Source organism: Bubalus kerabau, chromosome 2 (genome assembly GCF_029407905.1).
Source record: "Bubalus kerabau isolate K-KA32 ecotype Philippines breed swamp buffalo chromosome 2, PCC_UOA_SB_1v2, whole genome shotgun sequence".
Taxonomy (NCBI): Eukaryota; Metazoa; Chordata; class Mammalia; order Artiodactyla; family Bovidae; genus Bubalus; species Bubalus kerabau.
In genome coordinates, this window is record NC_073625.1 from 56,165,114 (window position 1) to 56,453,471 (window position 288,358).

Here is a 288,358-nt window from a genome sequence, read left to right on the forward strand (position 1 = left end):
GGTATGGTCATATTGAGAGGGGAAAAATTCATCAAACTCAAATCTCACTTTTAATCAGAAATTCTTGTGAGGCAAGAAAATGAGAATGTTTAAAAGGTGATTTGTAGGGCTGCTAATAATCAACCATGGTGAAAAGGAGAAGATGAGAAAGAATAGTATCTTAAAATGGGCATGAGAGCTAGAAAACAGAAACCTGGATTTAAAGCCTGCTTCTTCCTCTTAGAAGTCACTTAAGGCAAAGGGCGAAATTCTCTAAGTTAGGATTTTCTAAATCAGTAGTTTGGTTCTCATTGTGGTACCTGACCAACACCATCCTCATTAACCAGGAACTTGTTATAAATGCAAATTCTCAGGTACCACCCATAACCTATGGAGTTGAGGTATATCTACTGACCTGTGTTTTTAAAAGGCCCTGCAAGTTTTTCTGATACTTAACTTTTCGGAACCATAAGTCTAAACTACAATGAAATCATAGTAATAAAAAACCAACAATAGTAATAGAGTCCATCCTAGGATTATGATGATGATTAGATGACATATTACGCATGAGGAAGTGATTTCTAAACTGTTACAAAAACTCTCATCATTAATGGCAGATTATTACTGTGTGACATAAAATTGTGGGAGAAAATCTTAAAACCAATAGTACTTTGGGCTTTTATCAAACTGCCCTTTTGCAAAGCTTCAAAAAAGCTTAATTCCCTAAAACTTCCTACACTTGGTGCTAGGTCTTGCACAGACGATTGCTCATTAAGCTTTACTGATGCTAACTGAAATAAGTCCAGTTGAAAAAGGTCATTGGCAAGAATTTTATCTCTTGTTTCTGACATGGTCAAACTGGGAATTTTAAACTTCACCAAATCAACCAAGTTATTAATTTTGAAAGACAATTTAGCTTCTGTGTTTAGAAGCACATGCTGTCTTTGGAGTTATGCTATTGGGTACCACTCACTGCTGTGTGATTTTGGCAAAGCTAATTACTCACACTGGGCCTCCTGATTTTGCTCATAGGACAAGAGTGATAATAATAATATTCCCCTCATTGGGGCTTTGAGAGTCTTAATTAAAATTTTAAAGAACTTAAAAATGGCCTAGTACACAACAATAAAGATTATTCCTGTACCCTGAATGCCACACTTACTTCATTCCCTTTTTATTTCATTTTTTCCCAACTCGCTTTCTTCAGAGTTTTATGCCCCACTGCCTGAACACTTTCTCTTCTTGGTGTCTGCACATTTTTTAATGAAGATGAAGACAGGCACATATATCAATAGACATCTTAAATGTTTTTTATTTATGAATGAGTAACTATTTGAGATTCATTATACTGTTCTGCTTGACCATATAGTGAAATAAATTATTTTAAGAAAGTGTGGATCAGGAGAACTCCAAGATAACCATCCTCAAATTCAGGCCTACTCTACCGTATCAGGGCTTCCCTGGTGCCTCAGACAGTAAAGAATCTGCCTGCAATGCAGGAGACCCAGATTCAATCCCTGGGTTAGGAAGATCCCCTGGAGAAAAAAAGCTACCCATTCCAGAATTCCATGGACAGAGAAGCCTAGTGGGCTACATACCATCCATGGAGTTGCAAAGAGTGGGACATGACTGAGAGACTAATACTTTCATTTTTTTCCTACCATATCAGAGCAAAATCTAACATGTGATCTCTCAGCATGGGAACCTACCTTGCCTCTAGCTGACTTGATAATTTGGCCTTAGCTTTCTCAGCTATGAAACTGGGAAGTTGATCTAGACAATCCATGAAGTCCTGTCCTATACTAACTCTTTGGTCCTAAATAAAACTAAAAGGTAAAATTACTCAACTGTCATATATCACCTATTGCTTTTTTTTTTTTTAATCATCTTCAGGCATTTAAACTGTAGGCGTAGGGACTTCCCTGGTAGTCCAGTGATTAAGCATCTGCCTTCCAATGTAGAGAATGCAAGTTTGATCCCTGGTCTGGGAACTAGATTCCATCCCAGCAGGTCATCTAAGCCCATGCGCCACCAATGAAAGATCCTGCATGCATCAGAATTACAACTAAAATTCGACACAGCCAAATAAATAAATGTTTTAAAAATAAAATGTAGATGTATACATGATCCTAAGTAGAACTATAAATACACACAACACCAAATTATACACAAGGTACTCATTAATGCCCATTGATGAACATGTATCTTCAAATTTCAGAACTTAGGCTGAATTAATATACCTCCAAAAGTGAAACCATTCAATTTTCAAAATGCAATAGTATTTAAAAGTTTTCATATTAATTGTTAGTAAATGTCCACTCTAATTGGCATGATCAGACCAAAAGATTAAAAAAAAAAAACATTATTCTAATTATAAAGCAATATGGCTTTTCTGTAAAATATCTGAAAAATGTATAAACAAGCATAAAGAAGTACTGTGTATTTACTAAATTAGGATCTTAAATACAATTTTACTTCCTCTTAGAGAGAACAAGAGCATTTTCCTGTATATTTAAATATTTTCCAGACATGAGTTAATGACAGAATGATACTGCAAATGATGGACTTACCGTTGCTTTAAAACTAGCATTTATCATATTTTAAGAGCTATGTAGAGCAATATGTGACTATTTGGGGAAATTATGAAATAACCAGTAGTTAAAATTTCAGTAGTCAAAAGTAGCTTTTTAAAAAGCATGTATATGCTCTTATCCCCCATTATGAAGTAGCAAAGCTTTTGAAAAACCAACTTCTCTGAGGTAAAATTTACATACACTAAAACATACACATTTTAAGTGTACCATTAAGTGTACACTTCCATGACTTCTGCACATGTGTACACCTGTAGAAGAGCAACCATTATCAAGATATAGATTTCCATCACCCCCCAAAAGTTCCCTCTTAACCTTCTGCCATCAATTTCCTCTTCCTGCTGCCGCTAAGTCACTTCAGTCGTGTCCGACTCTGTGCGACCCCATAGACGGCAGCCCAACAGGCTCCCCCGTCCCTGGGATTCTCCAGGCAAGAACACTGGAATGGGTTGCCATTTCCTTCTCCAATGCATGAAAGTGAAAAGTGAAAGTGAAGTCGCTCAGTCGTGTCCGACTCTTAGCGACCCCATGGACTGCAGCCTACCAGGCTCCTCCGCCCATGGGATTTTCCAGGCAAGAGTACTGGAGTGGGGTGCCATTGCCTTCTCCGTTCCTCTTCCTACCGCCAGGCAATCTTTGATCTGCCTTCTGTCACTAGGATTAATCATGCCTTTCTAGAATTTCATATAAACAAAATAAAACAGTGATATATTTGTGCCTGGCTTCTTTGCTCAGCATATTCTTAACAGACATTTATCCATGTTGTTGCATATACTTCAAACTTTCCTTTGTTGCTGAGGAATATTTCATTGTATGGATAGATACAGTACAATTTGCTTATCCATGGATTACTTCCAGTTTTCCTTTTCCAGTTTTCAACTATAAATCTTATGGATTTTTCCCATCATTTTAAAGTTTGGCTATAACATGCACATATCCTCATTTATTTAAATGTTCTACCTCTGTTGGACATGCAAGCACTTTACCATGTTTTAAAATAATAACAAACACTGTTATAAATATCTTCATAAATTCAAATATTAACAGAATCTGATCTGGGAATAAGATTCTTTTAATCTTTTAATGGTTTGGAAATATTTTCACTTTTTTTTTAAGATTTCAAGGGTACAAATAAGAAGTTTGATGTCTGCCTGCTTCTTTTTCTTTTAAAAAATCTTTTAAAAGTAAGATCTTTTTAAAATTATATATAAAAATTTATATGATTTTAAATTTATGCAAGTTCAAATATATCTCTGGGATATGTATGGGACATGATTCTTTTTTAAAAAAAAGTTCTTGGAACCTGCTCACCATTTAAAACTTTTTTTATTGGAGTATAATTGCTTTATAATGTTGTGTTACTTTTTGCTGTACAATGAGGTGAATCAGCTATATGTAAACATGTAGCCCTTTCCTCTTGAACTTTCCTCCCTCCCCACCCCATTCATCTAGTCATCATGGAGCACACAGCTGAGCTCCCTGTGCTGTAGAGTAGGTTCCCACTAGCTACCTATTTTACACAGGATGGAAGTTCCTTAGAAAACCAAAAATAGAACTACCATATGACCCAGTAAACCCACTCTTGGCCATATAGCATGAGAAAATCATGATTTAAAAAGACACATACCCCAATGTTCATTGCAGCACTATCTACAATAGCCAGGACAAGACGGCAACTTAAACGCCCACCGACAGATGAATGGATAAAGAAGATGTACATATACATAATGGAATATTACTCAGCCATGAAAGAGAACAAAATTGGGTCATTTGTAGAGATGTGAATGGATGTAAAGTCTGTCTTATAGAGTAAAGTAAGTCAGAAAGAGAAAAACAAACACCATACATTGAAACACATGCCAAATCTAGAAAAATGGTGCAGATGAACCAATTCACAGGGCAGGAATAGAGATGCAGGCATAGAGAACAGATATGTGGACATGGGGTCAGGGGAGCATGAGATGAACTGGGAGATTAAGGCTACATATACACACTCTCCATTTTAAATCTGAAAATTCAAATATTATAGCTCGGAATTTTTTTAAAAAATCTCTTTACTGTTTGTTTCTTCTAAAACTGCTTTGAGCCTGCATATTATTCTCATATTGGACCTCCTCGATGTGCATTGATATTTTAAAATATTTTTATTCATGATTTCCATATCTTTGTATTCATTCTCTATACTACCAATATGTTCTCTATTGATTGAACGGTCTAAGCTGTTTTTGAAAGTGAGCATTTTATAATTTTTATGTGATTAAAAAAAAAATCTCAAGCCAAATTTCCAGGAACTCTTCTATGCCTTCCAATGCCATGCTCTTAAGGTTTCTTATTTCATATAAATTTGTGTATCCATATATATATATATATATATCTACTTTTAAAGTTTTTCCTTCAAATCCTTTTTTTAAGCTACTACATTTCTTTAAATGGCTTGATATCACTCTTTATCTTTGAATGTCAATTGAGTAGAGCCTCCTAAGCACCTGAGTATTTTAAGGCAGAATTTCTTTTGCAGTAGTAAACCAGTTGCTGCTGCTGCTAAGTTGCTTCAGTCGTGTCCAACTCTGTGTGACCCCATAGACGGCAGCCCACCAGGCTCCCCCATCCCTGGGATTCTCCAGGCAAGACACTAGAGTGGGTTGCCATTTCCTTCTCCAATGCGTGAAAGTGAAGTCACTCAGTCATGCCCGACTCTTCACGACCCCATGGACTGCAGCCTACCAGGCTCCTCTGCCCATGGGATTTTGCAGGCAAGAGTACTGGAGAGGGGTGCCATAAGCATTATTTGGTCAATTGGTTGAACTGTATGAGGAGAAAGCTCTTTCTTCTCAAAAGTAAGCTGGGAAAGGCTATTCTGACCTTCTGGCTGCAATGCAAAACCAGCCCCTTCCAGAGCTGTATGCAGCAACCAGGCAGGAGTAGGTGCCTCTTACATCACCAGCTGCCCATTCCCACTCCAGAGCTCTGGGTCAGCCTCATCTGCAGAATTAAGCATCTTTCAATTTCAGGAATCCTCATACCATCTCCAACTCTGCAAGCACTGACATACACCTGTATTTTCTTTTATTAGAACTCGACATCTTGTATATCTGGAATTCCTCTAGGCTCCAACCATTCATCCAGTTTTAAATATTGTGCTCTTTGGCAGAATGTTGAGACCAGGTAGACCCCTATTTGACCAAGAGATGAAGTTTCTCAAAAACCAGGGACTAAATGTTTGGATTTTAACTTAAGGGCAACAGGAATCCACTGAATTTTAAACAGGTGAATGAATGTGATTAAATCTGTAGTTTAAGAAGAAATAATCTAGATTCAGTCTGTTCATATCCCTGGGGGCAGGAAGAGTGGCTATAATGGAGACTATAAGAGCCTAGATTAGGGCAGAAATGGAGGCTTAAATACAAATACAGCTGAGTGGGGATTTAGGTGTACAGTCAGTGGTACCTGGTTGTAGACTGGTTATTGGGGCTGATGGAAAAGGAGACGTTGACCAGGTTTTTTGGTGAACCTGGTGGATGATTAACTCTGCAATGATGCACAAAACACAGCGGGCCATATTTATTTTGGAGATGATGTATCCTTGCATCCTCTAATACCCATGTAGCAGTATATTTATAAATTCCTAGAGGACTGACTAAAGAGTGTGTGCATTTGAATTTTGATACATATGGCTACAGTGATCTCCTTTACATCCCTCTGGGTGGTCCCAGTGCGCCAGCCCCAGGCATCCTGTGTCCTGCATCGAACCTGGACTGGAGATTTGATTCCTATATGATATTATACATGTTTCAATGGCAGATTCATGTTGATGTATGGCAAAACCAATACAATATTGTAAAGTAATTAATCTCCAATTAAACTAAATAAACTTAAATTTAAAAAAATAAAAATAAAACAGAGATAATCACAAAAATTAAAAAAGATTTTAAACAATTAAATTATGACAGAGTAATCATACAACTAGATAAATTATTTATGTTTACATAAATCATTGTTGTTGTTTTTTAGTTGCTAAGTCAAAAAAAAAAAAAACTGATTTGGGGGTGGAGGTTACCTAACACATGAAAAATGATAACTTGCTGTCGGTTTGATTTTTACTTTTTTAAAAATTTTTTGAGAGTAAGAATGGACCTCTTCTAAATGTTTGGAAGACTAGAAGACAGTTATCCATTAATCTCCCTGCTCAATTTTCTATTGGTGGTTTTCTTTTCCTTATAATTTCTAAAAGCTTTTTATCTAGTGAGGACATCAGGTCTCTGTGGCCTAAGCATTGCAAATAGTTTTATCAGTTATCAACAGAATGTTTTGTTATCTACAGAATGTTTTAATTCTTATGTAATCAAATTGCTCAATTTTTTCTTCTGTGATTTCTGAGTTTTTAAATAATGTTTAGAAAATCTTTCTCTATTCCATAGTTATTTAAATGTCCTCCTCTCATTCTTTTACCTAGTATTTTCATAATTGTATCTTTAAGCTTAAATATTTAATTCATATAGAACTGATTTTGATGAAAGGAGATAAGACTTCACACATGCCTACTCATGACCCTAAAACATTCACTGAATAACCCATAATTTCCTCCTTAATTATTTTAAAATAATACTTTTTTTAAAGCCATGAATTAAATTTCTGCATGTATATCTTTATTTTTGAAATCTCCATTCTGATCCATTGAACCTATAGATTTTTGTGTTGATCAAAACTGTTTCAGTTATTGTGATGTTATATTTATTATCTATTGAGGCTTATTCCATTCACCGCTCTTGAGAAACCTATATGCAGGTCAGGAAGCAACAGTTAGAACTGGACATAGAGCAACAGACTGGTGCCAAATAAGAAAAGGAGTACGTCAAGGCTATATATTGTCACGCTGCTTATTTAACTTATATGCACAGTACATCATGAGAGACGCTGGGCTGGAAGAAGCACAAGCTGGAATCAAGATTGTGGGGAGAAATATCAATAACTTCAGATATGCAGACGACATCACCCTTATGGCAAAAAGTGAAGAGGAACTAAAAAGCCTCTAGATGAAAGTGAAAGAGGAGAGTGAGAAAGTTGGCTTAAAGCTCAACATTCAGAAAACGAAGATCATGGCATCTGGTCCCATCACTTCATGGGAAATAGATAGGGAAACAGTGGAAACAGTGTTAGACTTTATTTTTGGGGGCTCCAAAATCACTGCAGATGGTGATTGCAGCCATGAAATTAAAAGACGCTTACTCCTTGGAAGGAAAGTTATGACCAACCTAGATAGCAATATTGAAAAGCAGAGATATACTTTGCCAACAAAGGTCCGTCTAGCCAAGGCCATGGTTTTTCCAGTGGTCATGTATGGATGTGAGAGTTGCACTGTGAAGAAAGCTGAGTGCCGAAGAATTGATGCTTTTGAACTGTGGTGTTGGAGAAGACTCTTAAGAGTCCCTTGGACTGCAAGGAGATCCAACCAGTCCATTCTAAAGGAATCAGTCCTGGGTGTTCACTGGAAGGACTGATGCTGAAGCCGAAACTCCAATACTTTGGCCACCTCATGCAAAGAGTTGACTCATTGGAAAAGACCCTGATGCTGGGAGAGATTGGGGGCAGGAGGAGAAGGGGACGACAGAGGATGAAATGGTTGGGTGGCATCACCGACTCGATGGATGTGAGTCTGAGTGAACTCCGGGAGTTGGTGATGGACAGGGAGGCCTGGCATGCTGCGGTTCATGGGGTCACAGAGTCGGACAGGACTGAGCGACTGAACTGAACTGAACTGAACTCTTATTTTAATTGATAGTCTTACTTGGTTATTTTCTAAATAGACTATAATTAGACTGTTTTGAAAAAAAATTTCATATTTATATTAAGTGAAAGTGAAAGTTGCTCAGTCCTGTCTGACTCCTTGGGATGCCCGACTGTTTGTGACCCCATGGTCTTCAGCTCACCAGGCTTCTGTGTCCATGAGATTTTCCAGGCAAGGATACTAGAGTGGGTTGCCATTTCCTTCTCCAATGGACTATATAGTCCATGGAATTTTCCAGGCCAGAATACTGGAGTGGGTAGCCAGTTTCCTTCTCCAGGGGATCTTCCCAACCCAGGGATCTGATCCAGATCTCCCACATTGTAAGCAGATTCTTTACCAGCTAAACCACCAATTTAATTTCCAGATTTATAGATTAATTTGGGAGGAAATTCTTACCTTTATTATGTTTAATTTTCTTAGTCAAAAGAATCTCTATTCACTTATTTGTGTCTTTTCTTCTCCTTTGTGTATAAAATTGATAACTTTCTGATTTTTATTTGCATGAGCAAAAACTATTAATTGTTTAGTCACCTCTAGTTAAGAGCTTTATAGGTGACTGTCTTTGACTTTCCACATATAAAACCATATTATTTGCAAATGATAATTTTCCTTCCAATTTTTATGATTTTTCCCCTCTCTTATCTAATTGCATAGGCCAGTAACTCCAGAACAGTATCAAATAATCGTGATGACAGTATGCAATCTTGTTTTGTTTTCTCTGACTTTACTGGAAATGCTTTAGATGTTTAACAAATAAGAAAAGTTTTACCAGCTTTCGGCAGAAAAAAACCATACCCTGTTTCTGTACTTTCCAGTTCTCCTAAGGTTTTCCTTGTTGGCTTTCGTCTAACATCTTCAAAGTTGGAAACTCCGGCCATTTGTGTAAAGATAAATTACAAAGTATTGGGAGCATCCATTACTCCAAAGGAAAAACTGTGGAGTGCGGACAGTCAGAGCAAAAGGTTAGGAAAAGTTCCTTTAGGACAGGGCCAAGCTCTGAGAGTCACTTGATAGAAGGAAGAACTGGAGCGTGGGGAGGAGTCGGGGCCACCCCCGCCCCCAGCCTCGCGTAGGTGCCACCCGCGGAGATGAAATGTGAGCCCGGGTGGCCGAGGACGCTGGATCTGCTGCTCAGCCTGCCGCCAGACAGTCCCGGGGACAAAGAGACCTCGGCTACAACGGAGCCCCGCGCGGCCGCCCAGGCTCCCCACGAAAGCTCCCAGAGCTATGGCCTGGTCACCGCGCCACCCCGCTTTCCAGAGCGCTACCCGCTCCATCTGATCGCCCTCCGGCGCCCCCATCCTCTCCCGGTGCTGGGGTCGCCTTTGGCTCCCAGCCTTCTCTACAGACCGGTTCTGCTTGTCCTTCTGTCCTGGCGCGCCACCTCCGGCCACCGGTTTGGATGGACGCACGGAGGGTGCCCGGGTGTCCAGGGGTCTTGCTTCCGAAGTTGGTCCTACTCTTTGTCTGCGCAGGTCGGTGACCTAGGGCTGCGGGAGCGGGGGGACTGGGGCTCCGGGCGGCGCTGGAGTCACTGTCCGGGTAGCGCGGGTTGAGCGGGGCGCGGTGGGAGGTCAGAGGCCGGGCGGTCCCCGCCGGCAGGGGAGAACCCCGCGCGCGCCCGCCCGGGGCTCGACCTCCACGAGGTTCTGTTTTGTCCTTTTCCTTCCACGTGTCCTTTTCTCTCTCTCTCTCTCTCTCTCTTTTCCTTTCTCTCCGTGGAACAGATATTAATAACCCCAACCCCAAATTTAAGGGATTTTCTTTTTATTTTCTGGATAGGGTGAGAGTGGAGACTGAGCAGTGGAAGGAAAGCATTTTTTTTTTTTTCTTTAAGCACCTGAAGTTCAGAGATATCACTAAGATTTTCAGATAAACTGGCGACTTTTCAGTAAAGGCTACCGCTGCCTTGTACCACCTTCACATGCTGAATATTCCAGATTTTTCTTTTCAGAAACCAACCCAAAAAAAGCCATAGACTGGTGTTTTCATTCTTTAGAAGATGATTCTCAAGTGTGGTGAACAGGGCAACTGGAAGCTTTGAGTTGAAATATACAGTTTTCAAGAGGCATAAATTCACCCAGAGTCTAATTTGTTTTTGTTGAGCTTGTTAAGCCCTTGTTTATAGATGAAGAGTATATCATTTCCCTCATCCTAATTTTTCTTGGCTAGAATTGCTAGCTAATATTTGATATAGCAAAGCGGTTTTTTTGTTTTGTGACTGATGTGAAGCCCAAAATGGTCTTTCCTTAGTTATTCAAGTATAAAGTTAATTGCACATGCAGTTTTCCATCTGCTTCATATTTTTAAAAAACAGGATAAAAGCAGAGTTTTTGTAAAATTTTTCATGTCTCTGACTTCCTATAATAAAAGCCACAGGCTTACCTATGACCTTGCAATACTAAATTTATATATAGTACTGTGATTTACCTTTTGATATTTGCAAAAATAATGGCACCTGAAATGAAGATGGTCTTCAGTATTCCTACCTGAACATCAACAGAATTGAATTTCTCATTCAACCTTGGGAGAAATGAGTCATGATGATAACTCCTATATAAATTTACACTCTATTTTTAAAAAATGTAAATTAGTGGCCATCTGTGAGTTGTTCCAAAGATATTTTATTGTAGGGAAAATGCTGACCTTCGAATACAAAATGCATAAAATAGGGAAAGTACTTTCTATTTAATGAGAGTCCACATCGTAATGTGTTTCCAGCACTTACTTCTTTTACTTAAGTCCTATAAAGTTTGCAGAATTTGATAGTCTAACAGAATCAATTGCATTAATATCCATTTTATATTAAAATCTTTTCACTAAGTGATTCGGAGCGATGACAATTCACTTCCACTGTTTACCAAAAGAAAACAAAAATGAGAAAATAGAATACAGCAAGTGAAATTTTAATATCTTCACTCATCTTCAACCACATCATTGAACAACTTTTTCTTGTTCTTTTGTCTATTTTATTCTCTTTGGTGAGCTGAAGCTTCTGATTTTCCTTCCCTTCTTCCTGTTCCCCCAATGTTAAGTGTACACCCCAACCCCCCATCCCCCAGGATTCAGGGAGCCCAAGCAGCTGGCCAGCAGGGAGCTTGATCAGTGTAGAAGTTTTTACTCCATTCATTCCTTCTCCATCTGCATCCCTCCTCAGTACATTACAAAATCATAACTCACCAGTGCTAGGTCAGCTTATCACCTTTGATAAATGATTAGCTAATGCATTTCTGATATTAATTCCTGAGCTCTTTATTTCAGAGGCTTCTTTATGCTTGCAGCATTTACTCAACTACTGTTTATTGAATGAGGTATGCTGAGTGATGCCTAGGTCATACTTTGAGTCTTGTCTGGAAGATAAACTATACCCGTTACTCGACATTATAAAAAGCTGTATTATGGAAGAGAGACAACAGTGTACTTTAGGTATTCAAAGGAGGAGACTTTACTGCTGACTTAGGAGTATATGCTCCATAAAAATGATGCCTGTTTCGTTTAGCATAATATTCTCAGAGACTAACAAAATGCCTGGCCCATAAGAGGAGCACAATAAATATTTGCTCAGAGAATTTGAATTGAGGAGGGTTTTTAGGACCTAAACCTTTGAAGTATAGCGAAGCCTTGGACATAAGAAGATGAAGTAGGATAATGTGTAAACAAAGGCAGAAATCATGAGAAGTGTAAAAACAGACAATACAGTTGGGTTGGAAGTAAGAGATAAGGCTGGAAGTGAGGATAGGGATGAGATGAGGGAACACTACAGAAATAGAATTAATCCAGAAGTGAAGCGAAGTTGCTCAGACGTGTCCAACTCTGGGACCCCATGAACTGTAACCTACCGGGCTCCTCTGTCCATGGCATTTTCCAGGCAAGAATACTGGAGTGGGTTGCTATTTCCTTCTCCAGGAGATCTTCCCGACCCAGGGATTGAACCCAGGTCTCCCGTATTGTAGGCAGACACTTTACCGTCTGAGCCACCAGGGAAGTCCGGAATTAATCCAGACACCCTGTTAAATGGATTGCGAGCTTTAACGGGACAAAAACCTGTTGATGCACTGTCCGTGTGTGTGTGTGTGTGTGTGTGTGTGTGTGTGCGCGCGCGCGTGCATGCGTGCACACACATACTCAGTTATGTCCACCTCTTTGCGACTCCATGGACTGTAGCCTGCCAGTCTCCACTGTCCATAGAGTTTTCCAGATAAGAAAACTGGAATGGGTTGCCATTTCCTTCTCCAGGGGATTTTCCCGACCCAGGAATCAGACCCATGTCTCTTAAGTCTCTGACATTGGCACGCAGATTCTTTACTGCTGAGCCACCTGGGAAGCAGTCCATAACCTGAATTATTTTCCCCAAAGAAAATATATTAATACAGGATCCATTTGTTAGCGAAATAAAAGCAAGGTTTCTATACCTGAAGCATTGTGTTTGACTTTGGAGTCACTTTTGGAAAGAAATCCAACGGAGTGTTTATATTATTATCTAACTCCCACTGCAGGCTACAAAGACAGGATTTGGCCAAGGTTTTAACCTTCCTGGCCTGTGCCAATGATTTCTGTCCCCTCCCTTTCCTTCCTTTCTGATCCTTAGCTGTGGATTACAAGAGCCAATTCTGAGCAAGTGCTTGGAGCCAGATGCTTTCCTGTTCTACACATTCCTTGAGAAGGGAGTGGGGAGGCTTCTTCCAGATCCTGCCTTAAAGTCACTGAAGAAAATTGGAGCTGGCTAATTTTCAGGAATATTAACTTGAGTATTAGTAGTAATATTATTTATCTTCTGAGGGCCATTGGGATGTTCCATGCTTTCGCAAGTGAGAAGTTGTCTCCGTATTGTCCAAACTGTGATCTTTACAGGAGTATTTTCAAATGAACCGGAGAAAGCAACTAACCTCTCAAGAGAAGTTTGAGGTGTGATTGACATCCAGGTTTGGAAATGTTGTGATAGTGAGTGTATTTGTCATGCTAGTAAAACTTCCCTTTTCAGTTATTTTAGATCCCTGGGTCAGGAGGATCCCCTGCAGAAGGAAATGGCATTCCACTCCAGTATTCTTGCCTGGAGAATTCCATGGACAGGGGAGCCTGGCGGGCTACAGTCCATGGGGTCGCAAAGAGTTAGACACAACTGAGCAATTAACACACACTTTCAGTTGTTTAATTCTGGGAAGCAGACAAAAGTGCTGGAAAATGCCATAAAAATAATAAATAGTGTGTAACAGGATCTAGATATTTGCTGCAGGTATAATCCGGCTTCTTGGCGACAAGACTTGGGGTTTGGTTTCCTGAAACGTTGGTTCAAAATATTTTGATAACACTGTGACCTTATAATAATAGTAATTGAATCTTTGATAATCTTGGAGAGCTTAATAAGATGTCACTGTCTTGGGTGTTGTTCAAAAAGGATCCTGTGAAGCTACTGAAACATTACTTGTCCTGCTCCACCAGAGTAAGGCGGGGTGTCAGCTCTCCCACTATCTGAATGGCTTTTAAGTGCACAAAGCAGAACATCCCAGCTAAGTGCTTGAGATAACTGAGCAGTCTAAATATTTGAATTAAACAGTACTAAAAATGAGAGCTATGGAAATTCCCTGGGAAAATGGTAAAATAAATTGCAAAAAGCATACACAGACTATTAATGCAAAAAGCATTAATGTCAATAAATCATTAGATCACGTTTCTGTCTTCAGAATTTTAAAGTGGATTTAAGTAGAGTTACTGAATCTTACAAAGGTAATTATTTTCCCTTTTCATGCCTTCTTACCACATCCTTGAAGAAAACATTAAGGTTTTTTCATTTGTGAAGTAGAAATAAAATTGAGGGAAAGAAAACATGAACTTTTCACTTGTTCCACAAAGGTCATGCATTATTGATAGAGGTGAATGAACTTTGCTAGTTTTGTGATCACATCAATTTGTAAAGAATTATTTTGTCAGGGAGGTGATTTAAAAGCCAAATCTATATTTTCCTCTCTAGACAAATCAATTACATGGACCTGCAGGCATAAATATAACATTTACACGTTTATATTATGACTTTGACAGGAAAACAAAAGTCTTATATAATTTTGATAAGAATTATTGCCTTCAGAGATTGAGTTGGAAATGACCTATTTTGTGATTCTTCAATGTGTAACTCAAATTATCAGACTACACTTACACATGTTTTCTTACATGTACGTGAAACTCACATATCCATTATAATTTATACCACTGATTATCACTGATTGTAACTAAAAGATAGGGCTTCCCAGGTGGTGCTAGTGGTCAAGAATCCACTTGCCAATGCAGGAGACATAAGAGACTCAGTTTTGATCCCTGGGTCAGGAAATCCCCTGGAGAAGGAAATGGCAACCCACTCCAGTATTCTTGCCTGGAGAATCCCAGGGGCAGAAAAGCCTGGTGGGCTACAGTCCGTGGAGTTGCAAAGAGTTGGACATGACTGAAGTGACTTAGCACACACATAACTAAAAGATAGCCTTCACTTGTTAAACATAAATCATTTAGATGAAATAAAGAATTTTTTTGACAGGTAGGGTAACTTTTATTCAACATTTGGTATACTTTTCCTTGCCAAAAACATGGAAAAAAGAATAATTTGGTTTTGTCAGCTCTGGTATGTCCTTTTTAATCAGAAAATACTTTCTCCCTTCACATAGTGCTGTTTCATAGCTTATTGATTCTTAAATCTGACATTAAATAAACTCTTAATTATTCACCAGTTAATTATCTATAGAAACTTTTTCCCACAGCTGACTCCAAATGGATTGACAGGATGTGCAGACTCATATGTGTTACCTTATGTATGCACGCTGTAATTATGAAGGCAAAAATGGTAGAGAAAAGCATATAATGCACTGTCATGAACAACATTCATTATTTTAAAATGATTTCCAGTTGTTATTATTCATGCCAACACTTTCCGCCAAATATATTTAGGATTAACACTCTGAAGTCAAAAGACTTTATCATTTAAAATTTATTGTAAGAACTCTGTTGACAAAATGAATGTCTGATTGTTTGGATCATTCATTCCTCCCTTCATTGTCTCTTTCAACCCACTCTGACTACCCATTATGGTGCTTGATGCAGGAGGTTCCAAGAATGGTCTTTACCTTTTCTAGATTTATGTTTGATAAAGAGGAAGAGAGCTTCCCAAGTGACTTCGTGGTAAAAAAATCTACCCACCAGTACAGGAGACTTGGGTTCGATCCGTGAGTCAGGAAGATCCTCTGGAGAAGGAAATGGCAACCTCCTCCAGTATTCTTGCCTGGGGAATCCCATGGACAGAGGAGCCTGGCAGGCTACAGTCCATGGGGTCACAAAAGATTCAGACAGGACTTAGCAACTACAGAACAACAAGGAAGCAAGACTAGTTTAAATGTTTACAAATGTTTTAGAATTCTGAGCACTTTGAAAATCTAAATGCACTAAAGAGTGGTCATTGATCAATTAAGATCTAAATTAATTTTTTTGTAAAGCTGCGATTTTAGAATAGTAACTATGTGGATGTGGTTTTTATTTTGTAGAGGATTGCCTTGCTCAGTGTGGCAAAGACTGCAAATCTTACTGCTGTGATGGAACCACACCTTACTGTTGCTCCTACTATGCCTATATTGGGAATATTCTTTCGTGAGTATTAATCACATTTGGCAATATTGGTACTCTTTCCTTTGCCCAGTTATGTTTTGAAAAAGTGCTGAGTTATCTTTTGAGTAGGAAATTTTTAAGATTGGCTGTTGATATAAAATCCTTACTGGAGATTCTAAACACTCATGACAGTCTAATGTGTCATATTTTTTTCACTAAATGTGTAAATTAATATACAACATAAATTGCTTTTATTAGAAGTTTAAAAGATATTCTTTTATTGCTTAGTTTGTATTTATGATAATAGTAATAATAATGTCCTAAGTAGATCATATGCATAGTATCAATCCATATTTTAACATTGTAAATGATATATTTTTGTCTGCTTTGTTAAAAGATTAGAGTTTGTCATTTAATGATAGCCAGTTTATTTTGCTACCCATGTATATGTCAGACTCATCCAGTAGACCTCAGGGGAAAGAAACTTTATAAATAAAAAGCAATTGAGACATGAAAGGTCAGTTTTTACCTAAGCAACTTCAGGCAACAAGATTAGAGCCTAAGAAAAGCTAGGTGGCAACAGTGTAACCTGATAACCAACTACAAAATCAGTGAAACATAACACAGAGAATATGTCAAGCATTTGTCTATAACTAATTAATTTATTTTAGAAATGCTTCTGGGCAAGGGAAATGGACAAGCAGAAGCTGCCTGCAGGGTTGTATGTCTGAGAACTGTGCAACTCTGTCCTTCTACACACACCTTCAAGTTGAGAAATAGAAGTCAGAAAATTAAGAACATATGAATTTCACCCATGGGTGACCATCACTCAAGGCTTTCAGGAGTCTGCTTCTGTTCTCCTTACTTTGTATTTTTCAAGTGACAATCAGGATGATTTGAAAACTGTTCTGTTGTGACTCTGTGTTCTATGAAGGCTTAAGTAGAGCCAGGAAAGATTCCTCACTGAGTGATACATGCCTGTCCATTTTAGGCAGCTGTCCATTGAGAAGGTCTGTAAATCATCCTCTGTTTCCTGAGAACAGAAAACCTGGCGTAGCATACACTTTCTAGACGCAAAGTGGGGTTGATCTTAGAGGTTATGTCTTGCTGAATAAGGCCAGAAAGAATGAATCAGAGTTCAGGATATTTTTGAAGATTGTCGTGGCGATGGAAGAAATGTCACATTGTCATAAATACTGATGAATAGGATTTAAACAGTCTTTGAGATACGTATAAATTCTAAATAAAATGTTTGAATTTTTCCTCATTGAAGACTTTGTAGAAAAACGTTAAGTCCCCTTACATTTAGAGAAAAGTAAGAATCAGTTCAGAATACCTTAAGTAAAAAGACAAATAATGATGTTTTGCATTTGTATATCATTTCGTGCTTTTTAAGTAAATTAAAGTACTTGATTACTAAATTCAGATTTTATTTTTGGGTGGTCTTCACACTCCAGAGGCTGCTTGTTCCAGGCAGATGTGAGTGGGCCTCATAGGTGGTATAGGTTGGAGCAACCTGGGGTCAGAATGCCTCTGTGACTCTTTGGTCCTCTGGCACCTGGCCCAGGTCTCTGCCCACTAACTGCATCATAGCATGCATTGTACTCCTGTTTCTCACCTCGTAGATACCTCCACCCTGATCAATATATATAGAAGACATAAATACTTATTAATCAAAGTACTTAAATATTTTTAAATTTACCATTGGGCTTTACATGTTTTATATCTACCATCAGATTGTTCTCTCTTTTTTTTTAATGGTACCTGTCCTTTGAACTGATTTCATCACTTGGTAAAGAATTCATTGAGTTATATATTTATCTATGTTTTTAGGGCCATGTACTTGTTATGTTTGAAAAACAGAATTGTGTTCTGTGGATGGCGGAAATAAACACAGATGGCATAATATTTCAGGCAGTTAAACTGAATTTTCTCTTCAAAATAGAAGCCACCAAGTAATTCCCTTGCTAAACAATTCTTAGAGAAAAAAAGAGCTTTAAAGTGTTTTCCCCACTGGATAAAGAATACATTTTCAGGATTTCCAGTTATTGTTTAAGATTTGAAAAGAGTTAACTCCACCCAAAGCTTTCCTTTTTTTTTTTTTTTTTTTTTTTTGAATTAAGGTGGGAGGAATAGAAAAAGAGCAAATAATTCCGAGAATGCTTACAAAAGTTCTTTCATGCACATGTTTTCAAATATTACTATTTTGGAACTCATAAACTCTGCTTCCTCTCTTGCAAGCATCTAGGCACAGTCTTAGTAAAATCATTTTAATCATCCTAACAAAAAATTTAATCTTTGTGGTCATCAGTAAGGTAATAGGCAAGAAAGCAGTAAACATACTGGAATGTTATATACCCTAACTGAATAATTTTATAAATTGGTTTTAATTTGGTTTCTAGTCTTATTTATTTTTAAAATAGAAAATGTCTTGGCTTAGCTTAAAATGAGCTAAAGAGAATATAAACTACAATTTGGGCCATTGAAGACCGTGTATAAATTGGTAAGGTAAGGCACACTTGATCCTTCTTGCTGAGTCCTCTCTCCAAAATAATCAGAGTAGAAATATTTAGCCCTTAATTCTGCTTATTTCAGCTACCCTTTCTAAACTTTTTAAAATTAATCATTAAGAATTGTTTTCAAATAGATCCCAAAAGCTAGCATTCAATTTACCTTTTAGTTTGAAAGTATTATTTGACTTAGATCTCTCCCTTTTACATATTTTATATTCTAAATATGAGTTAATTTTGACAAATAAATTCAGATCTACCCCCTTTTTCAGTTAGAAAATTTTAAATTCATATCTTGTGAGAACAATTTAAAAATTAAACTTTAAAAAATAATTTTAACAATCAAAATATAATTGATATGTAACATTATACTGATTTCAGACATACAACATAATGATTTAATATTTGTATATACTACAAAATGATCACTACAATAAGTCTATTTGACATAAATCTATTTAAAATGTCATGCCTGCTTTTGCTCATTATGGTCACGGATATTCACTTCCATATAAAAAACTAACTATTAGTTTTTAGAATTTAAGGATAATTTTTGCAAAAGTCAACATATACTGTGCAATCAATTATTTACAGATATATATTGCATGTCTGTTACCATAGCAGCATAAGATCCAAAGATGAATAAATGATGTGCCCTGACCTTTATGATCTCTCAATCTAATAAGAGAAAAAGATGTACACAAATAATTCTAATTCAGTGAATTAATTTATGAAGTGTTATTGAAGGGCCGAGAAGAGAGAAAGCAATTAAGTGTGTGTATGTGTGTGTGTGTGTCTAGAAAGAAATGTTTAGAAAAAGCCTCATAAATATGAAATTTGAACAGTTTTAAAGAAAGTAGATTTTTACATAAGTGAACAGTGAAGAAAAGGAAGTGCATTCCAGACAGAGTCTCCTCTATAAACGCAGAGATTTAATAAAGGAAATGGTCAGTTTGGGAAAACCCATGTTGGTCAGTGTTGCTAGAAAAGGAAGGTTAAACTTTAGGTAAGACAAAAGGTAGATACTTACTTTTATAGACTTTTATTGGTAGATTACATAATCTTATTGGTCATGTTTAACAAAACTAAAATAAAATAATTTGGTATTTTTCTGGAAATAAGATAGCTGGTTTCATGTAGAAAGGACACATTCTTAGATCTCACTAAGTGAAAGTGTTAGTTGCTCAGTTGTGTCTGACTCTTTGTGACCCCATGGACTGTAGCCCACAGGGCTCCTCTGTCCACAGAGTTTTCCAGGCAAGAATACCGAAGTGGGTTGCCATTGCCTTCTCCAGGGTATCTTCATGACCCAGGGATTGAACTGGGTTTCCAGCATCGCAGGCAGATTCTTTACCGTATGAACCACCAGGGAAGCCCCTTAGATACCACTAACATGAGGGACAAAGGTGAGAAGCCACCAAATGAAGATTATTATTTATTCCATAGAAAACAGACTTAGACTGAACACTTTGAGATATTACACTTTTTAGTACCGTTTATGATAGAATGTATGACTTGGGAACTATTGGTCCATTTTTGACATTTTTTTTTAATTTATTTACTTTTTATTGAAGGATGCTTTACAGAATTTTGTTGTTTCATGTCAAACCTCAACATGAATCAGCCATAGGTATATAGATATCCCCTCCCTTTTGAACCTCCCTCCCGAATCCCTCCCCAACCCCGTACCTCTAGGTTGATACAGAGTCCCTGTTTGAGTTTCCTGAGCCATACAGCAAATGCCCATTGGCTACCTGTTTTACATATGGTAATGTAAGTTTCCATGTTACTCTTTCCACGCATCTCACCCTCTCCTCCCCTCTCCCCATGTCCACAAGTCTGTTCTCTATGTCTGTTTCTCCACTGTTGCCCTGCAAATAAATTCTTCAGTACCATTTTTCTATATTCTGTATATGCGGGTTATAATATAATGTTTATCTTTCTCTTTCTAATTTACTTCACTCTATATAATAAGTTCTGGGTTCATCCACCTCATTAGAACTGACTCAAATGTGTTCCTTTTTATGGCTGAGTAATATTCCATTGTGTATATGTACCACAACTTATTTATCCTTTCATCTGTTGATGGACATCTAGGTTGCTTCCATGTTACAGCTATTGTAAATAGTACTGCAACGAACAATGGGATACATGTGTCTCTTTCAATTTTGGTTTCCTCAAGGGATATGCATAGGAGTCAGATTGCTGGGTCATATGGTGGTTTTATTCCTATTTTTTTAAGGAATCGCCATTGCAGCCATGAAATTAAAAGACGCTTACTCCTTGGAAGAAAAGTTATGACCAACCTAGAGAGCATATTCAAAAGCAGAGACATTACTTTGCCAACAAAGGTCCGTCTAGTCAAGGCTATGGTTTTTCCAGTGGTCATGTATGGATGTGAGAGTTGGACTGTGAAGAAAGCTGAGTGCCGAAGAATTGATGCTTTTGAACTGTGGTGTTGGAGAAGACTCTTGAGTGTCCTTTTGACTGCAAAGAGATCCAACCAGTCTATTCTGAAGGAGATCAGCCCTAGGTGTTCTTTGGAAGGAATCATGCTAAAGCTGAAACTCCAATACTTTGGCCACCTCAAGCAAAGAGTTGACTCATTGGAAAAGACTCTGATGCTGGGAGGGATTGGGGGCAGGAGGAAAAGGGGACGACAGAGGATGAGATGGCTGGATGGCATCACCGACTCGATGGACGTGAGTTTGCGTGACCTCCGGGAGTTGGTGATGGACAGGGAGGCCTGGCATGCTGCTATTCATGGGGTCGCAAAGAGTTGGACATGACTGAGCGACTGAACTGAACTGAACTGATAACCATCTTCCATAGTGGCTGTGTCAATTTACATTCCCACAAACAGTGCAAAAGCATTCCCTTTTCTCCATAACCTCTCCAGCATGTATTGTTTGTAGTTTTTGATGATGGCCATTCTGACCGCTGTGAGGTGATATCCCATTGTAGATTTGATTTACATTTCTCTGATAATGAGTGATGTTGAGCATCTTTTCATGCGTTTGTTAGCCATCTGTATGTCTTCTTTGGAGAAATGTCTGTTTAGGTCTTTTTCCCACTTTTTGATTGGGTTGTTTGTTTTTCTGGTATTCAGTTGTATGAGCTGCTTGTATATTTTGGAAATGAATCTTTTGTCAGTTGTTTCATTTGCTATTATTTTCTCCCATTCTGAGGATTGTCTTTTCACCTTGCTTATAGTGTCCTTTGCTATGCAAAAGCCTTTAAGTTTAATCAGGCCCCACTTGTTTACTTTTGTTTTTATTTCCATTACTTTAGGAGGTAGGTCATAGAGGATCTTCTTTGATTTATGTCATTGAGTGTTCTGCCTATGCTTTCCTCTAAGAGTTTTATAGTTTCCGGTCTTACAGTTAGGTCTTTAATTCATTTTCAGTTTATCTTTGTGTATGGTGTTAGGAAGTGTTCTAATTTCATCCTTTTAGTGTAGCTGTCCAGTTTTCCCAGCACCATTTATTGAAGAGGCTGTCTTTGCCGCATTGTATATTCTTTCCTCCTTTGTCAAAAATAAGGTACCTATAGGGGCATGGGTTTATTTCTGGGATTTCTATCTTGTTCCATTAGTCTTTATTTCTGTTTTTGTGCCAGTACAATACTGTTGATGACTGTAGCTTTGTAGTATATAGTCTGAAGTCAGGAAGGTTGATTCTTCCAGTTCCATTCTTCTTTCTCAAGACTGCTTTGGCTATTCAGGGTCTTTTGTGTTTCCATATGAATTGTGAGGTTTTTGTTCTGGTTCTGTGAAAAATGCCATTGGTAATTTGATAGGGATAGCATTGAATCTGTAGATTGCATTTGGTAGTATAGTCATTTTCACAATATTGATTCTCCCTACCCAGGAACATGGAGCATCTCTCCATCTGTTTATGTCGTCTTTGATTTCTTTCATTAGTGTCTTATAATTTTCTATGTACAGTTCTTTTGCCTCCTTAGGTAAGTTTATTCCTAGATATTTAATTCTTTTTGTTGCAATGGTAAATGGGATTGATTCCTTAATTTCTCTTTCTGATTTTTCATTGTTAAATACATAGAAATTCAAGTGATTTCTGTGTATTGATTTTGTATGCTGCAACTTTGCTAAATTCTCTAGTAACTTTCTGATACTATCTTTAGGGTTTTCTATGTACAGTATCATGTCATCTGCAAACAGTGAGAGCTTTACTTCTTCTTTTCTAACCTGGATTTATTTTATTTCTTTTTTTTCTCTGATTGCTGTACTTAGGACTTCCAGAACTATGTTGAATAATAGTGGTAAGAGTGGACACCCTTGTCTTGTTCCTGATCTTAGAGGGAATGCTTTCAGTTTTTCACCATTGAGAGTAATGTTTGCTGTAGGCCATGTCAAGGCAGGTTCCTTTGATGTCCATTTTTTGAAGTTTTAATCATAAATGGGTGCTGAATTTTGTCAAAGGCTTTTTCTGCATCTATTGAGATTATCATATGGTTTTTATCTTTCAATTTGTTAATATGGTGTATCACATTGATTTGTGTATATTGAAGAATTCTTGCATCCCTGGAATAAACCCAACTTGATCATGGTGTATGAGCCTTTTGATGTGTTGCTGAATTCTGTTTGCTAAAATTTTGTTGAGGATTTTTGCATCCATGTTCATCAGTGATGTTGGCCTGTAGTTTTCTTTTTTGTGTGTTGTCTTTGTCTGGTTTTGGTATCAGGGTTATGGTGGCTTTATAGAATGAGTTTGGAAGTGTTCCTAACTCTGCAATTTTTTGAAAGAGTTTTAGAAGGATAGGCATTAGCTCTTCTCTAAATGTTCGATAGAATTCTCCTGTGATGCCATCTGGTCCTGGGTTTTTGTTTTTGGGGAGATTTTTGATCACAGCTTCAATTTCAGTGCTTGTAATTGGGTTGTTCATGATTTCTAGTTCTTCCTGGTTCAGTCTTGGAAGATTGAACTTTTCTAAGAATCTGTCCATTTCTTTCAGATTATCTATTTTATTGCCATATAGTTGTTCATAATAGTCTCCTATAATCCTTTGTATTTCTGCATTGTCTATTATAACATCTCCTTTTTCATTTCTGATTTTGTTGATTTGTTTCTTCTTTTTTCCTTGATGAGTCTGGATAAATGTTTGTCAATTTTGTTTGTCTTCTCAAAGAACCAGCTTTTAGTTTTATTCATCTTTACTATTGTTTATTTCATTTCTTTTCCATTTATTTCTGCTCAGATCTTTATAATTTATTTCTTCTAATAATTGTGTGGGTTTTTTTTCCCTTTTTCCTGTTGTTTTAGGTGTAAAGTTAGGTTGTCTATTCAATATTTTTCTTGTTTCTTGATATAGATTGTATTGCTACAAACTTCCCTCTTAGGAGTCCTTTTGCTGTATCCCATAGGCTCTGAGTTATTGTGTTTTCATTGTTATTTGTTTCTAGAATTTTTTTGATTTTTATTTTGACTTCTTCAGTAACCTGTTGGCTATTTGGAAAGGTGTTGTTTAATCTCCATGTGTTTGTGTTTCTTACAGTTTTTTTTCTTGTAATTGATATCTAGTCTCATAACATTGTGATTGGAGAAGATGCTTGAAACAATTGCAATTTTCTTAAATTTACTGAGGTTTGATTTGTGACCCAAGATGTGGTTTGTCCTGGAGAATGTTCCATGTGCACTCTAGAAGAAGGTGTATTATTCTTCATTTGGATGGAATGTCCTGAAGATATCAATGAGATCCATCTCATCTAATGTATCATTTAAGACTTGTGTTTCCTTATTAATTTTCTGTTTTGATGATCTGTCCATTGGTGTGAGTGGGATGTTAAAGTCTCCTACTATTATTGTGTTACTGTCAATTTCTCCTTTTATGTCTGTTAGTATTTGTCTTATGTATTGAGGTGCTCCTATGTTGGGTGTCTAGATATTTACAATTGTTATGGCTTCCTCTTGGTAATCCATTGATCATTATGTACTGTGCTTCTTCATGTCTTGCAATCTTCTTTATTTTAAGATCTGTTTTGTCTGATACTAGGATTGCTACTACAGTTTTCTTTTGCTTCCTATTTGTATGGAATATATTTTTCCATCCTCTCAATTTCAGTCTATGTGTGTCTTTAGGTCTGAAGTGGGTTTCTTGTAGACAACATATATATGGGTCTTCTTTTTGTATCCGTTCAGCCAATCTGTGTCTTTTGGTTGGAGCATTTAATCCATTTACATTTAAAGTAATTATTAATATATATATATAGGTTCCCTTTGCCATTTTCTTAATTGTTTGGGGTTGATTTTGTAGATCCTTCTTCTCTTGTATTTCTTGACTATATAAGTCCCTTTAACATTTGTTGTAAAGCTGGTTTTGCGGTACTGAATTCTCTTAACTTTTGCTTGTCTGAAAAGCTTTTTATTTCTCCAACAATTTTGAATGAGATCCTTGCTGGGTACAGTAATCTTGGTTGTAAATTTTTCCCTTTCAGTACTTTAAATATATCCTGCCATTCCCTTCTGGCCTGAAGAGTTTCTGCTGAAAGATCAGCTGTTAAGCATATGGGATTTCCCTTGTATTTGTGTTTAGTCTTCGTTAGTTTGATTAGTATGTGTCTTGGTGTGTTTCTTCTTGGGTTTATCCTGAATGGGACTCTCTGTGCCTCTTGGACTTGATTGACTATTTCCTTTTCCATGTTGGGGAAAGTTTCAACTATAATCTCTTCAAAAATTTTCTCATACCCTTTCTTTTTCTCTTCTTCTTCTGGGACCCCTATAATTCAAATATTCATGTGTTTGATATTGTCCCAGAGGTCTCTGAGACTGTCCTCAGTTCTTTTAATTCTTTTTACTTTATTCTGCTCTTCAGAAGTTATTTCCACCATTTTATCTTCCAGCCCACTGATTCATTCTTCTGCTTCAGATATTCTGCTATTGATTCCTTCTAGATTTTTAATCTCAGTAATTGTGTTGTTTGTCTCTGTATGTGTATTCTTTCGTTCTTCTAAGTCATTGTTAATTGATTCTTGCATTTTCTCCATTTTGTTTTCAAGGCTTTTGATCTTTACTATCATTATTCTGAATTCTGTTTTAAATAGTTTGCCTGTTTCCTCTTCATTTATTTGGACTTCTGTGTTTCTAGTTTGTTCCTTCATTTGTGTAATATTTCTCTGCTTTTTCTTTTCTTTTTTTTTTTTTTTTTTACTTACTGTGTTTGAGGTCTCCCTTTCCCAGGCTTCAAGGAAAGTTGAATTCTTTCCTTGAAGAAGGTTGAATTCTTTCTTCCTTTTGGTTTCTGCCCTCATAAGGTTGGTCCAGTGGTTTGTGTAAGCTTCTTATAGGGTGAGATTTATGCTGAGTTTTGTTTGTTTGTTTGTTTGTTTGTTTTTCCTCTAATGGGCAAAGCCAAGTGAGGTGGTAATCCTGTCTGCTGATGATTGGGCTTGTATTTTTGTTTTGTTTGTTGTTTAGATGAGGCATCCTACACAGGGTGCTACTGGTGGTTGGGTGATGCCAGGTCTTGTATTCAGGTGGTTTCCTTTGTGTGAGTTCTCACTATTTGATACTCTCTAGGGTTAGTTCTCTGGTAGTCTAGGGTCTTGGAGGCAGTGCTCCCACTCCAAAGGCTCAGGGCTTGATCTCCTGGACAGGAACACTGGTCCACTGGAAGGCACATGGCTGGGAGCTGGAGTTTAGGGATTGTGGAGCAATCCCAGGGCAAGGACTGCTGTTGACGATTTTTGCATGGTTCTATATATTCTTTTCCACTGGTCAGGTACTCCTGTCCATTCTCAGCTGGTGTTCTTCATGCACTTCTGTACCTGAGGGTGAATTCTTGATGTCTCCATGGAGAGAGATGTACTCCACATCCACCTACTCCTCCAACATCTTGTTCTCCCATTCCTACCTCCATTTGTGACATTTTTGATCAGGGAGTTAAGTACTTGACAGTTAGAAACCTCACTGTGTTTCAAAATGAGAACTGGGCCAATTTACAAAGTAAACAATTTCTCATCATACTTGACTCTCAAACATTTCATCCAGCCACTTTTCTCCATGGAAAATAAACATTCTGTGATGAATATGGAAAGCAGTGTTTCAATTTTGCTGCTGATGAAATTGGACTGACATTTCCTGGAGATAGAATCCAACATAAAGATGTGGTTTATTGAGTGTTACTTAAAATTAGTAGAATTTGAAGGATCAGAGGATGCAAGTGAGTAGCTAATTACTGTTAATAATGAGGCAGACTAAAAGCAGGACTGTATTGAAAATAAAGGAAAACTGCTATGTGAGTAAGAGGATAACTGTATGATATTGAACATAAACCAAATGACTGGATTAGACAATGGGTTAGACATAGTGAGCCAGGTAGTAGAAGATGGAGGAAGAACTAATCATGGAGATCCTGGTGGGATTCAGTTTCTTTTCTTCTCAATGAAATGTGAAAGATGTATTGCCCCAAGTTTTGCAAAGACAGCTAATAAATATCAAAGCTGTGGTTTTAGAAAAGGCAGAGGAACCAGAGACCAAATTGCCAACATCTGCTGGATCATGGAAAAAGCAAGAGAGTTCCAGAAAAACATCAATTTCTGCTTTATTGACTATGCCAAAGCCTTTGACTGTGTGGATCACAATAAACTGTGGAAAATTCTGAAAGAGATGGGAATACCAGAACACCTGATCTGCCTCTTGAGAAATCTGTATGCAGGTGAGGAAGCAACAGTTAGAACTGGACATGAAACAACAGACTGGTTCCAAATAGGAAAAGGAGTACGTCAAGGCTGTATATTGTCACCCTGTTTATTTAACTTCTATGCAGAGTACATCATGAGAAACGCTGGACTGGAAGAAACACAAACTGGAATCAAGATTGCCGGGAGAAATATCAATAACCTCAGATATGCAGATGACACCACCCTTATGGCAGAAAGTGAAGAGGAACTAAAAAGCCTTTTGATGAAAGTGAAAGTGGAGAGTGAAAAAGTTGGCTTAAAGCTCAACATTCAGAAAACGAAGATCATGGCATCCAGTCCCATCACCTCATGGGAAATAGATGGGATAACAGTGGAAACAGTGTCAGACTTTATTTTGGGGGGCTCCCAAATCACTGCAGATGGTGACTGCAGCCATGAAATTAAAAGACGCTTACTCCTTGGAAGGAAAGTTATGACCAACCTAGATAGCATAGTCAAAAGCAGAGACATTACTTTGCCAACAAAGGTCCGTCTAGTCAAGGCTATGGTTTTTCCCGTGGTCATGTATGGATGTGAGAGTTGGACTGTGAAGAAGGCTGAGTGCCGAAGAATTGATGCTTTTGAACTGTGGTGTTGGAGAAGACTCTTGAGAGTCCCTTGGACTGCAAGGAGATCCAACCAGTCCGTTCTAAAGGAGATCAGCCCTGGGATTTCTTTGGAAGGACTGATGCTAAAGCTGAAATTCCAGTACTTTGGCCACCTCATGCGAAGAGTTGACTCGTTGGCAAAGACTCTGATGCTGGGGGGATTGGGGGCAGAAGGAGAAGGGGACGACAGAGGATGAGATGGTGGATGGCATCACTGACTCAATGGACATGAGTCTGAGTGGACTCTGGGAGTTAGTGGTGGACAGGGAGGCCTGGCATGCTGAGATTCATGGGGTCGCAAAGAGTCGGACATGACTGATCGACTGATCTGATCTGATCTGTGGTGTTATAGCCATGTTATGCATGAAAGCAAAACTGAGTTAAAAGATAGAGGTTTCACATTTCCAAATGGCATTTGAGGTCCTGTACTCAACGAGTAGCTGAGCATTCTGAATAAAACACTTGAGGCTGTTCAAATACGGACAGAAACATAATACAGCTTGAAACCCCTTTGTCATTGGCAAGAACATCATTTGAATTAAATGAATCAAAATGTTCTGAGCACTTAGATATGAAAGAAAAAAAACCACCTATGAAAAGTACATACTGAGCAAATCAAAGTCCGTAGGAGTCTTGTTTTTGTTTTAATGATGATAGAAAGCTAAATAACTAATATAATGTTAAAATAAATATAAACTTGATTTTCATGTTAAGGAGGTGACTTTTGGAAAGCACTTGAGGGTGGGGGCTGGTTGTCAGGAAAACCAACCCTATGATTAGGGAGTTGGAACTTTCAGTCCCAAACCCTGAACCTGTCAGGAGGAAAGAGGGAATGGAGACTGAGCTCAGTATCAATGACCGGTGATTTAATCAGTCATGCCTTTCTAATGAAACGTCCATGAAAATGCAAAAGAACAGGCTTTGGAGAGCTCCCAGGTCAGTGAACACGTGGAGATTTGCAGAGAATGTCATGCTCAGAGAACGGTTTTTTGTTTAGTTTAAGTAATTGGATTTTTTTTTTTTTTTTAGTGTAGTAACAAATTATGTTTGGCCTTCCCAGGTGACACAGTAGTAAAGAATCTGCCTGCCAATGCAGGAAAACCAGGTTCAATCTCTTGGTCAGGAAGATCCCCTGGGGGAGGAAATGGCAACCCACTCCATCGTTCTTGCCTGGAAAATCCCTTGGACAGAGGAGCCTGGCAAGCTACAGTCCACAGGATCTCAAAGAGTCAGTCAAGACTGAGTACACACACAGAAAATAATGTTTGCTGTAAGAAGGTAGCCATTGTTTCTCAGAAGACCTGTGTTATATGTTTTACATAAGCACATTTTATGTATTATTAAGAGCAAATATAAATATGCAGATATCTAAAACTTCTTTGAGTCAACTCTATTCAATCATACTTGCCTATGTAAATTAAGCTTCATTATAAAAAACATTGTTTTTATGAAGGGCTACATAAAGTTTTTAGAACATGTTCCCAGCAATTTATTTTTATAATATGTACAGAGATATTCTGTCTTCTATACCAGGTACTAGAGGACATAGCTGTGAATCAAACACAGTTCCTGCTCCTGAATGGCTTCTAAGCTACTGGGAAACGCATTTTTTACGTGTGTGCATGCTTATGTCTGACTCTTTGAGACCCCATGGACTGTAGTCCATCAGGCTCCTCTATGCATAGGATTCTCCAGGCAAGAATACTGGAGTGGGTTGCCATTTCCTCCTCCAGGGGATCTTCCCAACCCAGAGATCAAACCCATGTCTTCTGGGGCTCCTGCATTGGCATGCAAATTCTTTACCACTGTGCCACCTGGGAAGACCCTTGAGGAACATAGTTTTTAATTTAATAGGCTGTGGAAAGGATTCAACACAGTTAAATCAGAGAGGAGTTTTAGTCCAAACTTAGGGTGCTAAGAAGACTTCCTGAAGGAGAGTAATTCTAAGATGATCCTTGAAGGAAACAGCAATCAATGAAATCCATCACTCAGAGTTAAAAAAAAAAACTTAGACTAGAAATAGAGAGGAAAATTTCCTATCCGAATAAAGATCTCAGGAAAAAACAAATGCACATAAAACCCTACCTCAGACACCATACTCGATTCTATGATGTTATAACCCTTCCCTTTAAAGGCAACTGTAAGATAAGCTAGCATCTTTGCAATCCCATGGACTATAGCCTGCCAGGTTCCTCTGTCCATGGGACTCTCCAGGCAAGAATACTGGAGTGGGTTGCCATTTCCTCCTCCAGGGGATCTTCCCGACCGATGGATCAAACTCCTGTCTCCTGAAGCTCCTGCACTGGCAGGCAGATTCTTTATCTCTGAGCTACTGGGAAAGCCCAAGCTGGCATCCAACACCTCTCTATTCAGCATCCTGCTGTCTTGGTCAACAAGACAAATGAAAAAGAGATGATACAAATTGGAAAGGAAGGAACTAAACTGTTATTATTCACAAGTGATGTGATTACCTATATTCCTCAGACTATAAAAGTGAATGAGAAAGTTCATTAAGATGGCAGGACATAAGATCAATATATGAAACTTAGTGTATCCCTGTACATCAACAACACTCAGAAAATGTGATAAGTGTGTGTGTGTACACAAATCTCATTTACAACACCAAAGACTGAGTACCTATTAAGAAATCCACTAATTTATGCATGGCACTTATGGAGTAATATAAATATATAAAAGTTTCAAGAGATGAAAGGGAGACGTATAGAAATTGAGATATACCAAATTGCAGATGGGGGAGTACAAGGATGTCAATAATTGGATATGTCAGTTCTTCCTGAACTATGTATAAATTTGGTGAAATTCTAATCAAAACCCACAAGACCATTTTTTTTGTTGAGTTTGACCGTTCACAGATAAACTGATAGGATATAGAGCTTAGAAATTGACTCATGTATCTGTGGGACTTGTTAGGTGACAGAGATGGCATTACAAACCAGTAGAGGTGGATATATTATTTAATAAATGCTTCCCTGGTGGCTCAGAGGTTAAAGCCTCTGCTTGCAATGCGGGAGACCTGGGTTCAATCCCTGGGTCAGAAAGATCCCCTGGAGAAGAAAATGGCAACCCACTCCAGTGTTCTTGCCTGGAGAATCCCATGGACGGAGGAGCCTGGTGGGCTACAGTCCACGGGGTTGCAAAGAGTCGGACATGACTGAGTGACTTCACTTAATGCTGAGAAAGTAACTGTGTGGATAAACATCAAACTAGCCCATCACACTTCACCCAAAATGGACTAATTACAGAAAGACAAGAAGCAAACATTAACAACATTTAAAAAAGAGGTAGAATGTCACAATCATATCAGGACAGGAAAGATTTCTAAAATAAAAGATGAAATGCACAAATAGCGAAAGAAGAGATATACTAAATCACTGAACTCTGTACTTTAAAAATGATGAATTTTATGGTATATGAATTATATTTCAATCTTTAAAAATGTCCTTTTGAATATGTGCGTACACGCTCAGTTGCTCAGTCATGTCCGACTCTTTGAACCCCATGAACTGTATGTAGTCCACCAGATTCCTCTGCCTATGGAATTTTCCCAGTAAGAATACTGGAGTGGGTTGCCATTTCCTACTACAGGGGATCTTCTTGACCCAGGGATCAAACCTGCATCCCTTGTGTCTTCTGCATTGGCAGATGGAGTCTTTACCGCTAGTGCCACCTGGGTATCTGTTTTTTAATTATGCAAGGCAATAATTCCATAGGCAAATTTCCCACTTGTAGAATCGCAATTCATATGATTCACAAAAGATTAGTGTCCAGAATGCCTCACAAGGAAAATGGACAACGTTCGCTCAAAAGGAATAATAGAGCAGAAAACCTGAAGGGCAATACACATATGGGAGATGCTGCCCCTAGCTAGCCAAAGCAGGGAAGTGCAGTTTAAAACAGCACAAGACAGTCCAGAGCTGTCAGGCTGTCAACACTCTGTAATTCTGATAGCACTGAGCATTGTGGACAGCGTGAAAGGGAACTCACACTGCTGGTGGGGAAACACAAACCATTATCAACACTTGAGGAACAATCTGACCACATGCAGAAAAGATGAAGGTGGGCATCTTTTATGATGCAGCAATACCCCTCCTACCTATCTCCCCTAGAAAACTCCCAAATACACCCAAATACATACCAGGAGACATTTTAACACTGGTTGGCATATTAATTAAAATAACAAAACATTGGGAGCAACATAAATTCCTTTCAGAGGAGAATGGATAAGTAAACTGGAGTATATTCATACAGTAGAATGGTATATAGCAATTAAATCCAAGCATGTTAGTGTATCATTATAGTAAATCTCAAAATGGTAATGCTTTGTGAAAAACAGTGAACAGAAAAAGAATGTGCCAAACATGGTACTGTTTGTGTAAAGTTAAATGCAGAGAATACTTCTGTTTATCAAGAAACATGCATATGTGGTAAATATGGCAGAAGCCCAACAACACTGGAGTAGGTAGCCTATCCCTTCTCCAGGGGATCTTCCCTATCCAGGAATCGAACTGGGGTCTCCTGCATTGCAGGCAGATGCTTTACCAACTGAGCTATCAGGGAAGCCCCTGCAGAGGGGTGTTGAGAAAAGTATTAAAAGATGCTTGCTCTTGCTCCTTGGAAGAAAAGTTATGACCAACCTAGACAGGATATTAAAAAGCAGAGACTTTACTTTGCTGACAAAGGTCCATCTAGTGAGAGCTATGGTTTTTCCAGTAGTCATGTATGGATGTGAGAGTTGGACCATAAAGAAAGCTGAGCGCCAAAGAACTGATGATTTTGAACTGTGGTGTTGGAGAAGACTCTTGAGAGTCCCTTGGACTGCAAGATCAAACCAGTCAGTCCTAAAGGAAATAAATCCTGAATGTTCAATGGGAGGACTGATGCTGAGGATGAAGCTCCAATCCTTTGGCCACCTGATATGAAGAACTGACTCATTTGAAAAGACCCTGATGCTGGGAAAGATTGAGGGCAGGAGGAAAAGGGGACAACAGAGGATGAGATGGTTGGATGACATCACTGACTTGATGGACATGAGTTTGAGCAAGCTCCAGGATTTGGTGATGGACCATGCCAGGGAAGCCTGGCATGCTGTAGTTCATGGGGTCACAAAGAGTCAGACGTGACTGAGCAACTGAACTGAACTGAACTGAGACAAGTACAGATGATTTTGGGGATTGCCCAGAACGGAGGGGTTTCCTGGGTGTGAGACTTTCAGTGCTACAGTTGGGAAAGTCCAGGGACAAGTCGGTCACCTCAGGCAGAAGAGTAGGTTGGCCTTCAACTCTAATATTTTATCACTCTAATAAAGTATGCAATTTATTAAAAATTACAAATCTGAAATGTGTTATAAATTATTAACATGTAATAAGTGTATATAGTGAGTATGTAGGTTTTTTATGTTAGTATCTGTAATTCTTTTATTTTATTTTATTTTAATTTTATTTTATTTTTAAACTTTACATAACTGTATTAGTTTTGCCAAATATCAAAATGAATCCGCCACAGGTATACATGTGTTCCCCATCCTGAACCCTCCTCCCTCCTCCCTCCCCATTCCATCCCTCTGGGTCGTCCCAGTGCACCAGCCCCAAGCATCCAGTATCGTGCATCGAACCTGGACTGGCAACTCGTTTTATACATGATATTTTACATGTTTCAATGCCATTCTCCCAAATCTTCCCACCCTCTCCCTCTCCCACAGAGTCCAAAAGACTGTTCTATACATCAGTGTCTCTTTTGCTGTCTCGTACACAGGGCTATTATTACCATCTTTCTAAATTCCATATATATGCATTAGTATACTGTATTGGTGTTTTTCTTTCTGGCTTACTTCACTCTGTATAATAGGCTCCAGTTTCATCCACCTCATTAGAACTGATTCAAATGTATTCTTTTTAATGGCTGAATAATACTCCATTGTGTATATGTACCACAGCTTTCTTATCCATTCATCTGCTGATGGACATCTAGGTTGCTTCCATGTCCTGGCTATTATAAACAGTGCTGCGATGAACATTGGGGTACACGTGTCTCTTTCCCTTCTGGTTTCCTCAGTGTGTATGCCCAGCAGTGGGATTGCTGGATCATAAGGCAGGTCTATTTCCAGTTTTTTAAGGAATCTCCACACTGTTCTCCATAGTGGCTGTACTAGTTTGCTTTCCCACCAACAGTGTAAGAGGGTTCCCTTTTCTCCACACCCTCTCCAGCATTTATTACTTGTAGACTTTTGAATCGCAGCCATTCTGACTGGTGTGAAATGGTATGAGGCCACCATCACCCTAATACCAAAACCTGACAAAGATCCCACAAAAAAAAAAAAACTACAGGCCAATATCACTGATGAACATAGATGCAAAAATCCTTAACAAAATTCTAGCAATCAGAATCCAACAGCACATTAAAAAGATCATACACCATGACCAAGTGGGCTTTATCCCAGGGATGCAAGGATTCTTCAATATCCACAAATCAATCAATGTAATACACCACATTAACAAATTGAAAAATAAAAGCCATATGATTATCTCAATAGATGCAGAGAAAGCCTTTGACAAAATTCAACATCCATTTATGATAAAAACTCTCCAGAAAGCAGGAATAGAAGGAACATACCTCAACATAATAAAAGCTATATATGACAAACCCACAGCAAACATTATCCTCAATGGTGAAAAATTGAAAGCATTTCCTCTAAAGTCAGGAACTAGACAAGGGTGCCCACTTTCACCATTACTATTCAACATAGTTTTGGAAGTTTTGGCCACAGCAATCAGAACAGAAAAAGAAATAAAAGGAATCCAAATTGGAAAAGAAGAAGTAAAGCTCTCACTGTTTGCAGATGACATGATCCTCTACATAGAAAACCCTAAAGACTCCACCAGAAAATTACTAGAACTAATCAATGACTATAGTAAAGTTGCAGGATATAAAATCAACACCCAGAAATCCCTTGCATTCCTATACACTAATAATGAGAAAACAGAAAGAGAAATTAAGGAAACAATTCCATTCACCATTGCAACGGAAAGAATAAAATACTTAGGAATATATCTACCTAAAGAAACTAATTCTTTTATTTTTAAAAATCTTTATGATTAAAAGAAGGAAAGCAAGGACAAAGTTTGATGAGAACAGTAAGAGATTGCCTGTGCTTAGTTGTTCAGTCGTGTCCAACTCTTTGCAATCCCATGGACTAGCACACCAGGCTCCTCTGTCCATGGGGATTCTCCAGAATCCTGGAAGAAAACTGAGGGGGTTGCCATGCCCTCCTCCAGAGGATCATCCCAACCCAGAAATCAAACCCAGTCTCCCACATTGCAGGTAGATTCTTTACCACCTGAGCCACCAGGGAAGCCCAAGAATTCTGGAGTGAGTAGCTGCCTGCAATTTCAAGACCAATTCCATGGTGTGGGTTTTCCAACACCACAAGCAGTTAACTCAGTTCTGACACTGTGGACCTTGGGACAGGATCAGATCCACAGGTTAAGTGTCCAGTCCTACATGACTGTTCCCCCATTCCCCAGTTTTAGCCACCAATTGCAAGTCCAGGTTGTCACCTAAGGTTCTGAACTGTAGATTAGAGGTTCCAATGACCCTTGGATTTGATTAATTTTCTGGAGTACTCACAGAACTCAGAGAAACAGTTTACTTACTGGAATTAAACAATGTAACTCAGAAATGGGCTTCCCAGGTGGCTTAGTAGTAAAGAATCTGCTGCAATGCAGGAGACTGGTTCAATCCCTGTGTTAGGAAGATCCCTTGGAGAAGGAAATGGCAACCCAACCCTCTCCAGTATTCTTGCCTGGAAAATCTCATGGGCAGAGGAGCCTGGGGGGCTATAGTTCATGGAGTTGCAAAGAGTCGAACATGACAACGCAACTGAACACACACAACACAACTCAGGAGCAGTCAGATGAAAGAGCTACATAGGACAAGGTGCAGAGAAAGGGACAGAAGCTTCCATACCCTCTTCAGGTGTGTTCTTCTCCCCAAATCTTCAACCCATGTAGCTCTCCAAACCCTATCCTTTTGGGGTTTTATAAAGGCTTCATTAGACAGACATGATTGATTAAATCACTGACCATAGATGATTGAACTCAACCTCCAGCTCCTCTCCTCTCCCTGGAGAAAGAGAACAGCAAACCAACCCATGAAAATTCAGGAATACACTGCATTTCTCCCCTTTTACATTCCATTAGCCTCCTGAAAAGCATTCTACATCTATTTCAGGTTCCCTAAAAGTGTTCTTCATCCCTTCAAAACTCCTTCACTACCAGAATTGATATGTCCTTCATCAACCTGAACTCACCTTCCATGGTGGTGGGACAGTGAATACCTTAATTTTCTTTTATGTTCTTTTTCTGTTTTATATTATGTAAAAGATAGGATTTGTGATATCTCAGTTCATCCTGAATTGAATATATTGCCATAACAAAGCAGTTTATGTGAGGATGCATCTTTATTTTTTCATCCATGGGAATGTGCTGAAAACAAATCACAGCTGGTCATATATTCCAAGTAGGGGCCACTTTCACTAGATAGAAATCAAAGTTGTATTTTATAAGAGAAAGAGTGTTTTGTGGTGGGAGAAATTACTAGAGTGAAAGGAACTATCATTTATTTAATGCAATCTCTGTCCCAGACGCTTAAAATATATTAGTTTATTAATATTCAGAATAGCCCTCATGGCCTGGGTTCCTGTCTATACAGATGAAGGCGTTGAGACTCAGAGTTAAGTAATTTATCTAATTTCACACAGCTAGCTGGCATTTAAAACTACCTGTGAGAGCATTTAAGTCTTTAATCCATTTTGAGTTTATTTTTGTGTATGATGTTAGGAAGTGTTCTAGTTTCATTCTTTTACATGTAGTTGTCCAGTTTTCACAGCATGACTTGTTGAAGAGTCTCTCTTTTCTTCATTGTATATTCTTGCCTCCTCTAAGTTCCTATAGGTGTATGTTTATCATTGGACTGTCTATCTTGTTCCATTGGTCTATATTTATGTTTTTGTACCAGTACCATCTTGTCTTGATGACTGTAGCTTTGTAGTATAGTCTGAAGTCAGGAAGGTTGATTCCTCCAGCTCCAATGATATATTAATATGTATATATGGAATCTAGAAAAATGGTACTGATGAACCTATTTGAAGGGAAGGAATGGAGAAGAAAATGTAGAGAACAGACTTGGGGATACAGTAGGGGAAAGAGAGGGTGCAATGAATGTATACACTATCATGTGCAAAATAGATAGCTGATGGGAAGCCGCTGCGTAATGCAGGGAACCCAACCTGGCACTCTGTGATGACCTAGAGGGGTGAAATGGGGACAGGGAAAGGAGGCTCAAGAGGGAGGGCATTTGTACATATAAATATGACTGATTCACAAATCCCTTATGATTATGTAGTGGAAGTGACAAATAGATTAAGGGATTAGATCTGATAGAGTGCCTGAAGAACTATGGACAGAGGTTCATGACATTCTACAGGAGGCACTTACGGAGACCATTCTCAAGAAAAAGAAATGCGAAAAGACAAAATGATTGTCTAAGGAGGCCTTACAAATAGCTAAGTAAAGAAGAGAAGCTAAAAGCAAAAGAGAAAAGGAAAGATATACCCATCTGAATGCACAGTTCCAAAGAATAGCAAGGAGAGCTAAGAATGCCTTCCTCAGATCAATGCAAAGAAATAGAGGAAAACAATAGAATGGGAAAGACTAGAGATCTCTTCAAGAAAATTAGAGATACCAAGGGAAAATTTCATGCAAGTATGACCACAATAAAGGACAGAAATGGTATGGACCTAAAAGAGGTGGCAAGAATGCACAGAAGAACTATACAATAAAGATCTTCATGACCCAGATAACCACAATGGTGTGATCACTCACCTAGAGGCAGACATCCTGGAATGTGAAGTCAAGTGGGCCTTAGGAAGCATCACTGTGAACAAAGCTAGTGGAGGTGATAGAATTCCAGATGAGCTATTTCAAGTAATAAAAGATGCTGTTGAAGTGCTGCACTCAATATGCCAGCAAATTTGGAAAACTCAGCAGTGGCCACAGGACTGGGAAAGGTCAGTTTTCATTCCAACCCCAAAGAAAGGCAATGCTAAAGAATGTTCAAACTACCACACAATTGACTCATCTCACACGCTAGCAAAGTAATGCTCAAAATTCTCCAAGCTGGGCTTCAAAAGTATGTGAACTGAGAACTTCCTGATGTTCAAACTGGATTTAGAAAAGGCAGAGAAACCAGAGATCAAATTGCCAACATCCATTGGATCAGAAAAAGCAAGAGAGTTCCAGAAAAACATCTATTTCTGCTTTATTGACTATGCCAAAGCCTTTGACTTTGGGGATCACAACAGACTGGAAAATTTCTTAAAGAGATTGGAATACCAGACCACCTGACCTTCCTCCTGAGAAATCTGTGTGCAGGTCAAGAAGCAACAGTTAGAACCGGACATGGAACAATGCACTGGTTCCAAATTGGGAAAGGAGCACTTCAAGGCTGTATATTGTCACCCTGCCTATTTAACTTATATGCAGAGTATATCATGCAAAATGCCAGGCTGGATGAAGCACAAGCTGGAATCAAAATTGCCAGGAGAAATATCAATAACCTCAGATACACAGATGAGACCACCTTCATGGCAGAAAGGGAAGAGAAACTGAAGAGCTTCTTGATGAAGGTGAAAGAGGAGAGTGAAAAAGCTGGCTTAAAACTCAACATTCAAAAAAACGAAGATCATGGCATCTGGTCCCATCACTTCATGGCAAACAGATGGGGAAACAATGGATACAGTGAGAGACTTTATTTCCTTGGGCTCCAAAACCACTGCAGATGGTGACTGCAGCCATGAAATTAACAGATGCTTGCTCCTTGGAAGAAAAGCTATGACAAACCTCGATAGCATATTAAAAAGCAGAGACATTATTTTACAGACAAAGGTCCATCTAGTTAAAGCTATGGTTTTTCCAGTAGTCATGTATGGATGTGAGAGTTGGACCATAAAGAAAGCTGAGCACTGAAAAATTGATGTTTTTGAACTGTCGTGTTGGAGAAGACTCTTGAAAGTCCCTTGGACTGCAAAGACATCAAGCCAATCAAAGCTGAAGGAAATCAATCCTGAATATTCATTGGAAGGACTGATGCTGAAGCTGAAACTGCAATACTTTTGCCACCTGATGTGAAGAACTGACTTGTTGGAAAACACCCTGATGCTGGGAAAGATTGAAGGCGGGAGGAGAAGGGGACAACAGAGGATGAGATGGTTGGACAGCATCACCGACTCGATGGAAATGAGTTTGAGTAAGCTCCCGGAGTTGATGATGGACAGGGAGGCCTGGCATGCTGCAGTCCATGGGGTCGCAAAGAGTCAGACACAACTGAGTGACTGAACTGAACTGATGGAAGAAACCATCACAGCATTGTAAAGCAATTTTCCTCCAAATAAAAATATATAAAAAGAACTACCTGTACCTGACATTTTTCAACTACTTCCCATTGGTTGGTGCAGAACTGAGGATTTCAAGATGGAATAAATGAAAATTACTCATTACTATGAGATCTAATGAAAATCTAAATATCATATTTTGGTGGGAGTCTTTTCCTATCCTCAATCTGGATTAAATTCCCTCCAATATGCTGCCATAATTGTATCCTTTCTTTACCTTGCTATTATTTATCACTGCATTCAAGTTCCTAAATGAACTGTTTGCTCTTCCACACTCTAGACTCCAAAAGGACAGGAAGTTGGCCAATCAACCACTGAAGGTACAGGGCCTGACCAACTAATGATCTGGAGTGGATCATTGTGGACACAAGTTATCCTCCACTGAAGCATGAAAAAGCTGATATTATGTGAATTCTAAATAAATATTTTTAGATAAATATTTTCTTAGAAGAATCAGATCATAATTCAAATATGTTATTGATTTCATAGAATTTCTTTCATGGAGAACAAATCAGCTATCAGTACAAAATAAAAGGAGTGATTCTAGGAAGTTGGCCATTACCCTTATCACACTGTTTATGATAAATTATAATCAGATGATAGGAATTAGAACTCAAAAGCCAATTTGATTAGAGTGATTTAACTTCTTGTCATGTTTCATTGTTCAGTCGCTCAGTCGTGTCCACCTCTGTGACCCCATGAGCCACAGCACGCCAGGCCTCCCTGTTCATCACCAACTCCCGGAGTTTACCCAAACCCATGTCCATCGAGTCGGTGATGCCATCCAACCATCTCATCCTCTGTCATCCCCTTCTTCTGCCCTCAATCTTTCCCGGCATCAGGGTCTTTTCAAATGAGTCAGTTCTTCGCATCAGGTGGCCAAAGTATTGGAGTTTCAGCTTTAACATCAATCCTTCCAATGAACACCCAGGACTGATCTCCTTTAGGATGCACTGGATGGATCTCCTTGCAGTCCAAAGGACTCTCAAGAGTGTTCTCCAACACCACAGTTCAAAAGCATCAATTCTTCAGCACTCGGCTTTCTTTATAGTCCGGTTCTCACATCCATACATGACCACTGGGTTTCATTGTAGAGCACATATTTTAATGTGCTCTATCAATGCTCAGTGCTTCGATGGAAAAAATTGAAAAATGACTCCACTGCAAAATGTCTGGAACCCAAAGGTAGAAGGTGCTTTGCTCTAAATGCTGACTCAAGCATATAATAGGAGGTCTAGCTTTGGTCCTACCTACCTCCCGTCCAGATCTGCTTTGGCACAATTCACGTATTTGAATGTGTTCTATCTATCCATGAGACAGTATGATCTGTCAGTCTGTGACTTTAAAGGCAACAGGCTCCTGTACAACTCTTCACTTGCATAATTGTTGGAGACAGAATGTTTAATGATAAAATTGAGGAGGCAAGAATTATGCATACACAGTGATTTTTATTCCCTTATATTGGAAGAATTCCGGCGGGCAGCTGCTGGCCTGAGCACACTATCTTTCAGCTGTCTCTCCATTGCCAAATGTTAGGATGAACACACCCATAACTAATGAAAATTTCAGAGGCAGATGATAACCTCATAAAGTGTAATAGGATTCCAGCAGAAAGTGCCATGGGTGAAAGCCTTGGGAATTTAACCCCCAGTAACTCAGGGATAAATAGAATTTGTAGTTTAGATATTCATTCTTAAGGAAAGAGAAAAAAGAAAGTCTTACAGTAACAAGAAAAATGCTTTTCTATCTATGCCTTTGCACAAATCTGACTGAAATAGAGAAAAACATGACAAATTACTTCAAACATACTCAGTAGGAATTCATACTGTCAAAAAGGTAAACAGACTATCTTTTTGTGCTTCATTTTGCAAAAAAATAAGTGCTACCATGGTTGCAAAGGACCAACCATACATGTGATACAACACTTTTCCTTTAAAAACACCAGGAACAATACAAGGTCAACTTCCAACATATTGCATGTAGGGAAATATTTGAATTTATATTATCAAATACATGGTGAGGACTCTTCTTTCCAGTTTCAATCTCAAGCTGTACCCAGCCTATATTAAGTAAATTGACTTTCTTGCCCTCTGTCAGGTGAAATTAAACAGGAAACAACTCTCCATGATTCTGTTATTAATTAATAGTAGTTTTAAAAATAAGGGGTGTAGAAGAACAGCTGAGAAAGTTTGGATTCACCAAATTGGGTTTGAGCTCCTCTTCTTTCATGCTGTGTAAATTTTATTCTTCTAATATCATTGAACCTCTGTTAATTTGTAAAGAGGGAATAATAGTAACAACTTGCCTATCTCGCAGAATTAGATGGAAGGATATATTTGCACATAAAAGTACTTAGAAGAGCTTTGAATTATGCTCCTGTCATTAATGAAAACACTGCTTTGAAAACATTGGGTGTGTGGGGAAAAAGGGAGAAGACGGGAAACAAAATGACTTCTCCAAGGTCATTCAGTAAGCTCGTGGCTGAGTTGCAGAGGGACCCTTCACGTGTGAGGCCATCTTCCTGGTCCTCTCGGCTAAAATATGGGCATCTCTCCTCAGGAGAGCTTTCTCAGCTTCGAGTGAAATAAACAGCCTTCTTAATCAAATGTGATTGCAGTCTGATAACTGCAAAGGCAGCTAATTAAGTACTCTCTCCTGCTGCCCAGCAGTTGCTGTAAGCAACAGACAGCCCCAAAGTCATGTGCGTTAAGTAGCGAATATGCCATGTTACCCCAGGCTGACCTGAGAATTAGAGAAGCTGACCCAAAACAGGGTAATCAGGTTTAAATAAAAATATATAAATCAGGTTTATGAAAATACCATATATGTAATGTCAAAATCAGAGGGCAATGATTTTGCTCTACAAAAGGATTCGTTACAGAGTTCCAGTTAATTTCCTTTGCATAATTTACTTTATTGGGGTGAGTGAAAAGTGTTAGTCGCTCAGTCCTGTCCAACTCTTTGCGACCCCATGGACTGTAGCCCACCCCACTCCTTTGCCCATGGGATTTCTCAGGTAAGACTACGAGAGTGGGTAGCCATTTCCTTATCCAGGGGATCTTCCTGACCCAGGGATCGAACCTGAGTCTCCTGCATTGCAGGCAGATTCTTTATTATCTGAACCACCAGGGAAGCCCCATTTTATTCATAACTTTTCAGGAATATATATAGCACATGTGACTGTCTCATCTCTATTGTTGTTGTTCAGTCTAAGTCACGTTCAACTCTGCAATCCCATGCACTGCAGCACGCCAAGATTCCCTGTCCTTCACTGTCTCCCTGAGTTTGCTCAAACTATGTCCATTGAGTCAGTGATGCCACCCAACCATCTCATCCTCTGTCATCCTCGTCTCTTTCCCTCAATCTTTCTCAACATCAGGGTCTTTTCCCATCATCTCTATTGATAACATGTCAATAATTAATGCACAAAACAGTATCCTAACTGACAGCCATTTCAGTGGACTGGTCACAGTAGTCTCTAGATTTGAGAATGCCTTTTCATGTAAAATGGAGAAGGAAATGGCAACCTACTCCAGTAATCTTGCCTGGGAAATTTCATAGACAGAGGAGCCTGGGGGGCTACAGTCCATAGTGTCACAAAGAGTCGGATATGACTGAGCAACTAACAACAATATCTCATGCAAAAATTTACACTTGCCCTGATTAGACATTTTTTTTAATTGTTAATCAGTAATTCTGTCAATATGTCAGTGCTTATAAAATATATAAGAATGAAAAGGGCAATAACTTATCTCTGATGGTATTGTACATAACCTACATTTTGTAACAATTGCCAGACTGAAAGTATTTTCAGTGCTAGCAAATAAATGCCAGATGGCATGCTGAATACAAAGTCATTGATCATAGCAAGGATCAGCTGAGGTCTATCAGTTCTAAAATGAGTTTCCTTTTATTCAGCTTGTTGGCTTTAAACAACTTAAGCTTATTATACATTTGCTCTGTGTTCATGGTAAAATTGTTTTTGTCTCATTACCTTTCACTGGGAACAATGGTTCCAGTTCTGGTCCACACAGAGAGCACACTCCACTCTCTGCCTCCCACTGAATGCAGCTCTAGAACTTGGATATAATGTAGGGAAAAGGTATTTCAGGTAGATGAAGAACCATAGCATATGAAGATTAAGGAACAAAACCAAAATTCAAAGTGATAGCAAACTAGCTATGAGTTTACCAGGTTGTTCCCCCACCCCGCTCTGGCTTCCCTGGTGGCTCAGCAGTAAAGAATCCACCTGCCAATGCAGGGGGACACAGGTTTGTCCCCTGGGTCAGGAAGATCCCCTGGAGAAGGAAATGGTAACCCACTCCAATATTCTTGCTTGGGAAATCCCATAGACAGAGGGGCCTGGAGGGCTACAGTCTATGGGGTTGCAGAGTCGGACACGACTGAACAACTAAAGAACAGCAACAAACATAGCCCAGAGTACATAAGTAGGCTTCAAGACATGGACAGAGAGAGATACAAGGAATCTCTCTGGTTCTAGCAAAAGAAGCTAGGTCTCTTTATGGTCACAGACGGTGGTGGAAGTCTCCCAGTGTTTTTCTTTGTTCTCTTGAGCGGTTTCTAAGTGATCTTCTGGTTGCTGGAGCAATGGCAGGAACAGGACCTGACAGGAGCCTACCAGTCTAAGCATAGAAGGCTTCCTTCCTGATCAGAACGATGTAATACCAGGAGGGCAGGGTGAATCCCCATTGCTTTTTTTTTTCTTTCCCTTCCTACTGTTCAACCCTGGAAATGAGCCCATTTGTGTAAGTATGCAAAAAAGCAGAGTAAATACAGTCCATCTTTCTGACCAGAAGACCACAAAATATGGCCCCAGGGAACCAGAGAAGAACTCACAGACATGACCCCTAAAGTTGCTTGTGAACCCCTGGGCTCATCTCAGATTGCACATGAATGGAGCGGATCCTAAACAGTACACCACTGACCTGAAGAATGGAATACAGGATATACAGCTGCCCAAGACCTAGATTGACAGTTGAGGGGTGTACACATGGAACAGGTCCAGACATGCCCACAGAGGCTTTGGAAATGAAATTCGCATTGAAACCGCAGCCCACAGAAGGCATAAAAGTCAAAAGGAGAGATTAAAAATGTTGATATTTGGTTTTTATAAGTAGCAATAAAAAAAACTAATTTTCTTTGTTGAAACTAACCTCCAAGGGAAGAATAACAATATGTGTACATTGATTTACATGGATGGTTAAGTGAAATTATTTACATTTTATTTTTCTTCATTTTTCATTATGAGTCATGTCAGTGAATTACAGACAATAGCTTGGAAGCTTATATTTACTCTATTCTAATTTTAAACCAATCTGGAACTTGACAGTCCATGGCATTTTTATGTGTAAACACCTCAACTAGGAAAAGAGATCTTTAAGGAAATGGCCCACACAAATGGCACCAAAAAGCCACTGCAGTGATGGTAGGAATACTGATTTAACTTGCAGGAAGGAGAGTGTGCCCTGTAGGTGACAGAGAATAAAGACAAAGTTAGGAGCAACAGAAAATTTGTAGATAATTAAATATTGTGATCAAACTTACTAAAATAATTAATCTCAACTTAGATTTATTAAGACAAATATATTGTCTCTTAAAATGTGGAAAAGAATTTGGAAAGGGAAAGGAATGTAATATTAAACTTGAGACCCTTTCATCACTAGCAGGCTTTTCCAACTATGCTTATACATTTTTAAAAATTCATTGAGGTTTTCAAAAGAATGATCCTGGCTTTTTTCTTCTAATCTAAATATTTATGAGAAGGGAGAGCTTAGTCAGAATGCAAGACCCCAAAATTCGCTCCTTTCTGGGTGCAGACAGGAAGTCGTTCACAAGGGAAAAGAGCTTACCCTGAAACGGTTAATCCAAAGCCAGTAAAATCTGTTCTGCTTTTCAGATTATGTTAAGACAGCTAACCGCCCAGGTGTTTCAATTAATCGATGATCTGATTTAAAGATCTGCCAAATCTTGTAGTTTTTTTTTTCTTCCTGTACTGCATCATTTGTTTCAAATACCGCTTTTAAGCCTACATTAGCATACAAGAAACAAAAGCATATTTATTCATTTCTTAAATCACATTCAAACTTTTAAATATCTTGCGATTATAAGTATCAGACATTAGTTATGTTTGATTACTGGAAAGTAGAGATTTCACAGCATTTAAATTACTTTAAATTAGGGGTTTCCAAACTTTATACGCATTATAATCACCCAGGAGTGCTTGCCAAAAATCCATTTTCTCAGAATATAATCTATAAATTCGGGTACAGTTGGTCCAAATAGGGGCAGTAAACATATTTTTTTAACCACCTCCCACTAGGAAATTCTAGAACAAATGGCCCACGGACCACACTAGTCTAAATAAACCATGCCCCAAAAAATTTTTCCTTTTTGAACTCTTATTATTCTATTTTTGCGTGTGCTAAGTTGCTTCAGTCATGTCCAACACTATGCAACCCTATGGACTGTAGCCCGCCAGGCTCCTCTGTCCATGAGATTCTCCAGGCAAGAATACTGGAGTGGGTTGCCATGACCTCCTCCAGGGAATTTTTCTGACCCACGGATCAAACCCACCTCTGCTATGTCTCCTGCATTGGCAGGCGGGTTCTTTACTGCTAGTGCCACCTGGAAAGCCTCACCTATTATCCTGTTTAGTAATCAAATTAAGAGGTATAACTGTAATTTCATAAGCTATAAATTTTTCATACATACATAGACATATAAAGGGTGATTTCATGTGACTGTGGTGAATATATTTAGGAGTCTTAAAGTCCTATAAAATTTATGTTTGATCAAAGTAATTGAATATGGGGGGAGATCAATGAGTTCTCAGTGAGCCATGGATGGTCAAATTTACAAAGCTTTTAGCATAACCAAAAATAGAGTGGTAAAAGGATGAGACCATTAGAATCTGCCCCATAAGTGGCTACAGAAAATAAATTAGTTAATACTTAGGAACCATTTTAGAACAATAGCTGGTGCTCAGTAGTTACTGCATGTGTGCATGCAAGCTCAGTCACTAAATTGCGTCTGACTCTTTGCGACCCTATGTAACCCATCAGGCTCCCCTGGCCATGGGATTTTCCAGGTAAGAACACTGGAATGGGTTGCCATGCCCTCCTCCAGGGGATCTTCTCCACCCAGGGATTAAACTGGCATCTCCTGCTAGGCGGGCAGTTTCTTTTCCACTGAGCCAAAGTGAAGCCCCAGTAGTTATCGGCTACCATCTACTCTTCTCCAGTGTGTGCTTCCATCACATCAGTTATCTCATATGTGATAGGCAAATCAGGCATGGTATTAATGCAACAGGGAAGCTCTGTTGGTTGACACATGATTTTTCCATTGGCAGAGGTAGTCCAAAAAAAGTCAGAATAGAATTACAGTCTTCAGCCGGAAAGGATAAGACCCTTAGTTTAGATGCTGCACAGGCTGGATCCTTTCTTGTGCTATTTTAAGAAAAATAAAAATGAGCGCTCACACTTGAGGCTCCTTAACCCCCAAAATTGCACCCTCAGCCTTACTCAGCTTTTGACACCTGCAGGTTACCCTACCGTCTGCCTTGTCTCCACACTGGGAAGTGGCATTTCCACTAGATTGTATTTGTGCCTTTTTAATATCCTCTGAGGCAGCCTCAGGCCACAATGAGCTTCCTCCTGGAGCTGAACAAGTTATTTCCTGAGTACTCATCCATAATCGTTGCTGGACTACTCTACACACAGTAGAATCTATTGTGATGTTAATGAAGCTTTCTCCTCTGGACTCTTATCTTGCAGGGCCCCTACATTGTATCTAAGAGGTGCACTCACATGGTCCTGCTTTTTTGTAACACAAAGTATGATATTTTGACTGCCTCTTTTAAAACCACAATCTCTTTCCCCTTCAGTTTCTTCACCATCAGGGACTTTGGAATAGCTGTACCATTTGGGGATTCTAGATTGGAGAAATGGAACTGAGGATGCGTTTAGTCTAAGTTAGTGTATATTTTAGGTGATTCCTAGTCATGTCCATGTGTAGCTAAATTAATGCAAGCCAATGTCTTTCTCTCACTTATTTCTCTAAGCAGAATACCCTCTAGGTCCATCCATGTTGTTGCAAATGGCAACATTCATTTTTATGGCTGAGTAATATTCCAGGATTTATAGTAGAGAAATTTTGTTATTTAACATGTTCTGGGACATTTAATCTGTCCTGAAATGATTTTTGTGTTTAAACTATTCTTTATGCTATTTTTAAAGTGTAGTTTATTCTCTAAGTATTCAAACTCAAGAGCATTCACATCTCTGTAAAGTAAAAAAATATAGATAGAATTTTGTGTTTTAATTATAAATGTATCCTTTAAATTTATTTAAATAATGTTAAACAATTTTAATAAAATTATCTTTCTGATATTATCATTAATTAGTGTGTCCTAAGCATCACCAGAGTAACTCAAAATGTCTACTCACCAAAACTGTCATTAGAGAAGGACCACGGGCTTCCCTGGTGGCTCAGATGGTAAAGAATCCGCCTGCAATGTGGGGAACCTGGGTTCAATCCCTGGCTTGAGAAGATTCCCTGGAGAAGGGAACGGCTTTCCAGTATTCTGGCCTGGAGAATTCCATGGACAGAGGAGCCTGGCAGGCTACAGGCCAGGGAATCCCAAAGAGTCAGACATGGCTGAGCAACTTTCACTTTGATGAGTTTATAAAATTTAGTTTTGTAAGTCAGGAAAGAGATTTATAAACATGGCATTCTTATGATAGACATTTTGCTAATAAATCCTAAATAAGTCTTGATTTATAAATTCTTTTATTGCCGTTAGGATTCAAGTGACTGATTTATGAGTCAGTATGCTAAAATCTACTGTTTGATCAGGCACAAATCTTATTTCTGTTTTGACATGTAATTCATAAATCCTGGTCAGTGTAGGTTTTTAGTTTTCTAAGTGCTCTGCCATTTACCAGTGGGTCTTGTAAGTATGTATTTTTGGATGTCAATTAATGATTGATAATTTGTACATAACTCACTTAAAAACTGCAGCTAAGGAGAACTTTGTTTGAACTCTAGCGGGTGCATTGGTAGACGTGAGCGCTACACTTATTGGTGATTTCAAACTTTAAGAACAGTAAAAAGTTTTCCTCTGGTTTCCTGGACTAAAAGCAGCCTCTGAAGGAGGAATCACTCTTTTCTCAATTTGAAGCAACATCAAGTGTATAAAAAGTATACTCCCTGGCCAGATCAAGAGGGCATCTCCCAAGCTGGTTCTGTGAACATCAGGAACTTTCAAACATGATACAGGTACCTCTGCTGGCCGGGAGACTATACCAGCTGTGGGAGAACAAAAGCAGTGGACGGCAGCTTGACTAGCTGGGGCCAGTGGCAAGAGGAGACTTGAGTGGGTGTGCTTTCATCAAGAAAGAGCAGAGGGAACAGAAATAGTTCAGAAGTCGAGCAAAGGGAACTTAATGTGGCTCTTAAGACACCCTGGTTGGGGGTGGGGTCTTCCCTGGTGGCCCAGTGGTAAAGAATCCACCTGCCAATGCAGGGGACATAGGTTCAATCCCTGGCCGGGGAAGACCCCCCCCCCACCATACCCTCTGCAACTAATCCAGTGCGCCATAGCTATTGTGGCTGTGTGCTAGAGCCCCGGGAACCCCGGGAACCGCAACCACGTGCTCTACAGCCTGCACTCCGCAACAAGAGACGTCACCGCAATGGGAAGCCCACGTACCACAGGGAAGGGTAGCCCCCGCTCCCCGCAGGTGGAGAAAGCCTGTGCCCAGCAACGAAGACCCAGTGCAACCAAATACATACATAAGTAAATAATTAAAAAAAAAAAAAAAAAGGAAAAAGACATCCTGGGAACCAACGAATGAGCTGGTTATAAATCTAATGCAGAGTGAAGCAAGTCAGAAAGAGAAAAACAAATATCACGTATTAACACATACATGTGGAATCTGAAAAAATGCCGTGGACCACGATCTTATTTAGAATGCAGAAACAGAGACACGGACTTAGAGAAACAAATGTATGGATACCAAGGTGGAAAGGGGTTGATAATGGGATGAATGGGGAGCCTAGGGTTGACATATATACACTACTGATACTGTACATAAAATAGGTTTCAAATAGATAACTAGTGAGAAGTGACTGTATAGCACAGGGAACTCTATTCAGTGCTCTGTGGTGACCTAAATGGGAAGGCAATCCAAAAAAAGAGAATATATGTATCTGTATAGTTGATTCACTTTGCTGTACAGTAGAAACTAACACAACATTGTAAAGCAACTCTACTCCAATAAAAGTTTTAAAAATATATACTAATGCTTCTCTTTTTAATAAAAGTTTAATCTGTCTTGAAAAAAAGAAGAGTAAAATATTGTAATTGCAATGATTATTGACGGTTGCTGCCAGCTTGGGACTGGGTACATCAAAACCCACTAGCTGTCTTCTAATATTCAATCTGTCTTTTGCTATAAAAATAAAAATTATTATTTAATTTTCATGGAGCACCATGTCTGCCCAAGATAAACGCTACTTTTGGCAGCCTTCCTTGCAGCTGTGTGACCACGTGACTAACACAGCTCATGGTGTGTGAGCACAGGCTAGAAGCATGACCTCAGTACATATGCTCTGGCTGCGATGCATAAGTAGCTTAGTTCCAGAGGGGGAAGGAAGGAGTGTGACCTTTGACATGAGGGTACCATCCTTTGATCTCTGATCAACTTATACCATGACAGATAGATGAGGGAGAAAACAACTTCTCATATTTAAGATGTCAGTTTAAATCTCTGTTATAGCAGACAAACGTTCTTTCATTTTTCAACACATTTTATTAAATGTGTTCCTTGGCAGGAACTCTGCTAGTTGCTGTGGAAACAGAGGTAAACGTGATTCAGTTCTTGCCTTTGTTAAATGCATTCTTAAGTAGTCATTTGTTTCTTAACGCTTGAATACATAAGAATTGTTTTTAATTTTGTTTTCTGTTTGCAGCTAGTATATAAATATAATTGGTATTGTGTATAAATCCTTGTGCAATCTTGCTAATTCACTTAGTACTCCTATTAATTATTTCATAAATTAGTTAGGATTTTCTGGGTAAAACAACGTCATCTTCTAATAGAGTTATACTTCTTCCTTTCTGATCTGTGTGTCTTTTATTTCTTTTTCTTACTTTATTTCCCTGTAAATATTGAATATGAGTAATTAAAGTAGACATTTTTGCTTCATTCTGGAACTTAGGAGTAAAAATATTCCATTAAGTTATCATAAACATGATTTTTTTGGTTGACACTCTTTGTCAGAATGAGAAAGTTCTGCACTGTTCCTAATCATTGGGGATTGAATTTCATCAAACACCTTTTTTTTAAACATCTATTAAAATGATCATATGTTTAATTCTCTTGTAACATGAATTATATTGACTGATTTTCCAATTTTATGCTACCCTTGAAGTCCTGGAAGAATTCATATTTAGTAAATGATGTTTTAATTTCTAAAATATATTTCTGAATTTAATTTGGTAAGATTTTATTATGGATTTTTACATTTATGTTTGTGAGTGATCTTGGTCTATAATTTTACTTCCTTGTAGATGTTTTCAATTTTGTTCTCAGTTACACTAACTTCATACAACAGCCAATGAAGTGCTCTTTTTCCCTCTCTTTTCTGAAAGAAAATGTGAAATTGATTTATTTCTTCCTTAAATGCTGGTTGGAATTCATCAATGAAGTTTTCTGGGTTTGGAGTCCTTTTGAGGGAAATATTTTTGATAATGACTTTAATTTTAAATAGGTATGAAACTATTTAGATTTTCTATTCCCACTTCTATATTTTTCAAAAAAATTTTTCATTCCACTATGTCTTCAAACTTAATTTTACCAAGTTTGCAACATTCCCTTATTATTCTTTAATATCTTAGGATCTATAGTGATAAATCCTCTTTTATTCGCAATATTGCTAATTTGTATTCTTGTTCATTCATCCTCTCTTTCTTTTTTAATGTTTACCTTATCTAGAGGTTTCTTGATTTTATAAATAGTTTCAAAGAAGCAACTTTGGGCTTTGTTGATGTTATCTATTGTTTGTTTTCTAAGTCACTGATACCTATCTGTTCTTTGTTATTTCCTCCTATTTATTTTATATTTGTACTATTCTTCTTTTCCTCTTCTTAAAATAGGAGCTTAGATCATTTAATGTCAGATCTTCTCTAATATAATCATTTAAAGGTGTAAGTTTTCCTGTAAGCCGTGTGTATAGTTACATCCCGCAAATACTGCTATGAACTTTTATAATCATTGATGTGAAAATCTGTTCTGATTTCCTTTATGATTCCTTTTTTGATTCATCATTTCATTTATTTAGAAGTATGTTTCTTAAATTTCAACTATTTGGAGTTTTACTCAGTATCTTATTATTGATTTCTAATTTAGTTCTGTTTTGGTAGAAGAACATGCTCCAGAATATTTCAAATTTTGGACTGTAATGAGATTTGTGTTTGGCCTAACATATGGCCTGTTTGGTGAATATATGGGTGCACTTGAAAAGAATGTGCCTTCTCTGTTCCTTAGATGTAGTGTTCGATATATGTCAGGTGGACGAGGTGGTTGACAGTGTTGTTCAGATGGTCTTAATCCTGACTTTATATGTAGTTGCTGTATTAATTGCCAAGAGAGGTTGTTAAAATTCCAACCATAACTGTGGATTTGTTACTTCATCTCTTTAATTCTACCAATTTTTGTCTCACGGATTTTGAAACTCTTTTTGTTCCTAAGTATGAACACATTTGTGAATGTTAAGTCTTCCTGTTGAATTAATCTTTAACATTATGGAAATACTTATGTATTTTCTTTACAGCCTTTCAGTGAGTCTTTGAATTCAAAATGAATCTACCTGAATTTTTGTATTTAAAGTATCTCCCATGTAGACAGCATATATTTCGTGCCCTTTAAGCTCTTCTAACCGTCCCTGCCTTTTTATTGGAGTGTTTACTCTCCATTTGACTTTAAGTATTGATGTAGTTGAATTTAGGTTTATCAGCTTTCTCTTTGTTTTCTATTTGTCCATCATTTTTGTCTGTGTTCCTCTATCCTCTTCTCCTTCATTTTGAATTAATTGAAATTATTTTTAGAATTTGATTTATTGTTATCTCTTTTTATTATAATTTTAATGGTGTTCTAAAGATTACAATGTACATATTTGATTTTCAGTCTGCTGGGAGTTAATGTCATTAAATATAATAACTTTGCAATCTTTTAGGGTTTTTTTTTTTAATTGGAATCTTACAGGTTTTTTACTGTCTATAATTTGTGCTATAGATTTCATGTTTGTTACATAAGATGCAATGCATGCATCATTTCACTTTAAAAGATCATAAATAGTTTTGCTGTTGCTGCATCGCTTCAGTCGTGTCCAACTCTGTGCGACCCCACGGACTGCAGCCTACCAGGCTTCTCCGTCCATGGGATTCTCCAGGCAAGAAAACTGGAGTGGGTTGCCATTTCCTTCTCCAATGCATGAAAGTGGAAAGTGAAAGTGAAGTCACTCAGTCATGTCTGACTCTTAGCAACCCCATGGACTGCAGCCTACCAGGCTCTTCCATCCATGGGATTTTCCAGGCAAGAGTACTGGAGTGGGTTGCCATTGTCTTCTCCCCATAAATAGTTTAGAGAAGTTAAAATCTGAATTTTTACCTGGAATCATTTCCCTTTGACTTAATGAACTTCCTTTAGCTTTTCTTTTAAGGAAGGTCTGCTGGAGAATTATCTTTGTTTTATTCATTTGAAAATGCCTTTATTCCACCTTTATCCCTCAAAGTTATTTTTGCTACAGAGAGAATTCTGGGTTGACAATTTGTTTTCATTTGGCACTTTAAAGATGCTATATCATTGTATTCTGGCCTCCAAACTTTCTGCTGAGATGTCACCGGTAACTTGTATTTTGTTTCTGTGTATATAGTGTGCTTTTCTCCTCTGGATGCTTTTAAGATTGTTTTTCACATTTCCAAGGTGGATTTTTTTTTTCTAGTTATACTATGTAGAATTCCCTGAATTTTTTTAATCTGTAAAATTTTGCCCATTCTCTCTTCAGATGTTGGGTTTACTCAGTTCTGGCTCTCATTTTCTAAAACTCTGTCTATATTTGACCTTTTGATATAGCCTTGCAGATCACTGAGAATCTATTTTTTCCCCTGACTTTCTTTTTCTCTATTCCCCACACTGTATAGTTTCGACTGAGTTATCTTCAAGTCAATGACTTTTCTTCTACTTGCAATACGCTATTAAGCTCATCCAGTGAATTTTTTGTTTTGGATATTGTAGTTTTCTGTTTGTTTGTTTCTAGAATTTCTATTTGGTTCTTTTTTTTTTATAAAAAAATTTCTCTCTGCTGAGATTTTCTGTTTATTCATTCATTACAAATATATTTTCCTTTGTATCCTCCTTGGTCATAGTTAACATTAAAACCCTTGTTAGCTGATTCTACCATCTGGGTCATCTGAGGATTAATGTCTTTAATTGTCTTTCTTCTTGACTTATGTATCTAGTAATCTGAGATGTATCTGGAACATTGTGAAAAATCATGGTGGAAATTGGATTCTGTTATTCCCTTGTGCTGATTTTTGTTTGTTTGTTTTGTTTATTTGTTTTATCAGATAGTTAACATGGCAAGACTTAGGTCTCAGTCTTTGTCCCCAGTGCACTGGGTAGCTGCTATCATCTCTGCTCAGTTCTTTTAGCTGTGGCTGGACTGCTGTTAGTTTGAACCATGCGTGTGTGATTCAGATACGATCCTGAGATTTTCTCACAATTTATGTGCAAAATTTAATGTCTTTGTTACCCGCATAGTTTCTCCTTTCCCTGATTTCTCCCTCACTTTCCATCTACTTTTATAGTACTAAATTCTGTCTTCTGGTTCTTCAAATCAGTACACTACAAGGGTTTCTATCTAAAAATTAGCTCGTTTGCTTAATCTGATTGGGGCATGCCCTTGAACAAAAGGTCTTATCCTCAGGAAACACCCAACCCCATTTCCTTCTTGCAAGTTTTGACTGTCTTCCAACTTATGCCTGTGTTTAGTTTCTCTCTAATGACTTCAGGAAGTTGCTTTTTGTATTCTGTTAAGCATTCATAGCTGTTATCTGTGGTAAGGTTGGACCCATAGGAAATACTCCAGTTGACCGTTCTACTGGAAGTAGAAACTCTCCACTCTGGTTGTTGACTTTGAGGAGCTCATATTCTAGTGTCTTAAGCAGAAAGGCTAAGAGCATCTGGAGAGAGTCTAAGAAAATGTCTTTAAAGAAATGATTTTCTTAAAACACGGAGGAGATATCTTCTTAAAGTGGCTTTGCATATCAACCTTGTTTTCTCACTTACTTTTATATTAAATCAGAAAGAAGGAGATACGCTCTTATGAGAGGAGAAAAAAAAAAGATGTGGATCCCAGACATAATAAAATGCTATTTATGAATGCATCAAAAATTCTGATAATACAGCATTGAATGCAAATGTCTATTTCCTCCTGAAACCTCACAAAGCAATGACAGTAAAGAAATTAAGAAGGAAAAAAAAAAAAAAACCTCACAAGGACAAAAAGAAGACAGCAGACAACAAAGTAACATTTTTGAAATCTGGGGAATTGTCTAACTACTGATAACTGCTTATACTAGAGAAAGCAATGACCTGAATCTGTTGAGGCAGAAAGCCAAAAGCCAGTCATTTCCACACAAAACTACAGAAATCCTCAGGGATTGGAAACAACTAGTGCTTGAAAGGCAGGTGTGCAAAAAAGAGAGAGAGACACAAAACTGGGGAGTGGACTGAATATCTTTAAAAGAGAAGGTTGATCCCCATATCCCCTCTCCACCCCTGCTTCAACAGGAGAAAACTTGGGGTCAGTTTTTGGAGAGGTTTCATCTGCAGCCTCTGGGTTTGGAGATAGCCAGTATAGTTGAGATTGGAGGATGAGTTACTGTGCTGAAACAGAAGGATTATGGGAAAATCTTCCCACTGCAAAGAGATTTGTTCTTCACCTGGCTCCTGAAAAGCATACTACCAGGTCTGCATACTTGAGGTTAGAGATTCTTCTTCAAAAAAAAAAAAGTGATACCAAAATAAAAACCTCCTGTAAGAATTTTTAACCAGAGGGTCTATGAACATGAATGACAACAGTAATTTATTTTTGGTTTCCCCAACCTCTGAGAGTTAGCATTTCTGTCATTTCTGAGTGTGGCCAAGAAACCCTTGGAGTATTAGCAGTACCTGTGACTTCATCACAAACAGGAACCACAGTTATTTTCTTATCACATAATTCACTGCATATATCTTGAAAGAGTATTTACACCCATCATTATTTCAACAGTTATTAGACATAACTCTAAAGCTTTTTGCATGATGCATTAATAAAGAAGCACATAGTACTATATCAAGTACATGCCATTCTATCTGATGAACTCTCCCTAGACCTCTTCCTGTACTCCTCCCTTAACTAATTAACTGTGTTCACCCATCCCAATTCTCTCCAACATCACTTCCCAAATCCAGATACCATGTAAGGTCCCCAAGCTTTATGCTCCTACACATTGTATTTTTGCCTCACAATATTTACAATGAACCTGAGCTTACGGTTACTTTTTTTTTCTTTTTTGTAATTTTGCCACGCTGGGTGTTAGTTGCAGCATGTGGGATCTTCATTGCACCCTGTGGGATCTTTGGTTGCATCATGTGGAATCTAGTTCCCTACCCAGGAATCGAACCCAGGCCCCCCCGCCTTGGGAGTGCAGAGTCTTAACCATTAGACCCTCAGGGAAGTCCCTGCTCTTACAAATTCTTGGCTCTTTTGCTTGACTTCATGAGTGCAGTGTCTCTGTCTGGGTCTAGCACATAATAGGTGCTCAGCAGAATGAGAAAGCACATTTAAGTAGCATCCAGAAATCTGGGAATAAGTCTGTAGAATACAGAAATTATGTGGTGTGGGGAAAATGCAGAAATAAAGATCAAGGCGCTGATGAAAATAGAACCAGTTCAAGGCCTGCAATTTAGTGGTGCCCTGGTGACATCAAGAAGAAGATCCATTTCCATTCTGGTGTCTCAGGGCTGCTAGTGTTATAAAAATAGTGGCAAAAAATCAAAGGGAAAAAGTTATCATTTTCTTTCTACCTAAGTATTGAATTTTAAAAGCAAAGCTTGAGGCCCTTTCTAGTCACATTAGAGTGACTCCTGCCATGCTTTTCTGAAATGAAAATCTCTGAAGTATGGAGAAAATGGTGCTTAAAATGTACTAAGGTGACTTACACTTCCCAAAAAAAGTCTTAAGTTCCTGTCATACCCAATTTCGAAATGTTATAATTTGACATTACCTCCTTTTGATAATGTACATAATTTCTTAATTCACAAAGACTATACATATACCCATTTGTTAAAAGCATAATAGCCAAGCAGGGCTTAACACCCACAGTGCTTTCAAGAATATATCACTTCTGCCTTTTTCTTCATGTTTCTCTGGTAACTGAAGTCTTGTGTGGCAAAGGAGATATACCAACCCACCAGTGGTCTATTGGATAAGCAAGTTACAAACAAGCCCCTCAGTGAAGGTGCCTCAGAGTTCACTCAACTCTTGAGCCTGATGGAGAAACTGAGGCAGCCCTTGGAGGGCAGGATCTGAGAGTGACTACTGACTCACCATGGCAGCACATGCAGAGAAAAGAACCCTTGCAACACAGCCACTGCGGACAAAACAAATGAAATTATTAGCATCTCCTGGATTTTAGAGTCGGCTGTAACAAAACCTAGTTGGAAACTCACTGACCTCACTCCACAGCCATCGAGCGAGGTACTGTAGAAGTTTCATGAGTCTGTCCCCTCTCCATCCAAATGAATAGAAGAAACAAAACTTCAACAGAACTGATCTTTATTAGAGCAAAATTATTCTGACCTGAAATGCCTCCTTTCCTCTCATAGCTTCCCTCCTCCCTCTTTTTGTCCCCACTCAGCAAAGAGCCCCTTTCAACTGTCTTATTCTTTTATCCAGCAGAGACAGCGCCTCTGGGCCAGGCTGTCTCTGGGCTCCCCTGCTCTGACAGGCGCTACACCTCAGCAGTTGCATTGTCAGCAGACAAACATCCCATAATTTATTGGAAAACAAAAAAGGAATGGATGAAAGTAATAAAAGTTACAGGTAGGATGTGTTTCTATTACAGCTATTTTGTAAAATGGGAATAGTCTCAGTTTCTTTGCAAGTGTGTGGAATAAAATTAATTACATAAGACCTATATGGTTTTTCTAGTAATCATGTATGGATGTGAGAGTTGGCCTATAAAGAAAGCTGAGCACTGAAGAATTGATGCTTTTGAACTGTGGTGTTGGAGAAGACTCATGAGAGTCCCTTGGACTGCAAGGAGATCTAACCAGTCTGTCCTAAAGGAAATCAGTCCTGAATATTCATTGGAAGGACTGATGCTGAAGCTGAAACTCCAATATTTTGACCACCTGATGCAAAGAACTGACTCATTGGAAAAGACCCTGATGCTGGGAAATATTGAAGGCAGGAGGAGAAGGGGATGACAGAGGATGAGATGGCTGGATGGCATCACCAACTCAAAGGACAAGAATTTGAGTAAGCTCTGGGAGTTGGTGATGGACAGCGAGGCCTGGCGTGCTGCAGTCCATGGGGTTGCAAAGAGTCAGACACGACTGAGTGACTGAACTGAACTGATGCAAGCAGCTGGTACCAGACAAGTTCCCAGAAGAAGACAAACAGCACATGCAAACTGGAAACTGAAGAGAGTTTAATAGAATTATCTTCTATAAAGGTGCAAGCAAGGACTGGAAAAACCAAGAAAAGTTGGTTCAGGATTATGGACTGTTAGCAGCAGAGAGTCTGTACCATCCCTAAGCAGAAAGTGACAGAGGAGGGAGCAGTTACCAAAATCCAGAGAGGGTAGCTCCCACCAGAACTATGGCTGTCTATGGAAGGCAACCAACTGGTAACTGACTGGATGAGAAGCCAGAACATCGTGGCTCTTTTTTTTTTTTTTCCATCGTGGCTCTTATCCTCACTCTCCTCTCAGCCTCCAGGCTCCTGCATCAGGCTTCCATTGGCCAAACCCAAACAGAAGGCAGAGGGCGCATTGATCGCCTATGCAGTCACTGTGGGTCCGCCTTCCTGGTTACTGAGCAGGATGGAAGAGGGTGGCGACATGACTCAGAGACACACGAAGATAGTATCTGGCACATTGACACGTGGTAAAGACTCAGTGTATGGCCACTGATGCTGAGGCTGAGAAGTGAGAATCTATTCACGCATATCACATTAACCCTTTATGAAGACCTTATGTAAAGGAACACCTCTAATTCTTGTGAATACAAAGTAAGATAGCACTTCCACCTTGAAAGAGTGTAATGGAGAGATCAGATATGTAAACGGGCAAATGACAGTACATCATGGTGATATTGGTGAAATTATTTGCAAAGTCTTCTTCAAAGGTCATTATTTTGAGATTCTGGTTGACTAGTTGGTTAAACTGATTTGAAATAAACATTGACACAGTGCCAGAAATACTGGTGAAGGGCATGCCGTGTGTGCCTGTATGGCAGTTAGAGGTTGGTCCTGAATTTTATATCATTAGAATTGACCTTAAAGCAAATACATCTTAACAATAACAAAAGCTTCTAGGCCTTTTGCCATGAAAGAATAAGTGGTCTTGGCTGGCTATGTTACGTACAGCAGGGTTTCCTGACATTCACTTTTACAAGTCTTTTCACTCTCAGAACCACAACCAAGCACTGAACACAAGCACATACACACACACAACACACACACACACCCCACCACCACAAACAACAACAATGGTAATAGCAACAGCCTAGTCAATACTTTGTGATGAATGTGCTGCCTATAGTGTGGCCAAAATAAGAGGCTATCAACTTTTGTGTGTCCAGTGCGTGCTCAACCACTCAGTTGTATCTGACTCTTTGTGATCCCATGGACTTTCAGTCTGCCAGGAATATGATATTGTATTATTGTATGTATATATATATATGTATCATATATATATAATATGTATATTATATATCTATTTTATAGCATTATTTTATAATGTTTTATTTTATATTTATATTATATATTTATTTCTATTATCCATTTTAAGCTATTCTGTAAAATGAGAATAGTCTTATTTTCTTTGCGAGTGTGTGGAATAAAATTAATTACATAAGATCTATGCAAGCAGCTGGTACCTGATAAGTTCCCAGAAGGAGATAGATACCACTTTCAAATTGGAAATTGGAGAGAGTTTAATAGAAGGACCTCCTTCTGTCCATGGAATTTTCCAGGCAAGAATACTGGAGTGGGTAGCCATTCCATTCTCCAGGGGATCTTCTCAATCCAGGGATCAAACCCATGTTTCTTGCATTAACAGCTGGATTCTTAACCACTGTGCAACCTGGGAAGCACACTCAACTTTTAGACACCAGTAAAATTTCTCCATTAAGAAAACACAATTATTATGAAATAAGCGTGCAGGCTGTTTTGACCTGCTGGATTCCAAAAGCAGTTTTCCAATTTCAGTGACTTCCATAACACATATATAGAAGCAAAGTGACTAACACATCTGAGCATCACAGCCTATCCCAAATCCTAGTTTGGGTTTGCTCTAGTCTCTGATGGAAGAACTGATTATTTACTTACCACAGCTATGGCCTTGCTCACTGACATTAACAAGTCAGCATTCCTATTGATAAATATTAGTGTTGCTTGAAAATGTGACACGATAATATAAAATTGTTAGCAAGCTTTCAAAGATCCTTTGTTTCCTTCATTTTAATGATCTGCTGTTACCAAATGTCTAACAGCTAACTCCTTAGCTACTCCAGATACAACTTTGCCCCTCTATCATTTGAGCAAACAAATTTAAGTGCTTAGTAAGATAAAATCCAATACTGTTGAACCACAGTGACGTCTATCAAAAACAAGCCAGCTATGGTTGAGAATGTTAAATTCAGTGAAACAGAGACTAATGATATTGTTCATGACTGTGCAGCCCACATTCCCCCGTGCCTTCAGGATCTGTGTGTGGATGTGCAGGACTACTGTTCTTTCCATCCTCCAAGTCTGCAATCCTGTGCCCTTATTCCCTAATCATGCTAACAGCTGCTGTTAGCTCCAGCAAAACCATGTTTTATATAAATTTAGTCCATTTTAGGCAAACCCAAGAGGGACTATTTGTATTTAAAACATACGTTTGGCTGTGATTTTGTTCAGTCACACACTTGTGTCATGTCCATTTGCAATCCAATGGACTGAGGCACACGCCAGGCTTCCCTGTCCTTTACCATCTCCCGGAGCTTGCTCAAACTCATGTCCATTGAGTCAGTGATGCCATACAACCATCTCATCCTTTGTCGTCCCCTTCTCCTCCTGTCTTCAATATTTCCTAACATCAGGGTCTTTTCCAGTGAGTCGGTTTGTCACAGCAGGTGGCCAAAGGATTGGAGCTTCAGCTTCAGCATCAGTCCTTCCAATGAATATTCAAGGTTGATTTCCTTTGGTTTGATCTCCTTGCAGTCCAAGGGACTCTCAGGAATCTTCTCCAACACCACAGTTCAAAAGCATCAATTCTTCGGCGCTTAGCTTTCTTTACAGTCCAACTCTCACATCCATACATGACCACTGAAAAAACCATAGCCTTAACTAGACAGACCTTTGTTGGCAAAGTAATGTCTCTGCTTTTTAATATGTTGTCTAGGTTGGTCATAACTTTCCTTTCAAGGAGTAAGCGTCTTTTATTTCATGGCTGCAATCACCATCTGCAGTGATTTTGGAGCCCCCAAAAATAAAGTCAACCACTGTTTCCACTGTTTCCCCCATCTATTTGCCATGAAGTGATGGGACTGGATGCCATGATCTTCGTTTTCTGAATGTTGAGATTTAAGCCAAATTTTTCACTCTCCCCTTTCACTTTCACCAAGAGGCTCTTTAGTTCCTCTTCACTTTCTGCCATAAGAGTTGTATCATCTGCATATCTGAGGTTATTGACATTTCTCCCAGCAATCTTAATTCCAGCCTGTGCTTCATCCAGCCCAGCATTTTTCATGTTGTATTCTGCATATAAGTTAAATACGCTGGGTGGCAATATATACAGCCTTGATGTACTCCTTTCCCAATTTGGAACCAGTCCATTGTTCCATGTCCAATTCTGACTGTTGCTTCTTGACCTGCAGACAGATTTTTCAGGATGCAGGTAAAGTGGTCTGGTACTCCCATCCTTTGAAGAAATTTTCCACAATTTTTTGTGATCCACACAGTCAAAGGCTTTGGCATAGTCAGTGAAGCAGAAGTAGATGTTTTGTTTGTAACTCTCTTCCTTTTTTCAATGATCCAACAGATGCTGGCAGTTTGATCTCTGCCTTTTCTAAATCCAGCTGGAACATCTGGGAGTTCTCAGTTCATGTACTGTTGAAGCCTAGCTTGGACAATTGTTAAATACATATTTTAAATACAAAGAATATTTAACCTATATAAGTTATTATATGGGTTTCCCCAGTGATTCAGCAGGTAAAGAGTCCACCTGTAATGTAGGAGACACAGGAGATGCAGGTTCAGCCCTGGGGTCAAAAAGATCCCCTGGAGAAGGAAATGGCAACCCACTCCTGTTTTCTTACCTGGGAAATTCCATAACAGAGGAGCCTGGTTGGCCACAGTCCGTGGGATCACAAGAGAGTCAGACATGACTGAGCACACACACACACTTGTTAACATATGGCTCAATTTATATAGGTGGTTTACATTCAGTTTATTAGAAACTCAATTATTTCATCAAACTCAGTATATCTTGTTAAAAATATGCAAAGGTAAACATATGTAAGAAAATCTGATATGATAGACACATGATCGGTTTTGGATTAAGCCAATAGAATTTGAATATTTCCATTCAAATTGGCAAAAAGAGTATTGCCACCTCTGCCACTTATTAGCCAGATGACTTTGGGCAAGTTAATAAGTCCCTCTGAGCCTTACTTTTAGGTTAAGTGATAATCACAATACACATCTATTGGATTGTTGTGAGAAATATGTAATATATGTGAAATGTCTTTGTAAGGTGTCTCTGAGAAAGACTTGATCATTTCACCTATGTGCCTGTGTTTGCTCTTAATGATGAACAAGGTGTGTGTGCAATAGATACTAAACCAGTGAAACTCTAGTGTTATCTTCCCTGCTCCAGAAATCCTTTGTTGAAAAAAATCATCAGAGACTCATTTGAATGTTCTTTTTTCTCTTGCACATTTCCTCCTCCCATGGCCACATGTAATCAGTAACCAAGCACCTCAATAACCGTAGGTCAAGTTGATTTCCGATCAGGAAATTACTTCTCTCTGAGTATATGAATAATGATACCATCCCAACAGATTGAACCGAATCTTAAGATTTTACTTTCACTTTTTCCCTCATTTTAAGTTCTTTCCAAAACTGCATCAACAAACTTTTGGAAAATATTATTTAACAAGAATGTCTAAAAAAAAAAAAGGTTTTTAAATGTCAACCTTTTACTCTAAAAGCAGAAATTTAGCTATTAATCAAAATGATAGTATTCTGGCATAAAATATTCCTATTTCTATTATATCAAAATGTTTTTTCTGTAATGATATTTGTTTCTTTTTTATTGACAGTTGACTGTATTTCTAACACAGCATTTCTAGATTTTTACTCACTTTAAGTTTTGCTGAATTTTTCCTTTATCCTTTCTTTACAGAATTTCTAGAATTTATTTCTTGAACATTCTATGTGCTGTTTTTATAAAACAGTTCACTCTTTAATTTGAGCTTTCTTTTAAAAAAAAAAAAAAAGATAATAATGCCTTAACCTTCATTACTTCTGATTTAGAGTATTGTATTTCTGGAGGCCCAGCAGGTGAACAGAACTTCTGATCACTGGGCTATTATATTATTTGAACAAAATATTCTCCTGGGACCTATAAAAGATTCTGATACCTCAAACCTGAATTTAGCTTTGAAGTTGGCATCAGAACTCTTTGTAAAATAGCAGTGTTCTGAAGGAGCTGAGCTTTCTTTGTATATGATTCATCTGGCCATATTCATACAAAATAAATGTACAGAATCAGTAATCAAACAGAGTATACTCATTCCAGCATAGGCCATTTTTACTGGATGATGAAAACAGATCTATTCAACAATCCAGTGATTATTATAGAATGAAAGATTCCTAAATTTAGGGAGAATATAAAAAGCTACTTATTAGATCTTCTTTTGCAGTTGGCTTTCTAAACTTCGAGGTTTATACACCATTCACTGAGAAAAAGTAGAAGTGATTTGACTTTATGTGGTTATGTAAGTTGGATTATTTTACATAATTAAAATATGCTGAGTTTACAGAATTTCATGCCTGCAAAATCAGAGAAAGTCATAATATTTCAGAAATTTGGTTAATTCTAAATTCTAAACTGTGGTTTGATGACAGGACTAGCATGGTAGCATTTTGGCCTATGGAGAAGGAAAAGAGAAAAGCCAGCAGTGTTTCTGGCCTTTACTTTGGTTCTAACTTGCTCCAAATGTCCACATGTCCTATGGTACGTCTCCTGGACAGAAGAGAGTTCAGAGCAGCCATGCCCTGACACTGATCCTTCATGTTATGAATACCCTGGTATATTTGCAAGGAAAAAACTAGAAGAGTCCAAAGCCTCTTCACCATTAGGATCAACTTAGTTTATTGTCTAATTCATTATGAATGATTGTCCAATTCATTATGAGTGATTGTCCTGAACCCTTGGTTTCTTTTACACAGGGATAAGAATGCTTTATCTCAGGCAGATTTTGAGAATTAGGAAAGCTATAGTGTTTGGAGAACACATGATATATTCTTAAGTGGGGTTCCTGGATTTTAAAATGTGTTCACCTTTCTTGTTTTCTTTAATACCTAGAACTCTGAAGTAAGAACTGGAAGTATTCTACTACATCAAATATAAAAACAAATAAAAACCAAGAATTGAAGAGGTCCCTTAGCTAATAGAAAGTTATGAAAGTGAAAGTTGCTCAGTCATGTCTGACTTTTTGTGACCTCATAGAATATACAGTCCATGGAATTCTCCAGGCCAGAATACTGGAGTGGGTAGCCATTCCCTTCTCCAGGGGAGTCTTCCCAACCCAGGGATCGAACTCAGGTCTCCTGCATTGAAGGCAGATTCTTTACCAGCTGAGCCACAAGGGAAGCCCAAGAATACTGGAGTGGGTAGCCTATCCCTTCTCCAGCAGATCTTCCTGACCCAGGAATCGAACTCGGATCCTCTGCATTGCAGGCAGATTCTTTGCTAGCAGAGCTACATGGGAAGCCCAATAGGAGGTTATAGTAGTGTTCAAAAACAAGATAAATATCTCCATGGACAAAAAAAGGGATACATGCTCATAGGCATTAGTCAGGGCTGAAACTGCTGGAAAGGGAGCAGGCAAGGATAGCTAGATTGCTGATCTGAGATGGAAACTTAGTTTTCTGAACCTTACACTAGGAATCCAAGGTGGAATATATGTTTATGGAATCCTGAAGTTGGAACTGGATTTTTTTAAAATTTTGAGATATTTGTAAATTATTTCAAATATAATCAGAATTATCATATTCATCAAATAGATTATAAATTAAAAATAACTGTGCTGATCTTAACATGGAGGTAGCTTCTACATTACAATAAGAGGTTCAAATGTAACTTTTATAAAAGAGTTTACCAGTAAACTAGCTACTGCCTATACTTAACTTTCATCAAGCTAAAAAATACCTATAAAATTAGCAGAGTAAAGTGGTTTTAAACTATAGGCAATGATTATAGAGATTAATGGGGGTCAGACAGCCTAGAATAGCTTTAATGAATAAGTAGATCTCTTTAAGAAAAAATGTTTCCACTTAATATATTGCTATAAATGCTCTCATTAAATGGTTCATATACACATTAGAAAAACATTTTTTTTAAAATTTAAATGTTGTTATAGGGCTCAGAAACAGAATAAATAGCTCTATGGATGAAAAATGAATAGAAACACACAGATGTTAGTCAGGGCTGGAAACTTTCAGAAGAGAAGCAGGCACGGATGTCTGGGAATTTCTTTTCCCAAAATTCTGCACTCATTGTGGCAGTTACAGGACTGGGGTCTGAAACCACTCTCTGCTTAAATCTGTGGGGTCTTATGGGGTTGAAATAAGCTTACCCACCTTTCAGAGAGGCTAAAATCGTTGCAGTAAAATAACATGGCAGAGCCATTGAAAATAGTTCAGAATAAATGTTTCTTAGAGTCTCAATAATATAAAGGAAGAAGGCCATTTAAAATTTTGGAAGGGCAACAAAGAAAAACAAACAGAAAAAAAATGTGAGGAAGGTGAAAAAGGAGGAGAAAGAGGAAGAGACCCTGGTGGGCAGGGGAAAGAAGAAATTGAAATCTTGCAAGTTAAAAATGTGGCCTGGAGATTAAAGGAAAATTTCACAGAAAAAGATCTGTGTATGGTTGAAGAGAGATTTAGTTAAGTGGAAAATTGCTTTGAGAAAGTTATAAGGGACACCAGAAAGGAGATGACAGATGGAATATTCTAAAATGTTCCCATGTCAGTTATCAATTTATTGCCTCTCAGCTCCAGATTCACCCTTCAGCATATTCCCTGAGAAGACAGATGGAATTCCATTAAACTTTGCTCTTATATAATGAGCATGATGCTAAGCTTTCTTGGTAGAGGACACTGAAGCACAGGAAGTACCAGGAAGTGGGAGAAGGTCAGAGTGTGGATGTGAAGACACCAGGTGGAGCTCTGCTCCAGCCACCCACCCAGAACACAAGATCTCAGTAACTTTGCAGCTTTGGCCTGACAATAGCCTTTCTCTGGGACCCTTTAACCATGGAATCCAGAGCCCTGAGAGCTTTCTGCCTCACCAAGGGAAACCCCAACTTGAAAATGGAGTACAAATGTGTGTGCTTTTACTTGTCTTCCTGTCAAATCTGGACCTTAGACCTAAGATACTAATTCACAAAGTTTTCGCCAACATTCACTGCTTTGAGTCCCTGCTAACCAAAATGACAAGTGGTAATGAAAACTTTGTGTGTTGGTATCTTAATCAGCTTGAGCTTTGATAACAAAATATCATAGCTCAGTCACTTAAACAACAAACATTATTTCTCACAGTTCTGAAGGTTGGAAATCCAGCATCAAGGTGCTAAGCAGATTTGGTTCTTGGTGAGGACACTCTTTCTGTTTTGCAGAGGGCTGCCTTCCCATTGTATCCTCACAAAAGAGAGGGCAGCTCTGTTGTCTCTTCCTTTTCTTATACGGACACTAATTCCATCATGAAGACCCCACCCTCCAGACCTCATCTAAACCTAATTACTTCCCAAAGGTCCTTCCTCCAAATACCATTGCACTGGGGGTTAGGGTTTCAACATATAAATTTTGGAACATGAGCATTTAGTCTGTAATGATTGGATATTTTCGTGTGAACGGTGATTATACTAGAATCTTAGAGAGTTTTTCTTTTTATTTGAGTAAGACACAGGGTTTTAATTGGTTTTTGTAAAATGAGTGGCCACTTACAATGAAGTCAAGTTGAGGAGGTGGTAGTGCTTTGCATTTCCCATTTGAAAGTATGTTAGTTCCACAAATATTTACCAGCTCTTTTTGCAATGGTGGAAATGTTCTCTCTCTGCTCTGTCCAATATGATAACCACATGTGGCTCTTGAGCACTTGAAATGCTGCTGGTGCAAATGAGGGATGGAATTTTTAATTGTGTCTAATTTTAATTAATTTAAACTCATAGTTGAACCGCTACAGGTAGCTGATGATTACTGGATTGGACAGCACCGTGCTAGACGTGCGGCCAGAAACGGAACATGAAACAATTCAGTCAAGATACCCTGCTTGTTATGGAGCATGCATGAGTGGGGGCAACAGGGGGAGAAAGGTAGAGATATCAAACATGCAAATGATATGTCGTTGTTGCCTTGTTGCATGGGTGTGTGCTCAATCCTGTCAAAGTCTTTGCAACACCATGGACTGTAGCCTGCCAGGCGCCTCTGTCCATGGAATTTCCCAGACAATGATCCTGGACTGGGTTGCCATTTCCTACTCCAGGGGAGTCTTCCCGGACCCAGGGATCAAACCCACATCTCCTGCATTGGCAGGCAGATTCTTTTCCAATTGCGCCACCTGGGAAGCCCCCGCACATGCTGCACAATGCATCTATTAAAGGCAGAACACAATGATGAGACTGGAAGCTTCCTTAGAATGAGGAGTCAGCCAGGCTTTTCTGACAAGAGAATGTTTGGTCTGGAACGTGGAAAGTGAGCCATGGGGGAAAGGAGCAGAGCATTTCGGGGAGAGGACAGGCAGAGAAGAATGTGGAGTGGTCCTGGAATGGGAAGAACATGGCTGTGGCTGCAGCATCCTTACCCACTACAGGTCCTAGGGACTGAGAAGGAGATGCAGAGCCCATGGACCCAATCACACAGGGCCTGGAAGACCACAGTCAGACGTTTAGATGTGACTCCTAAGCATAATGGGCATTTTCAACAAGGGAATTAAATGATTCGATCTAAATTTAATTTTAAAGGTCATTTGCTGCTGTGTGGAGAATTGTGAAGGACAAGAGAGAGCAGAAACATAAACTTGGAGCTATCTCAGGGGATCAGGAGAGAGAGAATGGGGGCTTCTCCTCAGCTGATGACGTGGGAATAAAGAGAAGGGGACAGATTCTGAATGTGTTTTAGAGGTAGAATCAATGTAATCGGATGGAGGAAGTTAGAAAAAGAAAAGTTCTAGACCACAGGTTTACTGGACTTCTGAGAAAAAGAGGAACAATTGTATTTTTTTTTATTAATGTAACAAATTATCTTTTTTTCTAGCAGCTTCCTATTTTCTTTTCACTTTTATTTATTAAACTATAATTGATTTACAATAGTTAGTTTCAGGTCTACAGCTTCAGATTCTTTTCCATTATAGGTTATTATAAGATATTAAGAATAGTTCCAAAATCACTACAATATTGTAAAGTAATAGCCTCCAATTAAAATAAAGTTTTTTTAAAAAAGAATAGTTCCACATGCTATATAGTAAATTCTTGTTGTTTATCTATTTTATATATAGTGCTGTGTATCTATTCATCTCATATTCCTAATTTAACCCTTTCCCACACTTTTGTTTTCTTTGTCTATGAGTCTATTCTAGGGCCCTTTCCCTTTCTTGAAGTAGTCGATTGGTGAGGAAGTACATTGAACCATTGGTTTATGTATTGGTAGGCCAAGCTTTAGGCAAATATCCCTCTGGGAGCATTGTGAAGTGTGGAGTTACAAGGAATAAAGTAGCATAATCTCTGCAGAGATGGAAGCAGTAGGTTCAGGAAGTTAGTGTCCTGGACAATAGTGTCAGGGGTCAAAGTTTGGATCTCAGGTGGTTGCAGGCACTTCGGTGCTGATTTCTGCTTTCGTGACCCAGAGCCTGTCTTGGCATTGCCCTCCCAACATTTGAGGTCAACCCTTCCTTTTTAAGGATCAGTGTCTTCATCATGGCTACACGTGTAGGTACTGAGACACAAAGATTCGGTGATATTGTTGGCCAAAACCTTAAAGCCATGCGAGAGGAACACTGATACACCTTCAAGTCATGGTCTGTTCAGGCTGCTATAGCAGCCATAGACTGGGTGGCTAAAGCAACCATTTATTTCACACATTTCTAGAAACTGGGAAGTCAAAGACCAGTCAGCATGGTTGGGCACTTAGTGAGGACTCTCTTCCTGGCTTACAGTCAGCTGCTTTCTTGCTGGCATGATGAAGGGGGAGGCAGAGAGCAAACCAGCTCTCTGGTATCTTTTTGAAAAGGGTACTAATCCCATCTTCACCCTCCTGACCTCATCTAGACCTGATTACTTACCAAAGGGCCCAACTCTGAATAGCATCACATTGGGATTAGGGGTTCAACATCTGAATCTTAAGGGGACACAAATATTTGCCCACACTCAGTCCCCAAGGAATTACCTGTGTGTACTGTTTGAAAATCTTTGGTCTCTTAGATGTTTAATGAAGAATTGTCTGGACTCCCTCTACCCCACACCCCCGACCTTCTACCTTTGCCAATATACCCTATTCCTCATCTGAATCTTCTTATTTAAGACAAAAGTATAAAGAGAAAAATATTTTATATAAACTAAATATACTTCATGGATGAATACATTTTCTGCTACATTTTTCTTCCAGTTACAAGCCACTTCTGGAAAATAATTAGGTTTATCTGACAGCAGTACTTGAAAGATTAGAACTAATACCATATTAAAGCTGCATATAATAACATGAAAAGTAAAAAAAAAAAAAGATTCTAGAAGAAATAGGTTCAGATAATCCTAGTACAGGGTATTCTATTTCTTCCTTGCAATTCGCTTTATTGATAGGTACATATTTTTAGCCTTGATCATAGTCAAAATTATAATTGGATAGATTATCCTAGTGAATTCTTAAATCTTGGCTAAACATTTCTTTTATTATTCCCTAAAATTCTTTCATTACTTACTTGTTGAATAATTTTAACAGTAAGTTAAGCAAAACATTTTGAAGCAAATATTCCCTTGAATATATAACATATTCTAGAGGCCAGTAAGTGGCTTTATAGTTAACCATTATCATACATGATATACATAGCTCCTATCATCTATTTACAGAGATAATTAAAACTAATTATTCTTAAGGAAGCCTCTGTAAACCTACGAAAGACTAGAGAACTTATCATCCAGCAGTATATTAGTTTGGTATTCTACCATCAATATTTTTAAGGTGCAGTTTTCAGAAGAATGTATTACATACTCTTGGCCTCAATAATGGTGAATTTTCTTGTAGTTGCTGTAAATTCAAGATTATTTCTTAATAATCTAGCACCCTTTGGTTATCCATTAATAAATGCACTGTGTGTGCTTAGTCGCTCAGTCGTCTCTGACTCTTCGCAACCCCTTGGACTATAGCCCACCAGGCTCCTCTGTCCATGGGATTTTTTTCAGCAAGAATGCTGGAGTGGGTTGCCATTTCATCCTCCAGGGGATCTTCCTGACCCAAGGATCAAAGTCAGAGTCTCTTGCATTGCAGGCGGATTCTTTACCACTGAGTCATTGGGGAAGCCCTAAAATAAATGCACTAATATTTATCAAATGAGATGAATATGTCCTAAGTATAAGTTTTGCCCTCTAATCCAACTGGCTGTCAAAAGGCCCTTGTGAGCTATCAGCGTGTCACAATGATGTAAATTATGTAATAAAAGAAATTATGCAGTTATTTATGTAGAACTTCTTGGAAGAATATGTGATTGTAAGATACAATCAATCTGTTTCATTAAAGACTTTGAAAAACAGATTGTATACCAATAAGCCTGCACATACTATTGGTAGTAGAAAGTATTTTTAGACTCATATCCTCACATTGACTTTGCAAGTGGTATAAAACAAAGTCTACTATAAACCCATAGTTTACTTTCAATACTAACTTTTATGTCCATTTCATACAACTGCTCATTGTACAGAATTCCAGTGACCAGAAAGATAATATTAGCTGGAAGGAACCAAGTCAAAAATAAGGGGGCAAAGGAAAGTTCTGAAAGGAATATCGCTGACACAGAGGAGCCTAAGAATGTGAAGTTTCATTTACATATTATTCATTAGTACTTATATATTTTTAAATCACCTCTTTTGTATAACTAACACTATCAGGCAATGTGGGAGATAAAAAGATTTTATCAACTCTGAAGTTCATAGAATTTATAGTAGGCACACAAGTATTACTTCAGATAAAATATGGAACAATGTAAATGGTATGGATGGAAATGCTTTAAGAGTAGGGGAGAGAGTGTGAGAGACCATTTCTGAATAAAGAGATCAAGGCAGGTTTTATTAGGGAGATAACATTTAACATAGAGGGCATAAGGTGTGCAATGGTTGATTGGAAGACAGTAGGTAGCCCAGGAGGATTGAGCAAAATATAATAATCCTGGAAAGGAAATTTATACTAGTCTGTGAAAGTCAGAAGGCCAGAAATCCAGAGCAACCAGAAACCTAGAGCAATCAATATGTTCTTAAATTCGTTTATGTGCCTCTTGGTACGTGGAACACAGAATCCATGAGTTGTGAGTTCAATGGGCTAGCAGTAAAAGAGACAAAACCTGCCTAACCTACCAGGAAAAAAAAAAAATGAGAAAAAATGGGGGAAAAGATTAGTACTATCACACTTACTTACTACATTGAATTGTAAAAAATACTGTCCTTTCATAATTTTTCTATCTTTACTGTACATTTAGTAAATATTTATTTGAGAACTACATTGAATTGTAAAAAAGACTGTCCTTTCATAATTTTTCTATCTTTACTGTACATTTAGTAAATATTTATTTGAGAGGCATGACATAGTGGTGGGGACCAAGGGGAACTGATTTGGTTTCATTTAGACCGGCCTTCAGATCTCAGGAGCACTAATTGCTTATTGTCTTTCTGAACCACAGTTTCCTCATCTGTAAAATGAGGATAATGCTGTTTCCTTGCAGAGCTCCAGTGTATGTCAAATGAGGTATTATAAGTAAAAGACTTACTGTCACAGGGTCAGGGGTGGACTTACTGCTCAAGAGAAGTTCTCTCCAACTGGGTCTTTTCCAGGGCTCTGATCCTTCTCTTTCTGTGTTTCTTGTCTTCCCCCATAGCTAGGGTCACTTAATCCTTCTGTATAGGCTTTTCTGCCCTCTAAACCTAAGCAAGAATCATGGAAAGAACCCCTGCCGAATATCTGGGACTCCTACCATCCTCTTGGTAGGAGTTCAGCTCTGATCTTGAGTGTTTTTATGTCTTTGACCTTTGGCCCTGTCTCCTCTTCAGAACTTCAGTCTTTCTAAGACCCAGTCTCTATTTTCTTGCCAAATTCCACAGCCTGCACTGTATCCCCTTTTCTCTTGGCTCTGTTGCCTTGGGCCCTGTTCTGGTTAACTGAATCTTGCTGCTTACAACGTTTGCCAACCATGTTTGGGGCCTGACAGGTCTTCAGCTTGAGATCATCTGGTTCTGCATTGAGTCCTAGGCTTGTGCCCTTCAAAGCACTTGTTTGTTTTTTATGGAACTGAGCCACCCCTCCCCACAGAAGCTTTATTAGAGCACTAACCTGGGTCTTTTGCCACACCACTGGAATTTCCCCTGGGCCCCTGCCACTGTGAGGAAGTACGTGATTGCGTGTGCACTCAGTCTGGTGTGGTTCCTGGCACTAGTCCCTCGGTCTACAGGGATCTATCTGTACCAGGCCTGTTAACATCCGCACTGTTCTTCAGGGTACAAGGATGAGTACGACAAGTCCTGTACTTAAGGATCACATAACAAAGCAGAGGAAATGAGGCAGGTACATGACTAGGCACACAATACTTAGACCACGGTAAGCGTGTCAGAGAAGCAAGAATTCTTAGAAGAAATCACATTAGGTTGACACATTTCTGAACTGCCTTGTTGAAAATGACATTTGAGGTGGGCTCTGAGTGTTGGGCTTCCCAGGTGGCTCAGCAGTAAAGAACCTTCCTGCCAATGCAGGAGATGTGGATTTGAAGGCTGGGGTCAGGAAGGTCCCCTGGAGAAGGAAATGGCAACCTACTCCAATATTCTTGCTTGTGGAATCCCATGGGCAGAGGAGGCTGGTGGGCTAAAGTCAATGAGGTCGCAAAGAGTCAGACAAGTCTTAGTGACTGAAAAACAAAACAAAAAAATTGAGTGTTAGATATCAGTTGACAGATAAAGAGAAGCACACAGCTAGAAGCAACATAGACAGAAACGGGGTACCAAGGAAAGAGTAGTGATGTGAATGTGAGAGAGAATCTGGTTTAGGCTACATTATGGAAACTCTTGAGTGCCTCGTCAGGGAAAAAGCACTTAATATGATAAGTAGTAGAAATCAGGGCTGAAGTATAGAGGCACGTCAGCTATTCACTGCTTAAGTCCACGAGATCCATTTCTTACATGTGGCGAGTTGACAAACTTTCTGTTTTATCTGGCCAGACAGGAAAGATTTTAGGCTTTGCAGGCCATGGAGTCTTTGTTGTAACTGCTCAACTCTGCCTTCATAACTCAAGAAGTCACAGACGATATGCAAACAAATGAGCCTGGATGTGTTTTTATAAAAGTTTATTTATGGACATTGAAATTTGAATTTCACAAGATTATTCTTTTGATTTTTTTCAACCATTTCAAAATGTGAAAAAAAAAAAATTCTTAGTTAATAGCTATACAAAAATAGACAGCAGACCAGATTTGGCCCTCAGCATATAGTTTGCCAACTCTGAGATTCAATGTGAAGGATACTCCTGGGACAGTAAAACAAATGTTTTTCTAGATTCCATGTATATGTTTTAATATACCATATTTATTTTTGTCTGTCTGACTTACTTTGCCCTGTATGACAGGCTCTAGGTCCATCTACATCACTACAGATGATCCAATTTCATTTCTTTTTATGGCTGAGTAATTAATATTCCATTATATATATATATATATATATATGTATGTATGTATATATTCACTCACATCTTCTCTATCCATTCATCTATCAGTGGACATTAACATGCTTCTGTTTGCAGATAGTTGTCAATAGTTCTAGAAAAGCAGTACAGAAAACCTATTTGCAGGTCAAGAATAGAGACAGACTTAGAGAACAGACATGTGACCCAGAGGGGAAGAGGGAGTGAGATGAATTGGGAGAGTAGAATTTACATATATACACTGCTGCTCCTGCTAAGTCGTTTCAGTCATGTCCGACTCTGTGCGACCCCATAGAGGGCAGCCTACCAGGCTCCCCCGTCCCTGGGATTCTCCAAGCAAGAATACTGCAGTGGGTTGCCATTTCCTTCTCCAATGCATGAAAGTGAAAAGTGAAAGTGAAGACGCTCAGTCATATCTGACTCTTAGCGACCCCATGGACTGCAGCCTACCAGGCTCCTCCATGCATGGGATTTTCCAGGCAAGAGTACTGGAGTGGGGTGCCATTGCCTTCTCTGACACATATACACTACCATGTGTAAAATAGATAACTGGTGGGAAGCTGCTGTATAACACAGACAGCTTAGCTTGGTGCTCTGTGACAACGTGGAAGCGTGGAATATGGAGTGGGAGGGACTCTGTAGGGGGAGGGGATATATGTATACATATGGAAAACAGAAGGGGGAAAGCAATGACAGATTTTATTTTCTTGTGCTCCAAAATCATTGCAGACCGTGACTGCTGCCATGAAATTAAAAGACACTTGTTCCTTGGAAGGAAAGCTATGACAAACCTAGAGAGCATATTAAAATGAAGAGACATTCTCCCAAATCTTCCCACCCTCTCCCTCTCCCACAGAGTCCATAAGACTATTCTATACATCAGTGTCTCTTTTGCTGTCTCGTACACAGGGTTACTGTTACCATCTTTCTAAATTCATTGAAACATGTAAAATATCATGTATGAAACGAGTTGCCAGTCCAAGTTCGATGCACGGTACTGGATGCTTGGGGATAGTGCACTGGGACGACCCAGAGGGATGGTATGGGGAAGGAGGAGGGAGGAGGGTTCAGGATGGGGAACACATGTATACCTGTGGCGGATTCATTTTGATATTTGGCAAAACTAATACAATCTTGTAAAGTTTAAAAATAAAATAAATTTAAAATAAAATAAAATGAAGAGACATCACTTGGCCAACATAGCTATAGTCAAAGCTAAGGTTTTTCTGGCAGTAGTGTACAAATGTGAGAATTGGACCACAAAGAAGGCTGAGCACCAAAGAATTGAGGCTTTTGAACTGTGGTGCTGGAGAAGACTCTTGAGAGTTACTTGGACTTCAAGGTGATCAAGCCAGTCACTCTTAAAGGAAATCAACCCTGAATATTCAATAGAAGGACTGATGCTGAAGCTGAAGCCTCAATACTTTGGCCACCTGATGCGAAGAGTTAACTCATTGGAAAAGACCCTGATGCTGGGAAAGACTGAAGGCAGGAGGAATAGGGGATGACAGAGGATGAGGTGATTAGATAACATTACTGACTCAATGGACATGAATTTACGCAAACTCCAGGAGACAGTGGAAGACAGAGGAGGCTTGTGTGCTACAGTCCATGGGGTCTCAAAGAGTCAGACATGACATAGTGACTGAACAACAACAACAATAGCTGATTCACTTTGTCGTACAGCAGAAATTAGCACAACATGATAAAGCAATTATCAGTTCAGTTCAGTTCAGTCGCTCAGTCGTGTCCAACTCTTTGCAACCCCATGAATTGCAGCACGCCAGGCCTCCCTGTCCATCACCAACTCCCAGAGTTTACCCAAACTCATGTCCATCGAGTCGATGAGGCCATCCAGCCATCTCATCCTCTGTTGTCCCCTTCTCCTCCTGCCCTCAATCTTCAGCTTCAGGGTCTTTTCCAATGAGTCAACTCTTCGCATCCAGTGGCCAAAGTATTGGAGTTTCAGCTGCAGCATCAGTCCTTCCAATGAACACCCAGGACTGATCTCCTTTAGGATGGACTGGTTGGATCTCCTTGCAGTCCAAGGGACTCTCAAGAGTCTTCTCCAGCACCACAGTTCAAAAGCATCAATTCTTCGGCGTTCAGCTTTCTTTACAGTACAACTCTCACATCCATATATGACCATTGGGAAAACCATAGCCTTGACTAGGTGGACCTTTGTTGGCAAAGTAATGTCTCTGGTTTTGAATATGCTGTCTAGGTTGGTCATAACTTTCCTTCCAAGGAGTAAGTGTCTTTTAATTTCATGGCTACAATCACCATCTGCAGTAATTTTGGAGCCCCCCCAAAATAAAGTCTGACACTGTTTCCACTGTTTCCCCATCTATTTCCAATGAAGTGAAGGGACCAGATGCCATGATCTTAGTTTTTTGAATGTTGAGCTTTAAGGCAACTTTTTCACTGTCCTGTTTCACTTTCATCAAGAGGCTCTTTCGTTCTTCTTCACTTTCTGCCATAAGGGTGGTGTCATCTGCATATCTGAGGTTATTGATGTTTCTCCCGGCAAACTTCATTCCAGCTTGTGCTTCTTCCAGCCCAGCGTTTCTCATGATGTACTCTGCATATAAGTAAAATAAGCGATTATACTCCACCCCTAAAAAAAGACATGGATGGTATTGTCAAAGCTAGATAAGAAACAGAATTGTGGCAAAGAGATGTGAGATAGGAGGCCAATTCTTTCTTTTCTTCTTCTTCTTTTTTTTTTTTTTTTTTTTTTGAGAAGGCCAGTTCTGAGGCTCCGGTCGTAATTCCAGCTGTGTGTATGTGTGTGTGCATGCACGTGCGCTATTTTTGACACATTTTTTGAACTGCCATGTAGAAAGCGACATTTGACCTAGACTTTCTTTTTCTTCACTCTCTATTCCAAAACGACTATACAGTGTGTGACCATCAACCTGACACTGTGATAAGCTCCCTGAATGTCTTTTATAAAAGAGAATAGCAGAAGTGTCTAAAGAGAATAAGAAAAGCAGTCATTCTCAATGTTGTAACAGTAGGGGAAGAGAGCACCCAAACCCTTGAGTCAAAGCAGTTGTATAAGCTGTCAGCCAGAAGAAACAAAGGAGCATTCAGCTTTAACGATAACCTGGTTCTGTTTTATCACGACATCACAAAAAGCATGTTACAAAATTCACTGCTTTCTGTTGCTCTCCATTTGAAAAGCCAGCACTTGGGCAGGTGTCGGAAATCTTGGTTCAGTGACCTTCTGCTTCAGAAAGCTTTATCGCATGGTGGACGTGCTGTCGGCATTCTAGCATGTGGCTGTGGATATCTATTTGTGGCTGGCCTATTGGATCCGTCTTCTGTTGTTTATCACAGCAGAGTTTTGTGGGCCAGTCACTAGGGCAGAAAAGCTCCATGACGAGGTTCAATTAAGAAACTGTCCTAGCGATGGTTTTTAATGTTAGTTACAAAAATCACTGCAGATGGCGATTGCAACCATGAAATTAAAAGATGCTTACTCCTTGGAAGGAAAGTTATGACCAACCTAGATAGCATATTCAAAACCAGAGACGTTATTTTGTCAACAAAGGTCTGTCTAGTCAAAGCTATGGTTTTTCCAGCAGTCATGTATGGATGTGAGAGTTGGACTATAAAGAAAGCTGAGTGCAGAAGAATTGATGCTTTTGAACTGTTGTGTTAGAGAAGACTCTTGAGAGTCCCTTGGACTGCAAGGAGATCCAGACAGTCCATCCTAAAGGAGATCAGTCCTGGGTGTTCATCGGAAGGACTGATGTTGAAGCTGAAACTCCAATACTTTGGCCAGCTGATGTAGAGAGCTGACTCGTTTGAAAAGACCCTGATTCTGGGAAAGATTGAGGGCAGGAGGAGAAGGGGACGACAGAGGATGAGATGGCTGGATGGCATCACCGACTCCATGGACATGAGTTTGGGTAAACTCCAGCAGTTGGTGATGGGCAGTGAGGCCTGGCATCCTGAGGTTCATGGGGTCACAAAGAGTCAGACATAACTGAACAACTGAACTGAACTGACCTGAACCCTAATACTGACTGGTTTATGGTCTTTAATATTTCAGACTAGCAGTCTATGATAATCAAAAAATAGTAAAGATATTCCTAATGTTTATTATCTGTGTGTACAGTCCTGTTACTAACAGCAGTAATGGACGGAGGTCAAACCTAAGCAAATATTTGATCAATATGGGACATACTTTTCTATCAGAGATATATACAAGTGGAATGAACCTTCTTGTAGAAAGTGAATAAGATGCTAAGTTAATAAGAAGTTCTCCTTACAGACAATTTGGTAGGATACTGAAATACTTGACTTGGACTGCTCCTATCCTAATGTTGTAGGATTCCACTAAGTTTTCCAGAGAACCCAAAGCATATTTTAATAGTCGAACCCACATCTTTGAGTATTTTGCATTTAATGTGTTTAAAAGATGACAGTTGCTATTTTCAACATTTTTTTGAATATAAGAAATGGACAAATAGAATATCATGATTAACATTACAAACATTTTATCATCAACAACAAGCTTGAGGTACTAGCAAAATAATTGTGTATAAATTCAGTATCTTTTTGAAGTCTGAGAATACATGTACTCATTAAGTATCCAAATCTATAAAAATCTACTAAAAGATTTTGATAAATCTTTAAGTACATTCCAGGGATATTTTTCAAATAGCTAATACTCAGTCAGTATTTCACCTTCTCCTAAATATGCATCAAACCTTGCAGCCTAGACTTGATGTTGTCACCCTGTAACTGAACCAGGAGAACACCCTCTGGGAACAGAGCATAAGACACCACACAAACTGCCAATTTGGATTAATTCAGTCTTGATGACACAAAAGTGATAACACAAAGGCATCTTCAGGCTCCAATAACTCATGCTTTTGTAATCTTTAATATTTGATATATATCTGAATTTCCTTGCATTTTTTTCATACCCCCTCAATGCTAATATACAAACAGCTCCTTACTTCACTGCTTAGATGTCACAGCTGTTAAACCAGAAGGTCTGGAAATGATACCATTCTCTATGGCTTTAACAGTGGGATAACTTTATCAATGTTGATGTAAAATAGCATAATTCATTTTATCTCACCCAGGCAGGTTTTCTGAGTTTCATACTGCATTATTTATGTACACTACTTGCATTTGAATGGTATCCTAAATTTGGCAAGTCTCTTTGCAGACGTTTATGTTAGTGAGTCACAAACCCCTCTGAAATAAGCAGGATATGTATTATTTACCTAATTTTGTGGCTCTGAAAACAGAGTCCCAAGAGATGACATCTGACTTAGTCCAAATGGTTCAACTGCAGCTTCTGCTCAGCCCTGATGAATCCTACCCCCACGTTGTCTCTGTCACATCACCCTGCATCTTAACCTCATTCCAAAATCAGCTACAGTGGCAACTCTAAGGAGTGCCCAACAATATCCTGCTTATCTGTCCTCCCAGAGCCCTTAGAAGACTACACTCCCCTGACAGCCCTCTTGTAGTCAGTGGACTTCGGAACGGCTCTGTTCACTGGACCATGAACAGAAATGTGTGTCGCTTTTGTATGGCTTTATTAAAGCTTCGATAGGACCTTCCAGCTGTCTCTCCTCCCCTTTGGTGGCAAGTATGGAGGCCACACGTGGGGCCAGTGGTGCCATAAGATACTGAGAGCCTGAATTACTTAGTCACTCACTGCATAGAGGAGAGCTGTCCTGCTGAGTCATCTGACTTAAGCAGATTTCCACTGAGGAACAGATAAACTTTGCCATTTAAGCCACTGAAATTGGGGGCTTGTTTGTCACAATAGCATAAGCTCAGCATATCCTAACATAACTCATCTAGATCTTTTCTGCAGCTCCTAGCAACACTTTACCATTCCATCCCCATGTGCCATGATCTCCAATTAAGATGTTTAAAGAAGGTACAAAAACTCCTCTTGGTTGCTATGGAGACAATAAGGCAAGAGAAGGTGACAGGGATTGGTTCAGGCCCCAGTGCCTTTAGATGTTACATTGAGTTGTCACGGAAAGACTCACTTAAGAGATAAAATTTGACCAATGATTTGAAGCCATGTAGAAATCTTCTGAAAATTGCACTCTCAGCAAAAAGAGAATATTCGGTCATCTGATGTTTTAAGACAACAGTCCCCAACCTATCTGGCATCAGGGACTGGTTTCATGGACTACAGTTTTTCCCTGGGCTGGGCAAAGATGGGGGTTTGTAAATGTGCAGATGGTAATGCAAGCAGAGGAAAGTGATGTGAGGCGGCAGAGAAGCTTCGCTCACTCACCCTCTACTCATCTCCTGCTAATCGGCTGCCCCAGGGGTTGGGGACCCCTGTTTTAGGAGAAGCAAAGAGGCCAATGTAGCTGAAATACAGCGACCAGAGGAGGAGAGTAATGAGAAATGAAATTAGAGGGGAAAAGAGAGAAAAACACATTATACAGGACATGGTGGGCTGTTATAAAGACTTTGGTTCTTACTCTTAGTGAAACTGGAAGCTATTAGAAACTGTGGTGCAGTGTAGTGACATGATTTGGTTTATATTTATCAAGAATTGTCTTCTAAAAGCTTGTTTATGACACTAAAAAGTTATTTACAATGGATGCTGTTGTTGCAATATAATCCCGGCTTCACTCGTGGGCCATTATGATCCTGGAATAATTCTCACCAATCCAATAATGATCGTGTTCACATACAGTGCAAACTGTATCGATGACGATCAGACTTCCTTCTTAGGGTCCCAATAATACACTAGGCCACAGCACCCCAATTTGAATCACTGCCATAAAGCTATCAAAGAAATCTTTGCAAGAGTCTTTAATCTCCTGAATCTCCACTGCAAATTGTCAAAAAGAGTTGGATATCATTTCATAACATATGAAACCAGCACTTGGAGTATCCTAGATGGTGAATATGTTGACCCCACAAACTATTTTGTCAATTCCACCTGGATCTCCAAAAGGAATCTTTGGCTCAAAAAAACAAACAAACCCAAAAAACAAAAACAAAAACCTACTGCCACATAGCTCAAGTTAGAAACCTAAAGATTGATAACCATTTCTAAAACTTCTTTCTTCCATACACCTTTCCAATACACCATTTTACCTTTCTTCCTCAGTTCAGTTCAGTTCAGTTGCTCAGTCATGTCCAACTCTTTGCGACCCCATGGACTGCAGCACGCCAGGCTTCCCTGTCCATCACCAGCTCCTGGAGCTTGCTCAAACTCATGTCCATCGAGTCAGTGATGCTATCCAACCATCTCATTCTTTGTTGTCCCCTTCTCCTGCCTTCAATCTTTCCCAGAATCAGGGTCTTTTCCAGTGAGTCAGTTCTTCGCATCAGGTGGCCAAAGTATTCTTCCTCAGACACACCTTCACATCTAGCCCTCAGTCCTTCTCATGTGAACTGCTGAATCAGCCTCTAATGCATCTCTCAGGCTCCATCCTCTCATTGCACACTGCTGAGCATCTTTCTAAAACACAAATCTGGTTGTGGCACCATTCTCCATGTAAAGAATGAACTAAACTGGGATTTCCCTGACAGTCCAGTGGTTGGGATTTTACCTTCCAATTCAGGAGATGCAGGTTCGATCCCTGGTTAGGGAGTTGAGATTCCACATGTCTTGAGGCCAAAAAGCAAAACATAAAATAGAAGCAATATTCTAACAAATTCAGTTAAAGACTTAAAATGGTCCACATCAAAAAAAAAAAAAAAAAAGAATGAGCTAAACCCCTTTGGACTTAAAAGATTCCTGACCATCAAGTTTCTGCCTGCATTTTTAGCTACATCTCTTGTCACAGTTTTTGCAGCAACCACACACCAGACATCTGTGACTTTGCATATGCCCTCTGCTGGAATATTTCTTCACCTTGTCTAACTGCAAAATTGCTCCTGCTTTCAGCCTCTGCTTATATGCTATACCATTTGTGAAATCTTCCCTGATCTCCCCTCCAGGGCCTCGCATATGTAACTATCTCAATGGTGACTTTGAGCTTACCTCTGTTGTGCCCACAAGACAACTCTGTGCCTGCCAAGCCCCTAAGACAGAGGCAGAGTAGATACATAGTAGGTGCTCAGTCCAAGCTGAGTGAATTAATACTCCAAAATGCCAGTTCAGCTCTACTGCCTGGCATCAACATAATGAAGAGGATGTCATGTCTTTATCCCAATATCCTATAATATTCAGTGGGTAGAAGGGCTTCCCTGGTGGCTCAGATGGTAAAGAATCCACCTGCAATGCAAGAGACCCAGGTTCCATCCCTGCGTCAAGAAGATCCCCTGGAGAAGGAAATGGGCTACCCACTCCAAAATTCTTGCCTGGAGAATTCCATGGACAGAGGAGGTTGGTGGGCTGCAGTCCATGGGTCACAGAGTCAGACACTTTTTCAATGGGTAGAAAGTGGCATTATGTTGTTACATTCTTTGAGGAAAATATGGTAATTTCTTTTAGCAGTTTGTTGGGTAAGTTGAACACAAACAACATTTTAAATTTGAACCTGTCCTTACTTAGGGCTTTTTTTCCCCCTAGCATTTTATTGTTTCAGACTGATTTGTCTTTGTAAATTTTGGCTTGCAGCCGCTGTTATTAAATGATTACCATTCTTCTTGGGGCTGACCTCATTTTCTTGTTCACTGGATACTTTGGCTATGAAAGGGAAACCTGTTGAGAAAAATCAGTCTCTGGTTTCTTGGTTCATATGCAGATCTGAATTCTGAAATTTGTGTAAAAATAGATTTTATTTAAGAGCAACTATTCTAAAATTAATCAAATAATGGAAATTTTAAAGATGCCTGATTCTTAAAGAAAGTACGTTTCAGTGATACAGCATTGTTTAGTATTTGTATTTGGCTCTTATTTTTTCTTATTTATTACAGAACAGCATATGTTCTGAGTTGGGACATTGTTGTTTTTGCCTCATCAACTTGAAACCCCTGTCTAGTCAGCCTAAAGCATGTTTGGTTGAATACCACAATAATATGCCATTATAACTGATAGCTGAGTCATCGGTTTTTATAGGATTGGTACTGTAAAAAGCTGAGTCATATGTCTTGTGTCAAAATTGAGTGTGAGTTTTAAAGCTAAAGTAAAATGAACCCTTGAACATACTCAAGTGAAAAATCATAGCAACCTGTGGGCTGAAGGCTTTCATAGCTACTATTTGATATTTTTTTCCAAGCTGCATCATTATACTCTGTATTTTCATGCAGCAAGTGGAAAAATCCAAGCTCAGAGCTCACTATTCCTGTTATGAAAAGGATGATATTGGAAATGATGCTAGTTTCTCTGTGATCAGCTCTAAATCTTGACCATCGGCTTATCACAAGCTTCATTTGCTTGAAGTTTCCAGTGGCCAAGTGCTCAAATGAGGAACCAGGGTCATTTTAGCACATAGGCAACCACTGAGTTTGGGTAGCAAGCCCTAGAGGTCTCAGAACTTTTTTTTTTCACATTAATATCCAGAAGTTGAATTGCTGGGTAATAGGTAGTTCTAGGGCTTCCCAGGTGATCTTGTGATAAAGAATCCATCTGCCAGTGCAGGAGACATAAGAGACGTGGATTCAATCCCTAAGTTGGGAAGATCCCCTGGAGGAGGGCATGGCAACCCACTCCACTATTCTTGCCTGGAGAATCTCACGGACAGAGGAGCCTGGCCATAGTCCATAGGGGTTGCAGAGAGTTGGACATGACTGAAGTGACTTAACACACATACACACACAAACACACACACGCAGTAGTTCTATTTTTAATTTTTTGAGATGCCTCATACTGTTTTCCATAGTGGCTGCACCAGTTTATAATCCTACCAATCACACACAAGTGTTCCGCTTCCTCTACATTTTCATCAGCTTTTGTTATCTCCTCTTTTTGATGCCAGCCATTCTAACAGACATGAGGTGACATGTCATTATAGTTGTGATTTGTGTATCCTTGATGATTTGGAATGTTGCACACCTTTTCTTGTGGTAGTGTTGGTGGTTTAGTCATAAGTCCTGTTCGGACTCTTGTGACTCCATGGACTATAGCCCACCAGGTTCTTGTGTCCATGGGCTTTGGAGAAGCCTGTATATATATATGCTTATATATATATGCCGTGCTATGCTTAGCCGCTCAGTCGTGTTTGATTTTTTGCGACCCCATGGACTGCAGCCTGCCAGGCTCCTCAGTCTATGGGGATTCTCCAGGCAAGAATACTGGAGTGGGTTGCCATGCCCTTCTCCAGGGGATCTTCCCAACCCAGGTATCGAAACCAGGTCTCCCACATTGCAGGTGGATTCTTTATAAACTGAGCCACCAGGGAAGTCCAAGAACACTTGAGTGGGTGGCCTATCCCTTCTCCAGGGGATCTTCCCATTCCAGGAATTGAATCAGGGTCTCCTGCATTGCAGGCAGATTCTTTACCAGCTGAGTTCCCAGGGAAGCCCATATATATGTACATATATATAGCTATTGAGTTGTTTGAGTACTTTATATATTTTGGACATTAATCTGTTGTCAGATAGATGATTTGCAAATATTTTTGTCTGATTCCATAGGTTTTCTTTTCATTTTGTTGATTTTTTTGTTGATGTGGAATTCTTATAGCTGCATTTAGTGTTTCTGTTATTGTTAACTTTTTCCGCAGTTGTCCTTATGCCATTTCATTGAACTTGCTATTTTTTTAAAATAGCGATAAAAGGACTTTTGTCCTTTGGGCTAAAAAGAATGTTACTAGACAAACAAAGCTTAAAATACAGATATTAGAGCCTTTTAGAATAATTTTGAAAATTAAAATGGATAAGCAATGATGGGGGGCCGTGAAAGGCTCTCTTAAAAAAAAAAATTGAAGATTTACTTTTTTTGTCCCACCTGCCTTTGGCATGGATTTGTAAAATTTAGAATTTTCCCAAGGTTTTTTTTGTTTGTTTTTTTCCCCTACTTTGCACCCTATACTTTTATGACCATGTGAATGGGTAGTACCCAGACAAATGTTTATTGTGACCTTAAAAAAAAAGTCAGTTGATGGGGAGCAAGCTAAAGATTTCTGTCAGCTCCTCATTAGAAGTCTTAAATCTCCAAGAGGCCAGGGCAGTGAATGTTCTTCAAGAGTGGTCTCCAGGCAACAGGATTCCAGGCAGATACTTCAGAGGACACAAAAGTGAACAGAAACAAGATGAGACACTGAGTTTGGAAAAAGGAAGAATTCACAAAAAAATGTAGATGCATTTGAGAGATACATGTCAGAACATTCTCGTGTCTTGGAGAGAGGAGTTAAAAGGTGGCATTTTAACCCATAATTAATTTCTTAGAATATGAGATTTTTAAATTATTTATTCAGGACTTTAATAACATTTGAATTTTTGTCAGTAGAATGGAAAGCTTATTGCTGTTGTTGTTCAGCTGCTCAGTCACGTCTGACTCTCTGTGACCCCACGGACTGCAGTGTGCCAGGCCTCCTTGTCCTTCACTATCTCTCAGAATTTGCTCAAACTCATGTCCATTGAGTAGGTGATGCCATCCAACCATCTCATCCTCTGTCACCTCCTTCTCCTCCTACCCTCAATCTTTGCCAGCATCAGGGCCTATTCCAAAGTCAGTTCTTTGCATCAGGTGGCCAAAGTGAAAGGTTAACATACCCTTAAATAATTTTGGCTCAATTTTGATCACAGACCTCAAATTACTATTTTCTTTTTTAAAGAATGAAATCGGTGATTAGGAAAGCAGGACTTAAATATTTAAAGTGTATCTCACCACTCAGGAAGATACTCTAAATTATCTCACTAATCTCCTAAATAAATGAGGCCCCTGAATATTCTTTTCATTATAATAGTACCTCCCAGTACTTTTAATGGTGATGAAATTACCCTACTGAAATTAAAATTAATATCATAGAGACTTTTTTGTGGACTCCGGTGCAGCTCTAAAATTGAACTTTGTGAAAAAAGTAAAGTCTATTATGTGTTCCACCTACTATTATTTTCCTTGTCCCACCTGCCTCCAGAATCAAGTATAAAATAGACACTGTTGACTACAGTATATACACTCAGACCATATCACTAGGGAAGAACATCAACATTTGGGCAAAAATAAACAAGCACATGGGAATAAGGAATAAAAAGAAAAAAGTCATCATCAAAAATACTCATCTACAGGAACAGAGCACCACCTGTTTCACACATGTTTTTAAAGACAAGAAATTAAATAAAACGTCTTAGCTTTACCATTAACAACAGCTCACTGGTGTATTACAACATAACAATATGAAATAGAAAATATATTTGGAATTAAATATATTATAAATAGACTTAGACACCTGTTTTATGTATACAAGGAATCAAAAGAGCCTTCTAAAAGGAAAAAAAGAGACACTAATATAATACCTTGTCCATGTAGATACAAAGACCAAGAGAAAGTGAAAGGCCCGAGATAATGTAACAATTCTCTATATGCTGGAAGGGTTACAGCCTGAAATAATTAGTATACAGGAAGGAAACAGTGACTTTAACTTTCTTTTAAAATGTTTAATTTCATAAATAACTTGTTCTCTTATTGCCTTACAAATGTTTCTTACCTTTCTTGTCAAACTTGCTATGCATTTTCATCGGCTCTCTGAATATCCTCCAAAGCAAGCCACATTCATATATCCTATTCATCTCTTTTAGCAAGACCGGGAAAAAAAATGCAGTTATCAAATTTACACACAGCGAATGAATTCTGCCCATGCTGCATTTTGAATTGGGGAGGAACGTGTTCTTGATCGCATTGCCTTGGCTTGATTTCTGAACATTTCTGTCCTTTGTCCTTTGACTCTCTATACAGACTATTCTAAATTTCCAAGACATGTTGCTTGATTTCATTACATCCTGGATGCATACATCAGTGCTTTATTTTAAAAATCCAGCTGGATTTCTTAGGTTGCAAAGCACATTGTATTGTGAATGCGTTTATTGTCTTGGAATGTCAGGTTTTGTTATTGCTTTTACTTTTCTACTCAGAAGTTATGTATATTCCTTTCTACCCTAAGGCATTGAAGTATTAGGGCTGGTAAGCCAAGATCCTTTGATGGGTGGGTTTTTTTTTCCACATTCATTAAAATATACTTATCTGTTGACACTTTTAATAGTACTCATCAGCTTTCTCTCAGGATGTGCTGTTTGTCTTCAATACATTTTCCCAGCCATCATTAATTCTTACAACACTTCAGAGAGGCACATAGGTGAGCATCAGTTGTCGGATTTTCATGCAGTCTAACTGTGGGAAACCTTCCATCAAGATAACAAAATGACATTGGGACCCATTATCTCCACTGTACAGATGAAGAAAATGAGCACAGAAGATGAAGTGGTGAAGCAAGGGAACAGAACGAGAGGCTGTGTGAACAGAGTGCAAACACTTTTCCAATCCCAGCTCTCAAACCCTGGCTCGTTTGTATTTGATCTTCTTACAGATCTCTCTCTCGACTGCAGAAAAAGAGACCTAACTGGATGGCGTGCTTTAGAAACTTCTGAATAAAACTTTCCCTAAGAATTATTAAGTGATACCATTAAAGAAAGGCTTTCCAGGTGGCGCTAACAGTAAAGAACCCGCCTGCCAATGCAGTTAGACATAAGAGACACAGGTTCGATCCCTGGGTTGGGAAGATCCCCTGCAAGAGGGCATGGCAACCACTCCAGTATTCTTGCCTGGAGAATCCCTTGGACAGAGGAACATGGCTGGCTGCAGTCCATAGCGTCACAAAGAGTCAGACACGACTGAAGTGACTTAGCATGCACTCATGCAGCACATAGTTAAAGAAAAACCAATAATCACACCATGGTTTGTGATCCTCAGTTGAGCACTAGGCATTGGGTAGCATCTATTCAGAATGGGGCTTTGCCACCTGACTGATTTGGTTCTCAGGGAAAAATCATTTACTAGGATTTCTCTGGGGCTTCCCAGGTGGCTCGGTGGTAAAGGATCCACCTGCCTAGCAGGATACTTGGGTTTGATCCCTGGGTCAGAAAGACCCCCTGGAGGAGGGCATGGTAACCCACTCCAGTATTCTTGCCTGGGAAATCCCATGGACGGAGGACTTGGTGGGCTACCGTCCATCGGGTTGCAAAGAGTCAGACACGACTTAGCGACAAGAACTCGAGGTATAGTCGCTAGAGCTTTCTCTCTCTGCCGTGTGAAAGGTAGTCATCTGGAAGACAGGAAGAGGGCACCTTGGTCTTGGACTTCCCAGCCTCCAGAGTTGTTTGCTGTGTTGTTTAAGTCACCCAGTCTATGGTATTTCTTAAAGCAGCCTGAGCTAAGACACTGCCTTGTGTTTAGCTGGGATATAAATTCCCCAGACCCATCCCTTTAGCTCTCCTTCCCTGTATTGCCGTAGACCTCTCCTCTGGCCAGAAAATACTGCTTTCTGTTCATTTTTCCTCCCTTTCCAGTTTTCCTTCAAATTACTCAAGACCATAATTCCTCCCCTTCAGCCAGTCTGGTACCTTTACTGATATTTGGCATTCTGTGTGCATCAAGACCCAGCAGTTTTTCACTAATACAACCTCCTGCCTGTCTGCCCAACTTCATTTCCAGTTTCACTCATGATTGCCCTTAGTTTCTGCTCCCAAATGCCCTGTGTTCTCTCTCTCCTCCTGTATCTGTTTCTTGCTTTGCTATATTCATTTTTAGTAGCTGCCATAACAAATTACCAAAAACTGTAGTTTAAACAATAGAAATTTGTTCCATAGTTCTGTGGTCAGAAGTCCCAAATCGAGGTGTCAGCAGGGCTATGTTCCCTCTGGAGGCCCTAGAGAAGAAATTTTTCTCACCTTGTCCAGTGTCCAGTGTTTGCTGACATTCCTTGGCTTGTGCTCAAACTTCTGCCTCCGTTGCTTTGCATTCTGCTCTTCTGTCAAACTCTCCAGTGTGCCCTTCATAAGATACTTCACACTGCAGTTAGAGTCTACCCAGGTAATCTAAGCCAGTTAGAGTCCACCAGGGTCTTCCTTGGGGGATCAGATGGTATCGAGTACGCCGGGAATGCAAAAGACCCAGGCTCGATCCCTGGGTCAGGAAGATCCCCTGGAGAAGGGAAGGGCAACCCACTCCAATATTCTTGCCTGGAGAATCCCCTGGACAGACAAAGCTAGCGGGCTATAGTCCATGGAGTTGCAAAGATTCAGACATGACTGAGCAACTAACATTTTCACTTTCACACTTTCCTGGGTAATCTAGGATGATCCCTTGATCTCAAGATCAAAGAGATCTTTTGAGCTCATTTCATTTACAAATGAAACATAAATTTCATTACATTACATCTGCAAAGGTCCTTTTCAAATAAGGTAATGTCCACAGATTCCGGGAATTAGAACATGGACATGTCTGTTGGAGGAATGCCATTGAACCCACTATGCTTGGCAGTGCCTTTTCTTACCTCCCTGTCGGAATCCCCGTCTACACTCTTGTTTCAGGCAATCTCTTTTGTCATTATATCCATATCCCCCTGAAACACAATTGTCTTGTTACTTACACCCTTACTTTATGCTCTCCCTTTTACCAGGGTTTTCAGAGCATGAAAACCTTTCATTTATTTCATTCATTTCAACCTTATTGCTAGTTAGCTCCTCAAGCCCACCTGCAACTATTAGTCAAATACCTTCCTGCCATCAAAGCTGTACACAGCGCTTGCTTTACTGATCTTTCTCTTTTAAAATATCCCTTCTCTCTTCCGATTTCCCATAGGTTGTTTTCTCTTCCTGAATCCTTTGTTTCCTTCCTTGACTAATTCACCTTTCAAATCTCATTTTAATCACCACTTCTTAATATTTCTAAATATTATCTATTATGTTCTAACTTATTATCCATCTTTCTTCCATGGTAGAGGCCCATGGACGGAGGAGCCTGGTAGGCTGCAGTCCATGGGGTCGCGAAGAGTCGGACACGACTGAGGGACTTCCCTTTCACTTTCATGCATTGGAGAAGGCAATGGCAAACCACTCCAGTGTTCTTGCCCGGAGAATCCCAGGGATAGGAGCCTGGTGGGCTGCCATCTATAGGGTCGCACAGAGTCAGACATGACTGAAGTGATTTAGCAGCAGTAGCAGCAGAGGCCAAGGCAGATGCTTTCTGGATCACTGTTGTGTCCTCAGCTCCTAAGCAAACACCTGAATAGGTATTTCATCACAACTGATGAATATATGAAGACATGTGTTCTTCACTCTCTTTTCAATATCTTATCAAGTACAAGAAATGGAAATCTTCTCAAACTCATGCCAAATTTAGCTGCTTGGAGCTTAAAACCAAATGAAAATATATGATATGGATGAAATGGGAACTCAACTTGAGATCCAGTTTTTGTGTGTGTGTGCTTAGTCACTCAGTTGTGTCTGACTCTTTGTGACCCCATGGACTGTAGGCCACCAGGCTCCTCTGTCCATGGGGATTCTCCAGGCAAGAAAGCTAGAGTGGGTTGTCATGCCTTCCTCCAGTGGATTTTCCCAACCCAGGGATCAAACCCAGGTCTCCCACATTGCAGGGGGATTCTTTACCGATTGAGCCATCAGGGAAGCCCAAGATCCAGTTTAGATATTATAATTCAGTTGTGTGTGCTCCATTGCTCAGTCGTGTCTGACTCTTTGTGACCCTTTGCACTGAGCCTGACAGGCTCTTCTGTCCATGGAATTTTTCAGGCAAGAATACTGGAGTGGGTTGCCATTTCCTCCTCTCAAGGACCCAAGGATCCTTCCTGACCCAAGGATCTAACCCACGTCTCTTATGTCTCCTGAATTACAGGTGGATTCTTTACCACTGAGCTATCAGAGAAGCCCTTTTAATTCAGCGGACAGCATAGAATCAGTACTTACATGTGGGTTTCCTAAAAGACTCATGTTTTGATTGTCTTTCAGTGTAGAAAAAAAAATGTGTGTTTCTAAGGTATTTTGAAGCATAACATTTAGGAGCCTTGATTTTAAATTGATTTCCCGCAAAGCAATTAGTTTCACATTATCACAGTATTATCAGAGACAGGATATATGATGCTTTCTGAGGTTGGACACTTCACTGAGTTCAAGGCATTTTAATAACTTGAGCTTAAAATAGTAAAAGACCAAATTGTATTTCTTAGCCCCATGTGATGCTAGACCTTCCTTTAGGGAATATTATAAGAAGCAAATTAGTAGCAGAAGGGAAAAATAAAAGTCAATATTTATAGAATAGAACCCAAAGGTTCTGCGACTATTTTTCTTTATAGGTATGCTTCTCATAGCCCTCTTGCTAGCTGATTTTCTTTTAAAAAATGACCTTGTCTTTCCTATAAAATCAAATCCAAATTCTTGCTAAAGGGTCTATTTTATGTTCTTTGACCTGAGTAATACAAGATTGATGAAACAGTCTTTGAAATCATGAACTCCTGAATTGATTGACATAATCCCAAACTGTGTACATAAAATGTTATTGGTGTTGTTCACTGGAATTTTTATGATTTAGATTTCCTGATAAGGGTAGATGGTGGGAAAGGGCTCATTTGCAAAATGTGGTTGATATTGTTCAGTTCCTAAGTCACATCTGACTCTTTTTGATCCCGTGGACTGCAGCACACCAGGCTCCCCTGTCCTCCACTGTCTCCCAGATTTTTGCTCAAATTCATGTTCACTGAGTCAGTGATGCTATCTAACCATCTCATCTTCTGCCACCCCCTTCTCCTTTTGCCTTCAATCCTTCATGATTTGCAAATTAAATCTGAGCAAATGTGAGAACGTTTTAAGGACCAGTCAAAATTATTAAGATTGTTGGCTTTGATTTCAAATAAAGAATAATAATTTAAAAAAAACTTGATGCCAGTGACACTTGGTGAACCTAAATTGAGTACTTTTAGCAACCTTCTTACATCATCAAAACCAAGTAATTAATATGTTAGTGTCCAATAAGTGCCTTTCATTATCAGAAGATGCTTTCAAGTTTGTCATTCCACTGGACCTCAACCGTGCAAAAACAGTTAAGAGAAATTTGAAGAATAGTTAAAAATGACTAAAGGAAATTAACGTACACATTTCCATTAAGAGTCCCTCACATCCACTAGATAATTGATCTTTCTTGCTGAATGTGGGTTAGGTTAGCAATAGAACAGTACATTGGATGAATAGGGATCTGTACAAATTGGCAGTTTCTGAACGAATAGTTGCTGAACTAAATTTCCTCCCTATTTCAGAAACACTGATATGCCTATTTCCATGGAGCCAAACGTATCAGTTATTCAGTTTCTTTATGTCTGTAACATTTTGTTAATGTTTGCTAGTTTTTTATATTACGCCTCAGAAACATTTTTCTATGTTGAATATTCACAGCTGAATATTCACTGTGTAAACTATGGTACCTTCCCATATCTTAAATGCATTTAGTAGTTTAAGAATATGAAATAGAATGAGGACTGAACAGAAAATAACAGTAATATTCATAATAATATTTATCCATTTCTGTAATTTCTGTAAATAGAAATGTTTTGACTTAAATCGTTATCTTTTTTTTGTTGAGCAATTGTTTCCACATATCTGAGTCCACTTGGTGTTTCTTTTCTCTGAGCCCCATCCTTCACCTCCTGAACCAATTTCAACTGAGACTGAAAGCTTCTAGGCAGCTTTAGATCTCTTTGTTACTCCAACTCATTGATTCCTAACTCTCGCTCTATATTAGCACCGTCAGGGTAATTTTAAAAATATAATAATATCTGCATATCATCCCCAGAGGTTCTGGCTTCATTGAGTTGTATTTGGACCCAGGTATCAATATTTGTAACCACAGTTAGTCCAACTTGAGTGAAATGCCTGTCCTCAGATCTGTTCCATGTAACACATGGGGGAAATACCACTGTTCTTGTTCAGTTGCTTAGTCATGTCCGACTCTTTGCAACCCCATGGACTATAGCTTGCCAGGCTCCTCTGTCCACTGGATTCTCCAGATAAGAATACTGGAATGGGTTGCCATTTCCCCCTCCAGGGAATCTTCCCAACCCAGGGATCAACTTGAGTCTCCTGCATTGGCAGGTGGATTCTTTACCACTGCCACCTGGGTGTGACTGAATTTAAATCTAACATGAAGACAGATCTGAGGACCAGTCTTCACTCTGAGGCAAAATGGGATTGGGTTTCATATTCTTTACCAAATCAGGCACCCTATGGGGCCTGATAGAAGTTTCATCTTGGAAGCTTCATCAAGTTTTAGGATGTAATATTTCCAGGGGCCCACACTAGCTGGACTTAAATTCTGTTTCCTGAGTTGAAACCACTTATGACATCTCATTCTGATAACAGAATTCTTGCCCCAAACTGAAACTCAGAGACATGAGTGGTACGAACCAGATTTACACACTGGTGTGTTGAATCCACATCCTGTGCTCTGAGTCATGGCACTGATGCATTAGACAGGACAGCTAGGCTGTGCTGCAGAAACAGATAAACCCTGAAATCTCAGTGGCTCAACCCAATGCCATATTACTTCTTGATCATATCAGCAGCTCACTTGTGTGGCTCTCCTTGAAGCCATGATCAGGGACTCCGCCTCCTTCCATATTGTGGGCTCACCATCCCAGAATCCTTTGCTTCCATCCACCTAGGCTGGGCTAGTGTTAACAAAGTTCATGTTCATGGGCACGGGGAGGCCAAACAAACTGAAACTTCATGGAGTTTGGAGCAAAGGAAGGTTTATGGCAAGGCCTTGCAAGGAAACAAAGTGACTCAAGCCCTAAAATGTCTTGAGCTCCCTTAAGTTTCAGCATTTTTAAAATCCAGGTGAGGGAGGGGGGTGTCGAAGGTACCTGATCAGACCTGCACAATTTTTGTATTAATAGGAAGAATAGGTTGGTGTCTGAGAGGTTAACATGATCTGTCCTTAGGCCCTAAGATGCCCAGGGCTATGTGCTTATTGTCACCAAGTTCTTATATTGCATTTGGTGGGGGGTTTTCATGTCTGCAAAACAACTCAGGCAATTTCCATCCAATACTGTTATTGGTCCGTCTAGTCAAAGCTATGGTTTTTCTAGTAGTCATGTGTGGATGTGAGAGTTGCACTGTAAAGAAGGCTGAGCACTGAACAATTGATGCTTTTGAACTGCGGTGTTGGAGAAGACTCCTTGAAGAGCAAGCCAACCAGCCCATCCTAAAGGAGATCAGTCCTGAATATTCATTGGAAGGACTGATGCTGAAGCTGAAACTCTAATACTCTGGCCAGCTGATGTGAAGAACTGACTCATTTGAAAAGACCCTGATGCTGGGAATGACTGAAGGAGGGAGGAGAAGAGGATGACAGAGGATGAGATGGTTGGATGGCATCACCAACTCAATGGACATGAGTTTGAGTAAACTCCGGGAGTTGGTGATGGACAGGGAGGCCTGTTGTGCTGTAGGTCATGGGGTTGCAAAGAGTCAGACACGATTGAGCAACTGAACTGACCAACTGTTATCTAGGTGCTTCAGAGAGAAGCTAAAGCAGAGGATATGGAAGAAGGCCTGACCCCAGGCCTCATAGGGTCCAGCTTGGTTACAGTAGTGAAAGGTGGTAAGGAAGGAACACCAGCTATCAGCTGATCTTGACAGGAAGCAATGCACCTTTTCCTTTAATATTCTGTTGGGGAGAATCAGTCACATAGCCCCTCCCTTCCCAGATGCAAGGAAAGCTGGGAAATATAGAGGAGGAGCAGGTAACTCTTACTATCGCCATAGCAACCTGCTGCCAGCACTCATCTGCCCTAGATGGATCTGCAGAACTAAAGACTGGTTTAGTGGCTTAGTCGCTAAGTCCCGTCTGGCTCTTGAGACCCCCATGGACTGTAGCCCTCTAGGTTTCTCTGTCCATGGAATTTTCCAGGCAAGAATTCTGGAGCAGGTTGCTGTTTCCTCCTCCAGAGGATCTTCCAAACCCAGGGATGGAACCAATGCCTCCTGCATTGTAGGCAACCTCTGCATTGGCGGGTGGATTCTTTACTGCTGAGCCACCAGGGATTTTCTATTGCTGTGTTTCTTCTTGTTGGACCCACCTCTCTGCTCAACCTGCATTGAAGTGATCAGAAGAATCTTTGTGTTTTGTTGATGATTCATTACTTGCTGTTCTGCCCATCCACACAGGCAATATAAGTTACTTAAATAACCTACTGTTTGCCTCATCTTGCTAGACTACATAGCTTATGTTGGCTAACAGCTTTTTCCCCAGTAAGAGAGCTGTTATTTTTTTGGGCTACTCTTCCAATTTGACTGTGCTACTAGATAGAAAAGGATGAAATCTGCCTAGTTTAAGAGACATACAAATAAGAGACAAAACTGATGTTATACCACTCTGGTGGTTCAAATCAGGCAAAATGCCCTCCCTGTATATTGCATGGCTGTCAGAGTAGTATCCTAGCCCATTGGAATGTCAGAGAATAGAGTGAGACATCCAAGCACATTATAATAGCTGCTTCTAAAATTGCACTGAATCCATCTGATTTTTAAATCTTTTATTCTCTCTATTTTTAAAAAAAATCATATAAAATATCTTCCACACCAACTGTTGTATTATAGTATGGCTATTTTTGACAAGATCTTTGAGGTAAAACCATGACTTTCCAAAGTAGAAATAATAAAGAGCTGTCTTGATACTATGCATGTGTACATACAGTTATAATTACTTATGTAAAATACTGAATACTACCTTGATGATTTTTACATCTTCACAGACTTGAGGCTGTTGCTCATATTGACGATAAATGAGATAAGATTACTGAGAAGAGATAGTCTCTTTCCATCTTAGAAATGGAGATGATGTTTGGAAGAGATTTGTGTGCCTAAATAGAGCATAAATTACAATGAGCCAATATTCATTTTCTTGGACTGTAATTAATTATCACACTGAAGTTTAACTCTTCTAATCTTTCTTCTGTGTTCATTAGGTTGCGATTTCCACCTCTGTTCTGCTTTCCTTTCTTGACCTGCAGCAGCTGTATAATTAAAGTGGAATTTCTGCTAATTAGTTGTGGTACTGGGGAGCTAGAGGGGACCTGGGGCATCATCTGATCCAATTAGATTCTAACTGCACAAAGACTTGGATCAGAAGATCAGACTGCAGAAACAATCTAAGAATAACTCAAAGACTACTATTTTTAATTTATGTTTTACAGAGGTTTAAGGACATTGGTTTCAGAGAAGGGCAATTAAGAGTTCACTGATTATACAAATAAAGCAAACTTCCTATCTATGCATGCTCATTATGCTAAAAGTTTATGTAATACAATATTAAAGGGTACATATGCTTTTCCATAAACATACGCATCTCTGGAAAACACACTTGGTTGAAATGAGACCAGCGGGCAGCAAGGGTGAGCAGTTTATCTTCTGCTCTCTGACATCTGATTCTGATACTTCTCTTCTTTCCTATGAAAACTCCGAGCTTTCTCTCTGCAGAGGTCCCTTCTGTGAGAGAGATAAGAGATCTGGTGAACTAAATCCATTGAAGTGTCACATACTTACAAGGAATTATTCACTAATGAAAAAGATGCCTCTGGATATTGTGACTTTCAAGTGCTGGGAGTGTCCAAAGACTTTGGGGGCCTAGGGATAGCACAAAGTTAAACAGTCCTTTAGGAGTTAGAATTTGATGACCTGAAGACGCTGTTAACTTCATGTTCTATGTTCTATTGTCTGTGTTTTTGAACTCCCTCCTCCCCACCTCTGCCCCATTTTCATGGTCAAGTTCAGTCTTTCACCATGTTTTGCCCAGAGAATGACAATGGCCTTTCATTAGGACTACTTGGGTACAGCCTGGTACCCATCAAATCCACTCTTCACATTACCCTTAGATTGATCCATGCTGTAGCTTTTCACTTGTTTTTCCGTTATCCTCAATACAAAAGGTCAAGTTCTTTACAGTGTTATTGAAGACCCTCCTAATATCCCCCCCAACCCCCTGCTTATTCTTCTGTCTCATCTCCCTCTTTTCTGTTTCAGCAGCTCTCAACTTTTCATGGTCCTTTAACCACATCACAGTCTTTCATCCCTATGACATTTATATTTTGCTCTTCTGATCTCAAATGTGCTTCTGCTCTAATCCCCTCAATCCGCTTTGATTAATTCCTCATCTTCCTTTAAGATTCAGGACAGGTTACCTCCTTCGGGAATCTATCCATCCACAAGGACTGCCCTCCAAAAACATGCATATACACCTCCATCTTCTTTCAATGATAAACCTTCTCTCACACACCCCATGTCCACTCCCCCACACACACTCACACATTTGTCCTCTGCTGTCGTAGAACCTTCTCCATGCTTATCCTATCTGCATTCAGTGCTGTGTGTTGTAATTACATACGTGTGAACGTGTCTTCCTCAGGCTCTGTCTTCCTTGAAACTCCAAACATATTTTGGGAATGTGCAAATATGATTAGAGTTATATAGTTTAAGATTCTTTAGGGACCTCCCTGGGTGACCCAGTGGCTAAGACTCCATGCTCCCAATGCAGGACGCCTGGGTTCAGTCCTTGATTGGGGAACTAGTCCCACATGCCACCAAAAAAAAAGATCCTATGTGCTGCAACTAAGACCCAATGCAGACAAATAAATAAATAAATAACTTTAAAAATATTCTTTGAAATATGGTCTTTCAAAACAGATGGCCACTAGAAAGCCTTGTAGTCTCACACCTCTGTATTTGTCTGAAGTTATCATTCTGATTTTGTGGTACCACATATATATTTAGATGAAGGATGAACAGAACTGAGATTTGGAGGCATTTGCCTTTGTCTGTCCTTCAATTTTTTTACAATCCTAGCTTACATCCATGAACTTGGGCTTGGAATCCTAATGTCAACTATATAAAGTTATTGTGCCTGTGAATTGTCTCTGTTATTGTTTGCCAAACTCCTGTCACTGCTTTGGAATTAATCACCTCTGTAAAGAATCTGCCTGCAATGCATTCATTCCCTGGGTCAGAAAGATCCCCTGGGGAAGGAAATGGCAACCCACTCCAGTATTCTTGCCTGGAGAACCCCGTGGACAGAGGAGCCTGGTGGGCTACAGTCCATGGGGTTGCAAAGAGTTGGACATGACTGACTGACTAAACAAGAGCAGTGATGTTTCCCCGGTGTGTTTCTGCATTGGTTACATGTAACAGATCTGAGGACAGGCATTTCCCTCAAGTTGGCCTAACTGTGGTATTCCGGGCCTTGGACCACCTGAGCCAATCACATTCCTCCTCTGGGACTGAAACTCCTGTACAGTAAGTCCCCCACATATGAATGAGTTCCATTCTGAGAGTGCATTCGTAAGTCCAGTTTGTTTGTAAGTCCAACAAAGTTAGCCTGGGTATCTAATTAACACAACCGGCTATGAAGTACTATACTAAGTTTATAAGTTTTCACACAAATAATATGTAAAAACAAACACACAAAATAAAGAAAACAGTATAATCTTGCACTACAGTTCCTTGAAAATTACAGTAGAACAGTACAACAGGGCTTCCAATGCGGGAGATGCAGGTTCAATCCCTAGGTTGGGAAGATCCCCTGGAGAAAGTAATGGCAAGCCACTCCAGTATTCTTGCCTGGAAAGTCCCATGGACAGAGGAGCCTGGTGGGCTACAGACCATGGGGTTGCAAAGAGTCAGACATGAGTGAGCAACTAACAAACGATACAACAGCTCGCATACAGGGGCTGGCATCGAATGAACAAGGCAGGAAGAGTTACATATCTAGGCATCTCATCATCCATCTGCATCTTTGAAAGTTCACAGCTTGAAGCTTCTTATGTAGTGGATTTACCATAATGAGACATGGTTGAAATCAGTTTTCCTCTCATGGCATAAGACTCACACTGTATGGAGCTACGTAGAGGCAGCCATCTACATTGAGAGAATGACACTGATGCTGTGATGAGGATGTATTGTTTGTGCATGATCTTAAGAATCATTTAAGTGAGTATGAGGCTATATCCTATAAAGAAGCAAAGTGGGACAGCTCTGATCTACCACATTAGGCTGGTGCAGGTGAGATTGAGAACAAGACTTCCAGAGAGGTGAGAGCAGGCAGCCTGTCTTGGGGCCTGGGCAGCCCTGAGCTGCGGGAGCTGTGTGCAGATAATAAACATCAGAACCGAGCAAATCCCTGGTGGGCCTAGAACGGAGACCACCCCAGCAGATGGTGCTCAGTCACAGGTTTGTCTCAACCGAGGATGGGAACTTGCTAGGGTCCGCAAAGAGGACCACAGGTGTTTGGGTGGGCTGGGTGCCTTGTAATGTGTATAGTCTAGCAGTTGACAGAGCTACCTGTGAAAATACTGCATTTGGTGGCACATGGGCTCATGGCCCAGTGGTCCATTACATCATCAAGGTCTGTTAGGTTTAGAAGGCAGAAGGCAGGGAAACCTGTGTGCAGTGGCTGTGTCTACTTAAATCTGGTTCATGACTGCATGTCTTATATATTCTTCACTTTAAGACATCTTTATGAACTGTATATGGTATAGCAAGGGGCAGTCATCCTCATGGGAAATGCTCCACACTCTTGTCTCTCATGTACCACCTGATTCAATCTGTCATCAGGCTTCCCAGGTGGCTCAGACGGTAAAGAATCTGCCTGCAATGCAGGAGACCCAGGTTCGATCCCCAGATCAGGAAGATCTCCTGGAAAAGGAAATGGCAACCCACTCCAGTATTCTTGCCTAAGGACAGAGGAGCCTGGCGGGTCACAAAGGGTTGCAAAGAGTCGGACATGACTGAGTGACTAATGCTCAATCAGTCATCAGGTCTCAGGGCTTCCATTTCCCAGATATTCCAGGAATCTCTTCTCCCCTCTTCTTTGCTTCCTAAAGAGACTTTGTTCCTCTTCATCTGTCTATTGTTCATGCGAGTATCTGGCATAGCAGAAAGACTCCATAAACATGTGGGGAATGGTTGAAAGAATAAGAGCAAGGCAGTCCACTGCCATATAAACAGCTCTGGGATGAAAATTAGGACTGCTTGGCTTTGTTCCTTACAGCAAAACTAGCTGCTGCTGCTGCTAAGTCACTTCAGTCGTGTCTGACTCTGTGCGACCCCATAGACGGCAGCCCACCAGGCTCCCCCGTCCCTGGGATTCTCCAGGCAAGAACACTGGAGTGGGTTGCCATTTCCTTCTCCAATGCATGAAAGTGAAAAGTGAAAGTGAAGTCGCTCAGTCATGTCCGACTCTTAGTGACCCCATGGACTGCGGCCTACCAGGCTCCTCCGTCCATGGGATTTTCCAGGCAAAAGTACTGGAGTGGGGTGCCATTGCCTTCTCCAAAACTAGCTAGAAGGTAGTTATTTTTGACTCTCAAGGATTTGATTTTTTTCATCTACAAAAAGTGAGTTGGCTTTTATTTCACAAAAACACTCTCTAGGTCAAAAAACTCTTATATGCATCTAAGAAGTAGTAAAAAATCATTACTATTCTCTTGAATTGATTGTATTCATTAAAAAAAAAGAACGGTTCTCTTTTGCTGAGTATGATCAAATTCTTTGATTATTTTATTGTCTTTAGTCTTCTATGCCTGGAGACAGTTGACCTTCAAAATCTCTCTTTTAAATTAATTTTGATTGGAGTATCATTGATTTACGATGTTGTGTGAGTTTCTGCTATATAGCAAAGTGAATCAGCTATACGTGTACATACATCCCCTCTTTTTTTTTAATTTCCTTTTCATTTAGATCACCACAGAGCACTGAGTAGAGTTCCCTTAGCCATACAGTAGGTTTTCATCAAAATCTCTTTTTGTTTATTATCCCATACGTGCCTCTAAAATCCTTGGAGGCAGATACCACGTATCCCTCAATTTTGCATCCTGGCACCCAGAATAGTCCAGTACATGGTGATAACCTATATATATATTTCCTGAATAAAGCAATGACTGTTCATTATGTAGCAATTGCACTTCAAAATTACATAGGGACTTACCTGGTGCCAAAGTGGATAATAATTGCTTGCCAATGCAGGTGACAGGGGCTTGATCCCTGGTCTGGGAAGATTCCACATGCCAGGGGAGCAACTAAGCCCTTGTGCTACAGCTACTGAGCTGTAGAGCCTAAAAGCCACAACTACTGAAACCTGCGCACCTAGAGCCTGTGCTCCGCAACAGGAAAAGCCACTGAAATGAGAAACCTGTGCCCTGCCACGAGGAGCAGCTCCTACCCACTGCAGCTAGAGAAAGCCCAGGCAAACCAGTTAAGATCCTTGCAGCCACAATAAATAAATAAAAATTAAAAAGTAAGGCATTAATTGATTTGAGAGAATAGCATTGAAACATGTATATTACCATATGTGAAACAGATCACCAGTCCAAGTTCAATGCATGAAGCAGGGTACTCAAAGCGGGTGCCCTGGGACAACCCAGAGGGATGGGATGCGGAGGGAGGTGTGAGGGGGGTTCAGGATGGGGGACACATGTACACCCATGGCTGATTCATGTCAATGAATGGCAAAACCACTACAATATTGTAAAGTAATTAGCCTCCAATTAAAATAAATTAATCATTTTTTTAAGTAATACATTAACGAAAACATTTCATGTCTATAAATAAAATAAAATTGCAGGCATAATGACTGAGGAATAAATCAAACATTTCAAGACCATGACTGGAAATTTCAACCAACTTGAAATTCTATTTTTTTCAATTCTATTTTTCCAAATATTACTGCTAAATAAATAATGAAATGAATCACATTTGTGAATATTGCACAGAAGTGTTCTGGTAACTTCTGTAATTATGAATGACTGTGTTTAAATTTTGACTGACAGTGTATTATGCTGTGCTGTCTCAGAGCTAGACTGACAATGAGTCAGATCATGGCATTGGGAATGTACACGGTGTACAGAATGTCAAGTAGTTCTTCACTCAGATTCCTATTTTTCTAAATTAAAGTTAAATATGTTCATGTGTTCACATGCTCAGTCATGTCTGACTCTTTTGCAATCCCATGGACTCTAGCCCACCAGGCTCCTCTGTCCTTGGAATTCTCCTGGCGAGAATACTGGAGTGGGTTGCCATTTCCTCCTCCGGGAATCTTTCCAACCTAGGGATGGAACCTGAGTCTCCTGCATTGGCAGGCGGATTCTTTACCACTAGCGCCACCTGGGAAGCCCAATATGTTCATATATGATCATATATATGTGGTCAAACAATTAATTGATATTATTAATATTATTTTATTATATGGATTTGGTCTTCACTGAACTCACTTTACAAATCTAACATGGGAATTGGGCACTTGTTCAGAAAATTTGGTCAGTGGAGATAAATGCAAACCAAACAATTCTCAAAGGGTACTTTTTGACTTGAGTTATTCTTGCTTTCCTCATCAATCAAATCAAGAGATCATTCAGGTCACTCTGCCATTCACAACACATCCAAGACCATTTTTTATTCTCATTTTGTATATATCTTTGATGTATAGTCAATGAAGGGATTCTTTCAAAGGTCTCTCACTGAGTCATAAAAGTTTAATTCTACATAAGATGGAAGATGAATAATCTCACTTTAGTAGAAGGGAATGCAGACTCATGCGTTCTTGGTTCTGTGGTTTTATGGAACATTTTCCCAGCAATCTCAGAGTGCCTGTGTGCTCCTAGGAACTGCTATTTGCACATTACGTATTTCTTTTTGTTTACCCAGTGAGCTTATTGTGGCAAAAGAGTAGTATTAGGTAAGATTAGGTCGAGTAGTATCTCTCTCTCTCTCTCTCTCTCTCACACACACACAACTTTAAAATAAGAGAGGTTTTAATAATTTTTTAAATAGTTTGCTTCTGTCTCATGTAAAGGAAATCTAGAGATAGGCAACTGGGAGTGATATAACATCTTCATGTAGTTATTAGAGATGCCTACTTCATTAAATTCATACCTCCCCCATCTCTAGGTGAACTAGCCTCATGGTGCTACATGACATCACACCCACATTATAGAAAACAAGATGGCAGGTAAGATAAGGAAGAAGGGGCAAAAAACCCAACCTAGCCACCTTTAAGGAGGTTTCTTGTGTGATTTCACAAAACATTTTACTTACAACGTTTTTCCAGAACTTTACCACATAAAAAGAGTATTTTTAAGAGTATCTGGAAAAAAAAGTATTTATTCCAGCATGTACCCAGTTAACTTATATCAAGAGTTCTTGATATAAGAACTATCTATCAAGATATAAATATCTATCTATCAAGAATAGATATTGAGGTAGACAATTGTCTACCACAGGGACTGAGACAGTAAATGAAGTGAATTTAAAACATTTAGGGGAAAAAATTAGTTTCTAATTTTATTATTCTGAGGACAACAGAGAAGTTACCTGTAAAACCCCAAGAAAGAGGATAAGTTCAATGATGTTATTAGAGAGAGGGACTAAACTGAAAAAAAAAGGCAACATAAATAGCTTTGTCATGTCTGAATTTTACAGGATTTTTTTTTTGAAAGTTATATGGACTTATTGGGGAAATCATATGGACTGATGTTTCTGCTCTTCATAAGCATTTTATACATTGAATGGTAGCAATATTTAGCAATAACTTGCTGAAATTATAGCCATCTTATTATCTATATATGTATATATAGATAAATAGATACAGATATAGATATATTTAGTTCTGGAGTCCTACTGTTTTTAATAAAAGGGACAGAACTAAATACTCTTCATATTGAAAACCATACTCAATTGAGCATGTTTTTCAATTCTAACTCTTCTATACTGATTTATCAAAGCAACAAAGAGGAAAATGTACATTTTTAAATTAAGCAAGTTTTGCTGAAGTTATATGCCTTACAAACTGTAGATAGGAGTAAAATAAAATATGAGTTTTGAAGATTTTGAGCATGAAAATTTGTATTACATATTTTATTTATTTTTTTAAATTTTATTTTATTTTTAAACTTTACAATATTGTATTGGCTTTGCCAAACATCGAAATGAATCTGCCACAGGTATACACGTGTTCCCCATCCTGAACCCCCCTCCCTCCTCCCTCCCCACACCCTCCCTCTGAGTCGTCCCAGTGCACCAGCCCCAAGCATCCAGCATCATGCATCGAACCTGGACTGGCAACTTGTTTCATACCTGATAGTATACATGTTTCAATGCCATTCTCCCAAATATTCCCACCCTCTCCCTCTCCCACAGAGTCCATAAGACTGTTCTATACATCAGTGTCTCTTTTGCTGTCTCGTATACAGGGTTATTGTTACCATCTTTCTAAATTCCATATATATGTGTTAGTATACTGTATTGGTGTTTTTCTTTCTGGCTTACTTCACTCTGTATAATAGGCTCCAGTTTCATCCACCTAACTAGAACTGATTCAAATGCATTCTTTTTAATAACTGAGTAATACTCCATTGTGTATATGTACCATAGCTTTCTTATCCATTCATCTGCTGATGGACATCTAGGTTGCTTCCATGTCCTGGCTATTATGTGTATTACATATTTTAATGCACTGGCCAAAAGACTAATTATCGAGCAAATAAATGAGTCAGAAGAAAAATTTTACCAAGTTTTATCTTTCTCATGTGTGCTTTTTACTTTCAGCCCAGGAGTTGGAATGATTTTTTTTTTTCATAATTTAATTAATCACTTTGTGCATTAGTTCCCTGGTGGCTCAGTGGTAAAGAATTTGCCTGCCATTGCAGGAGATGCTGGTTTGACCCCTGGGTCAGGAAGATCCCCCAGAGAAGGGAATGGCAACCTGCCCCAATATTCTTGCCTGGGAAATCCCAGAGAAGCCTTGTGGGCTATAGTCCATATGGTTGCAAAGAGTCAAACACAACTTAGTAACTAAAAAAACAAAAAGCAAATTAATCACTTATGGATTATTATAAATAAATAAGATTATTTAATATTTCCTTCTTTAATAGAAAGACAAAATGCTTTTGCTGCATTTATGACTTATTTTTCATTATAATAGGAAATTAACTCATCTTAAGTTTATTCTTTTGAAGTTGTAGTTATTCCAGAAAAATCTCTTCTAGAAGTTTTCTCTCTCACTTAATGTACTTCTTAAAATCTCTTATGTTCATTTGAAAAGTTTCTCCTAATAGAAATATTTTATAATTCTGCCTGCATCTTTTACAGGCATCAAATATCTCTGCAGCTTTTTTTTTTCTATTTAATAGGCCATGACACGAGTTAGTTGGTTTCCCTGGTGGCTCAGACAATGAAGAATCTGCCTGCAATGCAGGAAACCTGGATTTGATCCCTAGTTTGGGAAAACCTGTGGAGACGGGAATGGCAACCCACGCCAGTAATCCTTGCCTGGAGAATTCCATGGTCAGAGGAGTCTGGCGGGCTACAGTCAATAGGATCCCAAAGAGCGGACACAGTTGAGAGACTAGTCGCTCAGTCGTGTCCTGTAGCCCGCATTGCGTGGAACCTGGGTCTCCCACTCTGCAAGCAGATTCTTTACCGTCTGAGCCACCAGGGAAGTGAAAGTGAAGGTGAAAGTCGCTTGGTACTGTCCGACTCTTTGTTATCCCATGGACTATAGTCCATGGAATTCTCCAGGCCAGAATACTAGAGTGGGTAACCTTTCCCTTCTCCAGGGGATCTGCCCAATCCAGGGATGGAACCCAGGTCTCCCTCATTGAAGGCAGATTCTTTACCAGCTGAGCCATCAGGCAAGCCCAAGAATACCAGAATGGGTATCCTATCCCTTCTCTAGCAGATCTTCCCGACCCAGGAATTGAACCAGGGTCTCTTGCACTGCAGGCTAATTCTTTATCAACTGAGCTATCAAGAAAGCCCCAAGTCACCAGGGAAGCCCCTATTTAATAGGGACTGATGTAATTAAATTATCGCGTGGTATATTCATAAGTCTTTCATATTATGCTATTTTATAAAATGAATTTGTATGTCAGAGAAAGAAGTGAAATAACCTAATGGCATTCTTTTCATATTTACTATTACCGTAAACATTAATTAATAGCAAAACCATGTCAAGATATATATTTTTTTAAGTTGGTGTATAGCGGTACTGAGGTTTAAATGTGTTGCAAATATTATTGTAACAATCGCAACATTATCAGTATCCTTTTTACTTATGAAAAGCTACTTGTGGAATAAAATATATTAACTCTGAGCCTTGTTATAAACCCCCATCTCCCATCAGAGCTACTACAAGTACATTAAGTCTGACCCTGTTCCCACTGTTTCCCCATCTATTTGCCATGAAGTGATGGGACCAGATGCCATGATCTTAGTTTTCTGAATGTTGAGGTTTAAGCCCACTTTTTCACTCTCCTCTTTCACTTTCATCAAGAGGCTTTTTAGTTCCTCTTCACTTTCTGCCATAAGGGTGGTGTCATCTGCATATCTGAGATTATTGATATTTCTCCCGGCAATCTTGATTCCAGCTTGTGCTTCTTCCAGTCCAGCGTTTCTCATGATGTACTCTGCATATAAGTTAAATAAACAGGGTGACAATATACAGCCTTGATGTACTCCTTTTCCTATTTGGAAAATGCTTTACTTGCCATTTATTACCAGTTGATTATAAAGGATACAACTCATGAACAGTCAAAAGGGAGGAATATGATGCATAGAGCAAAGCATTTAGGAGGGGAAGTGGACTTGCAGAGCTGCTGTGCCCCCTCCAGGCCCACCACCATCCCAGCACCTTGTGTTCACCAACCTGGAAGCTCTCTGAACCCCCATAAAAAGGGGGATTTTAATGGAGGTTTCCTTTGTGGGCATGATAGATGACGTTGTTGTTGTTCAGTCACTCAGTCATGTCGGACTCTTTGCAATCCCATGGACTGCATGCAGCACACCAGGCTTCCCTGTCCTTCACTATCTCCTGGAGTTTGCTCAGACTCGTTTCCATTGAGTTGATGATGCCACCAACTGTCTCATCCTCTATCCCCGTCTCCTCTTGCCCTCAGTCTTTCATAGCATCAGGGTCTTTTCAGTGTGTCGGCTCTTCGAATCAGGTGGCCAAAGTATTGGAGCTTCAGCTTCAGCATCAGTCCTTCCAATGAATATTGAGGGTTGCTTTCCTTTAGGATGGACTGAAGTTTGATCTCCTTGCAGTTCAAGGACTCTGAAGGGTCTTCTCCATTCGTAGAGACGTGGATGGACCTAGAGAGTGTCATACAGAGTGAAGTAAGTCAGACAAACAAATGTTGGGTACTAATGCATATATGTGGAATCTAGAAAATGGTATAGATGATTCTATTTGCAAAGGAGAAATAGAGACACAGACATGGAGGACAAGCATATAGGTACCAAGAGGGACAGGAAGGGTGGGAGGAACTGAGAGACTGGGATCAACACATACACACTATTGATACTATTTTAAAAATAGATCACTGATGAGAACATACTGTATAGCACAGGGAACTCGACTTAGTTCACTGTGGTGACCTGGACTGTGGGTCCAAAAGGCAGGGGATATATGTATATGTATATGTATATGTATATGTATAGCTGACTAATTTTGCTTTACAGAATAAATTAACACAACATTGTAAAGCAGCTATACTCCAATAAAAATTAATTCAAAAAGAAAAAAAAACGTTATTTACCACTGGTGGTTAACTCAGTCTCTAGCCTCTCATCCCTTCTCTGGAGGTCAGAAGTGGGACTGAACGTTCCAACCCTCTAATTATGCTTTGGTCTTTCTGGAGACCAGACCCCCTGTTTAAGGTTTCTAGGGGCCACCAGGGATCTCTTTGGCATACAAAAGACACTTCAGTCACTTCAGAGATTCTGAAGGTTTTATTTATTATACCACGGTGTTAGTCGTCACCACTCATGCTCTGTGGTGAAATGAGGCTTCCCTGGTGGCTCAGACAGTAAAGAATCCGCCTGTAATGGGAAAGACTTGGGTTCAGTCCCTGGGTTGGGAAGAGCCCCTGGAGAAGGGAATGGCAACCCACTCCAATATTCTTGCCTGGAGAATTCTATGGACAGACGAGCCTGGAGGGCTACAGAATGTGGGGTTGCACAGAGTCTAACACTTTCACTTTTCAGTACAAATTGTCTTGCCTATGCTGCTGCTGCTGCCGCTAAGTCGCTTCAGTCGTGTCCGACTCTGTGCGACCCCATAGACGGCAGCCCACCAGGCTCCGCCGTCCCTGGGATATGCTAGTGCTTGCTTTGCTACCATTTTGTTACTGCCATGTTTCACAAAACATCATCTAGGGAAAGGCAGCATTAATTTATTCACAAGTGAATTAAATCAGAGCCCCATACACTTATTCTATAAAGCACAGGATGGTAAATATTTTAGGCTTTGTGCCCATGTGGTCTCTGTCGCAACTGCTCTGCTTTGCCATTCTAGCATCAGAACAGTCAAACAACAGGTCAACAAATGATTTGGCTTTGCTCCAATCAAACTTTATTTACTGAAACAGCCAGTGGGCCCCGTTTGGTTCATGGCCATAGTTCACCTTCCCTTAGACTAAACTGAGTAAAAAAGTCATTCGCTATAATAAATAACTATAATGGATGTTTAAAAGAAGAATTTATTCACAAACCTTTGATATTTTGCCTGGTGAACTAACTGCTTTTGTTTAGTACCAAGCTCATGTGAAATTATGAAAAGCACGAAAGCATAATTACTTGTGAAACTGTAGAATTCATAAAAGGTGTTGCAGTAGTCCCCTGAAAATAGAAATTTCTCTTTGCATATATAAATATTTACATGAATTATGCTTTATAATCCAAAAAGTCATCAATTAAAATTAAAAAGAACAACACCAAAAAGAAGTTATATTTCTTTCTTTTCCCAAGAAAAATGCCCTTTCAGGTTTGATCTGAATAAGGGATTAACAGGTGCCTTTAGGAAATACTTTCATTACAGAGAAAGAATTTTGTGTATTAGTCCCTAATAGTTTAATAAGTCGGAGAAGGCAATGGCACCCCACTCCAGTACTCTTGCCTGGAAAATCCCATGGATGGAGGGGCCTGGTAGGCTGCAGTCCATGGGGTCGCTAAGAGTCGGACACGACTGAGCGATTTCACTTTCACTTTTCACTTTCCTGCATTGGAGAAGGAAATGGCAACCCACTCCAGTGTTCTTGCCTGGAGAATCCCAGGGACAGGGGAGCCTGGTGGGCTGCCGTCTATGGGGTTGCACAGAGTCGGACACGACTGAAGCGACTTGGCAGCAGCAGCAGCAGTTTAATAAGTGTGGGTAAGGTTAGGGGCTTCCCTTATGGCTTAGCAGGTAAAGAATCTGCCTGCAATGCAAGAGACAGAGGAGACAAGGGTTTGATCCCTGGGTCAGGAAGATCCCCTGGAGGAGGAAATGACTACCCATTCCAGTATTCTTGCATGGAGAATCCCATGAACAGAGGAGACTTGGAATGCTTCAATCAAAGGGTCGAAAAGAGTCAAACATGACTGAGTGACCAAGCACAAAAGTTTAGCTTAATTTGTGTATTAAAAATTTTGGACCAGTTTTAATATGTATATCTTCCCTGGTGGCTCAGACGGTAAAGCGTCTGCCTACAGTGTGGGAGACCTGGGTTCGATCCCTGGGTCAGGAAGATCCTCTGGAGAAGGAAATGGCACCCCACTCCAGTACTCTTGCCTGGAAAATCCCATGGACGGAGGAGCATAGTAGGCTACAGTCCATGGGGTCACAAAGAGTCGGACACAACTGAGCGACTTCATTTCACTTCACTTTAATATGTATAGGAAAAGCTCAAAATCATAGGAGATATATATATATAATATAAATGACACAGTTTTTCCCTAAAAACACAAGTAATATTGAAAACTATGTTTTTAAGGTTATTCATTCATTTTTAATCTCTTCCATAAGGATGTTTTTATATTGTACTTTAAAAAATCACTTTACAGTTTAAACAACACCATATATTGCAATATTTTGGTTTTTTTAGAGTAGATGCACATTTACTTATTCCTCCCTCTGAGTACTTTAAAACCCTTGATATTACATATAAAACAAACAAGAAAATTCTGAAAGGTGAAGAAAAGAAGGCAGAGCAGCCAGGAACCCCATGGGCTGAAGACCAACACAATAGTGAGCTCCCTGGGTTTTCTTTTCACCTCATTTCTCCCAGGTTTATAGGTGAAGAAACTGACAACCCATAGATAGCAATGGAAGCAGATAATAAAAACCCCAACAAAAGCCTGATCTCTTCAGTCAAAGGACCCAGAAAGAAACAGTCTAGCAAAACAGAAAATTCTTAGACAGTAACAACTGGGCTAACTTAACTATAGCCAAACACCATAAGGGAAAAAAAACAAACCACTCCATCCAAGTGCCTATCAGGAAAGGTCAAGTGTGAAGTCTAGACAGAACAGAAAAGCTGCAAAATGTATGGAGCAAAACACATAAAAGAGAAACACAGAAACCCAAAATTATAGTTGGAAACTTCAACATCCTTCACCAACAATTAGTAGAACCAGACAGAAACAAGGATATAGAATTGATTAACAAGGATATAGAAGAACTGAACAATATCATCAACCAACAAAATCTAATCAACATTTATAAAATACCCTATCCAGCAACAAGAAAATATACAGAGCCCAAAAACACACCCAAAGAGCAAGCCAACTGATTTTTGACAAAGGTGTAAAAGCAGGGCAATGGAAGAAGGATAGTGTCTTCAATAAATCATGCCAGAGTAGTTGGATATCAATGGGCAAAATAAATGAAGCTCAATCTAAATCTGACACCATGTACAAAATTAAGTCAAAATGGATCATAGATTTAAACATCAAACATAAAACTACAATGAAACATAAGAGAATCTTCAGAAACTAGGGCTTGGAGAAGAGTTCTTAGACATGACAATAAAAGCACAGTTCATAAAAAAAAATTGATAAATTGGATTTCATTAAAATGAAAAACTTTCACTTTTGCCAAAGACTCTATAAAGAAGATGAAAAGGCAAGCTGCAACCTGGGAGAAAATACTTACAATTTACTTATCTGAGAAGGGACTCATATCCAGAATATCCAAAGAACTCTCAAAAATTCAACAGTAAAAACACAAACAATCCGATAAGAACGTGAGCAAAAGATAGGAAACATTTCACTGAAGAAGATATAGAAATGGCAAATCTGTTCATTAAAAAATGTTCAGCTTCACTAACTAAAGGGAAATGTAAATTAAGGTCACAATGAGATATCACTGCACACCTACTAAAATAGCTAAAATAAAAAATAATGGCAATGTCAAATGTTGGCAAGGATGTATAGAAACTGGATCTCTCCTACGCTGCTAGTGGAAATGTAAAATAGTACTGTCAGTCTGGAAAATAGTTGGCAGTTTCTTTTAAAATAGAATATATGCTTGTATATCCTAGCAGTCCTACTTGTGAGCATTTATTCTGGAGAACTGAATACTTATGTCCACATAAAAACCAGTATGTAATTGTTCATAGCAGTTTTATAAATGGAAAAGGCAAAACTAGATATAACCAAAATGTCCTATAATAAGTAACGGCTTAATAAACTAGGTTATAGCCATACTATTCTCAGTGAACTCCGGGAGTTAGTGAGGGACAGGGAGGCCTGGCGTGCTGTGATTCATGGGGTCGCAAGGAGTCGGACACGACTGAGTGACTGATCTGATCTGATCTGATGGAATATTACACAGTAATAAAAAGGAATGTATTGCTATACATGAAAGTCAAGATGGCTTCTAAGGACATCATACTGAATGAAGAAGACTGTTTTAGAAAGTCACATGCTATGTGATTCCATTTGTATAACACTCTTGAAATGGCAAAATTATAGAAATAGAGGACAGATTAGTGGTAGGGGTTATTGATGGTGGTAGGTGTGTGTATGACTATAAAGAAGGAGCACAAGGAAATATTTTGTGGTAATGGAAGAGTACCTTGCTTACTGAATTGGTTGCATAAATCTATGCATGTGTTAAAATGACATAGAACCAACCATGAAAGTGAAAGTCACTCAGTCATGTTCAACTCTTTGTGACCCCATGGATTACAGACTCCATGGAATTCTCCAGGCCAGAATACTGTAGTGGGTAGCTGTTCCCTTCTCCAGGGGATCTTTCCAACCCAGGGATCTAATCCAGGTCTCCTGCATTGCAGACAGATTCTTTACCAGCTGAGCTACCAGGGAAGCCCAAGAGTACTGGAGTGGGTAGCCTATCTCTTCTCTAGGGGATCTTCCCAAGCCAGGAATTGAACCGGGATCTCCTGTATTGCAGGCGGATTCTTTACCAGCTGAGCTACCAGGGAAGCCCTACACACACTTTATACCAATTGCAAGTTTCTAGTTTTAATGTTGTACTTGGGCTATCTAGGGCTTCCCTGGTGGCTCAGAGGGTAAAGAATCCACCTGCAATGCCAGAGACTTGGGTTCGATCCCTGGGTTGGGAAGATCCCCTGGAGAAGGGAATGGCGACCCACTCCAGTATTCTGTCCTGGTGAATTCCATGGATAGAAAAGCCTGGCAGGCTACACGACTAAAAGCAACTTGCACTTTTCACTTTGACTACCTAAGATGTACCTTTGGGGAAAACGTGGTGAAGGATACACATGACCTCTCTGCACGACTTTTGCAACTTCCTGGGAATCTATAATTATTTCAAATTAGAAGTTTAGAAAAGAAAAAATATGCAAACCTTGTAATGCTTTCTTTCAAAAAAATACATTCCCTAAATTTTTTCAAGGATTTTATGATGTCAAATTTCTCAACTTAGACTGTCTTTCCAACAAATGACTAAACCAAATATTTTATATACTGGAAGGTTACTGTTTATTTTTTAATTTAATAACTGAGTAAATAATGCTATAAATTTTATACTTGCCATGTTTTAAATAACTAACTTATAATTACTAATGGGTATCAAAGTATCAAGGACATGAAAATCATGATTTAATCAAAAAACCTCTTAACACATTAATTACAACCTCATTATTGACCTCAAGAGCAGACACTTTTGCTGGAGCTGCTGACAAGAAAATAAAATGTGACTGATTTTCTACTTTTTTATATTTAAAGAGGAATTAATGAATATAAATATGCCTCAATTTGATGTCTTAGCTTCCGTAGCACACACTTTGGAAACTCTACGCCTAAATAATTGGGCCATTGATTATTTCTGGGACATGAATTAAGCCCTCCAATTTAATCTTATTTAGACCTAAAAATTACAATGAAAAAGAGGTTTCCAGATCACTTTTTTTTTTTAATTTCACGTTATCTCCTTTGATAAATCTTTTTCCTTGAAAGGATTTATTTACTGAACTGCTAGACTCTGTCATTCTTTAATTGCTAATAGCCCATCCAAATATCTCATGTTCTACTTTCATAATTTACTAACAAAGTTAAAATTGTGTAGGAATACTTTAAAGGAGTCTATTGGAATGCAAATGAAGTATTCTGTTTGTTTTTTTTAAGTGAGTGGGTGAAAGTCATAAAGAGAAGATTTCTACTGCAAAGCGTATATACAGATAGGTCCACAGTTCCTTATCTGCAATTCTGAAATCCTTAAAAAAAAAAAAAACAACCTGAAAAGTAAAGGTTTTATACAGTACAATTGGTGGCAAGCCTGGACCTGAATGAACCTGGGATTTTTTATAGCTTCCATGTAATCTAAGTGTTAATATTCAGAAATGTTCATGTGTTATGCCCCAGATGCTGGCTGTGGGAATATCATACAATATACAGTATATGTATATTCCCTTTCCAAAATCTGAACATTCCTGGCTTATGAACATACCTAGACCCAAGGACTTGGGATGGGAGATCATGGACCTGTCCTAGAAAAGTACAGGATAGCTGTTTATATAGCACTTGAGAATAGGACCTTATTGACGTGACCAATGAATCCAGGAGCACAGTTATTTCATGACATTGAATTCTAGAGGAGAGTCAGAAAAGCACCAAGCTGACCTTTATTTCATTAATAAGCAAACTGGGGCATTGAGCAGCTTGCCCAAGATTACCCAAGGCTACAGTTGGAATCATGGCAGTCTGGCTTTAGAAGTCATGCTTTTAAAGCACAGATTTCGTTACTAAAGACTTATCCTGAAAGCCTCCCCCGTCACGGCAGAATGAGACTGAGTCTCTGAGATGAAAGCCCAAGGATTTTTTTAAAGTTCATACTCTTATGGATAAAACTCTAGGCTCCAGGAAACTGGCAGCCAGCCCAGTTCATGTTCCCCAAGTATGAAACTGGAGGATCCTTTTAAGGAGTAAAATCTACAATCCAAAGAAAAACAAAACATGAGAACTAACCTCAGTTGACCCCCTACTGTGGGGTTCATCTGTCCAGTACTGACTTTGCACGCTGAAATACCAACCCACAAATTTTAACATAGGAGTAGATTCAGGAATCATTGAGCAAGCTCTGGCAGATATTGGAGGACAGAAGAGCCTGGAGTGCTGCAGTCCATGGGGTTCCAAAAAGTCAGACACAACTTTGTGACTGAACAACAACCACAGTAGACATTTAAGGAAAATGTTAAACAGATCAAAGTAAACAATCAACAAAAAGGAGCCTAGGCAGGACAGAGGAAATAGGAAAAAATAGTCTCAAAAAATATATTATCATGAGTACGTTAGAGATTAATAGAAGAAATTGCATCCATAAAAGTAAAAAAAGGACATTATGAAAAAACGGAAGTGAAATAAAGGATAAGATAGAGCACCTGGAAACAAAAAATATGATCGCTGAAATTCTAGAATTCAGTAAAATTTTAGAAGATAAAGTCAATGAAATTCCCCACAAAGTAATTCAAGCAAATAGGGATAAGAAAAATCAGAGAAGTTATCCAGGAGACTAAGAGGCTTATTTCAGAATAGGTTTCCAGGAAGAGAAGCAGAGAAAATGCTAGAAAGGAAATTATTAATTTATGGAATGGTTTCAAGAACTGAAAAACTTAATTTTTTTTTTAACATTATTCTTAAGAACTTTCCTAAAAGGGCACTTTTCATATATTCATGGAATTGTATTTGAAAGGCTGAGGAATCCCTATGAGTCTTTTAAATAAATGTAATTTTGCTTTTCTTTTTTAGGGGCACAGCAATTGCTGGCATAGTATTTGGAATCGTGTTCATCATGGGGGTCATTGCTGGAATTGCCATATGCATCTGCATGTGCATGAAAAACAACCGTGGGACCCGGGTGGGTGTCATCAGGACCACCCACATCAATGCCATCTCCTCTTACCCTGGTAAGCAATACTGCTTACTCATTCTGAAGGAGGAGTCAGATTTGTTAGTTATGCTCTGGTTCTGGGAGAGAAGAATCATTAAAGATTCTCACTGGAATAATCCCCAAGTATGTAGGATGCTTCTTAGTTAATGTAGATTGAAGCTCTAACTTTTAGTGGAGGTTACTTAGATCTGCATTATAATATCTACCTTGGACTGCAAGGAGATCCCAGTCCATTCTGAAGGAGATCAGCCCTGGGATTTCTTTGGAAAGAATGATGCTAAAGCTGAAACTCCAGTACTTTGCCCACCTCATGCGAAGAGTTGACTCATTGGAAAAGACTCTGATGCTGGGAGGGATTGGGGGCAGGAGGAGAAGGGGACGACAGAGGATGAGATGGCTGGATGGCATCACTGACTCGATGGACATGAGTCTCAGTGAACTCCAGGAGTTGGTGATGGACAGGGAGGCCTGGCGTGCTGGGATTCATGGGGTTGCAAAGAGTCGGACACGACTGAGTGACTGATCTGATCTGATCTGATCTGATTTGAGGATATTCATATGTTCAATGATTGTCTTATTGACTACAATTGCCAACCTGCCATAGTTAAGAGAAATAGACAATTCACACCTACTGTGTCTATCTGCCAGTGAGTTTTGACAAATAATTATCCAGAAAGAACAAGTTACATGTCTGACTAAACTGGCATCTGATTCAACAGGTATGTATGTCTAGAAAAAAAGTATTGAAGAAAGTTTTTATGTGTCCTCTTTACGCAAGAAAACGGTTTTAACATAACACTAAAATTATCAGCAAAGAGAAAACATAATTTTTAGTAATTTGACAAGTATTTGTTGAGAATCTTCCAGAAATTCCACACATAAATATATTGTACACATATGTATTCATAAACAAAGTGCTATGTTTCACTTTCAATATAGTATTTTTAAGTCTATATGTAGATAGCTCAACTGGTAAAGAATCTGCCTGCAATGTAGGAGACCCCGGTTCGATCCCTGAGTCGGGAAGATCCCCTGGAGAAGGGATAGGCTACCCACTCCAGTATTCTTGCCTGGAGAATTCCATGGACAGAGGAGACTGATGGGCCCCAGTCCATGGGGCTGCAAAAAGTTGAACATAACTGAGTGACTTTCACTTAAATATATATACATATATATATTTAGACATATATATATACACATATATATGTATACACACACACACACACACATATAGGGATTCCCTGGTGGCTTAGACGGTAAAGAGTCTGCCCTCAATGTGGGAGACCTGGATTCAATCCCTGGGTCAGGAAGATCCCCTGGAGAAGGAAATGGCAACCCACTCCAGTATTCTTGCCTGGAAAATCCCATGGATGGAGGAGCCTGGTGGGCTACAGTCCATGAGGTCTGAAAGAGTCTGACATGACTGAGCGACTTCACTTTCACTTTTCATACACTCATGTCCTCTCTCTCACCCCTTACAGCAAAGGAAGAAGGTAGTTTCTACATCTGGTCTGCCCTGTGTATCAATTCCCTAACAACGTCTCTCCTTTCTTAATCTTTTACCTATCACAGTCACCTTGAGGGAGCAAATTTCAGATGAACGTCAGCATGATCGTTTCCTCTGTCATCTTTTGTTAGTTCTCCCCCTTCTCCAGTATCTCCGAGTTAGAGTGCCTCAAGTCTCACTCTTGTGTCTTCTATCCTGTATCCAGACTTACTTCTTTAGTTGTATCAATTGGCCTCATGGTATTAAGGACTCAGTATATGATAAATACCTCCCAGAGTTACGTTTCTCCAGTCTAAACCTCCTTCCTGAATTTCACACTCATTTGACCCCACTGCCTGTTGAACTATCCACTTGGATGTCTAACAGATAGATCTCAAACGTAACATGTCTGAATCTGTACTTCTGATCATCCCCCTAGAGACTCCTCCACTCATCCTTTACCATCTTAACTGATGGCATTGCCAGCTGTCCAGCGGCTCAGGCCAAAAACCTTGGCGTCATCCTGGACTCCTCTCTTTCCCTGACATCTGCATGCAGTCTACCAGGAAAACTTCTCAGCTCCACCTTCAGAATGTAAACACTGTATATGACTACTTCTCACCATTTCTTCTCTGGTGGGAGCCACCATCAACTCTCATTTCCATGACTGTGATATCCTAGCTGCTCTGCCAGCATCCACTCGTGCCCCCTAGAGGTCTATTCTAAACACAGTAGCAGACTGAACCCATTTAAGATGATTAAATGTCAGATCATATCACTTCTCTGCTCAGAATCTTTCAGTGGCTCCCTATGTCCCCAGAGGAAGAGTCAAAGTCAGTGGTTTCTCCTTTTATCCAAAAAGTCGATTCTTTACCAGAGCCCTCAAGGCAGTGCTTGAACTGGCTCCTCTTTTTTATTTCTCTGACTTCACTTCCTTCTCCCTCTTGCCACCTGGCTCCACTCACACTTTTTCTTGCTGTTCTGTGAACACACGGGGCACACTCTTAGGGTTTGCCTAGAACACTGTCTCTCTTACTTAATTCAGTTCAGTTCCTCAGTCATGTCCAACTATGCAATCCCATGGACCGCAGCACGCCAGGCCTCCCTGTCCATCAACAACTCCTGGAGTTTACTCAAACTCATGTCTGTTGAGTCGGTCATGCCATCTAACTATCTCATCCTCTGTCGTCCCCTTCTCCTCCCGCCTTCAATCTTTCCCAGCATCAGGTTCTTTTCAAATGAGTCAGTTCTTCACATCAGGTGGCCAAAGTATTGGAGTTTCAGCATCAGTCCTTCCAATGAATATTCAGGACTGATTTCCTTTAGGATGGACTGATTGGATCTCCTTGCTGTCCCAGGGACTCTTAAGAGTCTTCTCCAACACCACATTTCAAAAGCATCAATGCTTTACTTAATTCAAGTCTTTGTTAAAGGTCACTTTACGAATGAGGTCTTCCTCAGTCACCCTCCTTAAGATTGTAAGGCGTCTCACCTCCCACATGATCCCATCCTTTTGCTCTACTCCTTGTCCAGAGTGCTTCATTTAACCTTCTAAGATATCATATAGTTCACCTAATGGTTATGTTTATTATTTATTGTTCTTCCCCTTTTTCTAGAACATTAGCTCCATGAGGCAGGCATTGTTGTCAATTTTATTTACGTCTCAATCCCAAGCGTACAAGACCAGAACTGGCATGTAACAGGCACTCAGTAGATATGGCTGAATGAATGAATGTCATGACAAAATCTGATTTAATTGTATTAATACCTAGACAATTAACCTTAAATTCCACCCTGGAATATACTATACTTTTTACTCACTACAAAAGCAATTCGCAATTCTGAAACTTCCCATTTACTAAGATTATGGTTAGGGTTAATATGACCATGTTAAAACTACGGTATAAGAAAAAAATAGGGGGGATTTTCTTTTTAATATTTCAAATCTCCCCGTTTTTACTGGTCAACCAACCCATAACCCAAAAGAAGAAGAGAGTCTGACAGAGACATTAAACCAAAGAAGATGAGAAACACCTTGTAGATAATATTCAAGATTCGCTTTCCTTGATTAAAAAAAAAAAGGGTCATTAAAATTAATTTTTAAAACATTTAAAAATATTCTTTATAAAATTAGACTAGAAAAAGTAAAATATTTTAATGTGATGTTTTGCATTCTTGGGTCTGAGATTTCTCTTCCACCCATGGAAATGTGTTTTTAAACACTTTATTCTACTGGCATTATTTATACTGGCAGATCACAGCACCATGTTGCCTTTTCAGTAAATGCTTTGTTCTGGGAACTAAATAATGCAGAAAACATAATAAGCCTTATGGTGGACGCATTTTCACTGTAAAAAGGCTAGGCCTTCAAAAACATAATTTGCTTGATTACTTCTCATTTCCTTCATAAAGTCACTAATTAAGCTTTCACTTAAAGGAGCAGGAAACAACACAGAGTAATATTGAATGCTTTTCAAAAATCTCTCATTCAGTGGATATAGACAATGATTTCACCCACAGTAATTAATTAACCCTGTGATAATTGAATAACCCCTCAAGTTATGACATAGTCCTACAGCTGGGAGGCCCCATAAATGAGTAGAAAATAATTTAGTCAAGGTTAGTGTCTCTCTTGTTGAAAGTACTTAGTGGGGATCCCTACAGTGAACATTATTAGTCTGCACTGGGAGGAGATTTCCAAGGAAAAGTGATCTGCCACATCCAACCCTTTGTTGCACAGTGACCTTTGGAAATAGTTTTGTATTCCTGCCACCTTGCATGTCCTGAGCCTTGTTTAATTACAGCTATTTTAAAAACCATCAGTATGAAAATAAGAATTATTTATCAAGTCTTAAATTTCCATGACTTTTCCAAACCTCAGTATAAACAAAAGAAAGTGATTATGTTAACTTCCTTTTAAAAAATGGGTTTGGATGATACATACATGAAAGGAAATAATATGGATAAAACATAAGAAAAAGGCTTGTCAAAAATATAAAAATTAAATGCCAATGAAAGGAAAACTAGGGATTATAATGCTATCAAGAAAATGGAGATTTGAAGTATCAATACATTTTAAAGTCCCTAATGGTAGTTAGGTAGGTAGATTATTGATTCACTGATTGATTGATACATGGTAGATAGACAGATGGATGATAATGCTGGTGATGAAGTTAGATAGGTAGATAGATAGATAAACAATTTTTTTCACTGTGACTCATGTACTCAACAAAGGATTTGGTGATAAGAGGATGGTCTCTTCCAATTGTATATATTGTATCTTCCAATTGTATCTATCTAGTGAAATAAAAAGTAAGTTTTATGCTGAAAGTGATTTTGAGGAGTTTGTAATTAAGGAGAAAGAAAAAAAAAATCATGAAACAGTAGTCTCGGAGAATGGAGGGGTGGTGAGATGCCTAATGCACAATTTCAGAGCAATGCCAAGGGCCTCCACACTTAAGAATATAGTCATGCATTTAAAGTGAGATCAGTTGGCACAATTGTGCATTTTTCTCTAAGCATATTAAGCTCCTAGATACAGATGTAGGATAGCCAAAATGTTGGGTTGGAGTTTTGTCAAGCAGCAGGGAAAGAAGGAGATAAATTTGATGATAGATGCACAGAGATAATTTTATTGATGGACCATAAATCTAAGCTGAATGAAGAAAGACATGAAGACAGGAAGGTAGTGATGTCAGTTTAAATTAATCTGCTCAAGACCATCAGTAAATCAGAAATCCAGGTGAAAGTGAAAGTCACTCAGTCGTGTCAGACTCTTTGCAATCTCATGGACTGTACAGTCCATGGAATTCTCCAGGCCAGAATACTGGAGTGGGTAGCCTTTCCCTTCTCCAAGTGATCTTCCCAACCCAGGGATTGAACTCAGGTCTCCTGCATTGCAGGCGGATTCTTTACTAGCTGAGCCACAAGGGAAGTCCAAGATATATTGGGATGTATATTCTAGAAAGATAAGAAGTGTTGGTTAGATTACAATATGGTACCATCACTGATTACAATAAAAGTGAGAAAAAGAACTTTGAAGACAAAAGACCCAAAGGACTGAGAGACAGGATTGTTGTTGTTCAGTGGCCAAGTCATGTCAGACTCTTTATGACCCCATAGACTGCAGTACACCAGGCTTCCCTGTTCCTCACCATTTCCCAGTTTGCCCAAGTTCATGTCCATTGAATTGGTGATTCCATCCTTATATTAAAAACCGATTAAAGAAGACAATCTAGGTGATAACTTTATTTAACACTTTATAAATTGGAAGGTTTTCATGAGGAGAACAGTAAAATGGAAGAAAGGTAAGAAGCTTTTGTAGGATGAAGAATAAGAACAAAGAAAAGTAGAAACAGTCTGATTGGTTGGGGCCACTCAGTCAACCTTGTTTGAATGAAGAGGAACCAGGAATGTTGAGTATAGAGTTCAGAGTGGGCTTGGTGTTTGGAGATTTTATGACTGGATATACTGAGTTTCTGATATACCGATGTATACTAGGACATGGATTTAAGTTTGCTGATATGGGAGCTTGAGTAGGAGTGGTTAGAAACCCAGTGTTTTCTGGGGCTAGAAATTTATTTCAACAAAGGGGTGTTGAAATCACTGAGAGAATGATACTATTAATAGAAGCTGTGATGCAAAGAAAGGCAATGAGCCTGATACTAAATCTTCAATAGATGAGATTGTAGAGTAGAGAGGACCACAGATATAGATAACAAGGTGGAGTAGAAAGTAGTATAATCTCTTAGAATGTGCTACAAAAGAGCTCAGGTTTTTAAAGACAGTTGTTACCTGTGGCGGATTCATTTTGATATTTGGCAAAACTAATACAATTATGTAAAGTTTAAAAATAAAATTAAAAAACAAAACAAAAAAAAAACAAAAACAAAAACAAACAAACAAAAAATAAAATAAAAATGGCTCTGAGAGGAATGGATTAAGATGCAGTATATATTTAAATGAAATAATTACTCAGCCATATAAAGGAATGAAATAGTGCCATTTGCAGAGACCTGGATGGACCTAGAGGCTGTCATATGGAGTGAAGTAACCCAGAAAAAGAAAAATAAATGTAATATTGCTTATATGTGGAGTCTGGAAAAATGGTACAGATGAACTTATTTACAAAGCAGAAATAGAGTCCCAGACATAGTGAACAAATGCATGGTTAGCAACGGGGGAAGGTGGATGGGATGAACTGAGAGGCTGGGATTGACATATGTATACTGCACGTGTGCGTGTTCAGTTGCTCAGTTGTGTCCAATTCTGTGATCCCATGGACTGTAGCCCACCAGGCTCCTCTGTTCACAAAATTCTCCAGGCAAGAATACTGTAGTGGGTTGCCACGCCCTCCTCCAGGGGATCTTCCCAAACCAGGGATTGAACCCAAGTCTTCTGCATTGGCAGGCAGTTTCTTTACCATTGAGCCACCAGGGAAGCCCGTATCAATCTTTTTAACAACCTTCTTTTTAAATTAATTTAACAGGTGATAATCATGTTGCAATATATAAAAATAAGCAATGAAACTTCATCTATCCTACCAAATATTAATACCATTTAGAATCAATAATAACTAAAATTGGGTATTTGTGATTAAAAAATGATATGCCTTGGTCATTGAGACAGAATAAGTAGATTAAAATGTCTATGTGAAATTGCTATTAAAATTTCTACGTGAAAGTCTCTCAGTCGGATAGATGAAGTTTCATTGCTTATTTTTAAAAATTTAATATTTTCAATTGAGATATAATTGACTTAATATTGTGTAAGTTCAAGGTATACAATGTGTTGATTTGATAAATTTATATATTGCAACATGATTGTCACCTGTTAAATTAATTAAAAAGAAGGTTGTTAAAAAGATTGATACGGGCTTCCCTGGTGGCTCAGTGGTAAAAAATCTGCCTGCCAATGCAAAAGACTTAGGTTCAATCCCTGGCTTGGGAAGATCCCCTGGAGGAGGGTGTGGCAACCCACTACAGTATTCTTGTTCATTGTGACTCCATGGACTGTACCCTACCAGGCTCCTTTGCCCATAGGATTTTGCAGGCAAGAATACTAGAGTGGGTTGACATTTCCTTCTCCAGGGGATCTTCCCAACCCAGGGATCAAACCTGTGTCTCCTGAATCTTTTGCATTGGCAATGGATTGTTTATTAAATTTTGGTGACAAAATCATGGATTATTTTACTCTGTTTCCAATTTTCTAAAATAATGTACAATTTTGATAACACCATGCATCTTTCATTACATTTGCTTTAGGGATGTTGTCCTGGGTGGATTAAAAAAAAAAATGATTAACTTTCTGCTATGAATTTCTTAGCATCCCCTGAATTTTGTAAAATTCTAGACAACTATACTGACATACATGGTAATGGCATATTTTCACTGTTTAAAGAATTGGAATGATTGGTTATGAAACAATTTCAAAAGTGCATTTCCAGCTACATCCATGTATCTTTTAAAGATGTTTTGACTTTAAGAGAAAGGAAAAAAAAAACCCATTAGAGTTAATCAGAAATTCTAAAATTGATACCCTGAAAAGTTTATTTCCTGGTGAAACCTTTTTATCTGTAAGAAGGAAAGATAGCACAGTTCACAGTTACACCAGGATTATTTCACAATGCCTTCCCATAGGCGGTACTGTAAAAGATGTGCCATGCTTATTTCATGATGGATATGGTCTTCAAATTCCTCAAAATACCATTCTTCAGCATTGTATTATCACTTTACCAAATTCAAAACCTATATGAATGGCTTCATATCTTAAATTCAAAACCTATATGAATGAAAGAACATGGCTTCGTATCTTAGATTTTCATGTTCAACATGAAGCTGTATAAACCAGAGGGAGTCTCACTGAAATGTCCTCCAGCAGTGTTTATGCAGATGGCAAAATATAAATGCTTTGTTACCGAAGCATAAAGGCACACCATGGCTTAATGACCAAGAAAGATGCAGAGTCAATCTGTAGATTCACCTGGTGTATGCCCCTCAAGTGGGAGGCAGGGGAAAGCTTCAACATATAAACAACTTAGAACCACGTACTTACATGAAACAGTTCAATGGGAATCCAGCTGCAACTTTCTGTTTTACGTGGAGGGTGCATTGCTTAGCTTGGAGGAATTTTATTATACATCTCTCTGTCTCAGTCCTCCTGCATATAATGAAGCAAAGGAGTGGGTGTATGCAGAGGGAAGGTGTGTGTAGATTCAATGGGAGTTACTCCGTTTTCTTGTAGAAAACAAAGCTTGGAATAGCCCAGCCTCTGAGGGCCTAAAGCAGCCTTCTCCACAGAACTGTGTCCTCTGCTGTGAACCCTGGCCTGCTCAGCCCACAGGAGAGTTTCAGAGTCTTTCCTCACCAGGGTGTCTCTCAGAGGACAGCCCACTCAGTTCTGTGCCTCCATCTTTTTCTGTGTCCGGTGACTCAATTCTTTCCTAAGCATAGATAGATCAGTAAATGGTTCGAATCACCAAGCTCCTGGTAAAGCAAGCCAACTTAAAGAGATGTAGATGGGAAAAGAATCTTTAAAAGAAGTGAGTATATGGATAATTGGGGCTTACCCAGATGGCTCAATGGTAAAGAATCTGCCTGCCAGTGCAGGAGACGCAAGAGACGCAGGTTCAATCCTTGGATCAGGAAGATCCCCTGGAAGAAGAAATGGCAACCCACTCCAGGCTTCTTGCGTGGAAAACCTCATGGACAGAGGAGTCTGGTGGGCTAAAGTTCATTCAGAAGCAAAGAATTGGACGTGACTGAGCCACTGAACACAAGATATGTATAACTGATTCACTTTGCTTTACAGCAGAAACTAACACAACATTGTAAATCAACTATACTCCAATAGAAACTAATTTTAAAAATTTAAAACACAAATACAAAATAAAGAGATGCTGAAGAAACAGTTTGTGTTTGCGTATAGGGTGAAGTCCTATGTTTATTAATACATGCATATTGATCAGAATACTATCATAGTCTCATCAGTAAGAGTACAATTGAGAAGACATGTTGAGGTTTGTTGAAATGTTGCTTGGTCTTCTCTGCCATTCTAAAAGTGAAAGCTTGGCTGTTTGTTCACATTATTATAGCACTAGTCTGTGGTTTAGGTCACATTCACAGGAAGCAATTAAGACATGTCAATTTCCAACTAGAATCGTGATCTTGATGATAAATCAAAACTACTGGCAAATCACCAGAAGGGTTGCTCAGATGTTTCCAAGTGATTCAGTTCTTGAGGACATGGAGTGCTCAAGGAGTACCTCTTTTCCAACCCTGTAGTTGGGATGGAGAGCACTACAAAATAGATGTCCATACATAATCATAACAAATGTGATTTTTTTATATTAAACGTGATTTTAAAACACACTGAAATATATTACAGTAAGTAAATTAAAGAAACTTTTTCTATGAGATTTGAAACAGTTTCTCCATCCTCATTTGCAAACCTGTTTGTCTTCCCTTTTGTTTGTTTCTTATTTCTATAATGACTCCATGACCCTGCAAGTTACAGGAGCCCAGTACCAGGCACCCAATACCTCCATATCTTCTTGCTCTTTACCTCTTTCCCAAACACCCAGTCATCACTGAAGCTCTCAAATGCTCAAGAGCTTCTAATAATCCCCACCACCAACTTCCATGAGTCCTTTATAATCCCTCACATATGCTACTACATCACATCACATCTGATGTGATCACATCACATCACAACCCATCACATATGCTACTACTTTTCTTTGGTCCACCTGAATGCATATTGCTGACAGTCATCTTCCTAAAGCATACTCACTAGCACATTGAAAAAATCTCTAAAAACTGCATATTACACACACCTTTTGTGATAGTCCAAGACCACCATGATGGTGATACAATTAGATTCCTCAGTATCCTTTCCCATTTCTCTTTTCCATGTAGTTTTCGCTTTGAATCAAAGTTTTCTCCTCTTTCAGAACTTTTGCTCATCTTGAATTACCCTTTAGTACTTTCTCTGTCACTTTGACATCATCTTTTCAAGAAATTTGCCTTAAGCCATCAATTCTAAATACTTTGGCCGATAGCACCATTTTTTATAGCACTTGACTTTTCATACATGTGTATCCTCAGCCTGATAAAACTGATTATTGAAGGCAAAAATTATGTTGTTGTTGTTGTTCAGTCCTAAGTCATGTCCGACTCTTTGTGACCTCATGGACTGCAGCATGCCAGGCTCCCCTGTCCTTCACTATCTCCCAAAGTTTGCTCAAATTCATGTCTATTGAGTTGGTGATGCTATCTAACCATCATATCCTCTGCTGCCCTCTTCTCCTTTGGCCTTCAGTCTTTCCCTGGATCAGGGTCTTCTCCAATGAGTCAACTCTTTGAGTCAGGCCAAAGTATTGGAGCTTCTGCTTCAGCCTCAGTCCTTCCAATGAATATTCAAGGTTGAGTTCCTTTAGAATTGATTGATCTGATCTCCTTGCTGTCCAAGAGACTCTCAAGAGTCTTCTTTAGCACCACATTCAAAAGCATCAATCCTTTGGCTCCCAGCTTTCTTTATGGCCCAAACTTCACCTCCATACATGACTACTGAAAAAAAACATAGTTTTGACTATAGGAACCTTTGTAAAAATTATGTTCTCTCCCAAAGTACTCAGCTGAGTGTCTCAAATATAATGGACACTCTATCACTGCTAAATGCCTGATGCCCTTCTCGCTTTGTTTTTTTTTTTTCCAGTGGCACCACCCCCCTATAATTATGACCATGAGATGGAATACTGTGCAGACTTGCCTCCTCCATACTCCCCGACCCCAGCACAGCGTTCTCCACCCCCTCCGTATCCTGGAAATTCGAGGAAGTAATCCTTCTCCTGGAACAGAGTATGTGCCAATCAGCAATCTTGCCTAGAATAAAATGCCTTTACTCAGAAACAGACAGGAAAGGATTGCCCTAAGGAACACCCTTTTGGGTTGGACAATATGTCAAGTGGAATGTCCAGGCTAAGAGAAAAGACACAGGATTTCTGCCCTACTCAGAGCTGATCCCATCTGGGATATTATGTTGGGTTCACAGGGACCACATTTGAAGAGGTCTACTGATACAGAAGCACACTCAGAAAAGAGTAGTTCAGTTGAGTTCAGTTCAGTTCAGTCACTCAGCTGTGTGTGACTCTTTGGGACCCCATGAACCTCAGCACGCCAGGCCTCCCTGTCCATCACCAACTCCCGGAGTTCACCCAAACTCATGTCATTGAGTCGGTGATGCCATCCAGCCATCTCATCCTCTGTCGTCCCCTTCTCCTCCTGCCCTCAATCTTTCCCAGCACCAGGATCTTTCCCAATGAGTCAGCTCTTCGCATCAGAAAAGAGTAACGCATAGACAAAACATCAGAAATTCGTGTCACTTAAGGAACAGATGAAGGAAATTGCAGTATTCACCCTGAAAAAGAGAAGATTTATGTGCGATACGAGGCTACCCTGGACTCCATAAGGAAACGACTATCTTCTGCAGCTTTACGAGTCAGAACGAGAACTCGTCAGTCTCTTTGTTCATCCACAAATGCAGATCAAGTGCCTGAAAGCCTACTCTGTGCCTTACACTGTTGGAAACACTGGATGGAAGTTGCAGGAAGAGAACTCGGGTTTCAGCATAAGAAAGGGCTGTTGGGGTTTTCTTATTGACTAGATTGCTTTGTGAAGCTCCCTTCTCCAAGACTCCTAACAGACCCTAGCTGACTACCCAGTAGGGACATGCTCGAGAAGGGAGAGTGAAGTCAAATGGTAGATGAGTTCAGTGGGGCCCCAAAGCTCTGCTCATGTTTTAGATAGAAGTGAGGTGAATTTCTACATCACCAAGAGTGAAAACAACAGGGGTAGTTGAATCTATATAATTTGAGACTTAAAACATAATCCAAAGGACTCAACAGCCGCTTAAAGCCAAGCACTCTTCACTGCTAGCTATCGCCACCTAAAAATCATCTGACTTTTTGTAGTATATGATCATAATGGTAATTCCAACTGTGAAAAGAAATTCATAACAAGTTCCACAAGCAACAAATACTTCACTTCAGATTAAAAGATGAGAAGCCAGAATCCTATGGGATTTTATATCAGGGAGTAAAATTTAGAACTTGACCAGGAAGCTATATAGCAGTTTACAAAACGAAGAGGAGAAAATGAAGCTTGGATTCTGTTTTGTGTAATTCCACTCACATGCAACTTGAACAAATTTCTATGTCTCTTATAATGTTTTAATAATCTAGTCTCTTGAAAAGTTATACAGTTAATGGAAAAGTAAGATATGGATGTCAAACTGTTGCCTTTTGCCAAAACCCACATTTTATAAAGTGCCTACCTTTAGCTGTAAAAGTTTTTAATAAATAATTCTAATGTGCCATATTCATTGCTGCAGGTGATCTTAACATTTCTATTGTCATGTATTTAAAGTTGTACATTGAGAAAATATTGAGAATAATGAAATTTCTGTGTCTTTGCAATTAAATCTAAAATGTTTAAGCCAACATTATCAGCATAATTCAGTAAAATCCCAAAATGATGCTAAGAGTTTTGCTGAATAAAACAATCAAAAGAAATGTCTTAAAGTAAAAATCATAGTTAGGAAACTCAGTAACTCATATAAGTAGCATATTTTACTTTCAAAGACATTGACTGAACTGAAATACAGTCTAACTGCCAGTGAGATCTGAAAGCTAGATTTGTTTTGAATGACTAGCTTGATTTTCAGGCACTGTGATTTTCTTGCTTATGAAGATGGAAACCATTCAAGCATTCCAGCCTGTCCTACCTAGTAACTGAGATTTTAGCACAATTTTAACAGTACATATGCTTTAATTTATCTCTCTTCTGCAAGTGTGATCAGACCCAATTACCCAGTAGCTACACAATTCAAAGTGTTAGAGCTTCTGAGACACTCAGAGTGATATTTCCCAATGCACCATATATTCCTTAAGAAAAAATGGAGAGGGCAAGTCCAGCAGTAGTTGAATTCTCGTCATCTTTGCTGTCAATAAATGTTGACTGCATACCTCCTGTGTTCTGCCAACATTACTCGCATAGGAGCTACTACAATCCACACCATCTCTCTTCTCTGAGTTGTGTTAAGGCCTCCCTTAAGGAATATCACAAACCCATAGACCTCCAATAGATAAGCATTTTTACCATTTGTATTTAGTGTCACAATGGCGTAAATGTGCACAATGTCAGTATAGACTTTTGGAGTTCACTGATTATTTTCATAGATGACACATCTTGGGGGAAAATAGTATATGATGTGAAAGCTTTGAATTACAGTTATTTAAAAACTAATGTATTTGCTGTGGCCAAAGTGTTTACAATAAGCAATAAAATGAAATAACCCATTATAACAAGAGTTATATTTTAAATCATCTTGTGTGTATTCTGCTTCATCCTCCATTTCTGCAGATTTAGCCTCATTCATCTATACAGGAGACACAGGACTGGAGCCAGATAAACTTTATGTTGAATTCTGTCTCTTGCCTGAATGATTTGAGGTGTGCATGTGTGCTAAGTCACTTCAAACATGTCCGACTCTTTGCGACCCTATGGACTGTAGCCAGCCAGGCTCTTCTGTCCCTGGGATTCTCCAGGCAAGAATACCAGAGTGGGTTGGCAATCGTTTCTCCAGGGGATGTTCCAGACCCAGGGATCAACCCATGTCTCTTATGTCTCCTGCATTGGCAGGCAGGTTCTTCACCAGTAGCGGCACCAAGGCAGGCCACTTCATCTCTCTAAAATTCCAGTTTCTGCTCTGGAAAATGTATAATAGAATTGACTTCATCAGGTTTTGTGAAAATTGGATGAATGCACGCAACATTCTATATATTGTGCCTGGCACATAGAAAATGTTTTAGAAATATTACCCAAAAATAAATTAACAAAAGAATGACATAAGGACAACAGCTTCTAGAGCTGTGCACCCAACACATTAGCCACCAGCTACATGTGATTATTTCAGTTTAAATGAATGTTTACATTAAACTAAATGGGGGTCTTCCTTGATGGCCCAGTGGTTAGGATTCACCTTCCAATGCAGGGGGTGTAGGTTTGATCCCTTGTCGAGGAGCTAGGACCTCACATGCCTCCCAGCCAATGAGTGAAAACATAAAACAGAAGCAATATTGTAACACATTCAGTAAAGACTTAAATCCTAAATGAAAAATGGAATCCCTCAGTCTCACCAGCCACATTTCAAATGCTACAGAGTCTCATGTGCCCAACAGCTGCCTTACTGGGCAGTGCTGCTCTAGAAAATCCTTTTTGCAAAATGCAAAGAGGCAGCAAGAAGGAGCCAAAGTAAGAAAAAGCTGCTACAGTCATCTTATCCAGGAGAAACTGTAGTCTTTGTCAGTTAATTGTACTGTCCTTCACAACTGTGTCAGGCCGTTGCTATGGAAGTGAGGCTGTGATCTACAGGAGACCCATGAACAATGAGAGTCCCAGCGATGCTCTCATCAGGACCAGGGCTGATGGTGGAGGAGAGCCCCTGGACCTGGTCCAGGAGTTGATGACACAGGGCTATGGCCTGTTGGAGTCTAATCCATTCTGCAGCTGCCTTGCTCAGCTCTAGAAGCCATTACAGGGATCTCCAGGGCCACACACATGTAGATGCAGTACTGAAGTGGGTTCCTTCATTACTACATCATCTTGTTCTCACCACCGAATAAAAGCTGCACTCGCCACGCATCCACTTCTTCCCAACTTGTCCTTGTTTAGCCAAACCCATTTTGCCAATTTGGGGCTGTAGGTGAGAGAGGATCTGCCATATCAGACAAGCTTGAGACCATCAAATAATGGAATTCTGGGTGCTGTTCTTTTATTTTTTAACTTAAACCACCCAATACCAGCATGCTAAAACCGCGTGATGACCTTACTCATCACTGCAGAGGCGTCTAAGGACTACTGGATCCTCGATCAGAACCTACCTGAAACGTACAAGTTTTATTTTCTACTTATTAGTCCAAGTCACAAAGAATGAGGCTGCACTTGTATAAGTTCAGTGCTCTTATGGGGCAGCCCCGCAGCGTGGTATAGTCTGGCCCAAACTGTGTGGGAAAGGAAACGAACATAACTAGCTTGAAAAAAGATCTAGAGGTGATTCTGATTTCCACCCTAATCCCAACCCTACCACTGCCTCTTATGACTGGCTAATGTGAAAGAACAAGGACTCCAGAGTAAGATTTTAGTTTCTCTCATCTCTGTTACCTTCAAAGCTATGTGTCTGAGCGAAATAATTGAGTTTCCACAACCTAAGTTTTGTCCAAAACATGCCCACGCCACCCTTGCCAGGATGTTGTTTTTATACACCCTCTACATAAAAACAGTATATAAAATATGTCACAAATATTCGATCTGGTTAGTGACTCAGAAAGACACAAATATATGTACCTATTCTCTTTCCAATCTTTGTCCCCACTTCCAAACCTTACCACTTCTATGTGTATGTGTTAAGTCACTTCAGTTTTGTCCAGCTCTTCACAGTTCCAAGGACTGTAGCCTGCCAGGCTCCTCTGTCCATGGGATTCTTCAGGCAAGGATACTGGAGCAAGTTGCCATCCCCTCCTCCAGGGGATTTTCCTAAACCAGGGATCAAATCCACATCTCTCATGTCTCCATTGGCAAGCAGGTTATTTACCACTGGTTCTACCTCCTATAAGCAGGTGAAATAGTTATCCATCTCTGTGTAACAAATTACTTCAAAATTTGGTACCTTGAAACAGCATCAATTATTATCTCAGTTTCTATAGGTCCAGAATCTGGGTGTAGTTTAGCTGGTCCTCCAGCTTGGGGATTCTCGCAGGCTACAGTCATCTTAATGTGCAACAGACAGAAAGATCTGCCTCCAAGCTCAGTCACCCACATGGTCACTGACAGGAGTCTGTTCCTTGCAGGCTTTTGGACTGAGGGCTTCATTCAGTCTCTGGTTGTTGGTTATCCCAGTTCCTTACCATGTGGGCCTCTCCACAGGGCAACTCAAAATATGTCAGCTTTCTTCCCCAGTGCAAGCCAGCAAGAAGAGCCATGGAGTGAAAGAACCTGCTAGCAAATCATAGTGCTAGCCAGAGGGAAGTCACACACTTAAAACCTAATCTCAGAAGTGATATCTCATCCCTTTTGAAATGTCCTGTTCCTTAGAATCCATGCCCTGGGTTCACTCTGCACAAAAGAGGAGGGGATTACAAGAAGATAAGAGCAGGGATATTTCAGCTCATTCCCTTTAAGTTCATTATTTGCAGTTTAGGCAATATTCCCTCTAACAGGAACCTGCCAACTCAACAGGCAAAAGAACACCAGGGCCATGCTTGGCTGTGATCAAGTTGCTCTTAGGGGCCCTGCAGGGGTAGAATGGAGCCAGCAGCATTCAGAGGCCCAAGCTCACTGGATAAGTGCTGCATTCCTGAGGAATACCAAAAGGAGGCACCACGTTTGCGTTTCCATGGACTTCGTTTACGAGTTGCACTAAAGCCCATCACATCTGACAGAGAATGAAATAAACACATACCTTGTACCTTATGAACAAGTCTTAACATGGTCCCAGCTTTAACCTCTGTTTTAACTTTGTTCCAAAATAGTTCATCTTCATCAAGAAAACACTTCCAAGACAAGTTTCCAGATGAGTGTACAGTGGATCAAGTTGCTACCTAACCTAATCCTGAATACCTTCACTAAAAATGGAAAACAAACCCAAAGAATGTTTGGAACTGCAGAAACATGTGTTGGGAATGTTTGCCTTCTCTGGGTACATTTAGGAATCACTGGTTTAAAACCATCAACAATGAAGCACAGAATCTTTTTCAACTCTTATTTCAGCTCTGTGCCCCCTCTTTTTTTTGGCCACACTGTGCAGCTTGTGGGGTCTTTGTCCCCACCCCCACCATGTGCACTCAGTCACGTCAGTCGTGTCCAACTCTTTGCGACTCCATGGACTGTAGCCCACCAGGCTCCTTTGTCCATGGGATTCTCCAGGCAAGAACACTGGAGTGGGTTGCCATTTCCTCTTCCAGGCGATCTTCCTGGGATCAAACCTGCATCTCCTACATTGCAGGCAGATTCTTTACCCACTGAGCCACCTGGGAAGCCCGCTTTGTTCCACTGCCAAGGGTCAACCCGGGGCCACGGCAGTGAAATTGTGGAGTCCTAAGCACTGAACCACCAGGGAACTCCCTCTGCTCCCCCTCCGCTGCCCAAGTCATGAGCAGCTTTTCAGTATGTACCACCAGCCACTCCTTAGTGAAGAAGAGACAGAGGAGTAACTTTCTGAATGAAATCTGGTAGTAAGTAGTAGGTGAATAGGAGATCTCATACTGTTTCCATGGAGTGAAAGATGGATAATTTATTTTTTTCTGATTAAAGTCCACAGAGAACCAAGTGATCTGATTTTCCTATTTTTACATCTTGTAAGTCAGTGTCTTCATTTTCACACATCTTGTGTATTATTTTCTCTGTTGACTGGGAACAGCTTGAAAGCAGTTCAGTTGAAATAGTTGAACTTGAAATAGTTGAAGTTCAATTCCTTGTGTTTTACATGTGAAAACACATTTGGGGACCCATCATCTGAACATACAAACTCTCACACCTTCTTGCCTGGTAAAACCCCTGCTCATCTGTCCAGATGTAACCAAAGGGCATATACTTTGAGGTGAGGTCGGCTCTTTTCTCCAAGTCAGAATTAATTGATCCCCACCTCTGCCTCGTTTTGTACCTACCTTCATACTCCAAGAACTGTTTCTTGGACATCTGTAGTCCCCCGGTGGTGACTTTATGATATTTGAAATAAATGACTGAAGTATTATTAAGTCAGCAAATAACACACGGCAACAAAGAAAGTTCAGATAATGTTAAGAATGAAGGACAAGAGTTTATATTGAGCAATATGTTCTAAGGGGCTTCCCAGGTGGGACTGGTGGTAAAGAACCTGCCTGCCAATGCAGGAGACATAAGAGATGTGGGTTCAATCCCTAGGTCAAGAAGATCCCCTGGACAAGGAAATGGCAACCCACTCTAGTATTCCTGCCTGGAGAATCTCATGGACAGAGGAGCCTGGGGGGCTACAGCCCATAAGATTTCACAGAGTCGGACACAAGTGAAGCAACTTTAGCAGAGCATATTCTAAAAGGGGTCCATAACTCCAGATATGGCTCAGGAACTGGACAAAAGGCTACAGTTCTGTGGTTTTTAATTGATGGTTCAAGTCAATCCAGAAACAGCTGGATTGTGTTTTTAAGCACAAGTGAACACATGTTGGCTCAGGTAATTGCTCAGGCTCATCTTCACTGAAAACAAGACAACACGCCGACACGGGAGAGGCACTTTCATAATTCTTCACACTAAAAATGAGCTTTTCATTTTTTTATAGAAAAAGAATACCAATCAAATATCAGAAAAGAATGGTCTCATAAATCGCATTTTTATAGAATGCATCCTAATATAATGTTGACTTCAGAAGCAGTGTCCCAAGGATGCACTGAAGGCAAGATGCCATAGTTTTGACATTACCATTCCTTCAAGGTATGTTGAAAAACCACTGAATATTCTGAAATGAAATGAAAAAGGCCAAAACTTCTGGAAATGGGTAATTCAACGGCTATCAGCTTTTGTGCTATTACTATTTAATATAGAGAGAGAGCAATAGAGTGTTTATCCAGATAATACCATTATGATAAAAGACTGTTTCTCAAAGGAATCTTTCCTAGAAATACCTTAAGTTAAATCATAATAATAATGATAGTTTGGGGTAAGTATAGGTGCCAAGCCCTGTGGTAGGCACTTTATATTTAATTACATTTAATCTTCCAGTCCCACAATGTAGGTATTATTATTATCCCCATTTTGCATAAACTGTAGATAGAGCAATTCATGATATCTTTCAGTGAGGATAAACTTTTAATGCTGCAACAAAATATATCCATATCTATTCTTTGCTTGTAAGAACTACCCACGGCTATCTTGGAGTTGATTGTAGAAACTGCATTTTCATGAGTTCCAAGTGGATGACTGTACATGTTTGAGCAATATTGATGACTCATATCCTTCACGTTGTCCTTCTCTTGCAATTCAGCACTTAGTCTCCATCAGTTCCAGCCCTTACAGTACACCATGGTTGAGACAGAGAGAGACAGGACTCTCGTTTCTGATAAGGCACCTGGTCTCAGCAGACATCTTCACTCATTTCTCTTTTAAGTCATGACTCTTCACCTGTACAGAAACCACTATGAATTTTCTGGGGATGCTCTGTATTTTCTTTTGACCAGTTCAAAGGAATGAGTCAATGAGGCTTTGAGGGAGGTTGTTATTATTGCTGTTGTTTAGTCACTAAGTCATGTCCAACTCTTTTGAGACCCCACGGACTGTGGCCCACCAGGCTCCATTGTTTATGGAAATTCCCAGGCAAGAATACTGGAATGGGTTGCCATTTCCTACTTCAGAGGAGACTTCAGACCCAGAGATCAAACTCACATCTACTGCATTGGTTGGTGGGTTCTTTACCACTGAAACCCCAGGGAAACACATTAAGGGAGGGGACACCTGCAAACTGATGTGAACTTTTAATTAATTTTGAAGGATAGTCATAAATATTGGTAACAATGAATAAAAACTGTAAAAGTTGGTGTCTACATTGTACAGATCTAATGTTCCTATGGAATTGCTTCTTGATTTCCTGTTGTACACTTTCTTTTTTTCAGAAACTCAAGATCTCTGTAGAATTTTAAGAGAAAAAATACATATAAGCAAGAAAATATTGAATGACTAATAATATGTTAGCATAGTTAGGAAAGGATTTTTAAATGAGAAAAAAGCAATAATAATAACCTTCCAGATAATTTTGCATAAACAGAGTTCTATATTACTCAAGAAATAAAATAAGTTTTGCCCAGCACACTGCTATCTATGCCTGAATGTCAAAATTAAAATATTTATGAAGTCTGTGTTTCTCCAGGCCATAGTAATCTAATAAACTATATTTTTGCATCTTGGATCTCATTTGCTACTGTAGGACTTTCATACTCCTACAAAGTACAGCCTATAATTATATTTGGGAGTCCCCAGAGGATATGCCTTACGGCCTTTAAGTTACTAAGCTGTATCTTCCAGTTTCTTTTTCTCTAGGTTCCCTTTACTGCTGTTATTAGCTAGACATTTGCCAACCACTAGAGTTCATGAGGTCACGTGGCACTACCATGCTGTTCAAGACCCCTGTTAAGATCTGTGCATTGGTTTGCTGTGCCCAGACCCCAGGATTCCTATTATTTCAGGAGCTGCCAGGTCACAGTGTCACTGCCCACTATTGCAGTGACTGACCTATCATGAAGAGTAACCCATGGGCTGTGTCTGCCTCCAGATGCTGTTGAAGGCTGTTGGCTCCAAACTCTCCATTAGAGTTTGGACAGACACACACCCTGAGGCCTGGGCCACTGAAAGGACTGATGCTGAAGCTGAAGCTCCAATACTTTGGCCACCTGATGCAAAGGAAAAGACCCTGATGCTGGGAAAGATTGAAGACAGGAGGAGAAGGGGATGATAGAGGATGAGATGGTTGGATGGCTTCATCAACTCAATGGACATGAGTTTGAGCAAGCTCTGGGAGTTGGCGATGAACAGGGAAGCCTGGTGTGCTGCAGTCCATGGGGTCGGACATGACTGAGTGACTGAACTGAACTGAATAAGAGACTACTATGTCTTATAAGGGACTGATAAATTGCTATGTGGCAGCTTTTAAGATGAACAAGCTAATAAAAAGAATTGCATAGACTCAGAGCTATAAGCCACCATAAGATTTTTATGTAATATCTTTATTTCTAAAGTGAGGAAATAGACACAGAAAAGAGAAGGGAAAAAAAAAGAAAAGAAAAGAGAAGAGACCTGTTCAAAATCACTGGTGATGAGCCAGCTTGGTGGTGGCAACTCATAGGATCCCCAAGTCTTTGCCTTACCCAGTGTACCATGCCACTTCTCTACACAGCTGTTGGTTCTGGTTGTTATTACCATTCTCTTTCCAACCTCAGGGCCTTTGCACCTGCTGATCCTGGTTTTCTCATTGTTCAGATCTCAGTTTAAATATCAAACCATAATCCAAGGCTTCCCTGACAACCCGATCTAAGTAAGTCTCCAACTATCCCTTACCATTACTCTGAGTCACTAATTCCTGTGTGTTACCTGCTCTACTCTCTTTCCGTACTCCCTGCCTTCATGAGCATGATCCACAATGAGGGGCAGTGGAAGAGGAAGCGGCAGGCCTGAGGCTCACACCAGTTAACACAGATGAAGTAGATGAGATCTTCATCGAGGCATATCACAGGACCACTAAAGGGCAAAATATAGCTGTGTTTGCACTTTATCTAAGGTCAGGCTCACAGCTGACATCATTATCACCACCACCGAGGACCAGAGGTCTCTGGAACGACATGCAGATGCAATGCCTGCAATTGCATCAGTTGGTGCAATGCCTACAGAGATGCCACTGGCATTTAGTGTGGCACAAAAGACAGTCCTGAAAGGAACTAAATTGGGTCATTTGTAGAGAAGTGGATGGACCTAGAGACTGTCATACAGAGTGAAGTAAGTCAGAAAGACAAATCCTGTATATTAACACATGTATGTGGACTTTGAAAAAATTGGTATGGACGATCTTATTTACAAAGCAGAAAAAAAGACACAGGCATAGAGAACAAATATATTGATACCCAAGGGGAAAGAGGGCTGGGATGAATTGGGAGACTAGAATTGACCTATTTACACTATTGATACTACGTATCCCAGAGGAAGACATGGCAACCCACTCCATTGTTCTTGCCTGGGGAAGCCCCTGGACGAGGGAGCCTGGTGGGCTGCAAGTCAATGGGGTCACAGGGACTCAGACACAACTGAAGTGACTTAGCACCCAGGCACGATACTATGTATAAAATAGATAGGGGGCTTCTCTGGTAGCTCAGCTGTAAAAAGTCTGCCTGCCAATGCAGGAGTCCCAGGTTCAATCCCTTGGATTGGGAAGATCCCGTGGAAGAGGGCATGGCAACCCACTCCAGTATTCTTGCTGGGATAATCCCATGGACAGAGCAGCCTAGTGGGCTATGGTCCTTGAGGTCACAGACTCGAAGTGACGGATGTGACTATGCATGCATGCATAAAATAGGTAACTAGTGAGGACCTACTGTGTACCACAAGAAACACTACTTAATGCTCTGTGGTAACCTAAACGGGGAGGAAATCCAAAAAGGGGGATATATGTATACATATAGCTGATTCATTTTGCTGTACACTACAAACTAACATCACAAGCTAACATCACATTGGAAAGCAAAACAAAGAATTGACCCACCCCAACAGCAACAGGTGCCAATGTTTTACCCCAGATTTTCTTTCCTCGAGCACTTCATAGTCAACCCAAAAGGTAAAAATCCACAATTACATATTGCATCATTAATTTTGAAATGTTTCCAAGAATTAATGACCGCAAGACATGCCATTAGCAGTGAACTGTTCCACTGACTGTGTTGGTCTGAGGAACAAGGGAGCATTAATAAATCTTCTACCTCCATTCTCTACTTCAAACTTCAAAGGCATGTGGTAAACACCAAGAATATTTCAAGGAGCTTTCTGGCCTCTCTGAGTGCAGTTTTGTCTTGACAGCTGTGTTTCGCTCAGGTCACCGACACATGTTGCTGCCTCTCAGCAATGGATGCAAATATCCACTGTTCAAAGCAGGATATATTTCTACCTGACAGCAAACTGCATTCTGTTCAGAGGTAAGCTGCTGTGTTTTATTGTTGAGGCGGCGAGTGGGAACTTGTGGAACTTTAAGTTGTTGAAGTATGAATAATTGATGTTGGAAATAAGTCCTTTATATGAACTCCATTCATTAAGGGAAATTCAATCAAGAAGCCCTGTTTTTATGATACCAGGCTTAAGGTAATGTCTTTGGATGCAAAAACATTGGCTTCTTACATACCCTGGGCTCAGGTTTAAGTAAATCAGGTCCTGTAACCATGAGATATGATGAAAATCAAAATGTTAGAGGCCACTTTTCTACTTATATAAGGAGAACAAAACAAAATTACTAAAATGGGTCCACTGATCTAATGATATCTGCAGGTCTAGGTTTAAAATAAAACAAAGTTGGTAGATTTCACAGGAAGGAGTGATACTTTTCCAGAAAGTTACCAAAAATCGTGGAACTGTGGTGCTGGAGAAGACTCTTGAGAGTCCCTTGGACAGCAAGCAGATCAAACCAGACAATCCTAAAGGAAATCAACCCTGAATATTCATTGGAAGGACTGATGCTGAAGCTCCAGTACTTTGGCTACCTGATGCAAAGAGCCTAGAAAAGAGCTTGGAAAAGACCCTGATGCTGGGAAAGATTGAAGACTGGAGGGGAAAGGGGACGACAGAGGATGAGATGGTTGGATGGCATCACCGACTCAGTGAACATGAGTTTGAGCAAACCCAGGGAGGTAGTGAAAGACAGGGAAGCCTGGCATGCTACAGTCCTTAGGGGTGGCAAAGAGTTTAACACAACTTGGTGACTGAAGAACAGCAAAAGCCTGGAACATTTGCGGACACCTTCTTTAAAAATCACTTTCATTCACTCATTCATTCATGAATTTGGGTATTTTTCTCTTTCTTTTTTTAATAATCACTTATTTATTTGTCTGGCTGGGTCTTAGTTGCAGCATGTGAGATCTTTAGTTGTGGCATGTGAACTGCTAGTTGCCGCATGTGGGATCTAGTTCCCTGACCAAGGATTGAACCCAGGCTCACTGCATTTGGCAGCTTGGAGTCTTAACCACTGGACCACCAAGGAAGTCCCTTTGGGCATTTTTTTTCAATCAATAGGATTATTTTTTTATAGCAAACCTATTTTGTGTCAGGCACTAAATTCTGGGTTGATAGCAATAAAGAAAATGGACAAGGTCTCTTGACTCACAGAGATTACAGCAGTCTCTATTTGCCCTACAGGAAAAATACCAGTCATGACAAAATCCATTTATCCACTCGAAATATAGGAAGTTCTGTGAAGACAAATCAGTCCAAGATGCAACCTTAGAAGTCATTAACCTTGACTCCATTATCTCAAAGATGGGAAGGATGAAGTGGAAGGGGAAGTGGCTTAGGTGAGCCTAGACAAAGGAAGAGGCGTGCCTGAGGATCACACCAATTAGCACAGAAGAAGTAGAAGTGATTTTCATCTATGTAGAAGGCTAACAAGACCACCAATAGGCAAAATATAGCTGTATATGCACTTTAGTTCTAGTGAGGCTCATAACTCATGTCATCTAAAGTCTTCCTTAAGACCATTTGTCTTCTAAACCTGAGTTCTTTTTTTTTTTATTGTTTTAATGTGACCAACACTTACTGCTTTTATTTAGTTTTGCTTAATATACCTAGATTTGTTTGTCCGTTGATTGATTGGTTGGCTAGCTTCAGCAAGGCTTAACTACTTCACAGGTATAAACAGCTTTTTGTATCCTCCTTGGGAGTTTGGGCTTCCCTTGTGGCTCAGTGGTAAAGAATTTGCCTGCCAATGCAGGAGATGTGAGTTTGATCCCCTGGAGAAGGAAATGACAACTAATTCCAGTGTTCTTGCCTAGGAAATCCCATGGACAGAGGAACCTGGCGGGCTACAGTCCATGGAGTCACAAAGAGTCAGACATGACTTAATGACTAAACAACAACAAGATAAACAACATTTTCAGGATTGGGTCACTGCTTTGGCTCTTGAGGGGGCAGGGAGCAGAGTCAGGTTGTTGGGTAGCAGTTGGGAGTAGCTCATAGAGAGAATCTACTGGAATAAAATTAGGATCACTTCAAAGTGGGGAGCAAAGGTTCCCTGAAGTTTTTTTGATCCCTAAAATATCCCCTTATGCTTAGAGAATACTGGTCAAGCGCTACTCAGCCCTTCCTAGCCTGCCCACCCGAGGCACATCCAGAATTAAAACTTTCAAGTACAAGATTAAGTGTCAAAATTTCATTTTCATTTGAAGAAGCCCTTAGGTCTTCAGTCTGAGATGTTCTATCACCCAATTTACAGTTTCCTGGACTGGAAAATCTGGTTGGTTGTGTGGTTCTATCTATGCTTCTGACTGTTCACCATCTCTATGATACCACACTAAAATACACAGCCAATTTCATTCTTTTTATGGACCATGAGTATGTACAAGAAAGGTTGTGTCAGATAATTAGAAACATAAGCAGTAAGCCCTTGATTCTTTATAAAATCTTACTTATTGGCTGTGCTGGGTCTTTGCAGGCTTTGCTCTAGCTGCAACGAGCGGGGGCTACTCTCTAGCTGCAGCGTGCGGGTTTCACATTGTGGTGGCTTCTCTTGTTGCTGACCACTGGGCTCTCGGGCGCATGGGCTTCAGTCGTTGAGGCGTGAGGGCTCAGTAGTTGCGGCTCTAGAGCACAGGCTCAATAGTTGTGGCACTTGGGCTTAGTTGTTCCACAGCATGTGGCATCTTCCCAGACCAGGGATCGAACTTATGTCTCCTGCATTGGCAGGCAGATTCTTTACCACTGAGCCACCAGGGAAGCCCAGTCCTTGGTTCCTATGAATGTTCTTTTGCTTTACCATTTTTTTTTTTGCCAGAACTGCCATGTAACATGGGGTCTTTTACTTCCTAAAGGTATTGTAATTTATAAATACATTTAAAATCTTTTGTGCATGTTTTGGGCAGATAGGAAGCAAAAATGAGAAATATGATTTGACCACAAGTTCCCTCTAAAATGAATTTAAGGAGGCTGTATGCTTCTGAAAGTAGAAACTTTTAGTTTATTGCTATGAATATTTAATAGTCTTTGCATTTTCAATGATGAGTAATTTAGTGTGTGTCTCATGTTCACTTAAGCATTCATCATACCAGATAGATATGGAGGTGATGTTCAGAGAATCCATCATATATTTATGAATATGAATCACTTTTCATCCCCAAATTAGTCCATTACAAAATAAAATTTACAAACCATTCAAATGTTTCCTATATCAATTACCAGATTTTAATCCCTTACCTACATAAAACATTCAAAGGACGACTTCAAATTTGAAAATAACCACAGTGGTTCTCAATGTAAGATTAGCATTTCCCTTGAGTCAATAATTCATGGCATTTTCCAGTTTTCTCTGAAAGCTATCCTTATAACATGAGTCAAATGAAAGAACATAAATATGGACACTTAAAGAAAACTGCTGTCTCTGCCATCAAAACTCTTTTTTTTCCTGAAACAATGATGCTGCTTCCTAACTCAGAGCCAAAACATGACGATTTAGGGGTTGAATGATTATATTCTAATGAAGTAATGCCATTTGATTTCTGACTTGTTTAATTTCCCATTTTATATTTCTGAGTGGGCATTAAGGAATGCACAAGCTTCTCAATACATACAGAATAAAAATGAATCGACCTGCATATTGAAATTGCCAAAGCACTCAATGTCTTAAGAGGTAGCCGATCAAAAGCAGAATATTCTAATTTCCTTGAAAAGAGGGAAGAGGGTGAGGAATTTATAAAGCTCTAAAATGTTTTAATATGTGTGTGTATGTATCCTTTATGTATGTATATATACCTATATACATATATACATATATATATATATATATATATATATATATATATATATATATATTGGGCTTCCCTGGTGGCTAGTGGTAAAGAATCCGCCTGCCAATGCAGGAAACATGGGTTCAATCCCTGTGTTGGGAAGACCCCCTGAAAAAGGGAATGACAACCCATTGCAGTATTCTTGCCTGGGAAGTCCCATGGACAGAGGAGCCTGGATGGCTACAGTCCATGGCATCTCAAAAGAATCAGACTCAACTTATTGACTAAACAACAATAGTGAAATATACATACATATATATCCTATGGTTCTGTTTTCTGGAGAACAGGGACCAATATACTACCTCACGGTGTTGTTATAAAGATGCAAGGAGAAGTTCCATATGGTGCCAAAATACTGTAGGTGTTTAATAAATCTTGGTTTCTTGCCCCACTACTCCCCAACCCCTCCCCTCAAAAAAGTTTCAGCAAGTCCACACATAAGTTCGAAAGCAACTTGGCTTTGTCTTCTGGGCTTTATAGGCGAATTGGGGAAGGGGGCAGAGGGAGAGAAAGTCAAGAAGGATGGTCTCTCCCACAAGGGATGGAACTGCCCAGGACCCAAAAATTCGAGTCCAGTGTGTTATTAGCTGTCTCCTGGCCCAGATCCCAGTTCCAGCCCCGGACTGGGTGTCATTCCGCCAGAGGAGAATGTTCTATGCCCAGCTGGAGTCACTTTAAATGAGAGCTGTGGGCCTCATTTCTGGAAACCCTCTCACTTCAAACCCAGAACCAAACTGTGCTTTACCTGGGCTCTGGCATCTCAAAAGCAGATGGAGAAAAAGAATTCAAAAATAACTCCATCAGAAGAAACAGTATGAAATGAGGCTATGTTTTCCTCTGTCGCAGAATGTGATAAAAATAATGTAATACCTTAAATACCATCACTGTTCTTTATCAGAATTTCTAAGGCAGAAACTTAAACCAAAGTCAAGTAAGTTATAAAGTTGGTACTAGTCTCATAAGGTAAATTCATAGAGTCATATCTCTCAACAACCACACATATGATTCACTTTCATCTCTCTCTGGACTCCCAGACTAACTTCTACATTGGATTGAACTGATTTCTTCTGGGAAGATGTTGAATTTTATGGTTGTTGTTCAAGTAGACAAAATCACAAACTTTCACAGTCAAGCTAAGCCAGTTCAACACTTTAAACTTTGAGTGGTCTTCAAAATGCATTGAAAAAAAACTGTTTCCAAAGATATGTGTCAAATAAAGATGTAGGGTACAGGTAAACCCATACCCTATTAGAATGTAAATTGGACAGATCCTCCCGGAAAGCAGTCTGGCAACATACACCAAAAAGCAAAATGTGCATATGGTTTGATTTTATGTTTTCACTTTGAGGAAATAATCTAAAAGAAATAATAAGATAAACACACAGAGATGTATACATGAAAATTATAATTACAATGTTGATTATAAAGATAACATAATATCAGTATAATTATGATCCAAGAAGGTTAAATACATAATGATCATTCATACGGAAATATTCCACAACTACCACAAGTGAGTCACGCAGAGCTAATTTATATCTAAATTATATTAGGCAGAAAAAGGAAGACTTAGAGTGTGCTGCCATGTTGCTTTTAACAAAAATACTATCTGTATATAAAGTCTAAAATATTATATACAAAAAATTAAAAATTGTTGTCTCTGGATTGCTGGGTGAAAGGGTAGTACTATTGTTCTTTTTTTCCTTTTACTTTCAAGAGAAAAAGCCCAGTGAGTTTTATAATAAAAAAAGATAGTTATTTAAAATTTTAACTATTGAAGGTGGGAGGAGAAGGGGACAACAGAGGATGAGATGGTTGGATGGCATCACCAACTCAGTGGACATGAGTTTGAGTAAGCTCCGGGAGTTGGGTGATGGACAGGGAGGCCTGGCTTGCTTAGTCCATTGGGTCGCAAAGAATCGGACACGACTGAGCCACTGAACTGAACTGAACTGATAGATAGTACAAAATTTTGTTTTCACATATTTTAAGGAAGGTTTTTAATTTTTGAAGTTTCAGAAAACTGGTCAATAATTTTTAATGTAAGGCAGAAGCAGAAGTGAATTTTTTCAGATTCAAACAAAACAATTCTTTGAAAGCCAAGGAAAACACAAGAAAATATTTAAATGCTCAGTAATCCTGCAATTAAGAATGTAGGCTGAGATCCATGGTAATTATTGAAAAAATATGTTTGTCATTGTCTCTAAATTTGCAGAGAAGCAGAAGCAGCTTGTCAATAAATGACTCAGGTATCATGAGGATGAATTCCAAGCACTGTCTATCATTGATTCTATTATGAGCAAGTTGACAAAGCTTTTGTTATCTTCTCAGTTGGAGCGAGTTTTACATTGTAAGTTTACGTAGCAATTTCTCTCTGGGTATCTCTCCATTGATTCTCAAAACAAGTTCATCTTAAAACAAAACTCTAGCCAGAATAAGGTTTAACACATGTTCAGTGATAAAGGGAGAGCAATCATTTTTGAGGAGGGATGATGTGCATTTGTCTATCAAAACAACAAAATAAAGGGAGTAAACTGATCTTCTGTCCAAGGACTCTGTGAAAGACGCCAGACTCCTCAGTCCTCCATTATCTTCCAGACTTTGCTTAAATTCATATCCACTGAGTCAGTGCATGCATGCATGCCTGCTAAGTCGTTTTAGTCATGTCCAACTCTTTGCAACCCTATGGACTGTAGTCTGCCAGGCTCCATCTGTCCATGGGATTCTCCAGGCAATAATACTGGAATGAACTGCCATGCTCTTCTCCAGGAGATCTTCCTGACCCAGGGATCCAATCTGTGTCTCTTAAGTCTCCTGCAATGGCAGGCAGATTCTTTACTACAAGGGCCACCTGGGAAGACCCATTGAGTTGGTGATGCCATCTAACTGTCTCATCCTCTGCCACCCCCTTCTCCATTTGCCTTCAGTCTTTTCCAGCATCATGGTTTTCCTATGAGTCAGCTCTCTGCATCAGGTGGCCAAAGTATTGGAGCTTTAGCCTCAGTCCTTCAAATGAATTTTCAGGGCTGGTTTCCTTTAGGATTGACTGATTTGATCTCTTTGCAATCCAAGAGACTCTCAAGAATCTTCTCCAGCACCATGATCCAAAAGCCTCAATTCTTCTGTGCCCAGCCTTCTTTATGGTCCAATTCTCACATCCGTACATGACTACTGGAAAAACCATAGCTTTGACTATACAGACCTTTGTGGGCAAAGTGATGTCTTTGTTTTTTAATATGCTGTATAGACTTATCATAGCTTTCTTTTCAAGGAGCAAGGGTAGGGGCTTTAGAAATAGCTGAGGAAAGAATAACAGCCAAAGGCAAGGGAGAAAAAGAAAGATACATGCCTATTTAGCAACTAGTATAAAATTATTTCCATATTTCAATCATGCTGCATCCCCCTGGAATCTTTGGAAGCAGCTGGCATTGGGATTAGTTCTAGACATGATGCACTAAATCAGGGTTTCTCTACATGCACTCTCTTAAGCTAGCAGCTCTAAAAGATGGGCATTTTTGCTGCCCCCTCCCAGGACATTTGGCTACTTATGGGGACATTTTTAATTGTCACAACTGGGGGAGGGAGCTACAGCATTTAGCAGGTAGAGACTAGGAACAGTGCTGACCATTCTACAGCCCCATGATAAACAATTATCTGACCTGAAATGTCAATAGCGCCAAAGTCAAGAAACACTGCCTTAAGCATTGTATACAAAAGCTATAATAAAGTTTTTTAATAATATTCCTTGAATGGGTTCATTTGATACTTTCAAAATTTGGCACTTCTCAAAATGATGAGTAAAATGATGGCCATTTCAAATTATTTTTGCTCCTGGAAATTTTCAGCCATTTCTGGAATTCTATAATTCCAGACATGACATCATCTTTTAATGATTTTCATTCTCTAGATCTGCAGAAGGCAAATTCATGGAAAGATGTCAGTCTTTTAATACAGCAGGGGTCTAAATGAAAAATAAGGCATGAAACGGCAACTTTCAACATGAGCAAAAATTTGAAACTGCCTACCATGCATTTCTTCTACAAAAGCTTACAAGGTCGCACAACAATGTGAATGTACTTAATGCTATTGAATTGTACATTTAAAAATGGTTAAAGTGGTAAATAGAAATCATAGAAAACAAACGTATGGTTACCAAAGGGAAAAAAGGAGGATAAATTCGGTGTTTGGGATTAACATATTCATACTACTATATATATAATAGATAACCAACAAGGACTAAGCTATACACCTGAAATGGTAACACAGCATTGTTAATCAGCTATACTTAATTTTTTTTTTTTTCAAAAAGGGCTCTTTCTTTCACCTTCTGAGATGGCCCACACTCTATATGTAAAGTGTATTTCTCTCTAAGTAAATCCAATTCTTACCTACCAAAAAAAAAAAAAAAAAGAAAGAAAGAAAGAAATAATAAGAACCTACATTCCCTTTCTTCTTCTTTCTCAGGAATTCTTATTCTTGGGATTTTTTGTATTACCACCACTATTACTGGTCCACAGAAATATCTCTTCTGAATTACTGAAACATATTTATACAAATTATTCACTAATCATCTGTGATTATATGTGTGTATGTGTGTCTCTTCAATTTTTAATTTTTTTTTAATTTTAGAGAATTCCCTAGAAGTCCAGTGGTTAATATTCTGTGCTTCCAATGCATTGGGTGCAAGTTTGACCCCTGGTCTAGGAACTATGGTCTTCCCAGAAAGCTCAGTTGATAAAGAATCTGCCTGCAGTGCAGGAGACTCAGGTTCAGTCCCTGGGTCTGGAAGATCCCCTGGAGAAGGAAACAGCAACCCACTCTAGGATTCTTGCCTGGAAAATCCCATGGACTGAGGAACCTGGTGACCTACAGTCCATGGGGTCTCAAGAGTAGGACACGATTAGCAACTAAACCACCGCCATCTGGGAACTAAGATCCCACAAGATGCATAGTATGGCCAAAAAAAAAAATACAACACAAAACAAAAAAAGTTAAATTTTAAGTTGTATATAGTTTACCACACACAAACACAAACACCTACAAGGAAAGTCTAGTAGGACAGTAAGTCCATGGAATGAAAGTTCTCAAGATGAGTCTCTTTCTAGAATTATGCGAATGTATTAAAATCTGAATCCATGCTAGAATCTCAGTACCACCACCTCTCCTTAAGTCTGATGGACTGTGCATACTTATGCCAAAATGGTCAGTGTGTTGGACGTCTCTAGAGCCTTTTTTTCCTGTCCTCTTGGCTCTACTGTTTTACTGTGGGTTGTTGTTCAGGAACCACTTTGGGTAGCCCCTCAGCCCCTCTCCGTAGCCATGCCACCACTTGTCACTTTCTGCCCTAGGGCTTCTCTGCTGCTACTGTACTGCCTGGGACACCATTCTGCCCCAGCCATCCTGACGCACGCACGATGTGCAAGTATGAGGGCATTAACATCACCTGGGAAATCAGGTAACTTTAAGGCACATTCTACATGACTGATTAGAAGGTCCCCAGCATACAGTCTATTTATATCTATGTTGTTGTTGTTTAGTCACTAAGTTGTGTCCAACTCTTTTGCAACCTCATGAACAAGTCCACCAGGCTTTTCTGTCCATGGGATTTTCCAGGCAAGAATACTGGAGTGGGTTGCCATTTCCTTCTCCAGGGGATCGTCCCTGCCCAGGGGTCGAACCCACGTCTCCTGCATTGGTAAGTGTATTCTTTACCACTGAGCCACCTTGTATATGCAGCATAAAGTCTCTCTGGAAGAATCCCTAAAGAACTACTGACAGGGATTTTCCTACAGCGGTTAGGACTTCCCGCCATCACTGCTGAGGGCTTGGGTTTGATCCCTGGTCAGACAACTAAGACCTCACAAGCCACATGGTACAACCAAAAATAGAAATAAAAGAACGAGTGGCATTGCTGTTTTCAGGAAATGAAACTGGGTGGCTGAAGAAGGATGGGATGAAGAGAGAATTTTCAGTGAACATTCTTTTATGTCTTTTGAATTTTGAATCATGTAAACATAGTGGCTATTTAAGAATAAAACAGAATCTAAATTTAAATAAAATCATTAATGTGAGAACATCTTATTTGATGTAAGAATAAGAAGACCTAAATATCCAGATTGATTCCAGTCCTATAGATTGGGGGGAAAAACAGATTAGTTGTGGCAAGGTTGTCACATTAAGAAATTACCTTAAAAAGTCAAGCCTGTCATAGATTATCTGCTCATAAATGGGGCTTTTATAGAGGAAATAGCACTTTTAGTTCAGAAAGCAATCATCATATTATGTTGGTCACGTTTTAGACAGTACATGTCAGAAATGTTGGAATGAAACTTCTGGTTAGAAGATATTTCTGGTGACTTCAAATTGATTATATATCAAAAGTAAAGGAAAGGTATGTACCGTACATACATCAGACTACTAAACTAACTGACAAAGGCATTTTACTTTTCTGTGATATTTTAACAATAACCTTGGTCTAGAAGCACATTCAGGTGAATCCAGACAAATTCTGTGAGATCATTTCAGAGGAAGAATTCCTTGATTTTGTCAGATTTCTCAAAATGGCCCCACCTGCTTCTAGTTATATCAAACTTAGGCTACAAAACAGATTTTCATATCAAAAATCTGGAAATTTTGTGTACCCTCACTAAGTCTATTATAAACACAGTGACTTCCTTAAGTGATGGTTTTTGCTACATTTGAAACAAGCATGAGAGATAAAAAACCTGTTTTATAGGAAGATTAATCCATGACATTTCCTATAATCAGTTCACCTAGTGAATTTAATTTTCTATTCACATAATCTGGATTTACAATGAAAACTTTCAGGAATATTTTTGTGCATAATACATAGTTATGATACCAACCCGGGTTCTTGGTCTTCCCCAAGCAAGAGACATTGACTACAGGCCAGACTAGAAATTCAGGTAAGACATTACTGCGGCTGCTGCACCAGCTGCAGGAGGGAGCAAAAACAACTAATAGGGTCCCTTCTCACTCCCCCTTGTTGTTTAATCGCTAAGCTGTATTCAACTTTTTCTGACCCCGTGGACTGCAGCACACAAGGCTTCCCTGTCCTTCCCTGTCTCCCAGAGATTGCTCAAATTCATGTCCACTGAGTCAGTGATGCTATCTAATCATCTCATCCTCTGTCTCCCTCTTCTTTTGCCATCGATCTTTCCAGCATCAGGGTCTTTCCCAATGAGTCAGCTCTCCGCATCAGGTGGCCAAAGTATTGGAGATTCAGCTTCAGCATCAGTCCTTCCAATGAATATTCAGGGTTGATTTCCTTTAGGATGGACTGGTTGGATCTCCTTGCAGTCCAGGGGACTCTCAAGAGTCTTCTCCAGCACCACAGTTTGAAAGCACCACATCTTTGGCACTCAGCCTTCTTTACGGTCTAACTCTCACATCGGTACATGACTACTTTCCCCTCTTGGTGTTTCTTATGTGAGGTGAGGAGAGGGGTGTATCCAAAAGGTCAGGCTGGTGGTTTAGGTAGCTTGCCCACACCTTTGTGGTGTTGAGTGCAGGGGTCAAGCATAGTACCCTGCTTTTGCTCCTATATTCAGTTTTTGTTCCTGGCTCTTCAGAAGTGGCAGCTGGATTTTTTTTTTTTTTTTTTTTTTATCTTTTGGTCCAGAATCTGCCCCAACTGTGCTTGTTATTTTTAGTCCCGCAGCTTCTCTGTATTTTGTTGCCCAGGTGCAAGCATGGCAGCACTGCAGTGAAGCGTCCCACGTCCCAGCCTGTCTCAGTGATAGTATTTGATGCTACTTTAGATAATCTTGCTAACTCCAATTCTTCCATTTTCATACATGGGAAAACTGAGGCTAGAAGATGGATTTGGCTTGCCTTCCTCCCACAGTATGACAACACAAGAAAACACATACAGGTCCTCAACCTCTATTCTGTCTATGCAGAAACGGTGCTTCTCATTTGCACAGGGAAAAACTATGAGCTGTGTTCTCCCTACTTTCTTTCTGTGCTTCATTGACTACATAGGGATTTATGCTTGATAAGATTACAAAATCAAATATGAGTTGGATCAAACTAAGGAAAATGATAAAACTAGGTATTTTTAAGCATAACAGCAAAGCAAAGGAACTACTATGCAATGTGACTACTTTAAAAATTATTCTGTTGGTTGCCATCCCAATGTTTACTCACAATAATTCATGGGAATTACTATCACATGTTAGGAGAAAGTATAATTAAGTTTGCCTGCTAGCATTGCACTACATAATAATAATCTGTTTATTCAGAAGCTCCACTTTGTCTTCCAAAGGTTGATTCAGGAGCTTCTTAATCTGACAAGATATGTTTTATTATGCTTTCCTTTGTAATGAATATTGGAATAGTTAATACAGCGACTGATTCTTTATTGAAAACAATATATTACCGAGAAAAACTTTTACTCCTTCTGAGAAAGCAATCTTCCAGTTCCAGTGTGGGCATATTAACCATCTAAATTTGATCTTCTCATGAAACTAACTTTTAATTGTCTTTAACAATACATGCTAGGTCTTATACTAGAGAAAAAAATAAGGTGACTATTTTAAGCTAAATACTTATTAAGTAGCAAAAGCAATGAACTTCACTTAGTTTGTATTTAATAGGCCTTATATTTACTGAAGCCTGAAACTCTGGTTATTACTACTTATATAACACTGAACTTGGGGCTTGCATAAAGACATGATAGAGGTGACATTAACCAAATTAAATAGAGAAAACGTCTCATGAGAGATTATCTATTCATCATCAAGGGATATTTTAGAACTCCCTAGAGATTTTTAATATTAAGGTTAGCTTCTGGGGTAATTCAGAAAAACTTCCTTAGAATTTTGAAGATGAACCATTCAATTTTGAAACATCAATTTCCCTTCCTGTAACTGAGGTTATTATGGAAGAAGACATTTTTAGTCCCACATATGTAGCTTCCGGACCCTGTAACAAATGTTTTCTTTCTTTACCACTCAAAACATCCATAGTTTTCCTGGGAACAGTAAGTGATTTTTTTGTTTTTGTTTTTTATAAAAAAAATAATATATATTTTTAAATTCCAAAGTAGTCAAGGCATTGTTTGGGCAAAGAAATCAACCAGTTCAACCCAAATTAAATCAATGATAGCATGTAAACAAAAACAGAATCCTGGGTGATGATATTTAATTATTTAACCCATCATTTAATAACTTCATTGGTTTGAGTGCCAAAATATGAATCTATATTTTCAACTTGAACCCAGATCTAACTTATTCTCAATCCAACCTTGAACAGGGCCAGATTAAATACCAAAGGGCTATTTCAAGGCTAGTCCGCTAGTGTCCATTTTAAGGAGTGAAGAATCTGGACTGTTTTTTTCTCCCAAACTCACCTGAAGCATTTTTAAAGTATAAACACATCTTATCCATGAACTTGTTCAAAACATCCTTCTGCTTGTGCTTCTCAGCAGCAGACAATTCCCCCTGGAACTACTCTGAACATGTTCAACACGATGGACCTGCCAATACACGGAATGAAAAATGTCAGACTGACCCTCCAGTTGGAATCGATCTGTTCTTTTCAACTTTGAAGTTTGAAGAGTTCTTTGTCATTTTCACTCACTCTGCAGGTATGGAATTCTCTCGTAACAGTTTATGGGGTCGAAGCTTTGGTGGATGTGCAGTATTCGATTTCTCTTCCTACTTGCAGGAATGCAAGGCCTGAATATGACTTACAGCCCAGGCAGTGACCAAAATGACAACATGTAGGAAAGAGTAAATTGACTGACCCCGAAGCTAAGTATCTGTCTCAGAGATTTACGGTAGGGACTTTAAAGAGATACCCAGGAGCCAAGAAGTACTGCTGGATTTCTTGAACTCATGGTGTTCTTCCTTTCAACCTACCTAAGAAACTAGAATTAAACCACTGCCTCATATCCTCTTCTACTACAGAAATGGTGGCAATGGTATTTATGCCATTAGTTCTTCACATCAATAATTGTCATAGAAACATTACACCGATATCCTTAGACTTCTATGGTACATTTTACCAGAAACGTGTGAAGACGGTTGAAGAAATCTAACTAAAAGAAGAACCGCTAGCCTATGTGTGATAAAAGCTCACTTTTTTTAATCCATTTTATTGTGATATAATTGACACACAGCACTGTGTAAGTTTAAGGTGTATAGCATAAAGATTTGACCTTCATATATTGTGAAATGATGTCCACAAGAAATGTAGTTCACATCCATCATTTCATACAGACAAAAAAAGAGGCAAAAAATGTTATTTTGATCATAATGAGAGCCCTTTGGATCTTTCCTAAAGGCCCTTGACAAGAGGAAAAGGGAAGAATCTTTAGGTGATGCAGAAAAAAATTGATGAGGCCAAGCAAAGAATTTGGGCTCAAAAAAATTGCATGCCCTTTGGGAGCTATACAAACTTGAGTTATTCAAGTCTTTCTGGCTCTCAATTTTATCATTTACACAATGAAAAATTAAATGACATCTAATTTCCATCTCAATTTTAAAACTCAGATTCTATGATGAGATATGTCAGTAAAAAGTGAATATTAGTTACTTCCCAAAATTATTTTTTAAATTACCACATTTCAGAAAGTACTACATTAAACATTTTGCATAAGGATTTGTTTTTTCATATTTAACCCTAAGCAACACTTGAGGAGGCATTTGACCAAGACTATCAAACACATTTTTTCATAGGGTGACCAGCAGTTAAAACAGGACTCTCAGTTTTGCAACTCAGAGGCCCGTGTCCCAGGAATCCCCTAGGGCACAGGTAAGCTAGATCACCCTATGTCATGATCACCCTATATTAGTCCCTCTTTTCCAACCCCTCTGCAGCTCCTTCCTCCTACAAGAATCAGTCTCTTCAATTGACAGATTCAGTCCCAACCAGTTACTGATTCAGTCCCAGCCAAGAAAACCTTCTATAAGGAACTGTAATTGAGAATTGTCTTGGTTCTGTTTCTCAGGCCCCATTTAATAAGCCTGGGAGAGCCTTGGCCAGCTGCTTGCCTACTGAGAACTTATTCTTGTATTGGTGGGAAATCCTGCTATAATAATCTGACCTCTCATCCACAGCCTTGACAACTTGCCATGCCCTTCTCCCACTTCCATGTGGGAGCAGTACCTGCTCCCTTGATGCAGGTATACAGTACCTGTATGCCTTGATGAAGATCTGAGTCCTTTTTTTGAAGTGATTTAACTTTCCACCTAAGAGCTTCCCTGATGGCTCAGTAGTAAAGAACCTACCTGCAGTGCAGGAGACTCAGGTTTGACCCCTGCAAGATCCCCTGGAGAAGGAAATGGAAACCTACTCCACCCATTCCAGTATCCAGTATGGATGTGAGAGTTGGACTGAAGAAAGCTGAGCACTGAAGAATTGATGTCTTTGAACTGTGGTGTTGGAGAAGACTCTTGAGAGTCCCTTGGGCTGCAAGGAGATCCAACCAATCAATCCAAAAAGGAAATCAGTCCTGAATATTCATTGGAAGGACTGATGCTAAAGTTGAAACTCCAATACTTTGGCCACCTGTTGTGAAGAACTGACTCATTGAAAAGACCCTGATGCTGGGAAAGATTGAAGGTGGGAGGAGAAGGGGATGACAGAGGATGAAATGTTTGGATGGCATTACCAACTCAATGGACATGAGTTTGATCAAACACTGGGAGTTGGTGATGGACAGGGAAGCCTGGCATGCTGCAGTCCATGGGGTCTCAAAGAGTCAGACATGACTGAGGAACTGAACTGAACTGACCAGTATTCTTGCATGGAAAATCCCATAGAAAATCCTACTTTCTGGTAGTTGCTTGGCCTGTGGAAGCATCATTGCAAACTTCACATGCCATTCTCCCTGCGTGCATGGGACCAAATCCCCCCATTTCATAAGGTCACCAATTATATGAGATTATGGGCTGCCTTAATGACTTCATTTTAACTTATTACCTCTGTAAAGACCTTGTCTTCAAATAAGGTCACATTCTGAAAGACTACTAGGGTTAAGATTTCAACATATCTTTTTAGGGGGCACAATTTAATCCACAGCACATGGCTTGAACATTTGTCACAAGTCATAGAACTGTGCACTCAAAATGTGTGCCATATACTATAAAGTCAATTGTAGAAAAGCTTGACATCGATGAAAATTTGTGTTGTTGTCATTGAGAGTTATGTTTTATTCAGTGGGAATTTGTAGGGCCTCAAACCCAGGAGGCAGCATCTCATGTAACCCTGAGAGACTGCTTCAAGGAGGTGAAGGGAACAGGAGTTTTGCAACAAAAGGCAGAGAGTCTAAACATCAAAAGATTATTGTTAATTAAAGAAGATCAGATATGTCAGGCTAAGAAATTTAGCGCTTTTCTATACATGGGAAGATGCAGAAGTCTGGGCTCACTGATATCATTTCTTTGATAAGCACCTCAGCTATCTGAAGTCAGTATCCTGTGTTTTCACATTGTGAGCATCCTCAGGGGAAATCTGACATGTAAAATGCATATTAGAGAAGAGAAATCGCCCTCTGTCTCTGAATACAATAGTGCATTATAAGGCAAACCTTGATTTTGTCCTGCATTTTCCCCAACTATATTAAACCCAGCATATTAAACTCAGCAAATAGATAACTCTTCTCCCATTCTTCCTCATGCAAGAAATTAACCAGCTCCTACTGAATGTTGCTTATACCTTACATAATTCAAGTGATTTCTTAATGAAGAACTGATTTTTTAAATATAAGGATATGAATACAGAGTGGCAAAAATTTAGGATTCCAAGTGATTTTAAAACTTATTACTTTGGTCTTGTCAGTGGAGTGCAGTGTTGAAGAGTATATTTTTTCAGTGGGATGAAATCTCACACTGTAATAAATTGATATCAACTTTATAAACCAAAGACTTGTAAAGTGAAAAACTATCGTAAAGGTCAAAAAGAATACCCTCGTTTTTGGAGATATGGAGAGGTTTGTGCTGTGCCCAAGATCACACAGCTAGAGACTGGAAACCACATTTCCTGAAACTCAACTCAGAACCTTTCCAAGCTCCGGCTCTGTCTACACTCAGTTCTTGCTATTTTCCGTGTGAAATGCAAAAGAGAGAAAGAAGAGTCTAACACAACTACCACAGGAAAGGGAGGACAAAATTTCATGTCCAAGAAAGTAAAGCTCTAATTGCTTTGTTCATGGCAAATAGATGGGGAAACAGTGGATGACTTTATTTTGGGGGGCTCCAAAATCACTGCAGATGGTGATTGCAGCCATGAAATTAAAAGGGGCTTCCTCTTGGAAGGAGTTATGACCAACCTAGGCAGCATATTAAAAAGCAGAGACACTACTTTATCAACAAAGGTCTGTCTAGTCAAGGCTATGGTTTTTCCAGTGGTCATGTATGGATGTGAGAGTTGGGACTATAAAGAAAGCTGAGTGCTGAAGAATTGAGGCTTTTGAGCTGTGGTGTTGGAGAAGACTCTTGAGAGTCCCTTGGACTGCAAGAAGATCCAACCAGTCCATCCTAAAGGAGATCAGTCCTGGGTGTTCATTGGAAGGACTGATGCTGAAGCTGAAGTTCCAATATTTTGGCCACCTGATGTGAAGAGCTGACTCATTTGAAAAGACCCTGATGTTGGGAAAGACTGAAGGCAGGAGGAGAAGGGGACGACAGAGAATGAGATGGTTGGATGGCATCACCGACTCAAAGGACATGAGTTTGGGTAAACTCTAGGAGTAAACAGGGAGGCCTGGAGTGCTGCGGTTCATGGGGTGGCAAAGAGTCGACACGACTGAGCAACTGAACTGAACTGAATTGCTTTGTATGTTAAAAATGCAAGAATAAAAAAACCAAAATTCAATAAATTGTCTTATTATGTTTTTATTGTGGATATGCAGTTTTTCCCGAAATTTCTGTCATGAGGAGTTGATGTGTAAAGGCTTGAAAAATACAGATAATTCTGTCTTAAATGGTGCTACATCTACAATTTAAGTATATTTGTAAGAGTTCATACATGTACATGCATGCATGCCCAGTTGTGTGGGACTCTGTGACCCCATGGACTGTAGTCTGCCAGGCTTCTCTGTCCGCAGAATTTTCCAGGCAAGAATACTGGAGTGGTTGCCATTTCCTCCTCCAGGGAATCTTCCTGACCCAGGGACTGAACCCCTGTCTCCTGTGAGTCTCCTGCGTTTCAGACAGATTCTTTACTGGACTGGTTAATTAAAATACACTCTTATTTCTCTTAGATTGATAGAAAGTTTTTTGCTTTAAACCTAGTGAAGACATAGAGAAAGAATGTCATAATCATTTACTACTTAAAGCAAAGTGAAATTATTTTGCTTCATTAAATAATATTTTTAACCAAAGAGGCATAGTTACTGCAAAATAAATTATCTGAAGATCTAGTAATTTGAGATGTGATCTCTATGTGATTCATATATCACACACACACAGATATATTTGTATTCATTCTTTCATTTCTTAATTCATTTATTCAACAAAAATTTGTTGAGCACTTATTATGGGCCTGTCTCTCTACCACTAGGTTTAAAACATAAAAATACAAAATGTTCTTTCTGTTTCCTTATCAGAAATAGTTACTTAGATGGTAACAACTGTTAGAACAAGATAACTCCAGGCCATCTGTCAAATGTTTACCATTATCAAAAGTCTTCCTGGAGGGAGTTGCTACTTTGGCTCACCTTACCAGCAGTAATTTAATTTTTCCAAGTTTCAAAGTGTTCTAAATGCCTCAGACACAGCAGAGAAATAAAATAAGATCCCTGACTCTGGTAAGTTTACATGCCATTGGAAGAAACAAACAAACAAAAAAAACAAATAAATATATAACATAACATCAAGTAGTTCAGAGTTCAAGAAGAACAATGAGTGTAGTAGAAAGACAGGGAGAATGTGGTATGCTGGGGTGGAGGGGGGGGCGACTTGTCAGGGGGCACTGCTATTCAAATAAGATGGTCCAGAAAGTCCTTTCTGAATAGATGACATTTGTACAGAGACCCAAATAAAATAAAAGCAAGGCTGTATATATCTTGGGGGAAAGCTGTTTAGTCAAAGGAAACAGCAAAGGCAAAAATGTGATAGAAACATATTTAGTATATTAAAGCAAGGAGATGAGTTACAGCAAGGAGACCAGTGTGGCCAGCTTTCATGGAAAGGGGGAACGTGAGAGAAAATGACTAAGAAATGTAGACCTTTGTCTTTGCATTTTAGAGTCACTGTGATGTGAGTGTTCTGGAGGGTTCTGGAATAAGAAAGGGCACAATCTGATTGGCTTGCTTTGTTTTCTGTATGCAAATTAGGCTCTAGGAGAACAAGAGTAGGAGATGAGTTGTAAGGCTTTTTGGTGGCTGTCCAGGTGAAAGCTTGGACAAGGTTGATAATGATGAAGTATGGCTGAATTTTTGACATATTTTGGAAGTAGAGCTAAAGGATTTACTAGAGTATTCTGGGTATAAGGAAAAGAAATGTGACAGTTGGGGCTGAGTAACCGAGTAAATGGTGGTATCTATCACTGAAATGGGCAAAACTGGAAAGAGGAAGACATCAGGGTCCAGCTCAAGGGCATTGGTAAGTTTGAGATGCCCACTAGACATCTAAATGGAGATGTCAAATAGTTCCACACTTGAGTCTGGAGTTCAGGGAAAACTCACAGCTAGAAATAAAGATTCAGGAACCACCATCCTATTGACAATTTTTAAAACCACAGGATTGCATGAGAGCAACTAAGAAAGGCGTGTCAATTGGAAAAGAGGAGGGCCAAAGACTGAATCCTCAACATTTTATAGACCTGAAAGAGGAGGAGGAGTCTGACAAGGAATGGCCAAAGGAGAATCAGGAAACCTGGAGAATGTGGGATTCAGGAAAACAGCAGAAGAAAATGTATCAAGATGGAAAAAATGATCAATTGAGTCAAAAGTGTTGAGAGAACAAGGTAAGGACTAAACGCTGATCACATGGAGATGAAGATGGGGCTAAGACCTTGACAACTCAGCCGGTATTAGTGATCTCCATGAATACTAGCAGTGAATCCTGAATAAAGTAAGTGGGAGAGGGAACGGAAGGTAATGATAATGTAGCCAACACGTAGTAGAAATATTTGCCAAGAGTTGCTCAGGGGGGCGCCAGTAGTAAAGAACTGTCTGCCAATACAAGAGACATAAGAGATGTGGGTTCAATCCCTGGGTCAGGAAGATCTCCTGGAGGAGGGGATGGCAAACCACTTCAGTACTCTTGCCTGAAGAATCATCCCCAAACCATAGCCAGACCCATGGAAAAATTATCTTCCATGAAACCGGCCCTGGTGCCAAAAACGTTGGGGACCACTGCAAGAACAGAGATCGGTGGTAGGAACTAGAGGAGAAACCCTTTCATATAGTCAGATTTTCTAGTTATAACTATAAAATAGCTTCTGCCCTACAAACAATTTCATGTTGCTGGGAGTTTCTACATACACAGGCCTTTTCTTAAACTATAAATTTTAATTTTCTTATTGGCTATGGTAAAATAAATTTGAGTTCAGGATGCACTTTTGATATCTGCAAATGTTCAGCAGGAAAAACTGCTGAGAAATGTAAAGCAATATTTAGTTTCATTTAAGCCACCCAGCCAACTCCAGGAGTTGGTGATGGACAGGGAAGCCTGGTGTGCTGCAGTCCATGGGGTCACAAAGAGTTGGACACGACTGAGCAACTGAACTGAACTGAAAGCCACCCAGCATCTGAGAGTTCTTCTGAATTTCCCAGAGGATATAACCATGTACATGCACACCAAAACTCAATAAATACTAGTTAGATTGAATTTGACACCACCAAATTCAGAGAAATTAAGGGTTAAAGAAATACCAAAACAAAATAACTGAGGTTGCCTGCAGATGAAGATTCTGCCAAGAAATCTTAAAGACCACTTTCATAAAATGTGGTACAAAGTTGAAGCAATTATGTGGGCAATTTGGATAAGATACATCAAAATAAAATTTGGGAAAGCTAGATAAAGCTGGACAAATTAATCAAATCACCCAACTGAAAGAGCGATGGATGGGGGCAATTTCTCATATTCTTATTTTATCCCTTGTGTTTTATATAACAGAAATAAGGACTGAGCTCTTTCCAAAATGTTATATTAATTCTCCCTGTAATCATTAGAGATTTTTTTCCCCCTGAGTTGGGCAGTATTCACAAGATCATTTCCTTTAGTTAGAATGATTTTGACTGTATGCTCTGGGTCAAACATCTCTTCACTGTGCACTCAAGACTCCATCCTCAGGAGAGGAGAGACAGCCTCATGTCTCCAGAGTGAGACCACCCCTCCCTGCCCTTCATACATGATTCAGGAGGCCTGAATTATGGGCTAATTATATGGGTCAACTCAAGAAGCTCTAACTCCTAAGTGACCTTCATTGCTTCTAACCACCCCCATCTTGTCATATCCCTGGCTCTGTTCCAGTCCCTGACTCTGTCCTGAAACTCTTCTGCGTGCCCTCTGGGACTCGAGCCAGACATCCTCAAAACATCCAATCACTTCAACTCTCCTCTGGGGCTTTACTGCCCTTCCTAAAGAAAGAGAAAGAAAGAAAGAGAAGTTGCTCAGTCATGTCCGACTCTTTGCCACCCCATGGACTGTAGCTGACCAGGCTCCTCCACCCTTGGGATTTTCCAGACAAGAACACCGGAGTGGGTTGCCATTTCCTTCTCCAGGACTGCCCTTTCTAGTCCAACAGATAACTGGATTGCCCCAAGGGCAAGCTGACCCTCAAATCCCCTCAAGAGGTGGTGACTTTCTCCCCCCACCTCATACCCTGAGCAGGGAGCTAAAGAAAAGTCTTCCTGGGTTTTCACTTCTATGCCAGTCTATTCTTCTTAAAGACCTAGCTTTGCATTCCTCTTGTATCTCAAAAACCTTAGCATCCAGCTCACTGCCTTTCCCTCTCCATTTCTCTTTTTTTTAATATTTACTCATTTGTCTGAGTTGGTCTTAGTTACAGCATGTGGGATCTTTAGTTTCAGCATGTAGGATCTAGTCCCCTGACCAGGGATCAAACCCAGGCCCCCATGCCTTAGGAGTGTGGAGTCTTAGCCACTGGACCAGTAGGGAAGTCCTGGTCCCAGTGATATCTTTATTCATATTAATGACGTTCCCAGTAGCCCAACTCTTCGCTCATGAAATGCCTCTCCGCCATAATCTTGATCTGAACAGTTGCTCAATCACAGACTCCCCTGGTCATAACACAGATCCTGTCAAAATGAATAAATGCAACTCCTCCTTAACCTCAATTTCAAAAATTCTATTCTCTAACAAACAACTATCCTGCTGCTCCAATAAAAAAAAAAAAAACTTCATTCCTTTAACTCCGCCCCCTTTCCACTCACATTTCTCAGGTCTTCCTTTTCCCTTTGACCCAAACTTAAACACCATGTCAGTCATTGTAAACCCTCCCCAGTGAACACTCTCAATCTCTTGCTCCACTTGATCTCTGCAACTAAATGGGGCAAGAGTAAAATGCAGGGCGTGGGGAGGACATGCTGGTTGGTCTCATTTTAAATTCATGGCTTCCGATTTCAAGTGGTCTCTGTTCCTGCCCCCAAATTATGCCACATTCCCTTAGAACACCTACTCTGTCACTTACTAAATGACCATAAGATACCTTCTCCTCTATCCTGGACTTTCCTGGTCACTCAGATGGTAAAGAAGCTGCCAGCAATATAGGAAATGGGGGTTCGATTCCTGGGTTGGGAAGATCCCCTGGAGAAGGAAATGGCAACCTACTCTGGTATTCTTGCCTAGAGAATTCCATTTACAGAGGGTCCATGCGGTCACAAAGAGTCGGACATGACTGAAGCACCTAACACTTTCTTTCCTCTATCCTGAATCTTTGATGACATTGTTCCAACCTTTCATCACACTCTCAAATAATACACTTTCTTTTCACTTCACTGAGAATATTCAGATCATCAGATGAGAACTTCCTCAAGTTGACCTACCTACCTTCATTGGCCCCCACACACTATAATTTTCTCCTGTTACTATGATCAGTGATCCTGAGAGAGTGGTCCCCTGCACAGTAGCATCAGTATCACCTGGGATATTAGGAATGTAAATTCTCAGATGGACTCAGACCTACTGAATCAGAAACTCTGGAGGTGGAGCCTAGCAATCTGTATTTTACCAAGTCCTTGGAGTGACTTTGGCACATGCTAAAGCTTAAGAGCCATCTGGGAAACATTTTGCTTAAAAGTCCTCCCCCAGAAACTGTTTTTAAATTTTAGGGGATAAGAGATGGACAGCAGAAGGTGTAAAAACTCCTCTAAGTGATTCTAATGGGAAGTTTTGAAAATCACTGCTATGACTCAATGGTCAACACACATACCTAAGGACAACCTTTCAATATGATCAATAGCTTCCTCTACCCTTGCCTCCTCAAAGACTTTTCTCCAGCAATTTCTTCTTCTTTCTCTCTCTCTCTCTCGCATCTTTGATTTCTTTTCTCTGCTAGAGCATTCTTATCTCCCTAAAACACTCTATTCTACCTCTTGCTAAAAAAACAAAAAAATTCTCTTGACTTTATCTCCAGTTACTGCCCTATTTTTCTATTTATCTTTATAGCAAAACATTTTTTAGAATGGGATCTTTTTGACACTTTTTGATACAAAGCACTATTGAGAGACACCTATACTAATTATTTCCAATGCATATCTTTCCATTCCCATTCTCATTAAACTCAGTCTAATCAGCTTGTTGCCCCACTATCCTAGGAAATCTGGACTGGCCAAAGACAATAATTACCTCCATGTTACTCAAGCCAATGGTAAAGTCTCAATCCTCATTGCACTTGATTTATCAGCAGAAGCTGACACTGTTGAGCCTTCTCTCCCACTGGAAACACTTCCTTCATTCTGTTTTCAGGAAACCATCTCCTCTTCTTTTATCTTTTTCCTCCCTGTCTTGCTGGCAACTCCTTCTCTGTCTCCTTTGTTGATTTCTCCTTAGTGTTAGAGTCTCCAGACCCATCTTTGGTCCCCCTTTCCTGTCTTTCCACACTCACTCCCTTGGTGATCGCATCTCATTTAATAAATGTAAAGACCATCCAACACTAACATCTACAAAATTGCTATCTCCCAGTAAGACCTTGCTTCTAAACTCAAGACTGATAAAGCCATCTAGCTGTTTACCATGACACCTCAGACTTAAGTGAACTCAACCTCAGACTCAACTGAACTGAACAGACACCTCAGACTCAACATGTCCTAAACTGATTGCTAAGCTTTCCTCCAAACGTGCTGCTCCTTCCACAGTTTTCCCCATCTCAACCAATGGCCACTTTGTCCTTCCAGCAGAAGTCATCCTTTGTTCCTTGCCTTCTCTCTTTGGTTCACACACACATACCCTATTCAGTCTGCCAGCAAATCCTGTTTGCTCTACTTTTCAAATTTATTTGGAAATTCAGCATTTTTTATCACCTTCCCTGCATCCATCTATAAACTATCATCTTTCTTGCCTGAATTAGGCAACAGCATCCTCACTGGTCTCACGAGTCCATCCTTGTCTCATCACAGTCTATTATTAATTAGCCCAGCATCCAGAGAGGTGCCTTTAGGATATCTCAGCCCTGGTCACCTTTTCACACAGAGCTCTCCAACAGTAAGAGCGAAGGACTTGACATGTCCCAACAGTGCCATCCAGTTCACCTCCAATGTTTCTGGGAACAGAGCAGGGAAAGAGGGTCTGGGGTGGAAGTGGACTGAAGACATTTGGCGTGAGCTCTGAGGCCAGATCCTGGCTGACATGAAGAGGAATAACAAGGACGTCCCGGTGATTACGGAGGAGTGATTTTGAATACAAGGTTAACAGAACTTGAAAATCTTGCCCAGTTTTAGTAATGCAATCTGTTTAGCTTTATCCAAACCCAAGTGAATCTTTAGAGATTTAATTGAGTTTCACCGCTGATGACTTAAGATTCCTATTCAAACAGGTAAAGTCTAGCAAGACAATGCCTTCACATCGCACATTTAAAGTGAATGTTATAAATGTTATAAAGCCTATAAATCATTTCAGTTGCTTAATTAGACATAAAGCCAGATCTCAGAAATGTATAGCAGAAACAACTTTAGTCTGAGATATGTGATTAGTCAGTGTTTTCTATCTGCTGGCAGTATACTGATCCTTCATTTTGTGAGTTTGTAGGCGAAAGTAATTTTAACTCAAGTAATTTTTCATGGATGAATTCTCAGCACATCAGTGCCCTTATTCTTGGCATGTGGAAAAGCCCAAAGTCCTGCATTTCTCTCAGCCTTTGGATCTATAATTTGCTTTATAATTTTCTTGCTCCCTTAGTTCATCTTCCCCTCATTGAAATTAGAAAATTTTATTCTTTTGTGAATGAAGCCCTCTTGACACCAACTTACCCTAAATGCAGGTAGATAACCCATAAATAATTTAAAGTTAAAAGAGCTGTCACTCTGAGGATTTCACTTGAATCTTGTTCTTAGAAGCATCCTTTCATGTGAGGATCTGAGCACTTTTTTACCAACATTATTGGATGATGATACCTGACAGTCTTCCTGCAGGTACCTAGGCCTGCTTTGAAAGCCTCTACCTCTGCCTTAAGCCTGCCAAGAGGACTCCATTGTTTCCAGAGAAATAAAACGATGCTTTGTAAAGTTTTTCCATTGTGGTGGGTGATATCCTTCCATTGACCCGCTGGAATGTCTTATATACTCTGGTAGAAAAGTAGGACACAATTAAAGTAGGCAGTATCTAAAGTCGACTCCCATTTCACATACCAAAATCAAGTTTACAAATATAAACTGATGTGGCACAACAATTATTCTCCTTCAATTCACAGGAGGATCCATAACTCCGCAATTTATTATAATGGGATGTGTTTACTTGGTAGAGATCTGAATGTGACAATCTGAAATGGATATTTAATATGGACCTAATTGCTCCACAGGTAAAATTAGGTGCCATTCCCTTCTCCAGGGGACCTTCCCGACTCAGGGATCGAACCCAGGTCCCCTGCATTGCAGGCAGATTCTTTACCATCTGAACCATGAGAGAAGCCCTCATAATAACTTATATTTCTTTTCTGATTAAGAAGTCACTTTTTAAAATAATTTTTATTTTTGGCTGCACTGCCAAATCTTCATTACTGAATGGGCTTTTCTCTATTTGCAGTGAGCAGAAGCCACTCTCTAGTTGCAGTGCCCAGGCTTTGCATTGCAAAACGAGAGAAGCAAAAGCTTCTCTTGTTAAGAGCACGGGCTCTAGGGCACTTGCGTTTCAGGAGTTGCAACGTGTGGGCTCAGCAGTTTCGGCTCAATAGTCATGGCACTCGGGCTTAGTTGCTCCGTGGTATGTGGAATCTTCCCGGATCAGGGCTCAAACTCATGTCTCTTGCATTGGCAGGCATATTCTTTATCACTGAGCCACCGGGAAATCCCAGTCACGTTTATTTATTGTTAGAAATGTGGAATACATGTAAATGCAAACGAGTCCCACGTGGCAGTCATGGAGATGCATCACTCAGATGCCTGTTCGAAGAAGGAATCATTGCCCAACCTCCAGGAACGTGCCTGGCTGACCACCTCCAAATGTTATCTCCTTCGGTAGGCATCCACCTCAGGTTCCCAAATGAAGTCCTGCTTATCTCAGGGCAGCCCCCAAACAGGAACCAAGTAAGGCCATGGTGGCCAAATTTATGGCAACCAAAGTCAAGGAAATGGTTGTCACTCTGCCTTCCAATACAGGGGGCATGGGTTTGCTACCTGATCAGGGAACTAGATTTCACATGCTGCAACTGAAAACCCCATGAGCCACAACTAAATAAATATTTTAAAAATAATAAATTTTAAGAACTAGCCACGGATTAGCCATCTCTGCCCAAAGCACCCCCTTCTAATGGGCTGTCTTTGCTCCTAAACTGCTGCTGGCCTGGGATAGACTGTCTACAACACAATCTGACAGTTCCCTTGCTTAATATTCCTTCCTCCCTTTTTTCCCCCACCAGTGTTAACCCCAATAATTCATTTTTTATTTGATTGAGGTCAAATAATACACATAACATAAAATTTACCTTATTAGCCCTTTTAAAGTATACAGTTAAGTATCACTCAAATTGTTGAGACTGAAATTCTGTACCCCTTTAACAACTTCCCATCCGACCCTCCCCTGACCCTGGCAAGCACGCTTCTGCTTTGTGTTTCTATGAATTCGACAACTTTAGAACAGTGTCCCCAACTTCTTGGTGCCAGGGATTGGTTTTGTGGAAGACAATTTTTCTATGGACCGAGGTAGGGGGTCGCAATGGTTTCGGGATGATTCGTACATGTTACATTTTTATGCATTTTATTTCTGTTATGATTACATCAGCTCCACCTCAAATCATTAGGCATTAGATTCTGGAAATTGGAGACCCATGTTCTAGATGACTTCATGTAAACAGAATCACACGATATTTGTCTTTTTGACAAATACAGAGTATAACATCCTCAAGGTTCAAGAATGTGTCACAATTTCAATCCTTTCTTAAGGCTGAATAATATTACATTGTATGTATTAACAATTTTGTTCATCCTTTCATTTGTTCATCCAACTCAGGTTGCTTACACCTTTTGCCTATTATAAATAAGATTGCTATAAGGGACTACCCCCAGTGGTCCAGTGGCTAACACTCCACCTTCCAATACAGGGGGCATGGGTTTGATACCTGATCAGGGAACTAGATTTCACATGCTGCAACTAAAGATCCCATGAGCCACTACTAAATAAATATTTTAAAAATAATTTTAAAATTAAATGAATAACACTGCTATGGACATGGGTACGTAAATACATCTTTGAGACATGCTTTCAATTCTTTTGGACATGTTTCTGGAAATGGAATAGCTAGATCATGTGGTAAAGATATTTTTAGGTTTCTGAGGAAATACCATATTGTTTTGCATTCCCCACGGCAAATGTTAAAGATTTTACTTCCTCCACATTCTCATCAACACTTGTTATCTTTTAATTTTATTTTTTGATAGCAGCCATCCTAATGGATTCAAGGTAGTATCATGCTGTGATTTTGATTTGCACTTCCTTAATGATTAATGATGTTGAGTACCTTTTCACATGCTTATTGGCCATTTGTACATCTTCTTTGGAGAAGTGTCTATTTAAGTCCTTTGTCCATTTTTTTTTAGTTGGATTATTTGGGGGGTTTGTGGTTGAGTTGTAGTTGTTTATATATTCTAGATATAAACCTCTTTTCAAATATAGAGTTGGGAAATATTTCCTCCCATTTCACCAGTTATCTTTTCACTTTGTTGACTGTGTCCTTTGATGCACACATGTTTTTAATTTTGATACAGTCCGATTAATCTATTTTCATTTTTGTTGGCTGTGCTTTTGGTGTTGTATCCAGGAAATCATTGTCAAATCTGACGTTATCAAGCTTTTCCTCTTTTTTATTCTAAGAGTTTCATAGTTTTAAGTCTTATATTCAGGTCTTTGATCATTTTGAGTTTAACCTTTTAGTGTGTGGTATGAGATAGGGGTCTAACTTCATTCTTTTGCATGTGGATATGAAGTATTCCTAACACCATTTGTTAAATCCTAATAGTCCTTCTGCACTCCCAACTTTGTCAGTGTCTGCTTCCCAGATAACCCAGTTAGCACATCCCTGTATCAGAGGTAGTGACTGCTAAGGTTCTGTATCTATCCTCCCAGTCCTTCACTATCTCTCCTCTTTCTCTCTCCCTACCACACACACACACACCCTCTTCATACTGCTGTATATACTGCTCTTTAAACACAATGATATGTATATGTTTCTGTTTTCATTAGATATTTTCAGCACCATTAAGTTTAAAAACTCTATAGTGACTCATTGTGTGGAGGCACCATTATATGCTTAAAGAAAGTGAAGTCGCTCAGTCGTGTCTGACTCTTTGCGACCCCATGGACTGTAGCTTACCAGGCTCCTCCTTCCATGGGATTTTCCAGGCAAGAGTACTGGAGTGTGTTGCCATTTCCTTCTCCAGGGAGTCTTCCTGACCCAGGAATCGAACTCGGGTCTCCCGCACTGTAGGCAGACGCTTTACCATCTGAGCCACCAGGGGAAGTCCTTATCTGCTTAAGCAATACATTATTTTAATGACCATATTTTAAAAGATTTCTTCTTTTTTTTTTTTGAAAACATCATGTTTCCTTTAAAAGATTGACCTGTGAAAAAGTATATGCTTGAATTCTAGAAAGAAAACTGTTCAAAACATATGACTATTGTTTCAATTATTATTTTCTTTCTTCCTTTACAGACTTTTGTGTAAAATCCATAAAAATGAATATCTAGGCTTCCATACCTTAACTAAAAATAGAATTCACTACAACCTTCCTATCATAAACCAGGAGATCTAAAAATGAACTTCATCCAGTCTGGTTGGAACTGATGGGATTTTAATTCCTTGACGCACAAGATGCCCTGGGATGGCCAAGCTACTTAGTGCTTCTTTTTTTTTTTTTTTTTTAACTTATTATTTTTTTTAATTTTATTTTATTTTTAAACTTTACATAATTGTATTAGTTTTGCCAAATATCAAAATGAATCCGCCACAGGTATACATGTGTTCCCCATCCTGAACCCTCCTCCCTCCTCCCTCCCCATACCATCCCTCTGGGTCATCCCAGTGCACCAGCCCCAAGCATCCAGTATCGTGCATCGAACCTGGACTGGCAGTGCTTCTTAGTGCTTCTTTTATTGTATTTGACCTCAAGTCTGACCAATGCTAAGATACCCATTCTCCAGCAATCTCCAAGCTCTCTTTGTCTTGGATCTCCTTGGTCTAACTCCAAGAGTTTACTGACTTCACTGGCGGCTAAAACTCTGAAAGGTTCCTGTTAATAACAGCAGGGCAGAAGTAACTACAGGCAGAGCGACGCCATGGAAGACAGGAAACCAAGTTGCCTCCTGGCCTTCCACTAGCTCTGTAACTCTAGTTACATCACTAACACATTCTCAGCTGTGTTTTCCCCATCTCTAAGTTAGCAACTGTAATCACCTTCTGCTCAAAATTGTTATGAGCTGCAAATAAAGTAATAAGGGAAGTAACTCATAGAGGATATGATAAATTTTTTCATTGTTTTTCTTAATAATTAACGAGTGTGGAGCAAGTGTGTAACCAGCAAGTTCAGTTCCCTGGGCTTCTTGAGGAAACGAGGGCAGGCAAATCTCAGTGTTCACAGGTAACAAGCAACTTCACTCATCACAGCTTGCTACATGTTTGTCAAGCTGAGTCAAGGCTTCCAAACACTACTCACTGATGGGCTGTTCTGCAGGTTTCAGTCAACCGCAGCTTTCTAACCACCACTGAGTATCTGCAACAACGAGCAATGAAGATTTTGTTGAGTCCTCAGACATTCAGGGGTGCCCTGCAGGTCTAAGTCCTTCTCATGGAAATAGAGGTTCCAGGGAGGGTTGGCAATCCCCTGGAGGAACAAGAAAATTCCATTTGTTCCAGGCCATTTGATACTGTCTAAGAGAGATGTCACTAAAACTCAGAAGTGAAGGAAGTGCAGACTGCCTTCCTGACTCTCGGGAAAAGTTAGCTCCACCATAAAAGTACCAAAGGGCAGAGCCAACCTGGAATTCTACATCCTCCAGCATCTTCAGTCTCTGAGGTATAAAAAACAACTCCATCTGAGGACGTTTCCACATCCATTTGACTCCTCTTCACTCCCTCCCCCACCCACCTCCATTGCAATCAAATGCCTCTGAAATTAATGGACTCCAATGGATTTTGAATACAGAGATGAAGAGAACGTTCACTATGGTCCCTTTCTGTGATTATAAGTGCTCATGACTCTACTTTAGTCAAGAAAGGAAGAAGCTGTTTTCTGCTTCCTGTATTGAAACACCTGAAATATGACCCTGTTTAATCTTTCAATCAAAAGGAACTAAAACTGGAATCAAGGATTCAGTCTGCTTCTGAGGGAAGGATCAAGACTTCAGCAAATAGAAAAATCGGTTTGACATTGTTGAGAATTCAGGATACATCCCTGTGTTAAGCAGGCACCCTAATTCAGTTCAGAATCTTCCCCTGGCAGCATGGTGGCAGGGACTGTTCACACAGGCTCACTGAAAAAAAAACATTTACCAGTGGTGAATTAAAATCAGAATTTCTGTTCCCTAAGCTCCTGTGCTTCAGTAGGTAGAAAGAGGCAAAGAGGGAATAAAAAGAGAAAAAATATTTTATACTTAAAAGAGTTAACAGTATCCATGTAGGTTGCATGTCTGAATAAAGCTAGAAGGGGATATACAAATAACATCTCTCCTCATACACATATTTGAAAGAAGTCAAAAGTCTACTTCTTAAGTCTCTCAGAATAATTCTTCAAGAATAATCATTCCACTATCATATGTAAAGTAGGTAGTTAGTGGGAAGCTCCTGTATGGCACAGGGAGCTCAGATTGGTGCTCTGTGATAATCTAGAGGGGTGGGATGGGGTGGGTGGAAAGGAGGCCCAAGAGAAAGGGGAATATATGTATTCAGTTCTGTTCAGTCACTCAGTCATGTCTGACTCTTTGCAACCCCATGAACCGTAGCACTCCAGGCCTCCCTGTCCATCACCAACTCCCAGAGTCCACCCAAACCCATATCCATTGAGTCAGTGATGCCATCCAACCATCTCATCATCTGTCATCCCCTTCTCCTCCCACCTTCAACCTTTCCCAGCATCAGGGTCTTTCAAATGAGTCAGCTCTTCACATCAGGTGGCCAAAGTATTGGAGTTTCAGCTTCAGTATCAGTCCTTCCAATGAACACCCAGGACTGATCTCCTTTAGTATGGACTTGTTGCATCTCCTTGCAGTCCAAGGGACTCTCAAGAGTCTTCTCCAACACCACAGTTCAAAAACATCAATTCTTCAGCGCTCATCTTTCTTTATAGTCCAACTCTCACATCCATACATAACTACTGGAAAAACCATAGCCTTGACTAGATGGACCTTTGTTGACAAAGTAATGTCTCTGCTTTTTAATATGCTGTCTAGGTTGGTCATAACTTTCCTTCCAAGGAGTAAGCATCTTAATTTCACAGCTGCATCACCATCTGCAGTGATTTTGGAGCCCAAAAAATAGCTTATTCACACTGTTGCACAGCAGAAGCCAACACAATATTGTAAAGCTACCAGGGAAGTTGTAAAGCTATTACCTCCAAATTAAAAATGTATTTTAATTAAAAAAAATATTCCATCATTTCCATGGAGTCAGTCCCCTCTCCCAAGTCCTTCCCATCTAGCTCTAACCACCATCCCATACCTCCTTCAGCCTCTACCTTGGCTGTTCCAATCCTATGAAAAAGTTCTCTAAATTTCTATTCCCTCAACTCTAAGATGAGGCTAATTATACTTTTATTGGAGGCTTGTGCAGAGAATTGAGTGAAATACTATGTAAGTAGCTCTTGAACAATGCTTGGCACATAAAATGTCCTCAGTAAATAAACCATTAATGTTCATCTATCATTAAAAATTCTGATTATTTTATTTTCCTGTTTATAATCCTAAAATTACATTCCAGAGCACCCAGAATAAGTTCAGACTTCTAAGTTTAGTTTCTATGAACTTTATAATCTGCCTACTTTTAGCCTCATCTCCTTAATCATCTCAAATGCCACATCTTCCCTAGACATGTGGGACAACTGTGGTTTTCAGCACATACCATAGTAGGCCCTCAGCATATCCACATGGCTGTCATCTCTCTTGAATTCCTTTATTCTTTTTATGAGCTAGAAGATTCCTATGCATCTTTTAAAACACAGATCTCATCTCAGAATCGGATGGAAAATGTCCTCTTTCCCCACAATTGTACCTACATCTTTGAGTCAGGACATCAAAGCTTTTGTCGTCTTGTTCTATTTGTGCTTCTTAACTTGATTCTCTATACCTACCCCATCAACCCAGTACCATAACTTCTATCGGGACAAGGGTCTTGTCTATGTCTTCACGTCACAGCCAGTGTTCAATGCAGATAGATGAAGGAAGGATAGAAGGAAAGAAAGGAGGGAGGGGTAAGAGAGGAGCAAACAGGAAGATAAAAGTTAATGGATGAAAAATGGAAAACTAACTCTATTTCTTACTATGTTAATGTTCCTTGGTATTGGTTGTTCAGCTCCCAAAAGCTCACAGACCTTCATTTTCCTGCATCAGGAGATGTTACAATCCCCTATATGGACAGTTCTGGTCTTCGTCTTCCTGCAGACAGTCTCCCAGGCGGCTTTCATTCTGTACTCTCTATTCCACCGAATCCTTGCCACCAGCCTTTTTTTTTTCCTAACCCACTGTGATCTGCTGATCTTCATCCTAACAAATGATCTTTTATGAATTCTGGAGAGATTTATCCCTTTGACTTTTTACAGTGCCCTTTCAATGATGGGAACAAACGGACAGCCTGTGACAAGAGCTGGAGGGAGAAGTTTGTGCTTTCCCAGTATTACTTCCCAGTAACTCGGGGATTCACTGAACAAAGATAATTGAGCGCCTGCTCTTTGTCTGACAGTGCATGATGCACAAGAAGTACAAAAGCTGATAAGTGATGGTCCTAGTTTGGGAAGAGCTCCCAGATGAATGAATTCTTTCCGCTGACATTGTTTTGAGTCCCTCCTGTGTATCAGGCACTGTACTTGCTGCTGGGGAAACAACAGTGAACAACAGAAAAAGTCCCCCTTTTCAAGGCAGTGACACCCTAGAAAGGAAAGCAGACCATAAACATTCAGGATGCTCTGAGGATAAATGAATGAAGCGGAACAAAGGTGAGCACTGGGAGATCAATTATCCACTGGAAGTTGACCAATCAAGAGGTGACTGTACACTTCTTAGAGTAGGGTGGTAATGGTGGTTAAAAACAAACAAAAACTACTAAATTCTATAGAGTCAACTGAATCTGCTGACAGATTGTTTTATTTCTTTTTATTTAAAAAAATTCTGGCTGTGCTGGGTCTTCGTTATGGCACATGGGCTCTAAAACTTGTGAGCTCAGTAATTGCAGTGCAAGGGCTTAGTTGCCCCACAGCATGCAGATCTCAGTTCCTTGACCAGGGATCAAACCCATGTCCCGCTGGACCACTAGGGAAGTTCCCATGCTGACAGATTAAATGCAAGTTATTAAAGCGAAACATGAGTCTCCCTAACGTAGGTATTTTGGATTATGTATCTAAGAGAAAAAGAGCTGTCTTTACTTGAGTTGGAAAAGTCAGCAAGATGAGTAGGTTTTTTCAGTGAATCAGGAAGCAAGATCATGATCAGAGAGTAAAGAATAGAGAGGAAATGTGGAGAAGAGAGGCGAACTGGTTGTCTGGGAGAGTATTTAATTGCCTATTCCCTCTGAGGTTTGAAGTTTAGAGGAAGATGAATGATAAAATGTTCAACATTATGCAGTATGCTTGAGATGCCTAGAAAGAATAACAGCATTTTTATATAATCACTGTGAGATGTAATCACGAAAAGACATACGGTGTACATTTCAATAAGGATGTGTTGTGTTGGTGGAACTGTAATAGTGATATAACTTATCACAATAGGGCTTCAGGCCATTATTCTCCTGTATTAGAGTTAAGACGGGAACATTTTGTATTTTAGGAAAGAACTGTTTTATTCTTCATGAATTAAGATAAAGGACCACCAATCCTTTAAGAATATGATGCTTCTTTACAGCAGGAGAACTTATAGATCATGAGTAATGGCTTATGTTACAGAAATAAATGAATATTCACCAACAGCAGAAAAGAGCATGGTTAACTCCTCTTTGCAAGGACATTAACTTCTTGCATGTCCAGCTTTACTAAATATTAACTGCAGTTGAAAACCTGTGAAAAGCAAAACCTTCAGTCCATACATTAGAAGAATTAGAATGCATCTCAAAGTTTATCATCTGTATTTTGACCAAGGAACACTGGGTGGATTTTGCTAGTGCTTTATGTAGGATGTATTGAGTTCTTATATTTCAATAAATAGAATTTATCCCCTGTTTACATGATAAAAAAAAGTGTTTTAAGATGGAATAAATGATGAACGGTGGCAAATTTTACTGTTGGTCAAAATAAAATAAAGGCCGAGGTTTACCTTTGAAGTTGACCGTTTTAGAGTCATTGGTGACCATGACAAGAGCAGATTTTGAGAAGTAGGGGGGAAGAGAGCCTGATAAGAGGAGGTTTCAGAGAGGATAAAAGGAGAATAACTGGAAATATAAATATAAATAAGCCCCTCCTCTAAAGGGTTCTCTCAAAGAAGAACAGAAAGATAGAGTCATAGCTGCAAGAGCATATAGGACAAGGGTGGGTTGTTTAAATGGAAGATCCCATGGTTCCTTTGAAAGCTAACAGAAATGACACAGTGTGAGTAGAAGGGATAGTGCAGGAAGAGAGAAGTCATTGAGAAGTAGAGGGAAAATGGAAACTAATGATGAAATAGAGGAATTGGCTCTAGATAAAAGGAGGGAGAACAGATCAACCATGGTCACTGGAGATAAGGCAAAGAAAAGATGTATTAGATCTACTAAGGGAACATATCAAGTTCTTTTTTGGATTTTTTTTTTTTTTCAGGGAAATACAAAGCAAAGTTGAGACTGAGAAATGGGGAGATAGTGGAGGTTTGGGAGAAAGCAGAGGTATAAACTAGTTAGTCTCCTGGGACAATTTTTAATTGTCTGTCCTCTCTGTAAACAAAATAAAAAACAAAATATTTTATTTTGTTTAAAATGCTGGTTTTGACCGACTAAATTGATTTTCTAACACATCGCTGGATCACTATTCACAGTGTCAAAATTCCACCCTGAGGCAACTCTGCCCTATAGAAAAGTGGGCAAAACATCAGTGTGACATATTCGGAGCTACTGGGAGGTTTTAAACATTTGCAGTGACTGGAAAGATTGTTGCATTGGTAGTGTACAGAATGGATTAGAACTGTGAGGCTGGAGGTGAAGAGTGCTAGAAGATTATCACCATAGTCTTAATAAGAGATTATGAGTACAGGAACTGGGCATTAAATTTGTGGATTGGCAGCAGGAAAGATTTAAGAGATAAGTAAATAGAATTAGTGGGATTTGCTCATGATTCTATCTGGATGTTTGGTGTTGATGAAAGAGGTGAAATGACTGAGAGAGAAGATTCAAGAATATTTTCCAAGCTGTCCGTTTTATTTGCATGTAGTTGCTGATAGTAGTCTCTTATGATCCTTTGTATTTCTGTGTTGTCTGTTGTGATCTCTCCATTTTCATTTCTGATTCTGTTGATTTGATTTTTCTCCTTTTGTTTCTTGATGAGTCTGGCTAATGGTTTGTCAATTTTATTTATCTTCTCAAAGAACAAGCTTTTGGCTTTGTTGATTTTTGCTATGGTCTCTTTTGTTTCTTTAGCATTTATTTCTGCCCTAATTTTTAAGATTTATTTCCTTCTACTAACCCTGGGGTTCTTCATTTCTTCCTTTTCTAGTTGCTTTTGGTGTAGAGTTAGGTTATTTATTTGACTTTTTTCTTGTTTCTTGAGGTAAGCCTGTATTGCTATGAACCTTCTCCTTAGCACTGCTTTTACAGTGTCCCATAGGTTTTGGGTTGTTGTGTTTTCATTTTTATTTGTTTCTATGCAATTTTAATTTCTTTTTTTATTTCTTCTGTGATTTGTTGGTTATTAAGCAGCCTGTTGTTCAGCCTCCGTATGTTGGAATTTTTAATAGTTTTTCTCCTGTAATTGAGATCTAATCTTATTGCATTGTGGTCAGAAAAAAATGCTTGGAATGATTTCCATTTTTTTGAAATCACCAAGGCTAGATTTATGGCCCAGGATGTGATCTATCCTGGAGAAGGTTTCATGTGCACTTCAGAAAAAGGTGAAATTCATTGTTTTGGGGTGAAATGTCCTATAGATATCAATTAGGTCTAACTGGTCTATTGTATAATTTAAAGTTTGTGTTTCCTTGTTAATTTTCTGTTTAGTTGATCTATCCATAGGTGTGAGTGGGGTATTAAAGTCTCCCACTATTATTGTGTTATTGTTAATTTCCCCTTTCATACTTGTTAGCATGTGTCTCACATATTGCAGTGCTCCTATGTTGGGTGCATATATATTTATAATTGTTATATCTTCTTCTTGGGTTGATCCTTTGATCGTTATATAGTGCCCATCTTTGTCTCTTTTCACAGCCTTTGTTTTAAAGTCTATTTTATCTGATATGAGTATTGCTACTCCTGCTTTTTTTGGTCCCTATTTGCATGGAATATCTTTTTCTAGCCCTTCACTTTCAGTCTGTATGTGTCCCTTGTTTCGAGGTGGGTCTCTTGTAGACAACATATATAGGGATCTTGTTTTTGTATCCATTCAGCCAGTCTTTGTCTTTTGGTTGGGGCATTCAACCCATTTATATTTAAGGTAATTATTGATAAGTATGATCCCATTGCCATTTACTTTATTGTTTTGGGTTTGAGTTTATACATCCTTTCTGTGTTTCCCGTTTAGAGAAGATCCTTTAGCATTTGTTGGAGAGCTGGTTTGGTGGTGCTGAATTCTCTCAGCTTTTGCTTGTCTGTAAAGCTTTTGATTTCTCCTTCATATTTGAATGAGATCCTTGGAAGGAATGGATAAATTCTTAGAAAAGTACAACTTTCCAAAACTGAACCAGGAAGAAATAGAAAATCTTAACAGGCCCATCACAAGCACGGAAATTGAAACTGTAATCAGAAAACTTCCAACAAACAAAAGCCCAGGACCAAATGGCTTCACAGCTGAATTCTACCAAAAATTTAGAGAAGAGCTAACACTTATTCTACTCAAACTCTTCCAGAAAATTGCAGAGGAAGGTAAACTTCCAAACTCATTCTATGAGGCCACCATCACCCTAATACCAAAGCCTTACAAAGATGCCACAGAAAAAGAAAACCACAGGCCAATATCACTGATGAGCACAGATGCAAAAATCCTTAACAAAATTCTAGCAAACAGAATCCAACAGCATATTAAAAAGATCATACATCATGACTAAGTAGACTTTATCCCAGGGATGCAAGGATTCTTCAATATCTGCAAATCAATCAATGTAATACACCACATTAACAAATTGAAATATAAAAACCATATGATTATCTCAATAGATGCAGAGGAAGCCTTTGACAAAATTCAACATCCATTTATGATAAAAACCCTCCAGAAAGCAGGAATAGAAGGAACATACTTCAACATAATAAAAAAAAAAAAAGGTTTAAAAAAAAAGGGTTTATATATGACAAACCCTCAGCAAACGTTATCTTCAATGGTAAAAAATTGAAAGCATTTCCCCTAAAGTCAGGAACAAGACAAGGGTGCCCACTCTCACCACTACTATTTGACATAGTTTTGGAAGTTTTGGCCACAGCAATCAGAGTAGAAAAATAAAAGGAATCCAGATTGGAAAAGAAGTAAAACTCTCATTGTTTGCAGATGACATGATCCTCTACATAGAAAACCCTAAGGATTCCACCAGAAAATTACTAGAGCTAATCAATGAATATAGTAAAGTTGCAGGATATAAAATCAACACACAGAAATCCCTTTACACTAACAATGAGAAAACAGAAAGAGAAATTAAGGAAACAATTCCATTCACCATTGCAATGAAAAGAATAAAATACTTAGGAATATATCTACCATGAGGTGGATGAAACTGGAGCCTATTATACAGAGTGAAGTAAGCCAGAAAGGAAAACATCGATACAGTATACTAACACATATATATGGAATTTAGAAAGATGGTAACAATAACCCTGTATACAAGACAGCAAAAGAGACACTGATGTATAGAACAGTCTTTTGGACTCTGTGGGAGAGGGAGAGGGCGGGATGATTTGGGAGAATGGCATTGAAACATGTATAATATAATGTATGAAACGAGTCGCCAGTCCAGGTTTGATGCACAATACTGGATGCTTGGGGCTGGTGCAATGGGATGACCCAGAGGTATGGTATGGGGAGGGAGGAGGGAGAAGGGTTCAGGATGGGGAAAACATGTATACCTGTGGCAGATTCATTTCGATATTTGGCAAAACCAATACAATATTGTAAAGTTTAAAAATAAAATAAAAATTTAAAAAAAAGAAACAAAAGACCTATATATAGAAAACTATAAAATACTGGTGAAAGAATCAAAGAGAATGCAAATAGATGGAGAAATATACTGTGTTCATGGATCAGAAGAATCGATATAGTGAAAATGAGTATATGCCAGCAAATTTGGAAAACTCAGCAGTGCCCATGGGACTGGAAAAGGTCAGTTTTCATTCGAATCCTAAAGAAAGGCAATGCCAAAGAATGATCAAGCTACTGCACAATTGCACTCATCTCACACGCTAGTAAAGTAATGCTCAAAATTCTCCAAGCCAGGCTTCAGCAATACATGAACCGTGAACTTCCTGATGTTCAAGCTGGTTTTAGAAAAGGCAGAGGAACCAGAGATCAAATTGCCAACATCCGCTGGATCATGGAAAAGGCAAGAGAGTTCCAGAAAAACATCTATTTCTGCTTTATTGACTATGCCAAAGCCTTTGACTGTGTGGATCACAAGAAACTGTGGAAACTTCTGAAAGAGATGGGAATACCAGACCACCTGACCTGCATCTTGAGAAATCTATATGCAGGTCAGGAAGCAACAGTTCGAACTGGACATGGAACAACAAACTGGTTCCAAATAGGAAAAGGAGTACGTCAAGGCTGTATATTGTCGCCCTGCTTATTTAACTTATATGCAGAGTACATCATGAGAAACGCTGGGCTGGAAGAAGCACAAGCTGGAATCAAGATTGCTGGGAGAAATATAAACAACCTCAGATATGCAGATGACATCACCCTTATGGCCAAAAGTGAAGAGGAACTATAAAGCCTCTTGATGAAAGTGAAAATGGAGAGTGAAAAAGTTGGCTTAAAGCTCAACATTCAGAAAACTAAGATCATGGCATCTGGTCCCATCACTTCATGGCAAATAGATAGGGAAACAGTGGAAACAGTGTCAGACTTTCTTTTGGGGGGCTCCAAAATCACTGCAGATGGTGACTGCAGCCATGAAATTAAAAGATGCTTACTCCTTGGAAGGAAAGTTATGACCAACCTAGATAGCATATTGAAAAGCAGAGACATTACTTTGCCAACAAAGGTCCGTCTAGTCAAGGCTAAGGTTTTTCCAGTGGTCATGTATGGATGTGAGAGTTGGACTGTGAAGAAAGCTGAGTGCCGAAGAATTGATGCTTTTGAACTGTGGTGTTGGAGAAGACTCTTGAGAGTCCCTTGGAGTGCAAGGAGGTCCAACCAGTCCATTCTAAAGGAGATCAGTCCTGGGTGTTCATTGGAAGGACTGATGCTAAAGCTGAAACTCCAATACTTTGGCCACCTCATGTGAAGAGTTAACTCATTGGAAAAGACTCTGAAGCTGGGAGGGATTGGGGGCAGGAGGAGAAGGGGATGACAGAGGATGAGATGGCTGGATGGCATCACTGACTTGATGGACATGGATTTGAGTGGACTCCAGGAGTTGGTAATGAACAGAGAGGCCTGGCGTGCTGCGATTCATGGGGTCACAAAGAGTCGGATATAACTGAGCGACTGAACCGAACTGTCCTCTCTGTGGAATATTTCCTGCAGAACACCACCCCCACCCCACCGCCATCAAATCCATGAGAGCCTTTATCATGGTTACAGATGGTGATGGAGAGGGGACCTCTCATTCTAAATCTGGTTAATTCCATCTTCTCTAAGACCTCAACCTTCTGGATAAGCCTAGGAATGAGGACCTCACACAAGATAGATGAATACTGATTCCTTCCATGGGAGTTTTGGCCCTGGAGATGAATGAGTCCATCTCCTTCTAGAAAGTCTTGATTGGTGGAAATGCAAATCCTATTTCATGTCATGGGAAAATGAGAAGCACATCTGTGGGGGTGAGGCTGGGGAAAAATAAAACATATGTGCATAAATCACAAAGTGAGAGAATCCTGAGTGCCTTGTTAACCCTAATTCTAGGCATTCCTGAATCCTAGTCCTTCGATTGCAAGAGGATCCTTAATAGCTCTTGTTATTGTTCAGTTACTAAGTTGAGTCTGATTCTTTTGAGACCCTATGGAATATAGCCCTCCAGACTCCTCTATCCATGGGATTTCCCAGGCAAGAATAATGGAGTGGGTTGCCATTTTCTTTTCCAGGGGATTTTCCTAACCCAAGGATAGAACCCGAGTCTCCTGCTTTGGCAGGTCGATTCTTCACCACTAAGCCACGGGGAAGCCCCCTTAATAGTTTATCATACCCCTTTTGGCTTGACATACTTTGACTTTGGTTTCTATCACATGCAACTGGAAGATTCCAAAGTAAGCCATGCTCCATCATGGCCAATATTGTGAATAAGCAGAATAGGCACTAAGGGTATATAATGTGATAGATTCAGGAATGTGAAACTTCTTGAGCAAAGCATCTTCCCCCAACTCACCAACTGTGATTTATGAAATTCCACGATAAGGGTGAAAGGGAATTACCATTTACAGAGCATTTCAGGAGTCTAACCCTAAGCCAGGTGTCTTAAAAATATTATCTCATTAAGATATTAATATTATCTCATTAAGTCCTTTGGCACTGGAGAAAAGCTTATTCTTCCAGAGCCCATGGAAGAAATATCTCTTCCTAAAATGCATACATATGTGTCTAAAATATTATTGCATATGCTATTATTCTAACTTAAGGTGAAAGTACATTAATTGTGATATTTATAAATATTGTTTTTGTTGTTCAGTCACTAAATCATGTCCAATTCTTTGTGACCCCATGGACTGCAACATGCCAGGCTTCCTTGTCCTTCACCATCTCCCAGAGTTTGCTCAAACTCATGTCCATTGAGTTAACCATCTCATCCTTTGTACCCCACGCCCTTCTCCTCCTGCCTTCAATCTTTCCTAGCATCAGAGTCTTTGCACCAGAGTATTGGAGGACTTTAGCATCAGTCCTTCCAATGAGTATTCAGCGTTGATTTTCTTTAGGATTGCCTGGTTTGATCTCCTTGCAGTCCAAGGCACTCTCAAGAGCCTTCTCCAGCACCGCAATTCAAAAGAATCAATTATTTGGCACTCAGCCTTCTTTACAGTCCAACTCTCACATCTGTACATGACTACTGGAAAAAAACACAGCTTTGACTATACGGACCTTTGTTGGCAAAGTGATATCTCTGCTTTTTAATATGCTGTCCAGGTTTGTCATAGTAAATTATGATTAAATGATAAGAATCAGAGAGGTAAAATGTGAATTCTTGAGCTAGAGACCAAGACATTGAAAATAAGATTACAGTAGACAGAGGGCTGGAAGTGTAGTGGCAGCCATAAAGAACACAAGAGCAGACAGAGGTAAATCAAGCATAAAATGAAAAGCTGTAGGCAGTTGCTGAAAGAAACACATCCAGACATATAAAAAAGTATCTGGGAAGGAGAGAGACTGGTGTGTGGCAATGCCTATTACTGGAATCGGTTATTGTGCAGTATGTCAGGTGAGCATTCTCCACTGGATTATAAGGTTGGAAGGGATTACACAAAAAGGAATGTCCTTAGTTATCAGAAGTTCAAAAGAGAAACATCCGCCTGGATTCAGATTGAAAGCCAGCCATGGAAGAAATATGTGGTACAAAGAATAAATGTCCATAAAAGCCAACTCTATCTCATGGAAAGCTTTTTATTTTCAGTTAGAATAAATAACAGGATGTTGTACTTACTGAAATTTAGCCACCAAACAGAAAGATATCCAATGTATATACATTTATATATACATGAGATAGATACATGAGATATATACATGAGATAGATATTGGATATCTCTTTGATTTGATAGTGAAATTAAAATGTAAAAATATGAATATAAGTAAATATGTGTATTTATGTGTGATACTTTATAAATATTATTATTATTATTAAGGAAGAATTCCTGGGAAGGATTCAATGTCAAAGGGGCAAGGCTGTCATTTGAAATGCATAAATTCTTTAACAATGAGTTCCCTGCAGAGAAAAAGGTCAATAGTAAAATCCTTACACTCACCCCAGGTTTGGAACTAGGAAATCTACCCATTTAAACTACTTATTGGATAGTTTAAATCTTTGTTCTAGAATTTTGCTTTTCCCAGCATTCAGGCCGTGCTGAAGGAGAGCTGTTTATAATCTGAGAATGTGTGTGCTAAGCCACTTCAGTCCTGTCTGACTGTTTGTGATCCCATGGACTGTAGCCCACCAGGCTCCTCTGTCCATGGGATTCTCCAGGTAAGAATATTGGAGTGGGTTGCCATGCCCTTCTCCAGGGGATCTTGCCAACCTAGATATTGAGCCTGCGACTACATCTCCTGCATTGGCAGGCAGGTTCTTTACCACTAGCACCACCTGGGAAGCCACAATCTTGGAATGGTTCATCCAACTATTCGAGGCTCAGTTCTCCCTTCCCAATTTTCTTTTCCCATCTGAGTCTCATTTGAGAGACTTGTCCTTAAGCAGTTCTCTAATCAAGGTGTAGAAAAAATATTTCTGAACAAAAGGAATTATAATGCTTTTCAAAATGGCATATTCAAATGTAATTTGAAAGGAATAATCTGAAAAGTTAACATTTTGCCCATTATCACAGAGACAGAGAATGCTAGATCTGAAAAGGAATTTAGGAGCCACTTCATACAAAATGCTTATTTCGTTCATAGGTAAACTAAGGCCCAGATAGCCAAAAAGACAGGACCACTGTTCACAGTGACCTAACCGAACAATTAGAAGGAGATCAGAGATGTTCCACAGCACCAATTTCTTCTGAAACACACCTTCTAGGACTTTTTAAGAACTTTCATAAACTCCTGATATCATTTGAATCTACACATTAATAGCCAACATAAAAAAGATCACTAAAAGATGATTAACTAATTAAAAAATCTCAACAGCACATACCCTTTGTGAATGAAACTAAACAATTCATTAAAATTGGAAGTGGGCAAACTGTATATCATAAAAGTAATGCTTTATTGTTAAATGTATCCATGTACTACATAGATGATCACCATAAAGTTACCCCCCGGATCCTATTTATTATAGAGTGACCAAAAATGGCTCTGGAAAAAAAAAAATAGCAGTACCCTAGAAGGAGTGGTTACTAACAAAGAATATCCAACTACTGGTCTTTTTTCCATCAAGAGCACTGGCAGCAGAGCACAACAACAGATCTTCATCCAAGAAGATAGCTGACAAAATATAGACTAGCTGGACAGGGACAGCAGAACCAGGAATTTTATTAAATTCAGGAACTGTTCTGAACAGAAAATGTTTGTTAAAACATAAGAATGAAGGCACTGATTAAATAGTCAAATAGGCTAGATTTTGCTGAAGTGTTCCCTTCCCTCAGATGGGGTGGGATGCAGAGATAGAAGATGTCAACCAACTAGACAGGTGTCCAGAAACTCAGACAAGGTCTTTTTCAGGGCAGTTAAGGAAGGATGGAAAGAGAGGAACCTCAGGAAGAAAGGTAAGAGATGAACTCTGCAGAAATGTGAGGAATACGGGAATAAAGTTGAGGCAGGCACCAACAGAGAGATCATCAAGAACACAGATTGGGTGAGTATGTTACTGGGTCATGATCAGACCTACCCAGTGGACAAGAGATGCTGTCAGGTTCAGCTGGCCAGGTCATTCTGTCTTAACAGACCCTCTGATGAGGCAACCTGGGGCCTTAGCCTAGCCCAGTGACCATGAATCATGTGCTTCAACACTAAGCTATTTTAACATAATGCCAAATGGAAGTGAAGAAAATAGGGTGCCTGCCCAAAGGAGCAGAAATAATGGGCCAGCTCTCCCTTTGGTGCATTAACCTTCAGGGGAGAAAAGAGCTTTAAGGACAGAGGATGCAGCAGCTTCTCGGGCATTAAGAAGATTAAGGGAAATAGTATTGGACCGAAGCAGAGAGGAAATGGTCTGCCCGTCTCAGAGAGGACATTTCTGTTGCTATTGCCCCTATTAACCACCTTCACCCTTGGTTCCAAATCGGGCAGGGCCAATGGGATTTGTTAAGCCAATATATCAAATTAGTCCTGCTGAGGAGACTCTGGAGGAAGGCCTGGAGCCAAAGAGTGCTGTGAAATTTATCTAAGTGACAGGACACTTACAGGTGAAAATGGAGTTTCTAGCTGCCACTGTAAACAACAAAGCTAAAATGATGCTAATTAGAAAGCCTGCACCTTTAGCTCCAGGAAGAAAGAAAGATTCAGAGAGCAGACCAATGTCCACCTAAAGTCTTTATTACCAGGCTGGAACTTGGGTGAAAATGTCTTGAACACAATCAGAAATTCAGAGATTTCCAGCACCGTTAGGAGGACATGAGGGCTACAATGATGCACTCCTTCCACATTCACTGGATTAAGAATGATCAAGGTCACACAAATATTGCAAAAGCAAATAAATTGTCTACTTAGCTTTAAAGCAAGCGGATGTGGGAAGATATTCAGCAGCTAAGTAAACCCTGAGAGGCCCTGAGGGGACCCTTCAGCATGGAAAGCTTCCCTTCCATCATCCTCAGGATGTAGGAGGTATAAATTGTGCTTAGCAAAGCCATAAGAGTCATCCAAACTTCTCACTGCAATGTGGTCACCTTCAACAGACCACAGCCAAACACATTCTACTGATTTATGCTCTTGAGGGTTCACAGCAAGTTCATCTTCTTCATGTGGACCAGCTAAGCCCTCCCTCTCCCCAACCAAACTTCTCTGTCTCAAGTACGCTTTCTCAGGAAGCAGGCTGTAAGAGTTTAATGTGCAGAATGTTTACCTAAGAGAGGCTTAAGTTTCAACACTGGGGCAAAGATGGAAAAGAAGCAAGATCGGCCAAAGTTGAGTCATGACGCAGATCTATGACAACCTCAGTCAATGTCATGGCAGTTCTGATGTAAGATGTGTCTTCAGAGTTGTCCTGAGCTGGGCCAAGATGGCCAGAACTTTAAACCCTCCCTGATCAGTCACTGGATGTGGGCTACTCCAGGAAAGGGTACAATCAACAGGCAGGGCAGCTTATTGTGACTCAGCAGTCTCTGAGGAGCTGAGAGCTGAAGGCTGGTATTGACAGCATCCCAGTAGCTAGAGCAGTAGATTGTTCCTTAAAGGCAGATCTGGATATGGCACATCACATTGTCCATCACATGCTGTCCACGTGTTTCCTAAATTCCCACACAACTCCAGGAAGCAAACATGAATTGAAGTTTGAACCTCCCCAACCTTTTTAAAAGCAGAAACCATAGGAGGAAAAGAAAAAATGCCAAGCACGAAAAATGTTTTGATGCCAAGCACCTTGAAGAATTAAAGTAACAGCCTCTGGTGTTGCAATTATGAGACAAAGATTGAAAGGTGGCTTTGCTTTAAATCAATGATGGCATCACCGATGAAAGGGACATGAGTTTGAGTAGGCTCCAAGAGTTGGTGATGGACAGGGAAGCTGGTCCCATTGCTGTCGTCCATGGGGCTCAAAGAGTCAGACAAGACTGAGCGACTGGACTGAACTGAACTGAATGTCTTCCCATTGTGCCCCTTCTGTGAAATGTTCACAAGTTTCACTCAATCAGTGACTTCCTGTTAAGGGTCTGCTATGTGATCAGCATTGCACTAGATCCAGCTGCGGGAGATGCTAGAGAAACACTCAAGAGGATCTCTTAACTTTGAGGACATTTTGGTCTATATGGGAAGAGAGCATAAACACACAAGGGCATAGGAGAACATCTTTTTGCTCAACTACAAGCTCTTGGCAGGTTGAGAGAGCATAGTATAACGTGGAATAGCAAATTTTTACTTAATTACAGTATGAACTTGGTCACATTATTGAAGTGACATTGATCAAGGCAGTTACATCTCTAAGGACCAGTTTCCTTTTTTATATTGAAGTATTTGTTGGTCATAATATACAAATTACAGGTGTACAATGTAATGATTCACATTTTTAAAAGGTTATACTCCATTATAGTTATTTTAGAATATTGGCTATATTCCCTAATGTTATACAGTATATCCTTGTAGCTTATTTTATACATAATAGCTTGTACCTCTTTTCCTCCTACCCCTAGACTGCCGCCCCCAACCCCCATCTAGCGTACTTAGCTTACCAGTGTGTTGTGAATAAATAATTCAAAGGTTGTAAGCATGCTTTGTAAGTTATGAGAGGCAATGCAGACATTTGCTGCTCCTTTCATGCCCCACTCTTAGTGAATCAGAGAAGGAAGAGAAAAACCGCTGAGCTGGAAGAGTTAAGAGATTTCAGAGGAGAGTCAAACATTCGAGCAAGGGCTGCGAACTGGCTTGCTTCTGTGATGTATTCTTGGTGACGTTAGTCCTGTCTCTTCTGAACACCTTTAGAAGGGGGGAATCTTTCTAAACATGTTCCAGCTTCAAGCCAGACTCATCCTTCCCACTGTCTGTAAAGCCCACTGATGAACAAGCACTGGGAACAGAGCGGAGTCAAAGAGTTAGTTTCTTACTGAACTTATTGTAGCAGCACGGAGCGCATGTGGGAGGAACTTCCTACGGAAGTGGCCTGTGTGGGCGGAGTCAGAGAAGGACGGAACCGGAAGCCGGGGTGGGCTGGAGGATTTGGTGGTGGGTATTTTCATGACTGATTAGCTTATTACGCTTTATTGAGGAGGCGGGAGGGTTAAATTGAGGTTTAGAGTTGTCATGGGTAAACAGTAGAGTGGGGAGGGGAGGAGGCTTAGTTACTCCTGTATGGGTAGCGTGGCCCTGTCTTGTCCCAAATGTGGTCACAGTGCAGCTCTGTCTGAACACTGTATCTATTCTGTGAACAGGTTTATGATCCTCCAGAAATGTCACAGCCTTGCTGGCAGCAAAGCCATTTTCTTTATTTCTCATATCTTCCATACCACATGTACACATCTGTACAACTCGCTGGGTTTCTTTAGATACCTGAATTTGCTACTCTTATGGGCAGAATTGTGTCCCCCCAAAATGCATATGCTGAAACCCTAATCAAAGTATGTTAGACTGTGACTGTATTTGGAGATGGGCCCTTTAGAGAGGTGATCATGTTAAATGAGGTCATTAGGATGGACTCTAATCCATCCTGACCGCATCCTTATAAGAAGAGGAGAGAAGAACACACAGAGAGACATCACTGATGGACCACACAGAGGAAGGACCTCGTGAGGACACAGGAAGAAGATAGTCATCTGCACTCCAAGCAGAGAGGCCTCAGAAGAAACCAAGCCTGCCAACACTTTGATCTTGAACTTCCAGCCTCCAGAACTGTGAGGAAAAAATTTCTGTTTAAGCCCTTCAGTCTGTAGTACTTTATTATGGCAGCCCTAGAAAACAAATACAGTTACCCTCCCTTCATTGAAATAGGACATCTTGTGAGTGACAATCCAGGCTGAGAGAAGACTAACTCTGCCAGGAGAAAGCTTTAGAGGAACTGGTATGAAGAATGGTCCTGCTCCTTGGAAGAAAAGCTATGATAAATCTAGACAGCATATCAAAAAGCAGAGATACCACTTTGCTAGCAAAGGTCCTTATAGTCAAAGCTATGGTGTTTCCAGTAGTCAGATATGGATGTGAAAGTTGGACCATAAAGAATACTAAGCACCAAAGAATTGATGCTTTCATGTTGTGCTAGAGAAGACTCTCAAGAGCTCATTGGAATGCAAGGAGATCAAACCAATCAATCCTAAAAGAAATTAACCCTGATTATTCATTGGAAGGACTGATGATGAAGCTAAAGTTTCAATACTTTGGCTACTTGATGCGGAGAGCTGACTCATTGAAAAAGACCCTAATGCTGGGAAAGATTGAGGCCAGGAGGAGAAGGAGATGACAGAGGATGAGATGGTTAGATAACACAAATGACTCAAAGGATATGAATTGAGCAAACTCCAGGAGATAGTAAAGGATAGGGAAGCCAGGCATGCTGCAGTCCATGGGGTCACAAAGAGTAGGACACGACTTAGTGACTGGAAAACAACAACTTGAAGCATGAATTAGAATGTGGCCGGCAGAGAAGGAGGAAAAAGCATGCCTGTGGCACAGAATCTGGAAGTGTGGTCCCTACACCAGTAGCATCAGCTTCGTGTGGGAACTTGTTAAAAATGCAAATTCTCACCCCCCTTCAGATCAGATCAGATCAGTCGCTCATCCGTGTCTGACTCTTTGCGACCCCATGAATCGCAGCACGCCAGGCCTCCCTGTCCATCACCAACTCCCGGAGTTCACTCAGACTCACGTCCATCGAGTCAGTGATGCCATCCAGCCATCTCATCCTCTGTCGTCCCCTTCGCCTCCTGCCCCCCAATCCCTCCCAGCATCAGAGTCTTTTCCAATGAGTCAACTCTTCGCATGAGGTGGCCAAAGTACTGGAGTTTCAGCTTTAGCATCATTCCTTCCAAAGAAATCCCAGAGCTGATCTCCTTTAGAATGGACTAGTTGGATCTCCTTGCAGTCCAAGGGACTCTCAAGAGTCTTCTCCAACACCACAGTTCAAAAGCATCAATTCTTCGGCACTCAGCCTTCTTCACAGTCCAACTCTCACATCCATACATGACCACTGGAAAAACCATAGCCTTGACTAGACGAACCTTTGTTGGCAAAGTAGTGTCTCTGCTTTTGAATATGCTATCTAGGTTGGTCATAACTTTCCAAGGAGTAAGCGTCTTTTAATTTCATGGCTGCAGTCACCATCTGCAGTGATCTTGGAGCCCAGAAAAATAAAGTCTGACACTGTTTCCCCTGTTTCCCCATCTATTTCCCATGAAGTGATGGCACCGGATGCCATGATCTTCGTTTTCTGAATGTTGAGCTTTAAGCCAACTTTTTCACTCTCCACTTTCACCTTCATCAAGAGGCTCTTTAGTTCCTCTTCACTTTCTGCCATTAGGGTGATGTCATCTGCATATCTGAGGTTATTGATATTTCTCCCGGCAATCTTGATTCCAGCTTATGTTTCTTCCAGTCCAGCATTTATCATGATGTACTCTGCATATAAGTTAAATAAACAGGGTGACAATATACAGCCTTAACATACTCCTTTTCCTCTTTGGAACCAGTCTGTTGTTCCATGTCCAGTTCGAACTGTTGCTTCCTAACCTGCATACAAATTTCTCAAGAGGCAGGTCAGGTGGTCTGGTATTCCCATCTCTTTCAGAATTTTCCACAGTTTCTTGTGATCCACACAGTCAAAGGCTTTGGCATAGTCAATAAAGCAGAAATAGATGCTTTTCTGGACCTCTCTTGCTTTTTCCATGATCCAGCGGATGTTGGCAATTTGATCTCTGGTTCCTCTGCCTTTTCTAAAACCAGCTTGAACATCAGGAAGTTTACAGTTCACATATTGCTGAAGCCTGGCTTGGAGAATTTTGAGCATTACTTTACTAGCGTGTGGGATGAGTGCAATTGTGCGGTAGTTTGAGCAGTCTTTGGCATTGCCTTTCTTTGGAATTGGAATGAAAACTGACTTTTTCCAGTCCTGTGGCCACTGCTGAGTTTTCCAAATTTGCTGGCATATTGAGTGCAGCACTTTCACAGCATCATCTTTCAGGATTTGGAATAGCTCAACTGGAGTTCCGTCACCTCCACTAGCTTTGTTCGTAGTGATGCTTTCTAAGGCCCACTTGACTTCACATTCCAGGATGTCTGGCTCTAGGTCAGTGATCACACCATCGTGATTATCTGGGTCATGAAGATCTTTTTTGTATAGTTCTTCTGTGTATTCTTGCCATCTCTTCTTAATATCTTCTGCTTCTGTTAGGTCCATACCATTTCTGTCCTTTATCGAGCCCATCTTTGCATGAAATGTTCCTCTGGCATCTCTGATTTTTTGAAGAGATCTCTAGTCTTTCCCATTCTGTTGTTTTCCTCTATTTCTTTGCATTGATCGCTGAAGAAGGCTTTCTTATCTCTTCTTGCTATTCTTTGGAACTCTGCATTCAGATGCTTATATCTTTCCTTTTCTCCTTTGCTTTTCGCTTCTCTTCTTTTCACAGCGATTTGTAAGGCCTCCCCAGACAGCCATTTTGCTTTTTTGTATTTCTTTTCCATGGGGATGGTCTTGATCCCTGTCTCCTGTACAATGTCACGAACCTCATTCCATAGCTCATCAGGCACTCTATCTATCAGATCTAGGCCCTTAAATGTATTTCTCACTTCCACTGTATAATCATAAGGAATTTGATTTAGGTCATACCTGAATGGTCTAGTGGTTTTCCCTACTTTCTTCCATTTAAGTCTGAATTTGGCAATAAGGAGTTCATGGTCTGAGCCAGTCGGCTCCTGGTCTTGTTTTTGCTGACTGTATAGAGCTTCTCCATTTTTTGGCTGCAAAGAATATAATCAATCTGATTTCGGTGTTGACCATCTGGTGATGTCCATGTATAGAGTCTCCTCTTGTGTTGTTGGAAGAGGGTGTTTGCTATGACCAGTGCATTCTCTTGGCAAAACTCTATTAGTCTTTGCCCTGCTTCATTCCATATTCCAAGGCCAAATTTGCCTGTTACTCCAGGTGTTTCTTGACTTCCTACTTTTGCATTCCAGTCCCCTATAATGAAAAGGACATCTTTTTTGGGTGTTAGTTCTAAAAGGTCTTGTAGGTCTTCATAGAACCGTTTAACTTCAGCTTCTTCAGCTTAACTGGTTGGGGCATAGACTTGGATTACTGTGATATTGAATGGTTTGCCTTGGAAATGAACAGAGATCATTCTGTTGTTTTTGAGATTGCATCCAAGTACTGCATTTCAGACTCTTTTTTGACCATGACGGCTACTCCATTTTTTCTGAGGGATTCCTGCCCGCAGTAGAAGATATAATGGTCATCTGAGTTAAATTCACCCATTCCAGTTCATTTCAGTTCACTGATTCCTAGAATGTCAACATTCACTCTTGCCATCTCTTGTTTGACCACTTCCAATTTGCCTTGATTCATGGACCTGACATTCCAGGTTCCTATGCAATATTGCTCTTTACAGCAAGGCAAAATGATAGGATACTGAAAGAGAAACTCCCCAGGTCAGTAGGTGCCCAATATGCTACTGGAGATCAGTGGAGAAATAACTCCAGAATGAAGGGATGGAGCCAAAGCAAAAACAATACCCCCCTTCTTACACAGACTATATCAGAATCTCTGGGGTAGGGCTCAGCCATCTGTATTCAACAAGTGCTCCAAGTGATGCTGTTGCTGGCCAGGGTTTAAAAACCACAGCCCTATGGTAGATGAGAGGGTTCCCAAGTGCAATCATGAGTAGTTCAGTGTAGCTAATAAATACTAGCATGACTCAGAAAGGTTTAAAGAGAGAAGTGAGCATAGATTGAGGCCTTGAAAGAGGTAGAAGGTGGATGGTATGAGGAAGAGGAGAGGCAGTCGGGGATACAGAAATAAGGAGTGGAAGCTCCTGCCTCTGGGTTAATCCTTGGCTTAGGACTTGAGGTCTAAACACTGCAGTGCCCTAAGGTGAACATGACCCTAAAATTAAGATGCTTAGAACCAAGGGCACATTATTCTAGATTTTCTACCATGAAAAAGACTTAATGAAGAAGTTCTTCAACATTCATTTGAAGTGGTGAAAAACACATAAAACAGTCTATCCAAAAAAGTTAAAAGTTCTCAGGCTGAGAATTATGGTCATTGGAAGAGATATTTTAAAGCCAAATTGAAGAGGATGTAAAAGTTGCATTAATCGTCCAGAAAGCATCCTTTGTGTGGAATGCAACCTCGGCTTATAGGCTTTTAGTGAAATTAAATCTCTTCACACCTCGCCAAACTTGTGACTTTCCCGTATGAGGGAATTGGAGCCCACCTTCCGGAAAAGGGTTGCCGCAGTGCTCATCTGCCAACGTTTTACTGGCGAGGGGTGGGGAGGGGGTAATTGATGCAGCAGCCGAAGAACAAAAACCATGAGCCCAGTGGAGAAAGACAATCTCCATCATGATACTTTGGACTTAATGAAATGTGCTGTTAGCAAATTGAGTCTTTCAAATCTAAGATTGGAAGGTTGTAATCAGTCTTTCATTCAGGCTGGGTTGTTTCTGTTCTTTTGTGTTTACAGAATCGATCTGAGTTGCTTTTGCTTTCCCATGCCACACGAATGCCTCTGAACAATTATTCATCCTTTCTGCCCTCCTGACGGGGATGAGTTTGTGTGCTGTAAATCATCGTCCCATTCAGTGTATTTGCTTGGAACTTGAACTTCTGTGTTGACAGTGAGTGACTAATTTGCGTGCTTCTGTCTCCTCCCTTGCTCCATACCTTGCACAGATGTGATCATTTACACTTTAGCTTTTTTGCATCCGTTTATAGCATGAACCCGTTTCTTCATGTTCATTTAACTGCACCCTGAGAAATTATCTATCCACATACTTGGTGGCAAAAGGCAAGAGCAGATGGCTCCAAAACTGAAATGGGAGTTCTTCTGAAAACTCAAAGGGAAAGATTGTGTTCAGGGACTGGGTTATGTGTATTTTGCATTTTTTAGTTCACATAAAAAAGTTGACTTCCTCAAATCAGATATAGATTTGATGAAACCATTTATTCAGCAATGGCTTTTTTGCCCTTCTTTAACAGTGACATAAAATATTTGAGCATTTTCTTTCCTCACTGATAACAAAACTATTCAAATGCACTGCCATAATATTTATTTAATTAGTTTCCTGAAATCTTTCTATGGAGAAATAAATTCAACTTTACTCTTTCTTTTTTAGACATAAAATGAAGCTGACTTCTAGTGCTACAATATTTTACTGTGATCTGAGCCTCCCAAAGATGAAACATGGAAAATACAAATTTAAAAGGCGCCTCATATAAACTGTACTGTTAGTTTAATCAGCACTTCTATTCACTTTCTTTTTCTTTTTTTATTTACCAGCTTTCCTTCTGATTGTATCATAATAACTGTCTAGACACTGTTCCCAACTGTGATGGATTTTAAGAGACTGTACAAATGAGGCCAGAAAAAAAAATAAATTAGCAGTACTGTGCACTAAAGTGCCTCAGTTTAAAGCATTATGAATAGAGAAAGCACTGACCACTTACATATCAGCTAAGATAGCCTACTATCTATTCATTTTCTTCAAGGTTGTGATTAGAAAGTTCTTATCCAACTTGCTGGCCCAAGGTATAATAAATAATGACTTACAACTGTATGTTTCTAGGTTCTCATTTAACTTTTTGTTTTATACTAGATGCCTGGGAATCTAGATTTGAAGGTTAAGTTACAACTTGAGTTATAATGGTCTTAGAGATTGATCTTAGGAGTTTCTGACTTCTTCAGTCACTTGCAGGACTGTCATCAGATTCAAAGCCACAGTTACTAAGGTTTTACTTGAAGCAACATAACAATAACAATGACAATAAATAATATCAGAAACAGTTCTCCCAGTCGATACTTAATAAGTAGGAACTGGTATAATCATAATGAAAGATTTTTCAGCAGGTTGAAAACCATCTTATACCTTAAGCATCCCCTAATCCAGGGTCTTACCACTCCTCTTCTACAGCCTCAGTCCCTTCTCTTAATGACCTGACACCTAAGGTTTAACACCTGGCCAAGTAGGGCAACTCCATTCATGCTACGTTCTGGTTGGCCATTACTGATTGATAAGCAAATATGCAATAAGTATTTTTCATGTCATTCCTGATTAAACTTTATCATTTACCATCTCAGCTATTGTTAGTATCCAGTACAATCAGATGAAAAGGGGTCTCAGAACAATTCCAACGTGTGTGAAACAAAAAGGAGCTAGAGGAAGTCATGAAGGGGGAATAAAAGAGGATGCATTGGGAGAGGATTTCTGATGTAAAACTTCAAAAAGACTTCTGTATTTGCAAGCAAATCTCTATTTTAGCATTCTCTTTCAGGTCAACTTATCTTTGCCAATTGCCTAATTGCTCTGTAGGATTTTCTCAGAGATAGGATGACTTGCTGTGTTCTGCAGTATGTCACAAGATATATTCAGTCCCCAAGGTTAGAATTTGGGAATATTTGTAGGTGGGCAAGATTCTACCTACAAGCTTATATGGATTCAGTAAATGGTCCCCCAACTGGACCTCCTTTACTGAGCCAGGGCACCCATCCCCCAGCAGCTGGTGTTAGTTTCTTCTAGTGATTCACAGACGCCCCCTCTTAGAGGTAATTGTGTCAGCCATGGAGAACACCCATGCCTAGAGATGCTTAGAATATGTTTTTCCACCACCACCGGAATATCTTGCTCCCAAGGACAGATTCTGGGCATGCCAGGTGGCTCAACAGGTAAAAAAATCCACCTGCAATGCAGGAGATGCAAGTTTGAACTCCAGGTTGGGAAGATTCCCTGGAAGAGGGCATGGCAACCCACTCCAGTATTCTTGCCTGGAGAATTCCATGGACAGAGGAGCTTGGTGGGCTATAGTCCAGAGGGTTGCAAAGAGTCAGACATGACTGAAGTGACTGAACACACACAAGGATACAGTCTCCCCTTGCAGGACAATTCTCTGGTGCCATTATGCTCCAGAGCCCATCATGGAATCAGGCTGAGCTAGATGCCACGCTTTCGTTTAGCTTCTTCTGCACTACCCTGCTGTCTTTGTGTGCTTGAAGACTTGTCCTAAATCACTCTCTGAAAGAATCCCTGTGTCAGTCCCCACTTTTAGACAACCCAATATGACTCTTTTTCTTGGAGGCAGAATTAAAGACTTTTTTCCTAAATATAAATGACAAAAATATATATATTTTTAGACTTTTACCAAGTCTAATTTTTAGACTTTTATCAAATTTGAGGGACATTAATAATGTTTAATATTGATTTTCTACCAATTATACTATGACAAATTTAAAATAGAACATAGTTCTGGGTTTTATTCTGTTGCAATACTTGGTTTTCTTTTTGTGGGACTTTCATATCTGAAACTCATGTTTTCCCTGTTTCTGATTATCCTGCATATACAGACATAAAGGAAAGTGCCAATACTTTGTAGATTACAGTTAACACCTTAGTTAGTAGAAAAGGCATCTAGGTAGTTTTGGCTTGCACCCCGCATCCACTATCCACCCTTCTCCATCCTGCTGTGAGCCCCAAGACTTTAACTTCTGACGACTTCACCATCATTCTTCTTTGCCATCCAACTTTCAGTTCAGCCAATGGAAGGCATTCGTCAAGAAATTGAAGGATTAGTGAAGAATTAAAAAAAGCATCTTTATTCCAACAGCAACCTTCCTGCCAGGTCATTACAGGCAGACTCTAACCCTCTACCCAAGGCCCCCCTTTCTACAGGGCAGCCCTTTTCATTGAGCTATTGTGTGTTCCAGTAACTTAACTGCTCCCCACCCAGACCCCACAAAACCCCTGCTTTTGCTGGCCCTAAGGATTGCCCTATCCTTTGTTGCTTAACCCTGCCCACTTCATTGTACATGCTCTCATTAAACTCCCTTCAGTGGTCCCTTTGAGAGTGTGATATTATGCCTGGGCACTGGGTGAAGCAATAGGATAGCCTAACTTGGCTAACACTGGAATGGAAAATATTTCCTACTAGGAAAAAAAAAAAAAACGAATCTGGTAAAAATATGTAAGTCATTCCTAGGGTATCTGATTACTCAGGAACTCCAATACTCATTGTTACCGATTGATGTTTTGGGTTATAGTCATTCAATCATTCCTGTTTTCGTTTATTCCATAACCAGGTATTGATCACCAACTAAGACTGATGCTCTGTGAGCTACGGTAACCATGCAAGGCACAGAACCACAGTGTCATGCACAACATCATAAATTTCTCCCTGTGAATGATGCCCAGGTGACCTTTGAACAGTGACTGTAGGTGAAAGAAAATGCTAAAGAATGGAAGCAAACATTCTGACCCCTGTTTGGTGCTGAAATGAGAAAGCCCAGGGATTAAAGGAATGAAAGTGATGTGTAAGACAATTGCTTTTAGAATAAGCAACTGGAGTACCGCTCTGGAGAGGTTTCAGCAGATGAAGAAGTGATCAACCCTTTGTACGGAAAAGTCGGCACCCTAGAAGATGCCTGGTAGCTAAGTGAATAATCTTCAAGCTGAGCTGAAAATTGAGGTGAAAAAAGCTGTGAGTCCCAAATACTTTGGAAACGATTTCCCAGGCTGTCTTACCTAAGGGGCACGTCGTTCAACAGGGACTAAACAGTCAATTTGGTGAAAGTCAGTCAAATAAACTGTTTTATATTCTCAGGACTAAAAAACGAATTGTGTGACTGAGTTTTCATTTTTCAAGGCAGTCATTGTAGAAAGGATGTAAATTTTTCAGATGATTGCTTTTAGAATAACACTGATGTTTAATCTCCGAGTTCTTTCCACTACAGACATCTTGAAACAGAGGAAATAAATGCTGCAGAGTCAAAAACAAGTCTTCAGGGCAAAAACCTGGCTTAGAGTATCACTTATAAAACATCTCTGCATTTTGCTGCATGTTCTATATTGCTGAATCATAGCTAAATATTTCTCCCCCAAAATGTATTTCTTTAAATGAAAAGAGCTAGAGAAATGCTGATATAATCAAGAAAAGGTATTGAATTTAGCAAAAGCATGGAGGGTGGCCTTCATTCTTAACCCCTACCATTTGATCAGGTTTCTGGCACTTTTGATCATGCCAAGCAGATTGTTTTATGACTAAAAACAACAGAAGTTACTTGTAGATGGCAATAATTCCATCTATGTATAAGAAGATGAAGAGGTATCTGACAAAGATATTGACCAGTGTAGCAAATATTTGAGAGCTGGCCAATCCATGTCATGTAAACTTACTTGAAATTACATTACGTGTAGATATGTAAGTCCATGTTGAAATATAAAGATTTGCTGATATTTTTGTGAAATACAGTCATTTCTAGTCTACACTCATATTCATCACACATGCTATATATATTCTGAAGACATTGATGGCAAATGGAAAGCATTACATGCCCAGATACAAACTGATCTTCAAGAGTGGGACTAATTAATCAACACTCTTTTGGCTAAAACAGTCAACTATGGCACACCATTGGTTGGCTGATCACTGTCAAATACAAGGGTTCCCTCATACGATAAGAAATTTGGGAGTGAAGCAGGTTGTCAACACAGGGTTTCTGAGTGCCTTGGGAGTCCAACTGTATGCCATTTATCTTGATAGTTCAAAACCTAGGTCAGTGTTTGGTATACACTAGACACAGTATATAAACACTGGTTATTAACGTTTGTGGGGTGAGTCAGTGTGTTTTGAGTTTTAGCAAAGAGTAACATTCACTGCACCTCTCCAGGGCATGAAAGTGTCAAAACAATAAATGACCTCGTTTGGCAGGATAGGAAACAGATAGGCCCACAATTTGACATGGAGTAACTTCGCGAGAAATAAACATAGCGGGCATGATGTATTTGTCTTCCTAGAAAACCAATGGCTTCCCTTTATATCCAACCCAAAGGGTTCCATTCTTTATACATAGTCCTCAGTGGCCATCTGTGGTAGAGATGAATTTGGTCCACACTAAGTGAGAGAAATATCACATTTTTGTTTTCTTAAATCAACTTAGTTCAACTGTGACCCATCTTTGAATTCCCAACCATGCTTGACCCCAGCCTCCAGTGCCCACTCCCCCAAGTGTGCACGAACATGTGTGCAAACGTGCATACACACACGGATGAGGCTCTGATGAGGCAAAAATAAGAATAAAACCAAGTTCTCACCTTTGGAAAGGTCCTTCTAAGATCCTTCAATTTACTCTCTACTTTCGAGGATGCTTAATATGGTCCTTTGTGTCTTGTAACCTGCCCTGGGTCACACTTAGGGTGTACGGATTTGGGTGGGCCCGCAGAAACAGAGCCCCTCATTTCTGAGGGCACTTCACTCTGCTGGTGCTGTCAGACTGAAGGGCTTGAGTCCTTAACACCAGCAGCCTGTGGTCCTTTCTCCCCTTTTCATTCTGACTTAGCTGTTTCCCTGCTTCCAATCCTCTCCCTCGTTCCTCACCAGCTCTGGCACTCCATTATTTCTAAAGGCTGAGATTTTTTATATAAAACAAAAAAGACGCTTTGGGTTTACTATGGCTTGTGTTTTCTGCCAGGCTAACATCATCCATGCAGCAACAAATTTCAAAGCCTGGATTCTGCCTTGAAACACAGCAAAGAAAAGGCAGAAGTAAAACAAATATGATTGACTGTCTTAAATGTTGTGTGCTGTAAAACAAAGCCAAAGTGTTTTTGGTGAAGTTTTAGGGAATGGTAGATGGATATTTGCAATAACTAAAGTTAGCTAAAAATATAGGTTCATGAAAGATGAATTTTTAAACTGTATTTTAATTAGTCTTTATGATTTTGAAAGAGTCCCTTTAAATCGACATTTTTTACTCATCTCACCTGAAATTCTAGTGGATGATCTAGTGGTAGGCTTGTGGTGGAATTGTACTCAGTGTGATTTGTGAGGTGTGCATCTGTGTGTGTTTCCTTATAAACTCTTACCTGGCAGTATAATTTTTCTCCCCTAGCAGCTTAGCTGCTTTGAGAAATAAATTTAGAACTCAGGTGAGATATCTGCTAAATACAACCACAGAAAGCTTGGAAAACAATTTTTTCTAATACTGGAATCTATCTACAGTTGGCAGGATTTATCATCACTCTATTTTTAACATGACCCAACCTCTCTATACATCTATACATATTTTTCATATGTGGCATGCTTTAACAAATATATTAAACACAAAGAAAGTTTCTTTGTTAAAAAAAACAAACACATATATTAAATCTTTTTCCTAACTGAGATGTTAGTCTAAAGCAATGTTTAAAATTTATGTCTAATTTTTATTCTTTTTACAAGATCACTAAGACTTCTCCTTGCCTTGCAATAAAAAAGGACCATTTATAGTAAGTAGGAAAGTGGATTGATAGATGTATTTAATTAGGAAAGAACAATAAATATTTAAGACCCATAGCCATATCACTGTGCTAGGCTAAGTAGTTTGTGTGGAGGACATTTTCCTTAAAATTTGACTACTTTTTTTTCTTGAGAAAAAAAAAAAATGCCCAGGTAATGTAGTCACTAAGCAATCAATTGGATACCTGTTTTCAAGGACAGTCACCCATATACACATACACTATGTTTGCAAGGATTTACCAAGTGTTTCCAAAACACCTTGAAACCCAAACACACTCTAGAAATTAGCACTGCTTTCAAATGCATCAAGCGCTCTGCAGTTGCCAGTAAGAATCTGGATCACAGGCCACTGCGCATCCCCAGCTGGGCTCAACATCTGCTCTGAATATGTATTTAAGAATTCAGAGGCTAATCTAGAAGGACTAGATCAATTTGACCTCTGTTTTAATGTTCCTGTGTTTAATGTGATTTGTATTTGAACTCTTTGCTGACTCTGCACTTTTTCTTGAAGTTCCTGTCTAGTATTGAAGAGAAAAACTGTGTGGGAATCTCTTTTTAATTATTTGTCTCATTTGGTTAACAAATGCAGTTTGAGAAAGAGTAACAAGTCTTCACGGGTGAGAAGGATCTCCACTGTGGGCTCTTTTCCTGACTCTATAAACTTCATTACTGTTCCTAAAATGGACTCCCAAACTATTCTAGACAAATCTACTTCACTGCATGACTGATGGAAATGTTGGCTGTCTTTGGGGCATGTATTTGGCTAATTTGACTGGTTATTAAAATAGAAATCCCTGGGTACCCTTAGAATTATTCTAAATCCCCCTCCCTCACCATCCCTTCCACCACCTCCCCTCTACTCCAGCTCTGTAACTGTGTCTGCTTTGGTTGCTTTGTGGCCATCCCATCTTGCTGTTGGGCTTCCCTGGTGGCTCAGACAGTCAAAGACTCTGCCTGCAATGCAGGAGACGTGGGTTCAATCCCTGGGTTGGGAAGATCCCCTGGAGAAGGGAATGGCTGCCCACTCCAGTATTCTGGCCTGGAGAATTTCATGGACTGTATAGTCCATGGGGTTGCAAAGAGTCAGACAAGACTGAGTGACTTTCACTTATCTTGCTGGTAAATATTTTTCACATTATCTAAGTTCTCAATTATATTTGTTCTTATGTGCTTAGATATTATGAGCCAAATTGATGGTAGGGTTACCAGAGGGTAATCTCACTCTTCATTGAGTGAGCTGCTTTCCATGATGAAGTGAATCTTTTAATCCAAGCAGTGCATTACTTTGAAGACCCTGGTAATGTTATCATCAGGACAGAGAGGAAGTAGAAATTAGATCATTTACCTAATACTCTTCCACCCCCAGATTCTCATGATGGGCCATGGAGCCAGCACTCTCTGCTCTGGTGGGAAACGTGTATGTCTTCTTTCCATCCATCTTCATATTCCTCACTTTCAAATTGGTTTTCTTCATTCAGCTTGCCCTACCTAGGACACCCCATATGTTCACCTTCACAAATCCTTCCCACCCTTTTATACAGTTCCTCCATCCATATGGCTCTGTGCTCATCCTTAGGACTCTGCCTTGGGCATTCAAAGGAATTTATTAGCTAAAACCTCACTGCTGTTATGATCTTTACCACTATCATGAGCAGAAAAGGCTGGTACCTAGTAAGCTGTCTTTTGACTGTGACATTCTGGGGTCCTCACCCATCTTTATTAGCCAACCCAAAAGACAGTCTCCAATGGTGAGTCCCACAGGCCTGGGAGGGATGCGGACTCATAAGAAGCTGGCTGAACCTTGTGGGGCCACCATTACTCATGTCTCCTTCCCATCTGTGCAGTCTTTTTCCAGGAGAAGGAGCATTTTCCAAAATTGTACTGATATAGCCTGAATGCAGCAGAACCTTTTACACCATTAGTCAGTGAGTTTGGGAGGCTGCTCACATTGCCTGCTTGCATGGGGCAAGCAAGGAAGCATGAATCAGCCTGCTTTGGTTTTTCAGAATGGTTGGATTGGGTCTCAGATCATCAAGTTGTTACAGCACCTTCATTTTGCTTTGGCTCTGCAGTTACTGCTGGGGAACAGTCTTTAACCCAATTACCCTTCTCTCCAGTCCTCTGAAGTCCAATAAGGATAAACATTATTCAATGGCATATTACTTTTAAAAATGGGTCCAAACAGCACAAACTTTAGACTCCATTTCTACTAGCACGATCCATTAGTCACATCTCAATGCTTAGTGCTGTGTGTGTGTGTGTGTGTGTGTGTGTGTGCGCGTGTGCATGCTATCACTTCAGTCGTGTCCAACTCTTTGCAACCCTATGGACCATAACCCACCAGGCTTCTCTTTCTGTGGGATTCTCCAGCAAGAATATTGGAGTGGGTTGCTGTGCCCTCCTCTAGGGGATCTTCCTGACCCAGGGATCAAACTTTCATCTCTTACATCTCCTGCATTGGCAGGCAGGTTCTTTACCACTAGCACCACCCGGGAAGTCCCAGTACTTCATACCTCAAATAATTAAAATCTACTCACTATTTGCTCATCTTAATTCATTTAGGAACCCATCATCCCAAACAAAATTTATCCCAGCTTATGGGTTTTTCCATGAGAGAGCCCTGTATTCTGCCTCTGTCTGTATTCTAGACAGGTAGTTATACAGTGCAGGGTTCCTGTTCTGAAATTTAAATCATCAGAATATACAGGTTTTCTAAAAATGACCCAAAGCACTTGAAGGGGAAACAGTAGCCAAGAGCATGGGGGTGGAAATGGCAAAGATGTTGCTGGTTTGCAGAAATATCAAGACCATCTGCTATGTCAACAACGTTTCTGCCACAGTCGAAACCATCTGGTAAGAATAAAGGCTGGGCAGGATGGCAGACCCCAGGATGAGAGAAGTTGGCCATCCTGACAGGGAAAGCCTGTTTCAGAAGGGGCTTGACGGTTAGGGGAGACAGCCAGTGGGAAGTGGCAGGCCCCAACAAGGTCTACGTTTGCAAACAAAGCATAGCTCATACCACACTGATGAGGGCCACTCTGTTTTGGACTTGTCTCAAGAATGCCTTAGTCACATACGGCATCTATAGAAGTGAGGCGTCAAGTTAGTGGAACGCCTCGTCCACACCTTAACTGGAGACGTTATGGCACATCAGTAAACGTGCTTCTCTACTCTTCTTGCAGTTGTCCTGGGAGAATACAAGAAAGCAGGAAACGAAGGCTGGCCATTGTAGGGTGAAAGGTTGTCTTACTATTATTTTGAGCCATGGTGCATTTGCCTATATGAAGAAGTGGCAGTTCAGGTGACTCCCTAGGGGAAGTGAAGAATACTCTCCATGAAAACATTCCCTAAACTATGTCTGCACAGAAAACATTCTTATCATCATTTATTTCCTCCTGGTCCCAAATATCCATCCACTTGTCATCAGAAGCTTGTGATAAGGGTTTAATCTAATGGCTTCATAAAGAATGCCAATCATCATTTCAAGCTAGACAGAATGTAATGTGATAGAAGTTAAAACAAACATCTGCATTAGATCACGTGTATTATTGGTGGTGGTTGGTGATTTACGATCTGATCAAGTGGAAAAGATGCAATTCATATGTACTTTGGTTTTGACTCTGTAGAATGCTAGCATTGTTATGATCTTGCCATTTATGGGTCTAATCTTTTACATTATAATAGTAGTTACCCTTATCTTCTTTCAAATCTGTATAAAGACAATAATTAAGAATATACTGTACAGGTTGACGCGTGTGTGTATATGTTCGCAAACACTCCTCTGGCTTTCAATCTAACTGTTGACAAAGCTGTTTTGTTGTATTGTCCTATGTCAATGATTTCTCAAGAAAATTAAGCAAGTGATAATCACCATTTAGTACATTTTAGATAACCTCCTAAAAACTAACATGGTTTTTCCTATGTAAACACACAATGGCCTACCCTCCCAATTTGACTTTATTTATACAGGGAATTCTCAGAATCACCACACCAGCCAGTCCCTAAAAAGCTCCCTCAAATAATCTATATGATCACTTTTACTGCAGCCACATTTACTGTAGTCCAAATGTGAATCTTGCAAAGATATTTTTTTCATGGCAGTTCATAAATATTCTATTTCCCTTTTAGCTGGACTTGTCACTAACAAAGCATTTACAGTCAACATTTGCAAGGTGGCTATCAAAACTGAATTCTGTTCCTCTGTACTAAAGACATTTATGTACTTATAAAAAAAAACAACTACTCAGATTCATTAAGTACCGCTATAAATCTTTCTCCCGAAATGATGATTCTGCTGTCTTCAAGTCTCTGCGGTAGCACAGTGCTCACTTTGCTACAGGAAGACTTTAGCCTGCAGGTAGACTGCTACTGAGACGGCACCGCCTGGTAGATAGAGGGTGAAAAGAATCCACCCACCTCATTCTGCCCCGAGGTCCCAGGCAACCTTGAGCAAGTCATTTGGGCTTTTCTTTGCATTTCAGAGTTTCTTTTCACAATGATGGAAAAATCTTCACATCTTCTGTCTTTGCAGGGACCATTCTAACATGGCCTTCATTTCTTCCCATTATATACATTTTTATTACTGTTTTCCTGTTTAAAATCCCTTATGATATGACCATCCAGCATTCCTGGGTATCTATGTGATTATATCAGAGAATAAACTACACCCCAGGGAGTGCTCATGGTAAAGAATCTGCCTGCCAATGCACGAGAAGCAGGAGACATGGGTTTGATCCCTGGATCGGGAAGATCCACTGGAGGAGGGCATGACAACCAACTCCAGTATTCTTGCCTGAAGAATCCCATGGGCAGAGAAGCCTGGCAGGCTATAGTTAATGGGGTCACAAAGCGTTGGACACGACTGAAATGACTTAGCATGCATGCATGCCCTCCTCCAGGGGATCTTCCCAATCCAGAGATCAAAACAGTGTCTCTTATGTCTCCTGCATTGGCAGGCAGATTCTGGGCCAATGATTCTCCTGGGAAACCCAAAACGTTATGTTTCAGTTTCAGTTCAGTTGCTCAGTCATGTCTGACACTTTGCAACCCCATGGACTGCAGTACGCCAGGCTTCCCTGTCCATAACCAACTCCTGGAGTTTGCTCAAACTTGTGTCCATTGAGCTGGTGATGCCACCCAACCATCTAACCCTCTGTCATCCCCTTCTCCTCCTGCCTTCAATCTTTCTCAGCATCAGGGTCTTTTCCATTGAGTCAGTTGTTTGCATCAGGTGGCCAAAGTACTGGAGTTTCAGCTTCAGTCCTTCCAATGAACACCCAGGACTGATTTCCTTTAGGATGGACTGGTTGGATCTCCTTGCAGTCCAAGGGACTCTCAAGAGTCTTCTCCAACACCACAGTTCACAAGCATCAATTCTTCAGCACTCAGCTTTCTTTATAGTTCAACTCTCACATCCATACATAACTACTGGAAAAACCATAGCTTTGACTAGACAGACCTTTGTTGGCAAAGTAATGTCTCTGGTGTTTAATGTGCTGTCTAGGTTGGTCATAGCTTTTCTTCCAAGGAGCAAGTGTCTTTTAATTTGGTGGCTGCAGTCACCCTCTGCAGTGATTTTGGAGCCCCCAAAAATAAAGTCTGTCACTGTTTCCATTGTTTCTCTATCTATTTGCCATGAAGTGATGGGACCGGATGCCATGATCTTCGTTTTCTGAATGTTGAGTTTTAAGCCAACTTTTTCACTCTCCTCTTTCACTTTCATCAAGAGGCTCTTTAGTTCTTCTTTGCTTTCTGCCATAAGGGTGGTGTCATCTGCATAATCTGAGGTAATTGATATTTCTCCTGGCAATCTTGATTCCAGCTTATGCTTCATCCAGTCCAGCGTTTCTCATGATGTACTCTGCATAGAAGTTAAATAAGCAGGGTAACAATATACAGCCTTAACATACTCCTTTCCCGATTCAGAACCAGTCTGTTGTTCCATGTCCAGTTCTAACTGTTGCTTCTTGATCTGCATACAGATTTCTCAGGGGAGTGCTCCCATGGAAATGTTATGTACCACAGACTATATTCTCTTCATGGACTTCTTTTTTTCATATCTGCTCCATGCCCTTTCCCCAGTCTTTGATACAGTCCAAATTTGTTTTTAATATTTCAAAGTTCCTAAATAAAAGAAAGGGCTACCTATTGCTGAGTTCTGGCATATGGGAGATGATTTATTCATTTAGCAAGCATGCAATCCATAACAGAGTTGAAGGACTGTTGGACAAAGGAGAGTTTCAATGAGACAAATTTTGATTCAGCATAGCATCAGTGTTTTTCTTCCCATGGAGACTTGCTTACATGTGAGATATGTAGGATACAGAGCACTGCATTGCTAGAAGAAAGCTATGTGCTGAAAAGGAAAGGTATTCTGGGTACAAATACAAGCTACATACAGCTACCCTAGATGCACAGGCTGATCCAGCAGAATTACTGGTTTTCCAATACAATTGTCAGAACAGGAATGATAGGATCAAGAGGTGATACCAGTGGGCCCTGTTCAGCTATTGGGAAGGAGGTTCCTGGGCTATGATGTTAAGTCAGATTTCAAAGTCTCAGAATATTAGCCCATTCTCAGCAGCACCCTAAGCAGTGGTTAGAGAACCACATCGCCACCATTGCCCTCAGTCTCAGTAAAACAGAGGGCTTCCCTGGTGGCCCTAGGTAAGGAATCTACCTGCCAATGCAGAAGATGCAAGAGGTGCAGGTTCAATCCCTGGGTCAGGAAGATACCCTGGAGTAGGAAATGGCAACACATTCCAGTATTCTTTCCTGGAAAATTCCATGGACAGAGAATGGGCTACAGTCCAGTTCGACTCAGTTCAGTCACTCAGTCTTGTCCGACTCTTTGTAACCCCATGGACTGCAGCACGCCAGGCTTCCCTGTCCATCACCAACTCCTGGAGCTTGCTCAAACTCATGTCCATCGAGTCGGTGATGCCATCCAACCATCTCATCCTCTGTTGTCCCCTTCTCCTCCTGCCCTCAATCTTTCCCAGCATCAGGGTCTTTTCCAATGAGTCAGTTCTTTGCATCAGGTGGCCAAAGTATTGGAGCTTCAGCTTCAGCATCAGTCTTTGCAATGAATATTTAGGACTGATTTCCTTTAGGATTGACTGGTTTGATCTTCTTGCAATCCAAGGGACTCTCAGAGTCTTCTCCAACAGTTCAAAAGCATCAGTTCTTCAGTGCTCAGCTTTCTTTATGGTCCAACTCTCACATCCATACATGACCACTGGAAAAATCATAGCCTTGACTAGACGGACCTTTGTCTGCAAAGTAATGTCTCTGCTTTTTAATATACTGTCTAGGTTGGTCATAACTTTCCTTCCAAGGACCAAGCATCTTTTGATTTCATGGTTGCAGTCACCATCTGCAGTGACCATCTGCAGTGGTTCAGCCCATGGGGTCACAAAAAGTCGGACATGACTGAGCACACACAAGATCTGTAAAAAGTGTGCCTAGAAATGAGGATAGTATTTGCCCTAGCATAGCTGGGTTTTGGTCCTGTCCTAGGTTTAGAAAGAAACTGAGATTCTGGGCAGAATAACCATGCAGACTACTGAGAAAATAAAAAGAAATAAGAAGCTGAGCCTAACATCCAGAGGGTGACCTTGCACACATAGTCAGATCCTGTTATTTTCCTACTGGACATCAACAATCTCACAGAATACCAATTTCATACAAAGTTACTCTGAGGCCAAGACAAGTGAGACAAAACAAGCCTACTTCATAATCTTGTCTAAGCACAGATATAATTGAGGTTACTCTATCACCCATAAAATACCAAACACCTTCTTTCTTTGCCAAAATGAATGGCTGCCATTTCTTTACTATTCTGCCATCTCTATGGATAAGATTTCTTGATAACTGATTATAAAATTCGCCCTGCTTTTTGACAGCATCCAATCTAGAGTGAACTCTTGCTTTCTTAAATCCTCCTTCAGATCACTCAAAGCCCAGATCCTCTCAGGGGACCTTCCTAATGCCCTCTTACAGAGACAGCCCATGGTTTCCTATGGGGTGTGTTCCCTCTCACCGAAACAAGTGATAAAGCCAGCTTGTCCAATGACAGCTGTGCTCCTGGAGGTCTGGCTGGAGGGGTTGACACTGCAAGTTTGGGTTAAAGACAGAAGCCCAGTTCTAAGGAATCTGCCAACATTTAGAGGATGGACATTATTAAAGCTGTAACACATTTGGAGTTACACAAGCAACTGAAGTTGGCCTCAGGGCCCTGGATCTTGCAACTCATTCTCACCACAGGTGAATTCCAAACCACTCCAGAAAGTAGAGCTCGTGTCAGAGTCCTGGCTGGAAGTGGGCTCTCTAGGGTAACAAGAAACACTACTTGGACCTGCAGTAGGGAGTTCAGAAAAGAAGCAGAGAGGGAAGGAAGAGGCACTTAATGAGCTGAGCTGTGTACTTGAAAAGCTGTGAAATGTTATAGACCAGGGCCATTATAATCAGAAGTGTCAAATCCGTCAACCATCCAGAGATACATTGAAGAAAAGCAAAGATAATGATAATTCCGTTGCTAGAATCTAGGAAAACCTTTTTTTAAAAGTGTAGCTATGAGGCCATTTATACCGCATCCTTTTAGTTTGTGCTGCCTTGCTTTCACTCTCTTTCACACACACACACACACACACCTCGTTATCAATGTATCTTTATTTTTTTCCATTTCAAGCCTTTTAAACTTATGCCCAAGGCTAAACGTTCTAACTTGTTTTATTCTCTGCTTAAAGCAGTAGCTCTTGACTTTGGCGGCTATACATTAAAATCCCCTGGGAAGCGTCAAAAAAAAAAAACAAAAAACAAAAAAAACAACTTGTGTCCAAGGACATACCCTAGACTAATTCAGTTAGAATTTCTGGAGTAAAACTCTGATATAAGTGTGGTGTTTTGTTTTGTTGGCTTTTTCCTTATGGACAGTGAAAGTGAAGTCGCTCAGTCATGTCTGACTCTGTGACCCCATGGACTGTAGCCTACCAGGCTCCTCCATCCATGGTATTTTCCAGGCAAGAATACTGGAGTGGGTTGCCATTTCCTCCTCCAGGAGATCTTCCCAACCCAGGGATTGAACCCGGGGCTCCCGCATTTTAGGCAGACGCTTTACCGTCTGAGCCAGCAGGGAAGTACTATGGACAAGTGACTCCAATGTGCCAAGATTGAGACCCAGTCTTGAGAGTTTCTGGTTGACAGTTTCTGCCTTAGTTTGCTAAGAGTTTCATTTTTTAACTGGTGAGTTTCTTTCCAATTAATACACCATATCTTCAGCCATATTCCTCTAACACAACTGTTCTTGACCTGCCTAGATCCCACCTATGTGGTTAAATTGAGAGTATAGGCTCAGGCTTCCCAGGTAGTGCTAGTGGTAAAGAACCTGCTTGCAAGTCAATGCTGGAGACATAAGAAATGTGGGTTCAATCCCTGGATTGGTAAGATTCCCTGGAGGTGGGCATGGCAACCCACTCCAGTATTCTTGCCTGGAGAATCCCATGGACAGAAAAGCCTGGTGAGACAGAAGAGCCATAAAGTCGCAAAGGATCAAACATGACTGAAGTAACTTAGTACTCAGGCATGCAGGACAGGCTCAGTCACCTGTATTGATTCTAAAGAATAATGGAAATTTGACAACCATGGAACTTGCACCTGCTGCACAGGTGGAGAGGGGATATTTAAAATGAGTTCACATGAACCACTCAGAATAGGCAATGGCAGTTGTGCTGGGGGGGTGGGGTCTGTGGGAGGAGGGTCAAAAAGATCTCCAAATGTGCCAGATATCATCTTAATTGCTGGATGTAGGTGGGGCACAAGGGATCCTAAGAAGGGGTCTGGACAGTAAAGGGTAATTTATGGAAACTGCAAGCGTGACCATCTACTGGTAAAGAAGTATTTTCATGCCTCTGGGGCAGGCTTTCCTGTGAGTACCACCAGAACACCAGCCTCCATGAGCTGCAGCTAGACCAGCACCCATCCCTCTTGTGTAGCACCTAGATATTTGCTATTTGAAATATCATATGCTTAACAGATTCCTGATGAATGAATAAATGAACTTTATCTAATGCAGGAAGTCCTTTCATTCTTTCTCACAATCCTTAAAAATATTGTTTTTCTTTTAGACCATAGCCACCATCTTAGTGTCTTTATAACTGTAAAGAACTTTCATTATTGCCTTTTTCAATATTGAGCATAGTGTGCTGTTAACATGGTTTGGGTATTATAAGGGGCTTCCCAGGTGGCGACAGCGGTAAAGAACCCTCCGGTAAATGCAGGAGACCTAAGAGATGCAGGTTCGATCTCTGGGTCCAGAAGATCCCCTGGAGAAGGAAATGGCAACCCACTCCAGTTAATCTTGCCTGGAAAATTCCATGGACAGAGGAGCCTGGTGGGCTACAGTTCTGGGGGCCGCAAAGAGTTGGACAGGACTGAGCAACACAGCACCAAGAGTAAGATGAGATTTCTGAATTCCAGGTGCTTATGGATACCAGGTTGTACTCTGGGGACATTTCATCCATGATCCTACCAGGTCCTATGGAATCATCGCCTAGAGGGAGTATCTACAATGACAGCGTCTTAGGTCCCATGGCTGGCTAGTGGGGAAGGACACTAGTGGCTAGGAACATGTAGATTTTCCTTTTATCCTATTCCTTATAAATAACTTCCATTCATTGACACAAGAGATGAAATTCCTTGATCTATATAAGCTATATGTTGCTTGATATACATTGTTTTAAGAGACATTTCTTGATCCAATTACTTAAAATAACAATGGAAGCCACAGTCAAAACATTCAACCATTCTAATTCCAGAAGGGCATTAGTTTATGTTATTTTTCACATCTCCCTCTTGAAGAATATTAAAGCAAAGCCACCAGGCAAAAGGTAAAAAATCAAAAATAACTAAATTTTATTCTATAGACAGAGTTCATAGTAAGCATGTATGTATACAATGAGCATACATCACTTTAGCATTTTAGAAGTCTTAAAGTGGTTTATTGATTCTAAAAATGTCCTAATTTCAAATGAATTTTAATTGTACTTTAAAATATATGGTTTATATATTTGATTTGGTTTAAATATATGACATCCCCACAATGATTCATATGACACACACATTTTAATCAGTTTTCAGAATTAACAATGATTATGATTATACTTGTTACTATGAGATATCCACCCAAAGATGCTCTCATGGGCATACAGTGTCCAGAACAAGTGTGATCCTTGACTAGGACCCTAACTTTAAGGATTACTTTCCTGGTCTTTCTCCAAACAGTGGCTCCATAGATAGGATGATTTTGGTGCAGGGCGTTTTCTCTTTATCTTGGAGTGTTTCTTTGCTCTAGTGGCATTAAAATTTTTTTTACAATTACTGACTATTCAGTACAGATCCATGAAGATAAATACTGGTCTGTCCTATCAATGAGCACAATAAATTAGTTTTCCACTGCATAGGAATAGTCTGTTTTCATGTTGGTGTCAGGAAATACATTGAATGACAATAATTTAATCATATCACTACAATGTATGCTTGTATGAAGTTCTTATTATTCAGGGACTTAACTTGATGGTTGGCATTCTTTAGGATAAACCTCTGCATAATACTAGGTTTTGCTCCAATTATTTGAATACCCAATGGAACCCTGACATTCTATTAAGGTCAATTTTCTGAAAATTAGCTGTGAGTTAAAAAAATTTTTAATGTATTCTATCTTTGTATCTCTTTGCATTTCAGTTTTGTGAACACATGTTTCCACAGTACACAGATGTATGAATTTGCAGCTGGAATAATACATAAGCAGGAAAATATGCTGAGAATTCATATGAAGAGATAAAGCTTCAAAAGAAAGGCCCAGCTAGCACTGAAGCAGTTGAAGTTGAGAAATCGTACTCACAGAAGAACTGGCTCCCTGCAGGAGAAAAGCCTTTATATGTAAATAGGATGTAAATCATATGTAAATAGTATGGAGAGTAAACTCAAGCCCATTCCTGGCCAGCTCCACTGTTGAAAGGATGGGAACTGAGGAAGTAGGATGGAATGAGGCACAGGGACTTGTCTGCAATGCTATCAACAAAAGTGAGTATATATGTACTTATCTTCAAGGAAGTGGTGGAGCAACTGCTGAGCTTCTGCAGAGGTCTGTCCATGTTTTATAAAGATTAGATGTGATGGTATATTCGGGAAAAAAAAAATCCCCTCAACGTGGATAGGGAAAAGTTCAATAGTCTGCAGAAAATGTTACAATCTGCTTAGAAGTCCTATTATTACCCATCTACTATCTTCAAATATGTGTAACTCCTTTCTTCTAAAGATTTATACATGTATCTTCAAACTCCCCTGTTATACTAATCTCACTGAGCTATGAAATTATGATTCTCAGCAAGATCATCAGAATTCACTGCAGCTTCCTTGCCAAGATCAATACTCTCTTTCACCTGCCATTGACCAGAAGGCTTTCACCTACATGGCTGTGTGAAGCTCTGTCAATTTAATTACCCTCATTTTACCCTCATCTCTTCCAAATTACAGAGACTTCTCTGCTCTCCTTTAAAACACTTCTTATTGTATACTGTGTTTAGTCACTCAGTTGTGCCCAACTCTTTGTGACCCCATGGACTGTAGCCCTCCAGGCTCCTCTGTCCTTGAGGATTCTCCAGGCAAAAATACTGAAGTGGGTTGTCATGCCCTCCTCCAGGGGATCTTCCCAACCCAGGGATTGAATCTCCCACATTGCAAGTGGATTCTTTACTGTCTGAGCCACGAGGGAAGCCCATTATTGTATATTATGGTCAACCTTTTAGGTGTCTGTTTCTCAACTAAACAACAAGTTCTTCAAGAGCAAATATCAGGTCTTATTTATATCAAAAAGAATCTTGCCAAGGGCCAAACACCTACAATAAGTTGAATAACTAATTCTTAAGTGGAAAATCTATTAATATATGAAGTTATTTAATTTGGGGTGCATGCTAATGCTAAAAAAACAAACAAAAAAAAAACCTGACTATTTAGTTCTACCTTCAGTTCAGTTCAGTTCAGTCACTCAGTCGTGTCCAACTCTTTGTGACCCCATGAATTGCAGCACACCAAGCCTCCCTGTCCATCACCAACTCCTGGAGTTCACCCAAACCCATGTCCATCCAGTTGGTGATGCCATCCAGCCATCTCATCCTCTGTCATCCCCTTCTCCTCCTGCCCCCAATCCCTCCCAGCATCAGAGTCTTTTCCAATAAGTCAACTCTTCACATCCGGTGGCCAAAGTATTGGAGTTTCAGCTTTAGCATCATTCTTTCCAAAGAACACGCAGGATGGATCTCCTTTAGAATGGACTGGTTGGATCTCCTTGCAGTCCAAGGGACTCTCAAGAGTCTTCTCCAACACCACAGTTCAAAAGCATCAATTCTTCAGCATTCAGCTTTCTTCACAGTCCAACTCTCACATCCATACATGACTACTGGAAAAACCATAGCGTTGACTAGACGGACCTTTGTTGGCAAAGTAATGTCTCTGCTTTTGAATATGCTATCTAGGTTGGTCATAACTTTCCTTCCAAGGAGTAAGCGTCTTTTAGTTTCATGGCTACAATCACCATCTGCAGTGATTTTGGAGTCCACAAAAATAAAGTCTAACACTGTTTCCACTGTTTCCCCATCTATTTCCCATGAAGTGATGGGACCAGATGCCATGATCTTCGTCTTCTGAATGTTGAGCTTTAAACCAACTTTTTCACTCTCCTCTTTCACTTTCATCAAGAGGCTTTTTAGTTCCTCTTCACTTTCTGCCATAAGGGTGGTGTCATCTGCATATCTGAGGTTACTGATATTTCTCCCGGCTACCTTCAAGAAAGTAAATAAATAGGATAAAATTCTATTTTAGAAATTTTTAAAAGAGACCTACAACCAAAAATATTTCATTGCAGAAATAGAGATGCAATCACAGGCTTTGACATTATTGGTTAAACTTCATTGGCACCAAGAATAGCACAAGTGATCAAAAGTTGCCAAAAAAGCACAATGTGTAATTCATATTTGAGTCACTATTCTTAAAGTCAAAACATTTCTTTTCTAGTTTACCAAACAGATATATGTGCTACATACATATGCTACACACACACATATGCTGCTGCTGCTGCTAAGTCACTTCAATCTTGTCCGACTCTGTGCGATCCCATAGACGGCAGCCCATCAAGCTCCCCTGTCCCTAGGATTCTCCAGGCAAGAACACTGGAGTGGGTTGCCATTTCCTTCTCCAATGCATGAAAGTAAAAAGTGAAAGTGAAGTCACTCAGTTGTGTCCAACCCTCAGCGACCCCATGGACTGCAGCCCACAAGGCTCCTCCATCCATGGGATCCTAAATCCAAGTCTAGCCTTCACGTTAGTTACAAAAATTAAACCCAACTATCCCAAGTCACTTTGGGAAGAAAAATAATTGACTACATTGGTGAAAAAACTCACCATTTTAATAGCCAACTGAATCTGGTCAATTTGTTAAGAACAAGTGATCAATTATAGGCATATCTTGGAAATATTGGAGGGTCTATTCCAGATCACCTCAATAAAGCAAATATAGAAATAAAGCCAGTCACACAGGTTTTTTCTTTGGTTTCATAGCACATATAACAGTGTGTGTGTGTGTGTGTGCGCGCGCGCTCTATATCACAGTCATTTCAGACTCTTTGCAACCCCATGGACTGAAACCTGCCAGACTCCTCTGTCCATGGGATTTCTCAGGCAAGAATACTGGAGTGAGGTGCCATGCCCTCCTCAAGGGGATCTTCCCGACCCAGGGAATGAACTCACGTCTCTTGGGTCTCCTGTGACACTGCGGGATTCCTGACTGCTGAGTCACCAGGGAAGCCCTGTTTACACTATCCTGGAGTCTACTATAGCATTATGTCTTAAAAATGTACATACCTTAATTTTAAAATATTTTATCGCTAAAAAATGCTAACTATTATCTAAGCACCAGCCAGCCATCACCTTTTTGCTGGTGAAGGGTTCTGCCTCCATGTTGATGGCTGTTGACTGAGCAGGGTGGTGGTTGCTAAAGTTTGGAGTGGTTGTGGCCATTTTTAAAAATAAGACAAATTTGCTGCATTGATGACTCTTCAGGAACAATATCTCTGTAACGTGCAATGCTGTTTGGCAGCATTTTACACACAGAACTTCTTTCAAAATTGAACTAAATCTCTTCAAACCCTGCTGTTGCCTTATCAGTCAAGTTATGTAATTGTCTAAATCCTTTGTTGTCATTTCAATGAACCAGCAGTAGTTTCCATCTCAAGAAACCATTTTTTTATAAGAAACAACTCTTCATCCATTAAGTTTTATTTTGAGATTGCAGCAATTCAGACACATTTTCCAGTTCTACTGCTAATTCTAGTTCTCTTGCTGTTTCCACCACATCTGCAGTTACTTCCTCCACCAAAGTCTTGAGCCCCTCAAAGTCATCCATGAGGGGGAAATCAACTTCTTCCAAACTCCTCACACGGTTGATATTTTGACCTCTTCACATGAATCACAAAATGTTCTTAATGAAATCTAGAATAACAAATCCTTCCCAGAAGATTTTAAATTTATTTTTCCCAGATCCACCAAAGCAATCAGTATCTATGGCAACTATAGCCTTATGAGGAGAAGGCAATGGACCCCACTCCAGTACTCTTGCCTGGAAAATCCCATGGACGGAGGAGCCTGGTAGGCTGCAGTCCATGGGGTCACTAAGAGTCAGACACAACTGAGCGACTTCACTTTCACTTCTCACTTTCATGCATTGGAGAAGGAAATGGCAACCCACTTCAGTGTTCTTGCCTGGAGAATCCCGGGGACGGGGGAGCCTGGTGGGCTGCCGTCTATGGGGTCACACAGAGTCGGACACGACTGAAGCGACTTACCAGCAGCAGCATAGCCTTATGAAAAGTAGTTACATTTTTTATTAGTGACATAAAATTGATGTTCAATATTATGCTACTTTCAGATGTATTATGTACTGATTTGACATTTGCATACATTATGAAATGATTATCACAAAAGTCTAGTAAACATGTTACCATGCAGAATTATTGCAATATTATTGACCATACATTCCTTATGTTGTATATTATACCCCAATTACTTATTTATTTCATAACTGAAGATTTGTACCATTCACTTATCTTATCCTCCCACCCCCTTCCTCTGGCAATTACCTGTTTGTTTTTTGTATCTATGAGTCTGTTTTCATTTTGGTTTTTATTTTGCTTTTGTAGATTCCACATATAAGTGAGATCATAATGGCATTTGTCTAACATTTCATTTAGCATAATAGCTTCTAGATCCATCCATATTATCTAAAAAGGTAAGATTTCACTTTTGGCTTAATAATATTCCACTTATTGGTTGTCCAATAATATATATCATCACATCTTTATCCATTATATACATATATATTACATCTTTATCCATTCATATCATGAGGATGGTATATCTTTCTGTTTGTTTGTGTAGCTTGAAAAGATTAGGTATTAACTCCTCTTTAAATGTTTGGTAGAATTCTCTGTAAAGGCATTTGGTCCTTGACTTTTGTTGATTGGAGTTTTGGGGTTTTTTATTACAAATTCGACTTCACTTCTAGTGATTGGTCTATTCAAATCGTCTGTTTCTTCTGACTAAGTCTTGGTCAGTCAGTCAGTTCAGTTAGTTTCTCAGTCATGTCTGACTCTTTGAGACCCCATGAATCACAGCACACCAGGCCTCCCTGTCCATCACCAACTCCCGGAGTTCATCCAAACTCATGTGCATCGAGTCGGTGATGCCATCCAGCCATCTCACACTCTGTCATCCCTTTCTCCTCCTGCTTCCAATCCCTCCCAGCATCAAGGTCTATTCCAATGAGTCAACTCTTCGCATGAGGTGGCCAAAGTATTGGAGTTTCAGCCTCAGCATCAGTCCTTCCAATGAATACCCAGGACCGATCTTCTTTAGAATGGCCTGGTTGGATCTCCCTGCTGTCCAAGGGACTGGCAAGAGTTTTCTCCAACACCACAGTTCAAAAGCATCAATTCTTCGGTGCTCAGCTTTCTTCATAGTCCAACTCTCACATCCATACATGACCACTGGAAAAACCATAGCATTGACTAGACAGTCTTGGTAGGCTGTATGTTTCTAAAAATTTGCCCATTTCTCTAGATTGTCCAATTTTTAGGCATATAATGGCTTGCAGTAATCTCTTATGATCCTTTACATCTCTGTGGTGTTGATTATAATTTCTTTTGTTTCTGATTTATTTCTTTGGTCCCTCCTTTTTTTCTTGATGAAACTGCCTAAAAGTTTATCATTTTGTTTAGCTTTCAAAGAAACTCCTTGTATTGTCATTGATCTTTTCTATTATTTTTTCAATCTCTCCTTCATTTATTTCTAGTCAGGGCTGTTATTTTCTTCCTCTTACTAATTTTAGGCTTTGTTATCTTTTTTCTAGTTCCTTTAGGTGTAAAGGTCTCTTGCATTGCAGGTGAATTCTTCACCATCTGAGCCACCAGGGAACAAATCTGAAGTGAGTCCCATAGGACAGCATATTTATGGACTTTTTTTTCTATACCATCATTCTATGTCTTCTGATTTGAGCATTTAGTCTACTTACATTAAAATAATTAATGATTATTTATTACTGACATGTTGTTCATTGTTTCCTGATTGTGTAGTTCTTTTGTTTTTTTCCCTCTTCTTTTGTTCTCTTCCCTTGTGATTTGATGATTTTATTTAGTGTCACATTTGTACAATTTCTCTTTCTGTTTTATAGATCTGTTACAGATTTTTTTATCTGAGGTTAGCATAAGTTTTACATATAGCAGTCTATGTGTATAGCAGTCTATTTTATGTTGAAAATCACTTAAGTTTGAGCACATTCTAAAAACACTACATTTTTATCCCCCCAACCTTTTGTTTTTGATGCCATATTTTGTATCTTTTTATTTGTGTATTACTTAACTAATTGTTTTAAACATATATTATTTTACCACTTTTGACCATTAACTTTCATACTAGCTTTAAAGTGGTTGACCCTTTACCTTTATTATGTGTTTGCCTTTACCAGTGAGATTTTTTTCTTTCAAAATTTTGTTTCTAGTTATATCTTTTTCTTTTCCACTAAAAGAAATCCCTTTAATATTTCTTGCTTGACCAATTTAGTAGTGATGAACTCCTTTAGTTTTTGCTTGTCTGAGAAACATTTTATTTTTCCTTCAGTTTGAAATGATAATCTTGCTGGGTATTCTTGGCTGTAAGTTTTTTTCCTTTTAACACTTTGAGTGTATTGAGTCAATCTTTTCTGTCCTGTACACTTTTTGCTGAGAAATTAGCTAATACTTTTATAAAGATTCCCTTGTACACAGTATCTCTTTTCCTCTTATCTTTTAAGATTCTCTCTTTGACTTTTCACATTTTAACTATGTGTATTGATGTGGATCTTTTGGAGTTCATGTTGTCTGTAATTCTGCACTTTCTGGACTTCTACGTCTATTTTCTTCACCAAGTTAGGAAAGTTTTCAGCCACTATTTCTTCAAATAGATTTTCCATCCTTTTCTCTTTCTTTTCTCCTTCTGAGACTCCTATAATGAAAATGTTAGCATGCTTAATTTACCAGAGGTCTTTTAAAGTACTCTTATTTTTTTTTTTCCCTTGGTGTTCTTCCATTTAGGTGATTTCTGCTACCCTGTCTTCCAACGCGCTGATCTGTTCTTCTGCATCCTCTAATCTCCTGGAGATGAACTCCTGTGTGTTTTTCATTTCAATTGTTGTATTCTTCAGTTCTGATTGATTCCCCCGCCCCCATCTCTTTGTTGAAGTTCTCACTGAGTATGTTCTTTCTTCTCCTGAGTACAATGATCTTTATGACCATTACTTGGAACTCTTTGTCTGGTAAATTGCCTATCTCTGTTTTGTTTAGTTCTTTCTGGGGTTTTGTCTTGGTTTTTTGTTTAGAAGGTGTTCCTCTGTCTTCTCTTTTTGCCTGACACATTGTGCTTGTATTAGATATATCATGTATTAGATATATCAGCTTCATCTCCCAGTGTTGAAAGAGTGGCCTTACGTAGACGGTGTTCTGTGGGGCCCAGGAGTGTAAACACTTGGTCATGAGAGCTAGGTGCTCCAGGTGTATCCCCTGTGTGGGCTGTCATGCACCCTCCTGTTGTGTTTCGGTTCTGATGGCCGTAGGCTCGCAGGTTTGAGGGCTTGGCCCCCAGAAGCAGAAGTAGCTTTAGGGAGGTACCAGTATGACCAGGGACTTCCCATCATGTGCAATAGTATGAAATGGGTGGAGCTTAATTTAATTTAAAAATGGCATACTTAAGTTACAAATAGAAATATAAAGTACTCTTAATGAATATTACTATTTTAAAAGATACATTTATAAAATGTAACTGTTTATGGAGATGACCCACTTAAATATATTCTCCTATAAGGTAGGCTGCAGTCCATGAAGCGACTTCACTTTCACTTTTCACTTTCATGCATTGGAAAAGGCAATGGCAACCCACTCCAGTGTTCTTGCCTGGAGAATCCCAGGGATGGGGGAGCCTAGTGGGCTGCCGTCTATGGGGTCGCACAGAGTCAGACACAACTGAGGCAACTTAGCAGCAGCAGCAGCAGCAAAGCCCAGCTAGATATTCTAAGTATGACATATGCTAAAATGCTCATGTATATTTAATACAAAAATAAGCTTGACCAATGCAAAAAAATTGGAACCAAGAATATAACTATTCAAAACCAAGAAGAGGGTCACTTCAGGCTGACAGATTTTATATAAAAGCAGATATTTTAAGGCACATATCATGAGACTTTGAAATACATTATAAGAGAAAATTAAATTCTTTCCCAGAGTTAAGGGTGTTCTCAGTCAGGTACAAGATAGCTTTCCCTATTTTCAAAGAATTACTAATATGTATCTGCATTTGGGTCCACATGTAGAACTTTCATGTTGAATGTATTTCTCTTTTATAGTCCACTTAGCAAAACTTGAACTGGGGGTGGTGCCACCTCCTGACTTGTTTTTCTCTTCCATAGCTCTTGCTAGAATGAATCATTGAGGCAGTAGGAAGCTTTTGTCTTAGTATTTGGGCTCCTTCATATGATTATGACCAATTCCATTGCTTTTGGACTGATATTCTTGCTTCTCTTTTTTTAAAGGAATAATTATGTTCAATGCATTCTTTTGGGAGAGACTTTCCCTCCCCAGAACACTTCATTTCCAACAACTTTCCTGGGAGCTTGAGAATTCATAAGAAGTCTGCTTTCTTAGTAGCCTAATCACAGCCTGGAAAGAAATATGCTAATGTTTTCACCATTCTTCATCAGTTACACACATCAGTATACAGACTGATTTTTAGGATGAAAATCACATCACCCACCAAATGGAGTTGGAAATGGGGTTAGGAAAACAAGTAGGTTTTTCTTCACTCTAATGTCTTCACTGGTATGATCCAGCCAAATAAAAAAGAAGATGTAGAGAAACATTAAATGTCTCTTAATATTTAGTGAATACTCCTGGCTTGAAACAATTCTAGTATTCACACTTTAGAATTTTTGTTAATAATTAATAGTATTATATCTTGTATTTACCAAGTATATTGTATTATTTCAATTTAATATCTTGATAGATTCTCTGTATAACCTACTGAAAAAACTAAGTGAAATATTTCTATTTATGTTTATAAATTAGAAGTTGAAACAACAATTTGAGTTCATTCAAGTTCATTTTAGAATAGAACTAGAATCTGAGCCATGATTCTTGAAATATTTATTCTACACTACAAAGATTCATTGTTATTTGGACAAATATTCAACTTATATTAACTTATCATCTCCAGAGAAAACCAAAGAATATGCAGTAGCTGTAAACAGTATTTTGAAAATGTGCATGTTCATATACTTATCCTTCTGTGATACCTTTAAAGTCTTGGAGATTCATTTTTCTCTTATGACATAAAACCCACCAACAAGCCATATAGATGGTAAACACACATTTTTTTTTGAAGATTGCACAAGGCTTCATGAAAATATTATCATACATAATACTTCAGTTCAGTCACTCAGTTGTGTCCGACTCTTTGCGACCACATGGACTGCAGCACACCAGGCCTCCCTGTCCATCACCAACTCTTGGAGTCCACCCAAATCCATGTCCATCGAGTTGGTGATGCCATCCAACTATCTCATCCTCTGTCGTCCCCTTCTCCTCTTGCCCTCAATATGTCCCAGCATCAGGGTCTTTTCAAATGAGTCAGCTCTTCGTGTCAGGTGGCCAAAGTATTGGAGTTTGAGCTTCAACAACAGTCCTTCCAATGAACACCCAGGACTGATTTCCTTTAGGATGGACTGGCTGGATCTCCTTGCAGTCCAAGGGACTCTCAAGAGTTTTCTCCAACACCACAGTTCAAATGAATCAATTCTTCAGCACTCAGTTTTCTTCACAGTCCAACTCTCACATCATACATGACCACTGGAAAAACCATAGCCTTGACTAGATGGACCTTTGTTAACAAAGTAATGTCTCTGCTTTTTAATATGCTGTCTAGGTTTGTCATAACTTTCCTTTCAAGGAGCAAGCGTCTTTTAATTTCATGGCTTCAATCACCATCTGCAGTGATTTTGGAGCCCAGAAAAATAAAGTCTGACACTGTTTCCGCATCTATTTGCCATGGAGTAATGGGACAGGATGTCATTATCTTAGTTTTCTGAATGTTGAGCTTTAAGCCAACTTTTTCACTTTCATCAGAGGCTCTTTAGTTCTTCTTCACTTTCTGCCATAAGGGTGGTGTCATCTGCATATCTGAGGTTAGTCATATTTCTCCCGGCAGTCTTGATTCCAGCTTGTGCTTCTTCCAGCCCAGCGTTTCTCATGATATACTCTGCATATAAGTTAAATAAGCAGGGTGCCAATATACAGCCTTGATATACTCCTTTTCCTATTTGGAACCAGTTGTTGTTCCATGTCCAGTTCTAGCTGTTGTTTCCTGACCTGCATACAGGTTTCTCAAGAGGCAGATCAAGTGGTCTGGTATTCCCATCTCTTTCAGAATTTTCCACAGTTTATTGTGATCCACACAGTCAAAGGCTTTGGCATAGTCAATAAAGCAGAAATAGATGTTTTTCTGGAACTCTCATGCTTTTTCCATGATCCAGCGGATGTTGGCAATTTGATCTCTGGTTCCTCTGCCTTTTCTAAAACCAGCTTGAACATCTGGAAGTTCACGGTTCACATATTGCTGAAGCCTGACTTGGAGGATTTTAAGCATCATTTTACCAGCGTGTGAGATGAGTGCAATTGTGTGGTAGTTGGAGCATTCTTTGGCATTGTCTTTCTTTGGGATTGGAATGAAAACTGACCTTCTCCGGTCCTGTGGCCACTGCTGAGTTTTCCAAATTTGCTGGCATATTGAGTGCAGCACTTTCACAGCATCATCTTCCAGGATTTGAAATAGCTCAACTGGAATTCCATCACCTCCACTAGCTTTGTTTGTAGTGATGCTTTCTAAGGCCTACTTGACTTCACATTCCAGGATGTCTGGCTCTAGGTGAGTGATCACACCATCTTGTTTATGTTGGTCGTGAAGATGTTTTTGTACAGTTCTTCTGTGTATTGTTGCCGCCTCTTCTTAATATCTTCTGCTTCTGTTAATTCCCTACCATTTCTGTCCTTTGTTGAGCCCATCTTTGCAGGAAATGTTCCCTTGGTATCTCTAATTTTCTTGAAGAGATCTCTAGCCTTTCCCATTCTGTTGTTTTCCTCTATTTCTTTGCATTGATCTCTGAGGAAAGCTTTCTTATCTCTCCTTGCTATTCTTTGGAACTCTGTATTCAAATGGATATATCTTTCCCTTTCTCCTTTGCTTTTCACTTCTCTTCTTTTCACAGGTATTTGTAAGGCCTCCTCAGACAGCCATTTTGCTTTTTTGCATTTCTTTTTCTTGGGGATGGTCTTGATTCCTGCCTCCTGTACAATGTCACGAACTTCTGTCCATAGTTCATCAGGCACTCTGTCTATCAGATCTAGTCCTTTCAAATACATAACACATATTCAAAAGAACAAATTCAGAGAAATGTATTACATTAAATCTAATGGTAAAGCTAATAGTAGAATTTGAATTGTAGAATAAGGAAGAAAGAGGAAGGAGAGAAGGAGAATATCTAATCTACTGGACTTTTTCCAAATCCTACACATAGAGAAAGTTGAATTCTGAATTCAACTCAGTCTGGAATGGATGAATGGAAGATTATACTGGTTAAATGCATTATACTGTGAATAGCAAAAAAAGGAAAAATTATTGCAGTTTAAGTAATTCATTTTCATCTCACAGGAAAAAAAAAAAAATCCAAAAGGAGATGGTCCAGGGCTTGTGTGTTTGTTAAACAATGTTGTCAAGGAACTAGGCTCCTTCTGTATGTCAGCTCTGCCATCTTTAGCGTGTGGCTGGATTCTTTAGGGTCACAAAGTGATTTCTGGACCTACAATATCATTTGCACATTCCAAGGAGGAAGAGGATGGGGAAGAGAAGGCAAACTGCTTCTCTTAGCAGTACTTTCCTCTTTGGTTCATTGGTCCCCACTCTATCACATGGTCACTTATAGCTGCAGGGGAAACAGGGTGTGTAAGTATTCTTCCTTGAGGTCTCTATATACAGAAATGTAGGGGAGGCGGGTGCTGTTGAGCACCCATAGTGTCTGCTACAGAAAACTAGACTTCAGGGTCTTCAAGGTCTTTCTAGAAGAAAAGAGCCTTAAAACAAATCCTGAAAAATAAGTCCAGAATGCAGCAAGAGAAGGGAAGTCAAAACAGAGAAAAGAACAAATTGAAAATTCTGCAGGGTGACTGTTGTTTTTCTTTCTGACATGGTAAAGCATTATAAGTGAAAATGTACCCGAGTGATATTCAAATGCAGGAAGTTTCTAAGAAACTCATTAGTGCATATTGTGTCCTTGATAAATAAATGGATGAATTCTAGCCTTGTTTCTACTTCTGCAAATGTTGATTGCTTATTGAATCTAAGACTTTTGTTCTGGTATTCATGTTTGAAAGTAAAGTCTTGGAGTCCAGCTCATACCGTGAAAGGTAAAAACTTGACATTATGGTCACATTACTGATCACTAGAACATAAGGCATTAATTTTAGCATTTGAAGTCTAGGGAGAAATACAATATTTGCTTGTTTTACTCCCTGATGAAACATTTCTAGAAAATATTTTGCCACAAAATCTCCATTGCTTTCATCATGCTTCTTACTTTTAATCTCCTTTAAAATAAACAAAACAGTAATTTAATAATGTATCAAATAAAAAAGCAAGATTGAGATTCACTCATTTCACAGAAAAAAATTACAGATTTTGATTCAAGTAATAATCAGAACAAGATGGAAAATTTTCTTGAGATGGAAAAAAATAAGTTAAAGAAATTCTGAGTACATAATAAGATTTAGTTCTCAAAACGAAGAAAAAGCCAACCAACTACATAATGTTCTCTATGTCAAGAAACTGTTGTCCCAGAAGACAGATTTTGAATGCTGAACAGGAAAATGTAATGATTAGATTCCATGCAGTCTGCATCTCTTGGGTCTCCACTTTGTGGCTACAAATTTTCATAAGCCCGGAGGAAAAAAGACATGAAACTGCATGGCCTCTGTCTTTACATGATTTATAATCTCATGAGGAAGGCAGATATAAACAACAAACATACAAACTGCAGAATACTATAATGGCTTTTCATGGAGGCACTGAAAGAATAAACATATTGTCTTTTACCTAGGGGAGATGAGAGAAGATCACAGAAAATTTGATGGCTCCAACCATCTGGCGTTCTTGATATTTTCTAGGAGGGTAGGTTTTAAGTTTCCTCAGCACAAAAAGAAAGAGAGAGTGAGACAGAGAGACAGAGACATGGAGGGAGGGAAGCACAAGGGAAAGTGGGAGGAAAGGAGGAAGAAAATGGTAACTATGTGAGGTTATGGTAACAGCTTGGTGGTAGTGGTCATTTCACAGTGAATACATATATCAAAATATCAAGCTGTACTCCTTAAATATACACAGCTCCTGTATCTCAATGATACCTCAATTAAGGTGTAAACAATACCATGTTCTTAAGACCAACCTGTGTGTTAGGATAGAGTTCCCTGCCCACATCAATCTTACAGTTGAATAGGGTAAAGTCAATTTATAGAAGAATGGGATCAAATAGAAAATGTAGAATAACTCTATGTAAAACAAGAAAACCTTTTGGTATACACAGTTGAGATCCAGTCGGGAGATTTACCACTGAACCAAAGGCTGAATGATGTTGATAATAACTGAAGGTTGATACTTACTGAAGGTTTACTACTGTTATAAGTAATGAAAGTATCCATAACCAACAGTTACTGTGTAGAAAATTTGGTTAAGCACAAGGAGACCCTTTCCTCAAGGATATTTTTAGAGGCACTATAAAACAATTATATCACCTCACTTTTCTCTTCCACAGAGATTCTCAGGGAAAACTCCCTCTGTAAAGGGAAGGTATGATTTTTGTCACCTTTCCACTGGGAATTCTCAGCATCCTTATTTGTATTTCACAAGATGCTTTAAGTTACCAGGTGGGAAAGTGTTGTGAAATTACTATTATTATTCAGCTTCTGTTTTCATCTGTACTTATTTCTCTGTTAAGTCCTATTCATGGTTTCTGTAAAAGCCAATCACAAAATGTTCCCTTGGGGTGTTAATGGGCCATTAAAAATCACCTAGAATTGCTTCTGAAGTGAAAGTAAAGTAGAGCAAAAAAAAAAAAAAAAACTACTGAAAAAGAAAGTCAGAATGAATACACTGATTATGGAAGGATAAACATTCCTTTAACTGTCTCCCAAGATGTTCTTAAATAATGGACTAATGACCTAATTCATCACCTTGATGGTGAGGCTCTATCAAAACCCACTTTATTTTGGCCACACCAGTCTTGTAGAGTAACTACGCATAGAGTCAGCACCAGCCCCCTGAGGTACCTGGATCCCAGCAGCAAGGTTTATTATCAGTGTAAGTTCCTCACCCGCTCCTCCACGCAACTGCACACTGTTTCACACCTTAGTATAGCACTTATAATTTTGCATTGTGATTGACTATGTTCTTTTCTGTTTTACCAGCTTTTCCTTAAATTTATCCAAGTAATTAACTACATTTTATTCATTTTGAATCACTATTGTCCCTAGCAGAGAAGCAAATGGTCTTATGCTAAATTACTCAACTGATCAGTTCTATCTGAAGATCAGTGCAATTGCTTAACAAAAGGTAGCTTTTTCATTTAAAGCCAGCTTTCTAAACTATGAAGGCAAACGTCAAAATTAAGGTAAGAAATGCTAAGCAGAAAACAGGCTGAGAGGGGAGTCCCTTGAATATGTTAAAGGGAACCTGAAACCCACTGGTGGGTCACAAGCTCCCTCCTGAAATTACCTCTATGTCAGTACAGTCCTTGTTACATCACATATGTTCATTTGTGAGGCAGTATATTAAAAATTTCTTGTGCCTTATTCATCTTTGTACCCCCAGTGCCAAGCACAGTGCCTGGTATAAGGTAAATGTCAAAAAAAATTAAAACTATTAAAACGTTGAGTCCTGAGTCTTAACTTTCTGGGAAAAAATAAAGCTCTTAACACTAAAATGGATATTGACATTTTTTGACTCATCTTTAAAGAATTAACTTTGCTTCTGCACTCCTCTTGAGCATTATAAACTCATTCAACTTTCTATTCAATTCTCACCTGACCCCAAAAGGTTTTCCCTTGACTACTTGATCTGAAGTAACTCCCCCTTGGTACCTCTCTACACTTTCCCTGTATTTCTACCTTTTTGTTGAAATGAGCATTAAATGAATCTGTTTATGGCCGTGAATTTGTCTAAGCCATTTGTTTATGGTCCTCCTTTTTCACTCCAGAACATGTTTCCTTATCATCTTCCTGGTTTGCCCTGTATCTGGTATCTAGAAGAATGCTGCTCAAACTTGCTCTACATTGGAAACACAGGGAGCTTTTAAACAGATAGATGCCCGGGTCCAATCCAGGACAATTAAACCAGACTCTCTGGAGCAAGAAAATCATGCATCGCTATTCCACCTTGTTTTAAGATTAACGAGTAAATGTAATTGGCAGTCAAGTCAAAGAACCACTGACCTAGAACATAATGGACGATTACTAAGCACAAATGAATGAACTGACTAGAACTCGGTACTCTTTGTTCGGTATCAGATATTTATGTAGGATAGACCCCTTTGCTTTTTAAAATCACAGCTGGAACCCTAAATAGCTCTCATGGATATAATGGCTTTTAATTTAAGCATCCTCTCTTTACTGCAACTGGAAAAGCTACTTGTAATGAGTCAGTAGCAGCTTCTCTGTTTATGAAAAGTAGTGCATTATGGAACAAGAATAAGTAAATGGAACCCTCAAAAATTCTAAGGATAAACAATCCTGTACATGACAAATGGATGGATGTGATGAGGGAATTTATTAGCACAAACCAAGCCATACGCAGATTTTGAAAAACAGGAGATGTCCGCCATCTAGACAAAGCAAGTACACAAAATCCAAAATCACTATAATGTGAATTCATTTAAAAATATTCTTGAAAATATTTGTCTTATTCTGCCTTCTCCCAATCATTACACTCTTCATTCTGTCTGCAGAGGGGAAACAGTCATGATTATATATTGCACGTTGGTGAGCTTCTTGGACTAGGTGGCTTTATTTCTGCATTTTGTATGTTATTCCATCACCCATTCATACTCTGCTTCAGTCAATAGTAGAGAAAACATTAAAAATCCTATCAACTGTGACACTCTAAAAGACATTGATGATTATCCTTTTAGTTAAGCCACATTTTTCTTTAGTCTTCCCTGTGAACCATGGACTAGCCAAAATAATAAGCTGGTTGAAAAATTTTACCCAGCTTACCAGAGGGAAAACTTATTTTCTTCACAAAATTCTTGCTCCTTCCATCCTGGCTACAAGTGCCATATGGAATTTGACAAGGATCATATTATCTGATTCTAATTTAAAATGCTGCAAGTGACAACTAGGGACACCAGTTATTAATATTTTATAGAACCAATAATTCTTCAGGTGGATACAGGCATAGAATTGCCTTTGGGTAAATATCATTGGTTAAACTCCCTCTCAAGTGAGGATGATTTATTTGACTCTAGGTAATAAGAAAATAAAGAAGACAGAAAGGAAATCCATATTATAAAAGAGATACCAACCATTGGCACTGTACACATCTTATTTAGGACCCAATTAAAATAAAGGGAAAAATAATTTTTAATTTCTATAAGACAGTTGAGCAAATATGAACACTGAAAACAGATTTGATGATATCAAAGAAATATCAAATGTTTATAATGGTATTATAAATGTATTAGATTTAAAAATCCTTTCCTTATAGAGAAAAATACTGAAATATTTACAATAAGACTTATCAGTCTGGGAATTGCTTTCAAACAATTTAGAAGTGGGAATGGATGGGAGTATTGATGAAACAAGAATGGCCAAATATTATTATAATAAGTGCTGAAACTATATAATTAGCATATAGGGTTTATTTTACTTCTCTCTCTTCGTATAGATATATATGTATATATGTGTGTATACATATATAAATATACATATATATGTATACCTTTTATTATGGGAATTTTCAAATTCCCATAATAAAACATATATGTGTGTGTATACTAAATATGTATGTATATATTTGAAACGTTCCATAATAAAAAGTTATTTTAATGGAATTTTTATGGAAATTATGGAAGTTTTCAAATATATATACATATATATTTGAAAGTATATGTATATATTTGGATACATATGTTGTTGTTCAGTCGCTAAGTTGTGTCCGGCTCTTTGTGACCCCATGGACTGCAGCCCAGTAGGCTCCTCTGTCCTCCTAGAGTTTGCTCAAATTTATGCCCATTGAGTTGGCGATGCTAACTAACCATCTCATCCTCTGCTGCACCCTTCTCCTTTTGCCTTCAATCTTTCCCAGCATCAGGGTCTTTTCCAAGAGTCAGCTCTTCATAGCAGGGGCCAAAACATTGGAGTTTCAGCTTCAGCAACAATCCTTACACTGAATATTCAGAGTTGATTTCCTTTAGGATTGACTAGTTTGATCTCCATGCAGTCCAAGGGACTCTCAAGAGGATTCTCTAGCACCACAATTCTAAAGCATCAATTCTGTGGCTCTCATTAATCTTTATGGACCAACACTCATATTCGTACATGACTACTGGAAAAACCCTAGCTTTGACTATATGGACCATTGTCTGCAAAGCTATATATATATTCATATATATGAAAATATATGTGTATATGTACACATATATATATATATTTGAAAACTCCCATAACAAAAAGGTAAACAACTAAAAACTGTTAAGACAATAGTAAGGGCAATGATTACAACAATCTGATATTTCTTGGTATGATAATGCCAAACAATAATAAATGGAAAAATGTGTAAACAAAATTTGATATACTTAGGCCCCCTTTTCATATCATTGAATGAAGAACAGATTTCAGTTCTGGAACTCAATCCAAACACATTTATTATGATAGTAAAAAAACACTTACTATATTAGTAAGTCCTCCACATGGATTATAGAGTAAGGCAAGTAGTCTAAGGAACTCTCTTTAAATCTTATGCTGTCCTGTTTAAATAGATTTTTCTTTACCATTTAGTCCTTCAATAAATGTTCTCCATCATAGGTTATGTCCTTGGGACTGTTCCAAGTACTGGGGAAATAGTGATGAACTATATGGTCTCTGTCCTGAAAGAGTTTACTGGCTATATGATAAAAGCTATTGAATAAACAATCAAATATACAATTAGATTTGTGATAAGCACTGTAAAATAAAAATTACAAGATAATTATTTTAGAGATATTTGTTATATGTAAACATATAACAAGGCCACCTGATCTTCTCTGGGGGGTGGTGATGAGTAGCAAGAATTTATAGGGAAAGACTTTCCTGAGTCTTGCTTCTAAAAGAAATGGGAAGCCTTTGCAGAGTTTTAAGTAGATATGATATGATCAGTTTTTCATTTTTATTAACAACTAAAGTATGCCAGTAGAACATAGACGATAAGTACAGAAGTCCCAATTTTGCCACTTACTAGCTGTCATCTTCCCTGTTCACATCTTTGAAGTCATAAAACTGTAATTCTGCCTCTGAGGGTTGTATTGATATTAAAAATTAAATGAGATAATCCACAGCAAATTCTCAGAACTATTGCCAAGTTTTAATACACCACAGAAAGAAGATGGGAACTTGGACCAATCAGTCAAACTCCAAGGGTTTGATTTGATGGTGAAAGAAAAACACATTTTCTTTCTACTAAGTATGCCTTTTCTAAAATCAATAGTTGGCTTTTAGAGGTCTTTAAAATTATAGCCAATTTTTCAAAATAAAAATAGTCAATTTCCAAACTGGTGATTAATGTAGAATACTCTCATGTTAAAAGATTAATAACATTTCTGTAAAACCTATTTTATGTTCATATGCTATGCTCATTTCTCATTTACAAGAATATCAATTCATCTAAAGTGCATTAATAACATCAAAGTATTCAACCACAGCAACATTTTCCTAGCTTTATCATTGCTGCTGCTGCTAAGTTGCTTCAGTCGTGTCCGACTCTGTGCGACCCCACGGACTGCAGCCTACCAGGCTTCTCCGTCCATGGGATTCTCCAGGCAAGAACACTGGAGTGGGTTGCCATTTCCTTCTCCAATGCATGAAAGTGGAAAGTGAAAGTGAAGTCGCTCAGTCATGTCTGACTCTTAGCGACCCCATGGACTGTAGCCCACCAGGCTCCTCCATCCATGGGATTTTCCGGGCAACAGTACTGGAGTGGGGTGCCATTGCCTTCTCCCAGCTTTATCATTAGGTTCTGTCATATCCATAGTCATGAAAATTATAGCTTGGCCAAGTTAGGAATTAGCTGTGTCTCCTACTTAAATATCTCATTGTGTAACATTCAAACAATTACAGATTTTTCCTAAATCCCCAGATTTTTTTTATTCTATCCTCATTACCATTGTAGAAAATAAAGACACAAGTTTACTATTCTTTGTTCATCAATTTTAGCTACTGTGAACTTCATAACAAGATAAAGAATTATTGTACTTCTTTGTTTTTTAAAAAAAAAGTTTGACAAAGGATAAAATTGCCCTTCTCATAGATATGTTTAGAATTTTGTTTCCTGAATTTTGCTTTTCTCTTGCAACAGGTTTCAGTGTTGGTCTGTTCACACACATCTAATATCCACAACAAAGATGAAATGTCTGGTCACTACGTCTGCCACTTTCACTGATAGAGCATCACCTCAACAGCACAGGCTTAGAGAGGAAGAAAGTGAAGGAAGGGGTGCCCAGAAGTGAAGGAAGTTGACTTTTGGGACTCTGCAATTGATAGTTGTGTGACTTTGGTAAACCTTTCACTGATGATGGGACTCTGAGCCTATTATCGAAGGAGCCTGACTAGATTAGGGGTAACAAATTTGACACCTATGGACAGGTTTCATTGCAAGCCAAATCCATTGTTTTCTGTCAGCCTTCAAAATGCCAGATAGGCAGAACATTCACTTTCTAGTATATCATAGCCCTACTCCTTTATCAGAAAACAGCAAAATTCTGTAAAGTAATTATCCTTCAATAAAAATAATAAATTTTAAAAAAGAAAAGAATATCTTTTCTAAATTCATCAACATCATTTTTGAATAGTCTTGTATTTACTGAAAAATTGACCAGATACCAGGAATAGATTGGATCTATTCCTTTAGGTCTAATCTTTGTGTTCTGTGGCCTGTACTTAATCATGCTGGCTCTGCCCCTTTTGTTATATTGCCTATAGCCTGAAATATACAGAGTAGCCCATTCTCAAGGCTATGACCTTTAAAAGTATAACGCTTTTCCATTTATATAGAGATAAAAAGCTGCAGAATGGAAAATAACATTTGTCTTGCTGGAGGTTTATGGTACATTGTGACCAAACATAGATGCAAGAACCTAGGTGCAAGAACAAACGATTCCTGCACCCAGAAATTTGCAACAGTCAGCCACACCCCCTCCCCCTTTTAGTATAAAAAAGCCTTAATTCTAACTCAGGTAAGACGGTTCTTTGGGACACTACTTCACCATCTTCTTGGTCTTCTGTTTTTCCAAATAAAGTCACTACCCCCTGCCCCAACAACTCATCCCTCAGTGTATTGGCTTGCTGTGCTGTGAGCAGTACAAGTTTAGACTCAGTAAGACTTCTTCTGTTCTGGAATCCCATCCATGATACTACATTTCATTTAGTCATCATGTCTCCTGGGGCTCCTCTGGGCTGTAACATTTTTGCATACTTTTCCTTGTTTTTGATGACCATGACAGGTTTGAGGAATTCTGGAAGGGTATTTTGTAGGATGCTAATCTATAGAAATTTGTTTGATGTTTTTCTCATAAATAGACTGGAGTTGTAAGTTTGGGGGAGGAAGATCACAGAAGTAAAGCACCATTCTCATGACATCATATCAACAGTACCTGCTGTCAACATGATTTATGACTGCTGATATTGATCTGATCACCTGGCTGAAGTAGAGTTTGTTAGGTTATCCACTATAAAGGTACTTTTTCTTCCTTTCCACACTATATACTTTAGAAGGAAGTAACTATGTGCAACCCACATTTAAGGAGTGGGGAGTTATGCTCTTGCCCCTTCATGTGCAATATCTCTACAAATTACTTGGATTTTTTTCTGCATGGGAGATTTGTGTCTTTTCTCCTTTTAATATTTATTTCCATCACTTATTCCAATATGAACTCATGGATGTTTATTTTATACTTTGTGGACTGTCCTAGCATTTGCTTTCTGAAGCTTTTTCAGTTGGATTCTATTCTTTGACACACTCCTATCAACATGGGTCTGAACCTTTTTTCAAGCTCTTTCTTACTTTCTGATACTATAAGATGCTCAAGATTCATGTTTTATGTTTTCTTCCCCAGTCCTAGAATCATCCATTTCTCCAGGAGCCTTGGTTCCTTTTATTAGAGAAAGGTATTAAAAACCAAGATCTGGGTGGTGGGTACGCCCATTGCTACTAGGGTGTTGTTTCTTTTCGGTCCTTTCAGCTCACAGAGCCTCCTTTTAATTTTACACCTGACCTAAGTCAGATATTTGATTACTAGTCTGGGTATTGAAGATATATGAGTTTTCTTGACTCAAGATCTAAATTACTTCTAAGTTTCCTTCCAATTGTTATAGCATTGTTAGTATTCCCTCAGTTAAGAAAAAATTGCCAATTTTGGTCCCAAATTGACATGTAAGGAATGAAAATGGAAAAATTTCAGAACCAACTTTTTATGGGCTCTACTCTACCAGGCACACACTCCCATGGGTTCATTGTTTGCAATGACTCTAATATATACTGATTCTTTTATTGACATTTCACCCTTTCCAAATCTACCTCATTTCCACTGAACTTTCCAATGCAAGTTTCTCAAACTTAACGCTATTGACAATTTGAGCTGGATCATTGTTTTGGGCTTCCCTGGTGGCTCAGACACCAATGTCTGCAACATCTGCAACGTACGAGACCTGGGCTTGATCCCTGGGTTAGGAAGATTCCCCTGGAGAAGGGAGCAGCTACCCACTCCAGTATTCTTGCCTGAAGAATCCCATGGACAGAGGAGCCTGGCAGGCTACAGTCCATGGGGTCACAAAGAGTTGAACAAGACTGAAGTGACTTAGCACAACACACGACACATTCTTTGTCATGAGGGGCTGTCCTGTGCACTGTGTACCCATGGTGTCTACCTACTAAGTACCAACAGTACCACCTCCCATGTTGGTGTGACAACCAAAATAATTTCCTGACATTGCCAAATCCTCCTGAGGAGGCCAAATTACCCTGGGTTGAGAACCACTGTCCTAGTATGGAAACTTAAATTTTCAGCACCTACCGCTAAATCCTTCTGACATCACGGTTCATCTACCTGCCTGGACAGACATGTTCCTTTGGGAATGGAGCCTGTACTACAATGAGTGCTGCACTAAACTTGTCCCAATTGTCTGCCTTGCCCCTGAGATCTCAGGGTTCTCATTTTCTTACACTATCCCAGCCAACTATTTTAAGAGCCCTGGCTATGAACAACTCATTGTCTCTATCCATTTGGCATTTGCTATTATCTCTTCATGTCAATGTGTCTATCTCTACTTTTAACCTGCAAATACTTCAAAGTCAATGACTGAAATTTGAGCTCCTCTTTATCTCAGACATGTCTAGAAATGGCTACAATGTATAATTGTTGGTTCACTGATCATTTTTCAACTCACTACATTAAGGAATTTCAGTGTATCAAAAGAATTTTTGAAAAAAATAATCAATACTAATTGGGAACAAGAGTAAAGCAAGTTTAAGTTATCTTCTTTGCCAAGTTAACAATGTAACTTTAATGGAGCAATAAATTTTTATTGTTCTGGATTTCTATTCAAAGGTTTATAAGAAGCACTGAGGGAATTATTTTTCCCAAAATTTATTTCTGTGCTCTCTGCAGTCCCTTTACTGTGGCAAAGATTTTTGTGTAACTATGGGACTTGGGAAAAGTTAAACGAAGATGGGAAAGTTCACCTTTTTAATTTTTCTTTATATCATGGCCTACTCCCTTTCAGTGACTTCATTTCTGTACATGGAGGGCATGTTTTCTGGTCTTCCCTGTGCCTGTAGCTATTTCTATCAATACTGTCTCCTGCCTTCCTTGAGGTAAACAAACTTTCCCCACTTAAGACATGATTATGGTCAAGCTAGAATCTCAGTCTCCTACTTTTAACCATGTAGAGTGGATATTTGGGTAGGGTCAATCAGTCATGTTATTGTTAAGTACAAGTTCCTTCTAACAAATCACTCACCAGGGACGCTCAGAACTACTTCCTGCAGAGAAGTCCTTCTTTTTGTTCCTAACAAGGAGAATGTAAACGCAGGGCTGCTGTTTACTTCATCCTGCTTTCCATAGTTGGCAGAAGCAGATGGTTAAAGTGGTGCCCCTGGTTCTAGGTGTGTGCCCATCTTCAATGATCCATCTCAACATCTATTGAGATTTTAGTACTGTTCACAATGATACGTGGCCCTCTCTGAAAGAGGACTCTATATCCCTAGCTTGGTCTTGTCACTTGCTCTGTCTCCCTGTAGGAGGTGATATTTCTCTCACCCTTTGTCATCAGCCTTGGCCACTTGGCTTGCTTTAGCTGATAGAATATATGCAAAAGGAATATGATACATACAAGCAAAAATATTAAGAACCATAACTTGGTCCTACAATTATTTCAGGGGTGCTTCTTCAGCCCAGTTCCCAGAAGGAGAATGTATGTGTACCAGAGACACAATCAGAATGTAACATGAACAAGAAATAAAGCTTTGCTACTGTACAACAAAAACTCCTTTTAATATATCAATCTTTCTCTCTCTCTCGTCTCTCCCATAAGATGATTCCACCAGGTTTTTATCTTATAACTGGAAGCATTCTGACTAATTATCTTGTGACTAATATATATTCCTTGTTCCATGACTAATACATACAACTTAGCAACACATTTACAAAGCAAATTACCCAGGTCCCAACATGCATGAACAAGCATACATCTAACTAGTCTATCCTAGAAATGGCTATTTTAATGTCAAAGAAGAAATTATCTTCAACATTAAACATATGCTCAGAGATGCTAAACAAGTTTTCAGAGTAGCACTAATTTGTTCTCTCTAACACTCATATTTACATTATAACTAATGTTTAAGTCTCTCATCAAATACAAAAATTATAATTTCAACTTCTTTTAAAAATTCTTTCAATGTATTTTTCACTGCTTTTTTAATTTTTTTTTAATTTTATTTTATTTTTAAACTTTACATAATTGTATTAGTTTTGCCAAATATCAAAATGAATCCGCCACAGGTATACATGTGTTCCCCATCCTGAACCCTCCTCCCTCCTCCCTCCCCATACCATGTAGTGCTTTTTATACTTTAAAATTTTAGTTTTTAAGAGTCATTAAATTTACTTTGAACATGGAATATTATTTGTTTCATGTTGAAATTAAAACATACTAACATTTTCATATATGTTTAGACATACGAAGTATAGTAAAATTTTGAAATTTCTCTATTTCCATTAGCTAATGTATTACAGAAATGAGCTTCCCAGGTGGCTCAGTGGTAAAGAATCTGCCTGCCAATGCACGAAACACATTTTCAATCCCTGGTCCAGGAAGTTCCCCTAGAGAAGAAAACAGCAACCCACTCCAATATTCTTGCCTGGAGAACCCCACGGACAGAGGAGCCTGGTGAGCTGCCGTCTACGGGGTCACACAGAGTTGAACACGACTGAAGCCACTTAGCAGCAGCAGCAGCAGCAGTGCATATCCACATCTGATTCTCCTTTCCTTCTTATGAACCCAAGAAGACCATTTTTTTTTCAACAATCTTGCAGTTAGAGCTAAATGACTAGTTCTAGTTCAGTGGTTTTCAATCGAGAGTAATTTTCCCCCTCACCTCTCCACCCAACTCCACCAGGGGAGATTTAGCAATGTCTGGAGACATGTTTGGTTATCACAGCTGTAGAAGGTGCTCTGACATCTAGTACAAAGAGCCCAGAGGTGCTGCTGCACACCCTACCAAGTACGAGACAGTCTGACAACAACAACGGATCATTCAGCCCCAATGCCGATAGGGCCAAGGTTGATAAACCCTGTTCTAGGAAATGAAACTGAAGGGGAAGTAATTTAGGTCACCTCCAAACTATGGCTTTCAAAGGCCTCTCTTCTGTTTAAGAAGCACCCTTGGAGGCTATGTGTTGAAATGGAAGAACCAGACTGGGTTCCTGAGTCATCACACAGAAAGAAGCTGCCCTGGAGAGTTGCCTGAACCTCAAGATTCTGTGTAATCATTACATAAATCTCTCCTTGTATCTAACCTTTATTGTGTGTTTTAAGCCAGATTTCAGAGCTAGTTTGTTACTGCCACATAATTCATCCTATCCTTACTAACACCACTGTTGTTGATCGGTCACTAATCTTTGTGACCCCATGGATCGCAGCACGCCAAGCTTCCCTGTCCTTCACTATCTCCCAGAGTTTACTCAAAGTCATGTTCATTGATTCAGTGATGCCATCCAACCATCACATTCTCTGTCAGCCCCTTCTCCTCCTGCCCTCAATCTTTCCCAGCATCAGGGTCTTTTCCAATGAGTCTGCTCTTCACATCAGGTGGCCAAAGTATTGGAGCTTCAGCTTCATCATCAATCTTCCTAATGAATATTCAGGGTTGATTTCCTTTAGAATTGACTGATTTGATCTTGCTGCCCATGGGCTCTCAAGAGTCTTCTCCAGCACTACAGTTCAAAGACATCAATTCTTCAGCGCTCAGCCTTCTTTATGCTCCAACTTTCACATCCATACATGACTACTGGAAAAACCATAGCTTTGACTAGTCGTACCTTTGTCTGCAAAGTAATGTCTCTGCTTTTTAATATGCTATCTAGGTTTGTCATACCTTTTCTTCCAAGTAGCAAGCATCTTAATTTCATGGCTGCAATCACCATCTGCAGTGATTCTGGAGCCCAATAAAATAAAATCTGTCACTGTTTCCACATTTTACCCATCTATTTGCCATGAAGTGATAGGACCAGATGCCCTTATCTTAGTTTTTTTTTATTATCGCTAGCTTCACAAAATTTCACTTATGTGAATATCAATATACTACATTTTTAAAATGCCAGCTTATATCATATGCACTGCTTCAAGTAACATTCAGTTATTATATAACTCATTTTTAGGCAAATATTGTTCATTATTTCAGCCATGAACACATGCTGAAGATAGAGATGACATTATTCAAGCATGAGCAGGATTTGAAGAATATATTTGAAAGACCAGTTGGCAGTACACTCAATAATCTTCAGAATGTAGAACATAATTGTGTGAGTGTGAAAAGAATAGATCACCCAGGTCTGATAATGAAACTGAGAAACTCTAACTTCCACGCGGTGCAGAATGTCCTTGTGCACAAGTCATAGGAATATAAAATAAGAGATTTGAAAATGAAATTTTTCCTCAGCAGAGTGGATACCACGCTGCATTTCTCAGCTGCCTGGCTATGGCAAGTGGTGTATGTTCATAACACAGTGGATGGTGGCTTAGGAAGGGGATCCAGTAAAGTCTGTGCTGGAGCCAAGAACACAATCCAAGGAAAATGCCTCTAGTTAATCATCATAATCACTCCCTCTGTGTGCCAGAGAAGGGCTCACTTTCTAACTCAGTCTTACTATAGATGATTTAAATTAGCCAAGAGCAGAGGTACAAGGCTAAGGTTCCCCAAATTTTAACTCAAAGGCAAGAGTTACCTGGGTTTTCATACTTTCTACTTTTTTTTTTCCTTTCTCAGTGAAAGGCATAATAATAATTTGTAAAGCTTTCAATTCATGCTTCCAAGTCCTTAACAACAATCTTATTATGAGACATAAAGTTGTTTGAAAAGGGACAGAAAAGGAATAAGAAACGTGTGCCCTACTGTAATGACGCCAGTGTGCAAAATAAAACCCAGTTCCAAAATGGTGATATTTGCAAAAGCTGTATATTTAATCAGATTTTTCTGACAGAAACATTTTATTGCCATTGCCAAAGAAGCAATAAAAATCAGAATTCATATGCATCTTTTTTTAATAAAAAATTAATTCTATATGAGCATATCTCATGGCTAGCTAAAGACCATTTTGATATAATCAAGGAAAAACAAGTACTTTTTCTTGATAAATAACTTTGACCCTGTGATGGTGCTTGTCTTTCTAATATAATCTTATGGAAGTGACACTGTATAATGTTCTGGAAGGTGGACCTAGCTGGTAGTTTGGGGATTCAAATTCTGATACTAAAGAACTTCCAAAATTCTGCAAAATATTGCTGAGGCTCAGACAGTTTCCACCACAAAATACTAGGACTTCCTTTGAAGAGGGGAAGAGGGAAACTTCACATTTGGGACTACTGAATACTCAACTTTGTGTAGGAGTAACCAAGTACCCAACAAATTAATATATTTTGTTCAAGGTCACTTCAAGAAATCAGCTTGGTTCACACAGGCATGACTGCTCAGGAAGGTCTAATCCAAAGGGTGGAATGAACTAACAGGAGCAAAAGTGACAAGATTAATTATTTTCTGATGATGCTCAGAGAAAGATGCCAACCACGTAGCTGATAGTACAGGAAGGATGATACAGCACCACATGGGAAACACCAGGGCCTTGGCCTCATAGACTGGAATTCCAATTGGGTCACAAGCAAAACACTATAGGAAAGAGGAGCTAAAGACGTAGTGGGAAACTCAAGTCCATGACCCAAGTCCACCTGTGGCCTCAATAGTAGAATGCCCAGCCTATCCAAGCAAAAAAATTACCAAGAATGTATCTATAAAATGATATCACCTACTACTTCCTGGTGGAACTAAAAACTCCCAACTTACTCCCAGTCCTAGTCAGAACTAGTGTTAAGACCAGAAAGGGTGTGTCTTGCTACTCACTCTAGAGTCAGGGAAAGGCACTGGCTGAAAAATACAAAGAAGGACTAAATTTAGCTCCTGAGATTTCTTTTATCTTACAGTTTAAAACTGCTTCTGTACTCTCCTTGGAAGTACAAATGTCATCTCATATTCCGAATGCTATTCAGTATATAAGCACTCTAGCAACGACGATAAATGGCATCAGTATTGCAATTTCCCATGAAGAGTATATAAGAAATTAGAAATTCAAGAGTAAATACTCAGTTTTTGAGAATATTTGTCACATAGTTAGGAACCAAAATAAGTACTGAAATCAGGTTACTCAATGTATAACATAAACATTGTATGAAACATGTTAAATTATACGACTTTTATTTTCTGAATGCACTTAATTATATCCATTGATGCCAGACTAAGATGAATACTTTTATTTCTCTTTATAACTCTTCCAGTTTCATGACTCATAGTAGGTACTCCTTTGATTAATGATCTTCAAAGCAATACGTTCAAACCATGGCTATGACATCAGCTTTATGACCACAACTTCAACATTAGGTTTCACTTCAGTTCAGTTCAGTTCAGTCGCTCAGTCATGTCCGACTCTTTGCGACCCCATGAATCACAGCATGCCAGGCCTCCCTGTCCATCACCAACTCCCAGAGTTCACTCAAACTCACGTCCATCAAGTCGGTGATGCCATCCAGCCATCTCATCTGCTGTCGTCCCCTTCTCCTGCCCTCAATCCCTCCCAGCATCAGAGTCTTTTCCAATGAGTCAACTCTTCGCATGAGGTGGCCAAAGTACTGGAGTTTCAGCTTTAGCATCATTCCTTCCAAAGAACACCCAGGACTGATCTCCTTTAGAATGAACTGGTTGGATCTCCTTGCAGTCCAAGGGACTCTCAAGAGTCTTCTCCAACACCACAGTTCAAAAGTATCAATTCTTCGGCGCTCAGCTTTCTTCACAGTCCAACTCTCACACTCATACTTGACTACTGGAAAAACCATAGCCTTGACTAGACGGACCTTTGTTGGCAAAGTAATGTCTCTGCTTTTTATATGCTATCTCGGTTGGTCATAACTTTCCTTCCAAGGAGTAAGCGTCTTTTAATTTCATGGCTGCAATCACCATCTGCAGTGATTTTGGAGCCCCCCCAAAAAAAAACTGTACTGAAACTGTAGCTGTTCTACCCATATGGTTGATCAATAAAGCAAAAATAATTTTAAGAAGTACAAACCTCCCTGGGGTTTCATGAATTCAGTTCTAATTTTGTCGATAGGGAAAGTGATGATGATTATAGCTCTAAAATACAATTATTTATTAAATTGCAATGATATGCCTTTATGCAATTTATTAGAGCTAGGTATTAATAAAGGTATGCACCTAAAAGAAGCAGAAGATATTAAGAAGAGGTGGCAAGGATACACAGAAGAACTATACAAAAATGATCTTCATGACCCAGATAACCACAATGGTGTCATCACTCACCTAGAGCCAAACATCCTGGAATGCAAAGTCAAGTGGGTCTTAGGAAGCATCACTATGAACAAAGCTAGTGGAGGTGATGGAATTCCAGTTGAGCTATTTCAAATCCTGAAAGATGATGCTGTGAAAGTGCTGCACTCAATATGCCAGCAGATTTGGAAAACTCTCCAGTGGCCACAGGACTGGGAAAGTTCAATTTTCATTCCAATCCCAAAGAAAGGCAATGCCAAAGAATGCTCAAACTACTGCACAATTGCACTCATCTCACATGCTAGCAAAGTAATGCTCAAAATTCTCCAAGCCAGGCTTCAACAGTACATGAACCGTGAACTTCCAGATGTTCAAGCTGGACTTAGAAAAGGCAGAGGAACCAGAGATCAAATTGCCAACATCCGCTGGATCATCAAAAAATCAAGAGAGTTCCAGAAAAACATCTACTTCTGCATTATTGACTATGTCAAAGCCTTTGACTGTGCAGATCACAACAAACTGTAGAAAATTCTTAAAGATATGGGAATACCAGACCACCTGACCTCTCTCTTGAGAAATTTGTTTGCAGGTCAAGAAGCAACAGTTAGAACTGGATATGAAACAACAGACTGGTTCCCAATCGGGAAAAGTGTACGTCAGGCTGTATATTATCATCCTGTTTATTTAACTTATATGCAGAGTACATCATGAGAAATTCTGGGTTGGATAAGCACAAGCTCAAATAAAGATTACTGGGAGAAATATCAACAACCTCAGATATGCAGATGACACCACACTTGTGGTAGAAAGTGAAGAACTAAAGAGCCTCTTGATGAAAGTGAAAGAGGAGAGTGAAAAAGTTGGCTTAAAACTCAACATTTAGAAAAGTAAGATCATGGCATTTAGTCCCATCACCTCATGGCAAATAGATGGGGAAACAATGGAAAGAGTGAGAGATTTTATTTTTTTGGACTCCAAAATCACTGCAGATGGTGACTGCAGCCATGAAATTAAAAGACGCTTGCTCCTTGGAAGAAAAGCTGTGACCAACCTAGACAGCATGTTAAAAGGCAGATACATTATTTTTCCAACAAAGGTCCATCTAGTCAAAGCTTTGGTTTTTCCAGTGGTCATGTATGGATGTGAGAGGTGGACTATAAAGAAAGCTGAACGCAGAAGAATTGATGCTTTTGAATTGTGGTGTTGGAGAAGACACTTGAGAGTCCCTTGGACTGCAAGGAGATCCAACCAGTCCATCCTAAAGGAAATCAGTCCTGAATATTCATTGGAAGTACTGATGCTGAAGCTGAAACGCCAATGCTTTGGCCACCTGATGCAAATAACTGACTCATTTGAAAACACCTGAAGCTAGGAAAGATTGAAGGCGGGAGGAGAAAGGGGTGACAGAGGATGAGATGGTTGGATGGCATCACTGACTCAATGGACATGAGTTTGACTAAGCTCCAGAAGTTGGTGATAGACTGGGAAGCCTGGCATACTGCAGGCCATGGGGTCGCAAAGATTTGGACACAACCGAGGGACTCAACTGAACTTAATTGAGGTATTAACAATAACTACCCCTCTAGGAGATCAGTCCTGGGTGTTCTTTGGAAGGAATGATGCTACTTTGGCCACCTCATGCAAAGAGTTGACTCATTGGTAAAGACTCTGATGCTGGGAGGGATTGGAGGCAGGAGGAGAAGGGGATGACAGAGGATGAGATGGCTGGATGGCATCATTGACTCGATGGATGTGAGTCTGAGTGAACTCTGGGAGTTGGTGATGGACAGGGAGGCCTGGCGTGCTGCGATTCATGGAGTTGCAAAGAGTTGGACACAACTGAGCGACTGAACTGAACTGAACCCCTCTAACCAAGCACAAATACTCTGGTTTCTCGTAGTTACAGCCACTTCTTGACTCTGAGGTCTGTGCTATTTGTTATATGTCACTCAGTTTGAGTTGTTAAACTCAGCCCACCCAATCCCTGTAGGCATTTGAGTTTGCCCCTGTTTTTTAGCCTTGACCAAAAGAAGATTCTGCATTATCTGATAAGTGTCCTCACCTGCTCTTCATCTCTCTCTTATCTCTTGCAAAGCTGGGAAAAGACACATGGAAATACAATGAAAGCAGAAGTCACTCATTGACTACCAGACCAACAGCCTCAATCCATGATATCAGTGGGAACAACTATTATACTTAAGATCATTCTTTCTTTCTGGTTGATATGCAAATACACATGGGGTCAATATGTTACTGTGAAATTCCCCATTAGAGTGATTTCCATTGACCATGTATTTTTTAAATGCTAACTATGAAGGTAATGGCACCCCACTCCAGTACTCTTGCCTGGAAAATCCCATGGATGGAGGAGCCTGGTAGGCTACAGTCCATGGGGTCGCGAAAAGTCGGACACGACTGAGCGACTTCACTTTCACTTTTCACTTTCCTGCATTGGAGAAGGAAATGGCAACCCACTCCAGTGTTCTTGCCTGGAGAATCCCAGAGACGGGGGAGCCTGGTGGCTGCTGTCTATGGGGTCACACAGAGTCGGACACGACAGAAGTGACTTAGCAGCAGTAGCAGCATGAAAGTGTTATTGTTAGTCGGTCAGTCGTGTCTGACTCTTTGTAACCCCATGGACTGTAGCCCACCAGGCTCCTCTGCACGTGGAATTCTCCAGGCAAGAACGTGGAATTCTCCAGGCAACCTGGAGTGGGTTGCCATGCTCTTCTCCAGGGGATCTTCCTAACCCAGGAATCAAACCCAGATCTCCTGCACTGCAGGTGGATTCTTTACCATCTGAGCCATCACGGAAGCCCAACAACATCAAGAACCAGTTTTTCTGTTGTTTTATATCCTAACATTTTCAATTTTTAAAAAATATTTATTTATTTATTTGACTGCATTAAATGTTATCTTTTAGTTACAGCATGTGGGATCTTTAGTTGTGCCATGCAAACTGTTATTTACAGTATGTGGGATCTAGTTCCCTGACCAGGGATTGAACCCCGGCCCCCTGCATTGGGACCCTGGAGACTTATCCACTGGACCACTAGGGAAGTCCCCTAACATTTTTTAAAGGCAAAAATTAAGAAAGTTTTCTTGGTATCATGATAGTCTCATCATTTATTATAACTTCACAGACTGACTAGGTATATAATTGTCCAACAAAACTCAAAGATGAGGTCCTTATAAAATCAAGAAAGATAACAGGCCATGTAGAACATATTATTTTGCTGAAAGTCCTTAGTCATCCACTAGGTTCATTTTTCTGAATGCCCACTTTTCTCCTTCAGTGGTTTTGATTAAAATTCTGGAAATAGATGCAACTCTCTGGTAATACAGCAGGCAAAATGGAAAGCAGACCATATTAATCTGTCACTAAACCTTAAATATTCCTTCTCTTCTCTTGTCTCATACAAAATGAGCCTCGTCTACTATGTATTTTCATTCCACTGCCCCTTTCAGGTTATTGATCTTTGTATTATTTCTGCACGCACATGGAAAGGTTTTATTATGTGTCTGAATTAAATCTATGATGCATACAGGCTGCTTGACTCAGCCAAATGAGTCTTTAATACACTTCAAAGTGAATCTTTAAAAAAATTTTTTTCATTAAGAAATGATTCCCATTACAACTTCTAAAGTTACTTGATAGGCTTATGCAGTTTTACAGCATGTACTAAATATAAATGAAGAGCAAATAAAAATAAATATTACACATCAGGAGTGCTCATAAAACCACTGGGTAATTGTTCTGTCCTCTAACCAAGCTCAAGAAAGTAGCACCCAAAATCCTATTTTTAATGTTCTACACTTTCTATTTAAACCTTATGACTGCACCCGAGATAAGACCATATGCCTAAGCCAACATTAGGCAATTTCTCTTTTTCTCCAATTAAAACAACAAAACAACACACAAAAATTCCAGAAGCTAAGCAAATTTAGCTTCAGCTTCTTAGGATCAACATTTTTAATTAGGAAGATAAAGCATTTTAATCTTAAAAGCAAATTATTTATTCCTCGGGGGTTTATTTTCCCATAATATATAATACTAAATGTTTTGAACACATTATTTAAAATAATAGATGAGTGTCTTGGCCCCAGGGCATAAATACACATGTGATACACTAACAGTTTATTCTCTTAATTATTTACAATGGTTGTGTTCTCTAATAACATTTATGATGTGTTAAGAAAATAAATCAAGAACAATTTAAAAGTAGAAGTCACAAAATATAGCTGAATGAAAATTGGAAACTTGAGTAGTTGAGTAATTGGAAACTTAAGATCGGCTCTAACACTGATCTTGTGTATCTAACATTGTAAATCACTTCTTCTCTAATTACTATTTTTATAATACTATTGCTATAATATTAATTCTTAAATAATGTAATTAAAGTGAGTTAATATTTAATTAATAATCAACATATAGGAATATATAACTTATATACCCATCCATTGCCTATTCTATTAGCAGAGAATATAACAATAGCATCTGGGGGACTAAAGATAGGAAAACTGAAGAACTAGAGTCCAAATCCATAATGTATATAGACACAAAGTACAGGTTTTAAAGCTCTCTGGGAATAAATCAGTACACAAAAAAATTAAATTCTGCCCATGAAGGAATGACTATTTCTGCCCCTAATTTCCTCAAGTTCACATAGAAAGGTAACTGCAAATAAAGAAGTGGGGTGGATCTAAGGGGCAAAAAGCTTGTAAAGCTCTGTCTGCCTGGCTTACTTCACTTAGTATGACAATCTCCAGGTCCATCCATGTTACTGCAAATGGCATTATTTCATTCTTTTTTATTGGTCGAGTTAACAGTCCATCATATAAATATACCACATCTCCTTTATCCATTCATCTGTGGATGGACATTTTGGTTGCTTCCAGCTCTTGGCTACTGTAAATAGTGCTGCAATGAACATCGGGGTGCATTATCCTTTCCAACTATGGTTTTCTCCAGATAGATGCCCAGGAGTGGGACTCCTAGATCATATTGTTGTTGTTGTTCAGTCGCCCAGTCGTGCCCGACACTTTGCGACTCATGGACTGCAGCATGCCAGGCCTCCCTGTCCCTCACCATCTCCCAGAGTTTGTCCAAGTTCATGTTCATTGCGTTGGTGATGCCGTCCAGCCATCTCATGCTCTGATGCCCTCTTCTCCTTCTGTCCTCAATCTTTCCCAGCATCAAGGACTTTTTCAACGAGTTGTCTGTTCTCATCAGATGACCAAAATACTGGAGCTTCAGCTTCAGCATCAGTCCTTCCAGTGAATATTCAGGGTTGATCTCCCTTAAGATTGACTGGTTTGATCTCCTTGCTGTCCAAGGGACTTTCAGGGGTCTTCTCCAGCACCACAGTTCAAAGGCATCAATTCTTTGGCATTCTACCTTCTTTATGGTCCAGCTCTCACAACCGTACATGATCACTGGGAAGAACATAGCCTTGACTATATGGACCTTTATCGGAAGAGTAATGTCTCTGCTGTTCAACACAATGTCTAAGTTTGTCGTTGCTTTCCTGCCAAGAAGCAATCGTCTTCTGATTTTATTGCTGCGGTCACCATCAGTAATGATTTTGGAGTCCAAGAAGAGGAAATCTGTCACTACTTCCACCTTTTCCCCTTTTTTGCCATGCAGTAATGAGGCCAGATGCCATGATCTTAGTTTTTTTAATATTTACTTTAAAGTGGCTCTTTCACTCTCCTCCTTCACCCTCATCAAAAAGCTCTTTAGTTCCTCTTCACTTTCTGCTAGTAGAGTGGTATCATCCGCATATCTGAGGTTGTTGATGTTTCTCCTGTCTATTTCAAATCCAGATTGTAACTCATCCAGCCCAGCATTTCTCATGATGTGCCCAGCATAAAGGTTAAACAAGCAGAGTGACAGCAGACAGCCCTGTTGTACTCCTTTCTTGATCTTGAACCAATCAGTTGTTCCATACAGGGTTCTAACTGTCGCTTCTTGACCCTTCTTCTACAGGTTTCTCAGTAGACAGGTAAGATGGTCTGGTATCCCCATCTCTCTAGGAGCTTTCCACAGCTTGTCATGATCTACACATTCAAAGGCTTTAGTGTAGTTGATGAAACATAGGTATTTTTCTGAAATTCCCTTGTTTTTTCTATGATCCAGCAAATGTTGGCAATTTGATCTCTAGTTCCTCTTCCTTTTCTAAACCCAGTGTGGACATCTGGAAGTTCTTGGTTCGCATAATGCTGAAGCTTAGCAGGCAAGATTTTAAGCATGATCTTCCCAGCATGGGAGATGAGTGCAATTGTCCCATGCTTAGCGCATTCTTTGGTACTACGCTTCTTGGGAACTGGGATGAGGAGTGACTTTTTCCAGTCCTGTCACCACTGCTGGGTCTTCCAGATTTGCTGACATGTTGAATGTAAAACCTTGACTGCATCCTCCTTTAGGGATCTGAATTGTTCTGCTGGAATTTCATCGCATCCACTAGCTTTATTAACAGCTTCTTAGAGCCCACTCGACTTCACACTCCAGAATGTCTGGCTCTGAGTGACTAACCACATCATGGTAGTAATCCAATTCATTAAGATCTTTTTTAGTACAGTTCTTCCATGTTATCTTTCATTCTCTTCAGCATCTACTAGTTTTCTACCATTTTTATCCTTTATTATGTCCATCTTTGGCCAGAATACTTGCTTGATGTTTCCAGTTTTACTGAGTAGATCTCTAGTCTTTCCCCTTTTGTTGCTTTCTTCTATTATTAAACACTGTTCATTGAAGAAAGCCTTCTTGTCTCTTCTAGCTATCCTTTGAAACCTGCATTGAATTGGATGTACCTTTCGCTCTCTCCCTTGCTTTTTGCTTTTCTTCATTCTTCCAGTATTCATAAAGCCTCCTCAAATAACCATGATCTCCTTCTGGTATGCTGGAAACATTCTGTATTCTCATCTGGGTGGTGGTTACAATTAAACAATGTGTGTGTGTGTGTGTGTGTGTGTGTGTGTGTAGAAATTCAAAACACATTAGTATATAAATATACATATAAAAATTTAGCACTTGAGACTTGTATGCCTTGTAGGGTGTATGCTATATACTGCAACAAAAAAAATTAATAACCAAGTATTTTACATCTTGGCAGCAGAAGTAGGTGAAAGTTTTCTCCAAGTTCTCTTTTCAGTGGAGAAGTAAGAGATGAACTTCCTGGTGGTTTCTCTCCTTCCTCATTGTCCAGCATGAAGAACCAAAAAGGGGTCACTTTCATTCTCTTTAACATATTGGTCTCTTCCTATATGATGTATATATTGATTTCCTGAGACTGTCAAAAGTAAATTACTGCAGATTTAATGGCTTAAAATAACAGAAATTTATTCTGTCCAAGTTCTGGAGATGAGAAAGGAAGATCGAAATGTCGACAGGACTGTACGTCCCCCTAGGGAAGGATCCTTCCTTGCCTCTTCCTCTTCAGTGGCCCCAAGTGGCCCCTGAGTTGCAGCCATATCTCTCCAAGTTCTGCCTCTGTCCTCACATGGCCTTCTCTGAGTCTCAGAGTTTCTGTGTCATTTCTTCTGATACAAGAACACTTGTCACTGGATTTAGGGCACACCCAGATAATCTCATCTAGACTCAGAGTGATCTCATCAGAGACCTTTTATCTTTTTGACAGGATGGCTCAGACAGTAAAGAATCCACCTGCAATGCGAGAGACCCTGGTTCGATCCCTGGGTCAGGAAGACTCACTGGAGAAGGGAAGGGCTACCCACTCCAATATTCTTGCCTGGAAAATCACATGGACAGAGGAGCCTGGTAGGCTACAGTTCATGGGGTCACACATAGTCAGACATGACTGAGCAACTAACACTGTCACTTTTCAAAGACCTTTGACTTAGTTAAATCTGCAGACTTTGTTTTTTTTTTTTTACCAAATAAGGCCACATTCACAGGTTCTTGGTATTAGGATATGGACATATTTTGGGGGAGAGGCACCATTCAATCCACTAAAATGTGTATAGACTAAAATGAATGCAACTCTCTATTATAATAAAGTTAATATAATGTACATTCTTTGGTCAGTTAAAAACAATGAAATGTATATTTGATTTGTGTGTTTTCCAGATGTAAGAGCAGCTTTGTTTACCTGATCTGACCTTCATAATCAGACTCCCTATAATAAAAAAAGAGATTTGCTGTGGTAACCAGAATATGCAGTTGACACTTCAACAAGGCAGGGCCGAAAATCTCCGTTTAACTTAAAAATTACAGTCAGCCTTTTGTATTCACAATTGCTCCGTATTTGCAGCTTCAACAAAGCACAGATCATGTAGTATTGTAGTATTTACTGTTGGGAAAAAAAGCCAGTGCAAACTTGTGTTGTTCAAGGGCCAACCACATTTATTTATCACCTACTCATTTATTTAACCAATTGGAACCCTACCAGCAGGAGGCAGTGTTGAAAGTTTTAGCTCAAAATACAGAATGAGTTCAAGCCCATTTCAAAGAAAGGAAACATGGCCTTTAACTTCTAACTCACCGAGGAAAGGGTTCAAAATAACTTCAACAGTAACCCCTATGTAAAATGATGGTGTGTGATAAAGGACAAAATTCTTCAGGTAAAACTTCCCAAAAAACAAGTTGAAACTTTCCAAGTAACAAGTTGAACAAACATAGAAATGTTTGACTAAAAATATAAAATTAGTCCTTAACTAAAGTTAAGAAACTCTGTTTTCTTCTTTTATGGTGGCTAACTTTTGCCCAGCTTAAGAGATAACAATATGTTATTTTTTATAAATCAATACAACTACTTTCCAAGTATCAAACGTTATGTCTACAAGTTTAGAAATAGCTGAGTCCTTCACAAACATGCATTTTTTTCTTTTCTTTCCCAAATTACCTTATAATAAATATGTATATTTGATTTGTGTACTTTATATTTACTTTTTATGTATATGATATATATTCCTTTTTAAAACAAACCACTATTGTAATTAAGTATCTGAATTTTATTGGTGAATATTGAGCAATTATTTATGTAAAACAAATATTTTACTAACAAAAAGTCTTGTAAGTAATTTATGGGTATTGTATATTTAATACTGTATATTTATGGGTATTGTATATTATAATTCCATTTACAAAAATTTGATTCCTGTACAACTACTATCTCTGAATAAAAAGAGACTCATCTCTGCTACTTATTTAAAATGCAACAGTTATCACATAAAAAACACCTTTGGCTTTCACCAACAGGGCAAGCGATGATCACAAAGCAAATATCCTTCACTGTTCTTTTGTCTTCTCAGTCTTAAAAAGAGGATTTAAATTTGTCAAATAGCTGCACAAAAATGGAGAACTGCCTTTCATTATTGTGCAAAAGACATGATTCCATGAAAACTGCTAAGAAGCATTTCCCTGCAACGCATATCATAATGTGTGGACTTAAAAAGACTTTTGTATTGCCAGTATTATAATTGGGCAGATGTCTGCTGCAAATATCCATGTCTGCATTTAAGAGGCAGATTTTCCTAAGAGTGAACTGTCGGAAGTACTTTGGATTATAGCACAAAATACTCTTTGATTATTTTGCAAATGAACATTCTAGTTCCTCTGACAATTTTATAGGTGTTTTAGAAGATGGCCTGGAAAATGAAAAGCATGGGCAGTGGGACAAGATGTAGCACCAGACGTAAGAACACAAGGCAGAAGAGCAGAGGCTGAGAGCTAGACCTTGGACAGAAGCCAGTAGCTGTATCCTATCGAGCCGGCATCTTCCTCAAGGCATGCTGGGATTGCAAATGGGGGAGGGTGCCAAATAATTAAACTACACAGATACTATGTATAAAATGACTAATGAGAACCTACTGTGTAGCACAGGGAACTCTACTCAATGCTCTGTGGTAACCTAAAGGGGGAAAAGAAATCCAAGAAAAGAGGGGATACATGTATACATACAGCTGATTCACTTTGCTATACAGCAGAAATTAATACAACCTTGTAAAACAATTACACTCCAATAAAAATTTTAAAAATAAATAAATAAAAGGGTCGCTGCTGCTGCTAAGTCGCTTCAGTCGTGTCCAACCCTGTGAGACCCCATAGACAGCAGCCCACCAGGTTCCCCCGTCCCTGGGATTCTCCAGGCAAGAACACTGGAGTGGGTTGCCATTTCCTTCTCCAGTGCATGAAAGTGAAAAGTGAAAGTGAAGTCGCTCAGTCGTGTCGACTCTTCGCGACCCCATGGACTGCGGCCTACCAGGCTTCTGCATCCATGGGATTTTCCAGGCAAGAGTACTAAAAGGGTTAAGAACATTCAAAAAAAAAAAAAAAAGAAACTATGCATGGTTGAGAGCTGTGTGAAAGAAACTAACAAGCATGAGTTAGGGAAATAATAGTAGAGAGTAGATATTTTAGAGTATAATCTGGAAAGACTTCTCTGAAGAGGTGGTCTTTCTTCCAGACTTCATAACTGGACCACAGTCAAGGTAAATTCTGTTTCATGATCAGAATCTCAACATTTCAGCTCTATGGTACAGTGCAAAAATGACCAACTTATTCAACATAAACCTAAGTTACATGCCTCGTGTCCCTCTTAAAGCATGACAATCACTTGGACACCAAAAAGTTGATGTAAAAAGAAGATAATGAGTAGACTCCGATGATTTGTCTTCTAGTTTTATGAAATTCCAAACTCACTGTAAACAGCTTACAGAAGTAGGCAGCTCATTAGGTTCAGTCCATAGCAAGATAGTACACAGCACTTAATCCTCACCAGGGTATTCCTGGTACATTCAAGTCTACAAAAGAAATAAATTTCAGCACTCAATTACCAACTCTAGTCACACTGAATAGAAACAAGGAAAGATGTACTTACCGAATGTGAGAATAACCTGAATGCTAAGGCAGGTTAGCTACTTTGGTGTTAATAAATTACTGTGTACTTTAACCAATGGAGTAGCCAAATGTATGTAATATATATATATATATATAGTTCTAAGCTTTCAACAAATTTTAGCCTGTTCTATTAATAGTTTAGAAATTTTGCTTTATTAAATAGGCCATAGGTTTTCTTGAAGAAAGATCATAAAATGTAGAAAAGAAGGGGAGAAAAGAAAGAAAAAAAATAGTACCTCTGTGGTAGATCAAAGGTAATAAATAATGGCCTCAGTCTGCCATTCTTCCCTGTATCTATAACCTTTGTCTGCAATTCTATAGCAATCTCCCATCCTGTGCTCAGACATTTGAACTCATTTTAGGCCGGGAAGATTGTGGTGCGTGTGACACAAACAAACACGTGGAAGGTACTTGCGTGAGAGCCTGCTTCTGTCGCTGTCATAAGAAAGGCATGCCCCGGGTAGCCCTCTTGTGCCAGGGAATGAGAAAGAACAAGAACCAGAGCTGAGTTGCCCCAGTCATCCTAGCAAGGCTATCCTAGAAGTCTCCCAGACCCGGAAGAAAGCCTAGCTAAGCTCAGCAGAGCCCCTACCCAACCTCCAGCTGACTGCAAACATGTGAAAATGAAAAGTGAAAGTATTACTTGCTCAATCGTGTCCAACTCCTTGTGACCCCAAGGACTGCAGCCTGCCAGGCTACTCTGTTCATGCATTCTCCAAGCAAGAATACTGGAGTGGGTTACCATTTCCTTCTCCAAGAGATCTTCCCGACCCAGGGGAACACCTGAGATGAACCCAATCCAGTCCTGATTGGTTGAACCTGCAGACTCAGAAGCTAAATAAACACATATTGCTATATCCCACTGAAGATTGCTGTTGTTCATTAAAGAGAATTATTACAACAATCAATTTCTGATATACACACTTCCTGAAACAGAACAGTTTAACATTGCTTTAATTTTGCTTCAGCTTTTTGTCCAATTTATGAACTTTCTAAAGGATAAACATAGCTATCTACATTAGCATAGAGCACTATGAGTTCTAGTTTCTTAGATTTAATCATCACACTAAGCTAATAGAGACACCAGGAGAGAAAAATCCAACTGTGGTTCTGATAACAAAAGTTCCCTGCAGTAAATCAGAGAGATTTCTGAGTTGCCATACAGGCAACCAGCAAGGAAAAATTCTAGGGTGGGGGGTGGGGGTAGGGTGGAGAGCAGACTATCCCATCAAGTCAAGAAAGTAACATGTGTTAGATGTAGGGAGTCAAGTTGGAAATAAGAGTTGGGTTGGAGGAAGGCATTCCAAATGGAAAGAACAGCCTGACACTTCTCTGGCTAACTCAGGTAAACAAAAGAACTTACTGGAAAGCTTCTAGGTAGCTCGCAGAATCAGAAGCAAAGCCAACCCTGCAAGCTTAAGTAAGGATAAGTAAGGGTACCCTGAGAGACTTCAGTAGCAGTAACAGGTCTCTTCTGGACGTTTTCCTTAGAACAAGTCAGTGTCGACCAACTTTAAGCCTAAACTGTGACTCTGTTCAAAGTTAGAGACCTGGCAAAGATTATCCAAATGTGCCAGGGTTAGAGACACTCCCTTCACCCACTCCCTAAGCAGAGGAAGGAACGCAGACCACTGTGATTGACAGCTCTCCCAGACCCATGACCTGAGCAGGAGGGGAGATCTCTAAAGTAAAGGGGACATGTTTCAGGGCGGGCAAAAACAATATGTGTCTACTAGAAACAAGAAGAGCAAGTGAGCAAGAATTCTAGCTTATGTGAGACAATAAAGAGGGATAAACCACCTACTTTAGATTGGATTCCAGCTGAGAAGGGAAATGGGCTGTGTGCATAAAAAAAAAAAAACTGATGTCTCTAAGAAAGTCTCTCCATTTTAGCAAGGGCTGCTCTTCTCTTACCCTAAAGGAGTTTAGCAGCTGGGAGTTCGATCTGGTCATGAAAATGTGATTGTTTCCCAGCATGGCTCCCACTGGCCCACAGGATACTGGAAAACGACCCAGTAAAAATAGCTACTCCAAAGCCTGTGCATCAGAGCATGGGCAAGGGGGATCATATGACTGACTCCAGTGGGTGAAATGAATACGACCATAACTCCTAAGGAGGAAGTCTCTAGGACCCATTATCTTTTTCTGAAGCAAGTAAACTGAAGTGTAATATGAAACAATTAAATTTAAGGATTTCAGTTGGGAGAAATTTTACGAAGTGAACCTGTGCCCTCTAAAATTGTACTACTGAATTTATCCAGAAATGATTCAACAGGGGGAAATGGTCAGCTACAGTCCCCTGCCACATTTGCAGGACTCAACACAATAGTACAAACCAGAACCCCTATTCTATTTTTAAATATTTAAAGTTAATACACTGTTAAATGAAATAGGTTCTCTACTCTTATGCCTTGGCAAATACTCCTGCAGAACAACCTGGGAGGCCTGGTTCAAATGTACAATTCTCTGACCTTTGGGGGTACTTCGCTAGAGCATGAAGTGCATGAAGAGCCAGTCCCCAGCCTTAGGCCTGATCCTGTTTCATTTTCCTTCCTACGCCAGCTCCATCCCACATCTCAAAGGCCTTCATACACACACATGTAGAAATCCCAGCTCAAGAATTGAAGCTCACCCCCAGTGCCCCACGCCCTGCCATCAGCCTCTCCTTGGCCACACTTGGTGGCAGGGTATGTGTATCAGAGAACTTATATCCTCTTGTGAGGACAGACTCTTAGGAAGGGGTCTGCTGAAGTGAGCCCTATAATGTGACACCAAACCCCCTTCAATGAAAGACTTGTTGCCCGATCCTACAGGATCACTGCAGGCAGGTAGATCATTGCTCATTATTAGCCCCATTAAGGACTGCTCAGCTGTCTCACCCAAGGTCATGCTTATTCCAGGGGCATCCCATATTCAATGACTGACTGATGAGAGACTACACAGGCCTGCCCAATCTGGCCCAATTCTAGGTCCCGAGCTCCCAAGCAGTCAGCTAAGACTTTTGCTGGACCTGTGTGCATGCATGGTCAGTCGCTAAGTCACGTCCTACTCTTTGTGACCCCATGGGCTGTAGTCCACCAGGCTCCTCCATCCTTGGGATTTTTCCAGGCAAGAATACTGGAGTGGGTAGCCATTCCCATCTCCAGGGGATCTTCCTGACCCAGGGATTGAACCTGCATCTCTTGGGTCTCCTTCATCAGCAAGCGGATTCTTTACCACTAACTGCCACCTGGGAAGCTCTGCAACACAGCTCAACTTAACCCTCTGCCCAATCCCGCTTCCTTCCCTGAGCTTCTCCGGGTCTCCATCTCAAGACCACTTCTTTCTAAACAGGCTGCGTGCTAAGCTCCTCAGAAACCGCTTCCTGAGGAATCCAACCCGAGAGCTGGCAGAGACCCTGGCAGCTGGCTCAGTGCTATGTGAGCAGGAATTCCCGGATGCTGCGGTCCAAAGAGACAGAACACAGGTTCGGTGGGGCACATTCCCTTGGTCCCCTGAACCCAGCGACGATCATCTGAACGATGAGAGATGGGAACATTATTCCAGTGGCTCCCCCCTTTGGACATCCATCCTCCTTCAGCCCTGCACCTTTGGGTTCCCCAGTGTGACCCAGCTGGGGGACGCATGCATTGACGAAGGCTCTGGGGAGGACTGCAGAGAGATGATGCAAGTGCTTGCAGCAAAATCCTGGCAGGAAGAAAAGAATCTGAGCTTGCATGCTCTGTCTATCACAGCTGTGGTTAAAATCAGAAGAGACCTGAGTAAATGCAACAGTGCCCCGAGGGTCTCTATTTCAGACGAGGACAGCAAAGGACACAGCAGGGGTATGCTATTTACAACTGACTCTCACTTAATGAAGATTTCTTCATCTTGACATACGGCTTAAAAGCAATAATAATTCCTAACATTTATATAGCATACTCATACATATTTATATGTCCCAACTTCCACCAAGGTAACTATTACCATTACTTTTCAAGGGTTAAAGGAAGGAAAGGAAAATGAATATGTCTTACAGAGCACTGATATAAGAAATACATCTTATGTATCAGCGATCTTTGACTATCAGAGACAAAGATAAAAATAATTAAAACAATCGGAGGCAGTTTTGCCCAGCATTGTTTTTAGCATTATATTCTGAAGAGTACATGAGAATACAATGAGACAGCACCCTTGTGACAGGGAGAAACTGACATACTTCTTCCAGAAGGAAAGTTGAAAATATGTACCAAACATTATTTTTAAATAGCTATTTATATGGAATACTACTCAGCCATAAAAAAGAATGAAATTTTGTCTCTTGAACAACAAGGATGAACTTGGAGGGCATTATGCTAAGCTCAGACAGTAAAGCATCTGCCTGCGATGTGGGAGACCCAGCTTCAATCCCTGGGTCAGGAAGATTCCCTGGAGAAGGAAATGGCAACCCCCTCCAGTATTCTTGCCTAGAAAATCCCATGGACGGAGGATCCTGGTAGGCTACAGTCCATGGGGTCACAAAGAGTTGGACATGACTGAGCAACTTCACTTCACTATGCTAAGTGAAATAAGACAGACAAAAAAAGACAAATTCAGTATGACATCACTTTCATGTGGACTCTAAAATATACAACAAAGTAGTGAATATAACAGAAAAGAAGCAGACTTACAAATATAGAGAGAAACTAGTGGTCATCTTTGAGGAGATGGAAGGGCAAGGGGCGATGTGGGGGTAGTGGATTCACAAACTAGTAGGTATAAAATGAGCTATAAGGTTATACTGTACAACATGGAGAATATAGCCAATATTTTATTATAAATGTAAGTGGAATATAACCTTTAAAAATTATGAACTACTATATTGTACACCAACTATACTTCATTTAAAAAAAAGTAAAAATAATCACTCATGACATTTGATCCAGACATCCTCAAAGGTGAGTAGAAAGTTGATATACAAAAGTATTCACTGTAGTCTTATTTTTAATAACAGATAATTGGAAACATCTGAAATGCCCCCAAATATAGGATAGTAAAATAAAATATGGTGCATCCATATGTTCTTATCTTCTGGATTTCTCAACATTCGTGTTTTTGAAGAACAGTCAATGACAAATTAAGTGACAAAGGATCATTTAAAACTATCCAGCATATGACAAATTTGGTTTAGGTATAAACATCTTCACATACACCACATACAAGTATGGTAGTATAAATTTACATATGCATTAATATGTCTGAACAGAGGAAGTAGAAAAATATGTTAATGATGGATAATTCTGAGTAATTACCAGCATAGTTACCTGAGTTGTTGTTTAGTTACTAAGTCATATCCAGCTCTCTTGTGACCCCACGGACTATCGCCCGCCAGGCTCCTCTGTCCATGGGATTCCCCAGGCAAGATTACTGGAGTGGGTTGACATTTCCTTCTCCAGGGAATCTTCCTGACCCCAGGGATCAAACTTGTGACTCCTGAATTGGCAGGCATGTTCTTTACCACTGTGCCACCAGGGAAGTCCAGTTACATAAGTTGCTGCTGCTAAGTCGCTTCAGTCGTGTCCGACTCTGTGCGACCCCATAGACGGCGGCCCACCAGGCTCCCCCATCCCTGGGATTCTCCAGGCAAGAACACCGGAGTGGGTTGCCATTTCCTTCTCCAGTTACATAAGTAGTAGTAGATAATTCAAGGCATTTTAAGTTTTTGCTTTTATACTGTTCAATATGTCTTAAATTTTTAAATATAAATTCAGAAATGTGTTTTTCTTTAAATAAATAAAGGAAGTAATACCACTTTTTTTCCAAAATGGATAACCTAAGAGGAAAATCAAGATAAAATTACCATAACTTTCAGATCAGTTCAGTTCAGTTCAGTCGCTCAGTCGTGTCCGACTCATATCCTAAAAACAGTTTCAGAAGTTTAAACATACGTTACTTCTTAATCTCAATGATTCTTTGTTTAAAGAAAGAGGATTGATAAATGTTCTGAAGATGAATAAGATGCCAAATAATCCCCATTCCTTTAATTTGTACTCCTGACATTTTTCATTAACTAACTGTATTTGGGAAGGCTAAGGACTAACCTCTCTCTTCTAAAACTAGAATTTTAAGTAAATCAATGTGAAGGAGGTACAGTGGTCTACTGAGTCCTTTTAGGGGAAGAACTATAGATTATATTGATTGTGAAAACTCTTAAGGGCAAATGAAAAGCAAGGCAGCAAACTTTATATTGAATACCAACTCTCGCCCCTGGCTATAATATAGAGTTAACCAAGCTACTTCGCTTCAGCAAGATCACAGGGTATTTTGTCCACAAAATGCTTCTAAGGTTCAGGCAGGGTCACTGATTCAGTTCAAGTTATAGAATAAGAGACAGGCTCAGGTAAAACTGGAAAACCAACACAGTTTGTCTTCGGCACTGTATGAGCCACATGTTTGTGCAGAAATGTATCCTTCTTTGGAATTCCTCCTTCCACTCTATGCCTGCAAAATCCCTGTCCTTTATCTGAACACATCCTCAGTCTCGCTCCAGTTTTCAAGGTTGACCCATAATAGATGATGCGTCCTTCCTAGAAGCAGCCTGACTATGTGACACTCCTACTCCTGTCTGTCCGTCCCTTCAGTTCAGTTCAGTCGCTCAGTCGTGTCCGACTCTTTGCGACCCCATAAACCACAGCATGCCAGGCCTCCCTGTCCATCACCAGCTCTCGGAGTTCACTCAGACTCACGTCCATCGAGTCAGTGATGCCATCCAGCCATCTCATCCTCTGTCGTCCCCTTCTCCTCCTGCCCTCAATCTTCCCCAGCATCAGGGTCTTTTCAAATGAGTCAGCTCTTTGGATCAGGTGGCCAAACTATTGGAGTTTCATCTTCAACATCAGTCCTTCCAACGAACACCCGGGACTGATCTCCTTTAGGATGGACTGGTTGGATCTCCTTGCAGTCCAGGGGACTCCCAAGAGTCTTCTCCAACACCAGAGTTCAAAAGCATCAATTCTTCGGTGCTCACCTTTCTTTATAGTCCAGCTCTCACATCCATACATGACCACTGGACTAGACGGACCTTTGTTGACAAAGTAATGTCTCTGCTTTTTAATATGCTGTCTAGGTTGGTCATAACTTTCCTTTCAAGGAGTCAGCATCTTTTAATTTCATGGTTGCAATCACCATCTGCAGTCTCCAACAAATAAGGAGCACTACTTTGCACTTAAAAAAAAAATTAATGGCTGATGAGGCATGAAAATTAGTTATGGGGTTTCCTTCTTTCAAGAGATAGACACAGATGAATAAGGTCCTTCCAGAGGTCATGATTAAGACAAAGAATGGCTGTACAGGGAGAACTGGAAACACTCGGATGAGAGAAACACCCTGGGGTAGGCAAGTCTTTTGGGTCACCTTCCCAACAGTCCCCCATCCTGGTAGTGCCAAGCCCTGATTGACAGAGCAGTGTTAGCAAACCTTTTCACAGCATTTTGTTGGAGTTAGTGGAAGCAGAAAAAATGAAAGAGAAGAGAGACAAGAAATGGGGTAAAAGCTTAGAATTTGAGTTGATGAAATTGCCCAAGAGACTCCACAGAAACAGAAAGTTGAATATTCAACTCAATAGATCATCTGGTCTAGAGTTGCCCTTTCCGTTACCTGTGGCTTCAGTAAAGCTGCTACTGCTACTGCTAAGTCACTTCAGTCGTGTCCGACTCTGTGTGACCCCATAGACGGCAGCCCACCAGGCTCTCCCGTCCCTGGGATTCTCCAGGCAAGAACACTGGAGTGGGTTGCCATTTCCTTCTCCAATGCATGAAAGTGAAAAGTCAAAGTGAAGTCGCTCGGTCGTGTCCGACTCCTAGTGACCCCATGGACTGCAGCCCACCAGACTCCTCCATCCATGGGATTTGCCAGGCAAGAGTGCTGGAGCGGGGTGCCATTGCCTTCTCCCTCAGTAAAGTTGGTAACACACAAACGCCTGGGTGCTTAATGGTCCTCATTGGGAACGACTAGAGGAGGAAAAGGATAAGAACTCTCAAAAATGATTAACTGAGTCATTTCCTGAATTTCTTTTCTCTCTAAGACAAGAAGATTAGGAAAAATGTTAGCCATGTTTCTCCCTGGGAGCCTTCTGTGCTGTTCAAGTTTCCTGCTCTTCAAATACCAGGGGGGTGGGGGGTGGGGGGCGTTTAGCCAATTTCATGTGATTCTCAAAGGTCAAGCTGTCTCAAATGACATGTGAGCTACAGAGGCTAAGCCAAAACACATATGACAGCTGCACCATCCCACAGTGTCACATAATCTCAGAACATGGCCAAAATAATGAGTCCTCATTGGAGCAGAGATTTCCTATGAAAGTTTCTGAACAAAAGCTATCAGGTCATGATAGCTTTTCTTTTCTGTCATTTCACTTAGGTTTTCTGGACTAGAAGTTCTTCTAAGACATATCTGAGCAAGTCTCTAAGAAGTGATGAACCCAGGGCAAGCTGATTCGTACTGGTTGTCATGGATACCTGTAGATAATCTGAATGTACAGCTGGTCATTATGTTGCTTCTTGGTGGTCTTAATGAAGCTACAGGAAACAGTTACTTAGTCTGTCTGCTAGCTGGCTGATTCAAACAAACAGCATTAGATGGAAGCACACCAATATTTTTAACAGTTTGCTAGCTATTAATACTTCCCAGGTGGTGCTAGAACCCCCCTGACAATGCAGGAGACGAAAGAGATGCAGGTTCAATCCCTGGGTAAGGAAGAGCCCCTGGGGAAGGAAATGGCAACCCACTTCAGTGTTCTTGCCTGGAGAATCCCATGGATGGAGGAGCCTGGAGGGCTACAGTCCATAGGGTCGCAGAGAGTTGGACACAACTAAAGACTTAGCTTAGGCATTAATAGCTGCCTTCCTTCTCTCTCCCCTCAACCCAAATAAAATGGATCATTTGCCTGAATCTCCTTAACTCACTAATGACTCACTAGCAACCTAAGTCAACAGAGTTTATATACCCATCTCCCCTATTTCTCCAAAATACCTTGTTAGGTCAAGGATATGAATTTTACACTTGACATTGAGTTTGGCATTTAGGAAATGTTTGTAATATTTGTTGAATAAACAAAAGGTCCTTTCCCCCTTCTGGGGGTTGCCCTTCCCTTGGAATTCTTCTTCCGTGACTTTTTTAAACGTGTAGCACAATCACGTGACTTTTTTAAACGTGTCTTTGACTCAATTGTAACTTTTTATTGACTCATTACTTTCTCTAAATCGATTTCTCCCTGATTAATTTCTTAGGCATCACCTTGTTGATCTTTGTTTCACAGGAATCATCACAACCTGTAATTACCTCATTTCTTCCTGTACTCTTTCATTGATACCTCTTTTATAACTTATCTGAGAAAAGGAGCCTTGGGTGTAGTGTTTACAGCTTTCTCCTCAACATTCAAAACATAGAGGGCATCAAATTGCTATCAAGAGGATGAACACAAGGTCTGGGTTGACAGAGGAGTTCTGTAGCGGTGCTTTCTGCCAAGGACACAAACTAGGAAATGACCAGATACCCAGGCAGCAGTTTCTGAGTGTAATTTTTGTCACTTCTGCCCTAGGTTTGCATTTACTTGCTAGGTCTATGAGGTGTGACACTTGATACAGGAGTTTGAATCTTACCTATCTGTGCAGATGTCTGAACACAGAGCAGCCTTGCCAATGGAAGCCCATTGGCTGATGTCCAAATTCACAGAGCTCTTCACAGCTGCACAAGGACGCTAGAGGAACACACATGTAAAATCTTTGTGATCTTTGACATTATTTTGTCCCCAAAATCCAACCTTTATCGTTTCCCTTTTTTTAAGGGGGAGAGGATTTGGTTGTTCAATCAAAATGTTTCCACATCTTAAAATAAATTTAATCTGTTCCAAACTTCCACAAAACAGTGATATTTTTGGAATGAAACATATTTACATATGAGGGTTACTTACCATCTTAAGTATTTGAATAAATTTTCCTCTAAGCTCTACATGTATACACAAAGGCTTTCAAGTATCTATTGAAGCATGTAAATTTTTTTTTTTCTTTTTGGAAACTTCGATTTATCTTGTTCTAAATGCTTTGATTTACTAACATGGCAAATCTTCTTTTAATGAGGCAATTAAAATTCTGGGTAATGTCATCATGGGAGAACTGGCATTCTTCAAATTCTCTTTAGGACAAAGTTATGGTTTTGGAACATATGTTCACTTCCCTTAAGAGTTTAATATTTCTTGATGAAGAGAATTTTTTTCCATGAAAATAAATATCTTACCTCAACTCTGCATATAGTTGTTGAATACTCCATATCAGTCTGCTGTCAAAAGCTAATGTGGAAAAATATTGTGTTGTGACCAAACACTTTAATTTGTGTTACTTTTCATGTATAAATGTCACAGAATGGGTCAGTCAGGAAAAGTAAATTTGTGAGTATTTTTAAAATAAGCCTTGATCTGCTAGAAAGTAGAAAGTGAATTATAGTGTGTGTGTGGGGGTGGGGGCGGTGGGTACTGAAAAATCAGGTAGTCCAATATAAAATAAGATTTCCTATAAACCTTTATCAGTAAACATCCCACATCATGTAGATATTTTTGATATATTTTTGTTACTCAAGCTCAGTATTTTTATCAGAACCAATTTTTAAGTGTCAGCCAGCCTTCTTTCTATGTCTCTTCTTTCCAATAAAGCAAGGACCCTTCAGCCTGGCTTCCAGGGTCTTCACAGTCCACTGCTTGGGTTTTCTTTCACCTCTTTCCTACACTCAATTTTTCAGGCACTCTGAAGAGGATTCTCCAACCTCAAAAAACAGACATAAAGATTCAGACTTCTGTGCTTTTCTGTATGATGTTTCCTCTTTATTCTTCCCAGCTATACAGACTGCATAAACAATTAATTCCTCTGTGGTTCAACTTGATATATCTAGTTATCAAATTAATTGTTCATAAATGTGTCTCCTCATCACTCCACCTCCTCAACTCCTCCAGAACAGAAATCATTCCTTCTTCACTTTGGTGTTCTTAGTACAGAGTATCACATGAGCACACTCTGGCCATGTAAACATGCAATTATTGTCTCAGCTTTGTCAGTTTTTAAAATCTGCTCATATATTTTTCTGCTGTGCTTTAATTTTTCCAACTATTGCCAGAAAAAGAAGTTATTATATATAATATAAAATGTATATAAGAAGTTATTATATATATACATATACAAACATATTCAAGGAAATAGAGGAAAAACAAAAGAATGGGAAAGACTAGAGATCGCTTGAAGAAAATTGGAGATACCAAAGGAAAATTTCATGCAAGGATGGGCACAGTAAAGGACAGAAACAGCAAGGACCTAACAGAAGCACAAGAGATTAAGAAGAGATGGCACGGATACATGGAAGACCTATTCAGGATAGGTTTTAATGACCCGGATAACCACAACAGTCACTCACCTATAGCCAGACATCGCAGTGTGAAGTCAAGTGGGCCTTAGGAAGCATTACTAAGAACAAACTCAGTGGAGGTGATGGAATTCCAGCTGAGCTATTCAAATCCTAAAAGATGATGCTCTTAAAGTGCTGCACTCAATATGCCACCAAATCTATAAAGCTCAGCAGTGACCACAGGACAGGAAAAGGTCAGTTTTCATTCTAATCCCAAAGGAGGGCAATGCCAAAGAATGTTCAAACTATTGTACTATTGTGCTCATTTCACATGCTAGCAAGGTAATGCTCAAAATCCTTCAAGTTAGGCTTCAGCAGTACATGAACTGAAAACTTGCAGATGTACAAGTTGGATTTAGAAAAGGCAGAGGAAGCAGAAATCAAAGTGCCAACATCCACTGAATCAAAGATAAAGCCAGGGAATTAAAAAAATATACCTACTTCTGCTTTATTGATTATGGTAAAGCCTTTGATTTTAGTCAAAGTGAAAGTCGCTCAGTTGTGTCTGACTCTTTGTGACCCCATGGACTATAGAGTCCATGGAATTCTCCAGGCCAGAATACTGGAGTGGGTAGCCTTTCCCTTCTCTAGGGGATCTTCCCAACCCAGGGATTGAACCCAGGTCTCCCACACTGCAGGTAGATTCTTTAACAGCTGAGCCACAAGGGAAATCCAAAAATACTGGAGTGGGTAGCCTATCCCTACTCCAGGGGATCTTCCCAACCCAGGAACTGAACCGAGGTCTCCTGCATTGAAGGCTGATTCTTTGCCAAACAAGCTATCAGGAAAACACTTTTGAGTGTGTGGATCACAACAACTGGAAAATTCTTAAAGAGATAGGAATACCAGGCCACCTTACCTGTCTCCTGAGAAACCTGTATGCAGGTCAAGAAGCAACAGTCAGACCCAGACAGGGAACAAAGAACTAGTCCCAAACTGAGAAAGGAGTTCATCAAGGCTGTATATCATCACCCTGCTTATTTAACTTCTAGGCAGAGTACATTATGTGACATGCCGGGTTGGATGAAGCACAAGCTGGAATCAAGATTGCCAGGAGAAATACCAATAACCTCAGATATGCAGATGATATCACTCTAATGGCATAAAGCAAAGAGAGAACTAAAAAGCCTCTTGATGAAAGTGAAAGAGGAGAGTGAAAAAGTTGGCTTAAAACTCAGCATTCAGAAAACTAAGATCATGACATCCGGTCCCATCACTTCATGGCAAATAGATGGGGAAACAGTGGAAACAGTGACAGATTTTATTTTCTTGGGCTCCAAAATCACTGTGTATGGTGACTACAGCCATGAAATTAAGACACTTGCTCCTGGAAGTAAAGCTATGATAAAGCTAGACAGTGTATTAAAAAGTAGAGACATTACTTTGCCAACAAAGGTCCATACAGTCAAAGCTATGGTTTTTCCAGTAGTCATGTACAGATGTGAGATTTGGACCATAAAGAAAGCTGAGCACTGAAGAACTGATGCTTTCAAACTGTGGTGCTGGTGCTGGAGAAGACTCTTGAGAGTCCCTTGGACTGCAAGGACATTAAACTAGTGAATCCTAAAGGAAATCAACCCCTAAATATTCATTGGAAGGACTGATGCTGAAGCTGAAGCTCCAATATTTTGTCTACCTGATGCGAACAGCTGACTCACTGGAAAAGACCCTGATGCTGGGAAAGATTGAAGGCATGAAGAGAAGTGAGTAACAGAGGATGAGATGGTTGGATGGCATCACCAATTCATTGGACATGAGTCTGAACAAACTCTGGGAGATAGTGAAGGACAGGGAAGTGCGCATGCTGCAGTCCATGGGGTCACAAAGAGTCGAACAGGACTGAGGGACTGAATAACAACAATATACATATACATGTGTGTGTGTGTGTATATATATATATATGCATACATGATATACATATAGATATGTATATATAAAACATAAAATGCCTTCTGTTAATATTTGGTGATCTAAATAATGATCAAAGGAACCCATAGAACCTGCATTCCTATGTATTTTTTGAAGAATTCTTACTCCTATATATTTCAAAAATATTACATTGACTGTCATGCAATATTACTGGGTGAGTTGTTCTACTGAATATCCACATCTTCCCTCTTTTCTTTAAAGCAGAGGGAAATTTACGTGCATTATTCTGTGGATGAGTTGGAAATATCAAGATTGTTTACTCCTTAATAATTCTTACTACTTTAAATAATTCATATCATATGAGTAAGTCACTGAGCCAGGAGTATATTGGGAAATCAAGTGAAGGAGAGCATATTTGCTGAAAGCCCTGATAAAAACTCTAGAAAGAGGGAAATCTATCCCAAGAAATGGTGTGTCTATTATTAGCAAACTGTGATTCATATGAGAACAAAATCATATATCAGATTAATTGTCTCTCTCAATCTGCTAACATAAAGTACTCTTCCATCTTTGTCTCTCTGGTACAATAGAAATCTGCCAGAAATTCAACTTCTTTTGTTGAAGTCAGATCTATTAATACATATAGAAGTGATATTTTATGGCCATAACTTCATCTTTGATTTCACTGGATTATAATAGACTGGTGAAAACACTGGGACTCGGGGTTTAGCAGTGTGTGCTAAGTGAGGTTCTGTGAAGCTGTGCAAACAGACTGTCTCTACAGCCAGTACAACTATACGGAAGGTCAATCTAACTGAGGCTACCGTTGCTATGCATTTTCCAGCACTATAATATTTACTGAGCACATATTAGAACTACTAGAACGCCTATCTGTATACATAAGAATGTGTACCAAGATTTATTTTTCTAAATGCCTATTAAAATAGTAAGCTGCTTAAGTCCACCAATTTCTGGACAGTCTCCTTCCATAGCATTGTGTCCATCCTTAAGATAAAAACAATCTTCAAAATTCCAACAAAGAATACACTAAAATAATTTAAGGGAGTTACTGGAAGAATAAGTTTGATGGTGGAAAAAATTCTGTTTCAGAAATCTTAATAAATCATTTTTAAATGCTACAAAGGGACAAGCTATAATTTTTTGTTTTGTTGGTATCTAGAAAGAGACAGGAATTCTATGAGGAATGGTTAAAGACAATTTACCTTCTCTCATCACAAAGCACATGGAGCATTTTCCCTTCCAAAGTTTGAATTACTATTAAGACATTCCACATCACGTATGAATTTTCAAATTATTTGAAGATTAAGTAGCTAACTATTTCAATTTTTTCTACTGCACAATAAGAAAAGTATACTTCTATAATGAGAAATGCCTTTTCAATATTCTGTAAGCAGCAAAGTCACTTTTTATTTTCAGAACATGGGAACATGAAATTATGTGATTTGCCTAGCCTTCTTTTCAGATCACTTTTACAGAAAATGACATTTGAAGAAGAGTGGGAAAGAAATAGACATCAAAGAATAAAATAACAATTCTGATAATTGGTGTACAGTAGTTCTTCAGCTCAAAACAATGGAATATTGTACAAGGAAAGATCACCTCTACAAAGAGATCATAATGATATGCAAAACACTGCCAACTTAGACTGTGCTCATTAAAGCTGTAAGACTGCAATCCTGTGACCTTTCTCTGAGGTGGCATTCAGCACTTGATGGTTGTTTCATGCTATTTGTATATGCATCTGTGTTTAAAGAGATCAGAGTGAAGCCAGAAAGTAATCGCAAAGTGTTAGAATCTACTAATGCCTAATGGGATTTTTTTCCCATTACGCAACCAACAAAAAATCCTTAACCTTATTTGAGAGTTACTTTGAGCAAAAATTATATACAGATATGTGTATCCACATACACACACACCTCATATAATCTATTGGCTTTCTTTTTTCTTATTAATGTAATAGTTTTATATTCTAAAGAGTCTCAGGATGAAAATACTATAATACTACTGCCCTCTCCTCTAGAAACCAGATAATACAACAGTTCAGATGATGGGTTCTGAAACCAAAATACTCAAAATCCTGCCTTTTCCACTCAAATTGTATGAACTTCAAAAATGCTCTCCATTTTTCAGTTTTCTTATCTAAAATGAGGATAATACCTACTTCACACAGTTGCTGAGAAGTATCACTTCACATATGGAAAAAGTAGAATATAAATATTGCCTGATAGTGTTGTAATAAAAGTAACACTTTCCTTCCTGCTCTAAAATATTGTTAGACATTAAATGGTAGACAAAATTTTTGTTCATAATTATGTAAAAAAAAAAGCAATAAACGGGTGATTTTCTTTTTCCAGAAACATTACAAGCATCATAAGCGATAGGTTTTCTGTGAACAAGGTTTTTTTTTTTTTTTTTTACTCTTTATTTTATTATCATTTTTCTAAATTTATTTTGGCTGTGATAGGTCTTTGTTGCTGCGCATGGGCTCTCTCTAGTTGTGGCCAGCAGGGGCTACTCTGCATTGCAGAGTGGGCTTCTTACTGAGGTGGCTTCTTACTGTGGAGCACAGGCTCTAGGACACGGGCTCCAGTAGTTGCAAGTCGTGGGCTCTACAGCGTGGGCTTAGTATTTGTGGCACACGGAGTTAGTTGCTCCAGAGCAAGTGGAATCTTCCTGGACCAGGGATCGAACCCATGTTTCCTGCATTTGCAGGTGGATTCCTATCCACTGTACCAATAGGGAAGTCTTGTGAACAAGGTGTGATTTGTCACTTATTTTCTATGTTCAATGTTTGCTAATTCACTCATTTATTTAGTTATTTGGAGAGGGAAAAAAAAAACCTGAAAATAAATGTTTAATTTAATTTTATCCTTATAAATAAGCTCAATATTAAGAAATTTCTATTCTTCACACATGAAATTATTTTAAAATATAACTTATCATTTCTAAAATAGTTACATTATAATTACTTTAGACTTTAAAATAAAATATATATATATATATTTCCTTAATAACTTATTAGGTATTAATATTTATATGTTGGGTAATGTCTTCCTGAGAAACAGAAGAGTTATAAGAATGGGTCTGCAACACATAGTTAAATCAAAAATATTGTTTTTCTTAAGAAATTTTTTTAGGGCCTATATGGTAGTAAGGTGTTGAAATTCCATTTGAGGTAGAAAAGATTAGTTTCAAGCAGACTATGAAAAGTCAAATATGTGTAATCTCTAGAGCAATCACTAAATCAACTATATAAAGAAATGTAGTAAAACATACAATCAGTTCAGTTCAGTTCAGTCGCTCAGTCGTGTCAGACTCTTTGCGACCCCATGAATTGCAGCACGCCAGGCCTCCCTGTCCATCACCAACTCCCGGAGTTCACATACAATAGACAAACTAAAAAGAAATACTAAAAACATTCAAAGAAAACAAAAGGAGGCAGGAAAAGAAAAACAGAGCAATACAAAGGAAGAAATAAGATAAATAACAAATGTTAAAATTAAACTCAAATTTATAAATAATCATATTAAGTATAAATGATCTAAGGACCCCAATTTAAAATACAAAAATAGTCAGAATGGATTTAATGACCTATCCATATTCTGTTTATAAAATACATATTCAAATGTAATGAACTTTGCAGTTTAAAAAGTAAAAAGGTAAAGATATACCACATAAACACGAATCAAGGTAAAACAGGGGTGGTAGACTTAATACAAAAGTAGACTTCAGAGCAAAGAAATTAACCAAAGCTAGAGGGGAAACCCGGAGAAGGCAATGGCACCCCACTCCAGTACTCTTGCCTGGAAAACCCCATGGACGGAGGAGCTTTGTAGGCTGCAGTCCATGAGGTCGCTAAGAGTCCGATAGGACTGAGTGACTTCACTTTCACTTTTCACTTTCATGCATTGGAGAAGGAAATGGCAACCCACTCCAGTGTTCTTGCCTGGAGAATCCCAGGGACAGGGGAGCCTGGTGGGCTGCCGTCCATGGAGTCGCACAGAGTCGGACACGACTGAAGTGACTTAGCAGCACCAGCAGCAGAGGGGAAACCACATGATGATAAAAGAGTCAATTTACCAAAAGGAACAAAATAACCCTAAATCTGTATGTACCTAAGAACAGAGCTTCAAAATACATAAAGAAAAAGTGACAAAACTAAAAGAAGAAATAGACAAATATACAGGTATATTGCAAAACTTCTTTCTAAGCAGAATGCTGGTTGCCAGGGGCTGGGAGTCTGGAAAAATGGAGAAGTACTAGTCAAAGGGTATAAACTTCTAGTTATAAGATGAATAAGTTCTAGAGATCCAAGTTATAGCATGGTAACTACAGTTAACAGTACTACATACTTGAAAACTGATAAGAGAGTAAGTCTCAAATGCTCTATCACCAAAAGGAAAAGGTAATTATGTGAGGTGGTGGAGATGTCAACTAACTCTATTGTGGTAATCATTTCACAATATATGTGTATCAAATTTTCACATTACACACCTTAAACTTACATAATGCTATATGTCAGTTATATCTCAATGAAGACAGGAAAAACAAAAACTCTCCCCTCAATCAATAGAAATAGTAGAAAGTCAGAAAGGTTATATAAGAACTGTCCAACACAATCAATTATAATTAAGTGACATTTGTAAAACATTCCACCCAACAACACCAGAATAGACATTCTTAAAACTGCACCCGGAACAGATACAAAAATAGACTATATCTTGGATGAGAAAACAAACCTGAGAAAATTTAAAGAATTTAAATCACATAAATAATGTTCTCTGAAAATAATGAAATTAATCCAGAAATCAATAACAGAACTGTAACAGGGAAAATTCTACACACTTAGAAATTAAGAAACAAACTCCTACATAATCCATAGGTCAGAGGAAATCTCAAAGAAAATTATAAAGCAATTTAAAGTGAACAAAATAAAAACACCATGTATCAAAATGTGTAGCATACAGCTAAAACAGTGCTCAGAGAGACATTTCTAGCAATCATTGCTTATGTAGGCAGTTCTAGCTTTGAAGAGTTCCAACATATATGAATTTCAGTTACCACAGTTTAACTAAATAATATTAGTCCCTAATGACACTTCAAATTATAGTTACTAAAAACTATATTTTTAGTATATATTTACTGAAAATAATCACATAAAGTACAAACTTTGTTTCTAGCTTTTCGGTCCACACATCACTGTGTAAACAACAGATGAGCATCATGAGTGACCAATTACTTCTTTCAAAGTCTATCAGTAATCAGCCACCATAAATCCATTATTTAGTTCATGCACAGACACCAAAAGGTGTAGTTGTGTTGAATCCTTGTTTTCCAGTGATGAACCCATCTGACATTTTCTAAAATACATAATCAAAAGAGGAAACTGGCCAACAAAGAAGAATGTACTACAAAGAAGTGAGATGAAGTTTGAAGTCAACATACATGGAATCACAGAAGAAATAGCTGGCTGTGGAAATGCTGACAATATAACCATTCAGGAAGCTCTGGAGAAACCAGAGGAACTCAATGCAGATATATCTTTTGCAAGTATTCTCTCCCACTCTTTTTTTTTCCAGAAAAGTTTCCCTAAGGCAAGAGAACTTCAAACGTTTGCTCAATGTAAAAAATAAATAAATACTATCAAATTATGCCAATTTTCTTGTGTGGATATTGTACTACAGTTATATAAGGTATCACTCACCATAGGAAGCTGCGTGAAAGGTTCAAGGGATTCTATGTACTATTCTTGCAACTTCTTTTAAGTCTTCCCTGTTGGATCGGTCGGTAAAGAAATCTGCCTGCAATGCAGGAGACCCAGGTTAGATCCCTGGGTCAGGAAGATCCCCTGGAGCAGGAAATGGCAACCACTCCAGTATTCTTTCCTGGGAAACTCCATGGACAGAGGACCCTGGCAGGCTATAGTCCATGGGTCGCAAGCGTCAGCACGACCTAGCGACTAAACCATCACCATCACCACCACATAAGTCTATAATCATTTCAAAATAAAAGGTTAAAATAAATAAACTTTGTGACATCCAAATATTTGAAGGCTTTCCAGAGCTGAGGTATGTAAGTATGGAGAACTTACTTCGCCCTTTAATTAATCCTCTCTAAATACCACATCACAACTTAGAAACAGCTTTGGAAGAGAAAAGAAATCTCTTATGGAGGTTTGTGGGGAAAGGCATATCCAAGACCAACAAGAGTTCTTGGCCTTGGTGCCACTGAGTTAGTGGATCTCTTAGGAAAACTGTATTTGCAGTAATAGAGAAGCCAACACAAACTGGCTTAACTGAAATGCACTGGCTTACATAGTACACAGGACATTTAGGTTTCTGGTGTGGTTTGATAAGAACTCCAGTCTACAGACATACCTCATTTTTATGCACCTCACTTTATCACACTTTGCTGGTGCTGTCTTTTTTTGGAAACTGAGGGTTTGAGGAGACCATGAATGGAGCAAATCTACTGACATCATTTTTCCAACAGTGTTTTCTCACCTTGTATCTCTGCATCACATTTTGGTAATTCTCTAAATATTTCAAGCTTTTTCATTGTTGTATTTGTTACAGTAATCTGAGATCCATGATCTCTGATCACTCTTGCAAAAAAATTACAACTTATTAAAGCTTTATTTTTTTAGCAATAAACTGTTTTCTTAATTAAGGCATGTTCATTGTTTTTTAGACATAATGCTCTTGCTCACTTAGTAGACTATAGTATGAAAGTGAAAGTCACTCAGTCGTGTCCGACTCTTTGTGACCCCATGGACTATACAGTCCATGGAATTCTCCAGGCCAGAAACCTGGAGTGGGTAGCCTTTCCCTTCTCCAGGGTATCTTCCCAACCCAGGGATCGAACCCAAGTCTCCCACATTACAGGCATATTCTTTACCAGCTGAGCCACAAGGGGAGCCCCAGAATACTGGAATGGGTAGCCTATCCCTTCTCCAGGGGATCTTCCCAACCCAGGAATCGAACCAGGGTTTCCTGCATTGCACGTGGATTCTTTACCAACTGAGCTATCAGGGAAGCACAAAGTATACTATAGTGTAAACATAATTTCATGGAGCACCAAATAAATTGTGTACAATGCTTTATCATGATGTTTGCTTCATTGTGGTCATCTGGAATTGAACTCACAATCTCTCCAAGGTATGCTGCAATTCTCTGTCATTCACTGAGCTTTACCACCCAGGTGTGCCAGCTGTATCCCTAGACTGGCTTTCCTCATGGCAGGAAAGTAACAATAGCAGTTACAGGCCTCACATAAAGATGAGACACCATCCAGAAGGAGAGAGAACTGTTCACTCAGGCTTTGAATAAATGCCATGGGCTTCACTCGGACTCCAACAACTCATTTGTCATGTGAACCAATATGAACCAATCACTATGAAGAGGGTGATGAAACTGCACTATGGGCTAAGCCAGTCAGAGTCCAGTTCTAAAGCTAGTTGTTCAGTTGCTACATTGTGTCCAACTCTTTTGAGACCCCATGGACTGTAGCCTGTCAGGCTCCTCTGTCCATGGGATTTCCGCAGCAAGAATACTGGAGTGGATTGCCATTTCCTTCCCCGGGGATCTTTGCAACCCAGGGATCAAAGCCACGTCTCCTGCACTGCAGGCGAATTCTCTACCACTGAGCCACCAGGGAAGCCCAAAGCAAGAGCTCAGGCCAATTATCTGGACTAGTGGTTACTCTATTGTAAAGGAGGGATGGAATTGATGCTGAAGAAGCAACAGTAGTGTCCATTGCAGACAAAGTCACATTTAAACAGAGGCTGTGCCTGCCTAATAATCATTTAGATACCAATAACTGGAAAAGTCTTGTTCTTCATTCTAATAACAGAACTATGTAATCAAGTATGCAGGATGGAAGATATTTACTTATTTGGTCAACCAATCATTTAAAAAAATGATTAGAGCATTGAATCATTATTTCACTATTTAACAAGACACATTGATAGATCAAGTATCCAAAGAGTGGTTAAATTTTTATATGGGTGTATATTCAATAGGTCTATTATTTTTCAAGAATTTTACTGGCAGTTTTAAAAATTAATTAAGGCAACAAGTAACATTCATTTTAACGAGTACTCAACAACTAAGTACTAATACCATTACCTTTTCTCTGTATAATGTAAATTCAACCCCTAGAGAATTTGAGGAGTTTTGAGGACTAGGCAAATAGTTTCTTTCTTCTGCAAGTTGACATATAACAGATTTATTACTGCTTTCTCCTCCACCCACAAATTTACTTGTAATTTTATCAGATCAACTGGTTGTTTTGGCACCATAAAGCCACAATATATATTCAAGCTGTTCACCCACTAAATGAACTACAATATTATGGAAGCATTTTCATATGCAAATGAAGTGCACCAAACAGAAAACCAACAGCAGTTTCCTCTAAAATTTGAAAATAACTTCTGAAATTGATCTTCTTTAACCATCTGGTCATAGCACTAAATGACATAGTAGAAAAACTGTCTCCCATTTTTATTGGCTTGAGAGAGGGTAAATGTTTGTTTTTAATACGTTTTGTTAATCTTGTATTCAAAGGAACCAGAGGAGAGCCACTGATATTAGTATATCTACTATAGAAAGTTCACATATCCACTGTGTACATAGTCTATTTTTGATCTACAATTGTTCTTTTCCACCTACTCCCACTTAATGTTTCACTGTTATTCTCTTCCACTCACATGGTTCTTTTTAAAGAAAAAAAAAAGTTTTATACATACAAAAGATCTTTTCAGTTCTTTATTCTTTCGATTTATTTTCTTATCCTGACTGATTCATGGTTATCCCCCTCCTATATTTTAATTATACTGTGTCTTCCTCTACCTAATTTTCCTTAGCTAATTTAGAGCAAAGAATTATGCATATCCACTGAGTCTTTTATTCTTAAAATACAATATAAATGTTATTTCTTTGATGATTTCTAGATCGATATATTTTTAAATAATTGAATGTTCTTCACAAATTCACAGAAAGAAATTTTGCTTCTCTATTTTTTGCAACTGTAAGAACTGTTCACATGTAAGATTTTAGAAATTTCAAAACCACATACTTATCTTACTCTTGATATGACTATAGTTCTGTTCCAAATTATTAAAAATGCAAAATTAATTTCCTAAATCAATATAACGTTCTATAGCTGAAAAGATTAGAAATAGGCCCTCAAGAGGACAAATTTTCACAATCAAAGCTATTTCCTCTTTAATGCAAGGTGTCCTGAAACAAAAATATATTGATTCCTAATGACCTTTGATACACTGACACCTTTTCTTACTTGTATAAGTGAATCTTTAACTAGGAAGGAAGGGAGGAGATAGGAAGGGAGAGAGGGAAAAAAGAAAAGGAATGAAAAGAGTAAGAAAAGAAAGTCATTGTTTTGTAAGGACACCATTGTCTTATACTCTTGGGGAGACATATGCCAAGTAATTTAGTAATTATATAATCAAAGGAGTTTTCATGCTTTTTGCTCTACTACAATAACTAAGTAACCCAAAGGCAAAAGGTCCCAGAGAAGGCAAAGCTAATGGTCCTTCTGTTATAAATTCACCTTCGCAGCTGGTCACAGAGAGGAAAGGACTCTGGCCACTGGTGTTCTGCACACACATCATCCAACCTCAACTGAACCTCAGGGGGATACCATACCAACCCACCCCACCACCTCCCCCACCCCCGGCACTGCAATGACATCACACTGACTTGTCTTCAGATCCCAACCTCTACTCCTGTCTCTTCTCACAATCTCTTGTGTTGTTTTCCTCCATATATAGAAAGGAGAAAATTATAGCACCAACCTCAGAACTGGTGTGAAAACTAAATGAGATAATATATTAAAAATATAAAACACATAGATTTTTCTTAAAAATAAATGTCCACTCTAACTCTCTTTAAAAGATCTAGAATAAAATTGTTTTTAAGTCTTTTCCTGATCCATAGGGGGAGGGTGGAGGAAAAATTTCACATGTCAACCATTCATGTCATTCAAAGATACTGCCTCATTATGATCAACATTATTTGTTTTTTCTTCCCACACAGCAAAAGATACACCTCCAGTATCAAAAAATGGTGCAATAATTTAATAAAGAGAAAGCTGGTTCCCTTGTATTTTTCTTAAAAAAAAAAAAACACACAACTAAGCATTATAATAGAAAACTTCTATAAAGTGCTTACTATATTCCATAGATATATATTAGTCATTCAATCCTTAAAACCCTTGTACTATTATTACTATACTCATTTTACAGATGAGAATATTGAGTAAGAGAGAACTTAGTTTTCCCAAGGGCACCAAGCAAAAGAATGGAGATGTGCTTTGAACCAAGAAGAAGCTATGCTTTTTAACTGCCATACGCTATCTCCCCATGGATGAGAGTCTTAATTGGTCCATCCTCTCATTAATGCCAAGCATTTGGTTCCTCCTGGATGTGAACCAGTTCTTTTCTAGGAGATGTTTGTGATGCCCCTCTTGAGATGGCAAGTTGCAATTTTCTGTCCAGAGGAGAAAACAGTACATATACAACACAGCTCTAGCCTCTAACAGTTTGGCCTTGAGCAGCAGGACAAAGGGCCTTGGAAACAAACATCTTTGATCATTTAAACTATATTTATGATTGTTAATAAAAAGTCATACAGAATGAATTCATTTTCCTCTTGCACTCACAATTAAGTAGGAGAATTGTTGCAAAATCTGCAGGAACTTGAAGCATCTTCCACAAATACTTCTGGAAATGGTTCAAATCTAACATTTCACTGCCATGTAATTAATCAGTATCACCCGGTGATGAGAACTAGCATGATGGTTCTTGAGCTGGATCATGGTGGGTTTTGAATGGCAATTTATTCCCTAAATGCTACCTTCATTATCTACATGTGATGACCCAGGTTTTATGGGCTCGTGGTGTTTCTTTTGGGCTTCCCAGGAGGCACTAATAGTAAAGAAACTGCCAGCCAGTGCAGGAGACATAAAAGACGCAGGTTCAGTCCCTGAATCAGGAAGATCCCCTGGAAGAAGGCAACCCACTCCAGTATTCTTGCCTGAAGAATCCTCATGGACAGAAGAGCCTGGAGGGCTACAGTCTATAGGGTCGCAGATTTGGACACGACTGAGCAACATAGCACGCACACACGTTGTGTCCCTCAGCAGCTCAAAACAACCTTTTTATGGTAGATGCTGTAACATGCTCCCTCCAGAACGCTAATTGGGGCAACTAAAATAAGTTCCCTAGAAATGAACGCATTTCATTCTGAGAGTGCATTTGTAAGTCAATTTGTTCTTAAGTCCAACAAAGTTAGCCTAGATACCCAACTAACACAGTCGGCTATATACTGCCACTTTTATTCCTGTGTCTGGACATCCTGGGCTTGAAATAAAGATACTGTTCTACTTACTGTACTCTACACAGTATTGTACAGTGGAGCACACAAAAGCACAACCACTTTTGTGGGTGCACAAAAGTGCCAAAAGGATGCACACACATGCCAGAAACAAGAACTAACTTATGTGATTGGACACGCGAATGCACACTAGCATCTCTGAAAGTTGGCAACTTGAAGGTTGCTGTGTAAGGGACTTACTCTAATGACTGATGAGAGTTTCCAGCCGAGCCTCTTTCTGGGAATTACTTGTACATAGAATCACTTCACCCAAATTTCTTCCCCCTTCTCTGGGTCAGTCCACACCCAATGATGGTTAATATTGGGATCTAAAGTCCTTACACCTTTGCCTCTATTCAGAACATTCCGTAGACCATTCCAGCTCCTCCACATCCCATGGGATCAGCTGAGGTCTTTGCTGGACCCACATTCAAGTTCGGCTTCACTCTCAGCCTATCCAACTTCATCCTCCCAGAACTTTGGATCCCATAAGAACACCCCGATAAATCTGCCACAAACCTCTGCTTCAGAATCTGCTTTCTGGGAACCTGACCTGAAACAATTGTTTAACAAAATTAGACTCCATATTGTGTGTGTGTGTGTGTGTGTGTGTGAAGTCACTTCAGTCATGTCTGACTCTTTGTGAACCTATGGACCATAGCCTGCCAGGCTCCTCTGTCCTTGGAATTCTCCAGGAATGAATATTAAAGTGGGTTGCCACGCCCTCCTCCAGGTGATCTTCCTGAGTTAGGGATCAAACCCATGACTCCGAATCTCCCTCACTGGCAGGTGGGTTCTTTACCACTAGCGCCACCTGGGAAGCCCCAGTCTCCATACTGTCTGCTGCAAATATGTCCTCCTTTCTGCAGACCACACTGGCCTCATCTTCTGCCTTCCCATGATGAACGATATTTGTATACTGTGATATACTGGCGGTGTCCCTGGCAAGGACGTTTTCTCAGGTCAATATAATTATGAAAATTGCTTCAGTCAAGCACTGTCATTGAAGGACTTTATTATAAACTCAACACATGAGTCAATCCCGTAACATCATCTAAGAAATCTTTAAAATTTCATATTGAAAAAGATAGTACAGTCTGCAAAATAAACAGCAATAACTGTACTGGACAATTGGCTCAACCTGTGAAATTTAAGTCTCTTAAGAGTGGCCAGCAGTTCAATGGAAGATTATGATTTCAATGATCATAAAGTTTCGTAAACCACTGATCTCAGGCAAAATATGGAGCATATTCTTCTAGACTATGTTGCTTTCCCTCCAATTCTTCACAAGTATATGTGCATCTCTTCAGAGCTATTTTGTTTGCTCAAGATTAAGACATCGTCATTCTAATAAATGGAGAGAGATGACATCAAAGCAAGGTGTGCTCCATAGCCCGGAGCTTTGTTCAATTACCAACCAATATCAAAGCATCTTCTTTATATATTTTGCGGATTTTGTACAGTGCTTTTCTCAACATAAATAGACTTTTATAACCAGAAAAAAAAATTCTGCTTGACAACAGCTTAAAAACAGGCATACACATACATACACACACAATAGCAACTCTCTAACAACAAAACTTTTTGCTTTTACAAAACTATTCTAGTCTTAGAGCACCATACTGGCAACTATGAGATTTTAAATAGAGCTATACATTTGGGGTCTATGTAAACCTAAACAATTTCCCAAAGAATCTAAAATCTGAATGTAAGACTAGGATTAATAAATTCTTACTGTACTCACCACCCAAGCTTCCTAGAATCTGTAACTTTGCACTTGCTGATTATGTTTAATTGATTTAACATTATATTTAGAGATATCTCTTCCCTGATGGCTCAGACAGTAAAGAATCTGCCTGCAATGCAATATACCCAGGTTTGATCCCTGGGTCAGGAAGAGGATGGCAATGGAGGAGGAAATGGCAATCCACTCCAATATTCTTGCCTGGAGAATTTCAGGGGTGATCTCTATATTTCTTTGGAGTTTTATCCCTGATCTAAAACAAGGAGAGATTTAAATCCAAATTTGTACTCATTTACTCTTGTTGTACGTACAGTGAACTGTATTTTCCAAAGACAGCGGCAGTGATATCTCCCATCTTTCTAGCTTTTCTTACAATAGGACCACGGCATCTCTCCAATGGAGTTATAGTGCCTTTCTTTGAAATTGATTGTATCCTTGTGACTGCCTTATCCAAGAGTATGACAGAAGTAATACCACGTGAATTTCAAGGCTAGATCACAAAATGCGTGTGCTTCAGCTTTGGTCCCTTGAGGCACACTCATAGCAGTTGCCACGTTGTGCTGTGCTCACTCAGAGAAGGTGACGGCACCCCACTCCAGTCCTCTTGCCTGGAAAATCCCATGGACAGAGGAGCCTGGTAGGCTGCAGTCCATGGGGTCGCAAAGAGTCGGACACGACTGAGTGACTTCACTTTCACTTTTCACTTTCATGCATTGGAGAAGGAAATGGCAACCCACTCCGGTGTTCTTGCCTGGAGAATCCCAGGGACGGGAGAGCCTGGTGGGCTGCCCTCTATGGGGTCGCACAGAGACGGACACAACTGAAGCGACTTAGCAGCAGCAGCAGCTATGCTCACTTAGTCGTGTCCAATTCTTTGTGGCCCCACAAACTGTAGCCCACCAGGCTCCTCTGTCCATGGAATTTTCCAGGCAAGAATACTGGGGTGGGTTGCCATTTCCTCCTCCAAGGAATCTTTCTGACCCAGGGTCTGAATCTACGTCTCGTGTCTCCTGCGTTGGCAGGCAGATTCTTTACCATTGGGCCACCTGGGAAGTCACCATGCTATAAGGAAGCCCAAGAAACCTGAGCAATGGTATAAAGGAAAATCCTCTCTGAAGGCCAAACTTGGGTTGCTGCTGCTACTGCTGCTAACTCGCTTCAGTTGTGTCTGACTCTGTGCGACCCCACAGACGGCAGCCCACTAGGCTCCTCTGTCCCTGGGATCCTCCAGGCAAGAATACTGGAGTGAGTTGTGATTGCCTTCTCCAAACTTGGGTTAGGCTCTCCCTTATATACTTTGACAGTACTGTGTATTTTTCCTACAGATCTATTAAAACAATAGTAGCCAATTAATTTCTTGAATATTTATTCATTTGTCATCAACTTCTTCCTCTAGAATTTAATTTCAGGAGGACCAAAACTAGTCAGTCTTATCTTTGTCTGCCTTCTGTCTAGAATGCCTGCCATGTAATGGACCATCAACAAATGTTGACCAAATTCAAAAAGGGACAAAAAGGGCAAGCAGTTGGCAAGACCTCACATCAGATGTTTGTGACCTTAAGGATAAGGTACAGTTCTTTCAAAGGATTTGAAAGCTTACAAAGAGACCATGACTATTGCACTAAAAATTAAATGCTAATAAAGTTTAAATCTGAGCAAAGCTGGGCATACAGGAAATGTTTATATGTACAGCATGTTTTCCCAGATCGCAGTTATCTGGCTCCACACCCCTCTTTTTTGGCAGAAGTGCCTTCCCTTTTCAATCCTCTCACAAAGCTTGGAGTCCCAGTCAGGGTGTTTGAGACGCGCCTGTGGAATAGAGCAGCTCATTTGCATGGCAATGCCTTCATAATGGGCTTCCTTGATGACTCAATGGGTGAAGAATCCACCTGCAAGGCAAGAGACACAGGATACGTGGGTTTAACCCCTGGGTTAGGAAGATCCCCTGGAGGAGGAAATGGCAACCCACCCCCTCCAGTATTCTTGCCTGGAGAATCCCATGGACAGAGGTGCCTGGTGGGCTACAGTCCACTCGGTTGCAAGAGTTGGACACGACTGAGTGAGTAAGTGTGCCTTCATAATTCTCCTTTCCTGTTCAAAACTACTACAGTGATAAAGTCATAGATCTTGGCGCTACTGCATTTTGACCTGGACACTTCTTTGTTTTTGAGGGGAGGTGGGGACTGTCCCAGGTATTGTGGGATGTATAGCAACATCCCTGGCCTCTGCCCAGCAGACAGTGGTAGCAACACGCCCGCAGTCCCCACCAGGTCCCTCCAAGTTGTGTTAACCAAAAAAAAGTCTCTGGACATTGCTTGATGTTCCTGGAAATAAAAATTGCCAGGTGTTGAGAATCACTGCTCACAGAGAAAACACAGAAAAGCTACCAGGCAGCCATCAAGCCTCTGTGTAAGAAGCATAGCACGGTTCATGTGGACACCAAGGGTGTCAGGGCCAACACACCGTGACTGGTGGCCTTCCCCTCAGAGCCAGGCCCAGGCAGGTCTGGCCTGATGATCAGCCACCTTGTCTCATTTTGTTCTAAGTTAGGCACATGTGTCTACTGACCCTCAGTAGTCAAGTGCTCTTCACCCTCCTCTAAGGCTGCACTCTGCAGTAAAAGCCTCAAAGCAAAGCTTTTGTGCATTAAATACCTTCTGGAGGTTTTAGACAATTCTTTTATCCATATTCTATTTTTACCGTGATCCCTCTTCATAGGGTCTGGGATGAGGTCAACTGGTCCATCTGGAGTACAAGTCAGAGAAGGCAATGGCACCCCACTCCAGTACTCTTGCCTGGAGAACCCCATGGACGGAGGAGCCTGGTGGGCTGCAGTCCATGGGGTCGCTAAGAGTCAGACACGACTGAGCGACTTAACTTTCATTTTTCACTTTCACTTTTCACTTTCATGCATTGGAGAAGGAAATGGAAACCCACTCCAGTGTTCTTGCCTGGAGAATCCTAGGGACGGGGGAGCCTGGTGGGCTGCTGTCTATGGGGTCGCACAGAGTCGGACACGACTGAAGTGACTTAGCAGCAGCAGCAGCAGCAGCTGAGTACAAGTGATTGATACATGATATACTCTGGATCCCCGCTACCCAGCAAGGGCTTCTTCGGGGTTTAAGACATACCCAAATACATAGGAATATAAGGATAAGGATGACTGATTCAGCCTCGGACCTATATCATATGAAATAAGTAGTACTCATAGCAGGACAGGGCTATAAATGATTATATTGAGTTTCTGTTCACATCTCTTCCCAAATCTTGCTGGAAACATTGGTTAAAAACCATTAGCTAACATCTCTCATGGGGATACCAGACAAGTAAGTGTCATGAAATGAGTGTTTCTCCACATTCCTTAAAGTAGCCCAGGCTTCTCCAGTGTTCATGATCCAAAGGACATTCCCTCAAGGTCAGTTCCACGTTTCAACACATTAAAATTGAGGTTGTTTCCCAAGTCCCAGGAAGGAGAGATTCAGTAACTCACACACCTTTCTGCTTTCCTGCTGGTCTGTTCATAGAGGAGGTAGCCTGCTTACAAATTATTGAAACAGAAAAGCCAGATAATAATGCGTTTTGAGAACAGCCTCAGAAACAGTGCTTGGGTCACTCCCTCTGTGTTTTATAGATGCCTATGTCATCTGGCTGTGAGAGTTCTGGTTTCATGGGGGTGATGCAGTTATGGTCCAGTCCCCACATAGCTCACTTTAAAATACAAGGATTCCTGTGCAAAGACAGATACTCCAGGAAACAGGGGGTGGCCACTGTCTGTGATTTGAAAGCTTTTAATTGCAAATAGTGTCACCTAGGATTGAAAAGTTAGAATGTGGACAATCTGTCTTCCTTCTCCATATTGCTCTGGAGATGAATTTACAGGTGTCTTCTGAGGCCAACTGAATCACCACCATTTGCTTCAGTGGCTATGTGAAATGTTTTAAAATTATTTTACGTTGTGTAAAAGCTTAGATAAGTTTGATCCCTGGGTCAGGAAGATCCTCTGGAGAAGGAAATGGCAACCCACTCCAGTACTCTTGCCTGGAAAATCCCATGGATGGAGGAGCGTAGTAGGCTACAGTGTATGGGGTAGCAAAGAGTCGGATATGATTGAGTGACTTCACTTCACTTTACCTTCTCTATAGTGATCTGACATTGGAAATCATCTTGCAGCAACAGAATATCAAGAGTGAGATTTGAGGTTATTTTCCGCCATGACAAAATAGGTATATGTGTTGTTCCGATTGCATCCATGAAAAGAATCTCAGATAGGACATGAATATTCAGATTATTTATGATGAAACAGAACTCATCATTCACGTAGATGCCAATGACTCTGACCTACCTGCCCTGTATAATAGGGAATCTGTTTGCTGATGCATTTGGGATGCAGAGCATGTGCTTCAGAGGATGATGCAGCTGAGCAGAGTAAAGCCTCAAGTAAGGAGAGAGCACCCTGTTCCTTCCCAAAGGGGACAAGTGAGTGAGGGGTCACAGGTCACCAGCCAATAGTGTTTAACAGTGACCTGTATCATCAACAGTATTGAGCTCATCAGCTTTGAGTGAGAAAAGAACGTTCTTTTATCCTAAGCAATTGTTTCTATCAGCCACTTAAAATCCCAATCCCACGGAAAATGATTTCAGGCAATTGTGTCCTTTGATTCATAAGAAAAAAAAAATAGAATATGAAAAATAAAACTTTTATTGAGGGATGATGACCTTAGCATAATTTTGAGGAAGGACATATGTGTGAAAACATTATCAAAATTGCAAAACCAATCTGCAAAGCAGACTCCAAGTTAGCTCAACTAAATCTGTCATATGAGGTCTCTGTCTTATCTATTAGACTTTCTAAAGCTTCCCTTCATAGAACTGTTCAACTTCAGCTTCTTCAGCATTACTGGTTGGGGCATAGACTTGGATTACTGTGATACTGAGTGGTATGCTTTGGAAACGAACAGAGATCATTCTGTCATATTTGAGACTGCACCCAAGTACTGCATTTTGGACTCTTTTGTTGACTATGGGTATTCCATTTCTTCTAAGGGATTCTTGCCCACAGTAGTAGACATAATGGTCATCTGAGTTAAATTCAACCATTTCAGTCCATTTTAGTTCACTGATTCCTAAAATGTTGATGTTCACTCTTGCCATCTCCTGTCTGACCACTTCTAATTTACCTTGATTCATGGACCTAACATTCCAAGTTCCTATGCAATATTGTTCTTTACAGCATCGGAATTTACTTCCAACACCTGTCACATCCACAACTGGGCATTGTTTTTGCTTTGGCTACGTCTCTTCATTCTTTCTGGAGTTATTTCTCCACTCTTCTCCAGTAGCATATTGGGTCCCTACCGACCTGGGGAGTTCATCTTTCAGTGTTCTGTCTTTTTGCCTTTCTTACCTTTTGTATCTCCAAGTCAGGCTTTAACAGTATGAGAACCAAGAATTTCCAGATGTTCAAGGTGGATTTAGCAAAAGGCAGAGGAACCAGAGATCAAATTGTCAACATCCGTTGGATCATCGAAAAAGCAAAAAGAATTCCAGAAAAACATCTACTTCTGCTTTATTGACTATGCCAAAGTCTTTGACTGTGTGGACCACAACAAACTGTGGAAAATTCTGAAAGAGATGGGAATACCAGACCACCTTATCTGCCTCCTGAGAAATCTGTATGCAGGTCAAGAAGCAACAGTTAGAACTGGACATGGATAACAGACGGGTTTCAATCAGGAAAGGAATACATCAAGGCTGTGTATTGTCACCCTGCTTATTTAACTTATATGCAGAGCACATCATGAGAAATGCTGGGCTGGAAGAAGCACAATCTGGAATCAAGATTGCCGGGAGAAATATCAATAACCTCAGATATGCAGATGACACCACACTTGTGGCAGAAAGCAAAGAACTAAAGAGCCTCTTGAAGAAAGTGAAAGAAGAGAGTGAAAATGTTGGCTTAAAACTCAACATTCAAAAAACTAAGATAATGGCATCTGGTCCCATCACTTCATGGCAAATAGATGGGGAAACAATGGAAACAGTGAAAGACTTTATTTTGGGGGGCTCCAAAATCACTGCAGATGGTGACTGCAGCCATGAAATTAAAAGATGCTTGCTCCTTGGAAGAAAAGCTATGACCAACTTAGACAGCTTATTAAAAAGCAAAGACATTACTTTGTCGACAAAGGTCCATCTAGTCAAAGCTGTGGTTTTTCCAATAGTCATGTTTGGATGTGAGAGCTGAACTAAAAAGAAAGTGGAGTACCAAAAAATTGATACTTTTGAAATGTGGTATTGGAGAAGACTCTTGAGAGGCCCTTGGAATGCAAGGAGATCAAACCAGTCAATCCTAAAGGAAGTAAGTCCTGAATATTCATTGGAAGGACTGATACTGAAACTGAAACTCTAATCTTTCGGCCACCTGATACGAAGAACTGACTCACTGGAAAAGACTCTGATGCTGGAAAAGTTTGAAGGCAGGAGGAGAAGGGGACGACAGAGGATGAGATGGCTGGATGGCATCACTGACTTTATGAACATGAGTTTGAGCAAGCTCCGGGAGTTGGTGATGGACAGAGAAGCCTGGCATGCTGTAGTCCATGGGGTTGCAAAGAGTTGGACATGACTGAGTGCCTGAACTGAACTAAACATCTTCCCTGGTGGCTCAGATGGTAAAGAATCTGCCTTCAATGCAGGAGATGTGGGTTCAATCCCTAGGTTGGGAAGATCCCCTGGAGAAGGTAATGGCAACCCACTCCAGTATTCTTGCTTGGACAATCCCATGGACAGAGGAGCCTGGTGGGCTATACTCCATAGAGTTGCAAAGAGTAGGACATGACTCAGCAACTACCACACACAGAATCACATGCTTGACAGTGGATAATAGTTGTTTCAAAACTCACTAGGACAAGAATTCCCCTTTTTCCATGTAGACTCTTTCCTGAGAACCAAAGCAGGTGAACATCATGAGGAATACAAGGGAAAGAAAATGTAATACAGAAGTCATGGTATTTGAAATTGCTAACTATGCTTGGGGTAGTGTTTGGGTAGATTTCTGAGCTCTTCTGCTTCTATTTATATTGTCAGCTAAACTGCTGGAAAGTCAATGTGGTGGAACAAATGAAGTAAAAATGGCAGAGAAAGGAAATTAAATAAACATATTCTGAAATACTCTCAGGAACAACAGGAGCAGTGCCAAGTAATAAGCATAAACAAAATGTTAAGCTAAAGGTAGCTAAAACTGTCAAAGCTTTTCCATATTTATGTAAATAAATAAAATATCCAATTTGACCATTGCTGTGACCACTACTGGAATGTTTTTGCTGGTACACTGGAAACATTTAGCCTGTGAACTGAAAATTGATAAGCAAGGGAAGAAAATGTGTTCAAATCCTAGCATCCAGATGTGTCCATTCCAGTTCAGCTCATGCATTCTCAGTAGGATATTATTATCTGGACTCCGATTAGCCTGCAAAGCTTTGGTGCTCTGTCCAGATCTTTCCTTGAGGGTGGCACACCCAACTCCCAGTTGCCCAGGGCTCACAGCTGCATCCCACACTGGCAACTACTTCTGCATCCGGAACTGCTTTGCCTGAGGTGACATCTCCTGGGGAAGGTGGTCTCATAGCTAATGAGCTGCTATGGGGACTTAAGGCCAAACTTCCTTTCCTTCTATTTAGGAGAACCTGAAGGACCATCCCAGCTCTAAAATTTCCCTTGGGGGATTTCCTTGGTGGTCCAGTGGTTAAGACTGGACCACTATAGGGGGCACAGGTTTGATCTCTGGTCAAGGAACTAAGATCCCACATGCCATGAGGCATGGCCAACATTTTAAAATAAATAGACAGATGATAGGTAGGTAGATAAGTAAAATTCCCCTTGGGATCAGCTGAAGCCTCACTTGCAACTGTATTGGACATCAACTTCTTGGTCTTCTCCATCTTATCATGCTGACTTCCTTACCGGTGTACTTCCCAAGAATATTCCCTACAAACCTTCTACTGCTGTCTGCAGTGCCTTATCTCGGAATCTTTCCAAGGAATCTAGTTTAAGTGAGCTGATGACTGGAGTGGTTCCAGGAAGAAGACTCAAGGTTGGGATTTGGGAGTTGGATCACTGCCAGCTCTCTGGCAATGAGGCAGTAGGTAGTGGAAGGTAGTAAAGAGTAACTAGTGTGCTAAAGCTGTGCAGTTGTTTAAACTTTTACTGGTGGTACAACAGATGTGATAGCAGTGGATGGCAAAGCACCAGCCAATGTCATGTATCTAGGGTGTGAGAGATGGGGGGAAAGGCAACTCTAAGGGTGAAAATGGGTGGCTGCTGAGTGCCATTGATTCATAACTAAGGGTGATTATTCACTTCAGAGCAGAAGTGAATTAGCCTCCAATTAAAATAAATAAATTAAAAAAAATAAAAACAAATCAGAAGTGAATATACCCATGGTGCACAGGAGCTGGTTAAACATACTACCAAAGGGATTTCCCTGGTGGTCCAGTGGTTAAGAAACCACCTTCCAATGCAGAGAATTTGGGTTTCATCCTTGAATCTGTGTTCCACAACAAGAGAAGCCTGCATGCTGCAACTAAGACCCAGTGTAGCCAAAAATTTTTAAATAAAAAAATATAAAACATAAGAGCAGGAAAAAAAAAGTATGCTTGCGAATACAAACTCTTAAAAGTATGTTGGATCAAGGGGTAAAGGACAGGGATGTGAAGTTGGATCAGAAATCTATTTCAGAATCCAGATATAATACTCTCTTAAGACCTTGGAAAACAATGCTTCTATACTGCTAGGCTAGCTCTTGGAAATTGAGACAAAGCAATAGCCCACACTAAGTGAAGCAGACATGCCAGAACCAATATAACAGTGGGAAGGATAAGGAATCAAAGGACTCAGAAAGGTGAACACAGTAAAGTTGATATACTGCATAAAGCTACTATTTTCTGCAAGTAGGCACATAGAACACTCCCTCTGCTGATGCAGTGAGAATGCACTGGTGAGAAAGTTTCCAGCATTACCAAGAACCTCAGTCGTGACCATCTTCTGAAAGCCGGGGCTGGGATTGGCAACATAATTTGCAAGGCCCAGTGCAAAATGAAAATGTGGAGTCCCTTGCTTGAAAAGAATTTCGAGCCTGCAACAGCAGAGCATTAAACAGTGTGGGGGCCCTTCCAAGTGTAGCGTTAGGTGCAGTCATACAGGTTATGTGTTCACAAAGCCGGTCATGTGAAAGGCTATGAGAAAGCTTGTTGTTACAGAAGTGGGGTCCCTCTTAACACTGGGATGATGGAACCCTTACATAATAGAGACCAAGAAGCGACACTTAACCCTCAGAAGCAAATGAGCATGATGATTACACCAAGAAGCAAGGTTGGAATAGCCCCAGGAAGCCTGACTGTCAGAGAACAATGGAGATATTCCTAGAGGCAAAATAGATAGGCAGCAAGTCAGAGTCCTTCTGTACTAAATAATCAAGATAATCAGGAAGCTGAAAGCAACCACTTCCATAAAAACTGGTCAATTTCCAGACAGGAGCCTGTTCTCAGCCTCAGAACACATTGACTAAAGGACCAATTTCCTTTGAAGACTGTTATGAAGCACAACAGTAAGTATATTCAGTAGTAAGTTCCCAAGACCTTCTTCAAAGAGGCTAATGACATTTATTTAAGTAACTGTGCATTGAGGACAAAGAGATGCCCAGATCTTTCAAGAACTGAAAGATTCTAAACTGGATTGATACCCAGAGATCCAAAGCATCACCATGGTCCCCTTGTTGGGACACATAGAGGCCAATAATCAATGGAGTCATAGCCTACATCCGTTTCACAGTTCATTCACTGGATCCATGGGCCCATCCATTGATCATTTCTGCTGGACTCCAAATACACCACATGGGTTCCTTCATACATGGTGTAAGCCATCACAGTGGAGAAGGCCAAGTGAAAGGTCTGAACTGATCGTTCCTTGACCAAGAAGGACATCAAAACAAAAGCACATAGAGGTGGCACTGCCACCTTCACAGTTTAAAGAAAGCAGGGACATCGGTCTCTGTGAGTTCTCCATTTAATCACTGGGAGAAGGCAATGGCACCCCACTCCAGTACTCTTGCCTGGAAAATCCCATGGATGGAGGAGCCTGGTAGGCTGCAGTCCATGGGGTCGCTAAGAGTCAGACATGACTGAGCAACTTCACTTTCATGCATTGGAGAAGGAAATGGCAACCCACGCCGGTGTTCTTGCCTGGAGAATCCCAGGGACGGGGGAGCCTGGTGGGCTCCCGTCTGTGGGGTCGCACAGAGTCGGACACGACTGAAGTGACTTAGCAGTAGCAGATTTCTCAAGCACCAAGTTAATTATGGTGGAGGATAATAAGCTGCCACCTCTCATCTCAAATCACTGTTCTTTCACTTAAAAAAAAAAAAAAAAGACACACCTCTTACTCATCTCAAGACCTACCATGGTATCTTGCCCCCACATTTACTAGTCTCCCTGACACCAAGCAGAAGATCATTTGGAGAACATATTGCTCTCAGGGGTCAGTCCTTAAAACACAAATTAAGAAATACTCATGGCAAAGGTCTTAGCTAGCTAAAAAGCTAAGTATCCAGTTATTTAATTATCCTAAAATTAGTATTCTAAAATGAGATGCTTGTAACCAGGATGCATGTTCAGTCAGTTCAGTTCAGTTGTTCAGTCGTGTCCGACTCTTTACGACCCCACAAACTGCAGCATGCCAGGCCTCCCTGCCCATCACCAACTCCCGAGGCCACCCAAACCCATGTCCATTGAGTCGGTGATGCCATTCAACCATCTCATCCTCTGTGGTCCCCTTTTCCTCCTGCCCTCAATCTTTCCCAGCATCAGGGTCTTTTCAAATGAGTCAGCTCTTCACGTCAGGTGGCCAAACTATTGGAGTTTCAACTTCAACAGCAGTCCTTCCAATGAACACCCAGGACTGATCTCCTTTAGGATGGACTGGTTGGATCTCCTTGCAGTCCAAGGGACTCTCAAGAGTCTTCTCCAACACCACAGTTCAAAAGCATCAATTCATCAGCTCTCAGCTTTCTTTATAGTCCAACTTTCACATCCACACATGACCACTGGAAAAACCACAGCCTTGACTAGATGGACCTTTGTTGGCAAAGTAATGTCTGTGCTTTTTAATATGCTGTCTAGGTTGGTCATAACTTTCCTTCCAAGGAGGAAGTGTCTTTTAATTTCATGGCTGCAATCACCATCTGCAGTGATTTTGGAGCCCAGAAAAATAAAGTCAGCCACTGTTTCCACTGTTTCCCCATCTATTTGCCATGAAGTGATGGGACCAGATGCCATGATCTTAGTTTTCTGAATGTTGAGCTTTAAGCCAACTTTTTCACTCTCTTCTTTCACTTTCATGTTAACAAGTGTATTTGAACGAAAAAATGAGATCAGACTTTTCTGATGAAGACTAAGTCTGATATGGCTGAATAACTTGACAATGAGAACTGGCTTTGTTAATTAGATGATGTGGCAACATACACCATAAGCTGGATAAGCTAAATCTAACAGGTCCACAGTTTGATAAAAATACATTGTAAACCCTTATGCAATACATGGTATGTTGGAAACTACATCCTTGATAACTAATTAAACTGATGACACATGCGCTTAAAAATACAGGAGGTACACACCTTTTAAAAATTATTTCAGGAAGTACAATAGGAAAACAGTTGGAGGATAGTATTCTAGATCTTACTAACAAACATTAGATCTGGAAAGGGTATGGCTATGGTACAACTTTATCTACAGAGAAGACAACAGAGAAGTTAAACAACCAGCAAGCAGCTTATGAAAGAGCTGGGATGAGATCCTGAGTCTCCTGTCTCTTGGAGAAGAAAATGGCAACCCCACTCCAATATTCTTCCTGGAGAATCCCATGGACAGAGGAGCCTGGTGGGTTGCAGCCATAGGGTTGCAAAGAGTCGGACAAGACTGAAGTGACTTAGTACGCACCTGGTCCTTAAGGAATGATTCCACTGAATACACGTCTCTTCTAGGACTCTGCCCTCTACCCCACCCCACGGAGCCATCAAGGAGCCCCCCCTAAGGCAGAAAGCAGACATTAGTTAAATAAATGAACACTTCTCTTCAGAACAGAAGTGCCAAGGTAGGCAGAATCTGCCTGATGGCTTATCCTTAACAGACTTTAGCTGTGACACCAGTGGGAAAAAGTGGGATGCAATGTTTGGTCTGAAGAATGAGCCTGAGTCCCAAGAATATCTTCATGGGCTACGGGTAACTTCACGGTCCCAGGACAGCCA

The 288,358-nt window shown here is 39.6% G+C and overlaps 1 protein-coding gene, 1 long non-coding RNA gene and 1 other non-coding gene across 8 annotated transcripts; 2 read left to right on the plus strand and 1 right to left on the minus strand.

The window, feature by feature from the left end:
* Nucleotides 1-9,324: 9,324 nt before the first annotated feature.
* CYYR1 (cysteine and tyrosine rich 1) lies at nt 9,325-209,596 on the plus strand. 5 transcript variants are annotated; one of them, XM_055567754.1, is made up of 5 exons: nt 9,613-9,830; nt 15,876-15,978; nt 114,659-114,816; nt 151,341-151,502; nt 209,487-209,596. In XM_055567754.1, the coding sequence occupies exons 1-5, from the start codon at nt 9,758-9,760 to the stop codon at nt 209,492-209,494; spliced, it is 504 nt and encodes a 167-aa protein (XP_055423729.1). In that variant the 5' UTR covers nt 9,613-9,757; the 3' UTR covers nt 209,495-209,596. The 5 variants fall into 5 exon arrangements, with proteins under 5 accessions (XP_055423727.1, XP_055423728.1, XP_055423729.1 ...); XM_055567756.1 differs by lacking the exon at nt 209,487-209,596 and adding an exon at nt 137,943-138,043 and having other exon boundaries at nt 151,341-151,462; XM_055567755.1 differs by lacking the exons at nt 151,341-151,502; nt 209,487-209,596 and adding an exon at nt 126,001-127,418.
* LOC129643359 (uncharacterized) lies at nt 185,452-195,077 on the plus strand. Of its 2 annotated transcripts, XR_008710250.1 has the most exons (4): nt 185,452-185,503; nt 185,710-186,168; nt 190,948-191,101; nt 194,554-195,077. It is a non-coding gene; the product is annotated as an uncharacterized LOC129643359 (long non-coding RNA). The 2 variants fall into 2 exon arrangements; XR_008710249.1 differs by lacking the exon at nt 185,452-185,503 and having other exon boundaries at nt 185,594-186,168.
* On the minus strand, nt 206,812-206,883 carry TRNAF-AAA (transfer RNA phenylalanine (anticodon AAA)). The gene has a single exon. It is a non-coding gene; the product is annotated as a tRNA-Phe (tRNA).
* Nucleotides 209,597-288,358: the final 78,762 nt, after the last annotated feature.

Excerpts from the sequence above, each read along its gene's own strand:
- CYYR1 (XM_055567752.1), top strand. The coding sequence starts at position 9,444 with ATGAAATGTGAGCCCGGGTGGCCGAGGACGCTGGATCTGCTGCTCAGC. Across the intron at positions 9,831-15,875 it reads CCTACTCTTTGTCTGCGCAG|AGGATTGCCTTGCTCAGTGT; the intron begins GTCGGTGACCTA and ends TTTATTTTGTAG. Across the intron at positions 15,979-57,243 it reads TATATTGGGAATATTCTTTC|CAGAGACAGCGCCTCTGGGC; the intron begins GTGAGTATTAAT and ends TCTTTTATCCAG.